Source organism: Scomber japonicus, chromosome 3, assembly GCF_027409825.1.
Source record: "Scomber japonicus isolate fScoJap1 chromosome 3, fScoJap1.pri, whole genome shotgun sequence".
NCBI classification, from domain to species: domain Eukaryota; kingdom Metazoa; phylum Chordata; class Actinopteri; order Scombriformes; family Scombridae; genus Scomber; species Scomber japonicus.
Window position 1 is genome coordinate 6277157 of NC_070580.1, and position 288358 is coordinate 6565514.

Below are 288358 nucleotides of genomic sequence, written 5' to 3' on the forward strand. Positions count from 1 at the left end.
ACTAACGTGATAACATAAGTCAATGTATGTGGTATCAAAATGAGCACCAACACAAATCTTGAATTAGAAAACATAAGATGAGTACGGTGAGAGCTGAGAGGTATTTATTAACAGCGCTGACAATGTTACCAAATTTCAGAAGTAACCCCAACCCTAACCCTAACCCTAACCCCAACCCTAACCCTAACCCTAACCCTAACCCTAACCCTAACCCTAACCCCAACCCCAACCCCAACCCCAACCCCAACCCCAACCCCAACCCCAACCCCAACCCCAACCCCAACCCCAACCCCAACCCCAACCCCAACCCTAACCCTAACCCTAACCCTCAATTCACTTAATACAAATCAAGGCAGCCAAGGAAATATGTTGTTTATTTTAAAACCCATCAGACTAATTACGAAAAAGTTATGCTAGTAATCCCATGTATGTTTTGCCTAAAGGTTCATTTTCATGTATTGTAGACCTGCACCCATTGACACTAATAATTGTATCATTGGACAGAAGGCCATGAACGGTCAGAACGGTGAGTTGTACCATGTCATTACAATGTGAGTGCCTGCCACTGACGAAGTTGATTCTCCAGACCTTGACAGAGCAGATGGTGGGCTTCCTCACTGCAAGGTCTCTGTGCCAAGAATCAATTCACTCCTCTAAAGACTTGATCCACCCCAACACTTCTAGACAACATTTACAATAGATAAAGCCAGTTCATGAGTAAATGCTGGTGTAAGTGATTTCATTTCACTCATAGATGTTTACTAATGATGAAACTCACTGCATTTTAATCCCCGCTGCCAATCTGAACACCTACCACGAAGAGATGCAATTATGCTTTCATCATCCATTTCTACCGTGACTCTGTTTGGCCAATGATTAACTTGGACGCTTTCATTTTCGCTGTCATCATCCATTAGCTGCAATTTAAAGAACTGTGTAAGACTATGTAGGCCCAATTTAGATCAGATTTGAGTCACATTACATCAATTTAACACTTAGACCAACTACCAGTGTCAAAGTCATGAGAATTCATTACCTATGATTGTAATTTAAGACTTTGATGTGTGGAACCTCTTCTATGGAGAAGTTAGAGCTTATGAGCTTACACTATGATTGTTTTCAGAATAGCAGCTTAGTAAGACAAGAGATAGTGTAACAGTATTGTTGGTACACTTAAGACAGTTAAAGTTAGAGACAGTGAGATGTAGAAAATCATACTTCTTTACTCTTGCGCTACAGGCTAGATGCCAGCAATGGATAATCTACTTTTGTCACTTCATGGCCTTTTTTTGACATGACTTGTCAAAGAACTTGTTTTATAGAATTCTATATACAGTAGTGTAGCCCCAGTACTGTTAAAAAAAAGAAAATGAGAAACATCCATTTAGTTCAAGGACATACCAGTGCAAGACTCTAAAATCACTACAGTCAACTCCTGCCTCACTTTTCAAAGGATGTAATACGATTTTATTTAATACAGTGTCACAGTCCTTGTGCTCATTAAATTCATTGTACAGTATGGCATACTCATATAGGAACTATCAAATATACTTATGTTATAATATTTTAATAAAAATATGCAAATGTAAATCAGAGCTGTCAGCAGAAGTGCCCAAAATATGATAGCCTGCCTTATTGGCCACCTAAATCCTCTGTGCATTTATAGCACAGTATAAAATGACATGCTCTTCTCTGGGTTGAAGAAGCACATGAGTTGACCAAGTTTAAACTGTCATACCTTAAAAAACACACACACACAAAATGAGTTGCAAATATCTGACAACTCAGACTTATTTTATCTCCATGTGATTCAATTGTCCTATTTCACCATTATAATAACATATAGGCTAAATGGCACTGATCAAGAACCCTAACCCTTTTTACCTTGAACATGTCAGTATTGGTGACACCACTATAATTATTCAGTGTGGATGTCAGGGCCGTTTTTTGACTAAGAACAGACGTAAGATGCATCACTTTAGCTGTTGCTTCCTTGGTGAGCCTCACATCCTTTGTCTAAGAAATGTTTCATGTATTTCACATTAAATGATGCTTATTATATGCACCGATACTCTGTCTAAAGAAACTACTACTATGATCTGCATAATGCCATCTTTCATAGTCTATAGACTCAATAAGCTCTGTTTACACTGAGGTAGCAACACATTTTTGGAGAAGTGTTCACTTTGTGTTATGCCAATATCAACTCTTTTAGCAAATTTACTCTCATTTACACAAAGGCCTGCTATGGCTTGCTAAGTAGCCTCAGCACAGTGGAGCACATACCTAAGTAGCTGAGGCCCATCAACTGCAGATTAAGAACCAAGCTTTACATTTACCATTGTCTTTCTAACAGAGGATTAGTATACTTATCATGATATTACAATTTACCACCCTGTTGTGGTTTCACTCCAAGAAGAGTACCCACTCTTTTTCACTTTCTGCTGTCCAACCTGACCAGAAGAAGTTATTTTGATCAACCAGGTCTTTGAGGTTTCTGACATGAATGAAAGAAGTAGAACTATACAGAAGCCTATTTCTATTCATTTGGATTTAATTGAATTATGGATGTTTTCAAATAAATATAAATACACTTAAAAATAACACAAGTACAGTAAAAGTAGTTTTTTAATAACATATTAAAAGTGAATTTCGATTAAGTGTGCAATAATACGTTATTATGGTATTTCTTTTTATACGCTTACTTAAAATATAATAAGAAATATATTGAAAAGAAGCATCTAAAAAGTACTTTCAGTCATTTTAAAGTCAGTGTATTTATTGTAAGAATACAATATTATAATTTTATTTTAAGTGTGATGAAAGTTTACTTGCAAGCATTTAATGAAAGCATGAAATGAATATACTTTTACTGTATATTATAGTTACACACAGTATTACACACTTTGAATGATTTCAATGTATTTTAAATAAACTTAAGTATATATTTTTTTCATTAGGGATTAAGTCATCTCTGCTTCCACAGTGCCTGATTATGAATCCACTGTCTCCTCCGCGTCTAAGCAGCTATTGTTCTGTTTGTAATTAAAATCATGTTCAGTTTTCTGCATGGAGCCGGAGCTCGGAGAAGGAAAAAAAAGTTTTAGATTGTTCCTTGCATCTGTGTAATTGTTTGGGATTGTGACGCAGCATTCAGCGCATTCAGTTGGATGGGATTTATAAATAACCACAATGCCTGTCATTGGAGCTGGGGGAATATTTATAGATTTCCATGAATACTCTGCCCCAGTTGCATTCATTTGAACACAAGCAGGCGTCGGCAGAAATACATCCTCTTTCACCCGAGTGGGTGGCCTTTTCTCAGCACATCTTTAGCACTGTTAAATGCTAATTATCTCATGTGTGTTTTGTTTCCCACTGTTATTTTCTTGTTACTCCCTACAGTACTCATGGGTTTTGAGTTATAGCGCTGTATTCTTATCAATGCATTGTGAAAATAACAACTTTAAAGGGACAGTCCACTGACTTTACATATCAAAGGCAGTTTGCTAGGAATGCTTAGAGCTACTCAGTGTTTGAATACAGTTGTATAATGTTGTCATGACTCTGGAGGATCTGTCTAAAATCTGAGGAAACTAGGGTGTACTTGCTAGAGACTACAAACTTTGCAGGTCTAATAACTGACACATTTTATTATTATTATTTTTTTTTTAATGTTACATCATACAAGTCATTCACAGTCCAGGTTTGCAAGATATTTGAGTACCTAAATCACATTTACATAAATACATAATAATACAGAAATAACTTAAATATTTGCATTAAGCCTTATCTAAATAAACATTTCTTCCTATTGTTCTCCCTTTCATCTTAATTTAAGTAGCTAACTATGAACATTTGAGCATACAATGTCACACACATTCATTAATCCATGAAAATCCCCTCCTTATATCACAGTCTCTTCAATAGTCCATTGGACATGGCAATTTCCATTAAAGCAGGTCAGGTCTCTGTGAGATGATGAACCCATTCTGACCTTATTCCCCTAAATGTTTCCGTTTTCATAGAAAATGTTAATCTTTCCATTGTGTAGATTTCATAAATCATTTTCAACCAATCTTCTTATGATGGAGCATCTGGTTGTAACCTCTTCCTAGTCAGGGCTTTTTCCCTCCAGTAAGTAATATTCTCATTAGGTATTTGTCTATTTTAGTCTGAATATTCTGATACATTCTAACAATTGTCAGAGCATCAAATGGAATAATGATAAGGAATACCGTTTCCAAGCAATTCTGAATTTCCCACCAGTAGGATGTCATTTTTGAGCAGTCCCAAAATAAATGATCATTTGAAACATTTCATTTTCAATGTACTTATACCTTACAATTTCATCAGTTAGTCTTTTTCTGCTGTTTTACCTGGAGTTTTAAAAGGTTTAATATGGGCTGTTGGTTTCAATTGAGAGACAGGTCCAGTATGTGTTACAGTAGCAGGAGGTAAGGGGAGGTAGTAGGGCTGGAGATCAGTACTTAATACCTTTAAGGTATCAACCGAAATAATTCGATACCAAGTAGTACCGAAACGTCTCCTGTCAAACGATACCTACAATCCATCCTTTTTGCACCCAGAGCTAGAAAATTTGACTATTTGTATGGACTTGCTCACAGCCAATCAAGAAAAGCACTCTTCAATTTAATGCAACATATGATTGGCCCACTGCCACAGCAGCTACAACCCATCTGTTGTTAGCGCGCTTAACAGTTGAGCAGCCAAGATGTCACCTAAACGCTCTAAAGTGTGTCTACACTACACGCCTGTTACACCAGATAAAAGACTAAGAGCACTAAATGTGGAATGAGTATGGAAGGAAGTACTCAGTTGTTATCAGTATCACTTTAAGGTTACTTAGATTGGTACTGGTATCGTCATTTTTTAAATGATACTCAGCCTTAGGAGGCAGGTCATCTCTACCAAAACATGAGAAACATAACTTCAAGTAAAACCAGAGTTGTTGTATGTTCATGTAATGTCTTCCTAGTCGTCATGCTGGTAAGCCTATATTCAGGAATCACCTGGATCTGTTCAGAGTTGGAGGATGTGAGAAGCTTCACAGTAAAGTTTTGTTTTAGCCACTGAGGTTGTTGATGGTTAATAACCTTAGCAGCAGGCTGGCTGCTTATTAAGCCACAATTTCTATTCTATTGACATGTGAATATTGACTCTTTGGAATTGTTGAAAGGCCTTTGATGAAAAATTTCATGGAACTTGCCTAATACTGCTAACAAATGGCACTATTGAGTTGCTTTATAGGGCGGTGTAGAATGCCGGGGGTTTGAGCTGGATCAATATGAGGGAAATGTCGGCTATTCTTTTAAAATATGAAATTTTTATAGTGCCCATTTCAGTTCTGTGTTGTTAATTGTGCACCACATGGCCAATCTCAAAGAATACTCCAGCTTAGTAAGAATCTAAAACCCCTACAGAGCAGTTTTGCCACACTTAAGCAGCACCTTATTCTGTCGGGCTACTTCTTTGAAAAGCATGAAAATGACAATTTTGTGTAACGGCAAACAAATTCACAGTCTTTGAATCCAAATAGTTCTCCGTGTCCTCTAATGAAAGTTTCTTCTCTCTCCCAGCCAGAAGAGATAATAAGTGTGAGATGGGTCCTAGTGTTCAGTCTTTTTTTCCCCTCCCAAATACTCCTCACTGCACGCTCAGCTGAGCCCTGATCAAGACCACCCACCAGACCGAGGCCACGCGTCTTAGGTTTCACCCTTCGCATCGAAGAAGGTTACCGTACTGGGACAATCTGCTGCGGAGAATGTCCAACATTAATTTTATTTCGGAAATACTTTTTAATTGACAAGAACTCCTGCTTGTTTTCTATCAGAATAAAACATAAAGGAGCTGGATAACAGATAATTGATGGTGTACCAGCATCGTCATTATCTCCCCGCATCCTCGGCCTGCTTTGTTTGTGCTCTTAAAGTAAGGAAAACAAACAAGCACTCCTTTTTTTCCACTAATAGGTTGGTTTGTATTATCTTAATTATCAGCTGCTTGTCTGTTAATTTCCTCCCTGTCCTCCTAAAACTGTAATCTCCTGTCTGTATGGGAGCTGGTTGATCTACGACACACACAGGGAGCAGGCTCGACTAGTACTGCTTCCCCCTGAGCTACAGTCGCCAATGATGGGAGGCAGGCAGCGGGGAAGGAGTGCTAATTCATCACTGTTAAAGCTGGGTAATAGGGCCGCACCAGTGGCCCAGGCTATCACGGGCCTGCCGCCTCCAAAAAAAGGCAGTTAATTAACTTTCCATTGGCTGTGAGAGGACGCATGAGTATGTGACAGCCCTGGATGCAGCCTGCCGAGCGTGGATATGTGATGTCCAATCCTCAGTCGTGCTGGGAGGCAGAGCTCACCGGCAAGAACCACACTGGGAGTTTTCTGGAGGACATATTGCTGCTTTGTCACTTTAGAGCTGGATCCACACAGATAAATGCACAGATTATTTACATAATGGTTCCTTCAAGTTCCCTCTGTGCCTACTCTCTGAGTTCTCAAACATTTTTCTTTTCAGGGACAGTGCTGTTTCTCATTGTGTCCATTCACTACAAAACTCAACAGGATGTTTCATCACATTCTCAGCACTCAGCAGCACCTTTTTATTGTACTTGAGTTTGTTCATCTGTAAACACCAGCAGACTAGACTGCCTTTCTTTGTCCTTGTGCAGAAGAATGTAGATCTTGAGGCCATGTAGCTTGATTCTTCATAGTTTATTGGACTTTTTAAAAGAAAAGAATCATTTACACAGTAAATTCTCCAACTGGAGGAAAGATCTAGGCCTTTATTTCAAACAGGCTTAGACAGGCCTGTATTCCCAATTTCTCCTGTTTTCCCTGCTTCACCATATTTCTTTTATTTTAGTGTTGTTTCTGATCTGCACTTGTTTAAATTAGCTGTTGAGCAGCAGAGTGAATATTACATGATCTGGAATTAATGCTGTGGAAACTCACATGATGTACCTTCTACTATAACGATAAACAATATTATTGTCATTTGAAGATCATTTTTATACCACAGATTTAATGATAATATAATAGCATAGTAATGCAAGGGGGTTGGGGGGTTGGGGGGATTGGAGAGTGGTATACACTTCTGTAAAAATACAGACTGCCATTAATATTCAGTTGCTTTCACTTTGCTGTTTTTTTCCATTAGTGTTAAGCTTCTGTCACTTAAAACTCAACACTTCTTATAGCTGTTTCATATTAAAAGCCTACCAGATAATAAAGAGTTTATGCCCTTTGAAGGCACTGAAATGCTTTTAATGTGAAACAACTTAAAGAAGTGTTGAGTTTTTACTGACAGAAGTTTAACATTGATTGAAAAAACATCAAAGCGAAAGCAACTGGAGTTAATAAGTGGATGAAAACATAAATTATGTTAAAAAGAGAAATAGAGTAGTGAATATAACATGAATTTGAATCTGAACTGGTCGAACTAATGCCTCTGGAAATGAACATGATGCTGAATTTCTCATGTGACCCATTATAGCAAAGAGCTCAGTGCTTCATATCCATTCCTTTATTCTGACTCTGCTGGATATTAGAGAGTTTACAGTGGACTACTATATGTTCTGGTGTGACTCAGGTGTCTCACTCTAGATTTTTGTCATTTTTGCCTCCATTGTATAGTGGGCAGCAAAGAGGCTGACAGGAAACAAGGGAAAGGAGGAAAGGCATGACGAGTAATAAAGGTCCCAGGGGCATTTCAGCTTCCAGGAACCATTTAGCTACCAGAAGGCTCCTTCACATCCAGTACCAGTTTGAGTCGTCATTTCTTTCAGTGCAGATGTTGTACTGAGGCAGATACTTAATGACCTATTCTACAATTTTTTTTTTCCTCATGAGAGGATCTTTGTAGATATTTTTTGACCCACATCATCGTCACCTCTCAACACATCTGTTTCAACAAGGCACATTGTCTGCTTGTTTAATGAATTTCACCCCAGCAGATTTGCCCAATTGACTGTACAGTACGGTATCGCTCCCAATCACAATTGAAGTATTGTTCCACAGTTCAAAGACTTACACGCTCTGATGAATAGCTCATTTGTTGATAGCCATCGCTCTGACTTCATGAGCACGCTCAGTACAGTCCAGAGTGAGCGCAGAGATTAGGTTAGAGTGTGTTTGTATTTTCTTGCCCTGAATTGACCCGACAGTCTGTACAGATATTGTGCTGTATGGATTCACCCCTTCCCACTTGATCATCGTGATCAACTTTTTTTTTTTTCCTGTTAAGCCCATCAAGCAGCTCCCTCCCTCTCTATTGCTTTCTCTCTCTCTCTCTCTCTCTCTCGCTCTCTGATGTGCGGAAGCCAATCGATGGTGAATTTTGGCTCTGCCGGGTAGTTTTTCTGCGGTCCGCTTGGGACTTCTCAGCATTGAAATAGACTCTTTGGGCTGTGGCTTGGCACTGCTGAGAAATGTGAGGATGTTTTACAGGGCGAGTCACACTGCCGGCCAGCAGCAGCCAGCAGCAGCAGCGACATTGATCTCCTGCATTCTCTTCATTAGCTGCAGCCACATGACACAGAAACAGCTCCACATCAAAAGAGCTCTGTGAAATCAAACACCGCAATGTGTTTGCTCACTAGACGTTTTAACAAATGCCCAGCTGGTGTCACTGACACAATATGTTCACCACCCACATGGCATGAGTTGAGGATAAGTCACTTTTGATCACGTTAACATGAAAAATGACTTTCATGTGAACTTCACTTCTCTGTTTTTTGGCTTTAGTTTATTTACGTTGGCATCTCAAATGTCAAATCATTCAGACTCCTTTTTAGTAACTTAATGATCCTCTTTCACCATTTTGTGAGTAAAGAATATACTGATATATATATATATATATAAACATATATATATATAAACATATATATATAACAAATAAATTGATGGTAATTCACTTTGGCTCAATTTAGCAAGCCTACCTGGATCTTTCTTTTTCAATGCTTGGAACACATTCCCCCTTATAAATACTGGCAATTTGGAGGAGGTGCCATCCGCATTAGCTTATGTTTAGTTCTTACTTTAGTTTAGTTTATTTCAGTAACAAATGTTTAAAAATCATATGTCTTCATCTCCTTTAGAATTAGTGACAAACCAAAAGAGAAAATAATTTAAAAAATCTGAATAAATCAATAAAGCAGTTTCTGATTGAAATGGTCTAGGCTGAAGCATTGGCATAGAAGACTATTCTCAGCATCACTCCAAGGTCTGGGGTTTTTTTTCCCCCCATTTCTCCGGCCGCCTGGATGCACTTTGTTATTTGAGATTAGACTCCATCTGGAGGGAGAAGGTGAAATGTAATCCCGGGCGTATTCACTTACTCACTTTCAGCCCAGCTTTTGGAAACAGAACAACATATTGGATTTTCCTGCAGGCGTTGGTGTGTTATTCTCTGGGATGCTGGGGGACGGCCAGAGATATGGAGACTCTGATGGCGGATGGTGGCGGCAGTGGTGGTGGTGGTGACGACGGTGGTTTGCTGTTGTTGAATGTGGTTAGCATTGACAACACAACCCCCATGTCCTCAATAAACTAATGCCTGTCTTAATATGCGGGGACATGTCTCCTCTAATCTCTCTCTTCACTCTCTTTGCATCTGGATATACCTTCACCGAACACTGTTGTGGTCATTAGCGTCATCCCTTCAACTCCTCCCTCAACAGACTGGTTTGAGTTCAAATGATCCTAATCTATGCAGGGTTGCAAGTTTAGATATGAATAATTGTTGAGTAAGGGTGTTTGATATGCTCAGTTGCTATAAAAGCTGTCAAGTGTAAAGCTACACCTGCTTGTAACTGACAACAGGTGCCATCAGCTGCGGCTGCTTCAGTTTAAGACGTTCATTAAGGTACGACAACAGATCATTCCTATGTTAATTTGGACTCAGTTTAATTATTGTAAACAAACAAGATTATTGCAGAGAAGACAGCTTTTGTACCACCGGGTTTGAATTCTTTTCTTTCTGGTATTAGTTGCTATCCAGACCTGTAAAGACTCTTAATATCTTCTCACTGCAGTGATACCTCCTGTTCTTCAAATGCTCAGCTAATCCAGGCTAACCCACCGTTATCAGGATAAAATAATCCAGTTAATTCTCATCCGTTTAATGTATTTCTTTGGAATGCAGTTTGAGGATTGATGTGTTAATCTGTGTTAAAAGTTGTATGTGTTCTACTTTGAAATAAAGGCAGCGTGAGTAGAGTTGAAACCAGGATTAGCATTTATGTAATTGGCTGAGTGCTGATCATGTGGCGTGTGTCAGGGAGTATCCCAGCATGCACTAGGGGAATAGACATACAGTATACCTCATATTATGTGTGTTCCTGCTTTGTCTCTGCCGCTGCTATCTCTGCTGTTTCCACTTTGTCACATTTTCATTATTTCTACAAGTTTTTATTGAGTGTGAATGCAGTGATGATGCAAATGATGTAGCGCGTGCTATTGGTTCATTCATGCTGATGTGGGAGCAGAAGATTTAATTGGACAACCAATTTTTTTTAATGGTGTAGTCTGTCGAGTTCAATAATCAATCTGTGATTTAAATCCTTTATAATATTGTACATTCTATAGCCCAGAAAAGGAAGAACATTTCATAAGTGTTATAATTCTGTAGTTATATGTCATGTTTTCTCATTCCATTGGTCTGATAACAGTCAGAGGTCATTATCTCAAACTATATATGGATTTTTTTTTTTTGTGTACTACTTAAACATGCAGATGTGCAACATTTATAATGATTAAACAATAACCTGATTTAACAATAACCTTCAAATTCTTGTAAAATCATAATTATATCAGCATGTTTCAACTGACCTAAAAACAAGTGGAACATCAGCATGTAGTTCATGTATGGGTATTCTTGCTGATGATGAATCAGGACTTACAGTTTTGAGCTTCAGAACTTGTTGCCATGACTCCAGATACATTTTAAACCCTCTATAAACAACTGTCAAATCCAGACTTGGGTCCAATCATCAAACAAATGAATCAAACTAACTCACTTATCCAGACTAAGAGAGGTCAGAGCTACTAACATCCTCGTTATGTACTTTAGTTTGTATTTAAATGATGGAACTGTTGCCTGGTTCAGGATCTTCTTCACAGTTTGTCACAGAAGATATAGTGTAAAAGCACAGTGAGTAGCTATTGATTCCTTATTGGTGTTTTCTGAATGTGTGTGTGTGTGTGTGTGTGTGTGTGTGTGTGTGTGTGTGTGTTAGGTACTGAACAAGGGAATGATATTTGTTTGGGTGTTTGTCTTCTGTGTAATCAGCTGTGAAGGAACTACAATACAGTCAGTCTTTATAGCGTTCTCACTTCTAAATTCTCATGAGAGAAAGCTCCTTTGATCACATTTAGCCTGTCAGTCCCTTCATATCAGTAATAGCATGGTCTTTATGTTGTCATTGAGATACCCACAGTATCATGTATAGAAATGCTTCAGGACATTGGTGAATATGGTGGAAATCGTCATTCCCAAGGTTTGAAATAGTGTTGACTTGAGTATCTGACTTAGAGATTGGCAATTTCCCCATACATTAATCATTGCATTGAGCCTGAGGCAGAGTGGAGCTGCATTTATTAGACACTCCAAGTTTAACTGCAGCCTCTCTGCTCAGCAGCAGCAGCAGCAGCAGTAGCAGCAGCAGCAGCAGGATTTCACATGGTATGTGCAGTAATGTACTGTTGTATACAAGGACATAGGTTTGGTTACAGGAGTGTGGGTAAGACTCTCCATGACGCCTATATCTACAATGCATTATAACAACTTAAAATGTGTTAATAATCTGCTCATAGCTCTGTATAATTATCATTATAAGCACACACATATACATAATGCTCTATAACCAACATAAAACATTATAAAGCATTTCATATTTACTTCATAACACTTTATAATTGCTTGACATTTTTGTGCAAGGATAGTATATTATATATGTATAGTATATAATACACTATTTAATGTATAAAAAATACACTTTATAATACAGTATATTATTTTTACTCAATGTCTAATTTTATCTGTTAATTGTTATTTTTGCTGTTGTTTTATTGTATTTGCTCTATATATATAGATTATCATTATATTATACTAATAGTTGTACATTATAATCAAAGAATGCCTTATAATCACTGTTATAATGCATTATAATGTGATTATAAGTTACTTTAAGTGTTTATTGGGTGCTTTGAGTCAAAGTTAGAGAGAAGCATCATTAAATCTATAGTAAGGGAGGGTTCTCACACCGTGTCTTGAACCCCGGTGTTCCACACCACAGGATGCTGTGCTCACCAGTCAGCCACAGAATGAGGCCATTGGCCGAGTGCCAGCATATCCAGTCATCCGTGGTCATTACTCTCTGGAGGGCATGAGCCTGCATCATGACACTATGCAAGAACAGGAACAACATACAAAACATTGCACAATAAATGTATATGTTTAACAGTTCGTAACTGAAATTGAGTAATAACTGAAATCAACAACTGACCTGTCAAGTACCCAAAAGACTGTGTGCAGGTGTGCTGAGGAGAACTGCTGCTGCTTTAAATGCAAAGCTGCTCACTCAGGTTTCTTCTGTTTACTGAACTTTGTATGAACTTAACTGATAAATTAAAAAATGGTCATCTTTGAAAAGATCCTCACTTAACTGTTGGTTCCTAAGATGTTTGTACAGTACTGTCTATGGCCATTTAAATACCTGATCTAACATTATTAAAATAATAGTGATGATTAGACAAGACAAAATCTGTCCTATACTTAAGATTTTCTGTAACTGAAAGTATTACCTGCCAAGTTGGCAATACCTTGTTTCAACTGTGAGTCTGCAGGCAGCCTTAAGAAACCCTCACCAGTAAGGTAGGGCCTGTATATAACCTGAGAGGTGATACTCAGGTCAAAACACTCTGTATTCACCTCAAACAGCCTAAACATCAACTGTACAGATGTGACTGTAGCTAGGAAAGTATGTAACAACCATTTATCCTCTCTGTGATTCTCCTCCAGAGCTTTCCACTCTGTTTTCTTTGTACATTCAGAAAGACGAATCACAAACCGTGGGTACAAGCCCAAATTTGTTTTGCTTGAGTTGAAATATTTCCAGTTCAGGTTGATGAATTGTTGCCTCGATGCACACAGCCCGCAGTGAACTTGAGTCCGTTCATGTCTTTGCTTCGGTCTTATTCGCAATGGGGCCTGCCTTTAGAATGAGCTTCACCTTCAGCAGGAACACAGCGTAACCAGCCTTTCAAACCAATCACACAGTTTCAATATTGTGCAGAGGCAAAGGAGAGAGCGACTGTGTGAGTCTAAAAAACCTCCACTGCCTAGATTTTTGGAGAGTTTTACTGCCAGTTGAATTTCACACCTTCACAATGCACATCCAGTCAGATTCTGGCATTGACAGGAAGCTCAAGTTATAACTGCGACAATGGTGAGACAGTGAGTTCTTTAACTGCCTGATGAGAGCAAAATATATCAAAGGATAGTGAAAGTAGGTTAGAAAGTTAATATTGTGATGGTTTATACATTGTGAGTTAGATTATGTGACATATCGTGCAAACTGTACTCTTGCATATTTGGTGTTTTAAAGATACATCCAAGGACACATCATCGTTGGGTGTTTTGGGTCTTGCATCATCAGACCCAGTCACGGTAGATCAGACCCCGATTTGTGTCCCAGCAGCATTGGCCCACAGTTTGGACCTCTTGATCAAAAGCCCCCTAGAGGTCTGCTCTGCTACCTCTATAGTGGACTTGATGGCTCTCCTTTTGCTAGCTCCTGTGATACCAAGAAGGGTGTAGAGCTTGCACAATGAGCGACCAAGCAAGCCTCTACACCTTACCTCAATGGGCTCACAGTGAGCTTTCCAGCCGCAACTCTGACACTATTCAACCAATTCTTGGTACTTGGACTGCTTCGTTTTCTGCGGTCCTCCCAGGGGACGGTCGGCTCGACTAGGACCACCTGCTTAGAAAAGGCAGATGCTAGTACCATGTCTGGCATCAAGAAGGTTGCTGTGATGTAGTCCGGGTACTTGAGCTATCTGCCTAGGTCTGCTTGCAGCTGGTGATGTAGGCTGTGGCTGTGGTTTCTCTCCAGCCCTGATGATCCTGTACCTGCAGGCTTTTTTGTTGTTGGTCAAGGCTTTAGAGAAGATCTCCACCACTGACTTTAGTACCTGCTCATGTCGCCAGCAGTAGCAGCCCTTTCAAAGGGTTTTTGGGGCAGTTACTGAGGATGTGCTCCATCGAACCCTTTCCGAAGCAGTGAGGACACGATGGAGACTCACTCTTGCCCCAGGTGTGCCATGTGTGTTAAAGTGTTATAAGCTATAAGTTATACATGAAGCTGTTTTGCAGATCATTCACATTTTGTGCTTATTTCATTATTTATACATTTATTTTTATCACACCAGAATCTTGAGGTTTCACAGCTCTGCCCAACATTTTGATTGGGGTTGCAACTTTTTTGCATAATCTATTAAGTCTGTTGATTATTTTCAAAATAAATCAATGACTCATTTAGCTAAAAAATATCAGAAAATAATGGACAATTATGTTATCAGTCATATTTCCTCAGAATCAGTGATGTCTTTAGATTTCTTTCTGTAAATGGTAAATGGACTGTACTTATATAGTGCTTTTCTAGTCTTTTGACCACTCAAAGCAATTATATACTACATGTCACATTCACCCATTCACACACACATTCATACCCTGATGGTAGGGGCTACTGTTCAGGTGCCAATCTGCTCATCAGGGGGAAACTAACCATTCATACACATTTATACACATTCATACACTGTTGGTGCAGCCATCGGAAGCAATTTGGGGTTCAGTAACTTGCCCAAGGACGCATCGACATGTGGAGTCAAGGACCCAGTAATCAAACCGTCGATCTTCCGGTTGGTTGACGACCTGGTCAACAATCCAAAAGCCAAAAATATTGAAAATATTTCTATAAAATTATTATTTTTTAAAAACAGAAAAGAGGCGATTAAAAAAGCTCCAAAAAGCAAGAATTTCAAAAATATTCTCTTGAATTCCTTGACAAATTGATAATTGACTCATCAATTAATCAACTAATCATTTCTGCAGCAATCATTCTAAACAGTTAAATCTAACTCACTGCTATAATACCAATAACATCGTTTCTATACTTAAAGAATTTAGTCATGTATGGAAACAAAACAGTAAAGGAAACATGTTTATATATTAACATTAAACTCAATATCAAAAGATTTTAGCTGTAAAAACAATACACTTCATTTTATTTGTTTAGAATATTAAAATGCAACTGAAACAGCCCTGAAGGTAAATCAGTGTGTTGTTCATTAGTTAATCCAGGGTTAATTTACTAATGCTGCTCTCCCGCCTGCGCTCTGTGACAAAAGGTCAACCTCCACCTATTAAAGCACTTCCAGGTAACACATGGTTGACTGCAGCAGAATGCAGCGTGTTGTACTGAAGCTTCATAACAGGAAGCTCCTCTGCTACTAAATGTGTGTTTTGCCGTCATGGGAGCTCGATCCTATCTGTTGTTATTTTCACTGTTGCCCGCTTTGTGTTGAAGTTATTAGTGATGGATTGTTTATCAGAGGGAGGGTAGGGTGTGATAGTTCCTGGAACAGCTTGAAGCCCGACCCCACCCCCTCACACACACACAAACACACACACACACACACACACACACAAACACACACACACACTAATGCACACACACATTCTCGTTCGTCCCTCCTGCTGATGGGAAAACGTTGGGTTCAGTACAAGAGTCCCTCGCTTAATGACAAGGGCGGTGTGTTTTAGTGTGAAGGGCTGTTACTTTCTGACACGGGAGCAATTTAACACATTGCAGCACATTTTGAATTATAGCAAAGCAACCAATTCCTTTTTTTCTCCCTCTGAACAAGATTCTGAATATGAAATCTGACATTATAGACCCGACCGCTGCCAAAATGACCTTTTCCACAAGGCTGAACGACTTTCTCCACCTCTGTGTTTGGCCATAATTTTTAGTCTTCTGGGTGTTGGAACAGTGTTTTTTCACAAAGCCTCAAACCTCTGCGCTGTGTCCTTTTTTTGTGGGCCTCTGTGGCCGTCACTAATGTGTTCATCCCCCTGGATCCTTCTCTTTTATGTTGTATCATGCGTGAACAAAAACAGGAGAAAAACAACAATTTTTAAAATTTGCTCATTGGTTCTAATCACCACTTTACCACATCCGTATTGGCTTTTCTTGTGCAAGGTACAACCTCACACAACATGATGAAAGAAGTCACTTTCCTGCACCGATAAACCTCGAGTCCTTCCTGCTTCATTAAAATGAAAGTGATTACCATGAGCAGGGATTTACCCGCGATGTTGTACAATAGCAAATCTTTTTTCCCCGCATGTTACGTAACTTTCTGGACCTGGAAGAATGCCACTTGTCCCCCTCCTCTCTCTCTCTCTCTCTCTCTCTCTCTCTCTCTCTCTCTCTCTCTCTCTCTCTCTCTCTCTCTCTCTCTCTCCCTCTCTCTCCCTCTCCCTCTCCCTCCCTCTCTCTCTCTCTCTTGCTTACTCACCATGTGCGGTACAGCCGCTCTGCTTGAGATGGAGCTGAATTCGCTCCCTTGCAGGGGGAAGACGCTCACAAAGGACATCTTCAGCCCAGGAGAGCTGTGTGTGAGGGAGCTGTGTGTCTTCCCTTTTGGCCATGTGCGTTAATGGATGATGGAGGGGATGAGAGACAGCTGGCGGATGACTGGGAGGCTGCCAGCGCATCCCTCAGTATCAGGTCACACGGTGCCCTCGCTCCTAACCCGCTCTTTTAGGATGGAGGACGCCACCGCCTGGCACCAGGAGTAACCTTCCTACACACTGAAGCACTACTTCCAACTAAGTTACCATTCACACACTGCTTCTGATGAGATTTGAATTCTTCAAGGAGCCACACAAGGAGTTATGCATTGTATCAGTTTATTAAAACAACACTTTGTTCCCCAACAAAAGACGTGTGGGTATTTCAGAAGGAGGAGAGAATGAACAAATGTGCTTTATGTTTTGGCCACGGGGCTAATATCTTTATAATTGGTGTAAAGCAGCTGCTCTGGCTTTACATATTGATGTGTTTTTTGCTGCAGCAGCAGGCCCCTCCGCCCGCCTCTCCATCACAGGAGGCGCTTTTTTTTTAAGGCAGCGGTCTCGGCTTGGCGTCTCCCACCTCAGATCTGTAGGAGAGGGGCTGGCGTCGAGCTCGCTAAAGTGTGCCTCGCCGTACCCTCGGGGAGGAGAGAAGGGGCTGCGCTCAGCTGTAATTGATAGATTGATGGTTCACCCCTCTGGTGCCTAAGGGAACACAACACACGCATACACACACTCACACACGCATATACACACACACCCCTCCCACCACCTCTACATACAGTCAGCACACAACCACACACACACACACACACACACACACACACACACAAACACACAAGCAGCACAGAGCAAGATGCAGAGATTGGTCGATCTGGATTGACTCCAGTGATGTGCCATATATTTAAATATACATGTACATATTTCTCTACAGTGCTCCCTTGTAATCAGTCTGATTGTGACTGTGTGTGCATGTGCGTATTGATCCGTGACTCTGCCACCACTCTGGAGGTTAGTTCATGCCAAAGGGGGGTAGTGGCCTAGCATGGCATCAGTCACATTATCCGGTGCAGTTGTAATCAGCTAATCACTGACCGCTAACATGCAGCATCACATGTTCACCGCGTTTGCTGCCTTTCACCAGTCTTTACTTGCAAGAGTTTGTGTGTCATTGTGAAAACAGAAGGGGGTGGGGGGTGGGGGGAGGCACAGCTGGTTTGATAATGGATTCTTAAATCAATGAACAAAATATTCAAATATTTCTGGAATAATGCACAGACGTGAACTGCATGCTCATATAGAAATAACTCTTAACTTAAACTTTGGGATTCTGATATAAAAGCAAGAGCTTTGCATGGGTATGAGCTTTAAACATTTACCCCCATCAATCTCCCACCCACTCTTTTAATGGTGTATCCTGTGACTACTTTATATGCCAATAGTTAAATCTTCAGGGGAAATTCACAAAGAACAGGAAAGTCCTAAACACATTCATAGTTACACACATTCATACCTGGAAGCTGCCCAGTACAACCACAGTCCAATCTTCTGGCCACTGAGCAGCTCCACTGGAGTAGGTGGGGTGGGGTGGTAATAAGGAAGGAGAAAATGCTGCTTTTTCACTTTCCCCACCCAGATTTATCCTACCAGTCTGTGGGCTCTCTGGCTCAAAAGTTAGCACTCTTTTGCTATCGGTCAATGGCCTTGGATACAGTACAGTTATTCTGCGTCAATGAGAGTCAGCTGCTCACTGTGTATTATTAACAATAGCTGATATTCCCTGAAGATCTCACTGTTGTAAAGAGGCCTTCACCCTGTCTACAGTAGTTGTAATCTCTCCAACATTGGTGTAAAAAGTGTGGTGTTCTCTCCTGAAGTCGGGGAAGTAGTTCACTATTACAATTAATTGGCTGAGTCAGTGCTGTATATAATAGCGTAGGAGTTGATCCTTGACCTCTATAAAGCCAGAAGATAGTGCCGTGTTTACTTGTTGCTCTTCATCTATTTACACTTCTTGGTTCTGATAGTGTTGTTCACCCACAGCTGCTGTCGCCTACATTTAAAACCTCACAGATTTCTTGAAGGCCGCACATCTAGATGGATATCTTTTTTTTCTCTGCTTTAATAAGCTTCAGTAGATTCACAGCAACATGGCAGCTCCACTGACTAACTCCCTGGAAGCATTACAATTCCAAAACACTGTGAGAAATGTAATACAAACACAAAATGTAGTCACTTCATTATCTCTAATAACACCAACACCAAGTCTACAGGTATTGCAACCAATCAAAAGTCTTGAGTGCAAGTACTCACATCAAAAAGTGTGGACTATGTGGAGATGTTCAGAGGCAGCTCAATGGGAAGTATACAAAATAAATGTTAATGTGTGTTTAGCATAAAAATGAAATGGTTAAGTTAGGCCTGTCACAACTACTTTCGTTAGATGATATATTGTCTCAGAAATAATCACGATAAACGATATTATTGTCATTTGAAGATCATTTTATACCACTGGTATAATGATAATGCTATATAATAATAATGTAAGGGGGGTGGGGGGTGGGATTGGAGAGTGGGGGCTACACTTCTGTAAAAACACAGACTGCCATTATATTTGGGGACAGAGTTATTTACCTTTAATTCTTCTACAGTCTCCACTCAGGACACAGTGAGGAATGGAGGACACTACTAGCTTAGCCAATGTGACATGAATAGACCCTTATATGCTAATGTGATGTTTGGCAATATATGATAAGTCCATATATAGACATGATGATGCTGATAATTACATTATTGTACGATAAGTTGATAATGTAATTATTGTGACAGGCCTAGGTTAAATGCTTCTCCTGCCTGTTATCTGATTGTAAAGTGCACACCGACCTCTGCGTGGTCAGAAAAGTCCATAACTGCCAGCATCACATAAACTCCCACAAAAAAATATTTGCATCTATGAGGACATTGTTTTCTGTTTGTGAGAAGCTGATATTTAGAAGATATGCGCCTTCCATCAGATAACAATAAAACTCATCCATCCTCTGAACATGTCGCTGAATAGCCAAGTCCTGGGTCAAGATAACATATTCTTCCTCATCAAACTCTTTCTTTTTCTGTCTGGAAGTTGGTGTATAAACATTTCCTCCTCCCTTCCAGTCACAGGCAGACTTTGGCAGTCGTTCAGCATGAGCAGGGCAAATATAACTGCAATGTACAATATGCAATAGACGGCTCTTATTCTCCTCTTTGTCAATACGCAGGGTTTTCTCAGGTCAGAACGACAGCATGGTAATGAGGCGGCGGCCCACAACAAAGCCACAGTGAATAGAGTGTAATGGATGTTTCTTGTGTTTTCAGGCCATCTGTGGTTTGCATTCTGTGCCGGTCTCACCCGTTCCCTCTGTCTGCCTAAGCGTATTCACTTATCTCCAGCTTCTATTTCACTGATATTATTTCTCTTCACTCGTATAATAAACAGGTATCTTTTGATTAAAATGAAAAATGGTGCCAATTCATATCTCATTGATATGGCCCAGCAAAGCACAGAATTCGATTTTGAAGATGCATGCTTTTTAGATTGAATGTTATTATTTGATAATTTCTTACAATTTGAGGATGTCCCAAAACTCAAATTAGTTTAGTATAAGATAGTACATGGTGGAGTTATTCTGCTGTAAGCAAAATCAACACTTGACAGAAGCTTGATATCAATTTATTGGCTGGACCGGCTGCACACTACCCCATAACCCCAAATGTCTGCCACTGAATGACTGACTGCCTGACTCACTGAGTGATGAAGTTACACCATAGAGGCAGAAAGCAATGAAGTCCCGCCCACTCCAGAGGGGGAAAATAATTAATTGCTCTCCCTTGACTTTGTATCGAGTGAAGGTGCCTCCTTCTCACTTTGACTGCTAGGAAACAACAGAAAAGTGTAAAAAAAAAAGCTGCTATGTGAATGGATGGACTGCCAACAGGGTTAAGAACCTAGGACTAAGATTTCATAAGCTGCCGAACCTTTTAAGAAGATAGAAATGGATAACATTACAGAGGTGTGTACCATGTGGTAGCAGCTCAAAAACCTCTGTAAAAATGACACATACCAGAACACACTGCTGACGTGTAACAGCAGTAGTATCAGTTTCTCATGTTTAACCAACCGACATCACCCGTTGAATGACAGATATCACCTTTGGCAGATTAGATGAGCTGTAGCTAATTAACATTAATTCCATAATGGCTAAAATGAATTGGTATCTGGCTAATGTTCTCTCTGCAAGACCATTGATGTATAAAGAGAACTGGATACAGCGTTTCCCCATTGATTCCTGAAAGTTGCTCAGTGGTGCATGAAGCCAAAAAAGACTCTTACTCCTGTACTAAAAATAACCAGGCTGAAAACATACTGAGCATGCTCACACCAGAGACTAACTTCTTGTTTAACCTTCCACTAATTTGAATAGGGATAAAACGATTTAATTGTGTGACTTCCCTAACAGGATCAGACCAATTTGATCGAATTCTGATAGTGAAACGAGTCCTTTGGAAGGGATTGTGGCTATGGCTGGATCTACCATATGGATAATAGGGGCAAGTGGTGAGGGGCCCTTGAGCAGAAAGGGGCCCTCAATGATGAGAAAAAATAATGTCTGTGCTTTTTTTTTTTTTGTCGGGCTCTACAGAAATTCGACACAAGGCTTGACCCATTCTCTTGATGTGGATAATTACAGTCACTGTCAGAAACCTAGTGTGGCCGAAACAAAATATGGAATTACAAAGTTTCAACCCGACAGCAGCGTTATCCAATCAGAATAAAAAAAGTTGTTTGGGGGACATAGGCCCAGCGGCCCCTGGGGGAGCTAATGCAGCCTTGATTGTGACACTCATAAAATGTATCTATCATTTCACAGCTGCTGCTTTTCCAATGGTTGTGTGTCACAAAAATGTTGAAGTAGTTAAAGACACGCCTACTGATGCTCTTGTGAGGACTGACTTGCAATACATGATAGAAATAGTTCCCATACTGTCTATAGTGTTCCTATGTTTGTCTGTTAAATCATTCATAGATTGACCTTAACCGTATATATATAGAATGTAGTGCAGGCAGCCAGAAAAGGAACAATAGCACATTTTCACTTGTATTTCTTTACTGTAAGTAAATGTTTAATATTCATAAAATATGCTGATGCTGTCTGACTGTTAAAAAGCGTCATATTCAAGCCCACAAACCTTTGGATGCAGGATAACAGATAACAGCAGAGCTCTGTTTGACTGGACTCAGTGTTGGTGTCTGTTGAAATGTCAGCTTTGATTTCTCTGTAGGCAGTTTATATATGTGTGTCACATAAGTGAAGGCATCCAAGTTGAGTCATGCAAACATAATGTGATGTTGCATTTGTATAGATGTCGGATTAGACAATAAGACTTTCAGTGTAAATGTGGCCTTAGTTTGTTTATAGTGTTTTTATAAGATGTAATGGGAACATCTCTGTCTTCCAAATCTGTGCAAAACGGCATCAAACGCCCGAAGCACTACTATTGAGGGTGATTTAACCCCCTCCTTTTTGGGATATTTGATCAGTTGTAGCCATGGTTACAGACGAGAAGTGTTCGAGAGCTCAAGGATGTAGAATTGGAAAATAAAGTCAAGTAAAAAAACAGCGAGATAATGATGAAAGTCCTTCATAAAGCAGCAGAAAATGAAAAGGGGAAAAAAAAAACTGTTGAGCAAAAGTGAAAAGCACTAGTGAGACTGCACTTTTCAAGAAAATTAGTTATTTATGAACTAAATAATCCAGTTTTATTGCTGTGATTCTTTCCTATGAGCAGCCATAGGTCAGCTTAGACCAGCGGGCCAGGCAGAGCCTGAGGAGCCAGGACTGCTCTTTAATTTTCAGTTTTCCATCCACGCTGAAGAAATGGATGTTCATCTCTATTTCACAATTTTTCTCCCAGACCCAGATAATAGTCACATTAAGTCTGGTGTCACGCCTGCAGCTGTAATTCTTTGTGGCTTGTTCCTCTTTCTATGCACATCATTTGCTTTCTTTTTGCTTTAATCTCTGCTGTCATCCAGGAACTCTCTGTTCCCTTATGTACTGTATGTAGCCATGTTAAAGACGTAGATTTGGGTATACATGGTAGGAACAACGTTGGAGTGTCCCTACCAATATTTTTAATGATTTCTAACAATCGTACCACTTAGATTACATAGACGCTATACTAGTAATGTCTGTTTGGAGTATCCAGGTATTTCTGATTTCTACAAAAGTGGGTTTTTGTGATGAAGAGTGAAAAACAATGTTTTTACTTGATATAACCTATGTTAATTAAAGTTCATTTTATTATTCACTTGAATACCAAAAGTAAAAGATGGAGAACAACTCCTTACCTCAGAGGACTCAAACTCTAAGTTCTATAAGTTAGTTAAGTGAATAATTATCATCTTAAATCCTAGCCTAGCCTAACTTTAAAAAAGCTAGGGTCAATACTTTTACATTGATAATGGATCACATTGATTACAGTAGAATAATCACTTAACTATGCAAGTCAGCTCTTCGGAGCGTTTTAGCATCTTTCAGCTCATTGTTTTGGTTTTACAGCCCAGAGCCATGATTGCTCTCATTAACCTCCAGCAGAAGTAGGCGGCATAAAAACAAGTGCACACTGACTGCTCTGCTCCAAGCAGCAGACAGATCATTTTGGCAACTAGCTGGGCAACTTGGTGGAGCATTTAGCAGCTAAAAAGCCAGACAGAGTTGACATCAGAACACTGCTAACAGGAGAGTGAATGCTGGACCAGACTAGAAAAACAACTTTAAATAAATGCTAATGTGTTTCCATATTTGCTAGAAGGTTAACTAGCCAGTTGTTTGCGTGGTGGTCTATCAGTTAGTGCACTTTTAATGTTTAAAGCTGTAACTATTTTTTGTTATATTTGCTAAAATTGTCATTATAATCCGACAGTAGCATAAGATACAGATAAGCTGTCTCTGGGTCCACCTAGTGGTCGTAAAAATGTGCAAGAATCCACCGCTCCCGAGTCAAAACAACCAATCAGAGCCCGGAGGAGTATCAATGACACTGTACACATGCTGCTGGCAGCAGCTGCTGAGCTCTGATGGCAAAATGAATGATAAATGAAAGGAAAAACCAACATAAAGCTTCAATGCTCCTTAACATTGATTCTACAGTCTCTGAACTCTGCAGGAGAGATGGACACCATTTTTCAAGAGATATTTCCTCATTTAGTGTTTGATGATGGTGGTGGAGAGTGCTGTCTAATACGCCTACCCAACACACCACTGCATAAGAGACCACAGATGCCACTACAGAGTCAAAGAAGGTTCTCAGTACTGGCCTGCACACACCAAAAGATGCAAGTGGGTAGAGATGTGGTGACTGTAAAGGCCATAGCATATGATTCACATCATTTTCATACTCATCAAATCATTCAGTGACCCCTCGTGTCCTTTGAATGGAGGCACTGTCATCCTGGAAGACACCACTTCCCACCAGGATAGCAACGTTTCATCACAGGATAAAGGTGATCACTCTTTGCATTGAACTTTGTATTGATTTGCATTGACCCTTCACTCCAAGGGAACAAATGGACCGAAAACAGTGCCAGCAAAATGCTCCCCACAGCATAACACAGCCACCAGATCCTGTCAGGGTCAACAACTCAGACCTGTACCTGTTTTTTCTTTAATTTGCTCCCCTCTTTTATGTGTGTATTTGACAAAGTATCCCTACAGTTAAAAGTTCCTTTTAAGACCAAACTTAGGCCCTTGAATGCTCTCATAAACATTATACTGTTATAATTGTTATGACTATCTCTCTGGTCGATAAGATGTGATTTTATGATGTTCATGGATGTGCTATTAACAAGTGAAATGTGACTTTTTAACAGGACTTAATGCAGAAATTATAGGTATTAGTCGATTAGTTTCAGGCTCAGGTTAAAGCCTTGCTGACAGTTTCGACAGCTGGTTTTTATCTTATCCCTACCAATTAAAATTTTAAAGAAAATTGATCAGCTCAGCACTGCTACTGAAAGTGCTGCATGCTCCTCTTTGTATCCCTAACATCTAAGCTCATATTTGCTCTACTTCTACATTTTGAATGCAGGGGATGTAGTGATAGATTTGTGTAGCGCACCACACCAACATGACGCAGTTCCATTCACTGCCACGACCAAAAATTGGATTGCTGTGTCACTCTAATTCAATAACAACACGTGTAATCCCGTCTTGTATTTCCAAATGAAAGGGGAGAAAAATGTCAGCGTTAAGATGCTGTCAGGCAACCGCAATAGTCAATAGAAAAGCAGGCTCGAAACATGTAAGGTTTGGATCATCTCGTTATTTTTCAAAGAACATTTGAAGTTCTTTTAAACCGACTCCTGACAGGCTGTACGTGGCAGACTTGGTTCAGCAGCATTAAGTGTGAAGCGCCCAGCAGGCAGAGGAGTTCTATGTGTGTGTATGTGTGTGTCCACTATGTAAGGACAATATTAACATCATATTACCACCCTGTCATAAGAAGCTTGTTCATCTCTGGCTTCTACACACAGTCAGTAGGTGTCTCACCCGCAAGCTGCTCTGGAAACAAGTACTGTATTTTACAAGATGATTAAGTGCAAAATGTTCAAAATCTGTTTTCATTATTTAGATTAAATCTTTGCCAGAATTGGACATAAAGGAGGCTGATGGAAAAATAAGTCCTGTGGCAATCTTCCTCTCCCATTCTCCTAAAAATTACATTTTACATTACAGCAAATGGATTTTGTCATTCAGAATGTTTCTTCTATTTTTTCTTTTAATAATATACATATTGTACAAATCTGTCAAATATGTTCTATCAATGGTTTTCGGTGGTTTTCATTGAAGCATGATTAATATCTTTATATTTAGGCAACTCAAAACACACTAAAGATGTGCTTATTCTTTTTTTTAATAATACACCATTTAGTGTCTTTTAGTTGGTTTGGCAATTAACAGCTAGCTAGATTGCCACTAAAGATGTCCCTCAGGAGTTGTGAAGAGCAAAACAGCTGAAATAGAGTAAATATCATATTTACATTCATCAAGTGGACAGAACAAGTTATATGATAATGTGACTCTGTGTCTGCTTTATGTGTAAACAGGCTGCTATGACAGGTTAGACATGACAACCTTCTATAATTATTATGTGTCAGTGTTGTGTGTACAGCTTGTTCCGCTGCTCCCAAGTGGACATAGAAATATATCAACATGTGGGACACGTGCAACAAGACAAGGTCTCCAGTGTCATGGTCTGGCGCTTTATATACCTCCTCCGTATGACTTTCCTGTTGTTGTATAATAATGTCACATTTTCTGGATTGGAACAAAGCCAGTGAACAAAACAGATGTTATGTTTTCCTCTAGAGCATATTTAGTAAAGCAGGGAGGTAAATGTACAATACCAGTCAAAAGGTTGGACACACTTTCCCAATCTCTTCAATGAGAAAGTATCCAAACCTTTGACTGGTACTGTACATTGTTGGATTGTCCAATCGCCTACAGACAAGACCCAGACAAATTATATTTTCATACAGTTGATATAATATTGTGTCGGTCACAATCTAACACTGTATTCAAGATAATATCATAATTATTAGTAGAGCTGGGTATCAGTACTCATACCTTTTAAGGTATCATCCAAAATAAAACAATACCAAGTAGTATAAAAACGTCTCCCATCAAACAATACCTGCAATTGATCCTTTTTGCAACCAGAGCTAGAAAATATGACTATTTGTATGGGCTTGCTCACAGCCAATCAACGCAAGCCTTCTTCAATTTAATGCGACATGTGATTGGCCCACTCGGTATCGGTATCATGGATTGGTACTGGTATCATCATTTAAACGATAACCAGCCCTAACAATAAGTTTACTTAACCCAGTTCCTCAAGATTATGTAATTAGGAACCGTGTCAGTGTAATCATATGTTTTTTAACCTGTGATTTTGCTTTGACAAGTTTTTGTTTAAGTAATGAACAGTAAAAATCAGTGACATGGTGATCCTGTGACTGTTCTCTCTCAGAAGCCAGACTTAAGGGACAATAATGTAGTCAAGAAGGTATCTGCACGTTGGTTTCGTCATGATCTCTCACTACCCTTAATCAAGTAGTTTTTGTTGCCTAAATACTTTCATCAGCAGTGGCAGTTTTGAATCATCTTTGTAGAGGTCTTATGTATTATTTATCCAGAAAGCAGATAGATAGAGGACCTGTTTATTGTGTATGTATGAGGGTTGGTTGCACAGTAAACATTTTCGACTCTCTGTAAGCCTTGCATCAGATATTGGTTGTCAACTTACCAGACACAGATCTGCTTGCAGTGAATGGTTTATCAGACAAGAGGAGCAATCTGCTTTTATTTTGCAAAGTGTCTTCCCCTTTAATAAAAATCATATATTTAGAAGTCTGTCCTAGTCATTTACCATTGCGCTATCTTTCCACTCTTATTTTTGCAGGAGGGGATTTGCATGATTACACTGATCTGCAGAAGCCTGCCAAAGACGAATGCAGAAGTTATGAAATGACCCATAGATTTATAATTCTGTGTATTGTCTTGTTTAGCAGTGCATAAAATGAATAATGAGTCAGGGCAGATAGATCAATGTGTGCGTTTCCGTCTACAGAGGAGAAAAAGCCCAAATGATTTTGTGTTTGGTTCACTTTGAGCACAACTCTGACATCAATGGTAATGCTGTGAGAGGAGGAAGAGAGGAAACGGCTTCTAATGTTCTGCATTCATTAGCCTACTTTCAAATCAGTTGTTTTGATCCACAGCAGCTGAAATGTTATGCATACAGTGTGACCTCTTTTTGTTTGATTAAAGCTTCAGCCCACGTGGAAGGAACCTCACATTTCCTGTAGGGTTTCTCTTTGGAGCACAGATGTAAAGAAATATATCGTCTATTGACTTCCTTTTATTATTATTATTGTTCTTTTGTCCATCCTTCTCTTATTAAATTCTTTATTGAATGGATGTTCAATAAAGGATACAGAATACTGTTAATTTGCCTGTGTATTTGCATGAATATCATGTACAGTGTTGGTGAATGCTTAGCTACCATAGACTGTATAAAAGAAATGGACGTAACATCCGTGACGTCACCCATTGGTTTGTGGACTGCTGCTCGGAAGCCAATAGTTTCAAATCTAGGCAGTGTCATCTTGAAAATTTCAGGTGCATGCTGAGTAAAATAAAAACACGGATTCTACTTATATGGACATGAGGCGGGGCCATGGCCTAATGCATACCCTGCTTTATCGTCAAATATAAAATCAGGGAGGCCAAAATTTCACAAATGAACATCATACTGCATTGAAGCAGGCTTTAAACTAGCGATTGAGACCATAAACACATTTTGAAAACGTTTACTGAGGTTAGAAATCAAGTGAGAAGTTGGTGAATTCTCCATTGACTTGTATTGAGACAGAAGTCCCTTTGACACCAAAACAGTCACCCCCTGGTGGCCTTTTGCTAGAATGCAGTTCTGTTCGGCGTTGGCCTTATTTCAGAGGACCGGAACTCTCCGCCTGTTAGCTACTGTTTCAGTAATGTTGTAATGTTTTCAGCAGATTTGTATCAGGTGTAGCTAGCATAAAGCTACTGCTAAAGCTGCTGCTGTTAATGCTGACTTTTTTCCAGCAGATTTGTTTTAAACTAGAAACAAGTGCAAAAGTTTTAGCTCTCACAATTTTGTTTAGGATATTAAAAAAATAATTTAAAAAAAAGTGAGCCAAACAAATAGCAAGTATCATTCCTGCTCATTAATTCAGCATATAGAGAAATCAAAGAGTATATAGATATAGCTTTGTTAGGACTATGCAGGTCTAGTGCACGCTCAGTTGATACAAGCGATAACCTATATTTAGCTGTTATATTGCCTCATCTTGTTAACCTGCTTCAGGCCTCGCATAGTGATGGAAGGGTGAAGTCAAATTCATCAGCGGTATGGTACCAGTGAATCTCTGTCCTTCCTAGAAGATCATGAAGGGGCAGGAAGCTCTCCCAAGGCCCTATTGATAGTTACTAGGCAAGCAATGATGCGTCCTATCTCTCCCTTAGACTCCACCAATGCCAGAGGGCAGGAGTCAAGGCCAAATCGTATTACATCCTTTCAAGATGAGGTTGTTCTTGTTGTTGACCTTGGGAATTGTTCAATTGTGATTCAATTTGAAGCACGCAATCTTTTGACTGATCACAGTAAACATGGCTACAAACACATTACTTGTCTCCTCTTGTCACAGCAGTAATGAATATCTCTTTCCTGCGACACCGGCTTCCTTTGTGAGCATTACCACTCCAGCCTTCTCCTAATCTGAATGTCAGATAAAGTTGTTTTCACATTCTTAAATAACCAAATCTCATTGTGAGTTTGAGTATCTTAGCTTCAAAACATTCCCGAACATTAAAAAGAGGCCTGAGATGCTGATGTTGATGTTGAGTCGGATCAATGATGTATCACTGTAATACTCCCCGCTGTGACAATCAGACTGAAATATTCAAATATGCCTCCTGCAGAGTTACAGCTTCCATTCTTTTGACCCAGGTTATTGCTCTGCTCTTTGTTCGCTTGGATGTGACGGCTTGCTGTCACACTTTGCTTGCAGTGGAATGGCAGATAATTAACTGTAATGATAATGGGTGCCATTTGGTATTTCGATTAGTATCATTTTAATCATCATTACATTGTTGTCTGGCTGTGACACGACATTAATAGGTTGTGGTGAGAGCGTGTACGTCGTGAAGGGCAATGGTCGTGGCTCAACAGGCCAGGAGAGGCTGCTCTGCTTGCTGGAGAGTGGGGGGGCGGACGGGGTGTTAAGAACTGCTGTCACTGACACAACTATAAGAGTATTTTTCTCATTAAATTTAAACTATGTTACAACACACCTTGGACTACTTTTTTGGGGGTGCTGTGAGTTGAGTAGGAAATCATTCTACCACACAACAAGCAGAAACAAGCACATGCACTGAGCAGATCTAACACATTGAAGGAATGAGGGACAACACAATGAAAACACTACACTGTACATTTTTTATTACATAAAGAAAAGCACAATACCTTTGGAGTTTGTTATCTGATATTGAAACATTTACATAATCTACATAGTTTTATATGAAAGGCTCTGGCTCAGGAGGTAGAGCGGGTCATGCACCAATGGAACGGTTTGATGCCCGGCACCTCAAGTCCGCATGCTGGAGTGTCCTTGGACAAGATACCAAACCCTGAATGCTCCAAAAGCGGTTTGAGTGGTCAGAAGACTAGAAATGTGCTACATAAGAACAGTCCATTTACCATTTACCATATTTAGATGAGTTGGACCCTCCAGAACAACGTATAAGCTCTATGATAAGCCTGCACATATCATCCCAGAGTGAGGAATGTCATTCCTCCTTTCAGTCACTCACAATGTGACTTGTTGTGATATCACTGCTCTCTCAGGCAATGGGTCTGACTCATCACTGCCCCCCCACCTCCTTTTACTGGAAAAACTCTACACCCTATAAATGGTGCCATGTGTTTGACAGTGCTACTCTTTCTGTGGATCTCACACATCAATATGAAGGACCAAACAAACACAATTCATTCCAGGACATGTAGCCTAAACTCTTAGATATATTTTTCTTTTAATACTCTTCTCTTACTTACTATCTTACTTATGTATTATCATTTCATTTAAACATATATTGTGTATTGTATGGAGTGAAATACTTATATTCATTTTGAACCGTTCAGTTCAGGACCTTCAATTTATCCTATTTGGTTTGATATGCCCTATAAGTAAAATAATTACTGTTTCATGTCTAGTACTCTCTACTTGACACTCTTACACAGACCTGGAAAGTTTTGGTAGTGGGTCAGTTATTGCTTCTCAGGTTAATCCCTAGATGTTTAAGTGAAATAGCTTGTTGGTATGGACAATGTCAAAGATGAACAAGAGCTGGGTTGGTTTGGGGCACTGTGGTTTACCAGTAGGTTGCAGTGATGCCAACATTGTTTAGCAGAAGTTGGTTATGTCCCTGGACAAAATCAAACACGTTAAAACCATGTGTGACAATATCATCTGAATGTGTATATAAACTCTCTCTCCACTGAGAAGAGAGAGCAACAAAACTGTGTCACAATGTAAAAACAGTCTTAATGTAGTTAGAGCATCTTCAAATGTTTTAACAACACACTGTTGGCTCTAATGGTCCATTTAATTCTAAAAACACTGCACTCATCTTAATGGAAAATCTTATTGACTACCTTTGAGAATGTGCAGTCTTTTGTTATCATGATGGAGCCAATGAGCCACCATTTAATGCTTATGTTCCTTAAAAGAAAAACATGTTCCCTTCTTCTGTTCCCTGCTTTTTTTTCTGCTATACTGAAAATAAACTTTACAGTCTATCCAAAATTGAGGTAGATATCTGACTGGATTTCTTGTACACCCCATATAATTACACATATATTGTCTTTTTTTTTGCATTTTTCAAGTCTATCTTGTCATCTTATGTACTTATAGAGTTTCTAACATAAAAGTAAGACTACATCCAAATGAGAGCATAAAAAAGTCAGCAAAGCTTGCCATTTTACCTTTTTCCAAAGTGTATCTAACATTATTTTACTGCTTCAATGAAGTGGACAGAACGAGGCACAGAAAATGTGTTGGCACATTGTGATGTTTAACGGATTATTCACAGATGTTAGTGCTGTGGGATTTGATCCCAGGTTGATTTGTTTTTCCTGTTATTAGCGAGTGTGCACGGCTTGCACTGTCGTACATTAATGCTTGTGTTCATTTTCACGTTCACGCTTCACTGAAGGTTTATGTCTTTACTGGCGGTGATAATTTGATTTACTGACAAGGACGCTCCTCTGTGCATTTTAAAGTGCATGTGAGGCTGTAATTTATATGAACACTTGTAATTAGCAGCTTGGTCATTAACAGCAACGGTTTTGACTTCATCTGTCAAGCTTAACACGACACCCAATCTAACACAGACCTCATTCGATATGGAAAGAGGCAACTTCCCAGTTAGTCTGTTCCTCAATCAAACTGTAGCAACACTTTTCCTGCACAGACTCATTCTCATTCAGAAGTGGTGGCATATTATATAATAGTAAGATATAGCGTATCTGGTAGTTTCCAATTTGGCTGTAGGTCTATATATGCAGTTATTTCATCGTTACGCCCTAATAAAACAAATGAAATTACACCGTAATCGATATTTCCACCCATAACGGGCTCTGTTATATCAGAATTTCATGCATATTTCAAACGACGTGGCACAGAACAGAGACCCATGAATGTAATTGCATTGTTAAATATTCAGTTTTTCACTGTCCATGACTCAGTGTGCCTGTACAGGGAGAGATGTGGTATTTTCTGAGCTTAAGAATGAGTCTGCTGTTGCCACAAAAAAACACACTGCCCCACGCTCAGCCTCACACATCACACACAGTCAGTGGCTTCAAGTCAAACAACTGGCCTGTGAGGTCAGGTAGGCAGCGTTCTGGTGAGAACACAAGCTGCAGATGAAACACAGAAATTCAATAAAATATCTACCGACTTGTAAATCTGTGGGGGAAGATTGGAGGTGAATGCAGCAGTTTGGGAGCACAATGCTTTGGATGCCATCGTCTCCGTGCGTAGGGGCTGATAAATGAATTATTCAGGTGTGCCTTTGGCCTAATGTGAACCATGATGAAAGTAGATTTTAGATTAACAATGTGTCGTCACGGTCCCTTTGCTCTGAAACAGAGGTCCAGTGGGACACGAGGTGCAGGCCTCATTGAGTGAAAACACACTGCCCTCTGTTGGTTCCAGCACATTTACTTGCTTCAGAATCTGACCAGACACACACCCATACGCTTACAAAAATACATGAGTCTCAGCCTACTCCTCAACCTAAGCTTTACAATCCTGTACTGTTATTAAAACTGTGTAGTCGTTTACAGAAATGATGTTAGTGACAACAGAAGCTCACCCTGGTGAAATGAATCATCTTAACACCAGAGGCGAGATACTGTTTGCCTTGTCACTTGATTCCTTGGACAGCAGTGTGGAAATGGACACTGCAGTATCAGACTGAAATCTAGAAATCTTGTTGTGACTGAAGGCAAATTAAACATGCACAAGACGAAACAGTAATTGAATTCAGAGGAAATCCTGTAAAGTGAGATAAGGACCAAATGTCTGCCATGTGGATACTTTCGTAATGTGATGTTTTGGGGTTTTTTGTTTTTTGGAAAGAGTATATAGGGGTAGTACATAACACAGTGAACGATCAATTTTAGGTGTGAATCTATAGACCTTTTGTCTTGAAGAAAAAGGTAGGTTGGTTTTGTAAGGTAACTTTATCAGTTTAGATTAGTTGAACATTTTAGTTAAAACCATGAAGTGCAGCATGATGGAACCAATGAAAATGGTAACTCTGTCTAATGGTAAATGTGTCTAATTTTGGATTAGGGTTAGGATTAGGGTTAGGGTTGGGGCTAACCCTAACCCTGCTGAAGCCTCTTCTTCTTATCTTCAGCATACTTTAAGAATGTTTTTTATATTTAAACCAATTTAAGAAAGGATTTGTTTGCAGCCAGTATGGACAAGGATAGTTACAGCCACTGATGTCCATTTTAATGTACATATGGGTAAGCCAGTATTGATAGATTCAGACATGACATGAAATCGTTTCTCGTCTATACTGAACACAAAGAGATCACTTCCCAAAGTGATTTTAGGGTTATGGGGGACAAAATCTAGTCATCTTTCTGTGTAAAAGTGAAGTTCTATGTAAGTTCAACCAATCCTTTAAACATCCTTCCTTCTAATCACTCACAGGCACACTAGCACATACACATACACACAAAGTCCATTATTGCTGCTCACTCACTCACTGCCCTTATTACAGCTGCAGCATAGAAGTGATTAACAAACCAATGAGACAATCTGTAAAAATATCTTTCGTCACACAGAACTCATGCTAAATATGCTAACATATCATGTATCACATTGAACAATCTCATGATTGAATTGGCACTTCATGGCCTCTTTCCCATTCTGCTTCTTGTGTTTTTGCCGACTGCATGCAGGGTAGTGCGGTAACTGGAGTGATGTGTTCGTGTGTTGTTGTTGTTGCTGTTGTGAGCCCTGGGCTTTTTTCTCTGATGGGTTGAGCTTCCACTCCTGCTTTTCGGCGGATGCTGCAGCAATAGGACTCCACAGAACCCCCCTGCCACCTATAGAACAATACACCCCCTCCTGTACTACACCCTTCACCTTTGAAGACAAGCCTCGATGTCCCACAGCTCTAAAGCACCTTATGATGTGAAGTAAAACTTGGTCTTGAAGTTCCTCCTGCTGAGAAAAGTGCAGGAAAATCAGAGATCACACTCTTACTCCAAGTTATTTTGTGCAGTTTTATTTCTTTTAAATTGTGACTCAAAATCTTAACATCTCACACAATGGATGTATCCATTGCTGTTTACTCAGTTTACCAACTGACCGGAAGCAAATGCTATTGACACTATCCCAGCAGACATGTCTGGCAGTGCTCATCATAAACTCGTCTCCTCCCTAAGCCTGTTACATAATGAACCATTAGGCTCATTCTGCCCAAGGATTAGAAGCAGTGAGGAAATCTCTCAGCAAGAGACAGGGAGACAGAGGTATGTCTCGCCTCTAGACTCTTGCCTCTAGAGTCAGGATTATTTCACAGTCCAATCATTGCTCAAGATCAGAGACGTGTCCATGGGTTTGCCGAATCAAGCTTGTTTTTTTGTTTTTTTTCTGTCATTGCTGAGATTTCATGTCTCCAATGACAAGTAGGACCTTGTGTTAGAAGGCCTCTACAGGAATCCAGACCCAGCCTAAATGATGATGTCCTCCACAGTGCTGCAGACCCCCAGGCGCCTTTTTGTTAGTGGCAGACAGCCATAGGCGCTTAGTGCACACATCAGGACATAGTCTCTAAATCCAGTCCTGTTCCCTAGAGACCCATTCCTAATGATGAATCAGACCAGAGATGTTTCTGTCAGTGTCGCTCCTGTCTGGATGTCTCTAAAGATGCATGGTATTTGTACTGTAGAAAGAAGATGATGGCCCCCGTGGGTTTTACTCATCTCCCGCTGTTGAGGGAGGGCTTTAGCAAATCAAATGTACACCATGCAATGACTGCATGCAGCGACCAATCCAGCACTATTCATCAAAGTGACAAACTCGCCCCCTGTACATTTTCTCTCTGGCTGTGAACTGACTGAAAACATTCCCATCTGAATTGGTCGCATTCACTAAGGGTACAAAGAGGGAGGGAGTGTTGGACCTGTGGCCGTGTCGGTGATCTTCTCCGATTTGTGTCCAAGTACAGTAGGACTGCATGTCAGTAAGTCTCCGGAGAGGGGAAGGAGGGGTCTTTAGTTTCACCCATCGCTATTGTCATGACAACCACTGTAAAGGCCTCGTCTTTGATTGATGTTTCGGCGCTTCCTCTCTGCCTCGCCTCTTGTCATGTCAGAGGTTCTGCCATTTCTGCACAGTGTGTATTCCTGTGAGGAATGCGCAGCCGAGTGCAACAGCATGTGATACATGCAAAGCATATTCAGCAGTCATGTTATCTGCTGAGTGATGGTGCCGCTTTTTATTTTGTTAAGCAATTTGCCCACCCCGTGCCTATTTTCCAGCCCTCTGTGCATTTCACAATAGCATGATTGGCGCTCCCCTCCCTTCCCTCTCACTGATTAGGGCATACATCTTCCAGAAGGCTACACGACTTCACTTTTGTGCTGCACTTAGATGGAAGGTATGGCTGAAAGACTGTCAGTGCATCCTTGCTAGAATTAGCAGTTGCTCATCTGCTGGCTTGACACATTTTCATTTCAGCGAGAAAAGGGCAACTCGCTGCAGACTAAGAAAATGCTGGACCTTTTTTGCCTGACATGCTCTGTAGTGTCATTCCGCTGAATTGCCCTGCCTTGATAGTCCTTTTTGTTTTACTGGTGACAAGGTGCCACCAGCCATTATTCCATGAGACAGGTCCATTAAGAGATGCTGAGGCACATTTACTACTTAATATGGGGCTGCTGGCCTGGCTCTTGCTGTTTAAGCTGACGGTAGCCCACTTTGTAGGCAGCTGATGGAATTTGGTACATAAAAGACTGAAACAATTGGCTGTCCCTGAAGAGTATATCTGGACAACATTCAGGTCAGTGTAAATTGTGTTCAGTCAACTGCTGCCCAATTTACCACTCCTGCATCTGCCAGACCATTCACTTTCAGGTAAAATTGTTTATAAAATGTCACCTTAAAGGGACAGTTCAGATATTATGAAGTGTGGGTTGTATGAGGTACTTATTCACAGTGAGTATATTGCCTAATCTACCTGATGTAGATTTGGGATGGCACACTCCTTTTTTTGAGAGGTAGGCAGGTTTATTGGAAAGGAAGCTAAGCAATGTTTTGCTGTGAACAGGGTAGCAGTAAAATGTATTTTAGCCATCTATATAAAGGCCCACCTGAAAAAAATCAATATAAGTTGAAGTGTACGCTACATTTAGACAGCCCTTTCCTTTGGCACTACAATGTCTCAACCATAGAACTTCAGTATTCCTATGCATGCCGTGCACTGTTTTACCCCGTGGACCAGTTTTCTTGGGTCAGAAAGTGCTGCTGTGGTATAATACAGGTGTTGTGCAGATGACCCAAGGGTGAAGTTCCTGTCCAACACTGTTGTTAGCCAGGGTTTGATGCGTGGGAAGCCAGTAAGGGATTATGCCCTTGTCACTGCAGCACTGGCAACTCTTATGGTTGGCTAGAACACCTTCAAAGAGGAGGTTGGAATCTGAGTGGATAGTGGCTCCCAACTTAGGGCTTGGGACTCCCTCTAGGGGTCCTGAGATATGTTTGAGAGATCCAATACACACAATTATATGTATATATGGCAGTTTCTGCTTCTTAAGAAACACTGGATACTTGCATCGACACTTCCATGGCGACAAAATCGTTGAACCATATTTTTTACCCCTTTCTTGATGATCCTTGCTGACAGCTGTGTAAACCTTTCCCACTCTAACAATATTTAGTGGCAACAAAGACTGCAGTGCATTACAGGGAGCTGATCAATCTTAATTGGATAGGAAACAGGCAAAAATGCAAATACACAGATGAAAATACACAAATATCTTCCCACTCTCATATATTTGAGTATGTATAAGCTTTTGCAGCACATCTGTAATGTTATCTCTGCTCACTAAAACTCTATTAGTGTGTTTGCTAGAATAGCTCATATGCAGCAGTATTAAATGTGATTAAGGCCTGTACCTGCCCAGCCATTATTACAGTGGTCCATTAGCTGTGGAGGGCTCATCAGCTCTGGATGAGAAGCGCAGAAAGGATTTGATTCCCTGACGCCTTTCTCTCTGTGGACCTGCCCTCAACGCAGCCGGTGGTTTCCATAGAGACCAACGGACCAATCCCCTCTCCCCTCCTCAGTACAGTTGTACAGTGAGCCGTTGCATAGTATATTACGTAGACCTCCTCTACAGCGAGATAATCCCTTCTTGGTCGACACCCTCGTAGTAGAAATAGACAAACACTCACTCGGCCTGACACTGATAGAGAAGGGAAGCTTTTGAAATTTCAATCAATGATGTTTGGTGTAACATTATAGAATATTACTGAGTTATAACTACATGTTTTATTAACACTTGATTACTTTTAGGGTTTGATTAATGAGAAAACAGTATTATACAATCCTCACGTGTTACAGCCTACATGTAATAGCTATTGTAAAAATATAGTCATTGCATTCACATACAAATGAAATCATAAACTATGTATATGGCCTTTAAATTGTGGTGCAATACACTATTAGTGCCTCCAAGCATTAAGGTATTGACCACATAGATAGGATTAAGTTGAGCTAATGGCTCCAGAGTATAATCTATGTACATGAATATACATTAAGTAGGTTAAATGCAGCAGGGAGTGTGTGATTTGGCTGCCACTAATGAGATGTGGGGCGCCGGTTACATCATGAGACTACTGTACGTGAGTTATCGTCTCTAGTGTGACCGAGCTTGAATGAGCAGCACGCCAAGTCAGGGTGTGTGTGTGTGTGTGTGTGTGTGTGTGTGTGTGTATGTGAGAGGAGGTGGGTGACGGAGGGAGCTTTTAACTGCATGCTAGTCAGTGTGTTGCCTCAGCTTTCTGCTCTCCTGATCCCCCTCCAGACCAGACATAGAGGTTCCCAGCTCAGCCATGACTCACAGACACCACCATCACTTGTGAGTACTTTGTATGAATGTTGCACGCTGGGATGCTTTTGGAGGGAGGACGAGGTGGTAGTCGAGAATATCTGGGAGTTGGAATTTTTCGTAGTGACAACTTGCTGGAGTGGTGAGAAAATGTTCAGTGGATGCAGAAACATGTGCAAAGAGATTGAAGTAGTAGTAGTTGTTGTTGTTTGGAAAATATTGATTTATTATTGATTGTATTTCTTGCAGAAGTAGTAGAACATCTGCAGGGACAGGGGGTATTTTTCAGGGTTCATGCTGCTTTCTGCATGTATATTAGTTTGTGTCTTTGTGTGCACATGTCAGCAGTCAAAATCACCAGAGATGCAACCTAAGGTTAAAACAGACATTCCTGCTGCATAGACAAAAGTAAAGGTGGATATTATTTGCGTAGCTCTGATGATGTCACACCAGCCGAGCTATTTTTAGAAAGAGGTCTGAAGAAGGCTTTTATTCCCCCACCCCTTGAGTTATTATTATTCAAAGCCTTTCACCAGTGTATCCTCTTCTCTCAGCCTGTTTAATCTTACTGTTTTGGTCAATTTGGAGCCATCAATTGTGGCTTCTCATGGTACCTGGACTGTTAGTTGCATACACATAGCCACTTTATTGCTGTTTTCCCCCTAAACACATAGCCAATCACATTTCTAGATGCTGGGAGGTACAGAGAACATACAGAATTTCTGGGAGTATAAGATTTAGCTGAAACTGACAAAATAGATTAATGACTGCTGCTTTTCAATATGCTAATATTTATGAAGATGATCAATATTAATGAGGAATCAGCAGGAAAAAAAATGGAATAATTCATGCATTCAAGACAGACTCAACACATATGCTTGAGAATTTATAATGTGGTTTCATGCATCTGGGGCATATATGCCAAGTACCCCTGTTAGGATATATGTGCCTGTTGCACATTTTAAATGACAGTGTTTTGAAGCTGACTGAAAGCTGTTATTTGCTCAGTATTAGCAGTCTCAGCAGCTGTTTTTTTGTTTGTTGTTTGTTTGTTTGTTTTGTTTAGTTTTTTTGGCGGGAGGGGTGGCGTGTTGACTGCTTGTTAATCCCAATGCCCGTCTGTCTACAAAGCTCATGTATTAGTCTCAGGATATTCATTAGACTCTTTTTTTGTTATCTGACATGCAAAGGAGTCACATAAAAGTCATATTTTCTGCTTCGCTGGTGCTGGATTGCATAAGGAAGAATGATCCTCCATCTGTTCTACCCGGGGCTTGCCTGAGCTAAGCAGGGTTTTCGTCATATTACCAAGCAGCCCCTCCCCTCTTCCCCTCTTCCTTCTCCCCGGTCATGGCACAGCCGCAAAGCCGGGGCTTGTTCAGAGATCATGTGACCCAGCAAAGCTCAAGGTCACCAGTGGGTCTGTTTCACAATACTGAGTTTCTTAAAGTGCCCTGAGTAATCATATCCTTCACATGGTCAGCCTCGCAACACAGGCAGCATGTAGCATCATGATTCCTGGTTTGGCTTGTTTGTAGTGTTTGAAGATAATAATAATTTGGAGAAGAAGGAGGCAGAGCTCCAATTTATAACCTTTCATTCAGTCAGAGGTGCTACAAGGCCCTAATGACTAATGTTGGCACAACCTTTTTTCCAATTTTTTGAACAAGTATATCAGTCAGTGTTTTACATGGTTTTAATGAGCCAACATAACCAGATATCAGCTGCAAATAAGGTACTCTTCATTAAAAAACAGACTCTCCATATCTCTCTTTATATTGTAAATGCTTCTGTTGGCCTTTCAAATAAAAGTTTTGGAGAATTAGCTGTAATCAGGTTCTCATCCATTTTGCTAGGAAGAGAGAACTAATCCAATCTGTAGTGACACAGGGAAGTGTGTAAATCAAATTGGGGGGTTCTCCTCTCTCCTGACAAGTCAGTTGAGTGTCTACACATCGGAGTTTGATTGGTCATCCAGCCATGAAGGGGATAACTAGACCTGGACCTTGTTGTAATTACATTACCTTGTATTTGATTTAAAACCACTATGTCAGGTACTGAGTATTTATGTGATCAGAGCATCTTATTGATGATTGATGAATTATTCCATGAAATGTGTGAAAAATAGACAATCTGTGAAAATCTGGGCATTCTACTATATAGTGGCCATTACTCTCACTGTCCCTGGGTCAGATTCCCTGGTGTTGTGGCATGATTTACAGTCAGCCATCTGCCAAGGTGTCTAATTTGATTTTATCAGTGGGCAGTGCCAAATCTGATAATTTCCATTCTACACACAGCAGCTTTAAGTAAGTGTCTTAGCAGTAAAATCTACTCAAGTATCTCATGGAAAAGTATTCAAAATGAGTTTAGTTTTTGTGGTGGATGAAAACCAGAAGAAATGTAGAAACAAAGTAAAAGAAAATAAATTAAAAGTAACTCACTATAACATTACACAACATAACTACCACAAAGATAGAAATGTACACTGGAAGCTGCACTAACTTACTGACCACTTGGGGGCAGTGAAATGAAACACAAGCATTGAAGTATTATCTCCTTACAGAACTGTTGTGGCTAACATATAAGCAAACATTTGGCTATTGATATATCTAGCAGACACAGATCAACATTAGCATTCATTTACAGTTGCAATTTTTAGCTACCTGACAAATGTAAGTTCAATATTGAATCTTCTTGTCACTCTGTTTTGGTCTCCACCAGCTCCTGAGCAACAATATCTGCCTCTTTCGCTGCTACATTTTTTTTCATCAGCTAGTTGCTCACTTGTTTGAATGCCATTCAGTACAGGCAGGTGGTGGACTGGTTTATATTTGCTGGAAAACCAAAATAATGAACTAAATAAGCTAAAATGTTCTTATGATTTGTGTAAAGCTCCAGAAATGGCTGATATATTATCATAATATAACCCTAACCCTAACCCTAATATTGCTTATTGCAGCTTTAACTAGCTTTGAATGTAATGCACTGTGTAAGTGTTGATTGAAGTATTGTGTATTTTGTTGTGTTGTTATATAGTTCCCTGATTATTTCAGACCACATTTCTCTTTGGACACAGTCTGAGCCAAACAGTAATAATATAGCATACACACATATCCAAACAAAGCTATGAAGTAATTAAAGTGTAAAGACACTTCAGAGAAGTGCTTAACAATTAGATTCAAATACTGTATCTGTTAATTATTGAGAAACTATGCTGTCAGACAGTGAATGGTGGGGATGTGGTTGATATAGGCGCTCTCATTTATCTTACTGTCTGTCTCCACTTTGTGTGTGCACACACAGTAGCTTAATAAGGCCACATATATCATTCTTCATGACAGCTATATCAAATAAAGCAGCTAAAGCTGCACCGCTTTGTTCTAGATTGATTTATCTGACTTTATTGGAAAAGTCTATGTCAGCATGTTTCCACAGAGCTTTCTACAGGACCTTTAGGGATCAACATTGTTCCCCATCTAATGTTATCACACAGGTAAATCTATCCAGAGATGCCTGCCCACTTGTCTATAATGAATGGCCCACTAAAATATTTAGGGATTCCTGCTGGTTAAAGTTTAATGCCTTACTCACTGTACACCTTTGCATTTTGAAAGATGACTGTTGCAGTGTCAAAGAGCCTTTGAACATCACTTTAAACTGTCAAAGAAAATATCATCAAAAAAATCATCATAAATCATGAACAAAGTGTTAATGTAATCGTAAATACTGCAGTTCCCATCCTCACTTTCGATTTAAAGGAACAGTGTGTAAAATTTAGTGGCATCTAGTGGTGAGGTTTCAGATTGCAACCAGTTTAATATGCCTCCCCCAAACATGTAGCAGAATTTAACTGAAAAACTTGCCAGTGTTTGGTTTTTCCATTCTGGGTTACTATAGAAACATGATGATGCAACATGGAAAGCTCTGTGGAAGAGGACCCACTCCCCATGTAGATTTATAGGGCTCATTCAAAGGTAACAAAAACACAACAATTGTTATTTTCAGGTGATTAAAACATGAATATTCTATTTCTGCCAAGTCATTCTAAATTCTATACACTGCACCTTTAATTGTACGTAAACAAATCCATAGTACCATATATAGGATCGGATAACTGCTCAAATTAGCCACTGTGATTCAGCCTCAGTGTGTTGTAGAAAGAAATTTATTTGCATTTAGTATGCAGCAGCATTACTGTTGTTGTTGGCCACAGTGATATAAGAGATTTGCTGCACATGGGGCCACAGCTGTTTTAGTAGGTAGTAGTAATTACAGCTGGAAATTGTCAGATGGTACATAAAACTCGAGACACTCCAGCTAATTAACAGTAACCTCATATAAGCGTTTTCATCACACGTGAAGAAGCCATAAATAGATCATGCTTTTTTTTCCTATTCGCTCTCCTGCCACCACTGTTTGTGTTGAATTGATCTAATTGTAAAGTCTCTTTCATGGCAGCACTGTGGAGCTCAGCTGAGAATATCAAAGATCAAAGCAGCCTTGCTCTCCCATAAATCTGCATGGAGGCAAATCCAGGCAGCTAGCCCTGCCACGCTAAATCCACTAGCTGTACCTGTACAACACATCTCGCCATTACAGTGAGCCAGTGTTTGTTGGCTCTGCAGTCAGGGCTTGCATGCAGCAGATAATGTGATGGGCTTTGTTGTTCAATACAGTTCTGTGACATACACACACCAGTCTACCTCAAACGACAGTAAGCATGAAGCATCATCACTGTTCTATGATAGAAAACACCTGCTTCCTAATGCTGGATATCATGTTTACACTATGCTTCATTATATTCAGTACAGATAAATGTATCTGATTAAACTAAACTAAACTAAATGGTAACTGATTCATATTTTTTGGATATTTATTAAGCAAAAAATAACCAAAATTTCTTGGATTCCAGCCAACTGAATTACATTTTCATTTTTTAGTATGTCCCAAAATGTTCCTACAGAATATATCTTTAAAATGTTGAATGATAACATGTACTATAATTTGTTTTCTCTACAATCAGAGGTGGATTTAGATAAAGGTGACATGGGCAGTCACCCAGGGTGGCATCTTGCCAGGGGTGGCATGCACAACAACAAAAAACAAGATTGTTTTCTATCGCTTATTTGCATGTCACATCTTCTTTTGGGGCGACTGTGGCTCAGGAGGTAGAGCAGTTGTCCACCAATTGAAAGATTCTGATTCCTGGCTCCTCCAGTGCACATGTCAATGTGTCCTTAGGCAAGACACTTAACCCCAAATTGCTCCTGATGCTGCGCCAATGGTGTATGAATGTGTGTGAATGGTTAGCTTCCATCTGATGAGCAGGTTGGCACCCTGTGTGGTAGCTGCTGCCATCAGTGTATGAATGTGTGTGAATGGGTGAGTGAAACATGTAATGTAAAAGAGCTTTGAGTGGTCATAACAACTATTAAAGTTCAATATAAGTACAGTCCATTTGTAATATCACTGTGTGGGTCAACCTTGTTTAAGTTGGCGATTTAGTTCTTGTTTGTGAGCCAGCAGCTTCTACCTGTTGAGAAGATCTCACAGTCAGAAGTAGGAGATGGAGAGAGGAACAGGGGTAGGTTGACCTCAGGTATCTCCACTGAAAGCCTGAGGTAGGAGAAGCGTGGGAATCTAGTGCCTAATGATGTAAAAAGGAAAATCAGTCACACTACCGAATAAACTGCAATTTATACTGTAAATTTCTAATTTCATAGACACATTGTTGGATTTTTTTCTGGGTTGTGTGTGAAATCATTGTGAATAAAGATGGGTTCACCTGGGGGACCATACAAACTAAAGCATGATGGTTCCGGTTCTGTTTAGGCACTCAAAGCACTTAGTGAAGTTCAGCACGAACATGCTTACTTTATCATTTGACCAAATCCCATGGTCTTTCCCTGACCTCAATCAATGAGCTTTTGTTACCTAAACCCTGAGCAGACACCAGACTCAAGATGTGAACCCCAGCCTTGACTGCCTCCTGCCTGATGACATGTGATACATAAACCTACAAACTCCATCACCTGAACAAATGTTGCAGCTTAACATAAACCAAGATGTGATTTCCAGCAGAGAGTACTTAACAAAACAAATATATATCTTGGAGACAGTGTTGCCATGGCAATAGCCGTGGTAGATATTGGTGGCTGAGGGAACTAAACAGTGACTTAATTGGTAATAACTGCTAAATCGTTGTTATAAACATACTAAAAATTGTGATAATGGTATAGGTGTACTTTGACGAATGCAAGTATGACCATAAAAGGAGGCTCACCCTGCACTTACATGGGCTCCCACTAATTCCAATGGTCATTTTTCATTTTCTAACATTTTACAGAATTAACATCAAACTGATCATGCAAACAATCCTCAGTTGCAGATAATGACTTAATATGGGGATAACTCAGATTTGTATGATGATACTAAAAAAATGCACATATCAGAATTGGAGCACCAGTGTGCTATTTTGTGAAATTGTACAAATAAATGTACAAATGTTAATTTAGTTTGATGTGCACAACTATTCTGATACAATTGTACCATTATTTCCACATTTTTAAACTTGAAACCAGTCTAAATAATATAGGCTCTATTTTAGTGTGATATTTTCCTCTGCTGTGGTTATTGGAAAGAGTTATCAACTTTGTGTTTGCGTGTTTTGGTCACTTATCTCTGAAAGTTACGGATTTGGCTGAAATTTGACAGAGAAGTAATCCTCTGGTGATTAGATTTTTCAGATAATCTGGATCTGGGTTTGGGGTTTTTTTCTTATCTGAAGATTATCACTGACTGTGAAGCTGCTGTCAGGTGCTGGTCAGGAAAGCCTGACATTTGGGAGTTCCAAGTTGGCTGCTCACTGAGGCTACAGCTGTGCCAGTTTGCAATCTGAAAGTATAAATGAATGTGAGAAAGGTTGCTGTGTGCGTATTCTGCACAGCATTGTTGTCAGACGCCATGGTAACAACAAACTTGGACTATTATAACTGCATGTTGTCTCTTATTTCCTCCAGGAGTGATACAGTGGGTGGATATAGACATTAAAGTTTTCTCAAATAGAATATGCATTGGAGGATGGCAAAAATAGCAGAAAATACATGAAATGGAGGGAGCCAGTACAGAGCATGATATATGACTTTACCTGCTGAAAAAACTGTATGTTTTGAAGATCAAAACTGATTCAAATCTGTATCATACCCAAAAATCTTGCAGAAATAAATAGATTTTTTTCAGCATAAAAAAAGAAAAAAATTATACTTGTGTACTCACATCTTTTGGCACAAGATTCATCCCCAAGTGGATTGAAAGTGCTGCTTTACAGCTACCCAGTAGCTCTAGGGCAGCTTTCTATGGGCCTGATACCAAAACTCAATGTGCACACAAAACAGCATGTGCATAAAAGAAAATCCAGAAAATCTGTGCAGGGTTGAAGAGGATGGGTAGATGACCTGCCCAGTTTTCCCTTAAAAAATCCTATAATATACTGCTTAAAAAAATTAAAACACAAACATAAAAAAACTACTACTTGTTGTGATGATGGCTTGACATTTAATGTGCTCGAGAGAACGTAGATCTCAATGAGGTTTGTGGATTTATGCAGGTACTGGAGTCTTTGTGATTGGAAGGACACACAGCTGTTGAGTTTTTCAAATGTAATGTATTTGACCTTTTGGTTAGCACAAAGCAAAGGTTAAGTGAATTGTACCATGGTGAGCTGCGACTAGCCTTGGCAAAATTATACCAAAACTATGAAGAGATAGCCATGTATGAGAAAAATAGTTTTATTGTAATGCTGGGTAACTATAATAATATTGATAACTGAAGGTGAAAGCATTTTTGTCAAGTCAGAGCTTCACAGCTTGGAATATGGCAGCTGGATAGACTGTAGTTACATGGATTTTAGTGAGTAAATCATAAAAATATGAATCCCAAATGGAAATTATGCTCTTGGGTCTAAGAATGCTGAATCATGTAGGTGAAATTAGGGAGTTAAAGTTATATTTGCGCTTATGTTAACTGTATTTATTCAAATCCATATGAAGTTCTACTTTTTATCAGGCAAACAGCTGTTCTTCGTACGCTAACATTACATATTTTTAATGGTTATTTTACTTTGTTTGTGTTTGCTGCCCGTTGGTTTCATTTCTCCATAGCCTCATGAGCTAATGTTTTTACTTCTCTGTTAGCATTATAACTGCTACTAGCTGCTGTTTCTCTGGACTTCCATGTGTCACGTTAGCTAGCTAAAGCTGACAGATGTCTTTGTGTTGTATTTGGTTAAAAAGAAAAGTGCTAGTGCCATATACACATGTACTTTTTACCTTCTTCTCCAGTGTGTTACTTCCCCTAATATAAAGTAGCGTGTTTGTTTTGCTACCACTTGAATGCACCATTACTGAGATATCTGTAATTAGCTCATATTGGCCAATGTACTGGCCAATAAATGGGTTCAATTTATTAGTCTTGGTTTACTGCTCTTCTATTTAAAGCACTGGCACTAGAAAGTTTATTACAATATATTTTAAAGGGGACACATTGTGCACATTTACAGCTCTATATTTTTAGTGTGGGGCTCTCCTGGAGTATCTGTGTATGATTTACAGTTCAAAAATGATTTAACTCATACTGAACATTTACACAGCCGCTGCTAGTTCAGCCTCTGTCTGAAACAGGACCTTAGCAACAACCAGAGCAACCAAGGCTATGGAACAGACAGCCATTTACGAAGATGATAGCTGACATCAGCCCGTTTGCAAGCACTGTGTTCACTGAGCTCTTCTGAAAGGGTTTTCTCTTCACTTTCAGAGAGCGTTTAGTGTCTGCAGGACATGGCTGGGCTGATTCAAGGCATCATTTTGAAAATATATCATGTCATTTTCTAGCGCTGAGTGCAGAGTGATGTGCTCACACACATGATTGATACAACAGTAGTGCTACAGAGTTGGATAGCACCCTCACTACCATTTTTACCCTGCTTGTGTCATCCGATTTGACACTATATCAAAGGAATCCATGATATTAAAATATGCCTTACTCTTATAAACCCAGGCAAATGAATGTTTTGTCTCCTTGTTCTCCTATTTTATTTTATTATATTCCCTGTTATTGTTTTTTTTGTTTTTTTGAAGCACGAACGCTCTTGAAAGGCTTTTCTGGGTACAGTTAAGCAGATGAGAGGTTGAACAGTATGACTCCACTGACATTTCGCTTCACCTTTCATCTTGGTGGTGGCATCGCCCTAACACACTTGCCACTCAAAAGTACTTCAAAGACAGGATCAGACCAGCCAGGCTCCTGCTCTACCTGCCTGAAAGTACAGTAATATGCTAGAAGAATACTGTACTATAGTACTATAGTACAGTATACATTGGTAGAATTACAAACTGCATTCACTCAAATACACTACAGCGATTAAATACATATAATGCTGCTGGCATATATTACTCCACTAATTAAAAGTACAATAACATGAAAAAGATAGGCTAAAGATCAACTGTTACTAACTTTTGAGACCAATATTTTACAAGATAACATTACTTTTTGGTTTTGCATAAAGACGTCCGAAAATGTTTTTGCCTTGGATCCCTCAATGGTGAAGCTGTGTGATAAAGACTATACAATAATAATATAATAATACTTTATAAGATAACAGAAAATGTATATATATGTAGTAAACTGGAGGTGAAATTATTATCAAATGACTATAAAAAAAAAACACAAATTAAACAAAAAGGTCAAATATGCAGCTTAATGATTTCAGTCATTTCTTTGTGTGTATCTGCCAATCTGCCAATAACAATACATCTGCTATTAGTAGTAGTATACTATTAGTTGATGGCATCATTCCTTTGAAGAGCAAGTAAATATACTGATGATATTTTCCACTGAGGTTTCATCTCATGTGAAGTTCACTGACAATGTGATACACACCTACTGAAGTGTTTACTTGTCAGTATTAGTCTTTAGGGCAGGAATCCACTAGAGGGAGCACAGCTCTAAGGCTTTACTAATGTGTTCCTCAGAGCAGATTAATCCTCAATCCAGATGACTGGGAGGCTGCAGTGGTCGATGGAGATAAGCAGCAATCCCTCCCTTACACTGACTGGCTGTCTGTGAAGCGCCTCAGATATAAACTGTTATCATGGTTAAAAAATCATGTGTTGACTCTGGTTCACTGATGATTAAAAGATGGAGAAAAACTGTAAAGTAGGCAGAGTGGCCTGAATGGAGACTAATGATCTCAATTATGGCAAAAATCAAATTAACTGATTTGTCATATTCCCTGTTCATGAAATAATGTTGAACAGACAGATACACAACACTGAAAAGCTACTTTCAATTAGTGACATTAAATTCATGTTGTTCATTAACTGCTATTTTTGTCATTTAACAGATTGTGACCACTATAGCTTCTAATCTGTTTCCAAAAACCTTCCAAAAATGTCATACGTTGTACATCATTTGAATTTGCAACAGAAGGAGGATAATTATAAGCACTATTTCGGGGATGATTATCCAATTAATGAATCAGTCGATTGACAAAAAATCGACAAGAAGACAGTCTGTCTGTCTGTCTTCAAATATCTTTAGTTTTTCCATTAATCAATTAATTATACGGTTTATTGAATGTTGGCAAATAGCATGAAATGCCTGTAACAAGCCTCAGAGCCCATGGCTATATGTGTCATGCCTTGTTTTGGCCGACAAACATCCCAAAATCCTGTCAGATTAATGAATAATATAAATAATAGCTAGTTGCAACCATAATTAAGATGGCTTTTATATGAAAATTCTAAATAAGAAGTTAATTTGGAGTCTATACGCAGTCATTACTTTTGCCTTGACGCTGAATTTTGCCTCCTTGTAGAGTAACACGTGACAGTTTTTTCATCTGCCAGTATGTGACAGCTCCTCCTTGACCACGAGTGTCAAGACAGACTAAAGAGAGTATCACCTCGTAAGCTTCTGTCATCAAGAGGAACGCACCCCTGTGGGCAGTCAGGTGACAGCGGAGGAGCCTGAGCCTGAGATAGCCATCAATCAATGTCTAATGTGAGGACCAAATGTACAGGACCCCCTCCTTTTTTTCCACTCATCGCTCCCGCTCAGACCTCAGCTGGCTCCTCGTGCCCTCACAATAGTCGCAATTATAAAAGCTGCAATTACACGGGCGGTGGGTCCCTTGGGCGGCGGCGGGCTCATGGGGGCTGTTAGAGCCGAGTCGGGACGCCACGGGCCATCTTTATTGGTTTCCTGAGCTCAGACTGTAGAGGTGATGATAACACCGGCGTCGCCTGTTTATCACTCGCTGCCATCTCTGCAGGGAAGAGAGACCGGGAGTTCTTGGTGAGAGAATTAACACAGCGTCCCGGGCACAGCGGGCGAGCAGAGAACACGCCCCATATCTGACAGGAAACGCTGTATGAAGCAAAAGAGCAAGGCCTTTAATGAACTCTGAGCAGAAGAGGTCAGACTGAGGTGCCGCCCTCGCATAATGGCGCCGATGTGTCTTCCTCACTCTCGCACTTTCTCCGTCACGCCCTGTAAAGCTTTGCCTCACTCCCAGAGGGAACGAGGCATCAACTCTTATCTTGATCGCATCATGCAAATTTCTGACTCTCCTCTAAACTCACCAACAAGCGGTGTTTTTTTTCTTCACTGCCTTCCCCAAGACCTGGGATCTGTGGAGAAAATGTAGGTCACATGGTAAACCGTTAAATTTCCATGAGGATAAACAAGATAATGGGATCTGTTCTGCCAACTGAATCAGCAGAACACTGTGGCTGCTGGCCGAGGTTTGTTGCCCCAGCTGGTTTTCTCGAGGAAATACAAACCACTGTATTTTTTTCCAGTAATCAGTCCCTGCTGGAGTGGTAAGGAAACATGTACTGCAAACAAGACTAGCATGTAAGTGCCTGATGTATGGGAAGGGGAGTATTATGTCGGCTTTCAACCCCTGGATGGGATTGTGAATGGCTAAAAGTTAGAGGCAGTGAACTTATGATAAAAATAAATCCATTCTGAGTGTTCCAACTTACTGATTTTTGCCTTTTTCCTAAAGTAAGATCTTCTAAACTGCTCATCAGCAGGAGTTTCAATAAAAAATGTTTTCTGTCTCTTTTTATTTAGTGTATTTAGCCCCATGTGGTGGAGTGTGGGTTTGCCAGTTTCAGCTTTTTTCACGCATACATTCAGCATGGACTGTGTCTCAAGTGTGCAGTGAGTGTTAAAATCATATGGCTCTTATTTTTAGTTTGTAGTATGTAGAATTTGGCGGATGATTAGCTGCAGCCACTCTTAAAGGGAAATTCCAATATCTTGTTTTATGACTATTAATCATAATAGCATCTTGCCATCTCCATTGCAGAAATGTATCTCAACTGACTACCTTCCAGATCCATTACGGCACATAATTAGGTCATCAGTAAGTTGACTTGCAAGAGGATCTTCTATGCAGTTTGCAGTTTGCTGCAAGTGATACCAGGATTTCCAGAGAACTACTTTCTAGTCAAGTCAATTTGAAGTGTCTATAGACCAAAATCACAAAATTGGTCTCAGGACTGTACAATGTGTACCGTACACAGTACAACCCAAAAGGTGTATTCAGAAAGAAACATTATTTGCACCAATTATGTGCAGTCTGTGTTTATTCACCCCAAACAGCCAATGTACCAACCGTTCAGAAATGATCTGTAACACTAGCTAAATGGTAATGTCGGATCAAGAACTTGTTTTCTTTCTCTTGTTATCTTCCCGTCTCTCTCCCTTTGCCTCTCGTCTCTGTATGTGCATGAAGTAGATTCATAATGCCTGGAGTCAAGCTCAAATGTTTTGCTCAGACATGTCTTTGCCCCAGTTTGTGCCACTCCAGGTGAATTCATGTGTAACTGTAAATGACCATTTTCTAAAGCCATAGTTTATCTGCCAAATGTCATGTTTCCCCAATCTTAATATAACAATGGTTGCCATGCAAAAATATTATAGGAATAAAACATTTCACTGATAATGTCAGTAAATAGTCCAATATCAATGTTCTTTCTGGCAAAAGGGTTGACATACGACACTCTGTGTCCATGATCCTTTATTCAGATAGAGGGGGAAAGTGAAACAGAAGGAAACTCTGGAAGTACTTGGAGTCAAGACTGTAGATCAGAGGTAGGATCTAGACCATTAACCCTGTTCTTTACCATGGAGACCTGGAAAGAGGATGCACTACAAATACACAGAGTAGGTCTTGTAAAGCTCATCCTTCACAATGGACATAAAAGACCCAGGCTGATGAGTGCCAGAATCATCCTTTACCTAAATTGCAGTTAAAACCCTGAACTACACTGTGAGGTTTGCCTAAATTCATGATACACCTTGGGAGTATTTATCTTCATTACAAAATGAATTGTACACTAGCAGTAGTGCTGGTTGTTAGACACTGACCTGTTGGAGGTTCTAATTGTACCTTTGGGTATGTTGACTATAGGACCTGAGCCAGTCAAAGCTTCTGAAATTAAGCACAGCTCAGCTGGAGTGAGGGCCTTGTCCTTCCCCAGGTGCCAAATTGATTCTACAGTTATTAACATAACACTTTCTTCTAGGTCATTTAGCTCCAGCCTACAGCTGGGATCAGGAAGAGCTGCATCTACTGCAGAAAATAGCACAGCTTCAATTTAAGATCCTCTATTGGTTCAGTAATTGTCATAAGATGTCAGCATCTTATGACATCTTGTGATTTGTCAGGTAAAAATAAATCATCATCACATTTTCTGGAGTCTTTGGTTTCTCTTGATGAGATCCCATACTGGGGCCCAAACCATATGAATGAAACAGTGGTAGTTAATGAAAGATTTGGACATGTTATTTCCTTTGTCTGCTCTGGGTGGAGGATGTCTCACTCTGCCTATAAGAACACACACCCAGTGCTCTAGAGAACCACATGATGGATGGTTTCCCATTTGCCTGCACCGTCTGTTCAATAATGTGCTGCCTTCCCCCCTGAGTGGGATCTCCCCCTAAAACTGTCAGGGAGACAAAAGAAAGTGTTAAGACTGGTCCTTAATAAGGCGAGAGGAACATGTGTGGCCCAGTCCATAACCTTTCCTCTTGTGGCACTAAATAAATGAAAATGAAATGACCTTTACAATACCCTCTTTTACTGCTTTGTAAATTGCATGCAAACATTTTTGGACAATGCATTTATAACATCAAATTAACATCTGTATTGAGAGACTGCACACCCTTTGAAAGAACAAGCTCAGTTTAATTACAGAGAGTGCTGTTCAACCTATGAACAAGTGTGGATGTGGAGCGAGCCCTTTGAAAATAATCCACATGATGTTGTCATGGCTATTTTAGCTTTTTAGGCATACAAATGGTATGCCTTTGACAGTGGCAGTGTCAGTTGGTCCACCACTTTAGTCCAGACCTAAATATATCAACTCTTTGTTGGATTGCCATGGTACCTTGTGCCCATATTCATAGTCCCTAAAAATTAAAACCTACAAACTTTGATATCCCCTGTCTTGACCTGTCACAAAATTGATATTTGGACTGGTTGGGTTGCCATTTCTACCACCAGCAGGTCACATTTTGTGCTCTTACACTACTTTGGTATATGACTCAATACTTGCGTATTGGTAAATATTATACCTGCAAACAGCAACATATTGGAGCATCTCATTGCGCCAATGTTAGTATGCTAACCCACATCCTTGCTGTAGACTTGGTCTCCTTATAAGAAAACCTTCATCACAAATGTGGTGTGTGAAGTCTAAAAATCGGAGCATTTACCAAGCAGGGAGTGTCTAACAAATAATGTAGTTGAGCTGCATTATAGCAAATGTAGGATCCAGTGTTTTTGGGCTTTAAGACTAAAAGTCAGGAGATCTCAGCCTCTGCTGCTTTGATTGTTATATATTTTAAACTATGTCTTTTAAATCCTCCCACTTTATGGAGGTGCAATACTAAAATCACCTGAGAGCCCATTTAACATTCCCATCCTGCTATGTAACCCACATTCATTAAACAAGGGAGTATTCTGTTGACTGAGTGGAAATTGTAACCACTTGAACGCTACACTGCTTTAGCTTCATTAGTCCAGGCTTGTAATAACCTTATTCATCCATATAACATAGAATGAGATGGGATTGTGTGTTGTGTGTGTGTGTTGTTCGGCAGCATCATCCCACAGTGTACTGCTCAATACTGTAAACTTTACTCTGCTGTTTTCATGACTCACAGCCTTTTACAAAATGCTGTTTGTTCTCACTTCAAAGCAGCGTGCCAGGCTGAATAATTGCCGTATCGCTGTGCGCAGCTCCTCACTCAGCCTGCTCCGTGACACCAGAGCTGACGGAGCCAGAGCTGAAAGCTGTAGCAGCGCTGGTATCACAACTCAGTTTTTAAACATCTCTGCCAAGATGTTACTGACAGCTGAATCATCCTGGTAGACAGAAATGACTCCCATCTAGCAGCGATAGCTGTGTTAACCAATGAGTGACCACGGCGCTGTGATAGAGCTGATTTGATGATTCAGCATTTGGTTTAAATTCAAATTGATTATCTTTCTTTTATATGAACCACTCATTATAAGCATTCTAACCTTTTGCTGTATTGACACAAATCTGCAAGAAGTCTCACTCTGCAGTATAGTTTCTCTCTTCTTTTTTTTTAATGTAAAAATGACATGATATTTGAACACTGATTTGTTCCACAGAGTTGAGGAACATATGTAATCATAAACTATTGATGATCCATGTTTCTATATTCATCATTAATTCATTCATGCATCTGTACTTGTCTGTTCCACTTTATGCAAGGATCACTGTACAAGTTTCACAATGACTTTCCCATTGATGTAGCATATGTGTTTTTCACTAAGCCCAGACTCCTGCATTATGAAAATCTATTAAACCATAGAAACATGGAGAGGAATGATTCTGCTCACATATTGACCCTGAGCTCTCCTCTTCAGCCAATCAGCTAGAGTCACATCAAGGGTCCATCAGTGTCTTTTATTGCTGTGTTTAGGGTTGTCCTGGCAACCAGCCTAGGCTTTATGTGAACATGCGTGTGTGTGTGTGAGAGAGGCTGGCCCTCATGGGTGCCGGCTTCGCCCCTCTGCACACCATGTGCTGCTGCTGATTAGCTCGTCTCTGAGCAGCCCGTGCTGGCAGAGGCTGTGCAGCATCTGATAAAGCCTAATTGATACGGCCACCGAGGGAGGCCTTTGTGTGCTTTGTTGGCCCAGCGAGGCGCAGCAGAGTCAGACCTTGTCACTGTGGCCGCTTAGACAATAGGAGCAGCTGTAACTCAACTCTGAGGAACAGCGATGATGGAGACAGGAACCTCTTCTTCTATTGACTGACTGGGAAGAGAGTGATCGTTTCTTATAGGGAAGAGGAGGACGAGTAGAAGGGAGGAGGTCTGGTTACGATAAAGGGTTATGTTGGGATAAACCTTAAACACTATAACAGGAGAAGCCACGATGTCTAGAGGCTGACATCTCTATCCAAGCACAAGGATATACTAAAAGTGCAGGACAGGACAGCTCAGGAGTAACAAAAGGAGGAGAGGGATGCAGGTTCAGCCCCCTTCCATGTGGCCCAGATACACACAGGCAGATGCTGAGATGGGACTGCACCATGTGGGGTGTCAGTTGTGTTCCCTTACAGTCTGAACTGAGTAGGATTTGCTTTGTTCTTCTAAATTTGAGGCTTTCATTTTAAGCAAATATTCCTTTTTTTCTTCTATGGACCTTGCACACAATGACATTTTTAATCTGAGCCTCTGACAAAATGTTGAAGTTCAAAGCGTTTTGTTTGGATTACTGGCAGTTCCTGTGTCTCCAGCCTCTGCATGGGTTCTATAAAAGGTAAGGCACCATGTCTGTAAAGTCTGAATATAAAAACCCTGTGTTCTTTTTTTCTTTTTTTTCCTAGCCTAGACAAAATACACAGAGCTGTGACCTGTTAAGATTGGAGTAATGTGTTATAGCAGCATGTCACAGTCAGTGCTTTGTGGTAACTCTGTGGGAATGTAACCAGCTCAGGGTTCTGGTCCTCAGTGTGAACAGACTTCTTTTACTCTCTCCTGATTTAAAGTGACAAGTTTGAACCAGACATGAATGATGGACAACAACAATGTTCTAACCCCCCCCCCCCCCTTCCTGCTTTTTATTTCCTATGTTAAGAGGGGCTGAAATGTAGCACGGGCAGCCACGTGTCTGCGGGGTCAACTGGTCTGAATGGAAGCGCTATTGTTGTGGTTTCCCCTCCTGACAAGCTCCAGTATTCAGTCTATTGTGTGTGTGGTCCCACTCAAAGCTATTGGCTCGGCAACATGAGGCGACACGTGCTCTTTAGTCCACTGTTCCTGTCTGTGTTGTCCACAATCTGTCTTTTGCTTTGGTGATTTTGTGATTGTGATTAGCTTCTCACAGCAAATACTCATGAAAACTTCTAACATTTATTTTAGCAAATAGGAACAATACAAGTTAGACAGACTCTTCACATAGAAGTCACTTTAGTCGACTGTGTTACAAACTTGGGGACGTCAGCTTGAAAGACAGGAACATTTTCCAGCTAATTAGGCTCAAATGAAAAGATACAATTGAGTTGCTTCATGGGAATTGTAGGATCCAGCATTTTTGGAGCTAGGGAACAAAAGTCGGGATATTTCAGAATCTGCTGCTTTGATTTTGATCTTTTTTTTTTTAATCTGTATCTTGTAATGCCTTCAACTTCATGGGGGTACAATACGAACTTGATGAAGACCCACTTTAAATTAAGAAATAACTAATATTTAAAATCTAGTTATTATTACAACATGCATAATGAGGTTATAAAAAGTAACATGATAGTCGGCTACATTAGCTGTTGAATTACTACTTTTGTCCTTTAGTGACATACATAGCTCTACCATATAAGGACACCTGCCACAGTTTACAGGACTGTCCAGGTGAATAACTGACTCTGACTAATCTTTCTGACAAGACAATCAAATCTATTGATTGAATTACAAGATAGATGTACTGACATAAGACTAACCCTAACCCCTAACCCTAACCATGTGGCCAACTCTTGCTTGTCAGCCGTCCTTAGTGGAGGACGAGGGAGAAATTAGGCAATAACACAGTTTTAGAAGTTTTCACCAACGGATATTGAAACACATACCTCTGACTCATGATATTGCTTTGCAGGTTACAATGTTCCACAAGTTAATAGTTGAGAATTGATTCATATGATGGTACAGGGTTACCAGCCACCCCAAATCACCTCTTATTGCATACATGTATGGGTTTTTAGCATAAGATTAGAACTAGAAACAAATGGGCAAATGATCAATTTCCTATTCAAAAGCATACATATTAACTTGGTCTTTTGAGAGCTATTAAGACACTGATGCTTGAGAGCTGTGGACCTTCAAACTGGCTTAGAAATGCTCCATTACATCAGCTGTTGTATTTTCAAGAGTTTTCTGTTAAAACTTTCAAATGAGTTTCACAGAGCCAGGCCTAAATAAGTGCCACACTCAGCTTGAGAGCTAATTTCAGTCGTTTTTTTCCGGGCCTTTGTCTCGTCTCATTTTCTCAGCGTAATGAGAAAGACACCCGTGGGGTCAGTTGAAGTGAGCAAACTCTTGGTCTGGTTTAGAGAAAGGTAATCAAAAGATGGGGAGGAACATGTGATGTGGAGAGGAACATCTCAGAGCGTGAATCGTCACACACACACCTCCAGGCCATATTTATTCATGAGTCCACCCATCCCCTCCCCCCATGCCTCTGCCATGTCTCTGGGGGGCTAAGACAAAAAAAAATCGTCCTCCACGACACAGCTTAATGCTCGTGTGTTTTCCATTTAAATACCAGTCGGTGATTGGATGGTGTGGACCCATTTCATTAGGCTTGATGATGAGCCAAACGCTTGTGTTGTTTTGGAGCGTGGTGGAACTGGAAAGCGTTCATTTGTTGTGGGGTTTTTGGTTTGTTGTGGGTGCCAGACGGTGTTCAGCTGCAGTTGTGTGCTGGGTAGGGGGTTGTGAACAAAGGACAGACACGCTCATAACAGTGTTTGCTCTCTTCAACTGGAAAATTACTGTATCTTATGCTTTTTAATGCATACATTTTTAAAGGAGCAGTTCACCCAAATGATGATAAAAATATTCCTCACTTGCCTATAGTTGTGTCCAGTAGGGATGTAAACAAATAAAAGCACATAATTCAATTTTTGCCATAATATTCATGTCTCAAAATCATCAGACTTAGACTTCTTCTTCAGTTTATAAGTGATGCAGGGGATGTCTGTACATCAGTGGTGTCACAGGGCTGCCAGGAGCCATAACAGCATGACTCTCCATGATGCATATTTAGCTAAATGTAAACAAACACTGTAGGCTACAGGCTTAAAACACAGAGCTCCCATTATATACACTCTTTTAATGTGTAACATTGCCTGTACATCAGACCATCTTAGTATTAAAGCCCTCAGTTGAAAAAAACATTGCCATATGCAATTCTGGCTTGTGGTACGCCTCTGTTAAAAATCCACTTTCCATTTCCACCCTAATCATTAACTATATACAACTTTTATTTATACTCCAATTAGATTAGGCGTTTGTTTTTTTTTAAATGTGGGATTCAAATACAAATCACAGTATTGCTTCTCTGTTAAAATGTCTTAGAATCATGTTTATGTTTGTGGTTTTAGAATAAGTTTTTGTATTGCAGTGCTTTATTTTATTTATTTATTTAGTCATTTATTGTCTGTATGGTACTGACCTGAGCAAAAATCAATTTCCCTTAGCGGACAATAAAGAACATCTCTCTCTCTCTCTCTCTCTCTCTCTCTCTCTCTCTCTCTCTCTCTCTCTCTCTCTCTCTCTCTCTCTGATATCTCTAAATCTGAGCAAAATAAAGCTAAAAACTACCGTATGTCCATGCTTAGCTACCACTTAAAATGTGAGTTGGGTGAACTGACCCTTTAACAGATTTTCTATATATGTTTTTCTTTTTTCTTTTTTTTATCAGTAGATCAATGACCCCGATTTGTAATCTGTCACCCGCCACTGTTTGTCTGCTAATGGGGTTACCTGTGTGTTAATAGCTGGCGTTGACAATAATGGCTCTTGTGTTGATGGCCGTGAAGAAAACCTGTGATTGTGCTGTGTGCCGAGTTAAAGCAGCAAGGTGAAAAACTCCTCTTCCTTATCTCACTGTCATGGGTCACTGCCCCACATCAAACTGTCCAAAGACGGTAGTTCATCAGCACAGAAGACACCACCACCTCCGTCCCCCTCCATCATTCACACCCACTGCCTCCATCCTGCCTCGTATTTCCTCCTCATCCACTTTTCCCCCCCTAGGCAGGCGTGACCTGAGCCCCAGCGTGTAGCCCCGTTAACTCTTGACAGAATAACTGCACATAAAAGTGGCTCCTTTGCATTTCAATTCCCCCCTCAAAGATCGGGGCTTTGCCCTTTTCTTTTTTTTTTTCCTCAAGGATTCAGCTGATTACAGTGTTTTTTTATCTGAAGTTAACAGACAGAGCCGTGCCCTTTAATATTCCACACTCATTGTGGACTGGAGGGAGCAGTCTCCGCTGAGGACCGAATTTAGGACATCAAACAGCTTTCTCAAGGCATGAAGCAGGTCCCTTGTCTTTTTCACACTGATCCCAGCGGAGCTCGCTCTGAGCCTTTTACAAATGCAGATGAATCTCAGAATCTCCAGAGGCTGTCAGGATTTACACCAGTTCACCCAAAATAATGCTAATGACCTTAATGTGGTTTTCATATTGAGAGAGAGAGGAGACCACTCTGGATGACAAGTTGGGGATATGAGGTATAGAGTAGCCCACTAGCCCAGTGTAGTGAAATGCTGTGTTAAAAAAGGAGTGTGACGTATTTAATAGAGTGCTAATTACATTCATTTATGGGCCAGAGGGGGTGCAGGCCTGTGAGTGTGTTGGTCTGAGCTCTGTCATATTCTGCCAGCAGCTAGTTCACACAGACTGCTGCAGGGTGCTGAGCCTGCGACCCAGTGGCGGATACATGCCTTGTTGTAGCGGTCAGTTTGATATTAGCTACTCTCTGTGTGATTTTTCTTCATGGTGTGAAATGGAAACATCAAAGTCTAAAGTTCCTGTCAAATCGATCTGCTTGTGTGAGTGTGTACAAGCGTTGGTGTGACCTGGAGCTGCTGTCACTGTAAAGCAGAGCTGCATGGCCCAGTCATATTGACTAATATTAACTATTAATTATATCATATTTCATCTGCTTTTGATGGTTTCCTCACATTTTATTTTGGAATCTTTTTCAGACAAACTTTAGAAAACAGAGGATTTAGCTTTGCACTACATTAACGGCAGAAGGTTTGTGTAACTGCCAATAGCTGACCCTGCCATGAGGGCCGGGGGTAAAAGAGAGAGACAGAGGGAGAGAGAGAGAAATGTTTGGCAGCTGCTCAGAGGAAGGCCACAGACACCAACAGGGAGTGAAAATACTCTGCTATTCTTAAATGTCTAAAATAACAAAGGGGAACTTCGTACATGGTCACTGTGAGGATTTGCATATCTTTTACTTGTTTGTGTGGAACATGGCAGTATGAAGTATTACTTGTTTAGCAAAAAAAAATTGTTAAATGTTAAATTATCCTCAGTGAGATTCACACAAAAAACAAACAGAAATATACTGAAGACACAATGTGGTCAACTAACCTAATGAAGTGACTAATGGGAAACAACTGAGATCTAAGTGTCATCCATGATTTACTCAGTTAGACCACTGGTGGAAACTCCCTCAACTTTAATAGATAATGTCCATTTTATGCAACTCCTCCACATTTTAGAGGGAAATATTGTACTTTTTAATCCACTACATTTATTTGACAGCTACGGTTCATACGTAACCCTCCTCAAAAATGAGGTTTACTTTCATTTAAATGAGGTCTCCATAATGACCATAATTTCCAAAATAGTATGTGTAAAACCTGTGGTAATAAGTTGCAGTGAAGTTGGCTAAAATGGTCACAGGTGTTATAATTTATACCTTATGTTTTATGAACACTCAAACAAAACCAGGTCAATTTGGACCCAGGAGGGCAAATGTTCCCTGGTCGATGGAAAGACAACAGGAGGGTTAAAATGTAGATTCAGATTTTATATACAAAACAATCATTGACAAAAACAATGATGATGTGTTGTTACAGATTAAACTACCCAGCAGTATATAAAGTAGTTAGAAGTAGAAACCTCGACCTGCTTTAACACTGAAATGCTGCTTACATCTAACACATCAATAGTAATATAACAAAAAAAGTCTCATTCTAATTTTATACCTTTGATACAAATGTATTATACTTATTGTACTTTTGCATAAGAAAATTTTGAAAGTCAGACTTTTTCTTGAATTAGGACACTTGGTCACACGTTACTTTCGCCTATTGCTCCTTTTTTTAAGCAGATCATTCATCTGCGTGATTCTTCCACCACTTTATGCAAACTAGTGATCGCTGCTGAATCAATGGTCGATATTACAAAGAACAACTAACATTAAATATATTCATTCACACACAAAGAAAGAAAGAAAGAAAGAAAGAAAGACAGTAGTCACTTGAGATAAACCCCCTGCTGTAGCTCCTGTAGGAGATCTGGAGCCATGACAGACCAACTTGTGAAAGAGACAGTCCTCACCATCACGCTGCCTGGTGGTGCATCAAAGGAGCTCCTCTGCTGCTTCACATAAGACGTGATGATTTTTTTAGCAGATCCTCTATAGGCTGCACAGCTGTTCATATCAAACAGCTTTTTTTTGCTTTTTTTCCTGTTTTCCACACACTGCATATTTCATCGCCCACCCAGAGATAACTTTTACTTTGCATTCCACTCTGCTGACTCAGCGAAATGACTCAAACATTTGATTCTCCTCGAGTTTGTTTTGACATTGCCGGTAAGTGATGCCTTAAAAGACGACGCTTTGGGAGCAGTACAATGACAACAAACAATAGTCAAAACATCCACAAACATCCACAAACATCACGCGAACGGCCCCACAGATGATTTTTCGAGGTAATTTCGTGGCAGCAGTGAGTGATACGCTGCTGAGGAAGGGGCCGGTGGAATGCGAGCATGTGCTAGTATTACAGAGGGGAGCAAGGAGGGATCTTACTCCCTGTCTAGTTGACTTAGCAGCTGGCCTTACTTGGTAATGCTGCATAAGTCTCTGCTCTGCTCTCTTTAGACAAGAACAGCTTGCTTGTGTGTACTTTTACAAAAGCTGAGTAAAAGAAGGGGGAACTGTAAACGGAGCAGTGACAGAAGTAACCCAACCTCCAGGCGGACTGAATTAGTCACTCAGCAGCAAGTAAAGACCAGCACATGTTTTGTGGTCAAGTGAAGAGAAAAGGAAGGAGTGGCATAGTAGGTGGATGCTGGTATGAGAACTGCTGCTCCTCTTCTCATGCAGACTGCTGTCAGCCCAGAGTGAAAAAACACTGAGGTTCTTTTTTACCTCTCGGCCTTTCATTCTTAACCAACCCATTATCTCCAAGTTTTCTGCCCGATGATGTCAGGGAAATGTGGAATCTAATGTGGAAGTACTGCATTTCAGTGCGGACGATAAGGTAGGGAGATATCTGTTTTTACAGAGGCCCAAAGCATGGTGGTGCGCTGCTGGGAAAGCCATCAGGCTTATGCTGTTCCATGTGTTGGCCGAACACTCGCTCGCTCTGTTTTTAATATATTTGGACACCTGTGCTAGATCTGGAGCACAGAACACTTGCTAAATGTGTCAGGTGATGACATGAGATGCCAGGGATTGTAATTAGAGGTAATTTTAACTGGCTGAACATTTCTGAAAGTTAGCTGACTGTCTGATAGTTTGTGAAAAGGTTGTCTGACAGCTGGCATATGCAGTAGATCATCGTTTTACGAGTAGAGATCAAACCTGAAAAGTTGTTTCAGTGAGTTTTGTTTGCAGCTGCAACTTCTGACAGTTTATGTTGACACCTTCAGGCTGCTTGTTCTGTTCAAAAACTGCCCAAAAATACAAATGTATTTAATTTACCAATCACATAAAACAGAAAGGCTGTACATAGTCACATATGGGGAGCTGAATCCAGTAAATGTTTGGCATTTTTGCTCGATAAACCACTTAAACCAGCGGTCATCAACCTTATTGGCTTGTTGCCAGTTGCATGTCTTATGTTTTGCTTGTGAAACAACGACACATTTTTCTTTTTTTTACATCCAAAAGGAGTAAAAAATGTCATTAAATATGAGAAAATGTTTGAAAAAATAAGCATAACGCAACATGTTTTTCTTCCTCTATTAGTCATGTTGCGCCCACTCAAATCTATCTTGGGACCTCTTCTGGGGGTCCCCACCCCAGGTTTGGAATCACTTACTGAGATGATTAATCATTTCAATTGTTTTATACATTGTTTGAGCACTCATTTATATGAAAAATTGAATACTTATACAAGTTAGAGACTCAATCTAAAGTAGATGACAATAAGATGATTTACTGTACTTATTACTCTCAGCACTTATTTCCATGTGGAGTTCTATAACAAAGTTTCCTGTTTGTGTTCCTGAGAAGAGTGTAGCAGTATAAAACAGGCTGAGAGAGATGCCATAGTGGACGGGTTAAAGCATTAATGGTTCCACACAGTGATTTCACTACAGCAAGGCTAAAATTAGTGGCCAGTGTGGCGAGAGCAGCCTTAGTCAGCAATAGCCAATCACCATTCATAAACTCCCATGGTCTGTAATTCTAGTCCCTGTGGGTCGGCCAGCCACAGCTCAGAGTTCATGCTTTAATACAGAAAAGTTCCTCCCTCTGAGTGAGTCCACTCACTTTATTGAATTGATGATCCCCGTCTGGTACAGCACACGCACACCGTTTTGTGTAACTTGGCCATCAGACATTTTCCGTCTGTGCTGATTTCTCATGAATGCCACAGTTACATGGTTTTTCCTCTTGGCTTGGAGACCCCTCTGTCTGCTTTGCTAAAAATGACCGCACAGTCATTCACACATGTACACAGGAACTATAGAGGCTAAAGTCAGACATGTGGTATTTTTAAATACCTAGATTAAATGACCCATGTAGATATTTACAGTTTAGTTCACAAAAACAGAGAACCCTTGTCACATAACACTACCCTCTCTTCACTGTGTGTCACTGCAGTGAACAGTGGCAGCTAAAAAGATATATAAATGATATAATGGAGCCTAATAAAAGCTGCATTACTTGATTGTTCTTATTTTATTTGTAGCAGCTTGCTTGATGAACTAGCTGTACATACTGAAATATTATTAACTTACTTATACAAAGGTGAAAGCCTATAAAAAAGTTATTAGACAACACTAGCAACATTAGCATTTACTTGGAGTTGTGTGTTTCTGGGCAACTGACAAATTTAGTCCCAATATCTACTCTTCTTTTAGCTCTGTTTTTGTCTCCACCAAATCACAAAGCAAGGCTCTTTAGCTGCTAAATGCTCCAGCCCGTCGTTAATTATCTCATTGCTCTTTAGCTACCAAATGTTCCAGCTCGTCGCTAACTAGCTCGTCACTCTTTAGCTGCTAAATGTTCCAGCTCGTCGCTAACTAGCTCGTCATTCTTTAGCTGCTAAATGCTCTGGCTTTTTGCTAACTTTGTGTGTTTGGTGTCTGCTGCTTGGCAGGTAGAAAACTATGGGTTTATCAGACACTGAAAACAGCTACCTGATACAGCTGGAAATGAGGTTGATGTGTTTATACGCCAGAAAACTAAAATAATATGCCAAAAGAGGCTAAGATGTTCCACAGAGCAAAGGCAAGCCATGTATAAGAAATAAATGATCATCTCTGTAATGGAGACAGTTTTTCTAAACAGTTCGAAACATCTTTGACATTTCTAGACTGTAATTTCTTGTTATTTATTCAACTTTACATCTCGAGTCAAGTCCTACAAATAATGAAAAAAGAGCATCTTTAAAGTGTATGTTATCATTTAAAGCACTTGAAAACGTTCATATTTATGTAACAAATGTGAGGGTGGGGTCAAACTACTCTGCTACATTAGGACTGTGTGGATGTGGGTAGACCAGATTTGATCGAGAACATAAATAAATACTGTAAAATGAAATATGACATCACCTTTTTCCATTGACAACCCATCAGATGAGCATGTAGCACTCAGGCCCTGTTAATGTTCCCAGCAGCAGGAAGCAGGGCTACTGTTCTCTGTCTACTTTACACACCTAAGGCCTTCCTCAGTGTTATTGTTGCGACTGGCAGATGGAGTCTTTGATAGCGCTGCTCAGAAGACAGCGGCGGCGTCTGCCTGCAGAACATTCCTGAAGATGGGAGTCATACCTCAGTAACTCGTCTTCTCACATGCAGGTCTCGCTCTCTTCTGACCCTGCCACTCTGTTTTTTCTCTCAGCTAATGCCTCACTACATACCAACCCCATCTGTGTCTGTGTGTGTTTGTGAGTGTGTATGAGTGGTTTCCCCCCCACTATTCACTATCTGTAGAGAATTTTTAACCTGCTTTGCTGAAGCTGTTTTGTAATAAATTATCTTTAAAGAGTCTGGCTCAGGCTCTGTTTGAACTCCTGGCAGACTTTTTTTTCTTCCAGAGCTGTGTGCATGCAGGCCCTTTAAAAATGTTTGCCAATGAAACAGTAGAGGCCAGGCAACCTGATCTAGCCATTTCAACTGCGAGCCAAAGGAGCGCAGGGTATTATTTATTTAACTCGGGGACTCAGACGGGAGCCGAAGCTGCCGGTTCGAGGTGACCTGCACGTCTGTTTGTCTGAATTCTGTGCTCCCGGCCTTCCCCCGAGGAGAGGAAGTACAGTATCTCTGCTAGACACGACAACAAAATCGTCTGGTGTTTTCGACGACTATTCCAGCCACGCACCGCTTCCTAGCAGGCGAGCAAACTGCAGATGTTTGGTGCGTCATAGCCAGATCTGCCCTGTATTACCTCCCTGTGTTGTGAAGTGGGGCTCCCTGTGGGGACCGAGCCGGCCTTCGGACAACATCGCACTTTTAAGGTCAAGTCATTTCTGCGTAAGGAGGGAGTTAGAATTAGAGGGCCTTGTGTAAACATAACAGCACAGTCAGTCAGCTGTTGGCCGGGAGCGTTCTAACAGCACCCTCCCTCTGCACTGTAAAGCAGCAGCAGTATCTCAGGAGGAGCCTCTTGCTGTCCGTAACACACCTGAGGCAGAAGACAGGAGGCAGAGAAGGCTTTTGAACAGTACGTGCTCGCCAGGGACAAACAGACCGAGCAGCAAGGGCAGAACGGAGGAGCTGTACGGTGAGTTTGGGTCGGGGTGGAAGGGTTTCTGCAAGGAAAGACAGACTCCAAAATCATGTGAGACTTTTTATACTTTCTGAGAAACCAGCTCATGTTCTCTCATGCTCTAGTGCAGAGACGTCAGTTAGGGGAGATGACATCTGTGATCAATTGATTATAAGGTCACTTTCTTTCCGCCGCCATTCCTCAGCGATTTCACACTTTTCGTCTTTAGCACGTAAGGAATTCTTTTCATCCTGATTAGGCTTGTCAGATCCGGTCTCGTTATGTAAAAGCAAATTTACCTTGACTGTCTCGGCAGTGATGGACACAGCAGGGCAGAAGACTGGACACTGAGGTGAAGCTCTGTCTGCCTTTTCTTCATCTACCTTTCTATGAATTTCTTGTACTTTTGAAGAATTTCAACACCGAGGGGAAACTGTATGCTCTGCAGAAGGTAGTGCTTTTACATAGCTTGTCATTTGACTGCATGCCAGAATTGTAATTAGCTGTTATGAATATTTCAACAATGCAGTTTCTTATTTCCACCTGTAATTTGATTCTAGTCCTTGGCTCCCAGTAAGATGAAAGCATGTTTGTTAGTGTTTAGTTTATTGTCATTTTTATTGTAAATTTGAATCTTGGTCAACATTTTTGCCATAACTTACTTGAGTCCGGTTATATGTCTGCAGTATCAGGAGATTAAGCTGTTATGTTTGGGTTGGATAGAAATATCATCTCCATTTATTGCCCTTAAAACAGACTTGGATGGAATAGTAATGGATTTTGATTGCCGTAACGATGAATAAATGTCACCCTAATAACTTAAATGTCATTTGTAGCTCAGGCAACTGCTGCTCTCGGAGCCCCTTTTAATCACTGTCAGGTGCTATAATTGGCCCATTTCTAGCATCAGTGGTGACCCATGGCTCGGTCAATGATGACCGGACAGTGGCTGAGGTTGTCAGGGGCGCAGCAACCACCTGGGGTCCTCCTCCATCTTTTATGCATTTCAGCAAGACAGAACTCATCCAACATTAATGGCCATTGTGGCCTTGAGGCTCTGACCCTGGGCTGTCAGTAGTCCAGGGGGCACCACAGGCCCAGCCCTGGTTGCTCTGTGAGGCCTGCTGTAGCCTGACTTCACCCTGACTCTCATAACAGTAATGTGCCACCTGCTAATGGCACTCTGACGGATTAGATGCCCTGCAACCGCTTAAAATCTAAGCTATTGGCCTTATTCACCATGACCTTTCTCTTTCAAAGTGCTTTTCCCAGTATGGTATCAGAAAGTCCATTATTTTCTCCTCAGGAAGAGTTCCACCTCTACCTTTTGTAAATTCGGAAAGCATTGCTAAGTTATACCTAACAGCTGGAGGCAGCACTTGCCAGATTGTAGCTGTGTGTATGCATAACTAACCCATAACAACCCACAGCATGTGTGGATTTCCACTCAAGTGCAGTGCTTAAGAAGGTTTCATCATTATCGCAGCACAGAACAGAGCAGGCTCCAGCTGCCAACATCTGGCCGGTCACGTATTACATAAGTGCTAAAAACATCATTGTTTGACTCGAATCACTGCCCCAACGTCAGGCAAGTCAAGTCAAGTGGAAAGTTTGAACACATGCTTGTATCTTTATTTCATTAAAAATAATTTAGAAATTTCACTAAGACTATGTGGTTGTACAAGCTGTTTTCAACTGCAAAATTATTACACAATCTACCAAAGTCAAGTTTATAGGAAGTCATTTTTTTATTACTATGATTGTGTTCATAAAACATGTGTTCATAAAAAACATAAAATGTAAATCTGTTAGAACAATTTGTATAAGGGAGGTTTGTTTGGGAGCTATTTACTTCAATACCAACTCTGTTAATATTACAACAATGCTGTTTATAATGTACAGCCCCACAGCTAATCAATGGGGGGCTAATGGTTCCTGGAACACCTCCTGCTCTTCACCCACACCCTTTGGCATGGCATTCTGGGAAAATATCCATCACTGGCAGTATTTGCCCGGGGTTTTTGTTTTCACTGTTTAATTGTATCATCCAGGAACAGCATTAGAAAGTCTGTGGATGAACATTACTGCTCTCACTGCTGATGGAAAGCCATGATAATGATGTTGTGGATGATTTTAAAACAAAGAGTGGCGATGCTGCTGAGGAGGGAGCAAATGTTGAGTTGTATGTGCTTTGAAAGCTGTATTCTATGCTGCCATTGCTTGTGTTTTGACATTTAGTGATCAGGTTTAGTATTACCAATTGCATCTTGCCAATCAGAGGTACCAGTACAGTAATTAGAGAAACAAGCCTTTTATAGATTGGAAAACACACAAATGCCAACAAATAATTATCCCTTTGACCTTATATTTTTCCTGTTGCCCCCCCCCCCCCCCCCCCCCACTGTACTAGATCAGCCTTTAATCTCCCCTCAACAACCTTCATTTTCTTCCCTTCGCTCTTTTATCCTCCTCCTCTTTTATTATTCGTGGATGAAGTCTGCAATCAATTAGTGCGAGAGGGAGCCCAATCAATTCCTGCTCATTTGCAATTCCTCCCCTTTAAACACATACCTTTATTACCAATGTCATAATTCATGCTGAGAGAGATTGAGAGGATGGGAGGAAGGAGGGTTGAGGATGCAGAAGAGGGAGGATGGAGTTGGCAGAAGAGGCGTGTGTGTGTGTGTGTGTGTGTGTGTGTGTGTGTGTGTGTGTGTGTGTGTGTGTGTGTGTGTGTGTTTGCATGTGATTAATTAAAAGAACATTTGCAGAAATATTATAGAGAGTTTAAAAAGTTAATTTTGTATTCTATTTTTGTTTTTTTAAATGACCAGAAACAGAGGTCCTCACTTGGTTGGTGTACAATGATAGTCCCCAGTTAGTAATGTATGTATGTGTGTGTGGTCTAGGTGCTGTGAAAGTATCAAAACTGTGCCTTTAAACAAGCTGTTTTGAATTCTGTAAGGTTGTGATGTCACAACTACACACTCAGTGTTTCACCTACCATTACAGTGGAGGGCCCACCCTACCTTGGAGGGACCCACTGTCCCTACCTAAAAGAACAAAACATGACTATTTTTGTTATTTACCTCATTTATGCCCACTCCTTTCATTTCAGCTCAGTGTGAGTGTTTTGCTCTGTGTGCTATAGTTCGTTATATGTGATTGGCCCTGGCATGTGTCACTCAAGAGTCAGCCTATCAGAAGAGAGGGGCACTGAGCAGACAGAAACCAGCCTGTTTCAGGCTGAGACAGAGGGGCTGCATCCATAGCCTGTACAGATGTAACTTGGTGCTTTTATACCATAAAATATGCAGAAGTATGTAAATAGACCACAAAAATGAAAATTTTAAACTTGAGAACCTCTTCACATTAATCTAAAATAGGGGTTAATCAAATGACTTCCTTCCTGAAATTTGCTACTGTAAGAATGTACAGTTACTGAGAAAGAAGGGATCCTGACAGTAAATTGAGTCAGTAGATGTGAGTAGAATGTACACAGCTGTGCAGAAACATGTTTTATGAGCAATAGGCTGAGATGGCAGTGTGATTGGGGGGCAGGTGGTGGACCACTGGTAATTACTGGGCAGCACCGCTGCACAGTCAGTGGTCCCCACACACCAATCTGTCTTCTTCTGGCCCTAATGAAAAGCCTTTTAACATCTGATTAGCTTTTAATGTCACTCTGTGGGCAGGGGTGTGGTTTAGAAGAGACTGGGAAAACCGGCGAGTATGCAGATGTATATTATTCTTTGATCAGAGAGCAAAGAAATCAATGTGCAGATAATTGCAAGGGAGCTCTGTAATGTTTGGCCTTTAGCTTAGTTTTTAAACATATGTATGCATGTTGATATGGGCCAGTTTGAGGTTGTGTTTCTTCCCCATCTCCATTTCACCCCACAAAGGCGTCCGCTTGATGGATTTTGCAGATAAAGTATTTGATGACACAGGAGAGACGAGGCGTATTAGAAATTCATAGCAGATTATCAGCTGAGATGATAATGGACAACAGGGGCATAATGGCTGTCGTTGGCATTTTTCACCAGATACTGCGATATCCCATGCTTTTTTCTTTAACATGACTCTACCCAACTCATTTTCTCTTCTTCCTCTGGCTCGAAGACAACAATTCCTCAAAGAGCCGCTAACAATCACATTGTTCTGTTTCTCCTTTATGCCGGCAGCTTTCATCTGATCCCTCCTATCAAGTCACAGCTCAGTAGAAATGAGCCTAGCGTACTATATCAATATGAGTTCCCTTTGAAGAAAGACTTTCTCCGTCAAACAATTCTTGACTCATTCAGTGATTTTCTTAGCTTTGCAGTTTCTCAGTTTTTCACTTTGGCATGAAAGCTATCATAAATGTCAGTGAGTCTTTCATGGCATTTTTCACCCAAGAAAAAAGATGTTTTGCAATGACTAATGTCTTGAAAGTCTAGAATTGTTTTGATGCTTTGTGAAGGGGTCAAAAGCTATCTTGTATCGTGTTATGTGTGACACAGTACGTCAGAGGACTTGTCTAATATCTGACTGTCGTTTTGTTAAGACTTACAGGAGGCAAATTCTGAATGTTTACAGACTAACTGAAGAGTACGCCATTCAGCTTTATCTGTGGGGAAATGTGTTGTAAATAAAACAGCCTGTCATCACCAGAAAAATGACAGTATCAACCCACAAAATTGAATCTATCAATTTGTACACATGGACACGATTTTTCCATTTTTTTTCGTGAGAGTCAGCACAACTTTCAAACTAATGTATTTCAGTTGGAAGTAGGTTTCATGCCTGCAGGACATTTTTCTTTCTTTTAGTCGGGACTGTGGATCACAGAAGCTGTATTGTTGTTTTCTCATGTGTTATTCCTTTTTAAACCACAACCACTACATTACTCAACATTTAATCATGAGATTTTACCCTCGTTTTTATTTGTTTATTTTAATTTTACCAGGGAAGACCAGAGAGGACACACTGCATATGAGCCTTACTATGGCGTTTTCTCAGATTTGATGTGGAATTCTTGTCCACCGTTTGGGGCCGACAATAGACAGTTTTCTTTTCATTTGTAAGGCAAACAGGGTCTGGTTGTTAGGCCAGGGTTGTGCATTTAGTGAAGAAGATGGTGACATTTCATTTAAAAATTGTTAAATCACAACAGGAGTTATCTCAGGGCACTTTTCATGTAGATCCCTTAGAGACCTAACTCTTTATTTTATGTACACCCAACATTCCCCCATGAACAAGCATTTGGCAACCGCGGAAAGGAAAAACTTCCAAGCAGAACCAGGCTCTAGGTGGGCGACCACCTGCCTTGACCAGTTGGGTTGAGAGAAAAAGAGGGAGGACAAGTGGGTGGGGAGAGAGTGAGAGAAACATAGAGATGTACAGTAACAACAATGATAACAAGGGATAGGGACAACAAAATGAATTAATGAATTACGTAGAGGGTTGTCAAAAACAAGTCAAAAGCGCAATAAAGGTCAAATAACTCTTAAGACCAATAAAAAAATATTTAGAATTAGCTCTTTTCATGAAATGTCAAGCCAGAAAGCATGGAAAATGGTTTGTTCCTACTGTTTCCACGGTAAAAGGCTGATGATGAAGCAGACCTCCTGGAAAGGGCTAAGCAGCATGGTGAAGACTCAATCCTTGGGTCACCAAGGTGGCTGCCAGATGAGAACCACTGAGTCCAGTCTCAGACTAGCTGAGGCTACATAGTGGACAGTAGCAGTGGACAGTAGTGATGTTTGTTCCAGTCTCAGTGGCAGGCTACAGGGTTGGATGCTGAAGCTATGACTAACCAAAAGAATCCTTGGAAAAGTCTTTACAAAGTTTAACCACACAATAAATATAGATTACAAAAATAATAAATATTCAAATGGCGATGGCTAAACGCGTGTGGTTTTATGCATCTTTGTAGGCTGTATTCTTAGTTGTGAGTTCCTTTCTGGAGTGTTCAGCCCTTAGGAAAAGTGAAAAAGACAACACTGGAAATGCAACTAACAAGCCATTAAGGTTGGCAAGCCAGGAGAAAAAAGGGAAAAAGCCCAGCCAAAGAGTTGTAAAACTTTTTTATAGCCTAAGAGGCCGATTTTAAAAGAAACAGGATCCTTGGCGCTCTTTGGAAAGGAACACTTTTATTACTAATTTACCTCTTTGTGTGAAGAGAAAAACTGGCTTTCAACTGACTACTCACTTGCAATTTGACGCAACTTTTCTTCATCGATGTCTCGAAATCATAAAAAACCCTGAGAAAACAGCAAATAAATAAAGGTTGTAATCAATACCTTTTATCTTCTAATCTGTACTTAAGAACTGTTAAGAAAAAGGTCTACACAATACTAGCACTCAAACCATATCTTAATAATACCCTTTCACTGGTTAATATCAAATAACGAATACCATAGAAATTTGTTACTGAAACGATTACAGGTTGGCCATCAATTAGTTGGTCATTTAGAAAATTCTGGGCGTTCATTGTGGGTAAAAAGAGGAGAGGAGCAGGGAGGGAGACTCTCAGGAATGTGGACTTATCCCAAATTTATGACTTGAGATAGTTTGAGTGAGAGAGAAAGGGAGGATAGTCCATCAGCTCATCTATGGGGTGAGAGGAAAGGCCGGCTTTGTAGTTCTGTTCAGTGTTCATTTTTATGGCTTGAGGTCAGAGGTCATTGGGTCTGTGTGGTCTTGTATTCACACAGATTGACTTTTAGGCTAAAATATCAATATTTTTCTGATATTCATGGGCTCACCCAATACACCAATTCAAGGTCTCAGTATTGTACAGTTTCCTCACTAAAACTATACAAAATATGGGCCAGTTTGTCATAAAGCAGAATTGTACTCCGTGTTATGCATCGTGGTTGGCTCGTGAGGTGGCACTCAGCAGCCTGACAGCAGGATGTGGCCACATCTCTGTGCACAAGACGGGTAAACACTCATTAAATCCAGCTCTGCCTTTGCACACAAACATCTGCCGTCTGTTGCCACGGTGAGTCAGTGGACCCTGTCCAGCACCTACTGTAGTCATCCACCAGGGCATCTCTCAAAGTAGGTGCCATGGCACGCCAGCTCTTTGTGCACCGCGCTTTACCGCTTGCCGTGCCAACCAACTCCGGCGAGCCAGGTACCAAAACAAGCAGTCACCTCTTCCTGAAGTGAAAGAGAGCTGCCATGTGATAGGGGTGGGGGATGAGCTTCGGATCCACCACAGAGCCCACTGTTAGCACACATATGAGAGAGCATATGCTTAAATGTTTTGACAAAAGCCCCCATGCAGCAGAGGCAAGGCTTTCACTGTCTCCCTGCGGAGTCCTCCTGGCCTGGTATCACAGGCTTCTGGAAGTTTCACTGCAAGACTGTCGCTGCTGTAGAGCTGCTGCTTGAATATGTGCAGGGTGTACAGAGGTGTTTCTCTGAGGAGGTGACGTTTTATTTCCATCAGTGCCGGACTGATTACATTAAACCTGGTGTATGTGTGTGAGGCACCAGCTGATGCTGAGACACCGTGCTCTGAGATTTGGGCATCCACAATCAGCCTGAGCTGCTTTATTCTTTGCACTTGATTCAATTAGTTGATCAAGGAGGTGGCTCAAAGAAAACAGTTTCCTGCATCTTTAGAACAGTGGTTACACATCACATTTGAACACCTTGGTGTTGTGATGAGCTGTCAGGCATTGCATTCTGAAAGCTCCTCTTGCTTCCTCACTCCGGCTCTTTCTCTTAGTCGTGTTGAAACCGACGGTACTGACGTGGTGTCAGAAGTAGTGCCAACACAACACCAAGCCTCTGGGCTGCAGGCCGCTCTAATGAGCTCCCCTGAGTGGTTAGCAGGCTGATGGAGATGGCCCGTCCTCTCTCCTCCCCCTCACTCAGTGTGCCCGTCTCTAATTGGTGGGAGAAGAAAGAGAGACTTCAGAATTACAGGAGACAATGCTTTGGTCAAAAAGAGAGAGTTAAAAAAAAAAGAAAAAATTTATTTCCGCCTCATGTGAATGCACCCCAATTATAATTCCTAGCACATTGTAGGCCTGAGGATTTTATCAGCCAGTAGGTCGTCAGCCTGAGGAGAAGGATATGTGTGAAGTGAGATGTGTCAGGTGTTCTTTTTTGGAAGATGCAAGATTCAGATGTGCCAAGTGTCTGCTGGTTTTTCACCTAATTTTGATCATATTTGTCGGGTGTGAATATCAAAGTGCTCTTCATGCTGCTGAGCCTGAAAGGGCCTGAATGCTTGAATAATGACTCCCTCTACTGGTCATTTAACGGTACTGCGAGGAAAATTAAAACATTTTTTTTTTTAAATAAAAAAATCAGCATACAGTGAGGGATCTGGACAGCAATTTTCATGTTGATATTTATAGATACACAATACACCACAATTGAATTACCAAATGCTAACAATGCAACAGTATTTTTACAGTATTACATACATTTTTTAATATATTTTATATATATTAGGAGGGCCATGAAGGATGAGATGCCGCACCAAGATATACATTTATATTAAACCAGCAAATGTCCCATGTTGTAATGAAAAAACTGTTTAGAAATTTGGTTTAATTAACACACTAACTCTGAAAATTGTAGTTGCATCAATAGAGAGCTGAGACTGCTCATATATTTACATCTGTAACTGCAAAATAAAATAAAGTATGCAATGAAAAAGAAATACTGTTTAAGTCAGCAAGAATCAATCTCAGGAACAGTGTTTGCCTTTGCAGCCTTTGCTTTGATTGATGTTCAATAGTGTTTTGTATATGAGAAGAATAAAATTACACACTGCTTAGTTTAGTGTTTTGTGAGAGTCGGGGGGGGGGGGGGGGGGGGGTGCGGGTTCAGCCGTGAGGAGTGTAGAGTGTGTAGAGCTTCCTCCAAGGCTGTGTAAATCCCCAACGAGCTCCACCAATCACAGAATAGCAGTCTGTTTGTGGCCTGAGAGGTGAAACCCAGGTCACACCAAAAAAAGTCCACATATTCACAGCTTTTGTGATTTAGATTATAAATTCTAGATTTAGACAGTAAGAGGAAACTGTTAAGAGTCCTGTTTGCTTTTAAAATGTTTACAACACAAAGCAGCTTATTTCCATCACAGTGACTTATTAACCACAATCTGATGTATTGAATAGGTCCTGAAGTGTCATGTGATCGTTTAGTGTGTATTTGAGTCTGATGTGACTCAACATCATGCAGGAAGTTTCAGCTATAATGATTTGCCAAACTGTAGTGATGATTACTGTTCAGAAAGTTTAGTGAACAGAGAAATATTCTGTAATGAGGAGTGTCCATCGTTTTTCTGAAAGCTTTGGAAAAAGACTTTTTCTCTCTCCAATCCAAAAAAAGGAGCGTCTTTCTGTTGAGATAAGAACATCTTTTTGTTCTTGCTTTTATTACCATCTTTACAAGTTCTCATTTATCTAAAGGGGCAAGGTGTCTCCCGGTCTCTCATAAGTCTCCTCTGTCAATCACGTGAAGTTTTTGTTTGTGTTCGCGAGGTATCACACACTGCTTCATGTTGCAGTGTGTGAAACAGTGGCGCTGATCCCCGATGTCACAAGCTGTCCTGCTTTGGAGGAGGCTTATGGAGAAAAGGTACCAAGCCGCTTTATCCTCATTAGCATCATTACATTATGACGTGCCTCCAGCTATTGTTATCTTTGTCTGTCTCCGCCCCTCCCTGCCTCCATCTTCTCTTGTTTATCTGCCCTGCCCTGCCTCTCACTTCCACCCCGGAGGAAGCAAGGAGAAGTGTGTTTTGCGAATTTGCATGAGAGATGCAGGTGAGGAGAGACAAAGCGATGTAGAGGCAAATGTCAAAGCCGCTCTTGAGGAGTATTCTATCAATGCTACTCTGGTTTAACAATAATAAACCCTGTTCAATGCTCCTGAGCAAGATGCTTAACTTCAATCCAGTGAGGCCAGAAGTGGCTGTAAGGTTCAAACTGATTGTTGCTGAGAGTCGTCCCCAGATAAATACAAGTTAAAACAGTCAGCAAAGAGCTGTGATCATCAGCAGGCAGCTGTCCTGCTCAATCACGCTTTTCTGTGTTAGAAATAGGTAGCCTTGATCTCAGTTACCATCAGAGATTTGCAGATATGCGTCTGAATATTACTCTCTTAAAAGTGTAGGCAGTTGTTAGAGATAGCAGACTGACAGGGTTATTATTTATAGGAGGGTGGCAGCCCTCATTTACTGCAGTTATTAAATCTTAAGTGTCAGTTGCAATATTATGATCAAATGCAAAACTTCTGCCGCAACACTTTTAAAGGGGCAAATGTCAAAATCACTTTACTAGTCTTGACAAGTACGAATCAGCCTGTGAACATTCACTCAGTAAGTTGGGTTTGGGCTTGTAGACAACACATTTCTATTAGGCAACACACAGCAGCAGCTTATGACTCACATAAAATTACCCGCAACCTTTGTTTTGTCTGTGAGACTGTCAATCAGCAGCATCGCCAAACACGTGGTGGGTTTATAAAGTTTGAAGGATGTGGGTAACAAACCTATAAGCTTTTTATATTAAAGCTGTTAAAGTTGTTTGGACAGTGAATAGAGTTTTCTCAGAGTAAAGTTCATCGATGAAGGCCATGTGGTTGAAAACCCCTTGAAATTTTTCAGTAATTGGACCTTGTGCAAATCATTTTTTGTCAGCCATTTCCATAATCAGTATATGTTGAATTTTTATGGTGAATACATTAATTGAGTATCTTTTTTTTCTTTTTTTTAAACAAAAAGTGAAATCTTCAAAGAAATGAAACTTAAATAACCTAAATTTCCTTGTTGAATGAAGAAATCATCCTCACTTCAAGGTGTTGTAGGTATTGTAGAAATTTAAATCCTCTGAACACACCACTTGTTATTTTCACACTTGTGACATAAACAGTGTCCTAAGTTGGGTATTTTCACAGCGCAGTGACTAGCAAAAGGAAAGCTTTAAACCTCTGCGATGTTTTTATAACCAAAGCTGAACTTGAGCTAAACAGGGACGCCACCTGTCAGAAGGAGCCATTAGTGGGAAATCCCATTAACCCGTAATCCTATAGGCCCGGTGGTAAGAGCCCTGCAACGAGTCTCCACTCTCCCTTTCTTTCTGTTTGTCCCTCCTGGCACCGCCGACAGTCGTGCTTCCACATCAGTCGTCGTGGCGACAGGCCTTTTGAGTGCCAGGGTTTGAAGGGGGCACGACCCCTGGCAAACTTCCTACCCAAGTGGATAGAGAGGCTCGCTCAGGATATTAATGCCGCTCCATGCCAGCTGCAGGTTACAGTCAAAACCGTAAGTCTTATCCTCTTATGTTCTGCTTTTCTTTAGAAAGAATGCTGTGTTCTGTGTACTTGTCTGTTCAACTTCCCTGAATTGTCAGATGCAGGGGTGTGTGCTAAATCATCAGCTTGTGTGTCAGTTTGACAGATTCAACAATGTATAGGATCACAATATGACCATTTTTAGCAGAAGGCTTATACCTTCGGGTCAGTGTTGTGCTGCGTGGTTGTTGTAGCAATGGATCTCATTCACTGTATGAGCAATGTAGCCCTCACTGTCAACCTCAGTTCTGGTGCAGACCAACACACTGTAAGCATCCAGTAGGCTAATAGCTGCCACTGAATTTCAGATTTGTAATCTTGGGTACTTATACCCAAAATCCAGACTTCTATTTTACTACTCACTTTAGGTTCTTTTATGACTGATTGTATTTGACACTGTTAAATGGTAACTTTTATTAAATGGAAAGAAGAAGACTTAAGAGTCTAAAGCCACACTAGCTCTGTGAGGCTGTGCGTGGACACAGCTGTGAGCTAAATGCTAATATCAGCATGCTCACAATGACAATGCTAATATGCTCATTTGTTTGGCAAGTAGAATGTTTACCATGTTCACTATCTTGTTTAACATGTTAACAGGCTAACATTTGCTAATAAGCACTGCATACAAAGCAGCTGATGCTTTTGAGAATATTGTTAAATTTGCAGATATTTGATCACAAATGAAATTTTGACCTGGTCTTGAAAGATCGTGTGCACGAATATAACTAATTTCATGGCAACCCAGCAACTGACATTAACAGGATAGTTGAAAAGATTTTTGTAGTAAAACATTATATTTCTCAAAATTAGGTATCAATGAAAGTATGGTTCTGGTATCAATAACACATTTCAATTTGTTTTGGCAATTTATTTGAAAAAAACACCACTAATGAAACCCAACCTTTCTAAAAAAGTGATGGTGGAGTGGATCCACCACATTTATCACCATTTGTCCTCAAATGATGATGATAAGAAACAGTTGAACTAGATTCAACTGTATGCAAGTTATTCGGTGATGACACCTTTAAAGAAGACGTATCCAGTAGCTCACACAATCTGTAATAGTATGTAAATATAGTTTTGAAATGATACACAATGGAAGAGGGGAATGCAAAAGTACCACAAAGTCCTTGAAAGATGATTGAGTCCAGTAGGTTAGGGTTGTGGTGGGTATGGTGAGAGAGGGGGGGCAGCTAACAGCCCAGGTCATGACCACCTGCCATTCATTGTCTGAGATGTTGTAAAGCCTGATGTTTGTGGATACAAAGGATCTCCTGAGCTGTTCAGTCCTGCAGTGTAATGAGATGAACCTTCCGCTGCAGCTGGTCCACTGGCTTGCCAGGATGTTGAGGAGGAGATAACGGACATTGTCCAGGATGGCTTGCACTTTACTCCCTGTGCATCTTTCAACCACAGTCCCCAATGATTCCAAACTCCTGCCAAGTGCTGAGCCAGCCTTTTTCACCAGCTTGTCCAGCGGCCTTGTGTCCCTTTCTGTCATGCTGCCGACTGTAGTGTAAAGATAACACTTGCCACCACCAACTGATAAAATGTGAAGCATTTTACTGCCAGCTCTACCACTTTTGGTTGAGGGCACCTGTATTCAAGTACCTCTCCAGCTTGCTGTCCAGATGCACACCTAAGTATTTGCGCGTCTACACCACCTCAATGCCCACTCCTCAAATGTTGACTGGCTGAAGAGGCGCATTAGACCTGCAAAAATCCACTACCATGTCCTTGGTCTTAGAGGTGTCCATTAGGAGGCAATTCTTATCACTCCAGTCACTGAAGGTCTTCGTCAGGCCCCTTCCTGCCTATCCCTAATACATGCCAGAATAGCAGTATCATCAGAGTATTTCGGGATGTGGCAGGACTAAGTTGTACTTAAAATATACTGTGTAAAATGTGAACAGGAGGGGAGCTAAAACAGTCATTTGTTGAGCCCCAGTCCTGCTTGTCGACATGGGGTCTCAGTAGAAAGAGAAGCAGCTGCTCTAGGGTCTTCACAATGTGTGACGTGTGGACCACCAGTCTGTAGTCATGTAGCTCATCCATCCTACTTTGTGTACCAGTACAAGACATGATGTTTTCCACAGAACCTGGACCCTCTCCATTTGTAGACTTAGGTTACAAATCTGCTGGACAGACTCATACAGTTGGGCTATGCAGTCCTCAAGCAGTCATGGACTCACACCATCTGGGCTGGCTGCCTTTTCATGGCACAGCCTCCCCAGCTTTGTCCTTACCTCATCTGTTGTGAAGGACAGGGCAGGGGGTCCAGGTGTGTGGGGAGTTACAGCTGTAGTGATGGGGGTGCAAACATGTGGAGGAGATGGAGGAGGGGAATCTGGTGGGTGGGAGAGTGAATGGTTGAGGCTGTACAGGCTGGGGCAGGGCAGACATTGGCAGTGTTGCAATATCAAACCTGTTGTAGAACTGCTTTAGCTCATCAGCCTTGTCCACATCAGCCACTGTTACCTGTTGTTTTTTTGTAGGCAGTGATGATATGCTACAAACACAAACACTAAGTTAGTGGACATGCTGCTGTTCAGCACAGCACAGGCGAGAGAGGCGAAAAACAGATCGAAAACTAATTTGTGGAACAGTCATATGGGTCTTTTTGGAATAATTCGTCAAATGGCTTTTTACTGAAAAACTGTTGAGTTGTCAATCACAGTTTTGCCAATTTTAGACTTGATTTTATTCAGGTTGAGTTCTTAATGCGCTACTTGTATATAGAAGAAGGCGCCTGGCTTCTGTTTATATTCCTTAATGCATTTGTATCACCACTAATCACCATTTGGGCTTAAATCTTAAGTCTGAGCTTCGGTAGAATCCATCTTGTGTAAGTTATTCCACAGAGGAGCCTTTTAATGAAGGAAAAGCAAAAAGTAAACCTTTTCTCAAAGGATGATTGATTTTTTCCTGTGCTGGTGCTTGTTTTTCATAATTTACCCTCTTTTTTTCCCCACTTTGCTGCCAAAGAAATCTGCAAATTTTCACTTCAGTCAAACTGAAAGCAGCTCATCTAGTTAATTACTGCACCTTCACCCTGAGAGGAAGAAGCCAGTGGGTGAAATGACTGAATTAAAGAGCTGTACAATCTGGGCTCTCAGAGACACTGTCAGTCTCTCGCTGTAAAGGCACTAAGGTGCAGAATCAGACCTTGACCTTGCAGCGCTGCCAGCAGAGGCAAGGACTCACCAGGCTGCATCCGGCTGGACACACACACACACACACACACACACACACACACACACACTCCGAGAGGGGTGGGGTGGGGGGATGGATGGACCATAGAGAGAGAGAGAGAGAGAGAAAGCGAAGAGGGATGGGAGGGGCCGAGTGAGCCGTGTGTGGAGAGTGACAGAGGGGAGGGAGAGAGAAAGAGAGAGAGGCAGATAGAGAGAGGGTGGAGAGGGCCCGAGCTGTCTCTCTCTGAAGCTGGAGGTGAATGTGAAAAGATGATCCCTCGCTCTCATGCTGCCAGTGTCCACTCTGTACCGGGCTGCTCGCTGTCTCTCTCTGCCGGTAGGGCTGCTGCTTTCACTTCTAACATTTCTGTTATTTCATTTTTCTGTCTCTGTTAATGTCATTCTTGTTTTTGTTGGAAGTGCTTGTGGTGTTTGGGTGTGTGTGCGTCCTGTGTGAGGTGAGAATAGAATAGAATAGAATAGGAGAGAGAGGAAGAGAGGGAGAGGAGGAGGAGAGTGCTGCAGGCTGCATATATACACTCTGTTTACACCCGCTGCCCAGGCAGGTGTCTGGCAGAGATGACTGCAGCAGCTGCACTGGCATGCCCACTACCCCACCCTCTCCTCCCTTCCACCACCCTCACCCATTCCCTCTTCCCATCTCTCCTCTGTACTCTGATGTCATGGCAGCTGATGTTTTCACTGGAGGACTCCCACAGCTCGCTGCAGAAACTAGGGCTGAAGGGACGTTTCAACTTCTCAGACAGTGCCTGGACTGTTGTTGTTGTTGTCCTTTCTGTCTCTCCTCCTGCCTCTCCCCCACCCCTCCCTCCCTCCTCTCCTCTCCTCTCCAGTCATGCAGAGGCTGCTGTGTTCTCCAAGCAGATTTGCAGATAACAGGGGACACTGATTGTTGTTTTTTTTTGTGATTTTTTTCCCCTGAAACTCTGCTGCATTCTGTTTCTTTGTGCACTTGGCTACATCACATTGCTGAGCACAGGGCGGCCGTGTGATGAATCCCTATTGATCCCTTAAACAGACCCAGGAATAGTTCATTACATCAGGCTGCTCTCTGCTGACCTAGACAACATTCAACTTACAAAGTGGATGGGCTCCTGCGCCGTACTCCCCATTACTGCAAATGAGATGGAGGGTCAACGGCAGCAGTCACTCCTCAGCCTTACAGCATTTCCTCTTCATCGTGCACTTAATAAAGTTTAATAGGTTTTTTAGCAAAGCACACATTAATTCATCAATAATGAGTTTAGGGCTCGGGCCCGCGGCACAGGATTATGTGTGACTTGTGTGATCTTGGTGGATATAATTCCATCTCTGAGGCCAGATCTGTTTTTCCGGTTCTTGGTTTATATCCTTGGGGGCAGGATTTTCAGGTTGGGTAGATTATGCAGCATTAAGCTGCTTGGTATCAGATAATTCTACAATGATGAAATCCTCTGTGGTTATGAATCAAAACAGGCTGAGCTGTGCTGTTGTTTTATGATCACGAGAATCTCAGTGTAGTATAGTGAGTACCTTTTAAAGGGCCAGTGTGTTGGATTTAGTGGCATCTAGTGGCAAGGTTGCAGATTGCAAGTGACTGAATACGCCTTCTCTTGGCTCGCAAACATGTAGGAGAACCTACGGCGGCAAAAAATGCAAAAGGTCCTCTCTAGAGCCAGTGTTTGGTTTGTCCATTCTGGGCTACTGTAGAAACATGGTGGTACAACATGGCGGCTTCAATGGAAGAGGACCCACTTCCTATGTAGATATAAAGGGCTCATTCTAAGCTAATGAAAACACAACAATTCTAATTTAAATTGAAGTTATTAAACTGTAATTAAAATATACTTATGATTATATTCCATTTCTGCCAAGTCTGTTTTACTAAATGTCACTAAATTCTACACACTGTGCCTTTAAATGATTTCCTGTTCAGTATATTACAGCTGTCAGGCAAGAGGAAATTTGTTTTCTTGTCCAACATTTATGAAAACATTTCCCGCCTGCTTTGAATTTGCAGCTCAGCAAAACAAAACTGATGATGCAAAAAGTGTTCAGAGGGGATAACACATCCAAATTTCTGCTCCCCACCACCACCACCACTACCACTACCACCCCCCAGCTAGAGGAGCCTTGCCACCAGTAAAGTGCACTGAAGCATTTTTCATGTTTTAATGCAAAATACATCAGCATGCGTTAAATAAAATATGGGTCCATCAGAGGAGTTTTCAGGAGAGATATTCAGAGCGAGAGCAGGCGAGGAAGCCGAGAAGCTGTGACAAGCGTAATGAGTCATCTCACGTTCCGTTTCAAAGGCGGCGGGTAGGGCCTGCTACCATCGGACAGAGGCTCGCTCTGCTGGGTTGTCATTCATTATCACACCAAGGAGACTACACTCCAGGATATTGAATCTGATTGGAGTTTGCTGAAGTTGAATGGAATCCAAATCCATTCATTCTAATATTTGGATTGTCCTTGTTGTCGGTGGATAAGTGACTTTATGTGGCCCATTTGTTACTGAATGAACAATCAGGCAGTGAGAATAATGTATTATTTCACATATGCCTAGCTCTCATTTCAAGCAGGATTATATAAAATTGGATGGGGAAACATAACTAATGAATGCTGAGTTTAAAAACCTCATTACTTTTTTTTCCGTATTAACCAAAATATGTTTGTAGCACTGAGTATAAAAAAATGCAAATACAGAAAGTAAGTGTTGAATGTGTGGTCAGAATTATAATTGTCTAAACTAAATAAAAATGTACAATTTTAGTTTTGTAGGAAAAACAAGACTAAAAGTCTACAGCAATGCTAGCAGTTCTATGAGGCTACACTTGCTAAATGCTCATATTATCGTGCTATTATGCTTGCAATGAAAATGCTAGCTTGTTAATGCTTACCGAAATATAGGTCTATTTGTAGCAAAAAATTGCAAATACTGAAAGTTAGTGTTGAATTTGTGTTCAGAATTATAATTGTACAATTTTTGTTTCATAGGAAAAACAAGAGTCTACAGCAATGCTAGCAGTTCTGTGAGGCTATACTGCTATATGCTAATATTGGCATGGTAACATGCTCATATTGATCATTTCAGCTTGTTGATGCTCAGCAGGTATGTTTACTATGTTTATGTTGTTTACTATATTAATTTGTTAGTGTGGTGTGTTAGCATACTAACATGCTAATTAGCACTTTACACAAAGTACAATGAGTTTTGCAGGTATTTAGCAATAAACAAAGGATTTTTAATGGAGGTAGATGGAAAGTCAGGAGATCAGTTAATCTTCTGGTGACCATGATGCATGAACCAAATTTCACAGCATTCCATCCAGTTGTTGTTGAGATATTTTAAGAACTAAAAAGTAAACATCTGGTGTTCTGACTTTTCCCTTAACGCCACCATAAGTCCTTAAAATACATTGACTGAGAACCTTTGAGAAGTTTTGTGACAAACAACAGTTCACCAGCACTGTAGCGTTGAATACAACCAATCTGGCTGCTGTAAATGCTCAATGCTCCCACATGCCTTATATAAATGTGATTTTGTAGTATCAGGATTGTTTTCCACAGTATTCTGCCTCAGATGCTCAGTGATAAGATGTATGGTTCAGCCAGTGTGCAATGTGGATTATGGGTTGTTTATGCATGCCCAGCACTGGCACACTGGGTCTCTGGGATTGGTGTCAACAGGTTGCCATAAGGCTCAGTAACATGTGGCAGGGAAAAGCTGCAGGGGATTATTCTGCTGGTGCTCGCTCTGTCTCTTCCTATTATTAACACAATTACTGTCAACAGACATAACAGCCGTTCTAGGGACGTTCCACATTGTGAACGATGGTGTGTCATAGTGTTTTAGTTTCACTATTACAACAAGGCTGCATTAAGAATTGAACTCTGGCTCCTACAAGTCAGCTGTGACGCTACACTAGAGAACATCCTACATGTTCTTACAAGCTGTTGCTGTGGCAATGTTTCATAATATTAGAAGATTACGCTGCTGGTTTCCTTTGGGATTAATTCAGGCAGCTAATTGTGGAGAAAGTTAACAGAGAAATAATTAGAAATGAGCCTTTTTTCACATATTAGATGTGTAATTTGTGTCTGTAGAGACCGAGAGACTGCCATATCTCCCTCTGAAGGAGATTATTTCAACCTCAGATCGAGGCGACCCGCAGGCTCGTGGCTGACTGCTACTGCTCTCAGCTAATAGCAGCTCTCACTGTAGCATGACCAGCTCATGCAAATGTATGCTGCTGCAGAGCTGAATGATAGGCCTTCACTGAAAAAAGCAGATATGTGCGTAGATATGTATCAAGTACATGTATATCAAAAATATGCAAGAATATAACAAAATAACTGTAATTGACCTCGTCTAGTGGGATGTGTTAAAATAAATACACAGTATGGCCTGTGTTTTTATTCACACAAACTGAATGGAGCTTTCATAGTGGATACACTTTTCCTCAAGTCCTGCCAAGGAAAATGTAGACTCTAGTTTGCGCTTTGCACTCGACATCCGTGGAAAAGTTCACTCTTCTCACATGGAGCTTGTTGTGGCGCATAAAATGTTCTGTGTTTCAGGGTGAATTTTATGAGTTTGAAAGCCAACCTTTTGATAAATAAGAGCTTAAATTGAGGTGCCCTGGTGGCCTCTAAGATCAAGGCACTGACCATGAAGGTTGACGTCTCTGGCTCAAGTTTGTCATCTCCCGACTCTCATTTTCTCATCACCTAACAGTGAAACATTTTCTATGTATGTATGTACTGTAAGATATTGAAGGCGTAGAGCACATTGTATTAGAAGCAAGTCGGACTTGTGTGTTTTTCCACTTTTGGTAAAGCCCTGCATTTGTAGCTCTTTGTAATTGTGGCTTGGCTGCCAAAGGGCGGTGAAGAAGGCTGCAATATGTTCCAGAGAAGATATTAAACTTCCAGAAAAGAGGTGATGCACTGCAGGATGCACTCTTAGATTACAGCTGCTTAGATTTCACAGAGAGCCAAAGAACTGCTCTTTTCTAGGCTCACTTTTGTCATTTACCAATCAGATAAGAATTGGATTTGATCCCATCAACAGACTGAGGGTCAGGTGTGCAGATAATTCCTGGAGTATCTTTCATACCCCGCTCCACATGGATGGGTTTTACTGCATCTGGTCAAATCCAGGTTGGATCTTAACTCTTTAAAAGAACAATGAATGAATGAACTTTGAAATGGAAAATAGTTTTGCTGTGATTGCTTTCATTTTCTGGCCTTGATTCACTTGCGGTAATCCCCATCCAAGTTCAGTTAATCTACAGTTTCATTTTATTTGCTTCCTGTAAATCTTGGGCAATATCTATCTTGCACATGAAAGGTGAGATCTTTATTGTTTAGACAGTTAATGCCACTAAAAAAGCATTCCTCTCTTCAGTTTTCACGACAGAGTCAAATGGTTCCGGTTCAGTTCCATCCTATTCTGGTGATAATCTCTTTTATTGTGTACAGGTAACCTCAGGGAAGGGATGGGATACACAGTAGGGAGGAGTGCTTTTACCTGGAAATTATGTTTACGCCGACAGGCCCCGTCAGGTTGGTAGGATGTGTGTTTGGCAGATATTTGGAAGCCAAAATCATCCCCTCAGGACACAAGAACTCTCCTGAAGAAAAACATTAGGAGAAATCTCGGTGTTGGAGATTGACTAAGGCACCAGTTGGCCTCCTCAAAAAACAGGCAGAGGTAGTCATCAGTGCTTCCCAGTCCAGTCTGTCCACCTGCCAGCGCTGAGCACAGGTTGACGGATAGCTGGTAGGATGTGGGGCTCAGCTATTCTTGGAAGCTGCTGACAAATGGTTGAAAAGGAGGTCTCCTCAAAAGTCGTTTCTGGAAAATGATGACTGGAATAGATTACAAAAATGTTCCTTCCTGTTCTTTTTGACATATTGTGCTATTCACCTTCTCATTCTTAAAAACAATTACCAACCCTTCCTCTCCATGACATTCATATTTTTCTAGCTTGGGGAAATAACTTCTGCTGACTGTCCAAATCATATTTCACCAGAATGGAAAGTTGCTGAGTGACTTAGATATGAATGAAAGCAATCTTTCTAACTATGCTGAGGCTGTACATTAGAGGTTACCCCTCTGACACATGGATAAAGCAGAGTAGCCACTTTGCATTTAAAGATAATGCACATACTGTTGATTTACTGTTTACCATGAGACTCAAATGAAGCAGAAGCACCCAGGTTCTCTTTCACGGAGAAGGAGGTGTCACCCCTTCACGCCCTGTAACATGTGATCATTTACTAGCGTTCTTTGGTAATGCTTATTTTTATAGCACACCAACGTGACTTGCATGTTTGAACACCAGCGTGCTTGTCTGCTCAGATTCGTCATATTTCGAAGGTCTCTGAATGGAGATAGAAGAGGAAGTGATGGTTCAAAAGGTTAGCGGAGGTCACATGTGAAGAGGAAGTGTTCTAGAAGAGGAAATGGATCTCTAGGGGCAGAAAGAGTCAACTAGAGGCATCTTCTTCACAAGATCTGAGTGCTAAGGATATTTTGATATACAAAGTAAGCATTTTTGTGACCCTTGCTTGGCCTAGCCTTATGAAAGACCTCTTGAATGTAGAAGAAAGGAAATCTTCTTATCAGGCATGTGTTGTCTTGAATTTCTTAGGAATAACAAACATGCCTCAGTCTCAGTTATCCTACTGGCAGTGTGTTTGTTGGTATGCATGAGGTATTTTTTGGACCAGTTTGCGTTGCTCATAAAGACTAATATTGACAACTCTACCAGATGGGACTTCGAATTAGTCTTAATTACAAATGCCGCACAGACCTACAGGACAGATTCCGCTTGGCAACATAGGGTCGGAAATGCAAATGCAGCATTTAGTGGACCTAGCAACAGTTTGATGTCGCTACAACACGATTTAAGATGTCAGTATCCAACCCTGAATCAGCGTTTTTACCTGAAATAAAATATGCAGATTGATGGCAACATATGGCAGAAGAGTCTTGTGGAGTATTAGGGATTACACTCAATGGAGGATATGAATTGCAGTCATATGATTAGGCTACAGCATTAGTTTTATGTGTCTGCAGATTGTGTAATGGCTTGTAAGCTCTTCACTGATAATGCCTCAGGGCAGAAGCCAGGGATCTTAGAGTGCAGAGAGATACTGAGAGTCTTCATATACTTTTAAGGATGGTAGAACAAGCTAAACCCACACATTGACATCTTAATGCTTAACATATTTACGTTCCTTTGGATAATATTTTAGCAAATATGAACTTATTTATACATCTAGCAAACATGAAGCTAAACAAGCGTGTTCCTGGCCACTTAATGAACGTAAGTCCAGCAGTCACTCTCATTAGTTCTGTTTGGTCTCCACCGATTCCTGAGAAAAATATTTGGTTCTTTAGCCACTAGACTTGTGATTTTCATCCCCAGCTGCTCAGCCAATGTACAGTGTGTTTATCAAAGCTCTTGACAGGCATCTGGTGCTCCTGGAAATAAGGTTGGTGAGAACAGTGAATTGAGTCAAACAGTGAATGTGCCATTAATACTGAAACCAAAGCTAAAAATGGTCATAAAAAGGTTAGGTAGATATGAGAGGAACTACACAATTAGGTATCCTGTCACATTACACATACTAATCTGATTAACGTGTAGAATATTTATTTATGGCACTTCAAGTAATTGAAGGGAGTGTGCTTTTTTTTATAGAATATATCATGTTAGTGGAGCAAAAGAGTAAAAACTGGAAAAAAATGTGCTTTTTCTGTCTCAGTACTTTTATGGCAATCGAGATGAAAGAACCATGAAGTACTTTTGTGGCTCTCTCTATCGATGCTCCAAGTATTTGTAATTTGATTTCAGAATGGAGACTCAATTCAGCCTCTCAGACTATTCAAGTCACTCATATGCTCTGCCATGAACGCTGAGCTATATTTGCTCCCTCACTATTCAGCTGTAACTCAGCTGAAGAGTCCCACACTGAACTACTTCCCTATTTCTTTAAATGCACTCAGGGTGTCAGTTGACAAGAAGAGAGAAGGGAGTTGTAGGTGTCGTGTGCAGCACTTCTAAGCCTGGTTATGTGATAGCATGTTTTGCAGTAAATAAAATGGAGAAATATTCAGTGTCAGATGAATGACAGTCAAACTGATGTGACAGCACAAGAAGAGATAATTATAGGAGAAAACACAGCATAGAGTTTCAGTTTTAGGAGGGTGCCATTGGAGGCCAAAAATAATCCCCAATCAGCCAGTGTAATCAAGTGTGTCACACCAGACTGCCACTCCCTTCCCCTGACAGGCAGGCACACACACAGCCGGCACGACGACATCACACAACCTTTCTTCCATTTCAGCCGAGCAGTTCTCCTTGGCAGAGGTGAAAACTCCAGCAGGAGGGCAGGGGGGAACATGCATGAAGGAGAAAGGCAGCCTGTATTGCAGATGCCAACATCAACAGCACCCAGAGCCAGTGCGTAGACAGAGGTGCTGCCTGTCCTTCAGTAGCCTCAGTGTGTGTTCTGTACCACAGAGGAGGGACGGGATAGGACAGAAGCTGGCAGGGAGAAAAGCAGGCAAGGGTGGTGCCTACCAGCCACACGAACCATAACTAGATCCACACTTCTCTGGAAATCCATCAGAGTAAAAGAGGAGTGCTGCTGACAGTGTGTGTTTGGACATCTTTATGGAATTTAAACTTTTTTAGCTCAGGTTATACAAGAGAGACTATAGAAACAGACCTGGAGTCAGCTGTACTTTACTTCATCTTCTGTACAATGAAGGTAGGTGCATGTATTACATCCTAACTGTTGATTTGTATTTGTTGAACCTCTCTGGTATCTCCGGCTACATGGGATGCTGTTCTCTTTTAGAGTAACACAGGATGGCATTTAATTTTCTCTGTAAGTCTAACATCTTGTGTATTTTCATTCCCTGTCCTGTCACGCCTGGACATTTTGGGGACTATCCTGTTAGGCCTGAACCAGATGGGTTTCGGCTCTTCCCCTTATGGTAGATAATAGATGGCCCCCCCTTTGTGTTTCAATCCTGTGCCTCGCAGCAGATGATGTACAGCTGCTCCTCTCCTGAGAGCCCAATTCTTTTCCCTCACTTGGATTAAATGCCCTTGAAAGCAGCAGGGGCAGCAGGCGGATCCATAGCCTGTCATGACCACTCAGCGAGGATCTCAGAATGCATAATTTTGCCTTGATGGTCCTGCTCAAAGCGGACAGCAGAGGGTACTGCCCATCAGTCACTTTGGCAGCAATGCAGCCCACTCAGTGCCAGTGATGAGCAATGGGTGGAAGGGCAGGGACAAAAAGGAGAAGTGGAAAAGAAAGAGGAGGTGGGGAGGACCTGTAGGGGTTATGTAGTAAAGTTTCACCGGCTCCATTTCTCCTTTCTTTCCCTGTTCGCCTCTGGCCTGGTCAGTCCATCATACAGTGTAAAGATTGAGCGGCAAGTTTGTGGCCACCGACACTGTCAGGACACACTTTTATGTAGTGTTGTCACAGTAAGATAAATTTAAGGACCACTTCTCAAAGAACTAAACTGTGAAAATTCAGTATCGACTTGCAAGCGTAAAGCTGGAGGGTGTAAATGTGCAGACTGGAACAGAGTAGGAAAAAAAAAGTTGGAACACGAAGACACAGTCACTGCTGGAGGTTGTGAAAAACTTTCAAACTTTCATCTAAATAGTTTGACGGAATTGATGCCAGGAACAAACAAAGTCACAAACAGACCAATGGCATATACTACAAGTGTCCTGACTCAGGGTCGAGGTATTTGTATAGCTGGTAATCACTGCTCCAGACACCACACAACCTTAGAACGAAAAAAATGAAATGGCCCTCATAAAAACCTCAAATTACATTTATAAACTCCAATCCTGTCCAACTTGTCTGCATCTCACAAATGATTCCATTAATTAATGTTGTTTTCCTTGTTGTTTTACAAGCAGACTTTTTAGGTATAAGCAGAAATGCTTATAGCATTAATAATAATAGCATTTTAACTTTGCTACACTGCATTTGAATACAAAACTCTATTATTACAAGGCTGATCATGCCAAGTCTGTTCGGTTTGGAATAAGACATCTTGAGTTTTGATTGTTAGCTCCTTTTTATTTGATTCATATGGGAAAAATCAGGTGGCGGCAAATAACCAGCACGAGCCAGCTGTGGAAATTTAACCTTCCTTCTTCTTCCAAGACTACTTCATTCTTGTTAGGATTGAGAAGTAAATCGATATGAATTCAGGAAATGACCACAAACTGGAAAGTTTTATTAGTTTAAAGAGGCAGATGTTGAAATTTGATACACAGAAGCGCCCCTAAAGTTCAGTGCAATAAAGAACAGGAAAAGACTAAGTGGATTCTATCAGTCACATACTTTCCCATGTAGTAATAACCAGAATGAACACATGTGAAATTAGAATTTTAGAACTCCAAATAAATAATGGTTAAGTCACGTAATAAGAGCACAGTTGTTTTATGTTCAGTCTGATTTATTGTGACCGCAGATAGATGTCCAAAATTCACTGTCTTTTAGCTCTGTTTTTGCTCTCTACCAACTCCTGAGTGAAATATTTGTCTCTTTAGCTGCTAAATGCTCCACTATGTTCACCAGCTCATCTGTAGTTCACACAGCTAACAGTTTGGTGCTGAGCAGGTAGTGTACAGTGGCTTTTTAGAGCTATTTTTCTCTTAAAATAGCTGCCTGCTGTGGCTGAAAACACTGAGCACAATGAGAGCACAGAGAATGAACCAACACAGTAAATACACAGCCAGACAGCTAAACAATGAGCTGAGACTCACATATAAAGCTCTGTAAAGCTGAGTGGAGCTGAGTGGAGCTGCAGAGTCAATTGTTTGTAGGCTCATCACTGCACTTATCTTACACATTCACACACATTCATTTGATACATTATTGGTAAAAATACTGATTACGATTTATGCTTTAATATTAGTAAAAGCAGTGCTTTGATCCTGATTTTGTTATATTGCTGCCTTTGTGCAGCAGTGAGCTGACCACAGAAGAAGAGAGGAAGTCACAACTTTATCACTAGTGGTATTTTTAGAGTTCACGTCATGAGCCGACTCTTCCTAGCTGCTGCAGAAATCTGTCCTCTGTGACTTTAACTTCCACCCTCCCCTCTGTATTTTGTGTATTGTCTTCTCCTCCTTCACACATAGCCGGTTGTCCCCGCCATTCTCAGACACAGTCTGAGCACGCTCAGCCAGGACCGCTTGTCCTGGAATAGCAAAATGTTTATGAATACTAATGAGGTAGCAGCTCATTCTCGGCCTCAGGTTTACGTCACCGCGAGGCTCTCATCTGTTTTCAGTGCAAACTAAACATGTCAGGATCTGCCGTGCAACTGAGAGGCAGAAACATGTCCTCACTGCACACTACTGATGGTGAATTGTGTGAGAACGTAAGCCGCTTCTCAACTCAATCTTATCTAGTGTTACTTGGTTCGTTCAAATCTGATTGTTATGGAGTTTTTATACGGACAAAGTCTCAGTGGGTTGGACTTCCTGAGCCTGCTGATGATGCAGTGTCACGCTGTGTATCTATGGAGGACATCTGAAAAATGCTTCCTGTCTTGAATCATCAGATAGCATCAGGGTTTGCTGGGACTGTCTGCACGGCGTTCAGACCTGACAATAACAAACACTGAAGATAGGAACTGATAGGAACTTGCTGTGGAGCAACAATATAGAAAGTTAAAGCAAGCGCCATATAAGGATCTTCTCTAGAGTAGGGTTTTTCAGTCCTGGTTTTGGGGCACCCCTGACCTGCATGATTAAGATCTTTCCTTGCTCCAACACCCCAACAAATTCTTATCAGGCTTCTGTAGGAACCTGATGAGGAGCTGATCAGTTAAATCAGGTTTGTTGAAAGAGAAAAAGTGGCTTAAATATGATTCTTTCTCTTGCTCTTGTGTAACTCAGATCTGTTTACATGTAAACAGCATGACTCATGAAATCTGATCTTCTCAATTCTGATTGTAGCCACTTTCATAGGTGGTCTTGAATGAAATACTGACTGACTTTTTTAAAAGTGTGACCTCAGTTTGAATAGTCATACTGAAATTCATGCTTCAACTTAACGTCAGTCCAGCTAATAAAACCCAGGGTGTCTTTTTAAGAGAGTCCTGTGAAGAGGTGTTGACAGCAGTGAAAAGTTACTTGTGACATCCTGAAACTTTGGTTGAAATCTATTCCTGTGAAGCCATTTAAGTCACGATTCCACCACTCTGCATCCACACACACCTCCGTACAGAAATAGCAGCCATTACTCCACAAAAAGCCATAATTAATAATTTAGTTCACTTTCCTTCCTTGTTATGGTCTGCTCACAAATTGGCCAGCTTCCACTGCACATCAACTTCTTAATGAAACCATAAACACGTCCTCCATGTTTACTCCCATACGATATTGCTCTGCGTCTGACGTCATCATTATTATTATCCACATTTGAAAAATAATGTGAACAGCCCAAAAAAAAAAAAAAAAAGCAGATCTGAGCTATAAATTTGAATTGAGCAGTGAGGCTAGCCTAACATGCCTTAACCCAGGACCAGGACTGCAAACTGATCTGTGAGTCAGAGTCAGAGCTACACCTTATTTACTCCATCTGTGATTCAATCTGCCTGGATTACTTAAAGGACTAATCCAGTTTATTACAATTTATTTATATAGTCATGTCTGTTCCATCAGTAGTGATAACATTGTGCTCACAAAGTGAATTGCTGAGATCTGGGAATGCAGCAACATTGGTTTAAAAACTGTAGGTTGGTTAAACCTGCTTAGAAGAGAAAATGAAGGCAAATACATGCCAAATATAATATTGTTGTTTCAGTTGAATATTGAGGAATACATCTCATCTCATACAAGTCAGTGTTTTAAATCAAGACCACAATCATTCCCTAACTTAAACCAATTGAGTTACCATAAAAATGATTTTAAGAAATGTTGCTTCAGCTGCCATGAGTGCATGTTGTAGAATAACTAATGAATCTAATTTTCTGTGTGAACATTTTGCAGGTCAATTAATTTAATGTTCAAATTGGCAAAAAATGTAATCTGGGTGACATTACCCATCTCTCAAGTTGCAATTTAGCAGCATGTTGGTAAAGCTGTCTTTTTTCAGCAATCACTATTCAATGTGTTCCACTGTAAGACCCAAAAATAGACTTAACTTAGAAAATGAAGTTAACAAAGGCAAATGTAAAATAGTTAACTCTGGGTGTTAGAAACTCCTACATTTCTTTTTATTTGCCACAGGCAGCAATGTTAGTCATAAAAATGTTATTTTTTATGTAAGTGTGGGCTGTCAGGAGATTGTGAAATTAAACACATATTACAAGTATGATTTGTGTGTCAGTGGATTGTGCGTGGGTGAGGCTGAGGCTGTTCTTCATGTGGAGTTTCAGTCATTTCAAATGCAGTCGAGTCAAATCTGTGATGTTTTACAACTTATCAACTTCGATTTATGATGGAGCATATTGCTGGCATTGTTCCAGACCTCTAACCTTGTGTACAATTCACACCTGGGTCTTTAATAAGTGAATTAGTTTTTAATTAATTATATTAGTGGGAATTATAGAATGTGCTAAAATGTGATCAACGTTAAATGGTGGATAATTACAGCTCTTATCTTTCTCACTGGTTTCCATCATACTTGTTATACCTTGGCCAGTATGAGCATGAAACAGCTATTAAAATATATTCTACATTGTGTTAAAAAGGTCTTAGAAGTCTTAAAAGTGGACCCTGCAAACATCGATCAGACCTTACGCTGAACTACTGTACTTAACACAGTGTTCTTGTACACTGAGGGATATTAGCAGCATTTCAAGTGGGGTCAGTCTAATTTAAGTGATAACCAGATAATCTGGTTAAACTGCTGGTTTGTTTACAACCTGTGTGAACGTCTTACCTCTCGTGTTAATTCCCCCTGAATAACACATCACCCTGTTCCCAGATCCCAGCGGTTAACTCTGCAGGTACATCTCTATTACAACTGAATAAATATGGACCAAAACTGGGAAGATAAACCTCCCAAGTTGTGATAAAGTGGAATTATTCTTTAAACATATCTCAGCCTCCCTCTGTTCTGTTCACTACTACTTCTTGAGGGTTTAACGGTGTTGGTTTGGCAGCGGAGCTCAGAAGCAGCTCAGGAACAGCCTGGAGGAAGAGTTACAGCAGGAGGATTAACGCAGATAAGCTGAATAACTGCACCCTGGTCAGAGAGGCTTCAACAGCAAAGCATAAACACTGGGCAGATTCCATGCCATATGGTCATCAACATAATATCCAATGTGTTTTCATTTTTATTCGCCTCTTTCTGACTCTGCAGCTTGCTTTTTTTTTTACATAGAGAGTCTGAGTGCGTGCACAAATGAATGCTTGCGTGCATTTGGTATTTATCACTAAGTAAATGATGTGTGATGCGTGTTCTATGTGTTATGACCCAGAGCAACATACATGTGCATCATGGGAGCCAGTGGTTAGTTCAGTTTAATCCTTCCTCTCTCCTCCACTCTCTCTCTCTCTCTCTCTCTCTCCCTCCCACACGTTGGTGGAGCGGCGTGAGGTTGAGAGGGCAGGGCAACCGCCTCCCTCTGAAGGCCACACGTGGGTGGGTTCTGAGCTTAGGGATTACAGGGTTGAACTGAAGCCAAACAGCTTTACAGTGGACAGCCAGCCTGCTGACCAGGGGCCCCGACTCAGTTTGGGGAGGGTGGGTGAAGCAACGTGGGGCATTCAGAGATCTTTGTTTTCATGTTAGAATGAACTTATTCCCTAGTGTCTGTAAACAGGACATGATGCTTTACTAAGGAGATAATTATAAATGTGCCCGCCTTGTTGTTGGTGCACCCTACGCACTTGTGAAAAAATGCTGCAGTGTTTGCTGGGAGTCGGTGTAGCGTAATGGAAAACAGCATTTACGACAACACTAAAACTCTTGTTTAAATAGCTGGCCTGTTGTTTGTGTACGTTTTGTTCTGGTTGGTAATTAAGGTGATTGTAAAAAAGAATCAGGTCGAATATAATCTCATTTTTTAAAGCCATAACAAGCACTCTTAAACCAGCCATGGAAACGTAAATGCTGTTTTGGATCACATTCACTGACGATATTCTTCCCAGTCCGGGAAGTGTTACCGCACAAAAACCAAGTTCTTTTCCAACCACCTGTTGTTTTGCTTATTTTCTATGTGCACAATTTGATGAGGATTGCCAGAAATTTGAAGAAAATAATGCAAAGCAGTTCTTACATCTGGCTGAGGTGGAAAAGTTGGCCTACCGATGAAAACAAACGTGATAAAAGTGCAATCAAAGCCAGACCGAGCGAATAAATCATGACGCACGTGAAGCATGTGACTCACACATCACTCACTCCAGCTCAAAATAGCAGCAGACAAAACATCAGATGTTCTCTATGACTGATGAAGAGACTGTAACATTCCTTTAAATTGATTCATGAATGAAATTCCATGCTTCCATTACCTTTTCCACATGGCTTTCTGTCACGGTTTGACTCTTTTGATAATGTCATCCCACTGCGCCTTCTTCCTGGACTGGAGGATAAGCACCACTAAGTGTTGCATCTTTTTGTACCTAAGTCCTAATACTTTTTGGAAATGATGGTCAATAGGCCTCATTTAAATGAAATTATACCTCAATGAGGCCTAGATGAGGCCTATTGGTCAAAATTGCAAGAGTTATTTAGGGTTCTTTATTCTTCAATCCATGTCATGAAATATTGCATTGCTCATTTTTGACCAAACAATGGGGTAAACTTTCATTTAAATGAGGTCTATTGACTATAATTTCCAAAAAATATGCCAGCTCTAAATTAACCCAGGAGGACAACAGGCTTTAACTCAAAAATGACGTATACGTTCATTTAAATGAGGCTTATTCGCCATAATTTTCAAAAATATGTGTAACACCTGTGGTAATAAGCTGGAATGAAGTTGGCTAAAAAGGTCTGACGATTGGGTGATATTTTAAGTTATGCTTTATACCTTTTTAAACCGTCAAACCATTTCCGTCAACTATCCAACTTTTGCATTATCAACAGGAAGACAACAGGAGGGTTAGTATTAGAAGATGGAAATGCTTATTATTTCACATTTTCTAGAAATCTTCTTAAAGTCAGGGCTAAATTTGATTGACAGTAGACTAGGGTTTGTATCCTGCTTTAGTTTAAATTTAGGCCACTAAAGTTAACTTAACTTAGAATGATATGCAGAATCTCACATTTGTGAAGCTGGAACTGGTTAATTACTTAACATTTTTGCGTGATTCATCCAAACAGTCAACATTAATGATTGTGTCCCATTATGAAATGCAAAACACTATTTTGACTACATTATTTTGCTCCTTTGTGATATGCTGCCATGTAACTTGGTATTTGTCTGAGCTCCCAGCTGAAGATGTCTCTCCCCGGTGCCTCTGCTCTGGTGATTCTCGACGAGCTTCTTGTGTTCCTAATCAGTGCTGCTGTTGTTTTCAGCCACAGACCGAAGCATCTGGGGAGGTTGGACGTGCAGACACATTTGTCTCCAGCTACCTCGCTTGCGCAGACTGGTCAATTTACTTACCAAGCGGAGCAGAAAATACAGTGTCTGTCAATGACTCTATTTTTGTCCCTGCTGGATGAGAACCAGTGTCATGCAAGATGTGAAATTTATCACCTCGTAGTGGGAGTGGCACGTCGTCACTGTGAATGTAGTGGTGGTGAGGTTTGGACGGTATAAATGCAGGGGAAAGGGCGTGTAGGAGGAGATCAGGGTCTTTACTGGTGGTTATGTTCAGACCAGAGCTGTGACACCCTCCGTCCGGCCTGCAGAGGAGCTGGAGCTGATGTAGGGATTAATACAGGGGCGACAGGTCCTGCTGTTTCCACTGTGGAGTCCAGACAGAGTGTGACAGGTGTGTCTGTAATACAAGCCCCTTAAAAGAGCCGTCCAGAGTTGAGTTGTCTCTCTGCAAACTCACTTTGAAAGCACTCAGTCGGAATTATTCAGCTACTCTAGACGGACCAGCTGTTTTCCTGAATTCCTCAGTTGCTTTTGAACTCTGATCGATAGATTACTACAAACTGCAGAGCACAAAACAGTCAGTGCACAAATATATTTAACTGACATTGTCATGACAACATCTCAACCTTCTGATACTATCTTAAAACTGCATAACTCAAGCAGTATTTTTAGATATTCATGTCATGTACACAGCTCAGTCTGACTTCTTCAGGTGATTCTGCACCCACACCTCCAAAGGTCAAGATAGGAACCTCAGGCAAAGATGCAAAGTGGTATGTTTGGAAAAAGTGCAGTTTATGTTCAAATTCTCTGCATGTAAAATCTGTCAGCCTGAAAAATAGGAAAGACTAACGAAGAGCCACCATTTTCCCTCCATACTCTACTTGTACACTGTAGTTTGACCTTTCAGGAGATCCATTTCTTGGAGAACAACAGCTGGCACATTGACTTCCTGGAGTTGTTTTGTCACCGTATAAGGTTGCCAGGGAACCAGCAGGCAGAGCTGCACAGCATTACTCATTGTATTAATAAACTGTCGTTCATCGAGAGACAGCTCCACCACGTTACACCCATTAAAACTACAAATGGTTATTTTTGCATTTAGATTTTTATCTACAGGTTGAACAAACAATATCTCCTGATTTTTCTCTCCTGTAAGTCTTGACAAATAGACTTTTTTAGACAGCAATGACGCTGCTGTAGTCCCTGACCCTGACATGAAGCCAACAATCATTTCTCACCAAGACTTTTCTTTAATCCTCTCCAAACAAAATTAAATACCATGACAGAAGCTGTAATGACAACATTTAGTCACTTGATGAGTAATGGAAGTGAGTCCTCAGCAGGCTGCCACTTATTCTGTTAAATACCTAACCTCTGCTGTTGACAAATGAGAAGTATAACTGAGCGGTCCACCAGTGAAACAAGGTGAACCATGAAAGCAAAAGGTGGTTTTAGCTTCCTCTTTCAGTATGAGAACTGGGCCTCATGTAATCCCTGGTCATTGCAAACTGTTTCTAGTGGTTACCTGCCATTGCCGTGACAATTGCAGTGAATCCACATATCGTTTTATATTTGTCACATAGCCGTGGTATGTTGTCACCTGCCTGGTCTTCAGCATATGGCACAGTTTCATACTTAACCACGAGGTAAAAATACATAATGTGTCTCCTGACTACTGTACAGTCTGCCTATCCACTGTCAAGATAGAGAGATGAGAGGGACGAAAATAACCCCAAGGTCTGATCAAAGGCAGCTGCCTCGAACTATCCCGCTCTGCATTCAAACAGATGTAGTGGGTGTTAAGTGCTGTAGCTTTACCTTAAGCTTCATGGTCATGATTTATACCAATGGGAAGCCATTTGCTTCGATACCGTCAGAGTGGGTTCAATGTGTAAATTAGTGCCTGCTTTAATCCAAACTCTGAATTGATTGGGCCACGGTTGACTGTTGAGAAAGGTTAGAAAGGTAGTAATGTCAGTCCTTATTCATTTTTCAGCTTGAGGTGAACAAAGATTACATTTTTTGGCCTCAATCGAGCAGTCCTTGGAGGTTAATGGTTAGAGTTCCACTTCTAGAATGGAGGGTCAGGAACTTTTTGTTCACATCTGTCCTCTGAGGGATCATCTTCACTCTCTTTGTAATTAGCTATTACGAACTCTACGTTATCAGTGGTTCCGTCTCTTTACACTCTCTCTTTGCACTTTACATGAACCTTCACCATATGGGAGGCATTTTGCTTCTTTTTTATTACACTCCGTAATGGCCCATAAGAGAGGCATTCTACACCAACTCCCTACTCACTCATACTTATCATATATTGTAATTAAGATTTTTTTTCCACACTATACAGCGCCATTAGGAATTGGTATGCTTGAGGCGCTGAAGATGTATGTGCTTCACTAGAGGATCGAGTACAGAATCAGACATCGTGACATCTTGAGGGTCTTCCAATGATGGCGACTCTCTACCCGAACCACCCTCATATTAATGTAGCTGTGTTATCACGCAGCTTTATGCTACATGGTTGCATTGGTTTGATAACATCTTTGGTACTTGATACACACCCATTGTTTGGGTAATGATGTCATTAGACGAAAATGGATAGTCCCCCTCACTGTTTCACTTTTTTTGGGCCGAGGCAGGGGAATAGGAGTGGTAGGAAATCACCCTAAACATCAGCACAGAGATGGGTGGGGATGTGAGTCAAACATTCCCTATTAGCTTGGATGTTTGTTTAAAGGATAGTCTGGTGCTTCAACTGGCCCAAGCAGCTGGAGCTTGTTCTGCATCGTCCTGAAGGCCATGACAGTGATGGTATCTTAAGAACTCCTTTTTAGGCCTTTCATCAGCAGCTGTAAGCTCGGTAAAGTGGTGGTTGTCAGACACTGCATATGTCCGCCATATGAAGCTGAAGGTTGACAGCTGAACCTATATAGTCACAACAGCTAAAATGGTATATCCAGGGGTTTCCCCAGGCTTCATCCTTGCCGCCCAGATCCTCTTACTATTAATAAATCCCATGTGATGCTATCACCAGAATTCTCCCTTTTTTTTAACTCCTTACTTGTTGTCCTTTCCTGTTTAAGACCCTCCTCATCTGTGGGGCACCAGTGCTCCCGCTGCCACACGACCCAGTTTCCTCTAGAGGAATTCCCTCCCTCTTCCTGCGAAACGCCCCTCCTCACAAGACTCTGAGGGAAGGCCAGAGCTAGAGAGGTATCTGAGAGTGAAACTTAGTGAACGCTGTGCGGTTAGGTTGCAAGGCAACGTTTTAACCCATGGATGGAGTAACAGGGAGCAGAGTGGTGATGGGTCCAGTGTAGGTGCTCAAGAGGGCAACATGTGGTGTTTGCAGTGTGCTTCTGACAGGACTCAGTCCTTACTGGAGCTGGAAACAGACAGCTGGTAAGCCCAACTTTCAGTATATATGCTGGTGCTTGTGTGTACAACTTGACACTTTTAATAGTTGCTTGACATGTTGTTAGTATCTGATTTAGTTCTGAATTTGTCTCGTGTTGCAGTTTGTACAGTACATTTCACTAATGGTCTGTCCTCTATTCAGGGACTGCTGCCAGACTCCATTGAGAAAGCATTTATTAATGTCCAACAAAACTGCTGTTAGTGCTTATTGGATGAATTGCCTTTAATGCAGCAGGTTTTTTTGTGTCACAGTAGAGCTGCTGCTGAAATTCACAAGGAGAACACTTTGTGTAAATAGTGTAGCTTTATTTGTGATGCAGTAAAGGCTTCTCCTTCACTGATGGGTCATCGCAAACACATTACAAAACAAAGAAAACCAAAAGAGGCAGGTTGTGTGTGTGTGTGTGTGTGTGAGAGAGAGAGAGTGGCAGGTCAGAGTAATTAATTCATCACTGGTGACACAGTGAGAAGAGTCTCCACTTGAAGAAGCCACTCGGTAACAGAGGGAGGGCGTCTCCAGGGGATGTGATGACACCAGAGCTGTCCTCACATCCCTCCACCCTACCCGCTCCCCCCGCTGGATCCAACCAGCCACCTTCCACCACAAGCAACATCATTAAAATTCTATGAGCCACCATTATATGCACTGTCATGGGTTGCTGCGCTACCTTGTGGGTTTTTGAGTCGAATGCTGTAATGTAATGTAAGAGGAGAAGGTGAGGTGCCTTTTTATACAGGAGTAATCTTTATTGAAATGTGCTGACACAAGGGTTGAAATTTTAAAACCACATCTGACACTGGCAGGAAGAGGTGGCTGTATGAAATGAAAAGGGGCAGTCCACCAATTTTCCATGTCAAAGTTAATTTAGCAGCCAAAAAAAACAAAACAGTTGGGTGATGTCGCGAATTGTCAAGTCTGACAAAATGACTCAAGTGACATCACTTGGCTTGGAGACTACAACTATCAACAGGAAGCCTATGTTTATACTTTATTGTGCATTATGGGAAGTGTAGGTGTAAGGTTTTGGCGGTTTGACCCATACTATAAAAGTACCTACTTCCCTCATGATTGATAACCTTATGAGCCTCTGGTTTGGAGACCAAACAGCTAATCAGACATTTCCTGTTTGTGGCACACCGCATGTAGGAAAACTTGAAAGCATACAGAGCAAAGGTTCAAGAGCACACAGTGGGGAATTAGTGAGGTTACATTTTTCTTTAAGAAGAACATTAAATATCCTATGTGCCATGGAAAGGGATTTTTTTTAATGTGCACATGGCCACAGAAATATAACACAAGGCTTGACCCATGCTTTTGATGTTGATAGTTATTGATGCTGTTAGAAACCTAGTACGTCCAAAACCAAATATAGAGCGACAAGGTTTCCACCTGACAATGGCATTATCCAATCGGAATAAAGTAAAAGTTGTTTCCAGGAAAATCGGTCTCAATGATTGATTATTTGGGTTAATGATGACTGGTTAGTAGGCAACAATTCACTGTGGTTAGTTTGTATTAAGGAGTATGTGGGAAAAATGATTTCCAACTAGTGGAATGAGCATGGGCTTCAGTGCTCAGGGGCCCCTGAGGGTACTAATCCAGACTTGCTATGTGCTTGCAAACTTTTTTTTTTTTTGAGCTGAAAATATGCAACCTTCTCAGAATTTGGACACAATATAATTCCTTATGAAAGTTCACCAAAATGTATAGAATTTAAATATTTAAATAGATAGATTGCTCCTTTAAGCAAAGCCAGAGAGCCTGTCAGATGACGAGCACAACATCCCATTCTAGATCATAGTAGCACAAATTTACATTGGTCTGAATTGTCTTTTAAAAGTATGTTAAAGTATCTGTGTGTATGTATTTACTAAGACTCTGCCCTCTGTCTCTATGTTCTTATTCCTTATTATTTTACTGAGTTTTGGACTCTTCTGGGTGTCAGCCTTTGGGTAGTGGGTGTGTAGCCCCCCCCAAAAAACACAGTGATTTTATTTGATTCAGTGCTTCTCCATCTCCCTCCTCTGTTGTGTGCAGACACACACACACACACACACACACACACACACACACACACACACACACGCAGAACAGAGAGTGAGTGTGTTTGTGCTTTAGAACATAACCACTGTCAAACAATCAGAACATTTTATTACTCTGATTCTCGTCAGGGCCACTCGCTCTCTTCATTCACTCTCTAGCTTGTTCGACCACCTCTCACTCTCTTTCTCTCTAATACTATTTTTTTTTTTTCAGGGAGAAGGAAATTAGAAAATTATTGCCATCTTATTTCTTAAAAATTATTGACATTGTTTCTGTTGTGGAAGACAGATCTTTAAAAAGAGTTCCTAAGAAGCAGTTAGAGGTAAAGTCTGTCTTCACATAGAAATCTTCAGTAGAAACCTCTGTGGTGTTCTCTTTCCGACTGTGTCAAGAGGAGATGGCACCTTTTTCTTTTTGCTTTCTGATATTTTGCTGACATTTCATTCCATCTATCCATCTGAGGATGACTCCTTGTTGGTTCAGAATGAGGTTCCCGCTGTCTTGACATATTCGAGGAGCTACCGTCTCTCATTCCTCCTCCTTTGCCCTTTTTATCCATTTTGCCTCTGCTTTAATATAGGATTTTTTTTTGGGGGGGGGGGGGGGTATTAATTTTAATGAGGCTGGATGAATGCTTGGCACAGACTGTAGAAGTCTCTCAGTAGGTTGACAGGTCCGACCGAAATCATCTCCCTCTCTATCTTTCTCTTTCTCTTTCTCTATGCAGTCTAAGGGAATTGGATCAGTAACGCTTTGACTGCTGGGATGACTCATCCTCCATGTCAGGGGAAGAAGAGTGGGTTCACATATATTGAAATTAAAAGCATCTTTTATGTATTTCCACTGAAAAGTTTTCTTCAACCACCCTTTTTAGTGTTTTAGTGAAGCTTGTTTGTCTGTTGTCTAACTTTGGTTCCTCATTGTTTAACTAGAAAGAGAATGTCTTGTTCAGTAACGCAACATAACCAACCAACTGAAGACATAAACACTCCTGGAGCGCTATCATGCTTTCAGTTTGAATTCCTAAAGGCGTCTGCCTGCTCTCGCTTTGGAGCTGAGTGCCACATTTCAAGCATGCTAAGCTTCTCTCCATCTAAACAAATGGACATTTCCAATTAAACATCCTCTGCAGGAGCACACATATCTCAACCAACCCTTCAGTCTAATTAAAGGACCCTCTCTCTCTGATTAGATGTGTTCCTTTTTAGAATGAAATGTGTTGGAGATGCACGGACAGGAGAGTGAAAATGAAGAGAGCATAATTAGGACTGAGTGTCCTGCTGCGAGAGAGAGAGAGAGAGGACATTTTCTCTAATGAGAGATGTTATCCCATAACTGAGGACCCACAACCTACCTTGCTTTATGTGACTTGGCTGTAAGTCATCAAAGCATCCACAATAAAAGGAAAAAAACATGTTGTTTGTCTTAGGCTTAGGCAAAATAACCCATTAATCTACCAGCAGGACCACATTGTTTGTCATTGCCTTTCAAATCTTATACAATGATTCATTTGCTAGAAAAAATACATAAAACCTCTTGTTTAAGGTCAGGGTTAGGGTTAGAGGTTTCATTTTAGTTATGTAACCCTGACACATTCTCCCACAGAGGTTTGGTTATTAGACAAGGTTACACAGTGATAGATGAATGTCCTTGTTTTGAGCCTTTCCACTTCATCCATCAATTGATGACAAACTAAATTCAACAAGATTGATTGAATTTTGTTTAAAAAAAAAAAAAGTTCCTTTAAGGCAGAAAAGCTGACTCTCCAGACATGGACTGTTACTGGCAAGGTGAAGTTAAGGAAAACATCTGTCGTATTTTTAAAGGCTTGGTTCATAACTACCTCACTCTTTCTTTGTTTGATGGATTGAAGACATTTTTTGGGCTGTTTGTACAAGGTCAGAACACAGGCAACAACAGGCCGGCACACCTTAACATGGTTTTTTTGCTGTTTTCTGCTCTCAGATGGTAGTATTGCAAACTACTGCTGTGTGCACATGATTGATGGCTGTACAGTATGTTTGACTCACATGCCAGGTGGTATCTAGTGTCTTACTCTGGAGTTCCATGTTGATTGTGGGTGGTGTCAGGGTGTTTTTGTATTGCAACACTTAGTCACTTAATTGATTGGTTGATCATTTGGAACGAAACCAACAACAATTATTGTAATTAATGATGTGATTAATTTACAATTAATTGTGTAAATGTACCCTGTCGATTTTTTTGTTGTTTTTGTTAACAAAGGTATACATTCATTTTTTTCTCCCAAAACTCATGTCCTTCCTTTCAGACATATTCATATTTTCAATGCATTTCTTACCTCAAACGAGATTTGAAGAGCCAATTGTTTTACGCATTTTTTTACAAGCTTGCGACCAGTCTTCTTTTTTCCCTTTTTGTAACAAATCCCTTTATTTCTTGGCGCGTTAGCACCACCAGCTGTTGATCAGGTGAATTGTGCAAAACCATCAGCAGACTAATGCAGACTGTGCATTTCATTATCTGGACATTCTAACAACAAGGATCCAATATTTAAAAAAACATTGCTCTATAGCACTACTAGTGGTCACAAGGTCCCCAAAGTACCTTTAAATATTTTATAAAGGATAAATGTCAAACAGATAGTTCCCAGCTCTCCAAATTTTAGTATTTCCTGTTGTTCAGCCAGTTCATTTAATTGAAATCTCTATATTTAATATGCATTATAATCTGCTTATATTGGCATCCAGTTGTGCCTCAGCACTAAGAAATAGGCTTACATACATTCTCAAAATCAAGGCATCTGTCACAGATTCAAAAAGCAGTCAGATCAGGTTGCTGTCTTGTCTTACCACTAAAAAAAAACCCAACAGCTTTGTAGCGGTTATTGAGCTGTCTCTCACGTACCAAAGCACAGTGCACTTTAAACCGCTCAGCTAATCACAACAGTCTGAGAGGTGTGGAGCAAGTAAACAGATCTGTGGCTGACATTTAGCTGCTGCAGTCGGCCGTGGTTCAGCCGGTCATTGCTCAACACTGCCGGGGTTTATCCAATAAGCTTTTCCAGGTTGGTGCTTGTGCTGGTGTGAGTACACAAAGATCCTTATTGATCTTAAATATTCAAGGCGCTGCCTCACATGCTGTACTTACTATTGACATTGTGTGGCTTTGGTTTTGTGGAGAAGTTGAGCTCCCGATTATGTCATAGTGATCTCCGAGCTTGGTGTTTTTTGATATTTAGGATTTATTCTTTAACTTTACGTTTTTCATAATCAACATAAGTTGGTACAGTTTTATAGGATGTACTGAGGTATTTTGTGCTTTGTGAAGACAATGTGTAAAGGCGACAGGCAGCACTCAGACTGCTGCTATAAATTCTCTCACTTGTATTTATACTCAGCCTGCAGTATCAAAGTTCACTCTGTCTCTCTGTCACGTGCTTCTTGCTGAAACACAAAGCAGTGTATACCCCGCAGGAATATGACTCAGCAGACTAACCTGGTGTGCTGTATGTGTGTTTGTGTTGCAGTGTGGAAGGTGATGCTCCAGGCAGTGAGGTGGGCGCCTCTGTGGACCCCAGCGGCGGCTACAGTTGCGTCCCAGTGACCCACAGTGGCGGGCTCGGCCCCGGCCACTTGGACAACCAGTTCTACGGTCACATCTTGCTACCCGGCCACCCACGGCCACGCCGACCCAAGCTCCAGCACTCCCAGTCCATCCTCCGCAAGCAGGCAGAGGAGGAGGCCATCAAGCGCTCCCGCTCACTGTCAGAGAGCTATGAACTCTCATCAGACCTACAGGACAAGCAGGTGAGTGGGGAAGGACACACAAAGACAGGGACTTTTGTATGCATAGTATAATAGATAACATGGTTGAAACAATATTAATAAGAAAAAATGGAATGGAATCATTTGTATTTGAACAAATAACCATATGCAATATAAAAGGTGACACATATAGTGATGAACCCACAGAGAATTATCATCCAACTGTGTTTTTTCTTTCCCTCAGCTCTACAGTGTCAGGAGCGTTTGTGTCTTTAAGCTATTTTGGTTTTATGGAACCACAGTTTCACAGTTTATTCAGTTTCAACACTCATCAACCTTGTTCCCAGCAGCAGCAGGCAGCTGTTTACAGCATAAAAACTTTAATAAACCCTCTGTACACTATTTGTCCATCACCCAAACAGCTGAGAGACAAAGTTAGCAACTAGCTGGTGAACATAATGAGCCTTTAGCAGCTAAAGAGCCAAATATTGTTCTCAGAAGTTGGTAAAAGCCTAAACAGAGCTAAAAGGAGAGTCAGACCACCAGATACATGGCAGCAAATGAATGTTAATGTTGCACTGTGACTGCCTGATGTGTAAATACACAACTTTGTGCAAACACATTAGCTATGTCAACTTTGTAACACGTCGATGCCGTGTTTACAGCTGGTTCCTAATAAATCAATTAATGCAGCTTTAATTTTGACAACAGAATCGGGAAAACATGTTGTGATCACCGCTGAAAGTCCATTAAGGTCAATATTGAATTATCAGCCTGTTCTGACCATATCACACATTCAAGGAACTGAGTGTCTCAACAGAATTCAGTACACAGGGTTCTATTGCTTGCCGCTGATCATTTTTGGTTTTTGTACTGTGCTGTGTATCATATGCTAACTGCATCTATGTAGTAACAAGGAGTCATGGCCTGCATGGACAAACACTACATTTGGTGATAACTGCATTCTAGAGAAACTGCCTAAACCAGGATATCACAAGACAAATAGACAGTGTTTGTTCTGACCAGCAGTGGCATGTACTGACGTGAAATAGTGCAAAATATTTTCAAACTGCTCCACTGACCAATGCAACCCTTGTATTAGGTCAAGGAAAAGAAGAAGACCACTTTTGTGAGCCGTGTAATGTCATAGCAGTAGGCATGTTCCGAACAAATTCATATAATAGCAAACAAACAATGATTCGATCAAGTGCTAATACTCCACTGTTGGACAGAGATCTGTGTCAAAAGCATCAAAGAAAACATCAGTAAGACTGCAGGTGAGGCTCCTGAGGCGAAAACACCAAGCATGTTTGGTTTGGTCAGTCTGCTTTCAAATCTTAGTGAGTCCATGTGTGCTTAAAATATTCATCGTGTTTCCTATTCCCTTAGAAGTACAGTCCTTTTAGGTTTTTTATGGCTTGGTTTGAGGAGGTTTTTCTCTTTTCATGGCTGCAAATCCCTCTTGAACTGAGTCGACAAATTTCCAATAAAATCAATTGCTTTGCTAAATTTTTCTGCTTAGTAAGCCTATGAATACAATTTTTGTGAGATGAACTGAACTGAAATAAATTAGACTTCGATTTCAGTTATATTTATGTTATGGGATTGACCTACAGCTAGACCAGATCAATATTTGATTCAGGTGTCTCACTTTTTCTATGCCAGTTATATCTTTATTTTCTACAGGAGGTACTCAAAATTCTAGACCTGAGTGGACACAGACCCAAAGCCATTCAGATCATGCAGATAATTAGGCAGATCCCCAATATGGACAACTTCAACAGATCCAAATAGAAAAGAAAAAGTAGCACTGGCAAAAGCATTATGCTCCACCATGTAATCAAAAGGCAGAGTCTAACAGCTAAAACTCCCTATTTGCCTCAAAAACATAATTTCTCCTGTCTTGATTATGTTGCACTTCATGATCAGTGCTGATAGATTCCTTTCTAATCTATTGGGAAAGTATTTACATACATAAAGTACAGTCTGGTTAGGCCTTGTGGTTGTGTCAGCTGCGTTTGTGGTTAAAGAACACAGGCCCTCTTGTTAGGCAGTGACAGTTGTAGCCTGTTGGACTGAGACTCATTGTCATGGTCCATGTTACTCGTGGTGAGCCACATTGTCCCACGCATACAGTGAGGAAACATGATTAGTGTCATTGTACACCATGACTCCATAGGTGGAAAACTGGGCCAATGTGTAAAAGGCACAGGGCTGAGAGAGAGAGCTAATGTAATACAGCACTGGCTACCATCTCAATTAGAGGCACATCACTTTAGTGTAATGATCTCAGTCATTTCAGTGTAGCGTACACAATATAATATACACCTGACTGATTCCTGTCAGACACGTTCATTTTATCTTTATCTTAATTAGGGATATTAAAACACAGCAGCGCCCACAATTAATTAGTTTATATTTCAGTACACATGCACTTTACTGCATCTCAATTTGTGGTCTCTTCATAGTCATTTTTTATGTCCATTCGCACCGCAGTCTCCAACTATAATCATATTTTCCCCTCAAAATCTTGTTTTTTGTCGTTTTACCAAGAGCACTTCTTTATCATTATTGGGAACATTACCAGTTTATCTGTCAGTCTGGATTCCTGTAACAATCCGACTTTATCCATCTTCCCTGAGGGTCAATTTGAGTCTAATAAACTCTAAATTCTGGGCATTTTCAAATGCCATCATCACTCCTCTTCTTTTTAAGCCATGACAAAAGCAGATAAAGCAGCAGCTCTTCATTCTTCATTCTTTCTAATCCATGTTTCCAAGGTAATAACTTTACTTTTCTAGCCTGATGAAAACTCGTTATGTTTCAGAGATAAAGAGAGGGTTTCTTTAAGTGATTCTCCAAACAAAATGTATCTTTTGTACATTTATAGTCTTGAAAAATGTCTTTATTAAGATTTATAAGATTTTAGTTTGCTACTTTCCAGAGGATTGGCTGTGGTTAGCTCAGATGTCTGACAGTGGTTGCCCTTCAAAGCTCCAAGGTAGCATATTTAGTCTCATAATACACTGCAGGAGTGATGACATTTGTGTGGATGTTTTCTGCCATTAAAAACATGTTGCCTCAGGAATCCGTGAAGCCGATCACAGCTGCTTTTGGGGCAAACTGCAAACCTGTTCACGGCTATCTTGTCAAGATAATATTAACTCAAGATTCATAAACTAGCTTGGTGCTTTTAACTTCATCTCATGGTCTTCATTAGCTAATGGAGTTTGTCAGGTTTTATGGGGATTATAACTCAATTGTCATCACATGACCAAGGCATGACTTGAGCAAAGTTCCATATCAATGTCAAAAGATGATAAGTGAGCCATTGCCATGACAACTCCATGCGCTGATGAAGACTGTGAGATGTAGTTGAAAGTTGAAATCTAGTAAGTGAACCTAAGGTTAGAAATGAACTTTCCCATGAATTTTTTCAGCAACCTTTGAAGTGTACAGGGAGTGAGTGCTTAATGCACCTGAGATGATACTGGTGATTCATTATCACCAGTTGTCCCGTTACAGAGAACATTTTCAAGGTTGAAGGGCAGTCATGGGACTATTTAGACAAAGTTTTCAGAGTTGTGTCTCAGAAATACTTATGGCACTAACTTTCCCTGTCTCCCTCCAGGTGGAGATGCTAGAGCGGAAATATGGTGGCCGTTTCATAACCCGACATGCAGCTCGCACCATTCAGACAGCCTTCCGCCAGTACCAGATGAACAAGAACTTTGAACGTCTTAGAAGTTCTATGTCTGAGAACCGTATGTCCAGACGGATCGTCCTATCCAATATGAGAATGCAGTTTTCCTTCGAAGGACCTGAAAAAGTCCACAGCTCCTACTTCGAGGGAAAGCAGGTCTCACTAACAGATGATGGCACCAAAATTGGCACACTGATGCAGTCAGAGCATGGTGAGGAGATGGGGGTACAGGCTAAAACCCCCACAACGCAGAGTGACTTCACAGATGCTATCACAGAACTAGAAGATGCCTTCTCCAGGCAGGTCAAATCTCTAGCTGAGTCCATAGATGACGCTCTAAACTGTCGCAGCCTTCACGGTGACGATAGCCAGTCAGAACCAGTTAGAGGGCACCAGGATTTGGATAGGCAGGTCAGCTGCCCAGTTAAACCCTCTCACAGTGCAGAACACCGAAAACTGGATGAAATGACGGCATCTTACAGTGATGTCACCCTTTACATCGATGAAGAGGAGCTGTCACCACCCCTGCCTCTGTCTCAGTCTGTAGACCGACCCTCCAGCACAGAATCAGACTTGCGTCAGCGTTCCCTCAACTCCTCCCAGGACTACTGGTCTCTGGCCCATAAGGATGAGAAAGGGGATACGGACACCAGCTGCCGCAGCACACCATCCCTGGAGTGCCAAGAGCAGCGTCTGCGGGTAGACCACCTACCCTTACTGACCATTGAGCCCCCCAGCGACAGCTCTGTGGAGCTGAGTGATCGCTCTGACCGCAGCTCTTTGAAGAGACAAAATGCCTACGACCGGACCCTCACCAACCAGCAGAGCAGCCCCAAACACATCAGCCATGGCCTGCCACCCCGAGGGCCTTCCAGAGAAGATGACGGCACCCGCCATCGGCCACGACAACTGGAGGCCCACCTGGCCATCAATGGCACTGCAAATCGCCAGAGCAAGTCGGAGTCCGATTTCTCTGATGGTGACAACGACAGTATCAACAGTACATCGAACTCCAATGACACCATCAACTGCAGCTCCGAGTCCTCATCCAGAGACAGCCTGAGGGAGCATACGCTCAGCAAGCAGACGTACCACAAAGAGACTCGCAACAGCTGGGACTCGCCTGCATTCAGCAATGATATCATCCGTAAAAGGCACTACCGCATTGGACTAAACCTCTTTAACAAGTATGTACACTGCATTATGTCCATTAACACACTACCCACACAGTGCCAAACACATTCTGATACAATACTTGAATCTTTTAACCTCCAAATTATACAATCACACATTACATACCCAATAAGGGATAGAAGAGGCTATGTAAATTGGATCCAGCCCATTACTTATGGTTTAGAGAATGTTTTATGTTGACGAACCCAACATGAAGCTCTTACATGCCATAAATATGCAGTGATATTGATTGAACTGCGACTATCTGCCTGTTCTACTTAAGGTGCAAACAAGCCCAGGACTCGTTCTGCTCCAATTCATGCAGAGTGGTTCATCTGAGCCTGTGTGATTCCATTTAATCATAGATGATTGTGGATTTGGTTTCTTTCAGAGCTGGCCATTAAGTTCCTTTTAATCATTTGTGATAAACACCACCGAGGAAAGTAGCTTCCCTCCTCCCTACTCTCAGCCCTCATCTCTTTCCACCACCATTACCACCACCACCACCTCCTCCCTCCCTCCTTCGCTAAATCCTGTCCCTCATCTGACACACATTTGGCCAGGGGCAGAAGTGCAGTGGGATAATCACAGATTTGGATTGTGTCCTAACTCCTTCCCTTTATGTCTCTCCTGTGTCTACAGGAAACCAGAAAAAGGCATCCAGTATCTGATTGAGCGAAACTTTGTTCCAGACACTCCTGTGGGTGTGGCCCACTTCCTGCTCCAGAGGAAGGGCTTGAGTAGACAGATGATTGGAGAATTCCTGGGTAACAGACAGAAACAGTTCAACCGAGATGTCCTTGAGTGAGTCTAAAGCTATTCATGTCTATATACTCTTTGACGTGTTTGTTTATGCAGATGGATCATTTTGTCTCGACCCTGAAAACCTCAAGATTCTCAAAACAGGCTTTTGATTTAACTTGTAACCTATCTCTTTGCACAAATTTTTAATTTAATCTGCCTCTCAGGAACATAAACATAAATTATCATTAACTTGCAAATAGGGTTGCCAGTTTGCAATTGACACTCATTCAAACAGTCTTTGGAGTTTCTGAGTATCATATAATGACCCAAGTTACATCCAGGAAATAAACCGAAATAGAATCCATTTAGGAAATTATGATTCCCAGATAAACATAAGGACTCCATTTATATTATTCAGTCCTTTATTAGAAGGGGGAAATCGTAAAGATCTCATATTTTCCAGTAATTATTTTTTTTGCATCATTTAAATAGTACTTTATGCTTTAGACCAGACAGACTTAGAGATACCAAATCTAAGCTTACACTTGAAGCGCACCAGCTCTATCAGAGCTCATTGAGATGCAGTTGAGGATTACGCCAGGAAAGGTCTGTCAGTGTCAGTTTGAAAGGCATATCTAAAGGGCTTCTGGAGAAAATGTCTATAAATCCTGGCATGCAAGGTATCACGGTATTGAGGCTCCGGAGAGCTGAGTCACAATCCTTACTTCAGCTGAGAAAGAAGTGTTTAGGACCATTATTTAAGTAGAAGGAGTGTGAAAAATACTCAATTGTAAGTTTAGGTCCTGCGTTAAAACTGCACTCATCTATAATGGGCCATTTTCAATGTGAAAGGGGTTGTTTGTAGTGACAAATCTAGAAAGAACTATTACCAGGGGAACTTTGCAGTTCCCCTTAGCTTTACTAAATATTTTAGCATTTTTAGGTAGTCTCTTGTTCTTTCTGCAGCCTGTAACTTACTGTTGCTATTTTGAAAGAACAAAAGAACAAAAAAGGAAAAAATATTAGAAATTTTACTAAAACTCTTTAGGTAACATCTAAAAGGTATTGTGTCATCAAGCTGAAATAAGGCTGTACAGATTTTTGTCATTTGTAGCTGACAGCAGTCATATTTATCTTATGTTGATCAAAAATGATCAGGGAACTTTACCTGTTAGGTGAATGTAGTTTACACATGAACAAACCCTAAAACAATCATGTTATTCCCATTTGAAAGGATCATGTGTATTTTCCAATCCAAACTGATCTTCCCACTTACCGCTGATAACTTTCTTTTTCTCACCAGCTGTGTGGTGGATGAAATGGACTTCTCAAGTATGGAGCTGGATGAAGCACTCAGGAAATTCCAGGCCCACATCAGAGTCCAGGGAGAGGCACAGAAAGTTGAGCGGCTGATAGAGGCCTACAGGTGAGAAATTCCTCTGAAAGCTGGGGACAACGTATGTGACAATACCGCCAGCCCCATCTCCCAAACCAGCTTAACCAGCTTAATCATGACCAGACCATAGAAATGATCACCCCAAGTCATGTGAATCATCCCCAGACCAAAAGAATGAACTGATATTTTTGCAAATAGGGTCTTCCATCAACTGAAACCAACTGAGGATTACCTGACATTATGGTCATTACCGAGTTCATTACCATGTTTAGTATTTACCACCAACACAGCGTGTATGATTAATAGGTAGCACAAACCAGCTTTACACCATTTCAAAAACACCATTACCCTCTAAAACAGAGGTGACATCAGTGTCTTCCTTTTACACTCTCAGACAGAAGTACAGCAATGCAATTTCAAATCCAGACTTTGTTCGGTCACATCATTGCAGAATATAATTTGGAGGAAATTAGTTCAAAAAGTTGAGAAAAACCTCCCTTAGGGCTGCTGACGAATGTTGTTTGTCCCTCATTTATTTTCTCCCAACGTCTGGTAGGAAGGTGCTCTAATGCCCACAGAGAATTGCTTCGATCAGCACAGAGCAAGGACATTTCGGCCTCAGTAAACACTGCAGTCACTGTTACACCAGGGAGATAATGATAACTGATCATCTGGTGCTCGCCTGCAGCCTACTCTAGATATGATCATGAAGTTGCTTATTGTGACACAGAAAGATGTTAAATGGCTTTATCTGATGGCTGCAGGCATTATTGATGGTCTTCACTCAAACTGGCTCATTTATTTTTGACTTGAGGCTATGGAGCATTGTTTAACTGTTTATGACTACAGCATAGTGTGCAATTTCAATATCAGTGTCAATATCAATATCAATATAGATAGCCTTAGCCATAAGTGGAACTAATCACAAACAGTGAGACTTACTGGTTTATTTTGCCCTTGAAGGGAAGTCTTTATATTTATATAACAAATGACAATTTGAATTTTCCTTACTCTGCCAAAAGTACTAAGAATAATACTTGGGAAGAGGGAGGGGGGGGGCATTGAGCCTCTGGGCAATATTCAACAAGACCATCATGCAGTTTGAATTCCATGGAAGCTAATTAGCCCAGCTTGGTAACATTTACATTGACTCCCGCTAGGTTTTACTTGCTGTTCACGTACCTGCTGAATCATTCATTGCTCCAGCATATTTAGCACTGCGTTCATCCCACATTATGGAAAGGATAACGTTAGCCATCTTTTTTAATGCTCAGGATAGTTTGTTGGCAAATGTTCAGCTGTTGAATCTCACAGCATCTGGTAGCCCTACAATCTCAGCTCTCTCTATGGTACTCTGAGATTTAAAGCATGATTATATATCACGTATAGATTCCAGGAGTAATGTACCAAATAAGTAAATGTGCGAGTCAAAATGAACATGAAGGAGATATGTACTGTGTTGATTTCATATTGAATTCTGATGTCACTTTAACTTAAAATTGTCTTTGTTCAACATCCTCTTCACAGCCAACGCTACTGCATCTGCAACCCTGGTGTGGTACGCCAGTTCAGGAACCCAGACACCATCTTCATTCTGGCCTTTGCCATCATCCTTCTCAACACTGACATGTACAGCCCCAACGTCAAGCCTGAGAGGAAGATGAAGCTGGAGGACTTTGTTAAGAACCTTCGAGGTACTTTGTTCTTCTTCCCTGCATCACATGCAGCTTACTGTCCCTGAGCCTTTACTGTGCAGCTCCAAGGATAAATATTCACCTCAAATTGAGTTTTGTCCATGCATATTGCTTTGATTAATAGACGTGTCAATACAGGTTTTTTGTAGGTCATGGCCAAGAAAGCCTTACTGGTGAGGCAAAGCACTTTTATGTTGCCCTCAACAGATTTTGAGGGTATTAGAAATGGCTTTGTGGCATGGCTAATTCATTTCTCTGCCTATTGGAGTGCCAATAATTAAAGTACAGTAAGTAAGTACAGTTGAGTGGAGGAGAAAGGCACATCCTCAGAGAGAGCTCTGAAGGACATTCCTGTGTGTATTGTGAGATGTATGTGCAGCGCAGCAGTATGTAAGTAAATTCTAGGGTTCATCAACTCTCATAAATCCGTGAATTAATCATTAATCCTTCTCTTTTCTCTCTCTCTCTCTCTTTTCTCTCTCATCCTCTGACAGGAGTGGATGATGGGGAGGATATCCCCCGAGAGATGCTGGTAGGGATATATGAGCGGATTCGAAAGCGGGAGCTCAAGACTAATGAAGACCATGTGTCCCAGGTTCAGAAAGTGGAGAAACTTATTGTTGGTAAAAAGCCGGTGAGTTTGAATTCACCCATGGGTTACCTGGAGTATCTTCCCTTACATTCACGCGCTGAATCTAGCAGGAGTGTGCACAACCAAATTACCCTCTGAGCTGTCACAGACAGCACTCGCTTATTCATGGCTTACATTTTCTAAAAGCGAAAAAGAAATGAAAGAGCATTCTTTACGGGAACATACTTTCTTTACTGTTACACATCAATTCAGGGCCAGAGACCTCCATGCTGAATGACTGTAATATGTCTCTTGCCCTAAGTGCTGGCTGAGAAAAATACCATCTGACACACTCTGTTATAATATCTAAGACAAACAGCCTCGCACCCAATGATCCTGAAGGTGTTTACTTGAAATCCCACCTTTCCTTTCAGGGGCATGATTCTCATCCATCATGAACAGAAAGGCTGACACAAAGTAGAAACAAAATGTAGTGAAAAGAAAAGGGTATTTAATCCTCGGGGACACATACATGTTTTGTCTGTGACCCAGAAAAGTAGCACTCCTGAATTAAAATTGGGCCCATATTTCTTGTTGAACATTACATAGAATGTCTGTTCTTTGAAGATGACTGATCTGGTCACTGACCGCTGTAAAATGTCTCCTGTGTGTATCTGTCGCTCCACAGATTGGCTCTTTACACCATGGTCTGGGCTGTGTAAGTAATACTCCTTCTGTCATCAAGCAATCATCATCTGTTATCAAATGTCTATATAATGAAAGCTGTCTGTGAGACAATAAGAGACTGACTCCAAAATCTTTTTTATGTGTGTGCAGGTACTATCCCTTCCCCATCGGCGGCTGGTCTGTTACTGCAGGCTTTTTGAAGTGCCTGACCCCAACAAACCACAAAAGTTGGGTCTGCACCAAAGGGAAATCTTCCTCTTTAATGACCTACTAGTGGTACGGCAGACTTTATTCTTCCAGCACATCGGAAGCCCACCTGAGAATGTCACCCAAAGAATCTAAAATGCTATATACTCTCTACGTTTTCATAGGTTACCAAAATTTTCCAGAAGAAAAAGAACTCTGTGACGTACAGCTTTCGGCAGTCCTTCTCACTTTATGGCATGCAAGTGCTGCTCTTTGAGAATCAGTGTAAGTACCATTGAGACATTTATACAGACCGTTTCGTACGTTATAGAAAGAACCCTAATTTCTATCGACTCTGCTTGTGATAGGTGTTATTTTGTGTGGACACAGATTAAAGTGTTGATATCATCACTCCTTAGATTATCCCAATGGAGTTCGGCTGACCTCGGCCATTCCTGGAGCTGACATCAAAGTCCTCATCAACTTCAATGCTCCCAACCCTCAGGACCGCAAAAAGTTTACCGACGATTTGCGTGAATCTATCGCTGAAGTCCAAGAGATGGAGAAGTATCGAATAGAATGTGAGCAAAGATTAATGTAATTCTCAACAAGTATCACCAAGCTGTAGTACTGCATCAGTTGAAACAGAGGTCTGTATCAGTGTCATTTTTGTATATGTGTTCCTCTTACAGCTGAGCTAGAAAAACAGAAAGGGGTGGTGAGGCCCAGCATGTCCCAGAGTTCTGGGTTAAAGAAGGAAACGGGCAACGGAAACCTGAACCGAGCGAGCCTCGACGACAGCTATGCCATCGGTGAAGGTTTAAAGAGGAGCGCCCTCAGCAGCTCCCTGCGTGACCTCTCAGACGCAGGTAAAATGAACGATTGCCTTAGTAACCTACCTTCTCATGTCTCATCCCTTTGCTAGACAAAGTAGAGCGTGTACCCGAGTTGGATGCTGGCATGATACTATTCACTCTTGGATGCTAATGGATTCGTAAACTTGGAAAAAGCTGAGTTCCTGTACAGTCTTGATTTGGGCGTTAGCCACTACAACTGACTTGCCAGTGCAGAGTCTCTTCGAGAAAACATTCCCTTGAGCCATGAAACCAGTGGAGCAAAGAGATAGAGATGGGTGTGTTTGCTAATGGGCCCAGGTGTAATTTACTGGAGGCCATCAACTAATAATCCTGCATCACCGACAGGGGAGGAGGCAGCGTTATGTAGGTCACTGCGATCAATTTGAGCGTCTTAGCGGTAAGAGGAATTAATGTTGTGTGGTTGATTCAGACAGAGCTTCGACAGTCCATACTACAGAGCTGCACAAACCAAACTGAGTGACCTCAACACCAGGTTCAGACTAGTGAAGAAGCATCAGAGAACAGAGCTTTTAGTACTTTCTTTGATCAGTGCTTTTGAAGATTTTTTAGACACAGCACAGTTTAATAGCAGTCTTTACAGAGCCCAAGAGATTGGACATTTTTGAGACATATATTTTCCTCGGCAATTGTTTGAGCATCATTCTGTGTCACTGAAATTGTAAAAATTACAGTATCTGATTGATTTTGGTTGGTATAAACGTGACACGAATGAGCCTCAAAAGGAAACTCTACTGATTTTACACACAAGTTTACACAAGGTCAATTTACCAGGCATGGGGAGTGCTACTCCGCCTGTGAACAGTAGTATTATATCTTCTGTGACTCCAAATATAGCCCTGCCAATGTCATCAGGGTCATTTCCTCTTGGGTTGAGAGAAAATACATTTTTAACAGAAAGCCTGAGTTGCAAACTAGAGGCGTGGAGTTTGAAAGATGTTGGCATTGACAAGGCAGGCAAAGATGCTACATATTGCATTATGGGAAATTTAGGATCCACTGTTTTGGAGCTTTACCTATTCTAAGTTCTTAAAATCTGAATATTATGGGCTCTGTTGCTTCAATTCTGACCATACTTCTTTTAATCTGTGTCTTATAACTTCCCCAACATCATGGAAGTTCAATACTAAATTACTGGAGTCCCCTTTAAAACAGCCAGATTGCTGTATTAAGTATTTTACTTATGGAAAGGTCTCCTGCCAGCTGTACCTTAAGTTGCTGTAGACACCTGATGAAATCTCTTAGTAGCTGACTGTGTTGTGGATTTTTAACAGCAGCTTCCCTTTACAGTAGTCCCCATTCGACTCCCTCTGCTTTACTGACTGCCGCTAGCTAAACCTGTGCCATCTTTGTCACCTTAGGGTGTTAGCTCCCCCGATGTAGACAGAAGGCATATGCAACTCCACGTCTTAACCAGGCGTGTCTAATCTGTCATGTTACATGTTCTGGGCAGGCAAGCGTGGGAGACGCAGCAGTGCAGGATCACTAGACAGCAATATGGAAGTAAGTAGGATGCAACTGATGCTGAGCTGTCCTCTGACTTTATGTTGTTCACTCTGAACACACAAGTCTGTTTTCATGTTTCTTTGTAGTTTGACAAGCTTTTTTTTTTGTTTTTTGATGGTGTTTTTTTTGTTGTGAGCACCTTGTTCGCCGTGCATGCATGGGGCTGAACAGGAATGACCCGCTGTGGCTGACACATCTTAACCCTTCATGTATACAGCATGACTAATAATACTCCTGACTCACATTCGGTCTGCTCTGTGTTAAACTTCCCTTTGAGTTCTCCTCTTATGTTTAGTTGGTTAGTTTTAGCCACTTCCTGAATGTTGTACATAGTTCACTCGAAGTGGACCTGGCCGGCCTCTGTCAGTTGCTACTGCATGTTCTCACAGTTTGAAGTGATCGAGTCTAAACACTACTTCCTGTCACTGACCCCTGGCCTTGACATTAAGTGTTCCCCCTTCTATTCTTGTCTTTGTACTTAGCCAGTGATGTATTGCAGAAAAAGGTTTCATACCATGAAGGAACAGATCTTAAAAGCCAGAAAATTCTGTGACCAGAGACCTTTAACCAAGTTTTCAGTTGATCTTTATCTGGAGCCAGAAGGTTGGAATTTAATATCCTTAGTATGTTTTAATTAGTGTATAATCACCTGAAACTAAGAGTCATTGTGTTAAGCCCTCTATATCTACATAGGAAGTGGGGCCTCTTCCACAGCTCCCGCCATGTTGCACTGCCATGTTTCTATAGTAGCCCAGAATGGACAAACCAAACTCTGGCTCTAGAGAGGACCTTTCACATTTTTTGCTAGTTTTGCTCAGTCATCTCCCTAACATGTAGTCCCCTCTAGGTTATGGAGAAATCATCAAAATTTGTGTAATTATTAGCCATAGATTTGTTTAGCCACGTAAGAAGAACAAGGCTCTGGTCCCAGTATCATCCAGCTTTTGAGACCAGGACAGGTGATTTATCAGTATTCAGTTTGTGCTTAGTATTGATTTTGGTGACAAAACTTTTTCTCATTTCAGTTTTTAGCAATTAAAAACAAAAATGAGAAAAAACAGAACACAGGAAAATGTGTTCTGGCTGCAGGACGCTAACATTATATAGAATGTTAATTCTATGAAAAGTTACATATTTATCAATCTTTAACTTAAACCGTATTGATAAATTCAAATTTTTTTGGTCATTGTGGTCCCTTAAAAGAACAATGTTTTCATAGAAATAACCCAAATACAATGCACAGTTTACAAAAGCAGAAAGCATTATGTCCAAATGCATCGCAGAAGTCAGATTGCTTCATCAATTATGCAAATACATTGATATAAGATTTATAAAAACAGACAGTCCCTGAATCTTTTAGACTTATTAAGTCATTGGTGAATAATTTAGTTTGCATGTCATGCATGGCTCTGAAAGATCTGCTTTATTTCTTTAACATGAACATTTGTGTTGATGTTATTCTGTGTTATTGTGTTTTCAGTCCTTATAAAAAAAATGCTATGAAGGTTTTGATTGTCTGGCTGAGTGGAACTTTAGAAATATCAAAACATCAGTTAGGTCAGAAGAGCACTCACAATGAACCTGAACTTGGCAGTAGAAAAGGTTAGTCCATACAAATGTGTGTACTGTACACAGGCTGTGACCTCCAAATTGGAAGGAAACAGAAATGAAAAAGTACACTGTAACCTTGGGAACCAGATATAATAGTGGCAGAAAAGTCAACAGGATCTGCATTCAGAGAGGGGATCTGAAGACTTAGAAGCTGTTTGTGTGTTCATGACAGTGCAGATGCTGCAGGCACTGACAAGCTCAGCAAGCTGAACCTCCAAACCATTTAAAGTGAGTCGACCGTGAGATGTTAGCATGGATAGACAAACAAAGGCAGTGAACCAGGAGAAGGATATGGAGACACTTTTTCCACAAAGTAACAAAAGCCGATCCTGTGAGATTTTAGATCAGCTATAGCCACTCATGCAGTTGGTGAATTCAACAAAACCAGTACACACTGTACAAACCAAAACCACTGTTTCCACATCCACTCTGTTCTGTTCTCAAATGACAACAATTGAATCCATAGCAAGTATACTTTCACTTTATCTGCTGCACCCCACCGGACATCATCAGTATCATATCAGCAGTCTGAAGCACACTGTGTCCACTGTTTGTCTGCCGTGATCTGACTGTCTTCTCTCCTGCAGGGGTCCATCATTAGCAGTCCTCACATGCGGCGGAGAACTCCCTCAAGCCGAGACTGCCCATCCCGTCACAGCGGCCAGTCTCTGCCCAACTCCTCCTCACTGCTGGGGTCTCTTTTTGGCACCAGGCGGTTGAAGTCTCCCAGCCCTACCCCTCAGACCCCGCACCCTACCCTCATCTCCCACACCCCACACCCTTCCAACCTGCACCACACGGCCCGGGCGGAGACGGACACGCCCGGCGGCATGCACCACGCCCAGTTCTGCCACATGACCCAAAACCCCCCGCCTTACCACCACCACCACCACTACCACCCGCCTGCCCACTTGCAGCACCCACCGCACCAGTACCACCCGCCGCCCTCTCACGGGCAGCAGCCACCCTTCCCGCCTCACTCTCACACGCAGCACAGCCACGGGAGCCACCCGACCCACTCTGCGCACTCCTCCCACTCCGCGCACGGCTCCCACCACCACGGCCCGCCGTCGGCGCCCACCCAGGCCCCCAGCAGCACCAAGCCCAAGCACAGCGGCATCAGTACAGTGGTGTGAGGCGCCTGTGAGCCTATCCGGGCTCTCTTGACTGAACTTTGATTTTACTCCGAGGCTCTCGGTTGATGAGACGGTCGCACTGTGCATCGCCGGTCTGCTTCTCCAGGAAAATGTGAAGCCAGACGAGATCCTGTGCCTCCTTCACAGTATTTTCTCAAGAGGGCAGTTTATTCAACACAGTTCTTTTTCCTGGTTGCTCATTTCAGATTATAATTCACGCCTCAGGAGCAACAGACGCAAGAGCATGCACAAAGACCACACCTACTGTTTCTCCTCAGTCAATTAAAGGAACATGATCAAATATCTCGCTTACTAGTACTTTACAGAATAAGTAAAATAGTAATCTTGATTTTAGTGTCTACAAAGTGATTTAAACTAGTGTGAGGATGGTTTGGCTGAACAGACGGACAGATGAGACGAGACGGTCAGCCTCAGCAGTAGCCGTACGAATATTTAATGTAGCGGTAGCTCACAGTGCACTGTGATATCTCTGTTAGCAGTGATAAATGTGCCAATTATCGAAGCATTTACTAATTTAGTCACAGAAATTGCTTTATGTATATTGTGCATATAGTATTTTGTAAAATAATATCAACTGTTATAATTATAATTATTATTACAGGACAAAATGGCATCAGTTAGAAATCTCAGTATTATACTCGCACATAGGTGGCGTAGTTTCACTGTTAAGAGACCAATCAAAGCTTTTCATTAGGCAATGTAGTACGCTGGAATACTAACGTATATGGTTGCCTTTGAGTTAGAACTCTGTTAAGATTGCTGACGGCCCGCGTACACGTTCATCCACCGCACTTGTCAGTTTTGCAGTTTGTTGTGTCTCCACAGCGACTTGCCGAGCAAACATCTGAATGTCTGCCCTTTCAGTACTAGCTGCTCGTCCGCCGTCATTTTATTTTTTTAAACTATTTTTTCAGAGTCCAAGAAACATTATCAAATGCTTTGTATGTTGTGCTGCGACCTGGTAGGATTCTACGAGCCCGACCCATAGGAGGAGGATGTTTTTTTGATGATGTTTGCGGAAGTGGAAGGAGTCAGTGTGAACTGTGCAGAAGGGAAAACAGCAACCATGACTGTTTCAAGTGTCTCTCCTGACGTGGAAGCTCTCAGCTGGCTGAGTGTGCCCCCTGTCCCTCTTTTTGGTTTTGCGTCTCTTGAGCGTCGAGTGCTGTTTACTCTCTCTCTCTCTCTCTCTCCGTCGGACTTTTTTCTCCCTCAGAGCGACGTGGACGCTACAGACTAAAAAAAAAAAAAGTAAAAAATCAATAATTATCATCCTGCAATGGTGATGACACTTATGCTTCACTCACCACAAAGACACAGACAGTTTTATATCAATCATCATTCTAGACATATTATGGGATGGCTGGTTATACCTCCCGGCTATCCTGTGCACAGTATCTGTGGTGTGTGTGTGTGTGTGTGTGTGTGTGTGTGTGTGAAGAGTGGAGGCAATGGGCTGGTGTGCTGGAGCATATTTTGTTGCGGGGGTGCAGCGATAGACACAGCACTTGTTCTACATAGCTGATATCAGTGGCAGAAACTAGTCTGTATCTGCTTAAAGACTGAGATGGATTTTTTTTTTTTTTACTTGTATGTGCAATATGTATTTACTTTTTTGTCCAAGAGCATTTGCAATCTGGTGTTTATTCTGTTTTGTTTAGTTCTGTTAGGTCTGTCTTTTTTTTTCTCCCCCTCCAACATCCTCTGTCATTTGTTCCTCAATATTTCAGTGAAGTGCAAGTATCCACATGGATTTGGAGCGATTGGACCTTCCACACTGATAAAGAATGTCAAAGAATAATAATTGCATGTAACAACGTATTTTAAGGCTATTTTCTAACTATCCTTGTATTCCCAAACTATTACCAGTGTTACAGTTGACAGTTGTTGAAAATGAATGGTAGAATAGCTTTGACTTCTTCAATTACAGCTAACTGAAGTCACCCATGTATTTGTGTCACTCCAAAAGGATGAATCTGTATCTTTCCTGATCCACATACATAGTAGTTTATCGGATCTTATGTGAAGCTGGATGTTGAGAGGAAAGGTCTCGGCCAATAGAAAAATGGTGTGATAGTGAATAGACAGCAATGAGAATAACGAATGGAACTCTTATCTCCATATTAATCATGTATCTGTCAATGGCTCACACATTACTGTTGTCAAGTTCAGTAGATCAGTATTCTTAAATACGTCTTTCCCAAGGTTCCAGTTTTCAAAAGGTACCACTTTTTAATAAAACACCTTTTATAAAGAGTTGATCAATTATAACTAATAGCTTAAGTAAGGGTCACTAAATAATTAGCTTATGCTTGATGTAAAAAGCTACTAATATTGTTCCGAAAATCTCCAGGGCAACAAATGTTAGAGGATTGGTTCTAAATGTTATGTAGTCTTTAAAGCGTATTTCCAATAATCCATCAAGTCTGCAGTTGTAAAGCTGGTGGCGATAGCGCTCGAAGAAGCATATCAATGTGCTTGTAAAGGCAGCAAAGAAGAAGAGTGCAACGCTGGCAATACTGGTCGATACTCGCTTGCTTTGGAAATGTTCTAATAGAAAATGCCTTCAGTGTATTTGACATTTTGGTGAGGAACACAAGAAGTAAACACCACTTTTGTTTGTTTCCAAGAGAAAACTACACAGGGTAACTTTAATTGAAATTGAAACACTTCTATGAAATAAAAATGTACCCTCTGGGAAAAAAGCAGCATAGCATAGGTACGGTTTCACACACACTATAGAATACATTGTATACCAAGAACAGATGTGTCAGGATCTCTGCAGCTTTCCCCCTCTACTAAACGGTCTACTGTGGGAAACCATGCTAGGAGAGGAACATCATCTAAATGGAATGTTCACAACCTTGCAACCCAATTGTTCTAATCAAGGACTTATAAGTGAGCCATAAAGTATTACTTACGATTTAGTAACCATTAATGAAGCCATTAGTTACCACCTGTGAATCATTTATAAAGAATGCCTTATTAGAAAGTGGTACCAACATGGGTCTCATGATCCAAGCTCTATGTACTCTAAAATCTAATATTTGGCTATGGTATGTTAAAATATGCAGCACCGCCACCTACAGCATTTAATCCAGCATAGTTTATGTTCTGCGGAGTCAGGAAAGTGCCAAAAATTACATGGTCATAGCATTTCAAATCAGTTTTATACCAAGTAGATTGGGGACCAGATTGAATTGACCCACCATTACCCCACATTTGACCAATCACAACCTCTCTCTTCAGACCAAAGTCTGATCATCACTATCTAATTGTTATGGAATAATATGAAAGAAAGCAGCCAAGAAGTCAGCTAGCTTTATTGAATATTGATGGTTCTTCATATTATGTCTAATAAAGTGTTTTCAAGTCACCACTCTCCAGTTCCTTCAGAAGACTGATCTATTATATAAAACCTGTCCAGATTCCGTGTGAGGTGCTTTGTTGCATGCCATTGATGCCTACCGTTTCTTTTTTTTCTTTTTCTTTTTTTTCCTAAATGTTATTCTATCGAGCGGCAGGCTTGAATAGACCCTAAAAAGTTCAGTGTAGCTTTGATTTCTCTGATTGATGCTTGTTTACATTTACATGATTTCTGGCCTGCTAGTGTGTCTCTTCATTATAAAGCTGTGTCATTCTTCTCCAGCATGCATTTCACCTCTATTTCTGTTGTACAGTATAAAGACATGGCAGTTTACTGCTGAGTGTAAATAGCAAATCCATCTGGGGAAATCTAATGTAAGTTCATGAAGCAAAAAGGGTCTGAAAGGGAGGAAACATTTCAAGCGTTGGTGGGTAGTAAACAGAAAGAAACATATGTAAATAGTCTGTAAATTATTATTATTAATTATTATTATTATTATTATTACTACTACTACTACTCAATGTCTGCAGTTACATTGAAGGTGCATTCCTGCTCCCCTCTGATCTTTACATAATCATCAAACTGCTTCTCTCTGCCTCGGACAGGACTGAATTATCATAGGATGTAGAGATGAACAGCCAACTGTTACACAGTTAACATGCTTCTGACTTATTTCCTGAGATGCTCCTGTTCTCTCACACTCACAGCCCACTTTTGAAGTCAAAGGGAAGGCAGGAGTGCTCTTATTTTATTATGCATTCTGTTTCTAAGTAGACAAACCCTATTGATGTAAAACTTAGTACTGTGACGATGTTGAGAACGCATAATAAAACGATATACTGTAAAACCTGAGCTGCGTCTGAGTGTCCCTGCTTTGTAGGAGGATGGGTTTGTTTGTTTTTTTTGCTCTCCATTGAATGACTGAGTAAGTCTAGAACTAAAAGTCTTTGGCTATTGTACAGTAGGTGCTCCTATTGTTCTACAGCAACACTTACATGGGCTTTACTAAAAATGGTCAGTGGTTCTGGAGTCCTAGAAACACACTTATACTGGCTTTAATACCTAAAAGAGTGGTCCATGTCCAAGAACCACACTTACATTGCCTTCAATACCTAAAAAAGACAAGTAGTCCTTAAGACTTAGAACCACACTTACATTGGCTTTGATACTTTAAAAGATAAGCAGCCCTTAAGTCCTAGATTCACACTAGTATCATTTTTTCTACATCTAAAGTTGAAATGGTCCTGGAGTGATTGTACTGCACTATATAGTGCTTTACTTCCTAAGCAAGACAAAATGCTTCACAGTGCCCTGCTTGGCTGTCACATGCAATTTGGGATTCAGTGTTGCTCAAGTAAAGGATGAGCTAAGGATCAAACCACCAACCCTGTAATTACTGGACCACATGAGCCACAGCCACCAGGATAAAACTAGACTAGGACTATAGCTTTAGGTCTGAACTGTATCATATTATGTAACCCGTTTCAGACTTAAGCAGTTGTAACAACGACAGGACAACATTAGTGAGTTGTTGTAATGTAAATGGATGTAGTGTCCCTAAAAGCATGGCTGCAGACCAAATTTTAGAAATCCCCAGGTCTTTAAACTAAGGTCCCCCAAAGCAATTCCATCCCTCTAATAAAAGTTTAAAAGCCATCAAGGCAAATGAAGGCAAGGAAAATGTATTTGAAATGTACAACAACAAGGCAATATAAATACTTTACATAAACATAAAATGCATCAAGACAGGATATAAAAGCAACACATGGCAAAATAAAAAGGCATTTAAATCCAACTAACAGTGTTAAACCCATCAAAGCAAACCTCTAATTTATCTCCCAATAGGAGCCTAGTATTAGTAGTATTATTATTAACAACATTAATAATAGGAGCAGAACCAGAAAATCTGTTTACTTTATATCTTACTCCAGTGGGCGCCAGAGTATTTTTTGTGGTTCAACTCCGGTGGGGCTCAAATCAATTTCACTCCCACAGCTAGAAACACGTAAGCACACACACAGGGAGAGAGCGAGGGGGGGAAGAGAGAGACTAGTTAGTTAATAGTTAAGTTAACAGCACAGCAGGTGGAACCAAGTGAAAATTCGGCAGATATAGAAGGCGATGAGACCAATATAAGATCAGAGTGGGCCAATAAGGCAAACTTTGACACACACATCACCCAATTCACCACAACACAATACTACCACTCAACAGTCAAGAGTCAAAACGCATCTCCAACAAATTAAATATGCTAATTAGGCAACAAGACGACAGCGAGGAAGAGCATGAAAGTCTGCAGCAAAGTTTCCAAAAACAATAAAAACAATATTAAAACTCACCAGGCTGAGATTTTCAAATGAGTACAATGGGGTGATGGGGTGATGGGGTGCTGCGGTCCATCCCTGGTTGTTGGCTAATGTCAGTGGTAGCATTAGCATCATGGCTAGTGTCTGTGCCCACAGTGGTTGGTTGTGGCTCTGCGCCATAGCTGTGCTGCTCCTGCTCCATCTCCTCTTCTTCTTGCTCATCTTCGTCCAGCCAAGCCTTTTTAAAAAAATGTTATTCCAGTATTACAACATTACATGTCCAACCGAGCCTGGCACATGGAAGAAGCGGGACCCGAGTGGTCGTCTTCCCCGGCCTGCAGGTGTCAACAGTGTGTCCGTAGTTGTATCCAACACGCCCGCCACCGCTATCTGTTGTTCCGTCTGACGACATTTAAAAGCAAATTTATCCATGATAAATTTTGACCAGCTTACTAACGTTAGTTTAATAACGTGACTGTAAGCCGCTAAGGCTAACTACTGCAGCCAGGTAGCTTCTAACAAACTGTCTAAAAGCACGCTCACGTGAGTGACGTATGGACTGACAAGTTCCCCACTGATCTCAGGATAGTGATAGTCTATGTTGATTAATAATAACAGGGGATGCTGGAGGTTGTCATCGCAGTTGCCTGAATGCCGTTATGACATGGAGGCGCTGTTTGACTCCGCACTTTTCTAGGTTGTTTTATGGTATGGCTAACACAATCTTTGATGGGGCTAAAGCCCAACCAAGCCCTAACCTGGCGCCGCCTATGTTTTACTCAGTTAATGTGTTTAATTAATGTTGTAGTTAATGTTGGCTTAAAACAGTCAGCAACAGAGCAACAACAACAACAAAAAAAGAACCGTCAAAACCTTTAATGGAAACTCACACCATCAAACAGACTCTATAAACTTGTAGTCTCCAAGCCCAGCCTGAAACACTCCTACAGACATCACCATGACATCATCAGGGATAATTCCTCAGGCTTGACCAAGCTCCACCAGAGCCACGGGAGACGTTATACAACAGCTTTCACAGGCTGAGCACTGCTAACCATGACTAGACAATTTATGAGCAAATTTGTTGTAATTCCCCTTTACAACCTCCACATTTGCAGAGACACTTCTGAGGACGTGACCTCTTTGTCCTTAGTGGTAGCTAACAGCTCTGTCCAACAGTAATACTAACATATATTTAACCCCTCTCTCAGCTATTCAACAACACAGAGGCCTTCTGCAGGGACACTAAGACAATTGTATGAACTTGAACAAAATGCTCTGGGAGTTTTAACTGCTGATGAAGGTCATAACAGCAGACACCAATTATTTTCTCAGTCTTGCACAACAAACATGCCTGGCTGCCTGCCTGACTATGGCAGGTGGTCTGAGTGACAGTTTGCCCTGTTTGTCTGTCCGGCCCTTGAGGTTGAGGAGCTAAAAATAGATCCCAGCATTGAGGGCCACATCCTCAGTGGCAACATGACGACGTCATCATGCGGCTGAGAAGGACCGAGAACAGGCCTTCATTTCCTTTGCAAGGAAAGGATGCTTTGTTTTATAGCATTACACATTCAGTGGTATTTATGCAAAGCAGCTGTTTTTTGTTTGGAGACAGCCTGGTGTTTTTATTTGTATTTACAGCTTTTTATTGTTTTTATTTGTGGTTGAAATTAGTGTACACATTTAACACAAAATAAACCAACTTCTACTTCATCTTGATACAATTTTCATTTAGTTTGCCGTCAATGATTCGTAATTTCTTTGTCCATTGCGCCTCCAAGTGGTATAATCGCGGTAATACTATGCTATGTTCATGTGCTATAGAAAAAACAGGAAACCCAGTTTAAACAACATATGACCTGTTGGGGTTATGTGTGACCCCCTAACGATTAGACAGGGCTTTAATTTAGATCATGTTCCTGGCTATATTTACTCAAAATAACACATAAGAAATACTTACTTACTTATTTTTCAGAGAAGAAATCTAGCTAAGTCTACATGCTATTTTGAATTTTATGCTACAAAATAAAACTTACAGACATTATCAACATATTTTTATGGTATAGAAACATGATCAGGGACCTGAATTTAAAATATGAAAGATAAAAAGATATATGAATTCAAATATATTGTTTATACTAGGAGGTAAAGGGGAATGATTTAGCATATAAACTGTATTGTTTAACATGATATTGTAACAAATATCACTCTCTTTCAAAAACCAAGCTAACAAAGAAATGCATATTTGTATTCTATCACATTTTCTGGGGAGCCTTTAAAAGCATATGAGGGACTATGAAATTATTAGTCCACTTAAGTCTATTTTTAATGTGGATCTTTAAAGGTGATCCAGAATCATGTCTGTTTATTGTTAGTTTAGTTTAGTCTTTATTTGTTCAAGAGGGACAGTGTATAAAGGAACATTTATATAAAAAAATGTAAATGTACCCAATTGTAGCCAAAAGGCTAGTTTCTATTGGCAGCCCCCCGGCCGGAAGGAGCAAGGCCATGCACCTAAAAAAACACAGTAAAAATCAAAAACACAAGCAGGTAAGTCTAAAGTACAATATCCTGATAACCACATAAATTCATCATAATTGACCTCCTAATAATCACATAATCAAATTTATCATCATCCTATTAATCAAATAAAATTATTCATCATCAATACAATATACAATGTCCTGATAATCACATAAAATATACATATGTAAGCTACATATGTAATATAGCCCCGCCCCCCCCCCCCTGTTTGTTTACGTAAACTTACATAAACTATATTAGCAAACTATTTGAGTTGTAAATGTGAAAGCCAGTTTGTTTGCACTGTAGATGTGGAGTTTCCTATTTACGACGGTCCTTGAATGTGTTATCTAACCTCCTCCATGACGTCATCATTGAGGGACATATAGGGGTGAAAGGTAGCCCGGTTGTGTTTCCCAGACAAAACTAACACCGGCAAAATGATGAACGTCAACAGATTTTTCTCCTTGTCCAAGTCTCTTCAGGTGGGGAAGAGGATAAAGCTGTGTAACACGACACACGCTGTGAGAGAAGAACTCAGTCTGCAGCAGCGGAGGTGTTTTAAAACTCAGTCCAGACAGCTCGCTTATGCCAAGGATCTGTTCCTCGGTCAGGTGAACAAGGTAACGTTTGTGTTCATGTAACTAACACAGAGCACAGCTGCTTCAGGAAGAGACACTACTGTTGACACTAGAGTACTTTATGTCAGTATAGTCGAGTTTTATTACATAGACTAGTTTAAAATGTAACTGTTTCACTCAACTCATGTTCTGTGTCACCAGTTAGGCTATATACTCACCTGTCACTGTTACGTATTTTTCTTAAGTGAATCTTATTCTGTAAATTATGCGATATGAAACTTGGTTTTTAAAGGACAAGCTCACAGTTTTTAACGTGTGTCTGAAAACGCCATATACACTGACTGGCTGGTTTATTATGTACACCTGTCCAATCTAATTCAATCCAATACTACAGTCTACATTTATGAAGTTTATACACTTTCAGTTTCTCTTGACATTATGTTTATTACTGAGGTCATAGTGGTGTATTAGGGTGCATTATATTGAATGGTGTTCCTAATATTTTTGTCAACTTAACATACATGAGAGGGGCAAAATATTAGGAATACCATTCAATATAATGCCCTCCAGTACATAACAACCACTAGAGCTGTTGTATTGGATTGAATTAGATTGCACAGGCGAACCCAATGAAGAGGCCACTGACTGCAGATGCTCAAAATTGAACATTTAAGCATGTTTTCTTTACCATTAATGCATTGTGTTTGGTGATTCATCAGATTCTGTGACCTGCAGTGTTGGTTAGGATAAGAATATCAGAATCTGTTTGATTTGAGTCACAGTGTAACACTGCAAGCATTCCACCTTTTCATACTGACCATTTGAAGATCCCTTCATAATGCACTTACAATGTAACATCCACAGTTCTGCTTCTGTTCAAAAACATATTTAAAGGTTTAATTTGAAGCTACTAGCTTTTTGTTACTAAGGGAAACACAAAGAGGGAATTTGATGCTAAAAAGTCTGTACATGTGTCAGATATCACTTGATATGACTAACTCTGACTGCTGAAGCCTTATATAAGCTCCACATCTACTTTTAAATGACTGTGTGTACACACTGAGGATTTTGCCCTCACTTCCATTGAAAGCACATTTGAAGGAGATGTTTTAATAGTCGGTATGGACAAGAGGATCAAAATGGACACCTGACTGTTACTTGAAAAACTTTGAACCTACCCTTTTCAATATGCCTGTATTATTTTCATATTATGCTAGTGATTGGATTATCTATATAGGACCTTCTTTGATGTCTCTGCGTCTTGGATCATATCTGTACTCAAGTGCTGATCAGTATGACACTTTCACCTTTCACACAGATGTCCTCTTGATTATATATACTTCAGTTCTATTTATACAGTTGACATTATGTCAGACCTGGATTAGAATTAGTGATGCTGTTTAGAGCCCTGCATTTAAAAAAATATTGTTTTCTGTAACAATTGATGGTGTCCTATAGTATTTTCTATAGTATCAAACAGAGAGATGAATGTGGATGTATTGCAGCAGGGTCTGTACAGGGTTAGACAGACACTCTACAACTTCAACATGAACTGAACTGAAGTGATTCACCACACTCTAAATCAATGCTACTGCTTACTGTCATTTAATTACCTCAGATTACTCCCAGCTGTTTAATATATTATGTGTCTCAGCCGGTCAGCAGGTGGAACAACCGCTCACTGCACACATTGTAAGTGCATTATGAAGAGTCAGCATGAACAGGAGGAATGATTATGGCGAGAAACACCCTGTGTGAATGTTGATCTGGGCACCTGACTGTTGTTTTAAGACAGACTTTCAAAAAATTGTGAAATTGTCCTTAAAGGCTGGAATGATATTTCAGTGATTATGTAATGTGAGGTAATGTGTTGACACATGGGTAAACCTCCTCTATCAGTCTGATCTCATTGACTATGTAAACATGCACATAATATTCAGTTTTTGCCCTTATTCTGAAACAAATATCTGTATATCTGTTTAAATAACTAATGAAAAGAAATATTCTTGTTTACATGCAGCCTTGCATAATCTGATTACTGTGATGTAAAACCACTGTCATGGTGGTTTTACATCACAGCAGGATAGCCGTAGGATATAAATTATATCATGTATTTGACATCCTAAAGCTATGTCCTAAACATAAGTAAACAGCTTCTGTAAACATGATTAACAGTTGTTAAGCCAATTGTAAACATCTGCAACACTCTAGCCTGCTATACAGCCATGTTGAAACTGCACAGAGTAACACTAAACGTACAGTTAGGCTGTAGGCCTCGGTAAACAGAAGTAGACCGCTAGCTTATTGAATGCTCTAAAGGCTTGACTGCATATATAACTAAGAACTGCTCACTACAGGTCAGTGTATTTCCTTCCGTCCTGAGGCAATGGATCGTCAGTTTGACTGTGTTGTACTACAGGAGTGTGCATGTGGTGGTTTTTATTCTTATGTAGGGACACACATGGGTGGTAGCAGAGGCCAAGGACTGATATCATGCAGTCATTGGAACAGCTGGATTTTAAGGGTAGTTGCCATGATGTTGGGGAACAAAAAAATATCCAATATCGAGATTGGCTGATAATGTTATATGTACATAATATTTTATATATTTTGATACAGTGATCCCTCAAATTTGGTTATCAAACACTTGTGAGATATGTAATGGAGGCCATTATAGTTTACAGTTTAACTGTATAAAATTAAATCAGTGCTGAAACAGTAAACTTCACTGGGAATTTAATCATGATTAGCTTTGAATTAAAAAAACACAGAACAAAAAGAGAAAAAACACATTCATATATGATTTCAATTAAGTTAAATAATCAAATATACATAAAATACTGCCTATATAACTTTAAAAAGTATATATCTGCACACATTTGCACATACCGATATAGCTGTGATAGGTCAATATCAGCCGATGATATCATCTGACCGATATATCAACTGGGCTTTACTTCTGGATGGATCTATACATTAAAACAAATGTAGTGATTTCAAGTTCCCAGATTTAACACAGTGAATATGAGTAAGTCATGATGTCAGCTATCCATTTAGCTATCAGTAGTCGTCCTCACTCATGTTGACCTAGAGTCCTGGATGAAGGGTTGGCCTCATGTTGACTCACTGTGGTAGAATCTGTCTCCTCAGATCACATCTCATCATCCTGCGCCGCGTCCACCACGATGTTGTCAGTAACCAACAAAGTAGCTGAGTCTGATGCAGGTCTGCTCCCATCAGTTAGAAATGTAAACACATGCTACATTAAATCAAAGTAACTTCAATAGTCACAGTGCATGTAACCTACAACAAGTGCAAGACAAATGTATTAGTATAGCACATTTCAACAACAAAACAATTCAAAGTCTGTGTGTCTGTGTGTGAGAGGTACAGTAATGTTTATACAGTATATCCCACTCCTTCCACTGTTGATTTAGTGGTTATAGAGCAATTCTTATGCGGACCCAGAGGAGCTGTTAAAAAGAAATGCAAAAGAGAACAGAGCTGAGTCTCTGCTGTATAGATGTAAACTTGTCAGTACCTGATAAAGCAACAAAACTTCATTTGTCTCATAGGACAGGAGATCTCACAACTCAGGTGACAGGAAGATGAAATTTCATGTGCATAGTACTACATGGACCCACACAGTAAAGTGACTCATTAACATTTACACATTTATCTGTTTACTCACTCACTGATACCTCTCTTCATCTGTCCCCTGATGGCTGTTACAGTTTATGAACATATCCACACACCATTTAAAAAAAAAAACGTTTAGCTAAACAAGCCAGCTGGATACACAGGTGTCTTTTTTTTCCCCCTTTTGCTTACCTTCATCATCATCTGGTCCATTTGGGGAGTTGATCGCATCCTCGTCACCAGGGCCGGTGAATCCCATGTTGACGCTGTTCTTGGACTGTTTTACAGAGGCCCTTATGTGTCGTTCATCTCATTAAAATATAGAAAAGTGGAACATCTGGAGCCAGTTTGTGCTTATTTGCGTCACGTTTTCGACTTGTTCAACAGTGCCAACAAAGCGTCCTTCCTTCATGGTTCAGCATGAAAGAAGGACCTTGAAAAGGTTGGCATTACAATATATTTGCGTATATCCAAAAACCTGTTGATATCCAAGTCTTTCATAATGGTTAAAAGTAGGATTGTTTCTACTTTTTGACCAGAAATGTGGGCTTTGAAATGTATCTTCTATCCTATCTTTGCAGACTGTTGGCTAGTTGGTGTGTTGACAGCACACAGAGCTGACCTTAAACAGGCAAGAGGCCATGTCTAGCAAACTGCAGTAAAAACTCCAACTGAATGCACTTCCCAATGCACTGTATGTCCAAAGAATATTCCTAAAACCAAAATAAAGTCGGCATATCCCACATGTCTTAATCAGAAATGCTACATTCTGAATAAGGCCTAATTCTGAATATCCAATGCGGTTAACATAACCCGTATCAAATTCAGACTATCGTCATGCTGTGAATAGTATCAGAATATTAGCGTGCATGTCTTGAACCCCATGTTTTGGGTTTCATTTTGACATGCAGTTACTCTCCACACAGTTTGTGACAGCGTCTTAAGTAGACTTTACACAATATCAGGAGGAGAGGGTGTAGAGGAGGACATTTTTGCATCTCTTTTGTCCATGTTGTCCTCACAGTTCGAGTGATGTCAACAGTAAATCGGCTTAAATTGGATAAAGAACATTTCCTTTTCAAACGTGGGAACTCTTTCACTAAGAGCTTGAATTTCTACTTTGGAGAACTCTTGAGTTTTGAGATTAACCACTTTGTGTGAACACTCCCAGCTACATTTTGCATTCCTAAGTATGACTGTGATTCAGACCACTGGGAACTATTCATTTAGCTTTTACAACCATTCCACATTAAAACACCACCATGTTTACAGTTTTTGTTAAGATATAATCAGTTCAGGTTCAATGGACGCCTCAAAAAAGGCCAATTGAGGGGTAAAGTAATGGCTTAACGACTCTCTACTTCTCTGTAGCAATGGAAGTAAATTAAGCCTTGAAGGATGTTGCAAACAATTCCTACAGCTGTCCCAACTGTCCCAGATTTCTTCCAAATCATCTACTTGTATAAAGTCATGGTGGAGGAAGTGTGATGGTCTGGGGCCCTTAAACTGGACCCAGAGTTGGTGACTTGTAAACTGTGACTGACTACCACAGCACCCTGCAGAGCAATGCAGTCTCCACTTGTCTACATTTAGCTGGTCAGAGGTTTAACCACCCAGCAAGCTATTGACCTAAAACATACATCCAGACTGTCTAAAGAAGAAGATAGGCTTGTTTGGGGTGTACTGGACAGACTGGTGACAGTGTTGGCAAGAATTTTCTGAACAATGTTTGATTCTCCATTGAAAGAATACAATGGTTTATATTTTTTATCTCAATTTATTTATTTGTCGTACATTGAGACATTAAACTATGTAAATTCCCCTAGAACTGTTCAATAGAAATGTTCTAAAACGTCTGACCAGTGTATTTGTACCTTACATGACCTTTCCATTCATTACCACAGAGTACATATTGCAGACAAATATGTGTCTCTGTTGATGGTTCATCTGCTTTTCCTACAGTCATATTGTACAGGCTGTGACATGAGGGAGGTGGACAGCAGGATGAACTAATTATAAAAGCTGTAATTCTGTCATGGGCTGCTTTAAAGATCACAGAAATGGAAAAATAACGAACATATTTTGAGAATCGAATTGAGATTGTGTCAGTTATGGAAGGTGACATTAATCTAACTGATTCCTGAATGGAATTTGTCTTGGAATCTTCCATATTTCATATGGAATCAAGTGTAGAGACTGTTTTTAGGGATTGATTAATTGATTGATTGTTGATTGATTGATTGATTGAATTAGCAGTTGATGGATATATATGTCAAATCAGGCATTTCAGGCCCATGTCTAAGATATATGGGTGATGCATTGGCAAACATTAAAAGCCAAGTTAAACTGCCAGTAAATCTGTTAAACTAAGTGAAAAATCAAGGCAGTTTTCAGTTGGATGCTTCAGTAATGAGATGCTTCAGACTGGTTGGTTACATTAACAAAACATCAGCTTCTGAAAACCCCTGTGCTCTTGTCACAGTGTCCAGTGTACTTTGGTATTTCTTATGACTGATTACACTGGATTATTGCATCTGTACACAGATGTAGAGAGCCTTTATTGGCTGTAAACTGCTGCTGATTGATGGGTGTTTTTCAGTAGTTTGCTTTTTTTCCCCCTCCAGGCTGAGGTCTTCCCTTATCCAGAAATTGGAAATGAAGAAGTGGACGAGATCAACCAGCTTGTTGCACCAGTGGAAAAATTCTTCAGTGAAGAAGGTGAGAGAGATCTGGAGAATTCAAGACATAAAGAGAACAACACTTGTCTGGTTTCATATAGTGGTTTTAAAAGTCAGAAGAAAAGAAAATACATGTATACAGACACATACATAGGGAAGTAAAGCCAAAGTCAACAAAACACAAGGGTTAATTGGGATGTATTAAAGTCTTATAGTCTGTTGCCACTGTGTGTCTGGATGAACTGATGAGGACAGACTGGTGTTTGTGATTTCAGTCGACTCATCGAGGATTGACCGAGAAGCCAAAATCCCTCCAGAGACATTGAATGGGTTGAAAGAGCTTGGGCTGTTTGGAGTCCAGATTCCTGAAGAGTATGGTAAGATGCTTGTGACCTCAACTTTTCAAATATCCAACACACACAGATTTAGTTTTCATTAAATGTACTCGATGACAATAGTTGTCAAAAACACTTTGCATGTTATCTGTGGGTTCTAGATGTTACAGTAGATGTTTGTTTGACTCTGGGGTTCCATGGTTACCACATTAAAACTAAAACAGTGATGTCAGCAAAAAATTGCAAGCGATTTTAATAAGGAACTGTAACAATGCTGTTCCATGTTTAACACATTTATTATAAATTATATCTTTATACCATTACCAAAATCAATAATTACTATCATGTTGTATTCAAGAAGATTTAAAATTAGTGATTGAGACTATAAACTCATTAAGAAAGTGTTTACTGAAGTAATTTCAATTCAATCAGGTTTCGTTGTGTAACCAGTATAGTCGCCCCCTGCTGGCCATTTGAAAGAATGCAGTTTTTAAGGCACTTCAGCAACGGCTTCATTTTTCAGACCAGGACCTATGCACTTGATCCGTTTGATCAGAGAAATAGTGTGGAACCATTGGGCTGGGAAACCAACTGTATATCTTGTCACCATGTGCTATACCATCCTTAACCCCACAGGGTACCTTTGATGACATGGAGACTGCAGTTTATGTGATGGAGACAGTCTGACTCAAATAAGAGGATATCTTTCAGGATAATAAACATCCATGCCACCATAACTGTTTAGTTAGACTACTTTGTGACTTAGTTTAAAGTGAGAAAATGTTTATTTTTTCATCACAGGGGGTCTCGGATTGTCCAACACCATGTATGCACGACTGGCAGAGATCACCTCATTAGATGGCTCTATCGCTGTAACATTGGCTGCCCATCAGGCCATTGGACTAAAGGTAAAGATAAAATTATGTTACACAGTTGCACATGGTTGATCATCTTGGGAGTATGATAACATGTGGGGGCGTTTCCTATGATTCGCTAACAGCTGTTTGGTGTTTCAGGGGATTCTGATAGCAGGGAGTGAAGAACAGAAGCAGAAGTATTTGCCCAAATTGGCCTCAGGAGAACACATAGCAGCTTTCTGTCTGACAGAGCCTGGAAGGTAAAGGCACTCATTTACATGTTGTTGACAGTTTCCCCCTGAAGCCAGAGACATGCATGCTTCTCCGTACAAGATAAGGTGTTTTGGGTAGATCAGTTTACCTACAGCTCTGCTAGAACAGTTTGTTTACAAGTTTGTCAACAACAAACAAAGTGAATAAACGTTTGCATGCAGGATTTCTCACATACACATTATGCATCACCACGACGCCTTTAAACATGTTTGAATGAATTTTCTTTACTTACAAAACATTTTCAGTGCTTATTATTTGAGAGTGTCTACAACCGTGTTTGCTGGATTGAATTAATTACAAATCCAGAAGTCCTGGAGGGAAACCAGATGCAGTCTGATAGAAACCTGTAGCTCAGGATTTGTTATCCATAGTCCAGATTTTAATCTAATCCAGTTAATTATTAATCCATTTAACTCAACATGAGGATATGCTTTGTGACCTAGACTACTGTATGTTTGAGTAGTCCAGTTATAATATCTTAAGGGGACACCTGCCAGCCAGTCAGAAATTAGCACTTTCCATTGCCAGGGTGAAATTGTGACAGAATCTATACTTTATGTCCCTGTATATGGTAGGATTAGCTTCACTTATACTCAGTTGGTTAATTTCAGTGGAAGCGATGCAGCCTCTATTCAGACCCGAGCAACGCTGTCAGAAGATGGAAAACATTACCTGATCAACGGCTCGAAGGTGAGATGAATCAAGTCCACAAATGTTTGATCTGGGCTTCAAATGTACATCGTAAAATCCTCTGACATCATTCAATTTGCCTTGAACTCTAAAGATCCCCTGTCTTTCAATGTGTTTCATCAGATTTGGATTTCAAACGGAGGGATGGCTGATATTATGACAGTGTTTGCGAGGACAGAGGTGGTTGTAGATGGCGTGAAGAAAGATAAGATCTCTGCCTTTATCGTGGAGAGGGCTTTCGGGGGAATCACTAGCGGCAAGCCTGAGGACAAACTTGGCATCCGGGGCTCCAACAGTAAGCCTGCCATGATTTTGGACAACAGTCCAAACACTCAGAACAGTCTTGGTAGAGTTTGTGTCCTTTCCTGTCCGTTTGTAATCTAACTTTTTGTCTTTTTTCAGCTTGTGAAGTGTCCTATGAGAACGTCCCAGTGCCACTGGAGAATGTAATCGGAGAAATAGGTGGTGGATTCAAGGTAAGTTTTATACTGTCCTAAACACAAACTATTGTACATGGCCATTATCTGTAAGGTTGTGTTGGTTTTAACAAGTTTTTCTATGTCTGGGACAGATTGCCATGAACATCCTCAACTCAGGGAGATTCAGTATGGGTAGTTCTTCTGCTGGAATGATAAAAAAGCTGATAGGTAAAAACCCCTACAGATCAAGTGAGATAACTGATTAAGAATTAAAGGTTGAGTTTTGTGGAATTTCTTCTGTTTGACATTATCTCTCTCTGGCTTGTTGTAGAGTTGACCGCTGAGTACGCTGCAACCAGGAAGCAGTTTAACAAAAGCCTGAGTGAATTTGGTATGATTCAGGTACGTTCCACTTTCCCCTAGAGTCTAGTGAATAATCACCTCAATTCAGTCTGCACAGAAGTGACTAAGGTGTGTGATTGCGTCTGTACTGTAGGAGAAGTTTGCACTGATGACCATTAATGCCTTTGTGATGGAGAGCATGGCATACCTGACAGCAGGAATGATGGACAAACCAGGACTTCCAGACTGTTCCATAGAGGCCGCCATGGTCAAGGTTAGACACGTTTGTTATCAAACCCTGTTCATCTTAAACCAGTATAAAACCAAAAAATTCTCATGATGTGTATTCTCTATCATCTGTGCAGGTGTTCAGCTCAGAGGGAGGCTGGATTTGTGTGAGTGAAGCTCTTCAGGTCCTTGGAGGTCTGGGTTATACAAAGAACTACCCCTTCGAGCGCTATGTCAGGGACTGTCGTATCCTGCCTATCTTTGAGGTACTGAGAACATGACGAGTTTACATTCTTTAATTAGGTTCAAATTATCCATGTTGGGTTTTTTCATGACTGACTAAGTTTTAATAGAGCTTAAAATCAAGCAAATATTAAGAAGTTATATTAAAAGGGGTTCAGACAGGGCTGTGCCTATAACTGCCCACCAGGGGGCACATCTAACTTTGGAAATCAAGATCTTTACATGGATTTACTTGGTGAGGGTTAGGGTTTCTGGCTGTTTAGAGTGAGAGAAGTGAGCAGACCTGCAGTTTATCAGCCAATCATGATGTTGTCTATCAATCATAATCAGTCTAATTCACTTTTTTTTACCAAGAAAATGTATGTTTTCTCTTTCCCTGTTGCTTTTATTGATTGGGAAATTTTGAACTCTTGTAAATTTCTAACTTCAGATGTGGTTTGGAACTTTATAGGCTCCATTGCCACATGTGGGATAATAAACATGAAATCATAAACATGCTATTTATAGATTCTCTTGTCTGTTTTCAGGGGACCAATGAAATTTTGAGGATGTACATCGCTCTCACTGGAATGCAATATGCTGGAAAAGTCCTCACAGGGAAAATAAAGTAAGAATAAGAATCTTTTCCGTTTGTGAATAATATTCTATTGTTTGTTTGTTTTTGTTCTCTTTCCTAAATTACATAACAGTACTATTCCTTAAATGCTCACTTGGGGTCACAGTACGAGAAGAGTAGGAAACCAGAAGTGTTCTTGTATTGATTGACAGTTTGTGTGTTCCCACCACTGATTTTGGCTTCTTGATTGGTTAGAAAGGTGAGGCTTGCTTAAAAATCTGAGAAGGGAAACATAGATTGTGCTTTAATATTGTTGTTGTTTTTAGTATTTTTTAAAGGTGAGTACTGGATACTTTGGGCTACTTGAACTGTACAATAAGCTGAAGAAAATGCCTATTACTGTAAACTGTAGAGCTAAGGCAAACTTCAGAGTTGATCATCTGATAACCTTTCGCATCACACATAATTAGTTTCATTGTTAATACAAACATACTGATAGGTTCAGCTTTAAATGTTATGTTTCTGTAGTCTTACAGGCTGCATCACAGGTAAAAAATGGAATGAATCTGTTTGTCTAGTTCCCTGAAATCCATCACAAGCTTTTGTAATTCATTGAAAACTTCCAGGATGTGCTTTAGTCTCTCAGACTTGTCTCTGTTCTGCCTCCAGGGAAATGAAGAAGGGAAATATTGGTCTGGCTATGGGCATGTTAAGCAAGAAATTGAAAAGCTCAATGGGAGGTTCAGTGGACTATGGCTTGACAGGAAAAGATGGAGTGGTTCATCCCAGCTTGGCAGTAAGAATTTCCTTTTAAATCTTATGAGATATATTTTGTGCACATAGATACAACATATTAGCTTTTTTTTCTAGAGGCTCAGCTGTTTTCTGTTTACAGGAAAGTGCAAAGAAATTTGAACAGAACGCGAACTCCTTTGGATCGACTGTGGAGAGCCTGCTGTACAGATATGGAAAGGTAACATTTGATTGATTTTACATTCTGGAAAAAAAAACAGCTGCTCAAGTGTTTCTCATTCTTCTCAACAAAATTCCCATTTGTCACAAATGTCTGAATGTCTGGTAGCAAGAGATGTGTTCTTCTCTTCTAATCACTGTTTCTGAAGTGGTGTTCATGTGTTAGACAGCTGCTCCAAAGTGTTCTTCTCTATTCCCATCATTCTATGTGACTATGCTTTTGTAATCACAGTTTTTCAAAGAAGCTATAAAAATCTTGGAAACAGGCAGTTTTCCCAATCCCCACTTCATGTATCAGTTGACTCCCTTTTGATCCAGTACATGAGAAGTGACCTCAGAGGGGTTTAATCACACTGCAGTGTTCAGTGTTCCAGAGAGGAAGACCTTTTATCAGATCACTTAAAAATGCTCAAACACAAAGAAATATAATAATAATAAGATAAATGGCATTAAAATAAGCATTAACAGTTTAGGCTGGGACTACACAACCTTTTATTAGAAAATTGGGACCCAATTGTCAGTAAAGACTGCTGCTTGCCTTAATATTCAAATAGATCTACATCTAGTTTCACATAATACCAAGTCTAGCAATGCTGCCGCATTTCTGGCTCAGGTTCCTGTCAAGTCAGGAACCTTTGCTGTATGTAATTCCCCATCTCTCATTTCCTTCATCTCCTTACTTTCAACTCTCTAATAAAGGCAAATATGACAAAAATGTACTGGGCCAATTACATTAAACAGGAATTCTGCACTTATGTTTGCTCTTGAATGTCACTGTAACAATCTGTGTATTGCATGGGTGTAAGGAAACCATTATGTAGGGCGTCTTGGTGGCTGCAGCGCCCCAGGTTAATAATAATAGCAATTTTATTTATATAGCATTTTGAAAAACAACGTTACCAAGTGGTTTCCATATAAAATACAACATAAAAAGAGCTACATTTATAGTTCTGACATGGAAAACAGGCAGCGATCAAGATTATGAAATAAGATCATAAGGCAGTAAAACCAACAATAGATAAAAACCTGGAAATAGTGATAAAAAAAAGTGATGAGGAATGCAGTCAGTAAAAACTATAACAAAGCCTTTGCATAAAAGTGAGTCTTAAGAAGATGAAAGTGATTCTGCTTGCCTGAGATACTCAGGCAGAGAGTTCCACAATTGAGGGGCCCGGACTGAAAAGGCCCTGGTCCTCCTTGGTAAGAAGGACTCTTGTCTGAGGATCTTAGGCAGCGTGAAAATAATCTTGAAAAATATAATCTGTTTATAGGTATAGTTCATTGGTAAGTCATCCCAGCCTAAAATAATAGTTCTGGTTTATTACAGCATTAATTGTATTTTCATAGATTTGGCCATAGTTTGAATCAGTTACTAGACTGGACACCTGCTAAATTCCACCCACTGTGAGTTCAGATTTGATCTTAGAAGTGAGTCATGAAGATTGAAACCTGCCAGAGAAGAGCATCCATCGCCCACTAACTTCAACACTAAATCTTTAAGGCCCAGATGATAGTTGCGGTGTTGTTGTGGTCACTGTCAGGACATCTCCGAACACAAGAATCCATTTGCCACAACTTAAAAGCAAAATCCAAACTGTCTTCTAAGCCGCAGTGAGAAGGTAATCAAAATCAGAGTTTAGTCTTTTGAACAGAAACCACCAACACTGGAAGATCAGCCAGGAGCAGATTCGCTTCTTTGCTGATGACGTCAGTGTTTACAGGAAAAAGGATTTGATAAATCACAAAATGATTCGCAGTGATGTTTTTTTTTGATTTTTTTTAGAAGTAAAGATAGCACTAGACATTCCTGAGGTTGGAAATAAAAAGCTGATGATTTGAAGTGTCCTGATTTGTGTCCGTTAACATTGTCAGACGATAGTGGATGAACAGCTCGTCCTGAAGAGAGTAGCAGATGTGCTGATCAACCTCTACGCAATGACAGCCGTCCTGTCCAGAGCCAGCCGCTCCATCAGCATCGGCCTCAGGAATCACGACCACGAGGTGTGTATATACATCCTCTCTGTCTCACACACACACACACACACACACACATACATGCATACATACACCAAACCTTTCATTTAGACCTGGAAATTGGGCCAAGAGGAATCAAGAAGAAATACATCTGATTGTAATCTTTTCTTAACCATTATCAGCTTTTTTTATTTAGTCACATATATAAAGTGACAATTATTCCAAAGCAGTTCCAAAGAGCAAGAGAAGAGGAAGTATGTTTAAAGGCACTAAGCCTCAACACACCTGGGATTAACTTGCATATTGAATATAGGTCTCTGTTTTTGGTAATTAAATCACTTTTCTATTTATCTGATGGGATCATTACACACATCATTCCCTCCTGAGAGAGCTGCAGCATTGGCACAGAGCCCAAGACAAGTTTCCTAATATGTGGGATAATAAAGTTTATCTTGAATCATGATCTTATATGAAATACAGCAAGATTTGCATGTAGGTGCAACTGAAGCATCATTTATTGGTGCTCCGATGTATTAATTATGAAGAGAGGTGAAGACACGTTTTGTCATTACAATATTTTAAGTTCACTTAGAAAGGAAAAGCTAGGTTTATAGAAATGTTAATGTGGTTAATGTTGAACTGTATATGCAGTAGCCCAGCTGGCCCATAGCCCTTGTACTACAGTGGCCAAACCACCAAGTGTGAGGTTGTGAGGAAGGGTGTGGTTCTATTTAAATTAAATGAGAAAGATTGTTGTGTTGTTTTTTTGCTTTTTTCCCTTTTCAAATAACGACAACGACCAAGACCAACAAGATTTAGGAAAATAAATGAGGTAATGGAAGCTTCCTTTATAATCAGATCAACATTATCCAGCATAAATGATCAATACAGATACGAAAAGTGTAACAATAAAATAAAATTAAAAAATAATCTAGTATTAATTGAAGAGTCTATCTTGCCCTCTTTTCCAGGCTTTTGACACAAAACTTGCAAGCTTTAAATGCATCAAAATTAAATATACATTCCATTTTTTGCTCATCAGAAAGCCAAAATATTTCAGGATTCAGTCGAGCCATTTGTTTGAACATTAACTCTCTTAAATCATCATAAAGTGGACAGTACATAAGATTTCACTTTTCCACTTCACCAAGATAACTAAACTAAAGATCTTTGGGTAGATAACTGAGTGGTAGCATTATGGATAGGAATGATGATCCATTAATTATGCCTTGGCATTAAGCAGTCATTGGTAGGCCTGTCACAAAATTATGTTCTCGACTTATCGTACATTATCATTCCTCACTGTGTACGTCCTGAGTGGAGACTGCAGAAGAATTAAAGGTAAATAACTCTGTCCCCAACCATAATGACAGCCTGTGTTTTTACACAAGTATAGCACCCCCTCTTTCATTATTATACTATTATGTTATCATTATATTAGTGGCATAAAATGATCTTGTTGATTATTTCTGAGACAATATATCGTCCAACAAAAGTAGCTGTCGTGACAGGTCTAGTCATTGGTTCTCCACTGGGGAGGTATAGATTAATACATGCCAAATACATGTTATCACTACAATTCACAAGAGCTTTATATTTATATCTTCAAAAGAAACTTGACTTACTTACTTTAGAAAACTTAATTAAAATGTTTTAATGAAGCCCTATCAGGGTCAAGATCCAAATTTTATTGGTGGGCCAAATTGAGCCCATTTGCCACTACTTACCTAACCCCCACTACACATGAATACACTGCCTGTCCATATCATAATCTAAAGCTCCTCCCACCTGCTTCATGTTTAATGTGTTCTGTGGTTGGATCTATAAATGTATTCCATTAACATGCTACTGTATAAGTGTTTAGGAGCTGCATTGCATATGGGTGTTAATAATAAAGCCATAGACAGCAGTTAAGTTGCTGCTTTGAATTCCAATGTAATTATCCAGAAGGGAGGTCACATCTCCATTTAAGTGCATTTATCAGACTTAATAAAACACACATTGCTATCTAATTAGATTGGGCTGTTTTTCTCTCAGTGCAGGAAGTATCCTGCTAGTAATTAAAGCGGCAGCGTGTCACAACATGTTGTCACCTCTAATTACGTTTGCTTTTTTGTGGGTTTTTTGTGGCAGCCATGTTTTTAAAAAGATTCTTATCCTTATTTGTTTTGACCTTTTGTCAACCTCATCAGTAGCTGCCTAAATTATCTAATATTTTCCAGGTATGCATTCCATTTTTTTCAGTCAGTGCAGTATTTTAGCAGATGTGTCTGTAATGCTCCTAAATGTCACTCCTCTGTATTTATTCCTCTAAACAGTTTTTTTTTAAAGGAGGAGATTTGGGTGGAGCAGGATGCAGGATGATTCTGTGTATAATCAGAAATGGTGATGAAGAGCCAAACAAATACTCCACACAGAGACATAAACAAGGCAGGGGAGGCTTTCAATGATCCTATTTAGCAACACTGTGCTGTGTTTCAGATGGGAAGTCTAGTTCTCCTCCTGCTTCTCTCCACTGTGGGTTAATAATAATCATCATTTCTACATTTCTACACTGTGAACTTTTCAAAAAGTTTCTTTATGTTTGCCTGTTTGAATAGTCTGAACTATATCCATGATGAGAGAAAGTGTTAATCTGACATATTTTTGTAAATCAATCAATCCAACTTTATACAGCAGCTTTCATACAGGTTAATGTAGTTCAAAGTGCTTCACAGTTGATTGACAGGCTGATAATAAGACAGAATAAGTGACAATATAAAGAAAAGGAATACAAATGATGAGAGAAAAACAAATTACAAATTGAGACCAATGCACACAAGAGAAAATAAGTGATAAAAATGTTTAGAAAATTAAATTGAAATAAAGTAAAATAAATAAAAGAAAAAAGGTTAAAATGTATTAAAAAGACAACAAATTAAAAAGAAATGAAAGACTATAAAAAATAATAAAAGCTGGACTAAAACTAGGTTTAAAAAAAGAGAATAAAAGACAAAAGAGACTTTATAGAACGATAATAAAATAAAGTAGAGCAAAATGTTAAAACATCCAAACAAACAGAATAAAAATAGAATAAAAAAGACTATAAACAATTCTTAATGAAGAATTGATTAAAACATTACAGGGATGAGTTATAACACTGATGTTTCCAGTTGTGTTTGCAGATGAAAGCAGAGCTAACAAAATGTGATTACATGGTGATGTTTGGTGCTCTCAGCTGCTCGCCCGCATCATATTCAGTCTTCATTCCTCTCTTTTACTGTCATGCTGGTGTCACAAAGGGTTTTGATGGATGTCACTGTTTTTTGTAGGTGCTGCTGGCAAACACCTTCTGCAGCGACGTTCACTTCAAGAACAATTACTTGATGGCTCAGTTGCAAAAACGTAAGTTCAACACACACACACACACACACACACACACACACACACACACACACACGAAAAAAACTCACACAAAAAAACGTAATTGAGAACAGCCTCGTGCCTTTTTCTTTTCTTTTCTTTCTTTTTTTTTTTTTAACTGCATCTCAGTACAAAAGACTTGCATGTGTTGCGGAATTTCCCTGCTGAACCTCACATACCAACACTCAAGACCCCCCCCCCTCCTCCTCCTCCTCCCCACTGCTTTTGATTTTCACACTGTGCGCATTTTTTAAATTACCTACATGTAATCCAGCATTAACCCCCGTGACATGATCCAGACACATGAGAATGTTGCTTTTTAAATGAATGAAAGCGGCTCCTTTTTTTTTTTTTATTCTTTTTTTTCTTTTTTTCAAATTCAAATTTCAATCCGTTCCAGACTCTCCTGAGAACAACGATGCCAGCATCAAGAAGATCGCCAAGGAGGTCCTGGACAACAGAGCTTACATCTGCTCTCACCCTCTAGAAAGAACATACTGAGCTTGCTCCCCATCTGAATATAATACGGTGACTCCTCTATTCTGATTGGACGGTACGGGCAGGTCCAATCCACAGTGATTTGTATCAGCACTAACTTTGAAAGCAGTCCATTTTTAACATTATTTGTACAGTTGATCAATAAATTAAAGGATTAGTTCTTGTATTATATTAGACATGCCTTCAAAGATAGCAATGATTGGATAATGAGATTTAATATGAAGTTTTATCCAAAGTGCTCCTTATCTTCAGAACTGTAATGAAATATTGCGCAACCACATCATGTGATACCGATGCTAGTTTTATTGCTTGTGAGGCTATTTGGTATACAAAGGACAGTCTTTGTGGATTTTGGCTTCTACAATGCTCCTGAAGGGCTGGACGGTTGACGAGCGTGTCTTCATATCGGGGGCACGCTCCCGAAAAGTGAAGATGCTCTTTTCCTCATCCGTCAGAGGCGATGCCGTCCGCTTGTAAAGGAATGAGTGCTGCTTGCAGAATCCCCTGTAAGAAGCAGTGGAACACATCAGGTCAAAGCAAAAATAATGCAGCTTTAGTTTTTTTTTTTCTCTAATTTCTTTTAAATAAAGGTTTAAGTTGAAACCGACATGTAGTGGTGCTTGTTGTACAGAGACGTGTGTCTGATGATGGAGTTGTCTTTGCTGCTGAGGCTGCAGGCCGTACAGGGGCCCGGAGCCAGAGCCACGCTCTCCTTTTCCTCTGCTTTGTCTTTACCCAGGTTCATCACAGACAGCTGAGGGAAAGGCTGCAACATAAAACACAGCAGTTGTCTCGCAGTCTGCAGTCAAATGTTACCAAAAGCATGACAAACAAACAAAACAAAAAAAAGCACAGTAAAAAATATAGACTTTATAGCTACATTTATTTATTTTGTCATTTTATTTATTTATTTTTGCTGTTTTGTGGCAGCAAAACAAACAGAACACGGTGTTATTTAAAGTTGGTATTGTAAACATGTTAGCAAACTATTTACACATCTGGCAACATCCTGTTTCTATTCATCTGTAGCCTTAATATTCACTCTCCTTTTAGCTCTATTTTGGTCTCCACCAAACTCCTGAGAAAAATGTTTCACTACGTTCATCACAGAGTCATCTTTGTCAGCCAGTCCACTGTTTTAATGCTGAGCAGGTAATGTACGAGCGTGTCTACAGACAGTTTATTAGAGCTTTTTTGCTGAGAAGGGTTCAGGAAAAATACATGTGAACTTAAAACAGTTAAGATGCAGACTGTTAAACCAAAGTTTTAACACACTACAAGGCTGCATAGAGCTGTGTGACCCCTTTTATATAACATGTAGTCAATTGACCTATTCTGTTTGTATTTATCAGTGCAGCTTTGAGATCTTTCACAAATTATTATATTATATTATGTGAAATAGGTGGGCCTCATTTGAAATAAGTTGATGTCACAGACTTCCACACACCAATCAAGATTTAGTGACACTTGAATCAGAACCTGATGACAGTTTGTTGTCAAATCCAAATCTCAAACCACACCCACACAGTCCCAGTGAACTATTATTATTAAATTAATTTTTTGAATGTTAATAATATATTAAAACCTAAAATTGTTTTTGTAACTTTGCTTGTAGCTCAAGGTTTAAAGTGTTGTTGTTGATGTTTTTTTAGAGGCTTAAATGTAGTAATATGCACCATGAAGGCATGTAGTATCTGCTGAAGTAATACATATCTCCAAACTTGATTTGGGCACATACCTTCAAGATAGAGCCTCAAGATTCGATAATATAGCAAGAACCACATTAAAGCTTTCATATGAGTTTATATTGTTATTTAGAGCAGTGGTTCTCAAACCTTTTCACCTCTAGGATCCCTAAACTGACACAAATTAGACCACAGGCCCACATTAGGATTAGCATTAAGATTTTGTCTCAGGATCACTAATAGGATAAGATTTTTGCCTTTTAGGTAGTTTATTACAGGAAGTGTATGAAACCCATGATAGTCATAAATTCTGTCATCGTGTTGATGGATGGAATTTCAGTGAGGAAAAAAAATATTTCCTTTTTGCTGGGGACCTCCTAAAGGACTGCTTGGGGAGTCCCAGGACCCCACTTTGAGAACTACTACTTAAGCGCATCATACCAAATTCATTTTCAAAAGTACCACAAACCAGCTGACACTATGAGCCTGAAGCTGCTGGAGTTGAGGAGTAAGTAATCCATCCAATATTATTTGATCTGAACTATTAATATTAAACAATGACAGTATAATGATAGTAATACTGTAAGATTCATCTGTGGATTTCTAGAAGTCATTCAACATTAAGACAAAAACTTCATCAGATCATGTTCCACTGTCACAAATGTGTGTGTCTCCATTATATCTTCTCTAGTGAACATACCTTCAGCCTCATGCCTGGTTTCCTCAGTGAATACTTCTGGGGCTCATCTTTCAGTATATTATGAATCTTTCCTGAGTTTCCTCCCATGTGACACTTGAACTCGGGGACTGTGTTGTTGCCTTGTGGGTTGATGTTACCGCCGCCAGGAAGCATCTTCCTCAGCCAGCGACTGTACTGAACTCTGGCAGCATCCATCTGCTCCTGCTGGAGAGGCTCTCCTGGGGATCCAGATCACACCCACCGTTCATACAAATTCATCGGGGCGAGAGACAGTTATTCTTCACAGGAGGGTTGGATGTTTACAAGACATTTTTTTGTTCGATGCTGATACCATTGAGGTTCCTCCCACACCAAATTTATTCTCCAGTGTGGTGTGGGAGTGTATTACTCAGCAGCCAAGATTGATACTGGCCCAAATATTCTCCATCTGGAGCTTCAATCAAAACATATCAATATTGGCCTTTAATACTACATAGTCCAGACAGTTATAGGAAAATATCCCATTTTGGATAGACTGTTAAATTCACTGCATTGCTCATGATAGTTACAGCCTGGTCCTTCCCTGCCATCACACACTGTTTGTTCCCTTGTTAATGTTATTTCCATACTCAATATGAAATGCCCACACAGCTTGTGTGGCAGCAAACCAATGGAGGGAGATGACTGTTTAATATGACTTGGCATGGCTGAATCCAAACTGTTACAAAATTGAAATGTGGCCTAAAACAGACAGTGGTTTTATATGTTGACCTATGTGATATTTCAACTCATTGTGAAAGAATTTTTATGTGAATGCAGAATATGTGAAGAATGAATATCTAAGGTGCGGCCTTGACCAAGCTCTGCACAGCAGGGATTGGAGAGTAATGATATCAACTTCGAACTTTTTCCTTTTTCCCCATAAGACTTTTTAAAAGGGGCATGGTGGTCAGCAAACAGCCTAATTTAAAATATTTATAAAACCAAACTCATTAAATTAAGGAAATTAAGTTTTGAGTAACCAGACCTATGTATGTAACTCAGTTCACAAATCTCCTTTAAACCTTTGTGCAAAAGCAAGATAGTTCCATGAAACTGAGGTCTGAAAGGAAAAATCAAGCATTGAGAATATAACACAAATGTTGCCTTCTGTTGTGAATGTTTAAAACTATTTCTGAGTGCTGTGTTGTGGTTTTTGTTACACTAACTGGCTCCATTTGCGGCTGTTTATTTCTATCTGGCAACCTGCTGGCATGCTGGGATGTATCGTCTGCTGGATTCATAGCATCTTAATCACTACAAGCAAGTAATTCATACATCTATGATCCAAAATTTATAGCTTTAAGAGTTCGAAATGAGTAGAAATGAGTCACTTACCACTTTTTCTAATGTAATTTTGGGTTTTCCACCACTGAAGGATACAAATATGGAAAAACCATATTGCAGCCATGAAGCACAGCTTGTCATGTGGCTTACAGTAAGTGACACCTTATGATTGCATGACATTGTGGTATATGGCTATATGGCAGCTGTTGGTGCAGAAATTGCTATCTCCTCTAGGATTGATTTGTCCTTGTTTGCCTGCTGAACTCCAGTATAAATTGTGTGTGAGTCTACAAAAAAGGCCTCGCTCTTTGAATCTGATGGACTGAGACCAAGTTCTGAAATACAGCTGATTTCTAAGAATGCTACAAAGAAAATATCTCAATGGGACATCTGTCTGTAGCTTAATATAGTCCATACCGGCCAGGTGAATAGTGATAGGAGGGGTGTGGAAGAAAGGGGAAGGTTGGTTGTAGAGCTGAAAGTCCTGATAGCGTTGGCTCCAGGCCCATATGTCCCGTGGAAGTGTGGGCCTCAACGTGTTGGCATGTAAGATGTTCTCTCTCCACGGCTGGAAGCACAGCAAACAGTAGTATTATCAGATTAACCCTCTACTGTTACAAACACATGCTATCACTGGATACCTCTGGAGAATAACCAGATGCTCCCGATGATGCTTTCGCTGTCACGAAGACAATAAATTATTGTGCAGCCAAGCCAACTGAAACCAATAGCAAGATTAATGTTATTAGTCACGTCGTATTATACGCTACTCTATATGTTGTCCAAACAGCAGGTTATAGAAAAGGAGACGGAGTAAGAAAATAGCCATAAAAATGTTATCCATGTGCTAAGATTCATGGGAATGCCAATAAACAGAACATTAAGGTGAAACCCCGATCAAGAATGACATCACCTTCCTGAGTTCTTCTACCCGGGCCTCATCTGGGTGTCTTGGGTGAACTTTGGACTTGTCACTGCTCATGCTTGTCAGCCAAATAGTAGAAGGTGCGCTAGAGTCATTTTTAGATGTCACATCTCCTGGTTCCAATGTAGCGCTGAGATACTGCTGACTGTAGGTGAACCTCCGTCCTGGAAACTGAGAAGATGGATGTTCATTTATCTTCTCTTCTATCTTAAATGAACAGACCAAAACAAACCAATGAGTTAATTCTTCTAAAAAAGCTTGCCTGTGTAGCCAAAGCATGATTTAGTTTCTTCCTTATTGTTACCCAGAAACTATTAATTAATGAGCCACACTGTTGAATTAGGTGATATATACCTTCAATACCATTAACACGGCCTGTGCTGTTTATTTTGAGTTAATCCTACTTAAACCACCCTGCTGCTGAAAATTCTCACTACAGCACCAAATGTGTGTTAATCCACGACTGAAAATGGCCCCCAACAACTATTTCCTCCTGTTTGAGTAATAACTACATTGCCCCAGATGTTTAAGGATGTTTAAAGTGAAGGAGGTCAGAAAGTATTGGAGGCACTGACACATTGTTAACGCCTGTCTTATTCTTCAACTTGATATTTGTGCTGACAGAAGCTAAATACTGGTATAGATTTTCGGATGCATTCATCCATATATTGGTTTCCATTATTGTCTGTATGGTCCAAAGGTCTCTAGTTCACTCTTCACGTTTGAATTTGACTTGTTTCATCAATCACAATAAAAATCAATCATTTTGAAGCTCCATTATCATTATGTGGTAATACAGTTTCAGTACAGATTGATTTGAACAGACTTAACTCTCTTAACCTCAAAGATTTTGTAACTTTGATAAAAAAATATGCATGCATGAATGGAAATCAGAGAGCCACCAAGCTATGCCCTCATAAATCAAGATGTACTACATAGTCCTGTTTCCATTAAGGAAGTGAAGGTAAAATTTAGGAGGCAGGAACTTTAGAGGAACGTCTTCTCACTCAGTCCTTGTATAGGACCTTGATTGGACCCATTGGACTCTGGAGTTGACGTAATCATTCTGCAACTGTTTCGATCGTTGTGTAATTGTTTCATTTGACACTTTCTGTTGATGTCACCCATTTTGAGTATACAGAGTCAGCACCGAGTCAACTTCACGCCCCACCCAGGAATTTATTTGGGCTGCAGGGAGTACATACCCCGAGGCAGGGACTTGTTTTACCCCCATAAAAGTTCCAACAGATTGTTCCTCGGGGGCGGTTCCTGCTATGTATACAAGTGCAATGGTCACGGCCCTGTAAAATTACCCTGAAGTTCCTGCAGTGGAAACAGCCTTTATATCTATACTAAAGCACTGTACATCATACCCTACGCTCATCAAACCTTGGCCATCATTTTGCATAGCTCTTCCTTGGCTTGCTCTTTTGAGTTGAAGGTCTGGATGCTGTAGAGGTGTGCAGGTCCGCCTGCATTGTGGTCCACCTTTAACACAGCAGCCTCTGGCTTCTTCAGCTGCTCACTGTCCTCTTGCACCTTTTGAATATTTTCCTGGAATATAAGGAAAGGCGTGAGTGGCTCTGTTAACAAATCAGATTCCACAGAGCCATTTAGATTCTACAGACCTGGATGAAGTCCTTGTTCAGTTTGAGTGGCTTCTGCTGGATTTTGTTTTTCCATTTAATGTACTCGCCGTTGTATGCATCAAGAGCTGCATGTCTTTTCATGCGGACGGGCAAAGAGGGCACGTCCATTCCAGTGTTTGCATTGACAATTTGTTCCCATTGCTCAGCATTTGTGCCATATTCCTTAATCATGCTGAGAATCATGTCATCTGAGGGGAAGAGGTTGTACTGCACCACATCTTTGAGCTCCCGAACTTGACAAAGCTGGCTTAACCTGCAAACACAAAACATCCCTCTCAGTTTCAATGGTGGTCATTTAGTACACATTTATTAAATTTAAACATTGCCTTTTATGTTAAGGGGTAGCTTTCAAAAGATTCATGCAAGACCATACCAGTGTTTCAGCTGCTCAACTACAAATCACTTACACTTCAATTGGACAAAATTATCTGGAATATTTTTTTCCCCCAAAGTTTCTTATTGTATCTCACAAACTTTATTACCAGTTGTGACATTTGAGCAACCTGGACAGCTGAGCAAATTCTGAAGAAGACTGTGAGATACAGATGAAAGCCACAAAGTAAAAATAGACCTTGAATTAAGATTATTTTGTCAAGCTACCATTTTTTCAAGAACCAACTTTTGCACAAAAGTGTACTGATTTTGTATAGTGATTATTTGTGTTGACCATTATGTCTTCTGCACTTCTTGAACTTGGGAACAGTCTGTGTTCTAGATTGTTCTAACCAGTCAAATAGCCATTTGTTTACATTAATTTCCTTATAGATTGAAAACCAATTAGCAAATGTGTGGAACTTCCTTGAGTTGAGAAATCCACCACAGTGGAACATAGGACATAGGCAAAAAAACCCATCAAATTTCTGGTGCTTGCAGATTACTATCTGGTTTCCAGTGCTCACAAGAAAGTATGTCGTGTGCGTGGTATATTTGGCACTTGCAGGAGACCACCCAGTGCATTTTGGCCTGCTATGTTTCTTGTTGGAAATGACAGTACAGGGGTTAGCTGAGCTGCATTTTAACCTTGGACATAATTATAAGGACATTACTGCTGGTGTGAACCAGACAGTAATCCATGCACACCAGAAACTCAAAGATTTTGGGTTTACCCATTCTCCTTAGGGGCTCAATAGTTTCCTGCTTAAGATTTCAACTTCTCATATGTAAGAAGAAGAATGTGATACAATGTAGATATGAGGCCCAGTAAAGCCACCAAGTATCTGCTCTTTCGTCGGGTAAGAGTAGGGTTCAAAGACAGTTTTAAAGTACATTAGGCAAGACCTAGAGAACGGTGTCACCTGTCAAGAGGCCTCAGAAGATTTATGACAGCACAGCCTGATACCCACAGCATGGCCTAATGGAAGGTCAACATCATATAACATGCTCACCCAACTTTTGTATTGTCAGCTGCTATTGCTGATTGTTTTTTAGCCCGTCTGCTAATACCGTATAATAGTTTTATTTTACATGTAAAAGGTTTTAGGTCACAACTCAAATGTTTGGTTCACTGTTCTCATTAGCTTGGTTTCCAGTCAGCAGCTGTTTTCTTCTACCAGTCCAGCACTAAATAGCAGAAAGACAAAGTCAAAACGACTGAACATAGTGGCGCATTTAGCAGCTGAAAAGCCTCCATCATGAGTTGGTGAACACCAAAATTGAGCTAAAAGGAGAGTGAATATTGGAAACATTGAATTTGCCAGAAACATTACACAAAGTTCTTGGTAAAGTTGCTCCATGTTTGCAGGAAAATGTGTTCTCATATTGTGATATGTCCATTTTGTTTTTACAACCGGTCAAGACAGATGCCCACCTAGGGCGCAGTTCTGCTTGAGGTTTATTCTCGTTAAATGGGAGTATTTCCTTGCTGCTGTTGCCAAGTGCTGCTCATGGGAGAATGTTGGGTCTCTGTAAATAAAATTACAGAGTACGGTCTAGACCTGCTCTATGTGAGAAGTGCCTTGAGATAACTTACGTTGTGTTTTGGTGCCCGCTACATGAATAAAAATTGATTGATCAACTGAACTTGTGCTGCTGCCATCAAGTGGCCAAAAATAATCAGTTAATGCAGCTTTAAACACAATAGCATGGTTGGCTGTGATGTACAGTATACATGGTTTGTAGTAAATGTGGTACAACATGCAAAATCACAGGTACAGTCCTTAAAGTTCACTGTAATATTACTATATGAGTACCTTGACAAAGCCTGGAAACAGGAATGAGGGATCATGCCTCTTACGTAGACCAGAGGCATTCCCATGATGGTCTCTAGTGACTCAGAAAGACAGATAGGCCTCAGACCCACATCTAATGAGTCATATATGCGTTTGAAGAAGCCCAGTTTGGAATTGTAGAGGACTATCACCTGCTCTTCCTCACTCCCACTTAGCCTGCAAGACATCACACAAACTGTAGGATTCTCACTGGAATTTAAACACTCGATTCAAATAGACAGCACAGCTGAAAACTATTAACACTAGCTGTTAGGGCAAGATAGTGTTCATGGGCTTACTTCATAGGAACAGCATCCCAAAGTCTCTTTACTGCTTTATGTTTCAGGCCTTCAAGAACAAAGATGTGCGTCTTCTTATCTAGAACATGAAATCCCGTAACAAAATCCAGATCCTTGCTCTCATCACGCTTGAAGTTAATTGTGTAATTTGACAGGGCTCTCTCTACAGCTTCCAGTGGGCGCGAGCCCAGATGGAAAGCTGCCGCATTGATTCGAAAGATCTCCATCCTCAGCTTGGTCATCACAGGGAGGTTGTTGCATCTAAAAAGGTAGATGATCCGTCCAAACGGGCCATCACAGATCCCTGTTTCATTAAGTGGGCAAGCTATTTCAACCTTGACTTTAAGTTGAGAATTGGCATCAAAGTAATGGCCCTGTGGCATGGCTACTGCGTCTGTCATCTTCCTGTCTGAGTCACTTCTCTCCCTGTCTGATAGCGGAGGTGCAGGACAGCTTTTGATCGGCAGGTTCAGTTTCAGTCTTTTCTTGCCAAGTAGCAGCTCAGAGAGGTCAAGGCACGCAATACCGTGAGAGTTAAAAACCGTCTCCCGTTTGAATGGTGTGGCATTGCTCTGCTTGTCACCATTTGACCCAAAAGTTGCTTGAACCTTTGGTGTTTCTTCCAACTTTCTATCACGATCGTGAACCTCTATCTCCAGAGGTGGACCAGAGAGGAACTCTTGAAGTTCTCCAGGAGTCATCAAGCCAGTCAGGATCACATTCACATCACTGAAGTGGATGTTGGCGCAGTGCTTTTGATAGCTAGTTCGGTGCTTGTGTAAGTTATGGAACTTATACTGGCAATATACAGGCACGCATTTTTCCTGGGAAAGGGACATTTTCAACTTTAGCCTTATCTCAAAGGTCACTGCTGTATGTAAAGCTTGTAAATCAAAGCGCAAAAAAGATAATTATGAATAAAGAGGAAATGTATTCATCATTGTGAATAAGTATTAAGTGAGATAGTAGACACACCTCTAGGACATGGAAAGCAGTCGGGGTTGAAGGCATTGAATGGGCTGACAAAATGCTGACGACCAATGGATTGAGTTCAGCCATCAGTTGCTCAGATATTAACAGTCTGTTCAGAGAGATGTGACAGATCACCTCAAATACACCAGCTTTGAAGACTGTGAAGCGATCAGTTAGTGAGGTATCACCTGATGGATAGACACAAGAATAAGAAACCACATGGTTTAATTTCATGGATACACTATCTGATATTTAAAATGTATTGACATTATATTCACTGTGCCCAGAAGATGAATTCTAATAAATTTGGTCATCACCTAATATTTGTTTTAGTGAAATCATCAAAATTTCAATTTGCCTAATACTTTCTGACCAAATACCAAACTAATGACATTCCAATCAGCCACAGCTTCATTTTCTAGTGCTGAGTAGCACATTTTTGCATGCTAAGAGCCTAAACTAAGATGGTAATCATTGCATATGTGAGCATATTAGCATTTAGACTCAAAACACCACTGTGCCTAAGTAAAGCCTCTTGCGTAGCTGTTGCCTCGTAATTACACAAGTAAAACCTAATAATTTCACATGACTATAATTCCTTTACATTTACTCCCTAATTAATTATTTTAGAGCTGTGGTTTCCAAACTCAAAGGCATACAAGATAAATCTGAAGGGTCATGAGATGATTGATAGGCAGGAGGCAGAAAAAACACAGGCTATTTACTGTTTATTTTTTCATCTTTGAGGGGATAAATTACTTAAAGTTATGCCATTTGAGTCAATGAAATCTGGAGGTGTGGAGTTAGAAAGAAGTGAGGTTACCACACCTCTGTAGCTGCTCCTAATCTCTGCATCTTAACTTTAATGCTAAATTGATGTGGTACTCTTTAAAGTGGTTACAAACCAAACACATTGGAAACCACTGTTTTTGCGGCTATTTATGTAAATAACTGGTTGACTCACCTGCCAACAAACAAATGGGACTGGCTTCAAATGAAGCAGTGTCATTCTTTTTTATGTCCTCAAGGTGGAAAGCATTAATTGTGGGTTTTTGAAAACCTGTTTTGGAGTGAAGACAAGTTATAAAAAACATATTCATCATTATGGTATACATAGAAGTGTGTCAGTATAATTTTCACTAAATATACACTAGTATGAATACTGTACATTAATCATTGTCTGAAAGCACTTAAAGTTCTGTAGAAAAGTGGCAAAATGATTATATTCTTTTCACCTGTGTCTGAGCCCACCTCTGGATTGGAATTAATTATATCCTTTTTGTGCTTTTTAGATGTGTGTGACCCCTTCTCACATAAGGTTCTCAGTTTGTTTACCATAGGCTTGACACCACCTGAGAGTGAAGATATCATTATACAATTTTACATGAAAATACACTATAAAATATTTGTTTCAGTCATTTTGTCAATTGATGCTCACCACTAATGTCTGTTGCATCGTCACTTTGGTCCTGTGGTAGCCTGAGCACTTTCAGTCGTTCATAGCGAGCCTGGCTGGACAGCTTGTCTTTATTGTTCCATATCTGGAGCCTTATCTTATGAGAGAGTAGACTGATCAACATGTCTTTATTGACTCTGATCTTGAAATTCTGGTCCCAACCGACCCACGTCTGGTCTCTCTCGTGCCATGTTCTCAGAATCTGTTTTAAAATTCACACATTAATCTTTTAACATAACAACATAATTTGGGTTTTTTTCTACTTTACATTTTTTATTCAACAGCAGCAGGATGTTTTTAAGTGTTATGACAATAATAAGTCATGTACAATGATGGGTTATTTCACTGTAACACTAAGCCATCCAGCTACTTTATTGTTGCTCACTTAGGATGTTCATGAATTGTTCATGAAGGATAAACATGCCCACAGGCATCAGGTGAGGGTTACCTTGAACTCATCTTCTTTGTACAGTTTTGCTACTGGCCCAAACACAACCAGGTCCACTTTGACTGTCTCTGTATCACCTGGCAACAACTTGTATTCGATATGATAGCAGCCCTGAGCTTTATGAGCTTTGACCAAAAGAGTTGATGGGTCCTTCTTCGTTTTCTTGGGCTTTTCAGCAGTTTCCTGGACATCCACCTCTTCTCCTAAAAAACGACATGTGTTTGTGAATGAGATCAAGAAGAGATCATGAAAGGAATCTGTTCTCAGTTTAGTACATTACAGCTGTGATTTATTGCACATTTCACTGCACATAGATTCATACACCAACTCAACCAACTGACTGTTAAAGTACTTAAATAACCATGTGGAGCTTATGTTAGTATCTTAAATATTCGGTGTGACAAACCTACCTCTTGGAACAGCTAGAGCAATGTAAACTGTCCATGTGACCTCATAGGAGCTGTCATCTGTTTGTGTTGTGATATCCTCAATTGAAGCTGAACTTTTTTCCAAACCATGCTCCATGGATGGCAAATCACTCTGAAGGTCGAGGACATCTTCCTGTCCTTTATCCTGTCCCTTATCCGTTCCATCATTACACAGATCCATCTCCGGAACGTTGTCCATGAGGTCTGACTCCACTGTAATACTTTCCATGACAGTCACCTAAAAAAAAAAGACAGTTAGACACAATTTTAACCTTCCAAAAGCACACAATGATTTGTAGTTTCATATCCACCTGGAAACAACAAATCCTTAAACACTCTTAATTTACACCTGAAAACACACCCAACACCTTAATAAACATCATAATAAATAAATAAAAGTTTATTTAAGGACAATTTTCATTAAGTGACACTTTAATTTGTGATGCTTTACAATAATGATCAATGTAAGGTATTATTATTAATTATTGATATTTAAGGGTCTTATTATTTTCATGTGCAAATTAATGATCATTTAAGAGTTTTTATTCAGTATTCAGGCATTACAGGTTTAGAGTATGGGTAAAATAATGGATATGCAGTTTATTAAGTGTTTTTAACGAATTGTCAACATGGAGTATGGAGTGATTAAGAGGGCAGACATCCTTAAAATTTACAAAATAACATTGCAGGTCCCCTTGATTTGTATAGATGTCCCAATATAAAAGAATGTATGAATATATTTATTAATAGTTTCCTTAAATTCTATTAAAATACCCCAGTAACACCATAGATTGAGGGAATTTTATGGGGAAAAGTTCCCATAAAAGGGATTGAGATTCCTAGTTCACAATGAGACTTTGACAACAGGTTTAATGTTTCATCCTCTCAGCTATAAACTCTACCTGCTGCTGTGCTTTTTCATGAAAAAACAGACTAAGTGAGCTCTTTCTGGAAGTGTAATAAAATAAGAAAAACATCGCATTTCCCCTCATAACTAGCTTTCGGGTTTCAGTATAAATATTAATAATATTCAGAGTTCAGTTTATTAAACACAACATACCTCCACTTCTTGTCACTTCACCTGGACTTTAACTGGAAGTTCCCAAGCAGCTGACTGGTTTAACTTACATGTATCAAATGTTAAGTGCCATGGTGAAGTTCTGCAGACTGTCACATAAACTTCTACTTCATTTACTGAGTGCAACGCGTCGCCTTGGCAACCGTTGTAGTGAAGGAAGTGAGGTGTGGAGCTGCCTTCACGTGCGTGCCGCGGGACTGTCGGATATTTTAAAATTCAGTTTAGTTTAATAAACTTTATTTATATGAACGTTATTAGAACAATATTACAAGTGGTGGAAAGTCACTCAATACATTTACTCAAGTACTGTAACTTACTTATGTGTAGTTTTGAGGTAGCTATTTGGACTTTACTTTGAGTATTTCCATTTAATGCTACTTTATAGCTACTTCCAATCCGCTTGTCTACATTTCACAATAAAATATTCTTCTTTCTTTTTTTAAATAGTCCTGCAACACATTGTTAAAGACAACCTTTTTGTCTTTTGACATCTTACAAAAAGTAGTCAGGGTCTATGAGTCTATGAGTTATTAACAGCTCCACCAAATAGTGATTTTTCCCTCTAAACTCACATGGTTTCATTTCAATAAATGTTCAAATGATCCAATATTTCAGCAAAAATCAAACATTAGAGAAAAAGTCCAAAAACGGAACTTTGTTTTTTCCTCCTTCCTCTCCCATTAATCATCTGACGGCCCCTCAGATTTATCTGCTGACCCCTTTGAGGAGCTTGACCCCTAGATTGGGAACCACTGGACTAAACCAGCCAACTGTATATAAAGTAGTGTAAACTAGCTAACTGTATATAAAGTAGTGTAAACTAGCTAACTGTATATAAAGTAGTATAAACTAGCTAACTGTATATAAAGTAGTATAAACTAGCTAACTGTATATAAAGTAGTATAAACTAGCTCCACCTCCAGCAGCTACAACAGTAACATGCTGCTCTAACACTGATGCTTCACTATTAATAATCTAATGATGTCATATATAATAATATATCACTACTTTTACTGTAATACTGTATACTACATCACTCATAATACTGCAGTACTTTTACTATAATACTGCATACTACATCACTCATAATACTGCACTACTTTTACTGTAATACTGCATACTACATCACTCATAATACTGCACTACTTTTACTGTAATACTGCATACTACATCACTCATAATACTGCACTACTTTTATTTAAGGAGGATTTTACTTGCAGGACATTTAATTGTAATGGAGTATTTTTACAATGCTGTATTGGCACTTTTACAATAGTAAAGGATCTTAATGCTTTTCCACCACTGAATATTACTTAAGAGAAAATAAACTCACAAACTAGAAGCAGTCATGATAAAGCAAAGTATCATTAAGGTAATCTACAGGCTCTGCTAGTTTGGCTTGGTTTATTTTGATATGGTTAATTTATTTGATATCAAATTTCCCCGTACGGTTTGGTAAATAGTCTAATTTATTTAGGTGGGCTACAAAATATTTAATCGTTTACTCCAGTAACACAGATGTAGACTAACATTGCAGGGAGCATGAATGACATTAAGCTTTTTCTGCAAACTAATAGCCAGTTGGCCATGCTAAGATATTAGAATATTAAACATTTGCAAGTAGCCTACTCAAGCTGTCTTTATATAACCTAGTAGGCTACTTTTTATTAGGTCCGACCTTTGTATTTTGTGTGTGACACCTTAGCAGCTTGGATTTAGGATTTACGAGGGGGTCTTGAAGGCAGCATTGGACAGGCTGATGAGATTTTGCTCTGATAGTCTGCAAAGACGCCTTTACGCACAATTTACACACAAGTAAATCTGATTATTTAAAGGGTCAACAAGATGAAAACTTAAAGAAACACTTACTAGCCTAATGCAGACATAGTCCTTAATAAAAATCAAGACACACATTGATGTAGTAGTGATTTTTCTGCACACAAACAAGATCATGCATGACAGAAGGACACAAAGCAAGGTGCAAACTGTGCAAAAAATGGGGAAAAACGAAATAAGCATGCGTTTTAACCCTGTATACAACATGCATTCAAATCCTCAAGTTAAAGTAAGTAATAAGAAAGAGTGTACACCTCTGCTGCACAGTTATTAGTCTCTTGGGCATCTTACATCTTTGCAAGGTCTAACCCAAGTGAATGACAAAAGTTTACACACCTGGTGGCAATTATACTCAAGCAAAAAAAAAAGCAGTTTGAAACCGTTATGCATAGGGCCATGTTTCTGACTCCTGGTTGGGACCCCTGGTTTTGGGTTTGGGGTTTGGGGGGCAGTGCTAAATTCAAATCTGCGTTTTAACACACGCCTCATTCCAGTTTCCACCACTCTGCGCACACACACAGTCTCTGCTGAGAGAATGACCGAGCTCCGTGCGCTGCTGGCGGATGCTGGAAGAAACCAAGTAAGTCTGTTTAAGTTTGTGGAAATATGATGTTGCTCAGTAGTAATGATGGATGCGATAGACTCCATTGATCCGTACAGCCGACCAGCGCGCAGGACGCAATGGATAGTCAGCACTCTGGCTTACCATTACGGACTAGACCGGGGAGTGGAGAACGAGATTATAGTTCTAGCCACAGGGTTAGATCAATACCTACAGGAGATTTTTCATCATATGGACTACCAAGGTGGAGGAAAAATCTCTGTGGAGGACTTTAACATCTTGTGTGACATTCTGGGACTGAACAAAGACTTGGAGGATTTAGATTGCGCCGGTGTTTTACCAAGCGAGCTCACTTTCAGACACTTCCACGCCAAACTGTGTGGCTACTTCAGCACAAAGGCGGGATGTCAGTATGAGAACGGCCGGCTGCTGGTCGGGAAGGACAGCGAGCATATAGAGACTCAGATCCGACTGAGGAGCCCCCTGAAGCGGCGAGAGAAGCTGCTGTGTGTGGGGGTGAGCGGCGGGTCCTCCTCGCCCTCCCTGGAGGGACGGCACGCCTCCGGCTGCAGGCTTGGCTCCTGCACCAGGGAGTGTTATGAGGAGATTGTGGCTCTGGAGGAAGCAGAGGACAGAATATCCAAACTGGAAGATGAGAATGCAAGTTTGAGGGAGCTGATTGAAGACATGAGAGCTGCACTACAGAGCAGTGATGCTCGCTGTCTGGCTCTGCAGGTGAGTGTGTGTTAATGATAAACTAAGGTATGAATTTGATGACATTTTCTTAGAAAGAAGCCTTGCTATGATATTGTTAAGTTGGATACAAGTACCATTACTGTTTGAGGGAACAGGGGTGCTGTTCAGCAAACCTGCCTCTATTTGCTTTGGGCCCCTGAACAAATGCTGCCCCCCACCTCTCAAAACTGTGGTACCATTTTCTTGTAAGACACCCTTTCTTCGCTTGAATGGCACAAAATAAAGTCCTCCACATGGAGTCCCTGATAGTCCATATGATGTAGCTTAAATCTACAGTAGATATTGGACTGGAAAAGTTCCAGTTCACTGACCCTGTGCTGAACATTCAAGCACAATGTTTATTCTTACATAGCCTAACTGTTTGTCTTATGCGACAGAACTAAACAGCATCTGGTCCAAAGTCCATTTAATAAGCCCATTTAACAAGAACTATTTCCATCAACTGTTAAAAGTAATGTAAAAATACATTATATGGTATGGTATCTAGAATCATTGAATATGCAAATACATTTCATTTAAAAAGTTTAACTAGATACAAGATGTTTCCTCCTTCACTGTAAAGTCCATCCTCAGTGTTTGTGCACTGGAGGCTTCAGGTGTCCATGTCAAATTTGTGTAAATTGAATATTAAACTAGGATTGGCTCCAAAGTAGTTGTGATGTCACAAGCTGTGTTCATAAGTCTGCCCCATAAAATTAGATTTTCAATGAGCACTTTGAGACTTTCCACTTTCAGCAGATGAAAGTGAAAACAAACTCTACAGATACATCATTGGACATCTGGTGGAGATTGACTTTAATGACTTATAGAAAATGAGAAACCTTTTAAGAATGACCTCACTAATGAACTGATCGTCTATGACTCATCAGCAAGAGACGTTTTTCACAACCCAGAACGTCTAACTAAAGTAACAATAATCAATTAATTTTTTTATTTTTGGCCACTTTGAGGTAGCGGAACAAGCTGTGTATGTACAACGCTGATGTATTTGAACATTCTAGCAGACATGCATATTATTTACATATCCATCAGACTCAGAGCTACATTAGCACATTTGGAGTCATGTTATTGTGGATTTAGTAGAGCTTTTTCACTAAAACTGTCCAAAACTGGGCCATAAAATCAACACCATGAGTTGAAAGATGCTAAAACATTCGGTAGATTTGAGGGGAAATGTAGCGTAGGATGATTATTCTCTGTTTCACATTACATTACACAAATTTAATCGATTATTAACATAGAAATGTTGGTTAGTGCAGCTTTAATGGCTTGTTAGTGATCTATAAAAGATGATTACCCTTTGTTAAAGCCATTAGTTATAATGTATAAACTCTTAAATGGTTCTGTAGATAGGTGGTTGCAAAATTCCACTTTCTGGTACATTCCAGGTATTTTAGGGAACATCTTCAAAGATGTTCTGGTCTCCTCTTTTCATCTGTTACCTATTGTTGCTCTCTCCAGGTGGGACTGTGGAAAAGCCACTCCAAGCATAAATCAGAAGAAGGCTGCTTTGTTGCCCACCAGAAACAAGCTGCTCAGAAAAGTATGAGCAGTTCCACCCTGAAAAGCAGTACCTACACCAACCTGAAGAGCCTGCAGAACATCATCCACGAGATTGAGCTTCTGCAGAGCTCCAGAGACCGACAGGTAGAGGAAGCCATGCTTTGTAATCAGAGACTGGAGGAGGAACTGTGGAGCTCAAAAGAAACTGTGTCGGCACTGGAGGACTGCAACCGAGTCCTGAAGAAGGAGCAGGCGAGCATGAGGAGGAAGGTGGAGGAGGCCAGGCAGGCATTGCTCACCGGACTGGGGAAGGTGAAGGAACTGGAAGCTAAAGCCAGTCATGTGCCGGCACTGCAGAGACATGTCCTCCAGCTGGAATCAGAGCTCCTCTACTACAGGTAAACACTAGGAACTGTGTCACATCTAGCACTTTTAGGACAACAAAATGTAGGCCTGTCACAGTGATCACATTGTTACGTTGACCTTCAAATGACAATAATATTGTATATCACGATTATTTATGAGACAATATATCGTCCTACAAAAGTAGTTATCATGACAGGCCTAAAAAAACTACTACATCAATGTTAAGCCAGAAGCTCTCAGCTCAGAAATGAATCAATACATGACTCAGCCTAACCCTAACCCTAACCCCATATACTATCCAGGAAATCCATAGTGAGAGTGTGAAGGGTACATTCAAGACAAGACCAATAGTATGAAAGTGATAAGTTCTGCTAGACATTTGTGTATTCTTCATGACACCACCTCAACAATGTAAAATATGTCGATTTTAAAGCTGTTATTTCTATATGTGGACTTATCTTCATTGTCAATTAACATGAAAAATGTCTGTCACAGTTGCCTAAAGCCAAGGTGATATAATCAAACTCGCGGCAGTGTGATTATAGATGGTGATATCATAGAAAGTGATATATGATATTATAAATATAGGTAAAAGACTTGTTCAAGAGAGATTGGTGAGGTAATTTGGCAGCAGGCTTTTGGCTTCCGCTTTCGAGTGTGTCCATTCCGAATATGTACAATCGTATAAATTCAAATTCAAGCTTTATTGACATGACAGATCCATATTGCCAAAGCAGTACAGACGATTTTTTAAGATTGACAGATGCTTATCAATAAATATACAATATGCAAACATCAACAAACATACCAAATACAATATAGTAAAATATGTATATGTATAGACACTATTTCCTTTAGATGTAGTTAAATGGCACATCTTGCAGCCTGCTCATGTGAAGCATACTGAGGCATAAACTGGAAGGCAGGAGCATTGAGGACAGTGAGGTCATGCTTTCCGTATTTTTCCGTTAATTATCTGAAATAAGATTTACAGACAAATTACAGTAACTGAACAGTTAAAGCTGCTTAGAGTGCAGAAGTCTGAGAGTACTGTTTGTAACACACAGTTTGCAATACACTGTATATTCTGATATAATGATTTTACACAGTTTTAAACAAGAAGTAAAGCTGTTTCTTCTATTTGACCCTTGGTTTTACATTAATGGCAGGTAGATACAATAAAAAAAAATTAAAAAACTGCCCCGTGGTAATAGAGAAACAGCTTGGAGTATCTTTTTTTACCTGTTCATTAGATCTAATCAGCTGTCAAATCCAGTGCAGAACAAGTGTCTGGCTGTTTCTTCATGTCATGAGAAAGAAGAGCTTGTTTGGGCAAGTTATCGCATTATCAAGACCTTTTTTTTTTGGCTACAATGAACTGTCACGAATTGTGAGTTCTCCTAAAATAAAATGACTCTGTTTACTTCTGGCTACACGCCTGGAGAACACCGCCATGCTATTTATGAAGGCTTGATGTGGTTTACTATTCCAATTTTCAGCCTTGTTGTGTTTGACTTTATTTAACAGGCATCGTGTGTGGCAGGTCGGTCCTGCCTGAGCTCCCGCTACTGTTGGGAACTACTCATTTTGGTGGAAGTAAGGGTGTAATTGGACTTTTAAAGTACAAAGCCATTGGTTTAATGTTTGTCTCTTTGCGTATGTTGTCCCTGCTCCAACCATATAATCGGTGTCTGCAGGTCTGGCTTTCTTAGATAGCAGATGTCTCTAAATGGTTGTAATATCTACATAATGCTGTTATTACAGGCTCTAAGGCACAACCACACTCATATGATTAAAGTCTTTGCTGCTACCTGCCTTTAGGTAATTCAAAATAACAAAATTTAGCCAACATAATTCCCTTTCTTTAACCCTAAATGCTAATCTATGCAGGCTGCTTCCCAAAGTCTTTTCACTGCCCTTCCATTGATACCCTAATGGCAAATAATTCAACACCACAAAGGCTGTGACTTGCCAAGAGAGAGCTCCATTGAGTGAGAACCTCAACAGACTGACCGTTCTCATCAATCCCCGTTCACTTCTTTCACCGCGCTCCCCAATGAACAATACCACATAGGCACCCTCCGTCCTATGGATCTTAGCAACCGAGCTCCATGAATTGAATATCCCCCCCCCCTTTGAAAAAACCTCAGCGCTTGCTTGGTCACGTCTTTTGAGGACACAGTTAAGAGAGGAAGATGCCAGTTGAGGTGTTGTGTTATTGAGGGACTGTTTTTGGTCTCTTAAACTCTGGGGCACAAACTTCAAATTTAGTTATTAGTCTGTCAACGCTGTTTCAGTATCAAATGTCTCGGAATCATATGTGGCGGGGTTTAGAGATGCAGTAGTGTGTCGAAGGATATGTTGAAACCATCGACGGTAACTTTATCCCTGAGGCTTATTTCTAAACTGCTGTGACAAATAATGAGATTAACTGGGATGCTGCTGGATCTCAGTGGTACAGAGTTACAGGGCTGGAGAAGGGGGGTGGGCGAGTGCTGGCACTACTTTTGGATTCCACTTAAGCACTGTGATAATAAAGGTGGGGATAGACAACGCTTAAGATGTTGAAAGCCCTTAATGTGAGCCCTATCCCACCAGGATAGCAACCTATTATATCAGGTCTAGGGCTGCTGTGAATATTTTGTATCCCAAATGTTTAAAGTTAGATGGGAATATCACTTTTTGTATGCCTATAAGGAGTGGTATCAATCTTCTCATCGAACCGCAAAAGAAAGACAGAGTTCCAAAAATGTGGTACTGTTCTATGAAGTGACAAGGTGTGATTTTCATCTTGGTTTCGGTTTTTTCATGTACAACTTCTCATCTAGTAAATCCCCTTTAAACGTTCCTAGAATCTGTATCACAGCAAAAGTCAGTTTAACAAATGTGGTCATCAATATGAAACTTAGGATGTGTGGGTGTTGTTGCATAACATGTCTGTGATTCCTTGGGATTGTACGCTAGAACAAGCGGCGACCGCAACCACAGCAGGAGTTAATGAGCACGGAAAAGTTATTGTATGACCGTGATTGTCTAAAAGTGTCACTCTCAGCTCTGTTTTTCGAGCAGCAGAAGGTAAAGAGAGTCTAAATCAGTCACTGTAGCCTGTAATGCTTTGTATGGGCGAGAGGGAATAGACAATAGGAAGCACATCGAGAGGAACAAAAAAGAGATGAGGGGGAGGAAAGCCTACCATCTGGAGGAAGAAGCAAACACTCGACTGTTTGTTCATGAAATGACGGACATGTTTTGCAAGGCCCGCAGGAGAGGGACAGCTTCCTTCAACTTTCCATCTTCTTTTTCTGCTTCGAAGAAAAAAGATAGAGAGGGGGAAACAAAATCACTCATTAAAAAGAACTGCTGTCGTCTTTCATCAACAACTTTTTTAGTTTTATCGTCCTCTTGATTCCAGGTGTCTCTGTTTATATAGTCTGGGGATTTCTAGAGAGCATACACATGTATCCCAAGCGCTGCAAGTTTAAAACTCACTTTCCCTTTTAACGGCATGCCTGCAGACTTCTTCTCTGTATGCCTCTAACCCCTGGCCCTCTGAAGGCAGGCCCCAGGGGAGGCATAATCTCCCAGCCTTTTCATGCTCTCTGCGTGGCGCCTGAGAGCGGAGGGGAGAGGAGGGTCTAGCAGACCATTTATCTGCCTCTGCGCAAGAGCTGCAGCATTGTGTGGAGCAGGTGCTGCCACGGCGCTCCTACCCTTTAAATAATGTGCAAAGGACACACTCGAGGGATGTCTGGGACCCATGGCATTCTGCTGCTGCCTTACTTGTTGTTCTTGAACAGCCCTCAAAAAACCTGCGCTGCCAAGTGGGCTCGTTTTCACGTTGAACCGCTGCCCCGCTCTCCCTCTCTATGGTTTGGAGGTATGCTGACATCAGCAGAAATACATCACACACAAAATATCTTATAAACTCAAGCCACCCACCCTTGTTGGACTTCTCTCCCTGTATATTTCCCTCTACTTTTAATACCCTCGTTTGTTTGACTTTGGGGGTTTCTTTGCACTTCTCTCACTAAGGAAAGCTTAAACACTCTCTGTAAATGTTACAGGCGTTGATTTTTGGATGAAGTCTTCAGCTCGTGCTAAACAATAATCACATCTCTGAAGCAGCTTTATTTGTATCCCAGAAACCACCTTATTATGTGACCCAAGGGGACTTGATTAATAACTGTCCGCTATGTAAGTACGACCCCTCACCCGTTCCCGTCATGCTGCAGGGCACCAGCAAGCGGTGGACTTTAAGTTCAAGCTCAGGTTTACAACGTGCCCTCATTTGTAACCCCTGCAAAAAAAGGACACTGTCATTGACCGATGACACCTGAAAGAGGAAACTGCTCTCCAGGGAGTGGAGGAGGGGAAGAAGGGAAGAAGTGATGGGGGGGTTTGTGTTGATGGAAAGTTCACTTCAGCGCTGCGCTGTGATAAACACAGGGAGGACTCTGGGTGTCCTGGCTCTAACAGCAAACAGCTGGACTCCCCCCCACTGGCCTAAAGAACGGCTTCAAACTTCTGCTAACAGGGCAGAATACAGGATACTATTAATTAGAAATGCCCTGACATAGCACAATGGAGCTCTTCATGTATAATTTCACTCTCCTGTGTGTGCCTGTAGGGATGTAGCTGTAATTAGCTCTACATTATATAGGCTACAAAATGCTTCCAGCTCTTTCCCGCTTCTGCTAAGAATAATATAATGTAGAAGCACATGTCCTATAAAGAAAGCAACATACACACTCGAATTTCTAACTTCAATGTTATTCCCACATTCTCCATGTCTCAATTGACAGTAATTCTATCTAGAGATAAGCCAAGAGGAGCCTTTGACGATTCTGATAAGCGGTAGACAGTTCAGGAAATGTTAAATTGACCATGTATCTGCTCCATTTGTCTAGTATTTCCTTAAAAACAATGTGGTATTTTTCAAGTTTCAAGGATAAATTCTTATTTGATAACCCATCCCTTAAAAAGTAGAAGTGCACCAGAGAAAAATGTGTTTATTTCAGTGTTTATCTAATACAGGCACACAACACAAACTGCCAAGATGTTCTTACATTTGTAATATAATAAATGACTTTATGGCCAGAATATGTTCAGCAATAGACATGTAATTTGTTTGTATTCCTCCTCTAACTTCCTTTTTGTATATTGGCCTGGATTGAAATCTTAAGAATTAAATCTTTAAAGCTGCTTTAATAGATTATTTTTTGCTATTAGGGGCAGCAGAAGAAGCTGTATGCACATTTACACATTCTTTCCCTATAAAGTTGTTATTTCAAAAGTGTTAGCAAACAGTGGCCTATTTACACTACCTACCAGACACAATGCTACATGAACTTTATTCTGGCCACCTGATGAAAGTATGTTCATTATTTAATGTTTTGTACGCTGTTCTCTTGATATCTGCTAACCAGTGTCTGCTGTTTGGTGCTGAACAGCTAGCATCTTGTGGGTTTGTCAGAGCTTTTAGCTGAAAACAGATGCTAACTGCTGTTGGAAAGAAAATTGATGAAAGCAGTGAGACTGAAGCAAAACAATAAAGTTGCCTGCCAGAATCAAAAATGTAGACGAGCTGTAGAATTGTGATATAAATCTCTGTTAGTTCCTCAGTGTGAGTGACTCTTTTTACATGACATACTGTGTAGTCACTTGATCCATTGTTATTGTGCTGCTGTATGTGTAAAAATAACATTCATGACACATCTTAAATACTAAATACTTTTAAATACTTAAATATTTTTCTATTAATTTTCCTCTGACTTTATTTATACATATTATGTTGGGAAATATTGAAGTGATAACACCTCCCTCTGTCACAACCTTGATCTGCATACTAACATTGCAGTAGGGTGGATTAGGGTAATGTGGGACACTGACTTTTTCTATTCAGTTATTAGAAAAGCTAACTAATATATGCAACCTGTGTAAGTTATATTGTTTAACATTACACATGTGAACATACAGGCTACTAATTTTTTTTAACTATCTGATGCAGAAAGCAAAACAGCATGTAGGCAGACAAAATTAAATTAATTAAATATGAGTGTGCACATTTCAAAAAGTTTTGGCAGATAAGGCTGCTTTGTATAAATCAAAGTATTTCTAAGCCTAAAAAATAGTGTCCCACATTACAAAATCTACAAATTCTGAAACGATTTGATACAAGGAATATTAATGTTGCATTTTCCTTTTGAGTACAATATCTAAACACTGTCTTCTGATTTAACAAGGAAACATCTCAGGGATTTCATAATGATTGGTGTTGATATAATGTATTGGATTCATATGTAAATATGGTGAACAAGTCAAAATTGCAAAGTTTCCCACATTATCCTAATCCACCCTATGTATAGAGTCAGTAAGAAACCATTTTCTGTAGCAGACCTCTGAAATACTAGTTAAAAATCATCATTATAAACAATTTTCTTAAAAACTCATGAAGTATCAAGCTGATTTTTTAAAACGCAACAAGTCATTTGTGTGCACAAATTTTAAGCAATGTTCTAACTAGCCCGCTCCTTATCTCTGCTGGATGCTAGCAGCACCAGGCTATGTTAACTGCTACTAGTATAACAGACCTCAATCTCCAACCAGGGTCACTCGTCAGTACATACTTTGTAGTCAATTGATTATCAATTTTAGTCAACACTGCTGTATGTGGGTTGATTTTTTAAAGCATTTATGACATACTTTTATTTAACTTTTTGTATTAAGATTGATAATAGTCTAAGTGCTTTGTTACCAATGGACATTAGAAATAAGCTGAATGGCTAACTTCTCAGTTATAAACTCCTATTGGTATTGAAATCAATGGTAGCCTAACAGATGCACTCAGGCTCTTCCTATGAAAACTCAACATCAGTGTTTCCCACAAAACTTTTAGAGACAATGGTGGTAGGTTGGACCTCAGTCCGTGGCATGCTAGGGGGGTTGGGGGGTTCCCCCGGGCGGAAATTTGTACATTTTTAAGTCAAATGCATCATTCTGGTGCACTCTGAGAGCAACATTAAGTGGTTATGTCTGTGCTGCTATATCTATAGCCTATCTTTCATGCATGTATAGCCTACATGTCAACTTATTTCCTCCATTTAAATTACATTGCCTAACACAAAGATTTTTAGAGCATATAGCACTCTATACCTATAGAGAGATATATAGATGCTAAACAGATTAATAGCAATCATTTTACAATTCACATCATCATTTTACAATTCACATTCACAACCTGGACCTGCACATTATTACAGCATGAGGTCGGTTAGAAACCATTTTTTCTATAGTGCTAGCTTGTGTCGACATTGGTGTGTGTTATGAACATAGTGTAGACTATACCATATGGAAGGGTGTTGCCTTACACAAAATATGATACAAAGTGTGCAGTATTCACTTACAGGCATTGAGTGAGGTTAGCAGACCTCTACAGCCTGCTCCTCATCTCTGCTGTATGCTAGCAGCTCCAGGCTACGTTAGCCACTACTAGCATAACAGACCTGAATCTTAGACAAAACTGCCAGTGGCAAAGTGGGTAATGTTTTAAAGGTTTTAACTACGAAAAATAATGCATGTAATAAAAAAGAAGATATCTCTGATTCAGCTGCATCGATGTTGATCCTTTTTTTCCACCGTGTCTGACAATGTTATAGGACTGCAATGTGGAATAATCTTTAACAAATTATGCCTCATTGGCTCAATATGCAAAAAGAAAATAAAAATCTACAGGCTTACACGCATTACGCTTTGAAGTCTGCAATATGTACTCTCTCTCTCTCTCTCTCTCTCACTCTCACTCTCACTCTCTCTCTCTCTCTCTCTCTCTCTCTCTCTCTCTCTCTCTCTCTCTCTCTCTCTCTCAGTAAAATATGTTAAATGAATAGATATTTTCATTTTGGCAGGTCAAACCCACCCATGCTGCTTTTGCATTTGGTACATTGGCGAGAGTTACGGTGCCTGTCTAATGAAACGCTGATCAAATTTAGTCTCTGTCTGCTGTATCCCACAGTCTGACCGCTTTCCAAGATGTCTGTCTGGACTACTTTCAGGTGTCTCTTCTCATCTTGTTGGAATTCCCATGCTCAGCACCACCACCTAACACATCAGGGTACCTCATCATTGTCGAACCATGTGATCAGGAACCTTCCGTAAACAGTATAAACCTCACACAGGGTTGAAAACAAGTTAAAAACTGAGCTCGGAAAGTCTCTTTTTTTTTTTGTCTCTCAGGACACAAAGCCATTTTTTTTCTACCTCTATGCATATCAAAGGCCTTGCTACAGTATTCAATGGACACTGGCCACAGCCTCCCTCCAACAACTGTCAATTAAAGTGCAATTAGTCACACCAAAGCCCACGTTTGAAAAAGCCCTCCACCAGTTCATTCCAGAGTCACAGCGTCTCCACAGCAACCAGTAAAGTTTTGTGTGTGTTCACGTCCGTGCACCAGTTGCATGTTGGTCCGGCTGCAGCTGCCGGCCCTCGTGATATAACTCCTTCTCTCCTCCAACATGTGCCCCCCCCCCCCAGTAACTTAAACACGACTCTCTGATTGATTGCCTGAAATCATGCCGCAATTATTGACCTTCAGTGAAGTCAGTTGGTTCTCTCCCCCCTGCACAAAGAAACCTAAAGTAGTACACAGATGCAGAGTCTAATGTTGTCTTACAGCAGAGCCTGCCCTCGTGCCAGCAGGATATAAGCATGAGTGCACCGTGACTTTTTTTTCTTTTTCTTTTTTTCAGAGAGTCAGCCTGTTGAAAACCTTTTTGAGATTTTCTCTTTTTTTTTCTTTTTTTCGGCAAGACATCATCATCTGGAAACACTTATTCTGTGATTTACGAAGCCCCCCTATCGGATTTCCCCCAACACAAAAGAGCAGACAGCAAGAGAAAGCTAGAAAATTCAAACCATTACAGAACGATTGATCCGCACAAACTGCAGTCTTGCTCTTTTTTTTCCTTTTTTTCAGTTACAAATGTTTGAATGTGTCCATGACATAAGGGAAAACAAAACATATAGACTATAAATATCACATGTCTTTCCTGCAAATGAAAAAGACATACAGAAAACTGTTCATGATGCTCCAATTTTGCTCCATGCAGCGTCAGCCTGTGTGCTTTCTCCTCACATGTTGCGAACTTACTCCTGCACACTAATAGCTCCATTCTACCATTGACCCACTTTACTGTAAAAATGCCTTAAAGATACAATGTCTGGCTTCAATTACCCCACCCAGATTTGGCATACAACATCACAGGCCTTTATAAAATTATCATGGCGGTTGTAGATGTGGCTTAATACTCACTGCCTTGCGTTACTTGATATGTTCTCTTTGATGTTTGCAATTGGTTTGGACTGCTTTGGACTCATCTGTGCAAATTTGAAGAGCAGTTTTAGCCTCTTCAGTGTCAGTTTATGTGCAGAGGGCTTTGCAGCAGCACAAACGGGGTCACGTATGTGCACAGAACATGCGGTCAGACATGCTATATAAGACCCGACTGTGCTCTCTTTCAGGTCGGAGGTGTCCAAACTCCAACTTCCAAGCGGCACCAGGGCAGAGCAGCAGCTGAGTGTCGGCAGCAGGCCCAGCCAGAGATGTTGCTCGGACTCCCAGCATGATCGCTGTTCCCCAACGGGGCGTGCTGTGACGACCCCAGACAAAAGTAAGGCAGTGCTGAATGCCTAAGCTATGAATTCCCCCTTCTTATAATAAGAACCATTCTCAATATTCAAATTGTAGTACAAGTCACAGTCCTAATTACTTCCCTTTCTACCATCACAATGATGATGACTGTATTAATGATGATGGTGTGTTGTGGCATTAGTGGAGGAGCAGCTGTTTCGTTCAGTGGAGGGCCAGGCGGCTTCCGATGAGGAAGAGGACAAGTGGACCGGAGATCAGCAGCGGCAGGTGGATGAGGTGAAAAGGATTTTGACCCGGCTGTCCTGCTGTGGGGAAAGGTACAGCATATTCATATCATTACTGTCTCATAAAGCAGGGATCCAGCTTAGTTGTGCCCTCTCATTTATAGTCTATAATGGAGCATAGTGTAAAACAACATGTGTACACTTTTTATATATGTTATTGAGCAAAATAAAACATGCAACAGGATACAATATGTAACAAATAATGCTTAAAACTACCTACTACTACTAACGACACACAGCAGAGACTTAAGTAACTTTACCATTCATTTGGAGTCATGTCTCCAATCCAATATTCACTCTCCTTTCAGTTCTGTTTCATTTTCACCAACACCTAAAAAAAATCTGTTTAAATTAGTGACGTGACGTTGTGAACTATTCTTTTTATGAGCCGACTCCTTTAAGTGAGCGATTGTCACACCATCAGGTTAAAAACAGTCGTGGGGTTTCCTCTTTGGTTTATTTCATTTAGAATTTTTATCACTGGCCTGACACCGTTTTGGATAGTTCAATATAAATAGAACATTCAGTACACATGTGTAATAGTATTTGATGGTTGTACATTATTTAAGGTTTTTATACCAAACATAAACTGATGGTATTTTTATGGTTTAGTAGGCTATAATTACATTAAATCATTTTAGTGATATATGTTCATATATACCAATCTTAGGTCAAAACATGCTAAAGTGGGTTTATCAGAGCCTCTTTATTTAAACAAACAACACTTGACGTGACTTTGGCCACTGACAACAAGGTTAATGAGAGAAATTAGAGTGAACTACATAGTATATGGGCCTTTAACCAAAAGACTAAGCTAAAAGAGGCTAAATAGCCCCCAAGCGCTTCTTGATTCTTGATTATTAATGTGAAAAAAAAATGATAAGTAAAGCTTTAGATGATTTTCATACTTTGTGTGGTTCCTGTGTGCCAAAGTCTATTTAAATGTTGTGCAGGTGTGATGGAATCTGCCACCACTAAGTGATAACAGTAATGTGGACATGAGTTAGAAATTAAAATAGATATGCAAATAAAATATCAAATAAAGTATTTGTATGATGCACTTTGCCAAAAAACCATACAGGTGTCAAAGCTTAATCTGAAATACACTGGAGAAATATCTGAAATACTTAAAAGGGATGAAAGCAACACAGTCTAACAATAATAAAGAGTTTGAAAGTGTGTCTAAAATGTTGCAACATGTCATTGAAATTAAATAAGGACTAAATATACAGTAAGCCACTGCCAGTGTATTGTTGCACTTGCCAAACACAAACAGCAAAAAAAAGTGCCATCATGTCAAACTCAATTGGACAGCGACTGATACACTTTCTCTCCTCTGCTATGTGTCCTTGATCAGGTGTGACGACAAGGCATTCAAGAAGCTGATGTCTAATTTCGGGAGCTCAAGGAGCGAGGAGAGCTGCAGTGCTGTGGTGGAGCTCCTGGAGAGGGTGACCAAGTTACATAAGCAGCTCCAGCTGAAGGAGAGCCAGGCAGAGATAGACATGGACAAGGTACAAACCACCACTGACCTCCATCACACCAGGGTGGGCTAATATGATACACTGTCCTGTGTGTACATTCAACTGTTCTTTCAGGGCAGTGTTCTGCCTCACTTTACATCATACGTTATGTGTACGGTGTTAAACTAGATTAGAGAGGACTGCTGAAGGTTGTTATGAAAGTGGAGGCCTTCAAAGGCAAAAACCACAGCTAGTGTGGCGTGATCCTGCAGCTTCAACCTAACCAAACCACCAGCAGCGGCTACACAGCCTCCCTCTGTCTGTCTGTCTGTCTATGCGTGTGTATGTGTGTGTGGGTGGGTGTGTTTGCAGCTGTTTCTCACTGGAGCTGACCACAGAAACACCCCCCCCCCCCCCCCCCCCTCGTCCCGCACAACACTAAGGAATATCGTAAATTAAAGCTCTCTTGTTGCAGTCGAGTAGTATTTTTCACAACACAGGAAGAAGGGCAGAAGGGGAACCGTGATGTAATGTGTTCCCAGAACGTCTCAGCACTCAGAGAGGAAAAGTTAAAGCCAAACAAAGTCACGACTGTGAGGCTTTGTTTATGCGCAGGATGTGTGGGGTGAGACCTCTGTCCTTCAATATGTTATGACGTAAAGGTGCGCTGCAGGGATTTCCAATGTATTTTGGCAGGCAGGCCTACAGTACGCTAAGGGCTTAAAACTCAGTCTAAACTCAACATTTGACATGGATTCATATTGAGATATTTTAGAGGTGTACATTGCACAAATGTGAAATTTTCAAAGATGACATATCCAGCTGCTCTTATAAGCTTGTCAAATTACGTAAAGCTCAAAAATACACCTCCCCAAGTTATTCAATCTGTGTTTGGTATTAAAGGATAAAGCTGATGATATTCTATATTTTCTGTATTGTCAAAAAAATCCTATTTAAAGACTAAAATCAACAATGGATTTATCTGCTATGTTCTGCTGTGTGTTTATCCAAAGCCTGAAATATATAAAACCAATCTATTATAGAGCTAAATTGTTATCCACAAACTTTTAAAAACTCATCAGTGAGTCACACTGTTGAACAGGGTGACATGTTCCTTCATTACACGCAGACTCAGTTTATTTTGAGATAATCTCACATACACCCTCCTGCTGCTAGAAATACCCTCTGTCTTAAATTTTGTGTATTCATCCACAACTGAAAAAAGTCCCTATTTTCTGTTTACTCCTGTTTGAGTAACGCCTGCTAAAAGCTAAAAACTAATCTTATTTAAAGACCAGAACCTAATAAAATAAATAAATAAAGCTACGTTTACCACGCCCTAGTCGACTACTGGTGATGTCACATGACAACAGTTTATGTGCACGATTAGCAGTGGACTTTTGTTGCATGTCATTCCCCATCTCTCTTTCTCCCTGTTTCCTTCCATCTGTCTCAACTGTTTCTGTCTAACAAATGCATAAAATACTCCCCGAAAATACAAAAAACAACATATTTGTGACACATTTTGAAAGATTTACATTTTCAGCAGGAACTAATGGGCTCAAAGAAATGTGACACAGACAGGGTAGTGAAGTCATAAAGTATTGAAAGACAGGCTAACACACATTTCATCAGATTTGTTTAACATAACAAAAGTACAGAATAACACCAGCTTTGTCTTTGAAAATATATGTTTCTGTTTACCATCCATTTCTGATGTAACTATAAGCAAAACCCTTTTCTTAAGTGGATTGAGACTTTAAGTCATATGACACTCAAGTGACAGTCATCAGTCCAGTGTTGTGTCAAGGTTTTCTGGTTCCCCTTCCTTTAACTTGAACTCAAATGTATCTATAACCCCGACACTGCTATTTTCTGTAATGCTTAACCTCCACCCAACTTTTCCCCAACCAGTTCACTCTCTTAAGCTCTAACCCCAACCACGGACAGGAATGGAAAGGGAAACATTATTCAAGTGGGAAACAGACTTTGACCCAAATCTGTGCTAACTTTCCACTAAATTTAATTCTAAAAAATGTCCTGCCAACTAACCAAACAGACAAAGCAGCCCACACAGTACTGTACTGGCTGCTGTGGATTAACCGGTTTGTGCCGTGCCCTCCAGATGAAGGACTCTCTGATGCAGGAGCTACAGCAGAAGGCTGAGGAGACGGAGCTTCTTCAGATGGAGCTGCAGATGTTGGAGACGGAGAGGGTTCGTCTGTCCCTGGTGGAGGAGAAGCTTGTGGACATTTTGCAACTCCTCCAGCAGCTCAGAGACCTGGTTAGTCCAGCGTGACTGCAGTATTGAAGCAATTGATTTACAAGGATTTGTGCATATATTAAACATCTTTTAATGTTTTAAGGTTCAAACCCATTTTCCTGTGTCTTCACACATCTTGTAAACAGCAGTCAGACCATCATGTGACCTAAAACTCCTAAGAAACTCAAAATAATGAAAATCATTTCGCTGGGTTGGCAGTTAAAGGAAATCCGCCCACTCGGCGCAGGAATTATTTTTCTGGTCAGACATCTGAAAGAAAAACAAAATCAAAGTATTCACTGGAATTATACAAGGACAACCCTCCATACAGACATTGACTTACTTCTATTGAATTTTGGAAATTAAATGTCCACTTTGCCCTGTTGAGTCAGCACACAGATGTCTCACTTGTGTTTTTGTACATTGTTTTACGATCCAGTCCTGACGGTGTGACAATAATTAGAGAGCAAATTCATCTCTTGTTGAGCACATGTGAAAGCTTTTTGTGGTCACAAGAGTCAGATTGCCTGTTAAAGCGCCCGTTCCCGTCCGCTGATAGCCATCTGACAACAGCTCTCTCTCTCTCTCTCTGGTTTTAGAACGTATCCCGGAGGTCCCTCGGGAAAATCTTGCTCAGCACTTTGGAGTCTTGCAGCGACCCGCAACATGGTGAGTAGAGCTCACACACCCTATAAAATCAATACAAGGCATATGACATGTCATAATAATGGAAATTTACAGTTTGCAGACCCAGGGAATTAAATTAAGTTCCTCTCAGTTTCCCACAGCGCTCACATCTGTTATATTTTTACACAGGGAAAGCCCACATCTTGGAGGTGCTCAACGCTCTCTATCATGAACTGGCTGCCTGCGAGATCCTGTCCACAGGTGGACCTTTGGAGCGAACGCCGAGCCAGCAGTCTCTGAACGCCCTCATGATCTCCTGTTAAACAAGACTGCCTCCTGCTGGGCCCAGGACCTTCCTGCATAGCTCTCCTAGAGGACACTGGAAGCTTATCAGTGATCAAGAAGCAGGCTGATTGATGTGTATAGTGTATTATACTGTAGCTTATATACTCATAATATCTATAATGGGAAATTACTTCATCCTTTTAAGCCTAGAATGTTGATAATTGTAGGAAAGGACTTTTTTTTTTACATACATATAAAGAAAATACTTGTTTTTTTTTCAAGAGCTTTCATTGCACACAACTCTTTTATGATTCCATATGGATGTTTTTTTTATTTTTACTTTGTCACAACAGAGTTCTGAATGTGAAAATGTTCTAATAAGCTAAACGTCAAAAGGGCTTTCAATAATCTGTGAAATTGATCAACCTCTACTGGTCAATGATTAGAACTGCAACATCCCTGATAGAACTTAAAGGAATCTCCATGCCATTGCAGGGGCTTCGTAAATTTCAAGACCACATATGTTGTAACAGGTTGACGAAGCTCTCTCATTACGAAGGCCCTTTCAGATGTGATGGCGTGTTGCTTGCAGTCCCCAGTAAGCCTCAGTGTAGTTTAACGGTGCATTCAGGTGGTCCTCATTAACGTGTTTCATTTGCCAGGTATTTACATTAAGGTGCTCATCTGTTATTGGTAAATGCACCACATGAATGAGACCAATAAAAAAAGCCCCAGCATATTGTAAATACAAAAAAGCCAGGTGTAAAACTGTTTCTTCTTCTTTGGGAGCCTGTGAGCTGTTAGAGGTAATATCAGGTTAATCTAAATACAGTATATTTACCATTAACCTGCTACACTGTTTGTCCATGATATTTTGAAGTTGAAAGTAAAAGCTGCACTAATTAATGTTAACAATGGATCGAATGATGATGGGAACGGATTCGCTTTTAGTGCTGGAACCACAGATATTTATCACCCACTTCTGCATTTTAGTGTCTTTCAGCTCATTGTTTTGGTTTTACAGCTCGTAACCTCACAAGTTGAGTCTCACCGTTCTCATCAATCTTAATTTCCAGCAGCAGTAGGAGGCAGCTGTTTTCAGTCAAAAAAGCTCTTAAAAAATTCCCCTGTACAGCAGTTAGCTTCTGAACACAGTGAAGCATTTAACTATAGAGGCAGATATTTCCTCTAAAGACTTGGTAGACATTAAAGAGTTACAAGAGTGAATTTTGGATATTTTATCAGGTGCTCAGAAACACGACTCCAAATGAATGCTAATGTTGTACCATGTTTGCTGGATGTGTAAATAGGCAACTGTTTGCTTACACGTTATAAAGTGATTTATCAATGTTGTGTTTACAGTTTGTTTAACTACCCCCAGGTGGCCACATGAACTCAATGCTGCTTTAACGCCAACTAACATACTTGTCCCAGTTTACCACTGACACTTAACAGTTTGTTAAAGAGACTTTCTTAACATTAAAGTTGACAATGGTTAAATACATCATTAGTCTCTGTGAAGCTAGACTGTATTAAACACAGCATTCAGGGCCTGCAAACGACAGATATTCACGATCCACATTAAATGAATCAGTTTGTCATGTGTTTAATTAGAGAGGGCAGCTTAGCTCTTTCATAGAATAGATTTACACACTAGTGCACTAATTCCATTACAATATTAACAGCAGTGTGTACTGTTAGTGCACCTCAGACCTGTGTTTCAGTAGCCTATATGGCAGATTTACCTTTAATTAAATGATCATTCTGAAACATGAGACTTGGTCATGTCAGTTGGATGAGTTGCATTGTCATTGCTGTCTTGAAAAGAGGGCCTTAGATGCAAAACCACTCACTGGTGTTGGTGAGAATATGCCATTAAAGCCTTTGACATACGCAGTCCAGACTGCTGTGATTTTTTTGTATTCATGTCTGTATGAAGGATGAATCCTTGTACTTTCTCTTTTCTTCTTGGTTTCAGGTACAAAATACAGAGTATTATTTGTTTGTGTTAGATCACTTTACAATAAGTCATTGTTTAAAACTTCAGCTTTTCATTTCTTACTGAAAACTGGTGGACAACAAGAGACAATATCTGAGTCCACTGCTTAGATTGGGGGTTGCTGTATTGTTTCAGTGATTATTTTAATTGCAGGCTTTTATCCCCTGATGAACATTCAAGCATTGATCCTTTGCTCTGCTGTCAATTGGACTGTGCATTCATTTTCTCCTCAAACATTTAACAACACTTTATTAATGGATTTACTGATTTACTGTCTGCACTATTTTATTATGTTAATAATCCCAATTGCTGTCATTCAAAGTAACTTTTTAAAACTAATTGACTCAACCGTGTTCTATTACCAACATATTCCAATCTCATATGCTCACACTGAGCATGTAAAGTTATCAGCTCATTGGGTCACTGTCTTTGCCAATGATCTGAGGCAGTCCACTAAATCCATCTTTACCTGGCATATATAGTAGATCAAAAGTTAGGACACACCTCCCATTCCCTTGAATGAGAAAGTGTGTCCAAACTTGTCACTGTATACTTGTCCTATCACTCTTTACACTGACCAGGACACACACAGGTACCAACAATTGTTTAGGATAAGACCAAAGAGGATTGGACACAATGCAAAGGGGACATAAAGTCGTATTTTATCTGCACAAATAATCTATTTTACTCTTTTGTCTCCTTTAATATTAGTCCTAAAGTCAAAAATCTGCCTTGGAATCATAGTATCACTGCTGATAGTCGGTAATAGTCCTAACAGAGTGGCGTCACTAGGCAACCCCCGAAACCCCGCGAGACTTTCGCGTCATTAAAACAGAAACTCGCTTCCTTCAAAAACAGTTGACATGCTGTTTTATATTACAAGTGGAAGGGAAACAATAAATAAATTGAGAAATTGAGGAAAAATTTAAAGTTGGATGAGACGTGGACAACAAGGACAACAGGAAAAGGCTGCAGGAGAAGGACCTTTAAACCAATTGCTAGGTTCTCGCGGGATTTCCGAGGTTGCCTAGCGACGTGACTCTTATCCTAGTAGCATACCCTTTCTTTTTTTACCTAGTGGCATGTGCTCCTGTCTGGCTTTCAAAATCAAATAAATGTAAATTGGTGAAGGTAACAGTTAGTCGTTATGTATGAAAAGTCTTTATAGGTTTGTAATACTGTTTAAACTCCACAACAATGGCTTCAGTAGTTGCTCAGTCGCACTTCATCTTCGGTCTACGGACAGGTGTTACAAACAATTTATGTTTCTTCGATGAGCACACTGTTGTCTTCCCCTGTGGAAACAACTGTGTGTGCTACGACACCGTCCAAAGATGTCAGAGGTTCATTCCAGGTAGGTTATTAAGCGTTACACCTCTTCTTTGCAACAATGAAATAGTTTAAAACAGTCCAACTTATTTTAAGGAATGAAAGTACCCTGCTAATGTTTGCATCAGTGAGTTCCTGTTTATGTTGTGATATTTAATTTTGTTTATCTGGAGCCCGAGTGACCGATATTGGATTTTGGGGGTGATGCCGATACCAATATTGAGCAGTAAAAAAAAAAACATTCCCATATCAATAGATAATCTTATAAATACAGAAAATACACATTAAACACACCAAGGCTTTAAAAATAGGCTAAAATGTTGTTTACATATCAAAAAAAAAAAGTCACATTTTGGACATTATACACGCCTATACCGATATATCTATGACAGTATTGACCAATAATATTGATTCTGGGACGATACCAGTACTGATTCTTAAAAAGAAGAATTTGGCCTTTAACCAATATATACCGATTTGATCTTTTTGAAAAAACAACTGCTTAAAAATCCCTTCAGCCTGCTATACAATTAACTACTTAATAAGGAGCATTTTCTGTACTTCTATAGCTACTGGTACTGTCTGAATATGACCTTCCAACCACAAATGACCAGAATATTGGCTACTGAAATTGGCGTATTGTATCTTATTTACCAATAGGCCGATGTTAGTCAACAAGGGGAATACTTGGCCATTATATTGGTGCATCCCTAATTCCGATTCTAATTTTTCATGAAGTTCCCTTGTTCATTATCATTTGTGTTGTCTCTACAGGCTCAGAGAAAAGCCAGGGCATGCGTGCTCTGGCCATCAGTGCCAACAGGCGTTATCTGGCAGTGTCCGAGTGTGGAGAGAAGGCCAGCATCACAGTGTTCGACCTGCAGCACGCACAGGGCAGAAAGAGAAAAGTTCTGACTGCAGGAGACACGCCTGTTGAAGAATTTGTATGCATGGCTTTCTCCCCTGATTCCAAGTACCTGATAGGACAAACAGGTGGTTCAGACTTGATGCTGATCTTCTGGCTATGGGAGAAACAGAAAGTCCTGGCCAAAGTGAAGACCAGTAACCCAAATAATCCTGTTACCCAGGTCAGTCATTCATGCTGTATCAGCACACGCTCCAACAGTTTGTATGCGCATTTATTTATTAGATTATTTAATGATTACCCACCAGGTCAGCTTCAACCCCTACAACAACATGCAGCTGTGTGTGAGTGGTACTGGTGTGTTCAAGCTGTTCCGCTACTCAGAGGGAACCCTGAAACAGAGCAATTACCCAAAGGTGGAGTCCATCAACTTCCTGTGCCACACCTGGATGACAGCAGAGCGTGTGATTGCTGGGACGGACACAGGCAGGCTGCTGGTGTTTGAATCTGGAGACCTTCGAAGAGAGATTAACATGGCCACTAAGCCTGAGCAGGGCCACTCTGACAGGTCAGAAACTGAGATACATTAATATGGTATCAACATAGGTATATCTAAGTTTACATTAATAATAAGGCTGGTGATTCTATATTCTTCTTGTTGCCAATAAATCCAGTGAATTGATCCTGGTTTTCTACTTAGACTGGACTCAAATCAGATGATCAGATGAATTTAGACTCAAACAATCAAACAAGTATTACAACTTATCTTTTACTTAAACACTAATAATTAGCCTTCAGCCTTTTGACTTGGAATGACTGCATATCCTCCCCAAGTCGGAAGATGAAAAAATGTATCATAAAAAATTGCAAAAACTCAGCTTTAATATCATTGAATGTGACTTGAATCAATCTGACAGCAGCCAGTCTATCAAGGAAAGGTGCATTGAATAGTACAGATCAGTGCATGGACAAAAGATGGTACTGTGTATTTTCACGTTTGGATGTTAAGACTCTTGTGGTCAACACAAAATGACAACAACATGAAAAATATAAGAATCAAAATTTACAAATGATTGTTACTGTGTCACAGGAATAACATACTACCACAACGATGATCAATCTATTTGTGACTTTATTTGAAAAAAATAACTAAAATTTTAAAAAAGGTTTGATTCTCTCGCACCTTCATCAGGCATATCACGGGCAGCATTAGCACTATATTAGCAATATATACAAACAAGAGCTGCCTCAATCAATGAGAGGACTTGAAAGATCAATGACAAATTTATTGATTGAGAACCTGGGTTAATAGTAATGATGTGTGTCACCTCTCAGCCAATAGAATGGGGATTAAAAAAATGGTACACTTAAGGACATGATGTCACTTGATCAATAAATATGATCTATAAATGTCAGTGGTCAAAATCACAACATAGGGTGCAAGCTAGAAATGAATTAGTCCTTCATCAGTCATTAGTCAGTACATTTTTGGTTGTACATTCCTCCTACGTACCTGCCACTACTCAGGTGTGCAGAGATTTATTTATTTATTTTTAGAACATCTTTAGAAATGTAAAATGGTATAAATATATTAAGATCAGATTCAGATTGAACATGCCCCGGTTTCCACTCTCTCTGACTGATCAGCTGATCCACCCCCAACAACCAAGATAGAACAACTGAAAACATATGTGGCCGACCCTTCGATCATAAATCTGTAAACAAAGATAAACTACACAACAACCAATGTATTCAATTATTTAAAAAAACCTAACAAATGCATTTATTTTGAAATATTTGACTGAAAATAATGATGATAATACTCATGAAATGATGATAATGTATTTAATTAATATCACTGTTATGTAGTTATCATCATGGTTTTGGTGCATTGTTGACTGATCTTTGTTTTTTCTGAATCTACCTGTCATATGTATCTTTAATTCACTGCATAGGCAAGTGGAGATGAAGAAGATCAAAGAGGCTGAGGTGGACGAGGGACCCAAAGTGTCTCGCATCACAGCCATTCTGTCCTACTCCAAGGGCTTTGCGTGCTCTATGGGTCCTGGCTTAGTGTGTCTGTTTGAAAAGACGGAGGAAGACGGTTACAGAAAGAGCAGAGAGATACGGGTAAGGGAACAGTGGAACTGTAGGTTTTAGTGTGTGAGTTTTAAAGTAATCATATGTATGTGTGTGTGCATGATTTCACATCAGATCCCTCCAGACCCAAACAGCAATGAACTGACTCCAGCAGAATGTCAGGAGATAGACACTATGTGCATCAGTCCAGCAGAGGAGATGCTGGCCATCAGCACAGACAGAGGACAGCTGTACAGCATCAGTCTGACCTTAACTGAGATGAACAAGGTACAATCCCCACTAAACCAAAGTATCAAGTCACTTTATTCAGGTAGTTTCTTTTGTACTTAATTATTATTCACTTCCCCTTCATGTCCCTTATAGATTCTTAGAATGACTCTGATTTATTTTATAACTCTATCTACCAGGAGGGACAGCTACATTTTGAGTTCCTGTCCCAGTCCTTCCACTCCATGTCCATCACTGGTATGTCTGTCTGCATTCGGAAGCCTCTTGTAGCCACCTGCTCTCTGGACCACTCTGTCCGCATCTGGAACTACGAGACAAAGTAAGACACAAAGTAGGGGGCATAGAGTCATAGTATTAGGATGTGCTATATATTGGGATATGAGATTTTGGTCTTATCACCCAGCCCTACACCCAAGCCCTTTGTTCTGTTGTAAATATGCAAATGTAATGCTGTCATTAAAAGCTGAATGAGCAATATTTTCCCAAAAAAGTATGTAAAAATATCTGTATCTGCAGAGGCTCTATGCCTTTATTTTCTTATTTAGCTGTTTTAAGGAATCAACCACACAGGATGTGGATATAAAAACATGGAGACATAAGCACTTCTGGTGTCATTGAGCTGAGGAAGAGACAACTTTGAATGTTGTGTTTATGAACCATAACCAACAAATCCTGCTCATTCTGCCTTTTAAGTGTCAGATCTATATCTGGTCAACTAAACATGAGTGGTTCTCTCACTTCTGGAACTTAAACCTACACACCTGGCTCTGCTAATCTTTGCGGAGTCAAGTATGACACCCTAAAGTAATGCTAGTGACACTATAGCACATTCAGTACATGCTACTACTGTGTGTTAATTGCTGGTGTGTGAAACGTCACCAGAGTTTTGGAGCTGTACAAGGAGTTCCAGGAGGAGGCGTTCAGTGTGGCTCTGCACCCCACCGGCCTCTTCATGCTGGTGGGCTTTTCAGACAAACTCAGGCTCATGAACCTGCTCATCGACGACATCCGCACCTTCAAAGAGTTCACAGTGCGCGGCTGTAGAGAGGTGGGTATACTGAGTGTGTGTGGATTAAATTATTGAAACTACAGCGCTGACTTATCTCTTTTTATCTTTCCACAACCCTTAGTGTGCTTTCAGCCACGGCGGCCACATGTTTGCAGCTGTTAACGGAAACGTCATTCACATCTACTCCATCACCTATTTTGAGAACATCCTCAATCTGAAGGGGCACAATGGAAAGGTGAGGAGGCGGCAAGAGAAACTCAATTCTACTAATATATGTCTCTCACATTGCTGAATAAGAGGTTTTGTTTGTTTGTTTGTTTGTTTTAGGTGCGTGCCATTGAGTGGAGCCTGGACGACAGCAGGCTGGTATCATGCGGGATGGATGGTGCAGTGTATGAGTGGAACACACAGACCGGCAAGCGAGTGTCAGAGTGTGTCCTCAAGTCCTGCAGCTACACAGGTGTCGCCTTCTCTTCAGACTGCAGGACCATCCTGGCTGTAGGAACAGACCTCACCCTGAAGGAAATCCAAGACTGTCAGGTTATTTGGTCATCAACATACTACTGTATCAGACCTGTTGAGTGTCCATGAGCACAAAAAAGCAGTTTTGTTAAACTTTCTATAAACGTTTAACCAGAAAACATCCACAATGAGCAGAGAAGAGGCTAATATTACTGTTTCCAGAATGTTTAGCTGAATTACTGGTTGCTTCAGTCTGTTTCAGGCTTTTCACTATTTGAATGAAACAATTAAAATCAACAATTACCAACAGTTGCCAACAATTCTGCAACATCATACAAAATACACACAGGCCAAATGTACTTCTTGTATCTTGTGAGAAGGTACAAGACATTTAGTGTGTGACTAGTTCAGCTCAACTGTATTGTAATGTATTGTTGAGTCATGCGTAGTTTTATATGTATTTTACTGATTAATTTTACGTATTTTAAAGAAGCCCATGTAGGTACGTGCATTGCAAACTAGCTGGCATAAGTTCATGCTATTTAGTTTTCCATATACCAATAAACGTTAAAAAAATACTTCTGTCGTCTTAGTATAGCACACAAATATACACAATGACAGACAATGAAGACATAATAAAATAGTCATCTCCATAAAACTAACAAGGTTTTAAGGGTGAGCATTAAAAAAATGAATGAACTGTAAATTAACAGCTAACAATTAATAAAGGTAAGAAAAACCAGTATGTATATAGATGCTGCATACAAATACAATGAAACATGGAAGCAAACAGCATCCAAAATAAGAACACTCAGATGAACAAGCAGTTTTATTGTGCTTCAGATTGAAAGGCTTGTCTTCAGGTTTTGTTGAACATTTTTGGCACAAAAGAAAAAAATATGTTTCTTACATGAGTATGATTTTCTGAATTAAGCTTTTAAAATATAAGGTGGGTAGTTAAAGTTGCTGCATTTCAAAAAATAAAGAAACCAATGAAAAATGTCTCATGAAGTGGTTACCAAGTGGTTTAATGTGACATCTTAAAATAGGTCAACACATATTATAATCCATGCTGTGATATGTACTGGATTAAATAGTATAATAGTATAAATATTTGTCAATCAAGATTCATTTAATTAAAAAAAAACTGACATTGTAATTGCGTGTTTCTTTTTTGAGTTAATTGAATTAAAGAGTTCAGTGATCATCTGGTTCCACAGATTCTGAGGGAAGTCCCTGCTGACGATGTAGCTCACACAGCTGTGGCAGTGTCTCGCTCCGGTAGGGTGGTCTTCACCGGGACCTCCAGTGGTACCATCAGGGCCATTAAATACCCCTTACCCATCCAGAAGGAGTGGATCATGTACCAGGCCCACTGTGGCCCCGTCTCCAAGGTGGGTCAGGATGTCAGATGTACAGCTTAGTGTCCTCTCCTAAACTGACAGAGAAGAAGAAAGCCATATGGTATCCAGATTTTAATGCATTAGCTGTCTTTTTTTTAACCAGATTTGAAAATGCTAGAAAAATAAATATATACTTTTGGCATATCACGATCCCTTCATTACATTTGATAGCCAGAAATTAATAATCACGTCAACCATTATACAAGAAGGATAAAAAAGTGCACAGGTCAGTCATCTGACTTTATGTCCTCAGATGGCGATCACGTTTGACGATCACTTCCTGCTGACAGCATCTGAAGACGGCTGCCTGTCCATGTGGAAGATCATGGATAAGGAGGGCCGAGTCCTGAGGAGCAACAAGCTGATCATCCACACTGAAGAGATCCTTATCACCAAGTCAGACCTGGAGGAGAAGGTCTGTCTGTTTTTATGCTTCAGGGCTCCAGACTGTTAACATTTAACCTGTGTACTGTATAACCATGTTCAAATTGTTCCTTTCATATCAGCTAAACTCATTGAGAAGAAAAACAGCTGACATAGAATTTAGACTCTAAAATGAGACAATAATGACGTGTTGTAATGATCAGACAGTGTCATACATGAACATTCAACATCATATGCTCCTGTGTGTGATTCAGACTCAGAACATGCTGGAGCTGAAGATGCGTCTGGAGGAGCTGCAGATGGAGAATGAGTACCAGCTCCGCCTGAGGGACATGAACTACAACGAGAAGATGAAGGAGCTTTCTGACAAGTTTACCCAGCAAATAGAATCTCTGAAAATAACACAGCAGGTCTGCTTTTTCAGGGTCGTGCTTCAGAACAGTGGATGCTTTTGCCTTTGTCTATTTCTAACATGTACTGTGATTATAGGTCATGAAGACAGAGATGGAAAAGCAGGCTCATGAGCACCAGCTGAAATCTGCAGACGTCACTTTGAAACACTCAAAGGACGTGAAGGATTTAGGTAAGAGGACACAATCAACATCAGAACAATGCGGGGACAGTTTGTGTCTTTGTTTTCTGATCTGTCCGTCCTTCTATCCATCAATCAAACACAGAGTCATCCTACAGTCAGAAGCTGATTGTGGAGCATGAGAGATACCAGGATCTGCAGCATCAGTATCAAAAGATGCAGGAGGACTACGAGAAGCAGCTGAAGGATGCAGCGGAAAGCAAAAGCCAAGCCGTGGAGGAGCTCACACAGCTCTACGAAGCCAGACTGCAGGAGAAGACTCAGCTCCTGGCTCAGGTCAGTCAGGACAGGAGGAGCAGGAGCTTTAGTGACCAGACTGGTTTCAGATGAAGTTCTTATGTCATAGTCGTGCTTCTATTTCTCGCAGTGCCAGGAAGAAGCAAAGCAGCAGATCAACGAGTTTAAAGAGATCATAAAGCAAGTGGAGGAGGATGAGGCGAGGAAGATCCATGACCTCCAAATGAAATATGAGAAGAAACTGCACACGGAGAAAGGGACCAACACCTCTCTGAAGGAAGAAACTGGTATCATGACACAAAAGGTGACCGGATCTCCTTTTTATTCATCATATTTTTACTTCTTTCTCCCAGATTAATATAATTATTCCCACTTTCGGTTTCCTCTATCATAGTTCTACAGCCTTCAGCGGCAGATCAATGAGAGATGCACAGACATAAACCAGCTGAAGCAGGAGCGGCAGAGGCTGCTGGGGTTGATCCGCTCACTGGAGAGCGACATTGAAGCCCTGAAGAGGCAGATTTCTGGACATGAGAAGACCAACCAGGACAAGGTGGCTGAGATCAGGGGCTTAAAAACAGTTTAATTACTTCATTTGTTAAGTTTGCCTTTGCATTTTCTTCATCTGTCAAATACAAACACTGTGGATAAAACAAACCTTTTTTGTCTTAAACTCTCTCCACAGGACAGGACCATCTCTGGGCTGAAGAGGAAGAACCAGGAACTGGAGAAGCTGAAGTTTGTCCTCGAGTTCCAGTTGAACGAGGTGAAGAAGCTGACCGAGCCGCAACAAGATAACATCAACGGGAAGAAGGAGAGGATCCATCAGGTGTGTGTGTGTGTGTGTGTGTGTGTGTGTAGATACAGCATGTCTCATTTCATTACACTACAACAGTGAATACTTCATGTGCAGTATGGATCCATCTGAAGAGATAATTCATTTTGTCTGGACTATTTTATTTTTAGTGATACCTCAGTGATAAGCGTAAACAGTCTGTGCTCTCTCTCCTGTTGAACAGCTGGAGGAGGAGCTGGTGCAAATGGACAAGAGCAACACTCAGCTGAAGCTCGTCGTCTCTGACCTGAAGCTCAAGCTGAGGACCCGAGATAAAGAGATGAGCAAGGAGATGCAGAAAGTGAGCATGGACTGTAAATCTATACGTTCATTTCACCATCAGTTTTTAATGATCTTTGTGTCTTTTCTCTGGTCAGGTAAAAGATATGGAGACACATCTTCAGCGGCTCAGGTCGGACCTCCATAACTGTGCCGGCTTCATCCAGGAGCCGAAGAAACTGAAGGACAGCGTGCAGATGATCTACGCTCAGTATGTTAAGACTGATGTGGTGAGTGGCTCGTATAGTGGAGCCTTTACAGCTGATTGGATGTTGAGACTATAAGAGTGCAAGGTTTCATTCTAGCTGCGTGTGTGTGTATGTGTGTTTGTTTCCAAGGTGGAGACCAGTAGTGTTGACGAAGAAATTCAGAGGACGTTCCGTCGCCAGCGTGAGCACCTGGACAAGACTATTGCTAGTCTTAAAACAAGGTTAGCCAAGTCTGCAGAAGAGCACGAGAAGGTCTACGTCAAGCTCATGAAGGTAAATCACTCACACTTAATAATAACCAGATATTTCTAGTGCTTCCTACAGTGCAGATGAGTACAGTTTTGCAGTGTACGTGATATTCTAACATAATCTGTGACTGTTCTGCAGGAGAACGTGACTCTGATCACTGAGATCAATGAGCTGCGTAAGGAGCTGCGTATGGTGAGGACTCAGGCTAAAGAATTCAAAGCTCAGCTGGCTGTTTCAAAGAAGTCCAACAAGTCACGTCCCAACTCAGAGGAAGCAGCCAAAAAGCAGCCCGCACATGAGAACTAAATCCAACCTGCAAGACTAAATGTAGATCCATCAGTGAACACGTCTCTGGTAGCTGTGCAGAGAGAAATGCTGAGGATTTTAAAAGAGCACTGCACATACACAGACTCCACATTTCACTCCTATAATATTAGTGATGTCCACTAATATTCATACAGTAAAATTATAAATCTGATTCAGGTGTGTTATGCTAGCAGCCTGGTGCTGCAAGCTCAAGCAGAAGTAAGTGCATTTACAAACTCGCAGTCGTCAGCTCCAACTGATGCTGACTCAGGTGACATCACTTAAGGCAGTTTATCAGATTTGACGCAGCACAAAACGCATTATGCCTTTTTTCTCACATCCTGACACCTTTATACAGACTTTGGTCATCAAATTAAGTGGAGTGCTCCTTTAAGTTATCACCATGAACAGCAACATTTTTATTCATACAGCTCCAACCACAATACTATATATGAGCATTATAGTAATTTTACTGCATTGATGAATTATCCACCAGTACAGACAGCTGCTGCTACATTTAATCATTTGAAAATGCTATTTTGTTTTAAATTTAAGAAGCACTTCCTGAAATGACTATGAAGGCTTTTTTGTGTTTTTCTTTTTAAACATACAGTATCGAGCGTGAATACAAGTAGATTTTAAACATACTTTGTATGAAAATCAACCTCAGACTGTTTGATTATTGATAATAATAATAAACTCCAGCAGCAGTTCAGAGGATTCTGTTTAGTTTTCTAAATGTGATCTTCAAATAAATAAAGTCATTCAGTTTTAATGGAGAAATTAAAACTATTGCTTTGAATGCACATCAAGCACACGATTATCGCTGTTTTGGAAATAAGTATACTCATAAGTACTACTACTACTTAAGTATAAGTAAACATAGTAATGCACTGTAATATACAATGTACATTATAGGGTTTATTGATCCCCCTAGGGTATTTTTACTTTTAGATAGTGCTAAAAACTGCACAGTAAAGAATTCTCATTTAATAGTAAACAGAATAAACTGTACATATATAATATGTGTATATATGGATAATTTACATGATGTATACTCAATTATGTGCAGAAGTTGGTAGTGAGGCCATATTGTCAACCAGGCTAAATTTGATGAGCAGCATAGCCTTTCCCTTCTCAGAAGGAAGGGGAGGGAGAAGAGATAAATTGGGCACACCTGTGAGTTGGTGGAAGGAAAAACCACAGACAAAGACAGCTTGGAGAAGATCAGAGAGAACTGAGAATGAGCAGGATGAAAAACACCAAATGTAATACTATCACATGAAGTTAAACAACCCTGGGCTGAGGAAGGTAACCCCGAAGTGTGTGAGAGGACAGGCGGTTTCTCTTTGTGTTGTGACCAGAAGCTGTGTTCTGCCTGGGCTGAATCCTTCAGTTAAGTGGTTAAGACACACACACACACACACACACACACACACACACCCCTTCTCTGAACATTATTGAACTTAATCTCACCCCTTCACTTATATGATTTTTATTGTGAAAGCGATTTTTGGGAGAGAAAATAGATTTAATTTGAAATTTATTTAAAATGTTTTGATTTATGGTTAACATATCCTTAGCTAGAAGACTTTTTGATTTGCTCTATACTAAGATACTCAGATATACATATAAGTTTCTCTTGTGTTTCTCTAAAAAAACAACAACACAGTATTGGTTTCGTATTGTTCTCTTGTATGGCGCCAAACATTTTAATCAAAAGTATCTTTTTCTCTCCCTTACAAGTTGGACACTGGTGTGGGCCCGAGAGTCTCAGGGCTGATTATTAGCTCATCTTGAGGTTTTATCTTGTAGATTTACCTTTTTTTAGATTTCAGTTAAAAGTATCCTTCATGGTAAATATCCTCTAGAATAAATGTATGTAATCAAATTATCACCAACTGATGATACACAGCAAACACAGGGTCAGGATGGTATTGTGTATGGGTCAGTGACAAATAAGGGTTGGCAAGATGAGCAATTCAAAAATATCTTTAAAACATAGTTAGCAGCATCAGGTTTGTTTAAAATGTACATTTAGTATTTTTGTTGGTTTTATCTTTGAAATGACATTTGCACAATTTTTTACCAAAAGTAAGACTGAATGCTCCTGAAAATGTCATTTTAATACACAGAAATACAGAAATGAAAAATCATGGCTTATAAAATTAGGAATGCCCCTTTTTTCTCTCTTTCTGATATTGGCATTTTGCTCGTGTTGCGCCATTCCTGTTCTAAAGCAATGTATCACTTCCATGATATCAACTCAATTTGTACAATACACTCAATTGTATCAGCGAGACGCCCTCAATAGCAGGAAACTTTCAGACTTAGACGTGTATATTGACAGCTCTGATTCTGATTCAGACGATGACATAGCTGTTTAAAAGGTTGAAAAGTTTACTTTCCTAGTTTTTTTAGTTTATTTCTCTAGGAAAACTTGCTTGCTCTTCTTTGTTGTGCCTACACGGTACAAAAGCAACACAACAGCTTTCGAAGACATTTTAATGATGATCTATCTTAACTGCAAAACAGAATGATGCGTTTGATGTCTTTAATGTTTGACTATTTTATATTGATTGTATTTTGATTGTATTTGTTCATTGAATGAACAAGGGGGATGTGTAGTAGAGAAATAATATTAATTATTGATTCATATCCACTTTAGTCTTTTGAAAGAAAACCTGTACTCTTTGCAATGCTTGTGTAAACAATGTATCTCTCTCATAGTGTGTGAAAGTCCTGTGGATGGGTCCCGACTCAGGCATTGATAAGACACCACCTGTCAGGCCTTGTTATGTCTTAGTATAATGGGCTGATTATCAGAGCAGTGTGGGATAAGGGACAGAGATTATAACTTTAGGCTTTTTAGTTAAACAGTCATTACAAGATCAATGTGTGGATGACTCATAAAATCACAACTGATTAGTCTACATCTAAGTAAGACTTGTAATGGGAATTGTTATTATTCATCTTCTGTGATACAAATGAGTAACTATGTCATATGATTAGGTGTATGTGTGTGTCATAATCTACTGACTATGACACCACTTATGTTACATGAAATGCTGATTGAGTGAACATCATGTATGTTATAATCTACTGACTAACCATTGTCCTGATTGTACACACATTATGACGTGACTATTGTGCTTACGTTGTTCTGATGGTAGAACAAGGCCATCCTTTCACGAGATAATGTATTGTATATAATTCCTCTGCTCTGGGCTCATTCGTGCCATCTCACACTTGAGACAGCTAGGAGTCCATCTGCAGACGACTGAATAAACCAGAAAGACAACGAACAACTTTGTGCTTCTTGATACAAAATACTGACAGAACAGGCTATAGCCTTACTACAGGCCCTACATCTAATTAAGGCTATAGCCATACCTTGATGAGATCAATGTGTGGATGACTCATAAAATATTTTATATGCTGATCTATGTTTCATCTGACTCCAGGAAATAAATACATTTGGCATTCCCACTCACGTTAGGACACGCATTTTAATACACAGAAATACAGAAATTAAAAACCAATTTCTGATTCAAATGTAAGCCAACAGATTGACCCATCACCATCATATTAAAGCTTTCAGTTTTGGCTCTAAGACCACTTAACTATCCTACACAAATAAAATCAAACACACAGAACATTTATTTCTCCAGTATTTTATTTAGGTTTTATCGAACAACCTTAGTTGCTCTCTGGAGACTCTCGCTTTCTCTTCCTCAGTCCCACGAAGTGGCGGAATCTCTTCCACATGGATGACTTCTTTTTTGTTGGGAGGTTATCTGGTGGGACTCTGACCTCCTCCAGGACCTCGATGACCTGGGAATCACAGAGGGGCTCCTTTCCCTGCTGAAGGTCCTGAGAGTCCTCATCCTCTCTGAGATCTTCCAACTCTTTGGCAAATGACCTCTCCCTCTCTGAGGCGTCTTCCTGCAGGATTTCCTCGTCCTTCTGTTGACCAAGATGAGCAGTGTTGGCCCTCAGTTTGTCAACTAGTTGTTCGTTGTTGAGCTTCATTTCATTGTACGAAGCTTTTATCATCTCAAGTTCTTGCTGCAGACCTGTATTGATGTCCTGTGCCACTTGGATCTGGGCAGCAAACTCGGCTCTCACTGCTTCCAACTCATTCAGTGTCACCTTATTTGTGTTGGTCAGGACATTACAGAGCTGTTCCACTTCTTTCCTCGCTGTCTCCTCGGCTGCCATGAACTTGTCCTTCAGAGTAATTTCTTCCTCCAACTGTCTTTTCACCTCAGCCAGTTGTTGGTAAAGCCTGTTCCTCATGGATTCATCCTGATACCTCATGGCCCCCTCTCGAGCCACCATACCATTCATGTGCCTAACCCTTTGCTGGAGGGACTCACACTCTGTATTAGCACAGTGGAGGGCCTGGTTCTTCTCCTTCACCTGTTGGCGGAGAAACTCGATTTCTTTCTTCTGTTCATCCAGTTTGGCAGCAAGTGCCTCGTTATTGCCTTCATTGGTAGTTTGGACTTTAGAGAAGGCCTCAGCTATCTCACAGTCTGGCAACATTGTGGTTGACTCCATTTTCTCTTGGACTTAAGTCGTAGGTTTGGTTTGAGTCTCTTAAACTGTGTCTATGATGAACACGTGCTGTATCTAACAGGTTCTGTATCTGATGATGGTCTGTAGAGTTCTTATGTGAGCTTGTTATGACATCACAAAGCACATTCTTTGTTGTCATGGTGATCAGACAATGGAATCATTCCTTTGATGTCATGAGTTGCCCACATAAAAATCATAAAAATGTCTTTTGATTTTGATCTACAGCTTTTAATCACTGCATTCCAGGATGTACACAAAGCATTATACATTCAATTACTGAGCCTTTTTGAAAATTGGAACTAAATATCGGTGAGATGTTTTTAAAGTTTTCGGTAGTCTTGGTTAAAAATTAGTTACACTACATTATTATTATCCCTGAGCTACTACCTTATCGTGGTGAAGGGGTTTGTGTGTCCCAATGACCCCAGGAGCTCAGTTGTCGGGGGCTTTAGGAACGTAGAACGTCACCTCTCTGGTGGGGAAGGAGCCTGAGCTAGTGTGCGAGGTTGGTCTCGAGGTCTTCTCGAGAGGGGTTAGACTCTCTTCCACTCTGGAGTTGCCACTGGTGAGAGGCGCCGGGCAGGGGTGGCAATACTTGTTGCCCCCCGGCTTGGTGCCTGTATGTTGGAGTTTACCCCAGTAGACGAGAGGGTAGCCTCCCTCCGCCTTCAGGTGGGGGGACGGATCCTGACTGTTTTGTGCCTATGGTCCAAACAACAGCTCAAAGTATCCACCCTTTTTGGACTCCTTGGAGGGGGTGCTGGAAAGCACTCCCCCTGGGGATTCCCTCATTCTGCTGGGGGACTGCAACTGGTCACTGTTACCCTTTTTTGTCAGTGAGTTATAAAAGCTTATTGATGATTTAGAAAAGGTTCACAACCAATGTTAATATAACAGCTACGTGCCTTGTTGTCTCTGAATATAATACTAATAAAGACAGCACAGATTTATTGTGTCAAAGATTATAACGTATAGTTTTATTCATTTACAAGTCAACTTAAAAAAACATTTAAATAGTTAAGGTGAAAAGACAACAACAGGTTAGAACACAAAAAACAAAGCAATAACAAACAGAAATATAATAGAAAATAATCTATTTAAAAGTTTTCAGACATCTTGGTGACGACTTGTTTCAGATCCACAGTCTGCATATCAATCCTCCGGTGCAGCTCGTCCATTGAAGTAGCGAGGGTGTCATACAGAACCTGGACACAGTCAGGTAAACTATGTTAGTGTCAAACTAGGAATGATACTATATATATTTACTTCTCTCTCTCTTGTGGTTGTACCTGAGCTTTCTCTGTCTCTCTGCTGCACACGTCTTTCAGGTTCTGGATCTTGGCTTTCAGCTGTTCCGTCTCCCCGGAGATCTGCTGGATTTTGTCGACCATCTCCTCACGCTTCTGATGGATCTGGTTACACTGCCTGTAGGACAGTTAGGTATTTAACACAAAGACTGTGTTCACACTGCAAGCCAAAATCCAATATTTAGCCAATCTAGATTGGAACCAGATGGCTCTTATGAAGTCTGAACAGTCATAAATCACATGAAATCTGATTTTTGCAAACCAGATCGAAACCACCTTTGGGAGGTAGTTGCAAATGGCATTTGGACAGAAGTGTCGAGTTTGAACAGCTCCAAACACTCATATCGGATTTGACTGTCTACGCTATGTCACTCTATGCTACACCAGACCCGCGCTTTTGCCAGTTGTTGTTGCTAGGTGATATCAATGGAGGCAATGGAGGACATTGAAAACATCGGTCTTTGGAATGAGGACGAAACCAAATTCTTAATCTTTGGGGAGATGGCTCCGTGCAAGCGAAGCTCGCGGGTTTATTGTCGCTGTCGCAAATATATGACATCACACAATACATGCTAGATGACGCCTCCGCTCCGACGACGTTGCCACAGCAACCTGTCAGGTTGGTCATTAATGTGGATCAGCATGAACCAAGGTTATTATAGTTTTGAAGTTTTCTTTAGTTTTTCAGTTTGCTTTTTTATTTCAGTTTAGTTTTAGTTAGTTCAACAAGTGATTTAGTAGTTTTAGTTTAGTTTTTATTTTGAGGAATTTACTAGTTTCAGTTTAGTTTTTATTTAGTTTCAATCTGAGTCTTTCAGATATTAAGAGAAACCCTTGACTTGTAGAAGCTGAAAAAGATGAAAGAATGTGTGTCACCAAATATGATTCATCAAGTGCTTTTTAATTTCATTCTTTAACCACGAAGATGAACTTTCAAATTTGTGGGATTTTTCCTTTTTAGTTGCATCCCACAAATGCTCCCATCAGTCCTCATCACTTTACATTCACTCTTATCTATCAGTAGGTCGTACTCGAAGTAGTCCCATATTGGGCTGTGGCATTTTCGTTCTGCAACTTTAGCCATCTCTAGCAAATCATAAAATGCCCGCTAAGCACCTTCTTCTTGCAGTATGCGGCAGAGGATATCCGTTATGCTGCCCCCCTGAGGGAGGGTAGCAGCATAGCAATTCAGCTTAGTTTTAGTTAGTTTTACATTGTTCATTGTAGTTTTTATTTTAATTTCAGTTAACTAAATTATTTTTTCATTGCTAGTTTTAGTTTTAGTTTTCGTTAACTATAATAACCCTGGTCTGACCAGAGCCAAATCTTGCTAAAAACAGTGTGGACAGTCAGGCCTAAAAATCCGATTTGAATCAGATTTGCCTGCAGTGTGAACGCAGCCAAAGTGTCCATACAGATTCCATGAAGAGTGTGTGAAGTGAAGCGTGTTGTTAAATACCCCAGCATGCCCTGAACGTGTTGCTCCTTCATCTCCTTCTTCTTCTGCCTGCGGAGTTTCTGTTTGGACTCTTTGTCCTGTTTCATACCCAGAACCCTCCGCAGCTGGCCCTCCTCGAAACACAGGTTCTTCAGCTCCTTCTGCTTCTTCTCATACTGAGCCGTCAGCTCCTGGACCTGTAAACACACACACACACGATGTAGGGCTTGAAGAAAGTTTATGTGAAGGAGGGTCAAACCTGTGCGGAATCATCATGTCTTCTCTAACTGACATTCAGTTACTACAAATAAAATCACTTATTAATACATTAACTATTGAGTCTACATGCTCCAACACCATGTAGACTCATAGTTATAAATATAACAAAAACACACCTCTACATACACCCTCCTCGACAGAGAGTCAGCTTTAACTTTTATTTTTGTCAGTTAAACATTAGAAATGTTCTCCCTTCTTCCTGTTATTGACTAGTGAAGATATTGAGCCCTGTAAACTCTCCAGACATAAGGGTTTTTTTTTGTTTTTACAGTTTTGACATTTTACAGTATAAACAGTGAACTCATTCATTAATAAATAACTGATTAATCCATGGAAATAATTGGTTCATGGGCTTCTACAAAAGTTCCTGCAGTAGAAATGTGTTGCTATGAGCTGTAAATACTTTATACAGATGCCTTGATTTCATTATCTACCAGTTATACAGTGATTGCAGATCCAGTTAATTTACTCTGTGAAATCGTTTTAAATATAGTGAGTCTGAGCAAACTTTTAGAAGTATTTAAAAAAAGTGGAAACTTCATTGTTTATTTTGATGGTTAAAAGGGATTTCTGAGATCTTGATACAGATGAGTTGTTCATACCTCTTCCTGTTGCTGCTTGGTGTTGATCATGCTGCTCTCCAGCTCCTGCAGCAGGTTGAAGGTCTGCTGGATCTCTGTCTCAGTGTGAGTCACATTCTGCACCATGCTCTGCAGCTCCACCACCCGCTCGTCTGTCTCTTCCTGAGATTACAACACACACACACACACACGCACACACACACACACACACAAGGGGAAATAACTGATCACATACGTCAGTCCTAATCAATCAGCAGGTGGCAGCTTTGGAGTCTGTTTCTACTCACGATGGAGTTCTTCATGTTCTTCACTTGCTCCCTCATCTTCTCCATCTGGCTCTTCAGCTCCTCTGGAGACTCCACGATCTGAGACTTTAGTTTGGTGATGTCTTCTTTCAGGTTGCTGACGTCCACCTTCATACGGGTCTAACACACACACACACACACATTTTTTAACTCATCTTTCAGCAGTTTTGGACATTGGACAAAATCTTCTCCAAACAGTCTTTTAGTCACCTACCAGTTTCTGAGTCTTCTCCGCTATTATAGTTTTCAGCTCTGCGATGCTGTCGTTTTTTGCGTTCTGAAACAAAACGAGGAGACTTTCAGCTTGAATCACACACACACACACAGGTTTAGACCAGGTTTAATTATTTGGACTGGATTTCATCAGTGCTCACCGCTTCCTGGTACTCGTGCACGGTGGTGGACTGCAGCTCAGACAGAGCGGCTGCCAGCTCGTCGGACTCTGCTTGCTGCTCAGGCGGGATGATCCTCAACAAGGAGAAGAAAAACGTGTGTTGATGAAAACAGTAAGAAAATATCCTATCTATCTATCCATCTATCTGTCTGAGGTCATGTGACACTTTTTCAGGTCATTTTAAAGCATTTTACCAAACAAACTAATAATATAAAATAACCATATGTGTTTAATCCAAGACTTACGTCAGCATCTCAATCTTCCTCTCTGCTTCCAGGTTTTCTTTGGTGCAAATCTGCAGTCTGTCCATGTCTGCTCTCTGATGACAGGAAGAGTCACTGTTACAACTTTAACTCCAAACACACTGAAAGCTGGAAAGTGGTTTCTACAGAAGATGGTCAGCAGTGTCTATTTTAATATTTCTCAAGATATACCCATACAATTTGAATGATTAAAACAGGATATTTCCAGTTAATGAGTCTCTATATTCTATTTTAGTGCTTTCATTACTGAGCAGAGCAGACGTACTAATTTAGCCTGTTTCTCTGAGATCACATCGACCCTCTGCTTCCAGAAGTGCAGAAAGTTCATGATGGCGCTCAGAATAGTCAGAGTCCTCTGTTTTTCTATAAAAAGAAGAAAAAAGCAGTATTATATTATTATTATTATTATTATTATTATTATTATCATGAGAGGAAATATGTGAATATATTTAAATAAAACGTGACTCACTTGGTGCTAGAAGGTCATTCAGTGAAAAGTCGTAAACGAAGCACATGGGCAGAAACTGACGCCTGAGAAGAAAATGCACGATATTGTTAAAAAGTGATACATGTAAACTTTTATAATATGAAAGAGAAAGAATAATAAAACTCACATGCGCACGTAGACGCTCATGATAGCAGCAGCTCCCTCATGATACTCTGGAAACTGGATGTTCTCCAGAAGTGGAACCTGATAGACAGCGACAATGAAAATCAAGCTTTCAACTAAAAAATAAAAAGCAGCTATATGAGGTGATGAGTGTTCTGGTTCCATTCGCTCTGTGTATTTAATAACTGCAGTACTCACCATGGAGTGACACTCAGGTCTGAAGCGATACAGGAGATGCAACACTCTCATGTAGAGCTGCTGAACCGCCTCTGGCTGTGAGAGAAGAATTGAAAAATGTGTTATTGATGTGTAGTTTATGTGATCACAGAGGACAGACCCACACCATAACTAATACATGATGTCAACAGTGTCATGTACAGCTGATTCAATCTGATTTCCAGTGTAGAAATGGGAACTTCATTAAAAAGGCCGGTTCACATTTTTTCCAAGTTCCCTCTTAGAGTTTTTTTCCTGAATGTTTAAACAGCAACAGAGATTATCGAAGCACTTTCTCTGATTCTAGAGCCAAACTGATATATCTGTCAACCAATATTAACCCTATCAAAGATATATTAGTATCTGTGTTTATGCTGTCTGTGCTAATATTTTGTTTTAAAGATATATAGGTTAGGAGGATATATACTAGGGCCTGACCGATACTGCTTTAAGGGAGTAAAATAATTCCAATATCGATATATTGGCCGATAATATTATATATAAAGAACATATAGATAAACACACTATGTGTAACAATCTCTCAAATGTAATTAAGGTATGATATTACACATTTTAACAATAAACTTTATTGTATAAAATGACATCAGTGCTGAAACAGTGAAACAGCATCATTAGCTATCAGTAAAAAAACTAACATACATGCAGAACAAACAAACAAAACAACATATGCATATATTAAAACCTGAATTTTAAAAAAGACACATAATTGGAGCCTGTATAACTTAAACACAATAATGCAACACAACATATTCATACCCATATAATCTATGATAGGTCAATATCGGTTTACTGATATATCGGTCTGGCTCTAATATAAACATTTTATGTATATTTAATCCTTTCCCCAAATTTAAGAGTAATAAATAATGAATTCCCAGTGAAGTTTACCGTTTCAGTACTGATATAATGTAATTTTAATAAAGTTTAACCACACCTGGGGAATTGATTGATGTACATATTCTGTATATGTAATATTATCAGCAAATATATCATTATCAGTTTTGGCATCTGCCCTCCATCCAGTATCAGTCACTCTCTATTTTAAGCCATTGGCAATTGTAGCCAATGCATTTACCAAGCATGCCAAACTGAATGCCAGTCTCTGTTTTACACTCAGTATGTAATTTAATAACACATTCTAGCTAAACTGTAACACCGGTCTCTACATTGTCTTGTATCTTGCCTATTGTCTTTCCACACTGACACATGTGAAAACACTTTTAGAAAATCAGTTCACTTAAAAATAATTTGTTGTTGTAAGAGCTGTATAATGTTTTACTGGTTTGGTGTAAGGATTTGTGCAGAGTTTTTCAAAATAGCCTATAGGTTCAAAGATAGTGCCTACTGAAAAACCTGTAATATACGACTCACATGTCAGCTCATATGTGCATTATACAGAGCCAGCGTTGATATACATCCATGTCCTCATTAATCAATACTAATGCAAGTGATGGGAGACAACACCCTCAGTCCTCATTCTGTGCAGAAATTACTTTTAAAAGTTCGAACAAAGATATATTTGAAAATGAAGCATTCAAATCCAGTGTGTCAAATCCCATCCTACAGTATGTATAAGTATAAAATGTCTATTTACTCTCTGAATGAAGCTTCGTTGCAGCTGCAGTGAGAGGACAACAACATATCAGCATGTTAAATTATATGAATGACTTTTCTGATATATAAATGGCGATAATAAATCACATTTAAACAGTTTTCATCTCACAATTACTACTCTCTCTTGTCCTTTAGTAAACATACAAACAGCGTCAGTAAGACACGCAGGCCTTCACGTCACCGTTAACGTTACCTTAGGAGCAGGAGTCAGGTCAGTCTTTGTGAAGTGTTTGGCTTCTTGTCCGGTAAGAACTTCTGTTCGGTAAAAGTTGGTTATCGCGTCCGCAGTGTACACGGGGAACGTGTTTTCAGCCATTGTCAATAACAACAACTCCTACCAATACCACTGAACACAAAGCAACTCCTCCAACGGGACAAATTACAAAAAGTGGCGCCTTAAACTGATTTCCTTGTCGGTTTCCAGCGAGAGCCTCTGATTGGTTGCTTCGGTTTTCTTCTTCTGTGTATTAGATGACACATGACTCACCAGCGCCATCTAACGGACCGACTATGTAAAACAGTTTACATTAAAAAAGTATTAAGCAACATATAGCATCATGTTAACATGAAACATCAGCTATTTTTCAGTTACACTAACAACTGGGATAAAATAGAGCCAGGGTTAAGCTCCACAAATATGACCAAAAAGACATAAATGGGCGTTTTTGTTCACACTAAGCAATGAGAGAAATACAAACCTAGTTTTATATTTGTCCTGGCCAAAGTGACATTTAAAACAAGGCAAAATCTGACGTAATTTATATGAGCTACATCAGAAGTAGTCCATGCAAACAAACTCAACACATTTTTCCTTCACTTGAGTGTCAGTCTCATTACACCGCATTCCAAATTATTATGCAAATGATATTTTTCTGATTTTCCTAAATAGTCAATGAGAATGACAGTCAGTAGAATTTAAGTCATCAACAGTTAGAGTATAATTCGAATTTTATTGAACAAACGTCCCAATGATAACAGTATTTTTTTCAAAAATAAAAAACTCAAAATGCACTGTTCCAAATTATTATGCACAACACAGTTTCAAAACATTTTATAGGTTGTAAATAACTGAAAATGGTCATTTGTTGAATTTGCAGCATTAGGAGGTCATAATTACTGAAATCAAAATCTATTTAAAAAATAAATAAATAAATGAATAAATAAACAGGCCAAGTTACATGTTAACATAGGACCCCTTCTGTGATATCACCTTCACAATTCTTGCATCCATTGAACTTGTGAGTTTCTGGACAGTTTCTGCTTGAATGTCTTTGCAGGATGTCAGAATAGCCTCCCAGAGCAGCTGTTTTGATGTGAACTGTCTCCCACCCTCATAGATCTTTTGCTTGAGGATGCTCCAAAGGTTCTCAATAGGGTTGAGGTCTGGGGAGGATGGGGGCCACACCATGAGTTTCTCTCCTTTTATGCCCATAGCAGCCAGTGACACAGAGGTATTCTTTGCAGCATGAGATGGTGCATTGTCATGCATGAAGATGATTTTGCTGCGGAAGGCACGGTTCTTCTTTTTGTACCATGGAAGAAAGTGGTCAGTCAGAAACTCTATATACTTTGCAGAGGTCATTTTCACACCTTCAGGGACCCTAAAGGGGCCTACCAGCTCTCTCCCAATGATTCCGGCCCAAAACATGACTCCCCCCACCTCCTTGTTGGTGGCCATTCACCAACCATCCACTACTCCATCCATCTGGACCATCCAGGGTTGCACGGCACTCATCAGTAAACAAGACTGTTTGAAAATTAGTCTTCATGTATTTCTGGGCCCACTGCAACAGTTTCTGCTTGTGAGCATTGGTTAAGGGTGGCCGAACAGTAGGTTTTTGCACAACTGCAAACCTCTGGAGGATCCTACACCTTGAGGTTCGTGGGACTCCAGAAGCACCAGCAGCTTCGAATACCTGTTTGCTGCTTCGTGATGGCATTTTAGCAGCTGCTCTCTTGATCCGATGAATTTGTCTGGCAGAAATCTTCCTTACTATACCTTTATCTGCACTAACCCGTCTGTGCTCTGAATCAGCAACAAACCTCCTCACAGTACGATGATCACGCTTAAGTTGTCGTGAAATATCTAATGTTTTCATACCTTGTCCAAGGCATTGCACTATTTGACGCTTTTCGGCAGCAGAGAGATCCTTTTTCTTTCCCATATTGCTTGAAACCTGTGGTCTGCTTAATAATGTGGAACGCCCTTCTTAAGTAGTTTTCCTTTATTTGGGCTCACCTGGCAAACTAATTATCACAGGTGTCTGAGATTGATTTCAGTGATCCAAAGAGCCCTGAGACACAATACCATCCATGAGTTTAATTGAAAAATGAAAAATGAAATGTTTAAATCAAATTTGCATAATAATTTGGAACACGGTGTAGAGCTATTAGAGTTAGTTTAAACCTAATTTAATTGAATCGTAATCATATATTTGGTAAGGTATAACCACACCCTCTCCTTGTCAAGTCAATGGATGAATTAATGTATTTGTGTTACCACTCCGGAGCAGCAGAGCGCGACAATGAAGCAACCCGACCCTGTGTCATGTGACATAACACGGAACTCAGTGGTGTGCAGCTGGATGTTGATGTCCGTGAGGAGAAGATTCATTTTAAACTACACTATTACTGCGTGCAATGACTCTGGAAGCTCTTACTGAGTGTGTTATTTGAGACATAATGGCGGCGAACTGGGCCGAGAGGATCTCCGCTTTCTCCCGCAGTCCGTCCCGCTTCCTCTCCGGGACGACAGCGGAGGCTTTCCTGGCAGAGCTGCTCCGTGAGCTCCGAGATGACAGAGCCAGCTACAGCGTCAAGGTAAAAATACATAGATATATAACGTTAACCAAATTCACCGTAACACCCAGTCCTCTCTCAGCTATGCTTCATAAATATGTAGCATCGCTTGTCGCTGTAAAAACTCATTTCTGGTAACGTTATATCTAGAAACTAGTGTTTAAAAAAGTTCGTTCAAATGTAACTTTACTCTGGTTTAAACATTTTAACTCCACAATGGCAAATGATAAATTCCAGTGTTAAACACAAACACCATGTTTCGTGTGTCAAAGCCACTGTAAACCCTCCTCACAGCCGCAACACTAAATTGCCCAAATTTTAAATGGAGTTTGGTGTGTTGCACTCTGAACACAATTACAACCCATGTACTTGGTTTAAAAAGCCAGGAAGGGTTACTGACGAGCTGAAACAATCAGTTAATTCATCGACTTGTTGACATATAATTTGGCAGAAATTGTGATAAACAGAAGCATTTTTCTACAGCAAAAATGTCACTAATTCACTGACTGCAGCTCCTGAAAAACAGTTTGGACAATTTGTAGCACAAAACAATTCATGCAATCTAGTGTTTAAAATATGTAGGCTAGTTCAAATGTAACTACTCGGGTCTACATATTTTTACTCCATAATGGCAGATATTACAAGTTTCAGTGTTTAACACCAGGCTTTGTGGTGTCACCGCTGCAACACTAAAATGCCAGAATTGTAAATGGAGTTTGGCATGTTGCAGGGTGAGAATAATAACGACCAGTCTACTGGGTTTGAACATGTCTAAAAACAAGGAAGTTGTACTGATGAGAGCTGAAACAACTGGTTTATTAATCGATTTGTCGACAGACATAAATTCGAAACATTTTTTTACAGGAAAAATGCTGATAATTCACTTAACCCACAGTTTGTTGCCCAAAACAATTCATGCGATCTAAAGATGAAATCAGGTATCTCGAGTTGTGATCTGATATGTGTCCATATTTCGTCCCCTCAGGTCCTCTTGCTGTCTCCGCTCTGTGAGCACCCGACCCTGCTGTGTCCCTCAGACTCTGTGGGAGAGGAGACGGCTCTGGATCTCATGTCGGTGTTCGCCCAGTGTCCTTCCAAATCCGTCCAGTTTCATTGCAATCTCCTCCTGGCCATCACATCTGTCCTCATCTGCACATCCTGTGTGAGCAACCGCTCCCGTGCGTCTCAAGACTTCCTGGACCAGCTCCTCCAGTTATCCCAGGACACCGGGGACCTCCAGGGTGATGGAGCTCTTCGCTCTCTTCGGGCCACGGCGTGCGAATGCCTGCGGGAGCTGGAGGCCTGCTGCCCCGGTCTTCTCTCACAGCGTCTCGAGCTCTTGGGTGCGCTTCGACTTAAAGAAACCTCCAGGATCCACCAGGCCTACGCAGGACTCCACACTCTGGTGTTAAGAAACGCTGTGTATCAGCTGGCACAGGAAACAGGAGCAGGTGCAGATCATCTCAAAGCTCTTTTGGGAGGAAATACATCGGTTGCATGGGAAGCAGAGCAGGACTCAGACCTGATGAATAACAAGGACTCATCCATACTGTCTTCCCTCATCCTGGGCCCCATGGGTACAATCCCCACTCTCCAGACTGGACCTGACTGCAAGGAGTTACGCTCGGTCCTGTCCTCCCTGCTGGAGGAGTCCTACCTCCTCACTCCTCAGTGTCAAGCTGCGCTGCTACATAGACTGATAGAGGTGGTCGCCATGGTGCCCGGTGTCCCTCCTGCCATATTCAGAGCTCAGCTGCTGCGACTGCTGGGCACGAGTGAGGTTAGTTTCAAATTGAGTGAAGTAGAAAGTGTCTCTGTTAGAGATCACACTATCAGCTGTTTTCATCTGGACTTGTTCTTTGGTAGAAAGTAGTCCCTGTGAAATCTGTCCACAGAGAGCGCTGTGGATTAGTCAGAGTAAACATAACATTATCTTAAGATAAGAACACTGAAAACACTTGAAAAAATGTTTTACATAATTGGGTGAACCCTCTCTGTTTCACTTATATTCCAATAGATATTGGCTGCTAACAAGGTGCAGCTTTAAACAGGAATGTGCTCAGTAGCCTCACACAGCTCCTTGTAAATTTCTTGTAATGTGTCTTGAAACTGAGTCAGCATTTTGTCTCACCTCATTATCTCACTGTTCTTGCTTCTACATAAGATGTTTACTGGCCAGTTTACAATGTGTGTAACCACGGTTACCATATTGTGTGGTAGAAATTATGAAATTCTACAAAGATGTTGGAATATAAGTATAGCCAGTCTCATATATGTAGCGACTTATCACACATGTATCTATGTATATGGCAGCCGACAAGTAACAAAACATTGCGGCACATTAATGACAAAGATGTTTGTTGTCATTACAAAACAGTGTCACTATTATACAGTTTGACCAATAGTAAAAGATTTTTCAATTGTTAAAACTTTGCAAATTTCAAAGATCCTTATGTGAAATATGTTTGTCCACAATGTATTTGTTTTAAACAAGTGGCCAGTATATCTACTTTTGTTTTTTTTTAACTCTCAAACCTTAAAACTGGTGGTGATCCAGCTATTAATACAACCTGATAAGTCATTTCAAAATAACAACTCACTGCAAATTACTTCTTCACTTATTTGTATGCAAAATTTCAGTTTTAGAACTGCCTACACTTCAGTTTTACTCAGGTTTCTCCCATATTTTCTCCCTCCCTCTCCCACTATGCTCCTGTTGTGTTGTTTCTCACAGGAAGCCAGTAAAAAGGTTATGTAGTAGACGAGCACATCCAGAATAAAAAAACAAATCAGGTGCTGGACCAAATAACTAAATCTGTAACGGCAGAAAAAAGTCTGTAGACGGACTGAAGAAGAGCAGGAGGCTTGAAACATCACTTGTGACATCCCATGCAGACTTTTTTTCTGCAGTTCTCACAGGAAACTTCCATAATTTGCACGGTCCTTTATGAATAATGATCATACACACAGATCCATAAGTTAGTGTATTTTTGTCTGACGTTACTCAAGTTGCAAGATCATCTCACATGACAACATTCAGTTTCAACCTATCTGTCACCTCAACCTGCAGTCTGTCCGATTCACTGCCTGCAGCTACGTTTACAACAAGTTGCCACACAAAAAAAGTACATGGCAAACTCAGATTAATAGTAAAGCTACATCCAGACAGCTGGTTGTATAAAACATGGTTTGAATGATGCTACAATCACATTAATAGTCCACAAAGAGCAGCTTTACAGTCTTTACATTTTGCTTCTTCATCTCTTGTCAGGTCGGCCTCCTCCACAGCACTCTCCTGTTGAAGTGCGCGTTCACCGACAGCCTGTTCAGCGCCGAGGACGAAGCCTTCATCCTCAAACGTCTGGTCGTCCTCTCCCAGCACCCTCTGCTCACCACGCCCGAGAAGCTTTTCTACACCGACTGCCTCCTGCACTTTCCCGAGAACCGACCCATCAGCTGCGGCGATGGCGACGAGTCCCTCCCCGTGCTGCTCACCCCGCGACTGGCCTCCGCTCTGCTGCCCACCGTGTTCAACGACAGCGCCACCATGCTGTCCCGCTTCAACCTGCTGTGTCTGGTCTACCTGGAAGAGGAGGAGGAAGGGGAGGAGGAAGGCAAGGGGTTGTCCTACCTCTACGAACACCTCACCGCACTGCTCCGCATCGTGGAGAACGGCGGCAGCAGAGAGATCGTCGTCACCTTCTTTAGAGCCGCCTTCCTCTTCCTCCTCTACTTCCGCCACGTGGAGCGCTTCTCGGGAGGCCTGACGGAGAAGCTGTGCGAGCTCTACCTCCGACACACCCGCCTGGCACCGCACCTCATCAACCTTGCCAACCAGACCCAGGAGAGGCTCTCGGAGTCCACCTGGGCCGTCGGGTTCCTTCGGGCGCTGCAGAGGGTCATCACAGAGGCCCCGCTCGCCAAGCTCACCATTCAAGACCTCAGCCGGCACCTGAAGATGCTGGCTCGAGTGGCGGAGGAAGGAGAGATCCCTCAGCGCTCCACCCTCGGCTTCCTCTCTAGCGTCATCACCGCATCTTCATCGTCGTTGTGCGTGAGCGGCGATTGGCGCCTAGGGAACAGCGTGTTGGGGGTTTGTCGGCGCCTGCTGGTTCACCCGACTCTTGACTCCCTACTCAACCCTCTCGCCGACATCCTCCAGCACCTCGCCGGTCGCTACGGAGACACGGACATCCAGGATCACGCCCGACTCTACTACACCCTCCTCACCACTCTGTCTAAAGAGAAGCTGGCCGGGGTTTTGGCGCAGGGAGCGAGCGAAGGAGGGCGGCAGGTGACGAAGAGGACTCTGTCGTGCATCATGGCGGAGAGCGAGGAGCTGACCGGCGTCCTGACGATACACCAGACGGAGAAGCCAATAGTCAAGTTGGTGGAGTTAGACGATTCGGAGCTACGAGAAGAAAAACAGACGGATCGTGAAAGCGACTCGAGCACCGACGACACCTGTCCAGATGAGGCGAGCGCAGCAGTGAGAACCTACAGAGCTCGGTTCCACCACCCTGACTTCCCCTCTGAGATCGCCTTACGCTACCGGCTCACCTACACCGAAGATCACGACCCTCGATTCGATCAGCTGTTCAGCATCCGCCTGCACTTCAACCTCACGGACGACCACTACGAAGAGCTCGGCGACATCAGCGTGCCCTGTCTCTTCAGAGAGAGGACGCCGCCCGTGGTGAAGCTGAGGCTGAAACCAAGGCGGCCTTACCCCACTGTCCTCCATGCCAGCGCCATCTTCACTACCCAGGACGGGCTTTCTTGGCACACAATCCTCCCAGACGTGCACGTGTCGTTCCAGCAGACCTTCACGCCGCTACCCGCTCCCACAACTTGGGGAACGGGCGGCAAACTGAAGGTGTTCGAAGGACTGTGGGACGAAATCTGCTCAGAGAGCGGGGAGGACGGCGCCACCAGCCTGTTTTGCTGCCAGCTGGAGGAGGCAGCGCTGGAGGCCTTGGTGGAGAAACACTTCCTCCCCTATCTTATATCAGACCCGTCCCACGAAGAAGAAGAACACAAAGTGCTTTTCTTCCTCCCCCCACGCTCTCACATGCTGCTGAAGATCAGGCGCGAGGAGGACGCCGTTCATTTTGACATTGCTACAGATAACTGGCAGCTTCTGCCTCACGCTAGCTCTTTGCTGTTGACCGTCACGTCGTCGCAGGAAGACCGATAACCATGACGCATCTCACTAGCTTGTTTTTAAAATGAAAGAAATCGCTGACTTTTACCCAAAAATAATCTTCTGATGTTTGTCAGCACTTTAATAATTCAAGTGTACTTTCAAAATAAAATGATTGAAGACAGTTGATTTAAAATAAAATCAAAGCACTTTAATTTTCTTGACCTGAAATTAAACAAACGTGTAACTAACATGAAACATTTTGTAATTTATTAACTAAATACAGTGATGACTATTATTTACGTTCTCTACAAATAAATTACAAAATACATTATTTGTTTGAGTTGCACAGGATGTCAAAAGTTTTATTTCCCAAACATAAAAAAGGTAAAGAAAAAAATGAAAGAAAAGGGTTAGGGTTAGGCTAAAGGACACATTTAAAGGTGCACTGTGTAGTTTTTGACCACTAGAGGGACTATAAAGCAGCGTTAACTTTGTTTTGTAGCAAACATACAATATACAGTATATCCTGCTGCTGCCTTCATGCTGTTCAGTTGATATACATTTGGTGGCAGTAGTTTGTTAGCAGTGACAACTAGCATGTAAATAATAAATGATTTATAACTTATCTGAAAGCATTCAACAGATTTGTTAGATCAGAAGGATTCACCCAAAGGACCTAGTTCACAAACAGTGCTTACACATAAATCTGTGCTTAAACAGTGCATATGAACTTTTTAAGCACACATCAATATTTGTTTACCTGAATTTGGTCTTACTCTGCAAACAATACAACTACCTTAGATCATGCCTCTGCACAAATCATGAATATATATATCTTAAGATAATAAAACTGCACAGTGCACCTTTAAAATTCATTTGAGATCAACTAAATCTGAAGTGAAAGAGTTTTTGTAAAGACTATGTAGCAAACATTTTAAAATGTATTTGGTAAAAGTCATTCAAAATCATTTTGGAGGAACATCCCTAAGGCTGCAAATTATAATGAAAACTTCTAGTAATGCAATATACACTTAAGGCAGTGTGTGACGGATGATTTGATATCAGCAACTCTTATCCATGTGAGCATTTCTTCCAGTTCATACTGACGTTCATTAAGACTACAGTCCACCATGTGTCCTTTATAAAAATGACAGTCCTTTGTCTCAGTCCAGCTCTTTTTCAATCAGAGAGACCCTTGAAGTTGGGTTCTGTGTACGGTGGTATGGCGGTCTGCTGGCTGAGAAGTTTGTCCATGATGGCGAGCTCTGCGTCCCTCTTCTGCACGTCCTCTATGGGGGTCCAGGACATGTCGTGTTGAAGTTTGAAAGCGCCCTGAAACTGGTGAGGACAACTCGGGCCCCATTCCTTCCAAAGGAGAGGAGACAGAAGATATGTTATAATGAGATGTTTGTATTACACAGGAGAAAACACATTTACAGCCCCTCCTTCCAAATTTAAAATTCTATGACTTCTCTAACCTATGCACTTTTTGTTGGAGAGCTGAAAGAATTTGTGGATCAATCTACTGACAAAAAAAATTAAGCAAGCCTTTTTATTCTAAGTATCTAAGTATTTTCTTAATCTTTACAGTCCATAAGCTGAATATCTTTGGGTTTATGAATGATGAAATTTGAAAAACAACAAAAAAGAGCTCTTATTTAGTTTCATGCTCATAAATGGACTAAAAGAGTAAGCTATCTGGATTTGGCTCTGGAGAAAAATGGGGGGAAAAAAATACATTATTCTCTGGTACACATTAATGTAGACTTAGACTTCCCAGAAAACCTGTCAAGCTCCTGGTCTCCATACTAGCTGACAAAAAAGAAAATTCCATGACCATCCTGGCTGAAATCCTGTCTGTTCTTAAAACACACATAACTACAACTAACCAGTCAAATCCAACCTGAGCTGCCTGTGTTTTGGGTTAGGGTTAGGGTGAGTCCGGTCTCTACCGCTTCTAGTCACTGTTTCATGAACTTTGAACACCAAACACATCCAGCTCTGCTGTTGCTGTTACATACACACACTTACATGTGTTGGGTTAGGCTGTCATGTGTGTTATCGCCACTTCACTCTCCCTGAATGGATGTTGAGTAACAGACACTGTGCTGACATGATGTAACATTTCCTCACAGCTGGGTGACATAATGGTGATTTATAGTATAATACAAACCTGTGGAGAGATGATGGAGAAGTATTTCTGTCCAGATTGTCGCTCGTAGAGGTAATACATGTTGCCCGGTTTTTTCACGATGTTACAGGCGGCGTGGTGGAGGTCAGCGTCTCTTTTGGCTTCTTCTAAAACCTGCACACAGAGAACATGAAGAAGTATGTGCTGCATGAAGAAGTATGTCTGTTCTCCTTTCTTGATAAAACTAGCATGTTAATTTACCGTTGGCTGAAAGTTCATCTTTTTTTAACTTTTTTTTCTTCTTAGTCTTTAGTGATTAAAAAAAAATCCAGAATACAAAAACTGAACATTTCCAGATCAGGTTTTGCTCTCGTTATAATAACATAACCATGATGTGAGATCTGAGGCCTGTATTATGAAGCAGGATTTGGGGTTAGCAAGGTAACTTCAAGTTTAATTCTGGGATTTCAGGATTAACATGGTGGTTCACTTTTTACTGGAGTATATCACCATGGTAACTTAATACTGACCAACTAAGGAGGTTAACGTCAGAAGATCAGATCACAACCTGTCAACACCGTGACCACTGACCAATCAGATCACAGGAAGAAAAGGAGTCATCATTCCTACAGGATCCTGACATGGACCAAAGCTTTACACTACAAACAACCAGATATTTATTTGAAGGTTTTTTTATATGACATATTCAGATGGTTTCTTTATCATACAACTAAATAGCAAACAATAATCACTCTATACTTAAGACACATATAATGATTCCTTTATCTATTTAAGTTTTAGTCTAATATGTGAAAATTATTTCTATTATTTCTACATGTACTTATCTGTTGCATGATTACAGACTGTTGTTCACATTTCACTTCGTTAAATATGACTTTCCCTAAAATAGAGTTTTCTGCAGGTACTTGGCATCTCAGTTTCATCTCATATCATATTCAACCCCGCCTCTTTCATAAGAACACGCTTGAAATTGGAAAACCCAAAATTGACTGAGCTGGTTCATAGTGCTGCTTATCCTGGGGCTCAGTGAAGGCAGCCAATATAAAGAAATCCTGGATATGCTGAACTTGCTTTGTAGTACAGGTCCCTTGTCTTGTGCTCTCAACGGATCACAATCCACAAAAATCCCTTACAGATGGTTTAAATCTGCCTGGTTTGTGCATCCTGGGATAATTAAAAATGCTGTAGTTTTTCATAACAACAAGAATAGCTGCATGTGTGTATCAGATCAGTGTTATCTAACAGCCCATCCAATGAATGTACTGGTGTTTTTGCTGTTACTCTTACCTTTCTCGCCTGTTCCTGTAGATATCTGATCTGGTCAGCGATGACTGTCAGCTTGTTGCTAGCATTGGCTTTAATGAAATCATCTCCCTTTAAAAAAAAAATACAGCAGAAATACTGTCAGCACTGTTTGTACGTGTATAAAATTGCATGAAGAAGTGTCAGTGTAGAGTCCACACCTTCTGTACTTGTACTGCCAGGGCCACCAGGTCAGAGGGGTCTCCTACTCTGTTGGTCTGATAGGGGCTGACCAGTTCCAACCCGCCGGGGGTGCTGCTGCTCTCCACCAGAGTCACTGCAAAAAACATCCAGGTGGAGTTACATCACACTGCTCTCACACATGTAACACATGTACAATACTGCTAATACTACAGCTACTGTACCTCTGCCATTGATACTGCTGTTGATGTTTCTGCATCAAATACTGTCACTGTTGCACTTTAGCAGAGTAGTAATGTATGATGTAATGACTTCTATATAATCTTCACTAGAGTAACTTTAACTTAAACTCTCGCCTAAAGCCTGTACAGTCCAATAACCAATGAATTTGAATACTATTTAAATATGCACATATAAAAAGCAGTTACTCCGGTAAATGTCCCAACAAAACTATACATTTGCAAGTTTCAGCCTTAACACCGGTGTTACGTAGAAGTCTGTTCCCCCGTCCATGTGTGTTCCTCCTTCTCCAAATAACCCCAACCAGTCGTCTACTGAGGTGCTTTAACCTAAACCCAAGCTTACCTTAACCTCCAACCAGCTAACCCTAACCATAAACTAAATCCAACCGTTGATATGGTGCTATGAGAAAGAGTATCTTAACAGCAGAGGAATATTATTTGCGGGGGTAACAGATTTCTACATAACACCGGTGTTACATTGTACATTATACAGTCGTTACACCACAGCAGCTCACACAGTCAACTTTACACTAATGTCACACACTGCAGCTAACTTAAGACAAATACACCTCACTAAACTAACACTGACATTCATAATTTCTATCAATATGAATAATATTATTAAGTATGGTATGTGAAACGAGTGAACAGCACGTTTGTGTTACCTTTGGTGGTTTTGTCGGGCTGGTTCGGGAGGCAGACGGTTCTGTCCATGTTCTCTGTTGTCTGTTCTCACTACTGACTCGTCTCTCCAGTGATTTAAACTATATATAACCCACTCCTCAGTTTAGCTGTGTTTTGTAACCGGCTGGTATTTTTGCCCCAAGCTACTGGAGGCTTCAGGGGTCCTAATCTCCGCCCCGTTCTGCTTACAATGTTAGCCTTTATGTGTGCCTGCATAAAATACTTAAAAACTAATATATTCGTTGGTGTTTATAGATGGTTACGAATTTATGTTTTTAAATATGTAATTTAATCTACCCCTTGACATTAAAATATATGTTATATATTATATATGTTATATTTTATTCGCATTATGACTAGGCTTCTTTTCAGACACCTCAACAACAGAGCAGGTTGGCTACAGAACATCTAAACAAGCGAAGATGTGTCACTACTAAGAAATATGTGTTTATAGAAATGTAAAAGTTGAGATAAAGATATTGACGCATTAAATAGCAGTTGTAATACGTTTTTCACATAAAACGACTTCACAACAACCATAAAACCACAGAGGTGTACGTTAGAGGATATGAGATGCAACATAACACCTTGACCTGCTGCAGTCTTCTTAGTCCTTGCCTATCTGTGTGGGGTTCTGCATCTCTTCCTAAACACTGTTTCTCCCATCAGTCACCGCATGGACACTTACACAAGTTTCATTCTCAAAACGTGATGTAATAGAAGTTATTTTCTCTGTTTTTAAGATAAATATTATTGCACTTTTTATGGATGAATAATCTAAGAAAGTGAAAATACAGTCATTCATCCCCATTAGGCTATAAATTGCTGCCATTATGAGAGAATAAATAAGCAGAGAAAACCGGTTGTACTGTCATTAATAAGATGCTTTCATTGTGGCATAATAGCACTACATACCATCTGATTTTGTTAGAACGTGGAACTTTACGATGTAGCTAAAATGAAATTAGTAGCCTAAATCATGTTATGACCGGATTTGTCATATGTTGTTTTAAGGAGGAAGATATTCACAGGTGAATAAAGAAGATATGAGAATGTCAGACAAATTGACAGTGACCCCAACACGAGTCAGTAAGACACAATGAGATTCTGTCAGGGCTCATTGAATTGTGTGATGAGTATCACAGTGTAAATCATGTTCTTTGGCCTTCACCATCACCAGATCTCATCATCACCTAATGAGGGAATATCTTTCAGAATGCTGTTCATTGAGATTGATTGATTGATTGATTGATTGAGAAAACTTTATTGTCTGTCATGACAGAACAGCTGTCTCTTCGGCATGGCTCAGCACAATGAAAACAAACAACACATAGACACACAGTATAAACAAACAGACACATTACTTGAGACAGGTTCCTGAGAGAGAAAATACATAGTTCCTGTGTTCCTGAAAATCAGCATAAAATCAAGTCAGGAGGGATAAAAGAATTGGGTGGGCTAAAGTGGCACAGTGCATCAGAGTTCTGTTGATTTACAGTTTGTTTAGAATGTTGGGCAGTGGGGATGAATGAGTTCTTGTAAGTCCTTTTCTTGACCAGAGGGACTTAATAGCAGTGACCTGATGGAAGGATTTGGAAGGACTTGTACAGGGGGGGTGGGTGGGATCCTCGGTGAGGAGGTCAGCTTTCTGCTTAACTGCTTGGGTGTAAAGTACTGGTAGTCTGGTTTGGGTTTTGCCAGTTATTTTGGATGCTTGGTTAATGATCCGAGAAAGCTTTCATTTATCTTTGACCGAGATGAAGTTGAACCAGGACGTTATGTTAAAAGTGAGAACAGATTCTTGACTTGTAGACAGTTGTTAAAATGTCCTGACTGACATCAAAGCTCCTGAGTTTCCTCAGCAGGAACAGGCGCTGGTGGGCCTTCTTATAGCCTAGACAGACTTTGTGTGGTGGGAAAAGGACAGATGAGTATTGATCTCTATTCCCAGGTTCATCCATCCCAATAGAGTTCAGAGACCTGATGAATGATTAGACTTGGTTTTACCTTTAATATGCCACCTATGTGTTTATAGACTTAAGTATGTGCATACAAAGAAGATTGTTCAAATATATGGTGCTTTGCATAAGAATGCAAAATGCCAATAATTAGTGGTACTGTGTAATAGTATGTGTTGAACCTCATTACACATAACAGATCTGCACTTTTTTAATAGTTTCTTTTCTTTTTATCTCGTTGTTTGCAGACCAACAGCTTGAATGTGTGCAGGTTTTAATCATTTTTGCTCCATAGAACAAACAAAATATGTTGGTCTTTATTACACAATATGTTACTTGTCATATCAAACAAGACTAACTAAATATTTTGTCGTATTAAGTAAAAAAGAAAAAGAAAAAGAGAAGCCCATCATAGCTACATGAAAATATGGTGTCAAATGTGCTCTTGCAATCTTCCCTTTCATTGGTTGAATTTTGTCTCCACAAGTTTTGTCATTAACCCATTTCCATAAATTAGGTGACAACTATTTTATTCATTCTACTGTTGAGTCCACTTGGAAGTGTAAAGCAAGTTGATGATGATGATGATGATGATGGTGATGATGATGATGATGATTTTATGGAGTTTTCAGTTCACCAGAAATGAATTGTTTTATACACCGTAGGCCTACAGTAGGAAAATCCTTATTATAATGATTTCTGCATATGTGTATGTGTGTGTGTGTGTGTGGAAGGGGGGCGGTGAGGAGAGGGACAGGGAGAGGGTGGGGGAGTTGCCACCGGGGGCTCAACTATTCAAACCCCACCTTCTCTACACAAGTTACTGCCGGGGAAAGAAGTTCCACCTCCTCTCTGAACCGGTGCGTCTCCTCGGTCTCTGATCCAGGCTCGTGTCCCCGCTGCACAGCATCATGGATCCCCGTTACTTGCTTCCATTAGTGAGCCTTCTGCTGCCTCTGTGCATATCCGACACTGACATGAGCAACCACATTGTTTTGGAACCTTACGATTTTCTCTTCGACACTGCGGTGGAAGCCTACTATAAGGGAGACTGGCTGACGGTTATCCTGAACATGGAGAAAGCGCTCAGGAACAAAGCTACGATCCGTAAGGTGAAAGCTCAGTGCCGGCTCAGCTGCGCCAACAACACCGCTTTCGGCGAGCCCCTGGTCGGCTTGGGAGTTCCCATTCCCGGGGCCGGATCTGTGGAGGATCTGGGCTTTTTCCAGAAAATCCTGATACGGGCAGACTGTGTGAAGTCCTGTGAAATTGAGAAACTTGGTACACCAACTATGCATCTTGTTTCTGAAGAAGTGGAGCTGGAGTTTAAGAAGAGGAGTCCTTATAATTACTTACAAGTGGCCTACTTTAAGGTATAAATCTGTGCAGAATGCATCACACTGAACTGAAATCACGTGTTTGCCGTGTAGCTGCATATATAAACATGCATGTCATAAATTGTATATGTTTTCATTCAGGCTTCCTCTCAGAGTAGAGATGCAGCACTACTGTAAATACCCCAACCCCCCCAAAAAGCCAGGACAGCCATGCCACGTCTTAAGGTGGAGTCAGCCTTAGTGGAGTCTGACGTTAGGACGTAAACTTTAGGGATCCAGCGGTTTAAAGGCCTAAAGTCTGTTTTCACATTCTCAATATAGAGTGGTAGTTAAAGTCAAAGTGGTAGTTATGCTTTGTTGGCACATTAGGCTGTTTTTAGCTGGAAAAGTTCAGTTAACATAGGTAGATGTTGACAGAGATTGTTATCAGCTTAAATATTCAATTCTTTTTGTCAACTGAGCAACTTTTACATCCACAATCTTGGTTTGTATGAATCTAAAGAGAAGTATTAATTTTTAAAACATCAAAATAATGAAAGGAAATGGTGCAGCATTTTGAACAGCTTTGATTAAAATCTGTGGATGTGGAAAAAATATAGTCACTCTAATATTTATATTATAATTGCTATGAATTTTGCAACATATTCAGATTTCAAAGTGACAACATGTTTATAGTATAAAAGAGTTGTTCATTAGTTATAAGTCAGCCATCAGCCAGGCTTAAATGAATGACTTTCAAAAGGCTGACAGCAGGTGGTGGGAAACCAAAGCGCTTTATCATCAGTCTTACTGAATCACACACTGCTGCTTTCAGGTGTTTTATTGCTCTATTTTGTGGTAAGGACACCTGGTTGTTTTAATTAAAGACCACCGTCTGTGTGTGTGTGTGTGTGTGTGTGTGTGTGTGTGTGTGTGGAGAGAGAGGGGGGCGGGAGTCTGGTTAGCCTGAAATAAGTTGTTCTAGTTCCACCAGGTCACCAGTAGAGGTCAAAATAACCCACAAATGACACATATCCCCTTTTTTAACAGTAGCTACATGGAGCCAAGATGATTATTTTGGAGTACAGGTGTGCTAAACTTGGAGTAGAATATATATTTAACAGCAAACTGATGAAAGGTTGGTCAACGAGTCAAGTATAACTGAGAGGAAGAGTCAGAATGATACCTTGCTCCTGTCAGCCATGTTCATTAAAGGCGCACTAATGAATTTCTATATGCAATAGTTCAATTACTATGTGTAATGTAAAAGGTGTCACGCATATTTCTTACAAATACAGAGAGAATTTGGAGAACTTATTAGTGACTTTCAGCTCAGTGTTTTGATTTTACGGCCAACAATGTCAGTTTTGTTTTGTTAGCATAGCTTTTAGCCACAGCTCATTTCAGCAAACGGATACAGTTAGCAACTAGCTGATGGACATAGTGGAGTGTTTATTGGATTCAAATTTGCTAATTGTATAGAAACCAACTCCAAATGTATGCTAATGTACCTCTGTGTCTACTGTGTGAATGAGTTATAAGTTGGCTAACATGCTAGCCAGAAGAATGACGTGTTAGCCAAAAACAACAAGTAGCCAAACAAATCAATAAAAGCAGCTTTACTTTGAGGTTAGGATAAACTAAACTCAGTTAAGGAAGCACATAGAAGCACATTATAATATATTACATTACAGCAGTCAACTGTCCTGTCATAGAGAATCAATCCATCGGTTTTCCTCTCAGGTGATTTGATTAACACACTTTTAATCTAGAAAGGATGAGTTGAGCCTCTGTGTGTGTTTTTTCAGATAAATAAGCTGGACAAGGCGGTGGCAGCAGCTCACACGTTCTTCCAGGCCAACCCAGAACACATGGAGATGAAACAGAACCTGGACTACTACAAGATGATGGCAGGAGTGAAGACGGAAGACTTCAAAGATTTGGAGGCCAGGCCAAATATGGTGAGTGCAAAGTCAGCAAACTTCAAATCTATGTTGTTTATTATGTTTTTCCTCACATTTGAGTTATTATATTCAGTGCATTTCATCACAAGATCCATCACTGCAGTAACATTTTACGATATGATATTCCTGTTTTCATCTTTTTTGATAAAGTCTCAGAAGAATAAGCTTTTTTGTTGCGTTTCTAAAGGAAAAAGTCAACCCAGACAAGTTGTTACAAGTATCTAGTGTCAAAACTTTACATTAGAGAATCAATGAAGTGCCAAATAGAAATCACATCACACATTGCTTTTGTGAAAGTGACCGTAAACTATCTCCTCAGGCTGAGTTCCTGCTGGGGAAGAGTTACTACAGCGACGACTCTTTCGGTGTGGCGGCTGACCACTTTGAAGTGGCTTTGGATGAGTTCTTCATAGCCAATAAGGAGTGCCGAGCACTGTGTGAGGGAGCCTACAACTACGACGGGTACAACTACATGGAGTACAGCGCTGACCTGTTCCAGACCATGACAGGTGATGCAGAACATCCTTTGGTTTTGGTACGAAAAAGATGTATTAAAGTAGGAAATGTGGTGAGCATAAAATGTGTAAATGTGTGAATGTGTGTGTGTTTTCAGACCACTACATGCAGGTGCTGAACTGTAAGCAGCTCTGCTCTGTGGAGCTGGCCTCGACCGCTGGAAGACCCAAGCCCTTTGAGGACTTCCTCCCCTCTCACTTCAACTACCTGCAGTTCTCCTACTACAACAGTGAGTCTCACAGCCTGGACTGTGTGGTGTTCATGCCTTCGTCTAATGTCCATGATCATAAAGGAATAAAACCCTAAATCTGCAGTGAGTAGTAAACAAATATAGGCTCAAGAGCTCAGCACATCTTTATATTATTATTAATATATTTTTTGGTTTGCACAATCATTTATCATCATTTAAAGCTCAAAATGTCACTTCAGGATTAGTCTTATATCCCTAGAACACTGACACTCCAAGATGTTTTCCCTGTTATGCAAAATGTGGATGAACGAAATGGCACGAAACAACTTCTTCTCAAAAACTGCTTTAAAACATGTGTAGTACAACTCACATGCAATATAAAATTGGCATTTCTGCCTAGATTGACATAATGAAAGTGCTCAAAGCTTCAATAATTAGAACTTTAAAAAAAGACATGGTTTGGAGTAATTTTAAATCAAGTTGTTTAGCCTCCTCGAAGTCTAGATTTTCAGTTCTTTAAAAACAGGTTTCCAAATCATGACTCCAAAGAAAAAGATGAAATCAATTCAATCAAGTCCACAGAGATGACCAACATTTACTACAAAAATACCCCACACACTGTATGCCATCATAATAATTTAAAGAAGCTAAAAATCACATAGAAATCTAAATACAGTGGATATATGTATTTTTAAGATAATCGGAGTATGATATTTGTATGACTATAGTAGCAATATGAATACTGGCTCTTCTTGTGGTTCTGTTTAAAGCTAGTTTAAACCTCTAATAGATGCATTTCATTCTATCTAGGAATGTCTGTAATGCAGTTTTCAGTGTGACATTGCAGTAAAGAGGCTTATTAAAGAAGGTTTCCAATATAGTAAAAGGGCTGAGTGTCAGCAAAGCTTTTATGTCAAGTTTATTCAAAAACACCTCCTGGATTAACATTTATTACATTATTACAGTTGTTAAACTGAAGAAAAACCTGAAAGCTTTCTTCCTGAGGATGGAAGGAACTCATTTCCTTCCCTTTGTTTCCATCTTGCACTTCTTCCAGGTTGGTGGGTGCACAGCGTGGCAGCTGCTTTGAAGTACACAAGCGAGAATGCTTTTAAAATGATTCCTGAGGGGTGGCTTGAAACTGCTGTTTTCATTAAAGGGGCACTCCAGTGATTTAGTGTTGCGCTGCCATGATGTTGGGAGACTCACAAGAGACTGATTTTTTTTAAAAGAATAGTCAAAATCGAAGAGGTGAAGTATCTTTTTAGCTCCTCTTATGGGCCAAGGTTAGTGTTCGAGTTTAAAGTATTTGATCAAGTAACTGAAATCATAAATAACAATAACAGAGAATTTTGAGAGCTTTTCAGCTATTCAGAGCTTTTCGAGCAACAATTGTTACAGAGCAAAACAGAGCTAAAAGAGAGTGAATTTTGGACTAAAATTTGCCATTTGGACAAAAACACAACTCCAAATTGATGCTAATGTGATTCTGTGTCTATTGTGTGAATGAGTTATTAGTCGACTAACCATGCTAACCAGAAGAATTATGTGTTAGCCAAGAACAACAAGTAGCCACTAGCCAAGCAAATCAATGAATGCAACTGTACTTTTTGTTGGCTGAAAAGGAAAAAAAACCTTAATACTTTAAGCCTAATCTTAGATAAAGTTAAAGTTAAACCAGCTATTAGGACCGAAACCTGATCAAGATCCAAACAAATGTGATCCCACACTTCCCAGAATGCAACTCTACGTTGTCTCAAACTTTATTTTAATAAACTAGTGGTCTGCCATAACAAGCTGGATGACATCATCAGGGTAAGTTTGCCAAAGTTAATCCAAAACCACAGAAGACATTGCACAACAGGTTGAATAGTACTCCACATGTGTAAAAGTGGTGGAGTTTCCCTTTAAAAAAAACATCAAATGCTTGAATATTAATGTACAAAACCCAACAGAACCTTTTTTTCGGACTAACAAACTATATCCCGCTCTTCACCCTCCTCCTGCCTCTGTCCCGTGTCTCCAGGTGAGAAGTATGAGCAGGCCATAGAGTGCGCCAAGACCTTCCTGTTGTTCCACCCTAATGATGAAGTGATGGGTCAGAACCTGGCCTACTACTCTGCCGTGTTGGGGGAGGACAAAGCAGGAACCATATCAGCCAGACAGGTACAGTGAGTCTAACTGACACACTGCTCAGTTCAGACAGCCTCAGTGTGAGTGCAGTTATTTAAGTACATTTTCTGAATCAGCAGTAAATCAGCCAGCACCACTTCCATTAGCACTCAAATGTACTCAAGGGCACAAAAGCAGCATTCAAAAAGCACTGATGGTTATCTAAAGCACCTAAAGATCTGCTGCTTTTAAGTAGTGTAATAAGTAAGACTTTAATGTCCATGTTCCATAGCATTTATAGTAGCTTAGCAGAGTTTATGATCTTACTAATGACTAAATGATTCTGTCCTGAGGTAATTAGACTTCTTTCACCCTCCAGCCTGAGATCAGTTTTAAAGACATCAATTCTCCAAAGAGGTAGATTTGGTTTTAGAAGCAGTCCATCACAAAACACTATGGTAATCCTTTTTTTGTTGCATTTCTATTCATTTATACTAACCCATTATTACAATGAAATGTATTATTATCAGGGTGGGAAATGAGAACCAGCTAGTAAAATATGAAAGTGGCTCGAATATAATGATAAACTATTGAGTGGCTGGCAAATTTGAACATTTATCATTATTTATCATTTTAAAAAGCTAATTTCCCATCCCTGGTTATGTTTCCATATTGATGGTTGCCTAATAAAATAATTGGTGATTATATGTAAGAAAAATATAGACTAGTACCAGTCTTAGCCTTTAATGATCAATAATGCTGGATTTTCATATTTCCCTTTTAGATTAATTCAACATCATATTTAGCTTCAAAGGTAAAGATGTGATACTTCAACAAAAAGTCTGGTTATATTTTAAAGTGTTAATTGTCATGAAAAAAAAACCAAGACCAACTAAATTGATCCCATTATCAAGTCTTCCTTCATTTTCATGTCATTACTCACTGGAGCGCCAAATGCATATTAATCCACAGCTGAAAATAGTCCATAACAAATGCACTATATACACCTGTTTGGAGAACATGAGCTAAAAATGACAGTGGCCAGCTGGTTTACAAAATGACTCATCTACCCCTCATCTACCCCTCCCCTTAAAATGTGTTTAGCTTATTGTTACTTCTGTCTGATGTTTGAGCTTCTCTGTGCAGAATGAAATATGAGTTTGTTTTCGCATTCATACAGTATGATTTGTGACATCAGGTAAGTCAGTTTGTTCACACAACAGCACAGTCTGCTTAAAGCCTCATTCTAGGAACAACCAGCAAACCCTGATCAGCAGGAGCGTAGAGATGAACACAAGAACTTTGAATTGGATTCTGTATTTGATGAGCCAGAGAAGAGCTACATTAGAATCAGTGTGACATGAGACCTTCTGAAGGACCTGGTTAAGAGTTGAGCAGCAGCATTTTGGATCACTTGTAAATAATCTAGGGATGTTTTGATGAGTCAGGTGAAAAGGGAGTTATGATAATCAATACAGGAAGATATATAAGTATGAATAAACATTTCCAAAAACATCAACAAGAAGTCTGAAAGCCAGTCCTGCTACAAAATTCAACTTACATAAGTGTGATGTGGAAACTTGAAGCCTCCAGTGCACAAACACTGAGAATGAACTTTACAGTGAAGTAACAGTTAAACCTCTGAGATGAAAAATATTCAGTTTTCAGTGAGGGAGATGGAGTGGGTGTCATTTTAAGGATTAAGAGTTAATTGAATTGATTTGTTTTCGATTAAAAAAAAACACATCAGACACAAATCAGATCAAATGCAAATGAAATATCTGAAGGGAGTCTTTAACATTTCCTAAAACTCAGTAGGAACCAGTGGGCTTGGGACTGAGAGCCATAGACTAAATGGGAAAGTTGGAACATATGTATAGGCACACTACATATTGTTGATGTAGGTTAACAGGACATATTGACAATAAAAAAATATATAGAATAGCATCAGCCATATCCTTTAATGATTTTTGAGGACAGCATTTATAATGACACATGATCAGACCTAATTAGTTTCTCCCCCCAAAATATGCAGAGGTGATGAATAAAACCTCTTCTTTAGCAATACCAAGCAATTTTTTGGTAATTAGCAATTACCAAAAAATAAAACGTATGTTCATTTTCAACTTCATGAGTAAACAGTTTGTCGTTTATTTTACAGGAATTTTAACAATTAAGGTAAAATAAATATGTTGGTTTTGACTTTCAGGTGGTGAAAGATTACATTCAGCAGTCCATGCTGGAGAAAGAGCTGCTGTACTTTGGATATGAAGCCTTTGGAATCACCTTTGTAGATCCAGTGAGTGAATAAACCATTTTTCATCCATCACCTTCTGCTCATTTTTAGGCAGCACTGAAAAATAAATGGAAGAATTTGACATTTAAATGAACTGAACGTCTTTTTTTATATTCAGGACACGTGGACGCCTGAAGATATCATGCCTAAGAAACTGAGAGAGAAGCAGAAGTAAGATTTAAGACACTCACTCACACACATTGTGCAAATGTGTCGTTAAAGTGATGTTAATCCGTCATCTTATCCTTCTTTGTGTCTCAGGGCCGAGAAAGAGGCGGCGGCGAGGATCACAGAGGAAATAGGAAACCTGATGAAAGAGATTGAAACCCTGGTTGAGGAGAAGAAGAAGGACTCGTCAGACTTGACCAAGATAATTACGCCACCGGAAGGTCAATAAGTTTTAAAAGTCACAGCTGATTGTACATTTAAACCAAACGTCCACATGATTGACTCTAAAAATCCATTTATAACAAATGAAATGAGCGTTTTTTGGGGTTTTTTGTAACCATCCAACTAGATTACAGTATTGATTTTAAAATATAGAAAACGACCTCAGAGCAAAGTCAAAATCGTGTCTTCCATAGTCAAACGTTTACTATCCTTGGCTGGTATTGTTTTTTTTTAAAGTCTTGACTGTGACCTTTCTCCTCCTCTAGGTGGCGCTCCCATGCATGACGGCATCAAGGTGACCATGACGTCCACTCAGCTGAACGGCACTCAGCGGGTGCTGCTGGACGGGGTGATCAGTGATGACGAATGCAGGGAGCTGCAACGCCTCTCCAATGTGAGTTATCTGTTTTTTCTTGGTTGACATACGGCATTGTTATGGTTTGCTAGTGGACAAGATCTGGGAAACAAACCATCATATAAAAATAACTATTAAAAATACATAAAATAGCATGTGCACATAACGAGGTAAACACTGTGACCATACTGGGGCTCCACATTTCTGATGATGTTCAGAGTGACATTATAATAATATGAACAGCTGATCAGTCTTTTACAGGCTGACTAGATCACATTTAATATAGAATACACTAAATAAAATAACTATAATACTCACTGTACTGAAGTCATTTTTCTTTATGTACTTATGTATTTTATTTAGACTTTATTTAGCCCATTGAGATGGTATTAAAATGATATCTTTCCTTTTAGCAAAACATGTATATCACACAGTACAGCAACTACATTTGATATGTATATTAAAGCTGAACTAATCAATGTTTTTATATCAATTTTGGATCAAATGACAAAGTAAAATGTGAACAGAGATTCATCACCTGAATCCTGCAGCTCCACTGAGCCTTTTAGCTTCTTTTAGCTCGTTGTTTTTCCGGCCCCACAACCCTGCTGTCATCAAGCTCATTTCCACTCAACAACCAGCACACAGTTGAACATTTAACAGCTAAGTGGGCAGAAGCTTTTGTTTTCTTCAGGAGTTTAGTGAAGAACAAAACCGAAAGATTTAAAAGAGAGTGAATATTGAACTCACATTCAACAGATGGACAGAAACACGTGATGATCATGTGCGCTGGATGTGTAAACGGGCAACTGTGTGCTAACATATTAACCATAATAACATAATACGGTGATAATATGTCAGTGGTGTGTTTACTGTTTGTTCAGCTGTGGCCAAAAAAATCAGTTATTAATGCAGACTTATAAAGATGTTTTAATTCATCTGAAATTTAAAGAGAAATTAAATAGCAGAAATTCACTTTAAATATATGAATTCTAGCACATGAGTAAAAATATACTTACTGGTGCAAAAAATAAGTAACAGTGTCTAAATGACTTTTCTGTCATTTCTAATACTGTCTGTTGGATCTGTATTATTTCATGTTTCATGTTTTTGACTTTTTATTAAAAATCAATGTGAATAACTTTTGAAGCAGTCATCCAGTTATTTGTATTCATTTATTTATTAAGTCTAGTTTTTATTTAAACTGCCTGGGAATAAATAGAATAGGAACGTTCTGAGCTTAAACTTGACATTTTGAAGTAATTCCTGAGAGGTTTACATGTAAAACTGTTGCTGATTAAATTATTATCGTAAAATGTAACAAGTTGAATAAAACACAAATCACTAAAATTAGAGGTAGTAAAAATGTTTTAGAGGTTGGGATTATTGTCCAGTTTTGAAATAATAAGGTATACATACGCCCTTTTCCTCAGAAATATTGGAATTCTCTTATGTCACCCAATGTCTGTTTGTGTCCTCCCTCTGTTGTGTTTTCCATTGTGTTTCTCAGCCCATCATGTCACAGTGTTGATGTTGTACATATTTCCCAGGCTGCTGCTCTGAAAGGAGATGGCTACAGGGGGCGTCCTTCCCCCCACTCCCCCAGTGAGATGTTCCAGGGAGTCACTGTCCTGAAGGCTGTCAAGGTCTGTAGCTCTGCTGCTTCAAGCATAAAACATGAAGTGTTTAGCTTTACCCACATGGCTTTAACCTGGTACCTGCTATTGAATCATGTTTCCTTCCCCCTGCAGCTGGGACAGGAGGGGAAGGTTCCACTGAAGAGCGCCCGTCTGTTCTTCGACCTGAGCGATAAGGTGAAGAAGGCTGTGGAGTCACACTTCAGTTTGGAGACTCCGCTCTACTTCTCCTACTCTCATCTGGTCTGTCGAGCTGCCATCGACGGTAAATCAGATTAATACATAATAAATAATGCATAAATACAACAAAAAGATGGGTGGAGGGAAAAAAAGGATTCAGCTGTGTGTTGTCAGACAAGCAGCATACAACAGATTTGAATAGTTTTTCTGACAATAACCTCAATGTTCTACAACAGCAACATACACATCTCCTGGATAATTTAATACTGCTTTTAATATTTGAACATTGAGATTTTTCTGTAAGTCTGGCATTGTAAATGACTCTAAATACTTCATAAGCCATGAGACTACGAGGCTGTTGCTATGGAGATATCAGAGTCAGCCTTTATGGCATGACAGTTGTGCCTTCTTCATCAGTGTGCGATGGGACATTTTAAACACAGAAAAAGATTTTTAGCCTGCACCTTAATTATATTTTGTAGTGAAATTATTATCATAAGAAAAACAGACGACATCAGAAAATATCCACTTACTACATACAAGGCAGAGATGCTGATAGACAGACACTCTGAGTAAGTGTCCAGTGATTTGTGAGCACACAGAAGAGACAGTGACAGACGTTTTCATATAGTACATTACATGCTATGAATTTGCTAGACAGGAGTGCATCATTAAGTGAAGACTTATTTTTTCCCATAGACAGTGTTAAGTAACTTGGAGCTACTCGAAATTCAATTATCAGTGCAAAAGAAGAACAATTGCATTCAAAAACCAGTTCTTTGATTTAAAAAAAAATGTCAGCGATACAAGCCTATGTACATAAAAAGAAGTGAACTACAACTCACATAATACATTCAGCCACTTAATTCTCTTTCAGATATTTGGTTAGTTTTGGATGACTTCAGCAACTGAAACAAAACATTCTGAATTCACTGCAGCTTTGATTAGCTTCTTCGCAATAGCAGTAACTGCAGAGGCTCATGGGTATTGTAGTACATAGAACTATTCATCAAACCAAACCGATCTTGGAAGTAAAGTTCCAGTTGGAGCTGGAGCTAAAGTTGATGAGAGCTGCACATATTGATTAGTGCAGCTTTAATAAATAAAAAATGAGTTTGAATAAATTAGTTGAATTAAAATGAATAAGATTTGTGTGATCACAGCCTGTAATGTTGGTCCTCTCTCTGCTCTGCTGGTTATTCAGAGAAGGAGGGCCGTGATGACCTGAGTCACCCCGTTCACGTGGACAACTGTCTGCTGGTGTCTGAGCTTAATGAGTGCATCAAAGAGCCTCCTGCATACACACACAGAGACTACAGGTGAGAACACACACACACACACACACACAAACTCACACACTCACACACACACACTACAGTGGCCACAGGGTGTGTTGATGACTGCAGCAATGTAACATTCCGACGTGCCCCCCCCCCCCCCCACACCCCTCCATCTTACAGTGCCATCCTTTACCTGAACGATGACTTTGAAGGAGGAGATTTCATTTTCACAGAGCTGGATGCCAAAACTGTCACGGTAAATATTCAACCATGCTTTCACCTGCACTTACAACCTGTGTCAGTAGAGCAGCTGTACATTTATGTCATGTCACATGCTGTATTTTGGGACTTCTCCAGGCTGAGGTACGTCCACAGTGCGGCCGTGTGGTCGGCTTCGGAGCGGGAAAAGAAAACCCTCACGGCGTCAAAGCCGTCACCAAGGGTCAGAGGTGTGCTGTGGCTCTATGGTTCACCCTGGATCCTGCTCATGAGGAGAAGGTACAGACCATCTGTGGAGAGTGTTCATTCTTACATGTAATTTACAAGTTTTGCTATAACATCTCCGTGGAGACCAATATTTTGCAACCTTGATTGATTAGTTCTTGATTTGGAAAGCAGGAACTTTAGCTATCTAAATCTTTAATCTAAAGCATGCCACACACTCACAATGGTCCATTTGTTGCTGCACAGTAATTTGAAGACTGGTAACTGTTAAATAAACACAGATGTAGATTATATTGTTTCAGTTTTTGACTGCCAGCAGACATTTGAGAACAATGAAACTGTTTATGTTGCTTTAATAGTTTTCTGGAAATGCACACCAGGATAGAAACTGAAACATGAAAGAACCTGATTTAGTGTGATTAGAGCTTTTGTTTGTCTCTGGTCCCGGTCTTTTGATTGTTAATTGGGTCATTTTGATTTCTCTAATATTTCCTTTTTTTCTGCAGGAAAGAATCCAAGCTGAGGATATGCTAAAGATGTTTTCCACCCCCGTAAATGCAGAGTTTATGAAAACAGACAGCTCAGACCCCCAACCTGCAACGCCGGAGCCTCCTGCACAGGCCGACCAGGGGAAAGCAGATAATAAACAAGATGATAAACCAGCAGAGGAGAAGCAAGACGCGCCGGCTGATACAAAGAAGGACAAAGTGGAGGCGAAAACAGCCAGTGGAGCAAAGACGACGACAGGCACTAAAGCCGTTAAAGCAAAAGCTGCTCCAAAAGCAAAGGCCAAAGCTGGAGAGCAAGCGAAAGCCAAGACGGACAAAGCGAAATCTGCCGCTAAAACAGACGGAAAGCAGGCGGTCAAAACACAAGCCAAGCAGGTAGACAAAAAGGACACAAAAGCAGCTGCGAAAAAGACGACGAAAGTAGCAGTCAAAAAGGATTCCAAGAATGCGAAAGACTCTCAGACCGGCAAGGAAGAGCTGTGATCAGACAGCACCTGTGACTCTCAATATATGGTGTCTATTTTCTAGAATTTTCTACAAGAGGTTCTGTGTGGGTGGGCTGAATGAAAGGATATGGTGCTAAAATTTTCATTGGTAATCGAGGACAGAGTTATTATTTGTGAAAACTAAAATGAGTGTAAAAAAAATAACCAGGGACTGCTGTAAAACTCAAATCCTCACTCAACTACTTCAATGTTGTTTAGTTTCATCTCAACCTGACTTTTCTTCAGCCGTTTTATTATATTTGTGATGTCAGTTGTGGAACTGGGCACAGGTGGGTTAAAAGGGAGCGGGGAGAGAGGAGGGGGGTTCAAACCAACTGTGGAAACCACTGAAATAAAAGTGATGTTTCTAAATTGTGGTTATTTTTTTTATCATGCAGTACTCCATGTTGTCACTAGGTGGCAGGATAGAAGCATTTTTCAGTCACTTGTAAATCCATAACAAGTTCATTGCTGTTAGAAATCCTCAGGTGGTGAACTACAAGGTTCTGGGAAATCCAGCTGCTGTCCTGCTGTGACAGTTTGAAACCTGAAGAATTCACAGTGTTCATTGTTCTGCCATCACTTGACTTCCTTGAAGCTAAGCAGATGTCAACAATGTTGATTTATTTATTCATTTTTTATCTCAGGGCCTGCCTCAGAAACTAATTTGGAGCCCTGTTTTCACTTTGGACACTTCTGTTGACGTTCAGATTCCGTCACCTTATTCTCCACTTCTACCCACACCCACCCATTTTACCTACAGAGACAGAACTGGTAGAGAGCACATCCTTAATGGTGCGTCTCCAGTGGTGGAAATGAACTTATAACCAAGTACATGTACTAAAGTAGGGGAGACTGGGGACGATTGCAACATTTTTGCATTTCTCTCAGTTACTCTTAGACTAGACTAGAATATTTGGACTAGACCAGGCATGTCCAAATTATTCCATAAAAGACTGTGTGCCTCAGGGTTTTAGTTCCAACCAATCAATAGGACACATGATTCAGCCAATCAACTGTCTGGAGACTGAGATCAGTTGGAAGTCAGAAGTCTATGGAATAGTTTGGACATGCCTGGACTAGACCAATCAAATTTTTACATAATAAACTTACATGGGCCTGCTGACCATTTAAAGATGATCACATATGACATTCATAGTAATTATTTAAATGGAAAAAGTCAGATGGTGCAACTGACCCCAAGACTGACATTTGACTTTCTATGTGCTAATGGTAATCATTCTAACATGTTTATGATGTTTCTTTGCAACAAGGAACAAGAGACAGTTATTACTTTCCTTTGTGGCAACTTTTCCCAGTCTTCCCTTCAGTACATTTCAGCTACTTGAGTATTTTTACATCACTTCATATTTCTAATCTGGTACTTTCCAGTTGAAACGTTAAAATTAACCTTCCCTACGTTTATTTGGTAGATACAGTTACGGTGCTTGCACATAAGTAGTTAAAATTAGCTTTTCCTTGACCGACATTAAAATTATGCTTGCGTGTTAATACATCAAAAATAAGGGCTTTTACTTTCTGTACTTTCTGTTTTAATAGCAGATATCACAGCACAATTGACAATAAAAGACAAAAGCAGAAGACATTATATACAGACACTAAGGAGAAGAAATATAATAAATACAACTTAACAATAATGTTGGAACAGGCAGGTCTCCACAGTGGTAAAAAAATTATCACAAGAATCTTGAACTGGATACTGAATTTAATGAGGAGTCCATTTAAAGACATCCAGCTGTGAATTATCATCTCCATCACAGCTTCATGAGACATTACAAGTCTGTGTCTAAATGATATAATAAAAGTTTAATCACAGCTGAACTTAACTTGTCATTCAACCACATCACAGTACATACAGTATGCTGTTCTTTCTATAAACCCTTAGTGGCCCTTATAAGCAGCAATGTTCAGCATACATGGTAGCAAAATGCTGTTCTCAACAGATCAGGGTGTTCACATTTAAAAACAGGCACAACAAAATACACAATATTTAACACATTTAAAGACCTAAAAACATAAAAAGAGCAGCTTTAAGGTAAAGTGTTGTTGCATTTACATGTGCAACATGAGGTCTGAGCATTTCTTTTTTTTAGTATTTGTATATGTTTTGATTTTATGCATTTGCTGTGGAGCTCTCTCTCTCCCTATCTCCCTGAGTGTGTGTGTGATGGGCTGCAGGTGAGCTGGGTTAATTGAATTATCGTGTCTGAGTGTACAGCTTGTTCCTGGAATCTGATTGGGTCCCACCTTCAGGCTTGTGGTTTTTACAGCCAGCTTCCTCCACCTCCAGCAGGCTTTTCTCACCCCACTTCCAACCAACCTGCCAGCTGCTATATTCCTGTGTAAAAATGTTGCAGGAAGTTTTGCTCATGTGAAATACCAGCCCAAGTGGGAGGAGTGTTTTGTTTGTTGTTGTGCTGTTAGCGCACCCTGTAGCTACCGATTTTTTAAAAAAAAACCTGAAAAGGGCTGTAAAATGAATTGTTGCTAGCAGGGCTGGGTGTCGGAACTCAATACCTTAAGGTATTGACTGAAATAAATCAATACCAAGAAGTACTGAAAGGTCTCTTGCCAAATTATACCTACAATCAATCCTTTTTGCACCCAGAGCTAGAAAATACGACTATTTGTATGGACTTGCTCACAGCCAATCAACTCAAGCCTTCTTTGATTTAATGCAACATGTGATTGACCCACTGCCACAGCAGCTACGACCCGTTTGTGGTGAAGTCATGGTGAATTTGAGTTCAGCAATTTAATGCTTCTTCCATTCACAGGATGGGTATGGAATGAAGTACTCAGTTGGTATCAGTATCACTTTAAGGGTAATTGGATTGGTACTGGTATCATAATGTTTTAAATGATACCCAGCCCTAGTTGCTAATAGGTCTTGGAAGCGCCAGGGTTAATCTAGGCTGGGTTGTAACAGGTCCGTTAAAAAGACGGGTGGTGCTGCTGATGTATGTACGTAAAGTGCTGGTGCATTTGTATCCAAATGTATCATCTGATGGCGTTGGAGGGTGGGAGAGATGGGGGGCAGCAGAGTTCTGATGGCTTAGAGGGAGATACTGTAACTATTGCAGGGACCTTCATAGCACATTCTGATGTCTCTGTTCCTAAATATGGTGGAATAGGAACTGTATATTTGTGTGTAAACATATAAAAAGTTCTGTTAGCAAGGTTACACCAATGTTGCCTCATTTAAACAAAGTTTGCATTTCGGTGGACATGGCCGAAATACTGCTGCTTCTACTGTAACCTTGCTAACATAGTAATAATTGATGAATTTGCTCATAAGGATGTTTTGAACTAAACAAGTAATTATAATATTATGTTATAAAATGAGTGTGATATGAATATCAACCAATATCACAAATATACTGTAATGTTTTTACTAAGGCTATAATATTAACTGTGCTTCACACACACAAACACACACACACTGAAATTAAGGTATCCTGAATAATAAACATTAAAACAGTGGTATCTCTAGTGTTCACTCCACTGCTGCCCTACATATGAAGGATATGTGTGTCAGTCAAATGTTTAGTGAAACATTCCTTCAGCTCTGTTCAAACAGTGCAGTCGGAGCTGACGCATGCAGAACCTTTCCTCTCAAACGCTGTGCAATGCAAATCTGCACACAACACCCACCGCTTCACCAACACACAACCTACACACATATACATATTCTGTCTATGTAAACACACACACACACACACACACACACATATATATATATGCACACACACAGAGAAAATGCAGAAAATGTTGAGCCTAACTTTGATTGAGCTCACTGTGTGATTAATGTGAAGGGCAGATGGACTTGTAGCGGCCGTCATGCATAAACCAACTCCCAGCCTCCTACAGCATAGAATACTTGAACAGGACCCCCTCTGCAACAGTGTGTGTGTTTGTGTGTGTGTGTGCGCTTTACTGTCAGTGCTTTCTTTGTATCTTCTTACTCTTGTTCGATTGAAAGAGGGAGACACACAGGCCACTTTGTTTTTCTGTGTATTTGTGGCCTATGGATTTGACCATTGTTTCTCCAAAAGAGAGTGGGAGAAAAAAAGGGGAGGGGGATTGAAGAGGAGAGAGGGGGGGGGGGGTGAGTTTGAGAGTACAGTAGACAACGAAGGTCTAGTACGTGATTGGTACAGCCGTCTCTGACTGTTCTGTCCACAGTCGCACCACGTTTCAATACATTTTCAAGTGTATCCAAATTTCCTTGTTAAATACCACAAAAAGTGTGTGAGTGTTGCTATAAGCCTGTACGTTTGGATATATGTGTGTGTGGCCACATGGTTGTTCCTTGTTGCCATGGTGACGTGGTGGGCATGGAGACAGCGGTGGCAGGTTGGGGTCGGGCACAGCGGGGGCGCGGAGCTGAGATTAACTGTGACTGAGGAGAATAAAACAGCAGGCTATCAAGGACTGACATGACCTCCGTCTCTCTGCCCCTCCAGCTACCGGCAGCACATCCAAAGGAAACTTTTCATTGTCCGACGTTTTGGCTGCAACTTTCAAGATCAACCTCTCACTTATCTCTGTAAACCCTTGCTCAGTGCTCTGGGAGATGTGTGTGTGTGTGTATTTTTGTGTGAGGTATTGTCCCTTCAGTGAGAAGTCATGTCCAGCGATAACACAATCCTGAGGGTGTTTTTTGAAGAAATTGGGTATATTAGACTCTGAATATTAAAGTTTTAATGGGAATATTGAAGTGGAGATATCCAAATACTCATCAAACAGGCAACCTCTCACACTGGACGACTGTGAGGTGTTACAGTAAAAGACAAGGTCAAATTGTAGCTGTCAGTTCCATTGCTGCTGCCTGTCCATCTCAGCACCCTCCGGCCTCTTGTCTAAAACCAACCTTGTGTTAGCGGCACAGAGGGATCCATTGTTTTGGTGGTTGTTCTGATGGATGCCTGGCCGATGACTTCAGCTCCGCCATGAACTGTCTCCTTATTCTCCTATAGGACTGGGATCACAGCCGTGCCGGTCTGGGCATGGGACCACAGCTGAGAGGGAACCAGGGGTCCAGTTTGATGCTGGGCATGTATAGCTGTGGAGGAAGTTGATCTATAGATACACTGTTGACAGGATAAAACGTTTTTAAATGTCTTCGTTCTATGTTTAAACCCACTCATTACAAATGACATGAACTTTACTACTATATACACATTATATTAATTACTGACTGACTACCTGCCCTTCAGACAGCCACTGGTTAAGTCTATATTACTTCTACACTGGTATTTTTGCATGTTTTAAAAGATTAATAAATTCAAGAGCAAATATGTATTTTTCCACACGAATAATCAAGAGCACGTATACAGTATACGTGCTCTTGATTATTCGTGCGGAAAAATACATTTTGCCTGCAATTTGCTTTCTTGTAGAGACAGCAAACTAGCTCAGCACATTCAGTCAGAAAAAGGTTGAAGAAGATGATGGAGAAGGTCTAAACACATTGTTAAATGTTATTACCTTTTAACATTGTTATGGTAAATATAACGCAATATTAGCATTCATTCTGGGGCCTCCCAAAGAATGTAAGTCCAATATTCACTTTGCTTTTAGCTGCTAAATGTGGCTAATTGTTAACTATACTGACGAGTCTTTCATCCCGAGAAAAACAACATCATAGGTCGAATATTCAGTCACCAAAAATTGACGTTTCATTGACAGGTGCCACCTAGTGGCAATAGTAATTATGGTCCAGGGAAGTGACACAGTTCAAATGACGTCAGTATGAAGTCACTTCCTTGTGAGGCGGAGTGGGACTGAACCAAAACTGAAACAATCAGCTAAAAGAAGCTAAAAAGTCCACTGTACTATTTAGCTTTAAGGCTGCCCCAAGTTTTAATCTCGAGCAAGCCAACTATCACATCATGTACTGTAGCATCTGTTAGCATGAACTGCTTGAGAACGAGATTACTCCCTCTTATACTTCTTTATCCTGTATGGTCATGTAAGTCAAAAGACCCAGAAAGCAGCATTTTGAGCATATAAATTACAGGCATATTCAGCCTATGTCAAAACTTCAAGATTGTTGAAGAATTACTATTTTGTGTGTTTTTCAATTGATCATAAATCCAAACATAGCATGGTTTACTGGTGGTTATAGACATCACTGATTCACAGTATTAGATATGGTGTTATTGGGTGTTTTAAAAGGCCTGTCAGTCTAAATCAGTGTTTTAAAGTTTAATGATGAGGCTACACCCTTTGGTTTACATTTGGATTAGAGATAATGCCTTTTACAGGAGTTGTTCAGCAGTGCAGGTGAGGATCTGGTTAAAGTTGTGTTTCAGGGGAGTAGCCTGAATGTTTGTTCAGCACAGTGTGGAGGAGCTAATGTGCCTGAATAAACTACAGCACCAACAGCCCAATGACATTTTTATTGGCCGCCATAAAAACTGAGTGTAGAAATAATGATTCTTTATGAATTCCACGCACTCCACATTATCACACAAATGTGCAATTTCACTGTGAGTGAAAGCAGAGGTCTAGTAGTCTGTGTGCATGGAGGGTTCATATGCTAAGCAATGTGTTAGCCCTTGTGAAGGCATTAGTTGCTCTTTGGGGAACAAGTTCACAGTGCTAGGGGGTATTAGGTTAAACGCCACGTTGATATATAGCGCTACTCCCTCCAGGAATCCTCATCTCCCATTCCTTTCCACCTGCACCTTCCTCTTCAAATCTCTGGCTAGCACCCATAAGCCCCTGGGTGAACAGCAGTGATTCTTGGAGGCCCTTTTGTCCCATCAAATGAAGACGTCGCCGCCGGTTGTTATGGTGAAGGAAGGCTCGGGCGATGCTTGGCTCAGTGCCACCCACTTACAGGGAGACAGATGGGAGAATAAAAGGATTTGGAGAGATGAAAGTCAGGTTGGAAAAGATGTTTGAATGAGGACAGGGTACAGAACATAGCATAAGAGGGAAAAGTATTTTACAATGTGACAAAAAGTGCATAAGTTGGTGGGAAAAGACAGCAAAAAAGGGGAAGTGGAGGAGACAGAGAGGGGGAGATCCTCCCTCACGAGACAGCAGGTACATGACACATTTTTGGAATAGCAGCCGATAAAAAGGCAGCAAAGAGTGTGAGAAAGGTTCTGTGGACAGTAGTTGCTGAACACCAGGCTAAATGCTCCCAGACAGTGTTAACACCTTGTCACTGGCAAGGTGGAGCTACTTCACTTTTATTCACAAGTTAAAAGTACTTTTCTTTGAAGTGACTTGTTTCACCAACCCAAACCCTTATTTGATATGGGAATTGGAAATGTATACTGTTTTCTAACGGTTTTAAAGAAATGTTTTGCAGATTTATAATAGAGCTCCATGTTTCTTGAGGTGAGTTTACCTTATTGCCATTACTACCAAAATTGGTAAGAACTTGTTTTGGTGAGCTGATTCTGTACACAGGACAGACATGACTATATTTAACACAACATAGGCCTAATATTAACCCATTATATAACCCTTACCCTATTAAAAATACACAAAATACCATAAAACATACAGAATATGCTTAAGTTAAAAACAACACCTTATTTAAGATGCTAGAGATTTACCATTCAAGAGTCCAACAGCTTCAACATACAATACATCTTTTGAACAGTTGATATTTAAAAAACAAAGTTGTCTATAGCATTTCCTCTACAGATTGGATATGCTGGATGAGAAGAATCATCCCCAGTGATATACGGAGCTGATTTGTGAATATGAACTATATGAATTAAAGAAACAATGGGGACAAGCCTATTATTATAGATGGAGTCTTATGATTATCTCCAATGCCTTTGTTTTAGCAGTAGTCAAACTAATAAAAAACAAACTGAGCGTGCAAGTTAGCACTGATTTGTAAAATTGGAAATATAAAAATCTATAGAAATATTTAAAAACATAAACTCCTGAAACATTTGCAAACCAACCAGAAACCAAATTTTATATGCCCGTTCTGGATGTTGCACTATTAACCCAAAACGATCCCAGAGCACAGCCATGCTGTCTGAATGGTAACACCTGAGTGTTTACACCTTGCACATAAACAGAGTCTGAACAGGGATTGGTGGATGTGGGAAAATGTTTCGGCTTCATGAAGGTGGCACATATTTGAAAATGAGCAGTAAGGAATACAAGCTACTTCTCTTATGATGTGAAAAGAGTATAGAGAAAAAGGGATGATGAGGGGAGAAATTCAAGCATGGGTCCTAATCAGTGGAACAAAGCAACAAAAAGGAACTAAAGTATCGTTACTAAGGTCAAGATTTTACATAAAAAGCACATAGGCATAGATGCATAGTTGTAAACTCTGACATACATGGCACTGTGTGGTATAATGACATTGTGCTGCTTACTTTGTGATACATTTTACAGCTTTTACTTCAATAAGATTAGGATAGCACATTTTATATTGACATATTTTATTTTATTAATTGCTTTTATTTGATCAATAGATCTCATTACTTCTTCCACAATCAGTGCTAATAGTTATAGTTTAATTGAATGTTGTCTTACTTGCTTGAACACAATCTGAAAATGTACAGTAACACAGTTTTGTCAGCACTTTCCACTTCTATGTAGAAGCAAAGATTTCAGAAAAATGGAAAAACACCTTGGCTCAAGACAAGAATGGACCGTGCTGAATTAGTGATGATCATCAAAGCCTAGTGGGAGTCCCTGTCTCCTCGCAATGAGTCAGCACTTGGCATAAAATCTCTGCTGGTACCTCAGGAGTTAGTGGACAGCTTGAGAAAGATCAAGGAGGAAGTCATACAGTGGAGTCACCTTCCTTGAACAGAAAAATGGGTTATAAGCTCCTCCTGTTCACTGTATGGCCACCTGTTATCACATGACTGTACACTTCAGCCACGTGATGACAACTAAGCCAGCTCCATGAGGTGAGTGGTTTAGGGCAGGATACAATTTTTGAATAATTTAACCAAAGTATTGCTCTTTACTCATTATAACTTATAAAAGTAATAATGATATTGTGCTTGTGACGTAGCTGTGAAGTGAGAGCTGAGGAGGAAGTGAAGATGGAGAGCATGAGTGAGTGGTGGCAGAGGAGGTTTGAGGGGGCAGAGGGGCTGTTCAGTGTTTGGTTAAGGCCAGATGGCAGGAGAATGGCGTCTGTATCCCCTGGTCCGTGTGCTGCGTAGCGAGGGCTGGGAGGAATGCACGTCTTTTCTTTGCTCTCTCTCAGTGAGTGGAGACTCAGAGGACTGCTGTATAACAATGGATTAAGTCCCACATTCCCTTTTTAATCTCTCTATAGTCACCTTCAGCTGTTCACCCTCAGGCCTCTGCTCCTCTACCTCCCACTGCCTGTCTGTTGATGTTGGGCTGTACACACACACACACACACACACACACACACACACACACACACACACACACACACACACACACACACACACACACACACACACACACACACACACACACACACACGCACCACACTATAACCCCATCACTCAGGTGAATTTCTCACAGATTGTGACTGAGGTTAATCTGGAGGCAACATTCGACACACTGTACTCCCATCATGTTGTTTGTGAGCTGATGTTCCAGGACTTACCACATACATACAGACATTTATGATTTCTCATATCTTTATCTTGTTGTACTGTAATGTACAATGATAATAATGGCATTCAATTCAATATCACAAAAAGTCATGTTCAAATTTTAACAGAGTATGTGGCAAAGTCATGAAATGGCAAATGATAATCACAACTTTCAGTCAGTCTGGATGAAGTGCATAAATTATTAAGTATGGGGCAAGTTTTCTTTGGTGTAAACTAATGTCATACACATTATCTTTATCACTCTGTCTAATTATTAAACCCAACAAGAGGGGAATGCAATCTAAATATGATACTATTCGTTACAATAAAATACAATATGATATACTTTATTGTCCCTGTTGGGAAATTTGTCTTGCTCTCAAAGGCTGTGCATTTAAAAGGCTTCACAGTTATAGTAAAACGCACAAAATGCACAAAAATAAATTGCACATAACAAAATATTGCACTCACCCCATGGTAAAACACAACACACATTGCATGTAACACATATTGCGCACACTGTATAATAAAACACCATGAGATCATTGGACAAACTCTTCAGCCTCAAGCAGCATTGTTTCAAAGTTGCTGTTAAATGCTAATGCTGTGGTATTGAGCAGGTATCATTTTTTACCATGTCTGCCATCGTAAAGTAGTGTGTTAGCATGCTAACATTGGTTATTTAGCACTAAACACAAAGTACTGCTGAGGTTGATATGTCATGAGTTAACCCTAACCCATAAACCAACCTCATAAACAAATTCATGTTTTGATCTGATTTCGGTGCTATGAAACGTTAAGAATTTACAAGATTACTAGTCGTCCTATAGTTAGCCACATTTCATGGCAGTCCATGATCATATACAGGACTAGATGAAAAATCGGCGGGGGGAGGGGGGGGGGGGGGGTCACCAAAGTCATCAGGATTCATCCTCTAGGAACCATAAATATCTTTACCAAATTTCATTCCATCAAGACCAAAGTGTTAGACAGCTGACTGACAAACAGACGTAGCCATCTTCAGAACCATATTACTAGCAAGCCAAGGACTAGCTAAAAGATCATTTAGTTTTTACCACTTGGGTCATTTTCATATTTTTATATGTAATCTCTATCAGTGTTGATACCATTATTAAAATTATTAGTTAATTTCTGCATTTTGTGTGTTAATAAAGACATTTGGCAGGGCAAGAAAAACAAACACTGGCTCCCAGATAAGTAAAACTTGTTTAAATGAGAAAATGAAGATGAATGGTAACATGAACACTCAAACTGTCATAAACATTTTTCAAACAACAGTTTCCAGACCAACGTCCTGGTTCAACTTTGACCTACTGTACTTTCCATATACTGTTTACAGACAGTATGATCTACTAAATGCTTGTATTAGTTTCCCCATCAGAATTCATTGTAGCGATGTCCAATAAAACCTTTAGAGCTGGGATCAACGTTGCACACCATATTTCTGGAACATAGGTATACATAGACCTAAACCTATATGTTGTAATTATTAAGCCTATCCATTTCAATTGTTACACATCATATAATTTATTTATTAGGCAATTATAACTTTTCCACCTCAAAACTAACCAACCTTAACAATTTTTTGGAAATAGTGAAAGACTGTTAGCAAAATGAGGTGTTTCCATTTGTTTTTCCTGATTTCATGCATCATAATCAGCATTAAAATCCTCAATGTGCAGTATGCTTCCCAATCTGTCAAGGTTGGTGACTACTCCAGGGTGAGATGAAGTTGTACTGCTACAAAGGAAGGGAACACTCAGAGGCCCCACTCAGACCAGGTAGGCCGTTTCTAGGGACCCTGTTAAAAGCAGTCGTTTTCCAGAGCCCTGTGTGAACTGTAGGGTACAACAAAGCTCCTTCCGGCTCCAGATAAATGCACACCCATAAGAGGAGCCCTCCCTGCTACTACCGGCACTGCAGTGCCACTAAAAAACTAAAGAGTTCCTGCTCTCCTCTGTGTTCCCCTTCTTTTTTTCCATCAGATCAGCACAGGGCTCTCAGGAATTCAAGGAACCGGATAGAGCCAGGACATACAGGTGCAAGAGATTTGGTTCCAGCGACTGTATGGTACAGACAGAGGAGGGTAATACGGTGCCAAGAGGCGGAGGTTCAGGAAGGGGGTGACGTAGGACGACAAAGACGTGAGGGAGCATAGGCTAGATGATTTATGATTGTATTGTTGATAAAGAGGAGGAGATAGAAGTCACAGTTTACACTATGGGAGAAAATCATTTCCTCCTAACCATGTCTGCTGTTTTACTGAAATAGTTTAAATTTCAAATGAATTCCCAGAAAAGCTAAATCCTAGCAATAAGAAAAGGTAGAATTATTATTTAGAGAAAATAACATAAATGATTGATTAATTATCAAACTATTTGATTAACCATTAACTGTAATTCTGTAATAACTAATCCTAACTATGTCGTAGAATTCCCAGTTCCTATAGTAATCCATGATTTTACCATGTGTAAAGTCCAGAATACTTCCACACATCACTTATCAGATGGTTTCACTTATCACTTATCATGGTTTGCTAGTTTTGTCCAATTTAGTTTGAACAATAAACAAACAACATCCTAGTTTACTGACAACAGGGCAACAAGGCATGAAACAGGTCAGACTTAAAGTGCATTTAATTTGTTCCTATTTTAGACCATAGTTTAAATTTTGAACACAAAGTGAGACCTTTGAGTTATTATGTACTAACATGTACAAACAGAAATCATTGCCTAGGATTGTGGTTCCATTCTCACCGGGGTCATCCAGGGGCCTACTGCAGGACGACAGTATACACTGTAAAAGCAGTGTGGAGAAAACAGAGGGAAAAGGTCATAAAAGAGAAAAGAAGAAATGGGGCACAAAGGGAGGAGGAAGAGGAGGGAAGCCTGCTAGGACTTATTAGAGTGATAATAGGGGGCCAGAGTATGCCGAGGCAACTGGAAGGGGTCAACGTGACGAAAAGAGCGGCGGATGGAGAAGGAGGAGGAGATGGTGGGGGTGAGAGGGAGGAGAGTGGTGGGAAAAAGGACCTGGGCCTTCCCCATACTAAAGGGATGCTGGGTAATGGAGGGTGGCTTTCTCCGCAGAAGTAAAATCAGTAGAGCGAGCCAGCAAAATGTCCCATGGACCTGAGATCAACCTCCGCAAGAATAGATATGTATTCGTAGGAAAACATCCATCTGTGTATGTCCGCCACACAGCTACTCATGCAGTCACGCGGGCAGTGTGTATAATAAGCTACCATCCCTCCATGTCGATTCTAGTTACAGTAGGTCTATGGCGGTGGAAACCCCTGGGAGGTCCTGTGTCGTTGGGAACTCTCTCCTCTTGTTAGCCACTACATGGCTACGGTCTTTGATCAGCTCAGCTGACTCTTAAGCTCAGCTTAGTGCGGCAGGGGTCTGGAAAATCTGGGGAGAGGGAGAGAGGTGAGAGGTGGGGAGAGACGAGTAACTGATGGCACCCATTGAACCATGTGTCCTCTGGTGAGTGGTTTGAGGGAAGGTCAAGGAGAAAAGATGGAGATACAGGAGATGGGTGTTAGGTAAGCAGGCTGGAGTGTCAATGGGTGGAGAGGATGGAGAAAGACATTTTCCCCATGATGTTCAGGCAATTGCACGCTTCATGACCATAGTCACTAGAAGGAGCTGACCCAATAGCTGAACTGAAGCCAAGCATGAAAGCAAGGTCGACCATGGTGAGTTTAGGAAACAGTGGGATGAAAAGAGTTCCTCTGTGTGTCTGTAGATGTTCGAGACATTCATGGAAAGTGCTCCCATAAACCTCTCACAGTCGTTTTAGGATTTAAGCATCTGAAATGACATAATCAAGGCAATTAGGACATCAGCCAACAACAATAACCTCGCCAATCATTCAACCCTCAAAAAGAAGATCCAGCTTTCTTTCATTCACATTCTCAATGTTGCTTTTTGTGTGTCACGGCACTCGACGTTGCTGTCGACTTTGGGGAAAAGATGCCCTGTTCAACTCCATAATGAGCAGAGCCAACAGTCTCTTCAGGGGCACTTGAGCGGAGGAGCTCTCCTCGGGGCACTGACATACATTATTCATTTCTGTGCTTAGTTAGCATTCATTCAGACTCCACCTTCTCATGTGGGCTCTCTGGGTGCAAAACATTAACAGGAAAGGCTTGACGTACTGTAATTATAGTTTACTGAAGAGCGCTACACGGTCTCTGCTAACTCAAGTCCGCATCCCGAGTGATTTCAATTATATAGTATCTTCCAGATGTAAGGTTGCATACAAATTTCCTTCATGTGACATCAAAGTGAGACTGCTTCACTGAATAATCTCTACGTGTTACTTCAAATAGACTAATCCACAACCTGCCTGTTGTGTTACATAATTCTTCTCCAATACTGTTTACATGTCCACATGTGCCTCACGGTAACCCTGACAACACTGGCTAATCTGATAGGACCCTGATGCCTTAATTGTGTGTATGAGACTGTACTAACCACATTTGCTGGTTTCCTGTTTTGGGAGAGCCATATCAAAGAGATAAGGACTGTTAGTAGTGAATCATCCACACTGGTAATAGTGGTGGAGCCTTGACTGACAGTAAAGGGACATTGGGGTTAAGTCAGGTGAGATGATGACTTCATCTGAACTGTAACATGAAGGATATCACTGTCACATCACTTAGGTTCATTTCAGAATGACAATTTAAGGGTTAGGGTTTAAGACATTCTTTCTTTTAGGTTTATCCATAATTACGCCTTCTTTTACCAAATGTAATGTACAGCTGTTTTGAAAGTGAAGATAGTCTGGGTAGTAGGGAAAGCAGGTGAATTTTGGTTAAAATAAACAAAAAAAGTCATTTTAAAGTGATAGTTCGCTCAAATTACCAAAAAAAAAAGAGATATTTTCCCTACATTTGGTGGTTGTCGGACCATGCCCATAGTATAAAAAACTGTTTGTGGGTTATCAGGGAGTATAAGGGACACAATTTCAGAAAACAGTGAAAAAAGTAACTTTTTAAACACAGAACCGTCATCTTAATCTTTATTCTCAAACATTACCCCAACTTTATCCGCAGTGTTTTAGTTCCCTAAAACTAAACTCTTCCTTCTTCCCATAAAGGAATATGAAAAACTAGGTCTTAAGTAAGCATGCCCCAGAAACTTAAATTTTAATTGGAACTGGTTCTAAAATTTTAAGAATCTGGGGTAATAAAACCTTTGTGAATAAAAAGCCAAGAAGACTACCTGTTCAACGAGCATCAACATGTAGAAAAGTGATATTTTCATCTGCTTTGCCTGCAGTCTTCATCTACATCCAGTATGTTTTACAGGACCACTGTGCACTGGTTAGGCTAATAGTAAAGTGTTAGGAACTAGCAGCTCACATAACGGACACTGGCGTCAGTAATCAGAAGGAATGTGTGATTCTTCATATAGAACGTTTAAAGAATTAAGAGTCTAGTTTATCAAAAAGTATAACAAATAACTTTTTGTATGTAACAATTGTATCTTTTTTTTCATTACACCCAAATACAATGAAAATATGATGAATATATAATTCTTACAAGATTGCAACACCATTTTTGTAAAAAGTCATATCCTTAAATACCTGCAAATTACACTGAGAATGTCCAGGAATTTGAAATAAAATGAAAGTAACTATAAAATAACGTAATTTATTTAAAAATAATTTTGGCATTTGTGTATGAGAACGTGTTGCTCTCATGCCTATGAGCAGTAGGACAGATAATTCCTTAAAGTTGAGTTTTTTACTTGGACTTGGCCACAACCCCACCAATGGTAGTGTGTTGTTATGATTCAAAATCAGAAAGACCTCTAGAAGTCTCGCCCCACCCTCCACCACCTCACCCTGCACTACCACTCCACTGAACCTTGTTTTCGCTCTTTCATCTCGTCTCGCTTCTCAAGCTCAGCTGACCTCTGTGCTCTGTCCACAACTCCATCCATATGTCAAGCTCTTCATTAGACACTGCAGAGCTGAACGTATTACGGTTACAATCACACGTACACACACCCTGAATATTTAAACCAACAGGAGTAGCATGAATGAGAGAGGCTCAGAGGATAATAAACCAGGCTTGGCTTGATTTGAACCATAGGTCGACTCTTCCATGCATGATCTTTTCTATCCATATATGTGTGTCTGAATGTGTAATGGAGGGTTTTCAAAGACATGCTTGATGCCAGATAAGTGGGGTCACATGCAAGTTCACATGTTCTAGTGCTTTTTCTGATGTTGGAGTAGATCAAGTTGAAGTTCAAGGTTGAACTGGTAGGAGAGGTAAGGAAAGTAACAAAGTAGCAGACAGAAAAAAGGGACAACTGAGTGAGAAAAAGGTACAGAGAAAAGTGCAACAATCCCACAAATAACCTCCTTCCTTTATGCTTTTCCAATGACTCTTCTGTTTCATTTTTTAGAACAATTCTGAGGTGAATTCACCCAAACTCTGTTGAAAATGGTTGTGAGAGTATCGAGAAGAACATGCTTGTTGTGCAGACAGACTATTTGTGTGTGTGTAAAAGTGCAGGGTGGGGGTGAGACATGTCTCTTACAGATGTGAGAAAACGGCCATGTCTCAGAGACCCTCCGAGTGTGTCGACAGTCTAATTGGCAGAATAGAATTATTGAGTTAGTCTGAAGTGAATTGAAGCTAATTTAATGAGCGGGAGTTAAAGGAGAGCTGACGGGGCGCGCAACTGTGGGAAAACAGGTTTCTGCTCTCTCCTCAGACACAAAAGACTGGAGTGTGTCTGCATTTACAGCTCGCAAAGGATGTACAGTCGGGTGAACTCTCTCTCTCGCTCTCTCTCTCTCTCTGTCTTTCTCTCTCTTCATTTGTTGGGGTTGCCATGGCGATGTGGGAGGCTTGTCTCGGCGGCCCATAATTTCCAAAGAGTCTGTCTGGATGTGACACGTCCTTTTCAGCCAGGCATTGTTTAGATGCTGATTTACGCGTGTTTGTTGCACTTTACCACCACCTCCTCCGCACCTCCACGCAGGCAGCAAACTTTCAAAGGATCAATGCATCCAGTAGCTGATAAAGAGGCCCGCTGATGTGATGATGATGGCTTTGATTTGGATGCAGTTGGAAAGTCTTAAATTGGATTAGAACAATTTTGCTCTCTTTCATTAATGAACTTGTCATTGTGAATTTACCTATGATGCTTCTTTTGCCTGTTCGGAACAGTCCTTATTTTCCCAACCAGTCCATCCCTCTTCCCTCCCAGTAGGCGTTCCTACAACACAGAAGAGTCCAATCACAGCCAAGCCTTTTACCCCATCCCTCTGTGCTCAGCCTGTTAAGGACTTTTTTGTGTTTCACGTTTTTTTTCTCTCTCCTTTTACTTTTTTTTCTTCTACCCCTCATTGAGCCACTTGAGCCTGGAGCAGATGGAAAGATTGTAGTGGGGGGAAAGTAAGCAAGCAGCAGAAAGAGAGAAAAAGAGAGAGAGAACTGGAGGAAGCCATGCAGAGAGTGAGGCAGCCCAGCGACGATGCTTGATGAACTGTACCACTGACCACCAGAAAGACTTTCTTCCACTTTGATTTAATACCAGAGAGACCAAAGAACCAGACAGGAAAGTCCTGAGGAGAGACATTGACTCATCGTCCCAGCTGACGGGCAGAAAGGACGCCCAGGAACGTGGGGAGAAAAAGAAAGAAAGAAAAAGCTAGAGATAAGGAGAAAAAAGGGAGTTCCACAGATGAGAGTTACAGCAGTGTGGCAGAAGGAGATGCTCAGAGGGACCAGATAGTGAAGAGAAAAGTGAAACAATTCACAGGATTGCTGCAGGTGTTGTACACAAAGAACATCTCAAAGAAAGAAAGGCATCACGCCAGGGGTCACCCAAAACAAAAGCTGTTTGCAACTGAAACAGGGAGAAGGAAAAAAGAAAAGTGAGACCAGACAGAAGTAAAGAGACAGAGCTAGAGAAGGATGGCCAACTCGGGTCTCCAGTTATTGGGTTATTTCCTGGCGTTGGGCGGCTGGATCGGCATCATCTCCACCACCGCCTTGCCCCAGTGGAAGCAGTCGTCATATGCCGGCGATGCCATCATCACAGCCGTGGGTCTGTACGAGGGGCTGTGGATGAGCTGTGCCTCGCAGAGTACAGGACAGGTGCAGTGCAAGATCTTTGACTCCATGCTCTCGTTGGACAGTGAGTACCATGTTTCAAATTGGCTTGACAAAAACCTGACTGTCTAACTGGTAGTGGCTTCTACTTTCTTTAGCTGTTTGTGTTACTGACCCCTTTTAGACATTCTACCAACTGTTTCATAAAACTTCTTCAGGGATTATATTCTCATTATAGGCATACTGTGAGTTGATGATTACCAGGCATGAAAAAACTAACAAAATATGAAAAACCCTTAGTTTGGGAGCATCTTTGTAGATGATAAAGTGATGTTAAGTGTGTCATTTGTCAAATGATGGAAAAACACAATTCAAGCAGGACAATTATCATGTAATGCATCACCAAGAGAGGCTTATCCATTAATTTTAATGTTCTTAACACTTTCTCAAAATGCTTCCCTTCTTGGATGCCCTCATTACATTTTATTTAATACAAAAATAAAGTAGTTCTATGTGTGTTTTCATCAGTCAAGATGACAAACGCGAGACCCACTTTGAAAGCTCTCCCTTCACTTTAGTCTCCCTAAAAGAAATATCTGTTGTTCTGTATGGCAACCCATTACAGTTATTGTAGCTGGCTCGTTAATTTGGCCACATGTATTATTCAGCAGTGAAAAAACAGAGGGAAAACAACTCCCTGAGCCCTCTCTATCAGTGACACATTAAACTCTAGAAACTGTAAATCTAAATTAAAATTAAAACGCTGCTGTTAGCATGTTTAATAGAGATCAAATCAGCCTTTAAAAACTCCCAAAACATCATAAAATATAATCATGTCAGGAGTGGGGAGGGGTTCAGGAATGTGGGGTTCGGACATAAATTAGCTCAGAATATGAGCCTCCTGTCATCTCCAATCTGTAAGTAGGAACTAGTGACTCATAATTAATAGCACACAGATTATATGAATCCATCCATCTACTGGCTGCTTAAATCATCCTATTAGAGATTCTAATGAAAGACTACAGGGGGGTGGGCTCGGTCAGGAGTGATTTTCACAAAACAATTGAACACTTTGGGTTTTGTCTTGTTCTCTCTGTGGTTGAGTGATGCTGCTTTTAGGTTTCCCACTGTGGCACACTCGCCTCTGAAAAAACAACCGAGGCCCTTTGCAAACATTTTGGCGTTTGGGGGACGAGTGCTGGAGCTGATCTGCCATCTCCTTTGGTTCATTGCAGCAATAAGAACAGCGTATTGTCCTTGCTGATGAATAGGGGCTGTTAGGAAGAAGAAAAGGGCAGTGTTGAAGCAAACACCAGAGATATTCCCAGAATGCGCTCTGTCTTCCCCACACGCTCACATTGTTCCATTTGTTCATTAACACACCCCAGTGAGTACAGAATTCAGACTTTAGAAAACCTTCCCAAGGAGTTAACTCTCTATCCGTCTGATTGAACACAAGAACTGAGAAGTTGAGCAAAGCATTCTTGATCAATCACAGGTTTACTCAGGTGCTTCTCAGACGGATCATATTGGTATGAAATGGAGCAGATCAGCATCTAATCATGTGTTTGGGGGTCAGAGAAGGCTTTATGTGTTGGTGTTGGTTTGATGCAGCAGTAAGAGTTCTGTAGGAACCTCTGGCTACATTCACAGCAGGAGCAGCAGCAGCATGTGATGGTGGGTATAATTGTTCACCAGACTGTGCTGCGCTCTCCTGATGCGGCCAAGCAGCAGAAGTGGAAGCTGTTGGATCTGCTGCTTGTTTACTGAGCGCTTTTCTTTCCAGTAGAAGAAAAATGATGAGCAGGATGAGACGTGGTTGTGAAGGTTATTGGCTGTTATTGACAGAGGAGTGTGGGTGGTGGTGCTGAAAGGACAGTTCTGACTTATAGCCACAGATGTATGAACAGGATATTAAAAACACATCTTGCTGAGAAAACAATCTCAGGACAATGTATGTTTCGTAACTGTTCTGGAGCTTTTTATTATAATGATCTTCATCAGCAGATGGTGTTGTCACAAGACTGTGAAAGTTCAAATTTCCAATCATTCTGAGGACTTCTTGTCTATGCTCCGTTTTCAAAGTATTCATGGTTTTCCGAGGTTGAGAATGAGCCTCATTTGTTTGATATGTGTATGTGTCACATTACATTATTGTATTGTGTAGTTCTATACATTTATGTAGAAGTGTAATTATAGTTGCTTGTGATTCCTAAGAGTTGATATATAACCTCTTTTAGATACTTTGGAACAGCTTCCAAGAGCAAAATCTATCCAATCAGGCGTCAAGCAACTGTCTAATCAACACATCTGCTCCAACTGATTGTTTCTTACTATCACTGGAAAAGTGTCTCTAATGGGCTGCTGGTCAGGATCAATCATGCCATTAAATTATAATGTCACACTGGCAAATATAGAGTGGGAACTGATGGTTTAGTATTCAGTGAGGTGGTGTGATGTGTATCGGCCCATACAGCATCCAGTAGTAGAGGTTATTCCAGTGGTCTGCTGGAACAAATGCTTCTTTCTTTCTCATTGTTGGCTTGAATTGAGTTTGGTTAAAAGTGAAACCACTTTGCATATTTGAAAGTGTACTCACAAATGGAAAATTGGTTAATGAAAACTTAATTTTTGGCAAATGTAGTGTGGTAATACAATAAAGGATATCATATTAGTCTGTGTTTTGAATTTGGTTTAAAACTGGATCTGGATTGGGTGGAATCAAACATAAGTTTAGTTTTATGGTTGGAGAGTGAGTGGGCAAACACATATTACGTACGACAGAGTCACAAGTGACCTCACAATGGGATCTTACAGTGCCTACACACACACCAGCAAGCACACACACTCATTGAAAGCTTGTGGCTGGCACTGCCAACCTTGGCACTGGAAAGAGAAGGGCCTAGTGGGTGAGCCAGACCAGCCGCCCCTCCTTTTTACCCCTAGCCTCTCCTTCACCCCAAAGGCCCTCGAACTCCCTTCTGGTTTGTCACCAGTTTGAACTGGTCAAAATAGTGTCATATAGCATTGACCTGAACCCCCCACACACTCTCAGAATAAAAGAGGAATACCCAGAATGGATGAAAGAAAAGAAAATCAAACCTCTCTCTGTTGAAGACCATTCAGATGCTCCTTCAAAAGGAAGCTGTGGAGCCATAAATCAGACTTCAAAGATTGCTCCATCCTCTTCGTTGCAGTCATAAGTCCCCTCAGATCATCTTCTGAAATGTGACTTTATTGCCGCACCATGAATGACAGTGTGTGTATTTCTGTCACACTGACAAATGATGAATTTAGGTTGCTGCTCTAGCTGTTACTCAACATATGTTTTTGAAGTGACTTTCTGTATTGAAACATATAGTCACAATTCATTCTATTTTTATATAGTTATGCAGGACAACTTGTTTTCAACCTTCAAAATGTTATAAAAATCCTTAACTCAAGGTCCACTTACTTGCGTTGATGATATGTGGTTGAAATCCAGTGGAAAAGTTCTTAGGTTCTTTAGGTCCTTCTAGTTTCTAATTTATGTACCATAAAAAACGATGTGTGTCTTATTCACAGTAAAATACAAAGAGAGGTTGGATCTGGATATGATTATAGGTCTGTAAAAGGCAGTCCACACTAAGAATGATAACTATTACAATAACTACAACTTTAAACATAATGATGTGAGCATCCACACTTATGAACTATAACGTCAGGAAGACACTAATTCGAGACAGCAGCAGATGTTGAAGCATGATATGCAAAAGTGCACAGATGAGCAGGTTTTATTGAACTGTGGCAGCGACACACAGTATGAGCACAGATCTGAAGCCTAAAAGATTCACTAACTTTGTTGTCTTTTCAGTGGATGGAATAGACAGAGGATGATACACTGTATCAAATAATGTAAAGTTACTGTGTTCTTTTGAAAGGTTTACTCATAAAGGTTAACTCATAGCCTAATCCGAACCTGGTCTGAGTTAATATACTAGTCTAGTTCAGTTAAGCAAATCATTACCGGACCCTTAACCATTAACCCGACACACTGATTCAGGCGTAATATGTGTGTTTTGTTGCATTTCAAATAAAAGTCAATTGAAAAGTTTTGGAGTTTAAACATATGTGTTTGAAAATTAATAGTTACTGGTACATTCAAATAAACCTTTAATAGAAGTGTTTTTTCCCAGCATCACCCCCCAAAATAGACTGTGACTTATACACCAGTTTTTACAGTAGTTCTTTTCATTCTAGTTCTAATTCTTGACCTTGGAAACAGTAGTTCAATATAGTTTAATGTAAAAATTGGATTCAAGGTCCGCTTACTAGTCGTTTTCCTGAGCTTTGAAGACCATCGTAAGTGGTTTAAATCTTTGTAAACTGTGTTCTGCTCAATTCGATTTTGGGTGAGCATGAAATTTCCTTCTTGACCTTGGACTACTTTGTCACTAGCTTTTTTTCTGGAGGTCTGAAGAACATGAGTTGCTATTGAAAGCTCTAGAAGTGGACCTTGAGTTGAGACTATTTTTCTTCTTAAACTTTCTTCTTAAACTATTGTAGTCTAGTTGAGTGTGAAAGGTGTTGACTGTGGAAACAGTAGTTGGACAAAGAAGTTCTAATTCAAGATTAATTTTAACTCTCTTATTGAAGACCATGAGATATGTGTGGTTAAAAGCACAGGTAAAAAAGTTTAAATTACTATTTACAGTTTTAATTGAGAGTGATGAGTTGAGTCTTCATTTAAGGTCCATCTTCTAGGCTTTTCTGGAGCCCTCGAAATGTGATTGAAAGCTAATAAAAAAGACCTTGACTGGAAGACCTCGAAATGTGGTTGAACGCTGCTGAGATACCTCATATGTGCACTTCAAGATTTTACTTGTCAAACTTTTCCTATTTCATTTCTGTTCTCTTCTGCTTATTTTTCTAGCTCTAGTCAATCCAGTGATGTGTTTGTGGTTTATTTGAGTTCTGTTTGTCTCCTCTGATAAACACTTCTCTCCTCTGATGTACAAATACTGGCTTACACTTCAAGTCATTGTTCTTTGAAGGTAGCGCCCATGACCTTCGCCGTTAAACCTGCGCAGAAATCTCAGTCATGTTTACTGTAATTACCATATTTGTCAGCTCTGTCACATATCACAACCAGGATATTGGAATTTGCATGTTTTTCCAACCGCTGCTGGGATTTTGACAATCCCCTCGTCGCTTGTAAACCAGACGCACTCCATCGGTATTTTGACAGCATCATTAAGCGCTTAGCATTGCACGTTTGTGTTTTGAGGCAGTTATGTCTGATCGCTGTGGCGACAGCTCCATGAAAACAATCTTGCTTTGTGACAGAGCCACACTAATCCCACTGTGTGAAACATGTAAAGCGGGCCCTCCTACAGCTGCTCCATGTGAGAGAGAGAGTTGTGTGTTTCATCTCTGTCTAGTCCACCTACAGCAACTGTGTGTGCGCACATATTGTGTATTTCTACATATGTGTGTGTGTGTTAATATGTGTAAATATGTTCCTCCCACTAAGTTATGAGTGCGCCGAGGCCTGTGTGTGGGCAGCACATTAGATTTTCGTGACGGTGGAGCCACTGAGGAATGATCTGGAGATGATTTGGAGGATAATTTAAGATCTTTAAGCTTGGCCAAAAAATTCACCTCTGGAAATTAAAAAAAAGAGGCTAGAATCATCGTTGTCTGAAAAGTAGGACAGTGGTGGACTCTCCCTAATGAGATTCCTATCATAAATACATGTGGTCTCCCATTGTATGTGTGTGTGTGTGTGTGTGTGCGTGTGTGTGTGTGTGTGTGTGTGTGTGTGTGTGTGGCTTCATTCCCTTATAATGACTTTCACTTTTATGTCCAGAAATGTTTTATTGACTTGATGAACTAAAAACCTCTTCTCTATTTGTTTTCTCATCTCCTTACCACTTTTCTCCCTTCTCTGGTTTTCTCCCTCACTTTCTCTCATATCTGCTGTTGTGTTGCTATCATTCACTACTCTGTGGTCCACTCTACTGTCCCTCCCTACTCTTTATTTTGTTCCCTTTCTGCCATAATCTAGTTCACATCCAGACATGTCGGGCCTTGATGGTAGTGTCAGTACTGCTGGGCTTTATTGGAATGATCGTCAGCGTGGTGGGCATGAAGTGTACAAAGGTTGGAGATAACAACCCGGTCACCAAGACCCGCATCGCTGTGACTGGAGGAGCCCTCTTCCTTTTTGCAGGTGTGATTTCTGGTTGTTTTTTTGTTTTTTTAAATAAGACACCAAAGATGTGTTATATTGATGTTATGTTTAGTTTGCACCCACAATTTTACTGCAGTTGCTTCTATCTCCTGCAATCAGCGCATTTAGAGAAAGTGGTTTGACATTTTTCTTGGCCTGAATGTCTCACCGGGGGTCTTCTGGGTAATTAGAGTCCCTGCTGTAAACAGGAAGTGGTCATTTTAGAGGCATTAGCTGCTGACCTCAAACATAAACCACAAGCCCAAGGATTAAAATCAACAAAACAAAGATTCACAAGTTCTTATAGTGAATGTTTGCTGGTTTCATTGATGCAGAGAATCAATATGTATTATGCTTTTCTCCCTCCGCAGGTTTATGTACACTGGTGTCTGTGTCCTGGTATGCCACTCAGGTGTCCTATCAGTTCTTCAACCCAAATACGCCGCCCAATGCCAGGTAACTGTTTTGACAGTGCCTTCAAGTAAAGCATTTAAAACTGGATTATTGCAGTAAAACTTACATTAACTTAGATTAAAGATTTTATGTGTGACCTTCACTCTGTAGTTCTTTATTTTAAATACTTTTGCCTTTCTGTCAGGATTATTGGATATTGTTTTTTTTTACCAACACATTCCACTTAAACAAAAAAACCTTTATAGTCATTATTCTGAATATTGTCTGAGATAATGCTTGTTTTTAGGCAATAGCTGCCAGCGGCCTCATGTAAACAAAAACAAATTAGATTGGTTTTCTCATAGACTTTATATCACATAATCTAAATTGTTTTTCCTCTCATTTCCAACAACTAACTGTACACAGAACAGTGTGCACACATAAAAACACTGGATATGGTCATAAACATGATGTGGGTACCCATGAGGACGCCACACTGTCAATCTCATCTGATGTGTTAAGACTCCACAAAACTCTATAAACACTCATAAAAGTTGCAATATAACCAGTGTCAAGCATCTACATGCCACTAAGTTCATGCAACTGCCAAATTAATGTTTTATTGGTATGTTTCATGTCTGTTGTGTCAGACAGAAGCAAGCACACAAACACAGTATTACAACAATATCATGTGTGCAGTTCATAGCAATGAACAAAAGCTGCTTTTTGAGCTGTTTCACAAAATAGTCCCAGAAAGCAGAAACAAAACCAAATCTTGTGCAGATGGTTGGTGCAGTTGTGTTTCCACTGTAAAAAAAAGACAAACATTAAGCAGATTAAGCAAATAACAAAGTGATGACTTCATTTTGCATATAATGAGCCAAAAACTGTGTGATGTTTGTCTGTATCACAGTTCAAAGTAAAGTGAAACTGACAGAAAGGCAAAATGGAAGTCTCCAAAATTACAAGCTGATGACAGCATTGTAACAATTAAAAGGTTTGAAGTTTTCTTCCACTCACTCATTAAATGGTTTCCCTCTCAGTCTCCTTTAATCTTGTTTGTGGACATATTTGACAACTCTAGCCTTATTTCATATTATTAGACCAATCTGTCTTTTTTCTTTTAATTAGAGGGAATTCCCGTATTTATTCGTGATATTGATAATATCTGCAAACGCTGATTCTTTGCAATCTAAATTGACGCTGTGTGCTATAGGCTACATGTAATTTGCAAGGCTCTTTTATTTCCAGCACTGCAATATTTATATAGTTCCATGATGAGAATAGAAAGTATTGCTGTATATTGTGAAATGTGGGTAATAAAGAGGGCTGACTTTTTGATAGATTATTACTGATAAATATGGCTAACTTTAGCTTCTAACAGTTCCTAATTAAGGCAAATGAGTATGGCTAGCTTTAACTGCTAACAGTTTGTGTTAATAATAAACATGGTTAGCTTTAGCTGCTAACTTCCATGACTGGTTGACATGGGAGCTAACATTACAGTAGTTACAAATAGTTGCTATATTTGGCTTATAAACTTGACCGTCTTTAGCTGCAAATAGCTGCTTATTTGGCTAGCTTGAACTTCTAACAGTTCCTAATTATGGCAAATGAATATGGCTAGCTTTAACTGCTAACAGTTCCTAATTATGACAAATGCAGATAGGCCTATATGGTAGCTGCTTTATATTGCTAGGTAGCAGAGCTAATATTGTTTTAGAGTAACCTCAAAACAACAAAGTACAGGCCCATTTTCACTAATCACATAACTTAGTCTTCTATATAACATTTTGAAAGTAAAATGAATGTTTAAGTCTTAATTCATATCACTATCAGCTGTTGTCTGAGTTTAGCATGTAGAGAAGACTACACTGTCTGATGTGATGGTGGGCTTACTAATATTTGAGGTTGCAAATAGTAACAACTACTTTAGCCACAAGGTCTTTCTTTGATATAGTTGGTTATTTCTGGGATAAAATGCTTGAATATTCTTGTCTTGTATTTTACTTTCAGCAAGTCAGAGCAAACCCTGATAATTTTGTAAGAGAAGTGAAAGCAGTATCCTCTAATACACGAAGCCACACTTTGGCTACCCTCCCTCTTTACATGCTTTTCCTCCCTCTTTCCTTCCCTGTACAGGTATGAGTTTGGCTCAGCCCTGTTTGTGGGCTGGGCGGCGGCCAGTCTGACGGTATTGGGCGGCTCCTTGCTGTGCTGCTCCTGCTCCAAAGACGACATGAGAGGGCAGCAATATTATCGCCAATCACAGCCTTCCACAGCCAGGGAGTACGTGTAAACCCCAACCCCCCCCTCCAGCAGTCAACCAAACAGAGAGCAGAGGACACGCTTGGCACCACCCCCCTTTATTCAGCCTGCTAAAGCAAAAACATGATCATGAAAACAATGATGTAGCACTCACACACAAGCATATACACACAGGTTTATTATATGCAAACACAAGATCCATCACTAGGATGTCAAACTGTGGCTAAAAAATATTTTTCGATAATGAATAAACTTTCATAACTTATTTGTGAGCAGAACATACAGTACATCATACATGTCAATCATCTAGCTACAATTATACGCTTGTGTTGTGAATGGAAACCTCTCATGTGCCTTAATGTCATTATTTAATCTACTTGAAAGAGCAGCTGCTTAAATTTGACTCCAAAAATTACAACTACTCACTCTGTGGGACTTACTTTCTGTGGCATGAAACAAATTGATTTTGATTTTGGTTGACAAAATTCAATTTAAGGTGGATTGAAAGCAGATACCCAGAGAGAGTAGAAATGGAGCTAAACATAGCAGTACTGCACAACTTGCCAAACTTACTCTAGCAAGTCCTATGCTTCCTGGTTGGAGCTGCATCGGTGTTTTGCCTCCATATTGCTTTGTGTTTTCACACTCCACTTGTGCAGTTAGGTTGTGTAAAGGAGGGAGTCCAAACCACTGTACAAAAACTAGGAGAGCAGCTCGTCTGCTGCTGTGGAAGAACAAGAGGTTGGTTTATACAATCTCACCCAGGGAAGGTCAGTTAGGTCATGATCACAGAGGACACTGAAACCCAAAGCACAGCTGCTGGTAAACAGAGTGTGAGCCACAAGAGCTCTCACAAGGACCAGATAATATTAACTGCCTATGTTTTGTTGGTGAAAAGGGAAGAAGCCCATTATAAAATCAAGAATGTAGATGGAGTTTAGTTAACTTCATTCACATGGAGAACAGGACCTGAGACAGAATGCTATGAGAGACATAACATAAAAATAAAGTCTGCAAAAATATTTTAATTATTAGATTAATTGCTATGTTATTTCCCAATGCTAACATCTTAATATTTTTGTTTCAGTTAAGTAGTAAATTTAGATATATCCTCAAAGTCCTCAATGACTATAGCCCTGATGGAGACAACAAACAGTACCAGTCAAATGTTTGGACACACTTTCTCATTAGGGTGTTCCCAAATGTTTGACTGGTACTGTACATGTGATTAACCAACCATAATGACTGATAATAAAGAACCAGGTGTGTTTAGTGTCCTATGTAATCAAGGCCTGTGGTAGCCATTTTACACAACAATCACTTGATGACAGTCACAATTTTACCTGCAGAAGTGGAGGTGAATTATTAGCAAAAGCTGTCTGCATAGATTGTAATAAGTGTGAATGTTGTTGATTATCATTTCACCATTTTACTAAGAGAAACTGGAGGTTCTTATCAACACATATCACCATGCTCCATTTGCTAACATCATCATTCCAGATCCATACACTCCTTCATCTCATGATCTCTTAAATAACCAACCCAACATCTAAGATCTATGCTATTTCAAATGCTTCTCACATAAGTATCATAAAATCATAAGCTATAAGACAGTAGTACAGTATTACATGTCACTTAACAGTGTATCATAAAATAACACAATGCTTATAACGGTTGTAAATAAACCATGTCATATTTAACTCGACTTTAGTAGACACTATTTGATTTATTACACATAGTGGCTATAGGCATGAAAACCACTGATATTCCAGTAGAATGGTCTCTATTACATATATGCAACATTTTACAATCTGCCCACATTGGAGCCTGTAAAACTCAACAGCAAGTCTCAACTGGCTCTTGAGTTCCCTCCTTGATGCTCCCACATCACTTTGGCTTCATTTGTGTTTCTCAAAGAGCTGGTCCATCACTGTTCCAGATAATACAGCCATTAACCTTTCTTAGAATTGCTCCCGGTCCCCCCATTTCCTGGTCATAAGGCCTCTCTTCTTGGTAGACACTTGTTTGTGGAGTGCTCCTTTATTCTCAGATTGGGGGGAGTAGGTCTATAGGAAATTCCTTGGTCCCTTTAAATAAAAGGGGGCGTCAGGCGTCATTGGTCTGTCAGTAGCAGCTGTGCTTTCAATAGGGATTGCTCAACAACAAGTCTGATAAAAACTACCTGTAAAGCTTTGTCCAAAGAAAATAAAATATAGATTTAAGGGAATACTTCAATATTTTGGGAAATGCACTTTTTGCAAGACTGAAAGCAGAAGGAAACAGCCATCTGACTATTTCCGAAGGTTAAAAAAACTCCACCTATCAGCACCTCAAAATACTCACAAATTAACACGTAGATAAGAAATAGTTTGGTCACATACAAATTAAACACATTTTATAGAATGTGTTTTTAGTTCATAGTTCGAATGCACTGGAAGGGTGTTATGGGCCATTCTAGGGATAGCATAATATCACTTGGCCAATGAACACATTTTGTCCGAGATTGAAATGTTTTGGCAATCACTGGATGAATTGCCAGGAATTTTGGTAATCTCCGGACTTTTCTGCTACTGCCTTCATAAGACTGAAACATGTTTTTAAGCCAACTTTTGATGGATTGCCATAAATTTTGGTACAAACATTGATATCCCAGTAAGGATTCATTGAAATAACATTGGTGATCCCTTGACTTTTCATCTAGCATGATCATCCAATACTGTGGTTTATGATCAAATACTTTTTGATCATAAACTAAGCTAATGTTAGCATGGTACTTGCTAAACATCAGATAATCAGTTTGCATGATCATTGTGAACATGTGCTGAGCTTAGCCTTTAGCTGAGCCTATGTACAGCCTGCTAGTGACTGTAGACTCTAGTATTATTTTAGATGTGGACCAGTCTAGCTGCTGCCCAGTTGTTCCAGTCTCTTATGCTAACTAAGATAACTGACTGCTGTCTCTACCTTCATATTAAGCATACAGACATGAGAGTGGTATCAATGTACTCTCCGCAACAATAGAATATTTGTATTTCCAAAATATAAAACTATTCCTTTAAAGTGCTGATGAAATTACAGCTAACTACAATACAGACAAAAAATCTGACGCCATGTGCAGTGTTTAACCTTTACCATCTAGTCCATCATTGTTAATATTTATTTGAAACATGTAATACTGTAACCTGTAGATAACTGGCCAGCTGACATGTAGCATCACCTTACATTTTCCCTGCTCATGGACTTTCCGCCCTTGTCTCTAACAACCTAACACTCATTGAACATCCTGCTGGCTTCCTAACACTTCAGCACTGTTGTGAGAATCTGAGAGGTCTTGATGTGTCTCTTATTTCCCCTCCTGTCCTCTAATCCTGTTGTTCTCCGACTGTCTTCTTCTCTCCTTCTAATTCAGGGCAGAGTTGTTGAGTGAAACTAGTTTCCCTGACTGATCAGCCCCCGCCTGTCCAACTGTCCGACTGTCCAACCACTGTCTTCCCTTTTTTCCTGTTACCTCTTAGACCCCAAATTTGGACCTCTTATAGTAGAACATTTCCCTTTCCACAGTACTACATCTGCACATTTTCAGTCTTAATGGGCACCAGGATGCATTTTCTTCTCCAATTTCTTCCACCTTCTGAGCCTATTCTGTAAATATGGACTCTTAAAGGACATGTGATCAGACCTTCTCTTTCAGAAATGAGGTGGCATCATCCATTTCAACCTGTCAACCCTCTACTACACCTCCCACACCCTCCTCTGTCCCATTATTAGCTAACACTGAGTTGAAACATGTGGTTTGTTGCGCTGATTTATGATTTCACTTATATCCTATGACCTCTGGGTTTTGTTTTGTTTTTAATATTTGTGTCTTTTGGGTTTGTTTTGTTTCGCTGTGACTGTACTTTGACTGAAACGTGTCTTTTTTTCCCTTTTGAATTGCAGACCAAATGTTAAAAGTACCCCACCAGAGAAAAGGGAGCAGTACTTGTAGTTTGGGAGAGTCTTCTGGCCTTACCATGGTTTAGATTCTGTCAACAGACAAAACCCTCTCCCTGAAGAATTCAAAACAGACAGACACCATTAAAGTGAAGTCGAGAGAGTATATGAACAGCAACCTTTCAAGCATATTGCAATATAAATTAGAGTCTTTGTTGAAGAGTAAGAAATTGTTGGGGGGGCTTGATAATATGTGAATAGAAAATAGTTATTCAGGGGGATTGAGAAAGATGTCTTGTCTGTTTTGATGACTTTGGGAGAGACATTCATTCAGGGTATGTTTTCTATAACATGTTAAAATGCCCGGGTGTATATACCACCTACTCTATTCCTATTCTTTTTTCTTTTTCTTTTTTTTTACTACATATATAATGTTTTACTACAGTGCCTTATAACACATGTTTGTGCACATGTATGTTTTTGACTACATGGATTCTTTGTAGTATCACATCCCATCTGAGGGATGTGTGTCCATAGTTCCTCTGCCAGCAGTTCTGTATGCCTTTTTTTCTATTGTTGGCATTTTGTTGGAATTTCTGAAAATGAATGTGAAGCTACTCTACAGTACCACTTAAGAAAGAACAGACATACATGTGATAGATCTTCAGCATAATACCTTATGCCACTGTTGTTAAGAAGCTGCATGCCTGTTTCTAAGTAGCCTGGATTGAGGATATACCCAGTGCATTCATTTTTGTTGTATTAAGTGCCAATATGATTTGGTGTGAATGACAGAGTCGTTGTATTGTTGACTCTAAAGGATGTACTGTATTGTGTGCTGTCTCTTGTACTAAGGAACGCCGGTTTGCCGAGTGTAAACGGTTCAAAAGCCCTTCTGATGCCTGCATTTATTTACCATGCCATTCCTTTCTCTAATATTTACCTCCTCGATGTTGTGTATCATCTCATTTACAGTATACCCCTGTCTGTTTCTTTTAGAATAAAGTAAACAGAGACGTAAAAAAAATGGATCCGGCTATGACTCAGTGCTTTATTAGTTGTTTCCTAACTTTTCATCCTTGCCTGACTTTCACCCACTCACTCCCCTTCACTCATTCCTCCTCTCTGGCTCAAATACTTCTTTTGCACCCTGTTGTTCAATAATTACAGACGTGGAATTCCACTTCTGCTCCACTGGACTGTGGCACATTCTCAAAAGGTGGACTCACAAAGTTAACTTTGCTCACCACTGTTACAACTGACAACAAGGCTTGAATGTTCTTGTTTTGTTGAGATTGGATATATATATAAAACATGTGTTAATGTTTGAAATGAAGGTTTAGTGTCTATCAAAGTGGTTGCAGGTTATTTTGGGGATGGAGGGCTATCAAAGATTTTTTATTCCATCTGATGAAAGTGGTGCAAAAGCCCAGATTTGCTCAAGTCAATTTGAATACAATACTCACATGTCCATACACTCATTTACTTGTCTATGAATTGATTTCTTCAGATGTTACACAATTATAAAGATGGAGGGAATCCAAAGTCTTTGGTCCATGAACATGCATTCTAAACTTCAACTGAAAAATAATCTAATATGATATGAGGCTTCAGCAATTTGAGTTAGGGTTAGTTGGGGTTATAATAAACAAAACCAGTATCGAATATACACCCAGTTAGTCAATTCAGCTGATTTGTACTGCTGAAGCCTCTTATTAGTGTGTTATTGCTTGGAACATGGACTTTGGATTTTCTTCTCCTTATTTAACCCTCAAACACTGGGGACAGGATGCCATTCATTGTGAACTAAACCTCAAAATAACATCCTGGCGTCGTTGGTAATACCTCAAGAATTAAGAAACTGTGTGACCTGGGATAAGTGAATAAGAATAGGGAATAAGCCAATCACAACCATTTTGATTTCCCTTATATGGATAAAAAAGCTGATTGTGCCAGTCAACGGCTTCCTGATTCTGATTGATATACGTTTATCAGGGTACCAACTTGAATTAGAAAAACAAAGCTTGGAAACACATTGCTCAGGAAACTTCTTTAAGAGTCTGCATATCGGTATCAGGAGCAAGTAACCGCCCAATCTGAGCTGAGTGTATCAATTAGGTGTCGAACAATAAACACGCCTGTAAGAGAAACAATAGTCTGCCACTTTGAGTCTCTGACAGGCAGTTTGTCACATTTGAGCAATGTTAAGAAGAGATGAGTGACCACTAACTTTCAATGCACATAGGCAGGTTAGTGATGTAAAGGGTAGTAGAATATTTAAATCAAGTAAAAGTAAGTTAAGTGGTAAAAAATTGAGTTAGATGAAAGTAAATGTAGGCCTTAGGTAGGGTAAATGGTAGGTAAATGTAGGTTTTTCTTACTACTGGTGGTTTAGTAGTAGCAGTGATTTCTCTGGTCTAGCTGCTGATTTGGCACTTTTCTGACTTTGTCTTTTTCACTTGATTTTTCTTCCTATTCTGGCATTAATGTGACTTCCTGTGAATCAAAATGCAATACTTGATATAAAAGAAGTAATTAAGTAAAAGTATAATTACTAGGCACACGGTTATAATGTATTAAGAAAACATTGAACTTGTCTTTGAAAATCACACATCTTAAAATCTTGAAATGACATTAAAGGAATATGTGGAACATTCAAATGATGCAAGTTTTTGTAGGTGAAAGTTTGAAAGCTCAAATAAATGATCATTTCACCAAAGCAGCAGACCTTCCACCACAGGTTTGTATACAGATGTAAAGGAAGGCACTTTGAGAAAATGCACACCAGTGGTGGGAACAGAGTGTGGATGTGAAATCTCACATACACCTGGCATGTACGGATGCAACTATAACTATACGCGCTGTTCCACCATGTTGATGTATGTCATTCAAACCATCAAGAGTATCATGCAAAAAAAAAAAAAAAAAAAAGTACAGGAGGGTCATTTGCTCCAACTGTGTTTACACCAAACAGAAGCATTTCACGTCAACTGTGAATTACGCTATTAATGTACTGGCTTCACATCCAGATACAGCACATGTATCAACATCTGTCTCTTGCATTTTGCAGCTAAGCTCAAGTTATGTGGAGGGATATTTATGTACTTCTTATCAGTGATTAATCCTTTCTAAAATAAGACGTTCAGCTTCGCACACATTTATAAATTCATATTTACATAGATATGTTGGCGCAGAGAGCAGGGGGTTACTAATATAATGAACTTGATGAACTGAAACTCTCATCAGAGACCAAATCATAATAGTAAACACAGGAATGTGTTTCCCCACTTGAATGATGGATGATATATTATGAATGTGTTTTATTGGGACTTGGTCACTGTGGTCATTTAGGAATGTGAGACTGGAAATTATCTCCTTGTTAAACTGTAAACATCATTACAAGTATAGAGCATGTTTTCCACAGTGAACCTCATTAAGTTTGCACACACACTCATTCAAGGGTACTGTAGAGGTATACTGAATACATAAAATAACACATGTGGAATCATGTATCACCAAACTTTTAACTGAAATTGTAAGTTGGAAGATGAACGCAGAAATCAACACTTTATTGAACAGTAGCATTTAATCCAAAAGTCTAAGTGATTGCTTTTTTATACCAAAAAAAAAAACAGAAATTGGAAATTGCACAGAGCTAAAACGTGCCTATGACGTTCTAAATGTAAGTCTTATAGTTGGAGATTGACATCATATTGTCGGTTTGGGCCTGACTATGAGAAAGCTGTGGTTGCATCCTTCTGGCATCACTCATATGAGTCACACCCCTGACTGTCAATACAGCTGAGGTCAGAGAGCAGAACACACTTCCCACCGTCAACCAGTAAGAGAGCCCAAACTCAAACGTGATCCCTGGCATCCCCAGATTCACCTGTCAAGAGGAGAAAATGAAGAAATAACAAGATGAGCACATTATTTCTTACTGACTGTGCCTTAAAGGTGTGAAAACCTTCCATCTGTGCTTTTTTCCCTCCTGGTTATTAGATGTTCAGTAAGAGGGGAAAATGGATAGCTGCAATTTTTAATTTCGGGAATTTCTTTGTGAACACCATTAAAACTTTGCTGTGGGCTTGTATCCTCTCTTTCTTTGACACCTTTTCTGTGAGTTCCTCTGCCTGCCAGCTATGCTAGTTAGAAGAGTGTCATCAAGCTTAATTTCCTGTCTGGCAGCGAAACACTCTATGACTGACACAGAGAAGATTCAGTAGCTGAGGACTGGATTATATGGAATAATAACTCACACTAGTCCTATCATGAGCTCTATGCAGAGAGATACATTAGTCAATTTCAAATAAATGAACCTTCAAACTGCTAATCATGAATTTAAGGTTGTATTAAACATGCCTTAAACATGCATTGATTTTTCTTCCCTCTCTTAAAGGCAGCGGAAGAAGCCATGAAGAAATATTAGTCTTCATTTACAGACTTGTTTCTGGTCACTGCACGACCATAAATCTAATTTTCACTCTTTGTCTTTTTCTCCTGAGAGCTCTTTAGCTGCTAAATGCTACACAATGTTCACCATGCTAGTTCACTAACATTATCTGTCTGCTGTTATCTGTGATACTAGACAGGTGTAGTGTGTTTATCAGAACTTTTATTCACTGAAAACTGCTGCTTTCTATGTCTGTAGACAGCTGCTGATAAGAGCGATGAGACTGATGCAAAACATTGAACCTAAACAACATGCTAAAAGATGTGAACATGCTACATAGAGCTAAGACCTTCCATATAACATATAGTCATTAAATTTATTAAACATTGCTAATGTAAATATATTCATTTGAGACACTTTAAACTCCTCATGTTTGTTAAATACCATTAGCTTGTTAGCATACTTAGCATACTGCGATGTTTGAATAAAGTGACTTATTTATTGGAGATGTGTGTTTTCTTGTTTGTGTTTCACATGTTTATTCTCTGAAAAATGCAATTAAATTAAATAACATTTTTGTATGTACAGTATAGTGCTGGTAACTTCGACAGTATGCAATATACTGCCTAGAGATTATAACAAGTGTAACCACTGGTTACACCATTTGACTCATATTAAAAGCCTTTCTGTTAGAGACCAAATATCAGTTGTTTATGCAGCTAATTTTGTTAGATATCAGTAGTTTATGATGCCAATTAAAGGTGTATTATAAAAAACGTTTTAACATGTACAGACGCTTTAAAATATCTAAAAATCCAGTCATTCATTTAAAGGAGCAATGTTACTCAAACATTACAATTTACATCTATAAAATATAATGCATGGCTAATGATAAAGTACTTAATATCTTTTGATCAGGTACATTCATATTCCATGTTACTAATAATGACTAACACCTCAAAAAAAGTTTTGAGTGTAGAAGATCACTAACAAATCATCAAACCTCAAGTCCATTAACTATCTTTTCTGAGCGTTCTACCACATCCTATCCTCATCAGTAATTGCTTATGTCTTTTACATCTAATGTAAAAACAACCTTGAACAGAGACAGGGGTATCAAACCACTTTCCAACACCACCACCTGTTGTCAGTTCGATAACTTACGTTATGCAGCAACAACTGAATTAGCTCCACTGATGAAATCCATGAGATATGATGGAAAGCTCTGAAAAGCTGTTCTGGTAAATGGGGTTATTGGTAATAAAATAATGAGGAATGCCTCATACACAACTTGAAAGACAAAGGATGAGAATAAATTGATTAGTGATTCAGTGACAGTCTTTACATTGTTGTTGGCGTTGTGTGCTGACACCTACTTCTTGTTTGTATTTGGTGTAAGTGTCCACGCCGTACCAAAGCAGACCCACCGTACCACACACACCTGAGAAAGAAACACAGTCTTAATCGATACAAAGATATGAGTCAAAAGTTTATAATTACGACTCTGAGGAGAGGAGGATAAATAACTACACAGTAAATAAGAAATCTGTTTGAACCAGAGAATTCTGTGAATCTAAAGTAGTCATCCACAAACCAAACAAACTGCTTCTGGCTGGATTTGATTAAGGGTGTTTTTGTGAGCGAGGAGCTGCAGTACCAACCTCCACACACACAGAGGGCGCCAGAGATCTGCATCAGCCTGCCTTGAGCCAATACACTGGGGATGATTGTTGTGCACCTCAGGCTGGGGATCATGATTAGGATGGAAACCACTGACAGTAAACACATCAACACCAATCCTGCTCTCATTGCCAACAAATCAGCTGTGGTATAATAAAGAGAAGGACAGTTCATTATATTACTATACAGTGCATGTACAAACAGATACATCAGATTACATTTTAAATATATTTGATAAAGTCCATATGATTCATCAGTATCCCTATTTACTTACAATTTGTGACATTATTTAACAGTATGAGTAAAATGTAAGTAATGTATTTCTTAAATTTGACCATTGTATCTGAATATTTATTTTAACAGTAGATAAGAAAAAATGCATCCGAGCATCAGTGTTTGGATGACATCATACATTTTTATAAATATAAAACATGTACTTTTCTTTTAGGGGTTAAATTACAGAAATATTAAATCAAATAGTATTAAAGAACTTGATTTAAAGTAAATCTGAATTCATGTGTTTATCTATTTGTCATAATTCTCTATAATCTATCAAAACTAATCAATAACATATGTAATTTTTAATTTACCTATAGATTCCTGTTGATGTTTGGACTTATCAGTTTAAATGAACAATAGTTGAATATTCATAAATTCTGGATTTTTGATAGGGGTGAAGGAGCAGATGTTATTTTTAGTATTTTTGAACAGGTTATTGAACTTTTTGTGGATAAACCACATTATATGCCTGGAATAAAACTTTAAACTTAAATTCAAAACATGTCAGTTTAACTACAATGTAAAGAAACACTGACTTCAGAAAACAGTAACTTTGGTTTAATTGTTGAATTCAGAGTGTGAGTAAAGCCTGTCAGTCAGTTTAGAGGTGCTGTATTTGGATAAGAAATAGTCCTAGTATAACTGTAGTGTCATTTACCTGGCAGATGTTCCATGTAGGACACTGACACATCACATGTTCTCAGTCCAACCAGACTGTCATGAACACACTCGCCCCACAGGCCTCGACAACGGGAGCTCAGACCCACTGAGGTCAGTTGGTCTTTAGCTCCTTGCTGAACCAGGAGACACATTACAGGGTGATTGCACGGACTTAATGATGAAAGTCAGGGAAGACTGTGTTGGAAATCCATCTACACTGTAAATGTAATGATTGGTAATGTTTGAAATAGAATAACATACGGAAGTTCAGAGTTGAACCAGCAGTTTATCACTGTAGTCAGATAGACGACACAGTAGTGCAGCCTAGTGGTTACTCTCTACTCTTTCTTCATAACACGGTATGCAATGATTGTGTGTGTGTAAGTGTGTGTATGTGTGTGTGTACAGATCCATGTTCCTACCCTCCAACAGTCCTTTCCAGCTGCAGCGATTAGCAGCAGCAGGCTTGTCACCGCTATCAGCAGCCCCAGGACCTCAGTCTGTCCCCTGCTCATCCTGTCTGTCCTTTCAGTCAGCTGGTGGAGAAAACAACTTCCTTCCAAAAAAAATATCAGAAGTCATTTTTCAAATGCTGAAGAAGTGCAGCTGATTTACAGAAGGGCCAGGATATTCAAGAGATGAAAAGAAGCAGCCGTATTCTCAGATAGACTCACCAAGCATTTCTAAAATAATAGGCTTTAAATGGACACCACCAGTCAACCTAACCCTAGCCCTAACCCTTCATTGAAAATCCCACCTAATTAAAATGACATAATTATCGGCTAAACTAGGCCCCCTTTTTACTAGACCCTGGTTCTTAATATGACCACTATTTTTGGGGAGGTTAAATAATTATTTTTACTCCAGTCAGTTAACAAATGTATGTCACATAAATAACTGAATACAAGTTTCAGTCAAGTATTTTGTGTTTTACAAGGTTATATTTAGTTGAAGGGCTTCAGTCCCTGCTGTGATGATGATGCACGTTTTTTGTGTGTTTGTGGCAGATTATGTGCTTAATGGGTGATATTTAAAACAGGTGTGCATCATTAAATGACATTCTGTTAAACTTGGTGAGCTTCTAGTTGTGTGTGTTTGTGAGTGTGACTACAAAAAAAAATTGTGATTGTCAGCAGTAACAGAGAAATCCCATATCCATGTTCTGTATGCTTTGAAAGCTCACCCTGTGGTAACCTCAGCAGATGGTATAGGTTCCAGTCAGGTGAGGCTTAGAAGGTAAAATGACTTTCTAAAGTGTTACTTTTTTAGCTGTTGTTTTCTCTTTTTCTTTCAATTTGAACTTATTGCCTGCAGGGTTTGTTTCTTTTATATTTTTGTTAATAAATTCTACTCTTTTTTTTGTCCCATTTTTCCACTTAAATATCCCCTTAAAAAGTTTTCCAGTGCCAAGCAACATCTTCTACAGCACTATAGGCTGTCAAATCATTTTAAAAGGTGAAAAGAGTAAAAAGGTTATGAGTAAGCAGAGCCTGACCGATCCTGGATATTTGGGGCTGATGCCGATACCGATATTAGGAGTAAAAAATTCCAATATTGATATATTGGTAATATAATATATACATAAACACCCTTCTTTTTCAAATGTGGTTACCAAACACTTGTGACAAAGATACACACTGGAGGCTTTGATATATTTTACAGTTTAGAATAAACATTGACATCAGTGCACTGAATCAGTAAGACTTCACTGGGAAATTAATATTATTATTATTACACTTGAATTAGGAAAAATGATTAAATATACATAAAATACATAAAAATATTGGCTAGAAGTAAGTAATCTTCATATTGTCTGACACAAGCAATGACTACATTGTTATGTTTTTAACCCCAAAAGGTTCATTGTGAGGGTAAGATTGAGAATTATTGCTTTTAAACATGTTCATTTTAGTCAAAGTATAAGTTAGTAACAAAGTATAAGCTGAATGTGGGTGGATGAATGTTTTAGACAAGAGAGGAGACACTGAAGTCAGACAGAAGAAAAAAAAATCACATTCAGAGGACATCTAATTTTATTCAACTCAAATATAATATATACAAAAAGAACTTATGCAACTTCAAAATGATTACTGTACTTCTAAAACAATCTGCTTTAAACATCCCAGGCAATGTTTTCCATAAAGTTACATTATCTTTTAATGAGTGAAATGTTCCTCAACTGTTCCTCAAAATTATCTCCTCATGTGGTGAAACTGCCTTTCTTTAAATATCTTAAAACAAGCCTGAGCAGAAATCATAGTGGTAATCTCATAGCTGTCATGAAGGTAATGAACAGAGCTGCGGAACTACTGGGAAAAAAAACACTTACCTCTTAGAAAATGTTTTATTTCAAGCACCGACTCTCAAAAGTGGTTCAGTTCGAGGCAGAGAGAGAAAAACGTGGGCGAAATGTGCAAAAGCTTCACAGAGTGTGTGTATAAGAGTGTGTTCCTCTGCCCTTGATCATTCCCAAATTAAGTGGTGTATGCCTGTGTCAGCGGGGTTTGGCAAAGGGCTGAAATTAAGAATCTAAACACATTAACCATGCATGACCTTCACAAGCTGCACAATGACTTTCAGAGCGTTTGCATTTTACTCTCCTTTCTGTTTCCCCCTCCTCACCGTCTCAACTTTGACTTAGATTTTAAAAAAGCAATCTTTCTCCCCTCAAACAGAAGCAAATGTGCCTCATTTCAAGACATTTTCTGCCATTTAAAAACTGCTCAGATGTGGCAGGGAGATATTTGTGTGGAGATGACAAGATAGAGAAAAAGGAAACATTTCAATGCATCAGAGAAGAGGAAGAAAAGGAGGGGAGTGCATGAGACAAAAGAAGACAGACGGACGGGCAGATAGAGATAGAGGAGAGAGAGAGAGAGAGAGTGTGAGGCGAGCCGTATTGAGATGTTCAGAAGGATTATTGTGGGATGGAAATGCCAGCAGGCTGCTCGCCAGCTGCCTCCGAGCTGCTGCTGACAGGCTGAAGAGGGCAGTGTTTGTCTTCCTACTGCGGCACACACACACACACACACACACACACACACACACACACACACACACACACACACACACACACACAAAAACACCTCACCACCACCGGCAAAGATTTGAGTTGTTAAGCAAATTAAAAAAAAAAAAAAAAAAAAAAGCTCTTATCCATAATTACTTTCAGTGATGTATACTGACTCTAGAAAGCTCTCTGCATATTTATATAGAGCATTAATAGCTTTTTACAATAATTAAAAGTGAAAAAAAATCATAATTTAGAATTTAGAAAGATTAGTTAAGGTCTCATAAATAAGTGTAAAAAAAAAAAAAGATTTGATTGCAAAAGTTTCTGCTGGGTCATTAGTGACGGAGTTGAACAGTGAGACTGGCAGTGATGAGTTAGCCATCAGTGTGTGTGTGTGTGTGTGTGTGTGTGTCTATGGCATTTTATGTCTTTGTATGTTTATGTGTGTTTATCAGTTATATTGTGTGTTCTTGTGACTGAGTTTGCATGTACACACATTTGTGCATTTGTGCATGATTTCAAGTGCTTTTATGCGTGTGTGTGTGTGTGTTTAAAATTTGTGTTTTTTGTCCTTGTATGTTTGTTTATCAGTTTGCAGGCTTTTGCATGATTTCAAGACGTTCCTATTGTTTTTATGCATATGTGTGTGTGTGTGTGTGTGTGTATGTGTTTATGCATGGCTGTGTGTATGTGTGCATGTGTGTGTCCTACATGCATTTTCAGATCTCGCTCCATCCCAATCTTCTCTCCACAGTACTCCACTCCAATATTTGCAGGCATTTGCATGATTTCAAGTGTTACTAGTGTTTTCGTGTGTGTGTGTGTGTGTGTGTGTGTGTGTGTGTGTGTGTGTGTGTGTGTGTGTGCATGCATGTGTCTGTCCTACATGCATTTTCACATCTCACTCCATCCCAGTCTTCTCTCTGCATTACTCCACTCCATCCTCCAAACAGTACTGCTTAAAGCCTCATAATCACCCATTGATTCCTCATCATCATTACCACAGTTAGTGTTGTGTATGAAGGCTCGTCTGAATGAGGGGAATGGGCAGGGGGGGCGTGAGGCGGAGCTGCACGGGACCATCGCACCCTGCCTTTGATTCAAACAAGGTCAGAGGAATCGATCGCCTTTGATCGGAGACTTGCTCCGAGAAACAACAATTTCCACAGGCGCTGCCAAGCAGAGCAGCACACAGTCTGCTGAGAGCTTCTTTCTCAGTCCAAACGTCTGTGTAAACTCTGCCGCTTGTCACACATAGAAATGAGCCAGGTTGTCTTTTCATGAAGCCCTGTAGTTTTAGTTTGGATTTTAGATTCAAGCTGCACTTTGTTTTGCAGTTTGGTGTGTTCACAGTCATAATACCTGTTGAGTAGTGTCTGACTCCAGTTCCCATAACCCCTTCTGCTGGAACTTTAAAGCAAGAATATGTTATATTTAAAACAAGAAGTAACAGATTCTTTTTTTTTCTTTTAGTAAAGGTGAATTCATAAGCAGTGTTGGTTGTAAGGTGTTACAATGTAATTGTTTCATTGTAATGCATTACTGTAATCCCATTACATTTACCTGTAATGCAGTAATGTAACATGTTACAGTGTCTACAGTCAGTAATCACATTACAGTTACTAAACAAAGTAATGTGGCGTTACTTGCGTTACTTTAGTTCTTCAATTATTATGTATAAATTGGGAGGATAAAAAAATAATCAAAGGTGCTTTTCATGCACGCTTGCAGTACAACTGCCTGACCTCTCATGCTAACACAAAGCTAATAGCGAAACATTGACGGACCCAAAGTGATGCTCAAGCTGAGTGGATGCAGACCCCAACCAAGCAGCCAAAGCATGTGTTACTCATTATTCTCCATCTTTCAGACACAAATTCAGCAAAGTAATGATAATAGTGAATGGATGGCTGTCATCAAACAGGAAAACTGTGGTTAGCTATCTGGACCGATGTTGTGTGTTGTGCACCTGTGTAGAGTCTCTTCAGCTCGGTCAGTCTAGTGCTGACTCCGAGGAGAAACAGGTTGTCTAGATGTTATTTTGAGGCAGAGGAGTTTTGATGCTAGATAGATAGATAGACAGATAGATGACTCTTGTCTTCTTGTGCAACTCTTACAGTGTTTACAGTAACCTTGTGTTCTGAATGTGCCTCTAACATGATCGCTGCATGATGGCTTCACCCTGCATGTTGCAAGTTTGACAGAAGGATTCCTTTTTGTCTTTCTTGAAGACAGTCCCTCAACTAGAGAAGGAAAAGGTCCAATTCAAATGTCCAAGGAAGCCACACTGGCGAACCATCATGCACTACACCAGGGTCATACATTTGGAAAAACGAAATGGGATTCAGCCATCGTTAATGTTATTAATTGCACCTGTGCCTTTCCTGCTTAACATGTCAAAATGCCTATTTCCTCTGTGTGGCCCAGCTCACCATACCCTGTTAGTCTTATATACTCAGGTGTGTTGCATCAGTGGCACATTATGACCCATTCCCCCATCTGTAACATCTGTGCTGGGCGTTTTATTCCTGCCAAGTGCATCAATCTCCCAAAGTAAAAGACTTGAGAGCTTCACACACAGGCAATATATGACACACATCAAAACACCCACATCCATTATTTTCTCTGTAAGCTCACACACACTGGTGGTGTCTTGATATGTGAGTGAAATACAGGGTTCACACACATTTTCACAGGCAACATTTCATAGTAGCAGAGTAGAGTTTTCCTGCACAACTTTACCTACTTCCAAAGTGCATGGAGAAGGAAAACAAGTCCTGATCCTAGACAGGCTGGAGGGCAAGGGGAGCATCCAATAAATAACATGGGTGACACCATATTTCGTCCATAAAGAAAAGGTGTGGGTACAATGTGGTAGATACCCCATTGGCTGATACATGTCTGGATGCACATCACTGGTTATATAATATATAATATGTTTTACCTTTAAAAAAATCAACAGTTTTTTAACTATTCTATTAAATACTGTTTGTAATGTGTTCTATGATGACCCTTATGAAGGCTGCAAACCTAAACACACTGGTCTAACAATATGTGTTGCTTTTTCACAGACAAAGTTTCAAGTTTTTCAAGGACCCATAATATAATTTCCATGACCATTTCCAAGTACACAGGATTAAAACAAACAAAAAAACATTCTACATTTCACTGTTTGATACACGTGCTGGTCACATGGACTGTTCACCGTGACACAATTAAAGACTGTGTAAAATGAATTGAGACATTTTCTTCTAAACACTTTAAATAGGTCATAAATGTATTTCTACAAAAGGTGTACAAGGCATTTCAACCATTTAGATTTGAATTGTGGAGCTAGGCTTCACAAACTGTGTTTCAAGATTTCTGTTCAGGATTTAGTGGGCGGGTCTGAAAATCACACGCTGGTGATTAGCATAAACCCACCCCTGCTGCTGTAGAGGTATAAATACATTCAGCACACACTACTACTACTACAGTCTACAGTTAGCTGAGTTAGCTGCTGAGTTAGCCGCTGAGCTAGCAGCCGAGTTAGCCACCGAGCTAGCAGCTGAGTTAGCAGCAGAAAGCTCTCAGACGTAGCGTCCATGTTTCTGGTAGAAGTGGTGACTTTGATTGACAGGTGACACTTGGTAGGGGGCGGGGTTCAGCGGACTCGGCGGGCACTCCCACAGTGTTTGGTTGCAGAGAAGAGTTTTACACAACTTTGAAGCCTAATTTCTCAGAACACACATTTATTCTTACTTTACACAGACTTTAAACATCTATCTACAACTTACTTTCTTTAAAAAATAACTTTATTTACTTTAAATTGGACTACACTTGAATTATGCTATGCACTGTGTGTGCTATCAGCTGATTACCTCCATGCCTATTATGAAGAGCAATAGGTCATCTTCACAGCCCAAGTGGATGAGGAGGAATAAGTGTGTGTTTGGGCTCATTTAATTGCAAACTGTCACGATTCTTCGCTGCTGAAATAAACTTTCTTTGTGGATTACTCTCAGAAGGAAGGCCATGGGTCATTACAAACTGATTGCTTTCTTCTTGTTCATCCGAGTGGTGAGACTGCAGGTCGCTCCTTTTGGAACTGAGGCTTCTCGCTTCTTCCTTGTTAACTTTGATTGTACATTATGACTATTTCTATTGATTGCTGGACAGTAAGAGACTTGGAATTTGAGATTTTGGGGTATTTCATCACATAAACATGAATGTATTATCGTCAAGAAATTATGTGTATGATTTTCAGTTTGGCTTTAAATCCTGTCTTATAGCAACATTTAGGAACTGATCTGCCTCCCTTAAAACATACAGAAATGATAGTAGACTACTGTAGGTTATGGCACAATTTTTACACTGATTTTGCCTAGATAAAAGATTATACCATTATAGCCTATAGCCATCTATATCTAAAATGGACATGGAGAACATAGCCTATTTGTTTTAGCATTCTAGTTATAGCCTAAAAGACGGGTTAAGCATTCGAGAATATTAGCTACACTCTAACTAGAAATATAGACAAGGCCATAGGCATTAAACTGTTGAACTGATTATGTTTGGAGGTGATGTGAAAAGGTGCAAAAATATAAAATTGGTAGGGAAACTGGTGCTCCTGCATTACATCACAATGGTAAAAAGACATGAAACAATGATACTATTCTGCATCATACTGTATGCGCCAACTGAGCAATTCTTATTGGAATGAATGGGTGCCAATTTTTGGTCCAATATCCAGTTCTTCTAATACATCCATGAAAACTTAATGCTAATGTTGTTCTCTTTATTGTCTACTTTGACAGCTTGTTTAGAGTCATGCATAGCTATCTACCACCTGTCTCTCACTGAAATTGGTGTAATAATCTGTCTTTGATAAGCCAAATGTCAAACCACTCCTTCTTCTTCACTGGTCTTCTGTGGCTGGTTTGCTCCTCTATCCTCTGCACATGTCCAGTTGGAGGATAAATACCCATTTCACCATTTTAAACTGCATTTTAGAATGTAGCATGCTTAATGTAGACGTGGAATCAAACTTCAGGCATGGATCTCACACATTCTATAATACAGTAGCATCTATTTATTACACCCTTCCTGCCTCCCTGTAAACGCCCACGTCTATCCAGCTCCACTCCCACAGATTGTAATACTGGATTTTATGTTTTAAATTTCAAGCACAAACCATAATGACCTCATTGGTGGATTATTTTCTCAGACTTCACAAAGCCCCTCCAGAACCACAGAGGACATTATACAACTGTTTTCACAGGCTGAGTAGCACTAACCATAGTACTGCCAACTGTGTAAGACCAGTGGAGCGCCCAAAAATGATTATCTATGCAGATGATAACTGATCTGGTCTAAGTAGAGGCACAAAGCCCAGTGCAATATTTAAGCAACTTGGAACCAGCAGCTCCATTTAAAATCAAGAGGAATCTGGACTCAACGGTCCTGAAATAAAATCAGCTCTATCAGTCACTAAGACACAAGCAATTAGACGAATTCAAGGAACACAAAGTAATGAAGTCCCTCCAACTTTCACAGTTCAAACACTAACGTGTCACCACTGTCTCGCACCAGCGTCGCCTCGAGCAGCATCACAAATAAAGCCATCTCTGCATCTGCTCTGCTGTCGTGTCGATCTTTGAAGTCTTTCCATTGAGAGAAGACAGCGTTGGAAAAATTCATGCTGTTTATTACTTTATCTTACTCCTGTTTTTGCTGTGAGACTATCCTGAGATCTTGTTTTTTTTTTCTAGATGGCTGAAGGCAGAACTGTGTCTATGCTACACTGCATCTAAACAATCCAAAGTAGCCGGAGGATTGTGGGAGTAATTATCTGAATTTGCCTCCACTTGTCAAGCCAGACTATGGACTAGCACTTTGTGTCTTCCGCCTGAAACAGACTGAAAATAAAGCAATATTTTCTCATGCAACTGTTACTATACCTGCTGCCAAACTCAGAGCAATGCCTCCATTGTGAAGTTGGCTGGACTCAGGACTGCTTTTCACTCCCTCCCTCAGGTTTGCCGCGGAGTTAGTGCCGACTCAGAGGACTCCATCATTATATTAACCGCACACAAGTGATTACTTTACTTTGCTAGTGTTAACTTTCCAACCGCAATCACCAGAATCAAATGCTGGCACACACACATTGGCGTCTGACATTCTCTTTCTCACACACACACACACACACACACACACACACATCCAGAAATACAAACACAGTTGAACCCACACTAAAGTCAGAAATACAGTTAAAAAGTGTGTTCTCCACAGCTGGACGCCCAGCAGCTGACAGCTGGAGTGTTTTGTGTTGTGTGATAGAAGCAGTTTGTCAGTGTGTGTGTGTGTGTGTGTGTGTGTTTGTGTGTGTGTGTGTGTGTGTGTGTGTGTGTGCGCGTGCGTGGTTGTGTGTGTGTGTGTGCCCGTGTGCGCATGATAAAGCTGCGAGTGATTATCATTGTTGTTGTATCACAGTTTATCACGCCACGGGAAAACGGTTACACTCACCTGGCCGTGTTTTCCCTGGAAGCATCATCATTCTGACACACACACACACGTACACATATATACATACACACACACACACACACAGTCACAAAACGTAATCTAATCTGTGTGTTTTCTCTCTGCTGCAATAATACAGCGGCCTAATTGGCTCTGACAACTTGGCCAACTCAATTCCAGCCAATCCTGTCCAGAATGCCTCTCTATGTCTCTAATTAGGTCCAATCAGCCGGAGTGATATTTATCGGTTCACCTCATCCCTCTTTTTCTCTCTCTCACACACACACACATACACACACTCTATCTCTCTCCTTCACGCCGGCGTCCCTTCATTCTTCCTGCGCTGCATTCTGAAGGAGACTGTGTTCCTCCTCTCTTTGGCTAATTTTAGTATGAGTAAAATAATTATGATTGATGCAGGTGCCTCTCTCTTCCTTCAAACCTTTTTAAATAGATAAACCCCCCCCCCACCACCACCATCGCCTCCCCCAAAAAAGAAGCAAGAAGCTAATTAGCGCGTGAGGATGAGCGAGGAGAGGGGCCTTATCGAGCCGTTATCAGTTCGCCTGCCCCACAGCTTTAAACATCATATTGGATATCTTAATCGTTCATTCTGACAGGGGCGTCAGGGACAAACTTTCTCATTTGATGTGCTCTATTTTCCCCCCCTCTGGTTCCTAACTTCTTTTTTACCCTCCCCCTTTTTTTCTTTTTTCTGAGAGACACAGCCGTCAGTTACGTGAAGGGAATGCTCGATGCTTTAATTCATCTAAACAACCTTTTTAGCCTCGCTCCGAATGTAAGGCTGTGTTTGAGAGTCTGAGTAAAGCCGTTGCGTGTATCATTTCGGAGGGTATTGACGTGCCAGGATCACTGCCGAAGACACGTCTGCAATGACATTGGAGCCGGTGGTTGCTTCTCTAAGTCTGTGATGGGACAGTGGCGTGCAGACAAAAGGAAAAGGGCACTGCATATATACAGAGTGTCAGGATGAAGCAGTGGCTGTGACAAACATCATTTTTTATTTCAGCTTTGCTTTGATCCAGGACTGTCACGCCAAGTATTATGGTTCTCAACTGCTATATAAGAACATCCAGATCCCTTAGAATGTATTACTCTCTATTAGCAAAATGTACCTTATCCAGTATTTGTGTATTTTGTGAAAGAAAAGGGATACTTTGAAAAAAATGCAGCCCTGCATCTCAGAAATAAATTAAGTGCAAGTTTCCTGAAAAACTGGTAATTTTGCAAAATCATTTATTTATTTAGAAAATGCTCCTCCACACGTTTGTTTTCGCCTGACCTTTCCTAATGTAACCAGCAGTTTATAAAAATGGAAATAAAATGCATAATTTTTTTAATTTTTGTGCAGCTGACACATTTTTATATATGCAAGAAAAGAAAAAAAATCTAAAATCAGCTAAAGTCTATTTTCCCATAAATTAACCAAACATTTATTAAGGACTGTTGGTGAATTTATGAATGTGAATTGGTGTAGAGACTAACTATGGGTTAGTATATGAACAGTATGTCAGGGTTAAAGAGTCATTGAAATCTGATTTATTTTAATAGACCTTAATTGATAGTTGATGGTTTTCATAAAAAATCTATTTTGATTATTTTTTATTTTGTATAAAATGTTGTGTATATATGACTTCTTCTATTTCTCCAAACTCCAAATCAATGCTAATGTCGCCCTGTGTCTGCTAGATGAGTAAAAATGTGACTGTTAGTCATATCAACATGCTCAGGTTCTGTCTCACGCCTAGCCACCAGGACTATGATATGTGGTGTGACACTCCTAGATAAGAGCTAAATTAACCTCAGCTAAAACTCATATTACCTCAATTAGATATAGCACATATTGGTACCTGGATCAGAACTAAAGCTTAATAGATATAGCTGTGCTTTAAATCACCAAAATCCTATCAATGATCAAAAAGTGCTGACAGTCTGGTTGGGTCACCTCAGCTGAGTTTTAATAACCCATACAATATGGTCAAGTCATTTTTAATAAAGCAAGAACGTGGACAGAAGGTAAATGTGCAAATGTACATGCATTTAAGTTTTGCATTGTTAATGCATAAAACGTAACATTATGTGTAATTACAGGACCATTTCCCTCAGAAGAAGACACCTCTACAATTACACCTCTATCAAAAAAGAGATGTAAAGGTGAATACAATCATATAAACTTACCATCTTACCTTTTCTAATGTTCACTGTATCTAGAAATAATATTCTGACTGTTAAACATTAATTATTGTAGGAAGGAGAAGAATGCTCAGGGAATATTTATGGTCCTGCATTACATCTAGATAACAGTACAGCACTGCAGGCATCTACAAAGCCACCTGAGATAATACATAATAAGCCTGCTGCTGGATCCAGGTCCACTGCTGAGGGAAAGTTGATAGACCAAACCTTGCTAGAGTACAGTAATACAGAAAAAGTGCAGACTAGTTGTTGAGTTTTGCAAACAAGCTTCAGAACTGCTGCTGTGTGGAGAATAGTTCCTATCCTAACGTCTTTACAAATCTCCAGATAGTCATAGCACACATTAGTTTCGGGATTGGTAATAGGGCGCAGGTTTAGTACGGGTTTAAGTTGATTTGTAACTAATAGTACAGTTAGTTCACTGACTCTTCTTCATGAGTATATTTTAATTTGACAGGAAGCAGAGAACATTGCAGATTCCCTCCATCTCCTGTCAAACAGTAAAACACATCTACAGCTTATATCTACACTGAAGGTCAGGAGCAGATGGTGGGCACAGAACAGGATGTGGTAAGAAAAAGCTTGTATTATTAGGATCCAGTAAATACAATAGTCTACTCTCTAATGAAATAAGGTATGGATAATGTAGCATGTTATACTTTGTGAAAGTGCTGGAGCTCTTTTTGTGTATTTCCCTTAACATGTTGAAGGTCAGGGTCAGGCTTATTATCAGCATACGGTAATGTTCATGTGTCAGTCGCTTTTTCTTTTCTGAGGAGTAACTGGATTTGTGTTTCAGATAGGGTGAGTTCAGCTTGAATAAAATGTATATCATCAAGCAGGTCACAGGGTAAGGTTTATGTATTATGTGTGAATGTTGTTCACAGAATCACACAGTCTTTACACCTCGTCCATGTGGTAGAGAAAGCTTCCTGACACTTCACCGTCCTCATTAAATGTGTTTGAAATGTGTTATAGAACACTCCAGAGCATTTGCTCACCAGTTAAGCTGGCCAAGAGAGTCTTGATCTACATTTGCGTCTTCCCAGGTTGCATCTGACGGAGATTGTACTGGCCATGGTTAGATAAATTATAGGAATTAAACAGTTTTTTGTTGAGAAGGTTTTACATGAATGGGCGTCAGCTGGTTCCAAACAACACTGAAGCACACTGGTATTGAAATCCATGACTTGATTTCTTTCTTTTATCTTGAGTCTTGGTGTTGAAGTATGATACTTGCAGTTCAGAGACATTTCAATAGGAATTTGGGTTTCACCATAAATCCAACTTTTTCTCTTCAATAAATCTGTGTAGGTTAGAATAAGGGTGATGCCTCTCAGCATCCTTTGTCATCTCTTTAGATTAGAGAAGGACAGTGTTAACTTTGATGCCAATGTTAGGCCTGAAGTCCATTCTCTTTTGAGTATGATAGTTGAATGTTGGTTGTTACTTGGCTTCTCTTTCACTTTAATGACGTGTCAACTTATAGGCAAAAAATGTGCTAGGAGAGTATCTTACTTGGTAGCACAGACCTGTTAAAAGGAGAAAAGTTTGGACTTCTTAGGGGGGTGGTACATGTAGTCTTACTGACCCACTTAAATGATAAAGATAACTTGAAATTGCTCAAATCTTTTTCTCTTTGTTTCTAACTATACCATTTAATTCCTATCTTTACAAAAGGGTGCTACTTACAGTACTTGTAAGAGGTGTATTGTATGGAACAGAAATTGTCTATTATGAATGTCTAACAGTGATCTAGGTGATTTTCTAACTACTGTATTCTTTAAATTGGTAGATATCACCATCAGGTACTTGTTAATTGGAGGAGATTTTAACTGCCATTTAAACCCAATTATGGATATATCTCCTCTCTTTTAGGATCTATTTTAACAAAGCATACAGAGGGGAAAATTAGATTTGCCAAACAAAAAACTGTACAAATGTGTTAATAAAGCAGGGGGATACTTAGCATATCTGAGGAAGAAAAAGAAAGATTCCCAAATCATCTCTTCAATTACAGATAGACATAGTAAGCAATCTTTTGACACTGTAACCATTAATGACATTAATGAATATCTATATAAATGCACCAGAATTAATATAAATGCACCAGAATTAATGGATGTCTTTTTGTCCTCCTTCAATCTCTCCACCTTGTCAGACGATCAGAAATCCCTTCTTGATTCCTTCATTCCAGGAAAGAGGTGCTTGACGCTATTAAGGGGCTACAGTCTGGGAAAGCACCTGAGCCAGACGGGCTGAGTAGTGAGTTTTATAAAGAGCTTCAGAATATCTCAGTTGAGCCTCTGCTGAATATGTTTAATGATTCCTTTAAAACTGCTGTCCTACCTATGTCTTTGACAGAGGCAAATATCTCTTTAAACAGCTGGAGGACTGTGCCTCATACAGGCTCATCTCTTTACTAGATGTAGATCTCCTTGCAACATGATGGGAAGGCTTACTCCCTCTGCTTATTAATGAGGACCAAACTGGTTTTATTAAAGGTCATAATTCATGTAACAACATGCACAGGCTACTAAACAAAATCCTATTTTTTCAACAGTCCAATAGATTGTAGACAAGATTTAGAAAGATGGAACACCCTGCCTATATCTTGGTTGCTCTTTTAAAGATTAACATTCTCCCAAGGTTGCTGTATCCAATTCAAAGGATTCCAGTTATCTTCCCATATGAAGCTATCAAAAATAGCTGGTATAACTCCTTCATATGGGCTGAGAAGAAGCCAGGCCTTTTGGGAAGGGAGTTTTTTCTCGCCACTGTTGCTCATGTGGGAATGTTGGGTCTCTTTAAAGTTAAAACCTGAAGAGTTCGGTTTAGCACCTGCTCTATGTGTAAAGTGCCTTGAGATAACTTTGTTGTGATTTGGCGCTATACAAATAAAGATTGATTGATTGATTGATTGAGGCCTCAAAATAGCTACGTTACAGTATGTCTCATTCTCAGAGGGTGGTCTTGACTCAATCAATTTAGATTGTGTGTACAATAAGCCAATATCTCTTAGGTCTGAAAGCTCCAAGTTCCCTTAAACAAGCTTATTCATTAAAAACCTTAAATATCTGATAACCTGAATACAGTTTGCACCGTTAAAGAATGACACTATTGGAAGATCTCAAATCATCTCTGTCTTCACTCCATTATGTGATTACCTGATTTCTACCATGAATAATAGACAACAGTTTCCAGATGTGGGTATCTAAAAGGCTCTCTAACCTATATGACTTATTGGAGGGATCCACTGTAATGTCTTTTAGTTAATTAACCGAAAAATACAATATTCATAAACAGGACTTTTTCTGTTACTTACTGATAAGAGATTTTGTTAACAGGGAAAATACAGTCCTCGACAACCAAACTGCCTCACTCTTAGAGACAGCTTTTTCTTACTATAGTTGGGCAACATAAGCTCATACATAAGCTCTTTGTATGTGCTCAAAGGGTCTGACACTACAAGCACTTTTCACCTTAAGGCGACATGGGAACGGGAACTCAACGTAGAGATTATGGATGATGAATGGAAAGATGCTTGGAGGACTGCAAAAAGCTTGAGTGTCTATAACAGAGTAAAAGCAATTCATCTCAAGATTTTACACAGAGCTCACATATCCCCCTAAAGTTAATGCAAAATGGAGACAAGCAGTCCCATTGCCTGTAGTCTTAAGGAGGAAATTAATAAGATACTATCCATTACTATAGAGTGTGATCCACTGTGAATGATATACAGGATACCAAATGTCTTTATTAGTTAAATATAATTGGAAACTACAAAATGTATAAGGTCATACTTGAATATGTATAATTGGACTATTAGACATGCATGTTGCATCTCAAGGATAATGTATCTGGCAGCATATGGGAGACTATTATGTCATATATCGGTTAAGATATCGCTGCTTTTTATACAAGAGGGTTTGTATAGTACAGACGTGTGTAATCTCATATTTAGCTGTTGGCTATTTTTATTCTGTGCAACTCATCAGTCGTCACTTTGCTGTTTGAATGTGTGAGTCTGTAAGATGAGATGTTCTGTTCTGTTTTTTTATAGTCGTTTTTATTGATATGTGTTGCTTTAATGCAATCATAACATTTTCTGAATCAAAAATCAATAAACACTAATACATAAAAAAAGTAATCATGCAGCAGGTTGTGTCAGTGTTCTTTTCCTCTCTCCTACTCTTTTATACTGGGGTGAGTGAGGAGTGAGTGGTGCTCGCGGAGGCTTCCTGACCTCCACATAACCCCGATTTAAGACAGAATGTTACTTTGTGATCTCTGCAGATCTCCCCAAACCTCCTTCTCCCACTCTGTCAATGTCTCTCTCTCCCTCTCTCTCTCCATCATCTCCTGCTCTGTGCAGTGTGTGTACAGGCTGGCTGTTTGTGTACCTGCAAACTGACAGACTCCGCTTTGATCAGGTCCGAGCCTCGAGGGCAACACACCACTGGTCCTCCTCTCCGATCGTCCGTGCGTGCGAACACACACACACACATGCACACACACACACTCGTTTGTGCGCACATCACAGAGGCAGTGCGAGAGATGATGTGAGATAGACGCGGAGAGATAGAAGGAGAGAGCAAATCCTTTGATGTGCTCAACATTTTTCTGTGTTCACGTTTCAAACGGCTGCCGTCACGACGCGCCCGCATGTAAGTGGAGCAGCTCAGAAAAAGATTGGATGACAGCTGATTGACCCTTCAAACCTGGCCAATCTTAACGGGGGCAGATGGGAACATTTCCTCTCGACTCCTGAGTCCGACCCATGCTCGCTCCTTCTGACTGACAGACATGGTACACTCTGCCTGGCTCTTAAGTGAGCACCCTGCCACGGTGATTAGCAGTTTTCAGTTACCCTGCCAATGTGTGTGTGTGTGTGTGCGCGTATGTGTGTATGATATGACCGAGAAAGAACGCTGGTACTTGGAGACATTTTAAAGTGCCGAAATTGGCTGCTCACATGCCCCGGCTCTGACCCCTCTCCATCGAGCCAACAAGCAGATGGCATTCAAGTGGTTAGACGGCGGGTGGATGGAGCGGAGGTTGAAGGTGTGGTTGGTACAATAAAGTGGCGGGTTACCTCACTTCTCCCTTTCCAATCCTTTTAGGACAGGCGTGGAGGGCCGCGTTAAGTGATTTTTATTTGGGCGATTAAACTGTCTATTGAGTGAGCCAGCTGAATTCCACCCCCCTGCTGCGCCACAGACGATTACGGAGGGATACCGATGTTGCTTTTCTCCCTACGGATCATCTCCCGCCATCATCTTGAATATCCACTCATCATCGCTTCATCATACCCTTATCTGTTGCATCAGCCCTGACATACAGACGTGTCATTTATTCCTCCGACCCCGCCGCCTCGCTGATGCAAAAATGATTTTGTGTCCAGGTAAACGTTTCATGTTCGAGACATGGATCTCGTCGGAGAAATTAAGTCTCCCTGTACATTTTTTTCCTGGCTGGTGAAACACTTGAAAGGTCCAATCAGGAATAATGATCCCCAGCGCAGTATTGAGCATACATTACAGTGATTTGGCGCTATCTATCTGCCGTATGGCAATGCTTCCTCCCAGGTTGCAGGTTATTAACTGACAACACAAAGTGATGAGAAATGAAATTCATATTAATATATATATATACACACCGGATCTAGGTCAGGCTAGATCTAGACGAGGTAGAAACGTTGTGGTGCAAGAGATGGGCTGCGATGCTGGAGGAGAGAGGAAGGCTTAATGAATGTAGGATTTTTTTAATTTTTGATTTTTTTAATATATTTGCTGATGAGTAAAAAAAGCACCTACAGCCTAGAGCCAGAGCCAGATGGGACAGAGCCAGTGTATTCTGCAGAGAAAAAGCAGGTGTCGACTGTACAACTCCCACCCCACCCCTCCCCACCCCTCTCGCTCACAATTACACCCTATTTTGGTGAGCCGCTTTGTTTACTGACAATTCAAAATGAAGGCAGGAGGGGTGCATTCTAACAGCCAAGCTTTTCCAGATGTATTGCTGCCACTGATAGCATGACATTGTTTCTGCTGACCTTCTGGACGCTGGTCAAATCTGCTATTGTTCTATTGAGGGCTGTATTCAGCCTCTGCTGTCTATGTATAGGTAGACCGTCAGTTTCTTAATATTAGATACAATACAGTGTATCTATACTACACAGTATATGTACTTTATTATGCAAAAAGCTTTCTATACTTTACATCATTACTTAAGAGTCTGTCTTCACCAGAAAAATAGTACTGATTGATCTATGTCACATTACTATTGCTCGACCAATACTGGATTTTTGGGGCTGATGCCAATACCGATGTTAGGAAGTAAAAACGTTTTCGATATATCGACATATTGATATATATATATATATATATATATAATGATACTGATAATATTACAGAATATATACATACACACACATTTTTTTCCAAACTGTTGTTACCAAACACAATAATTTCATCTGAAAGGTGGCATAAATGACAATACTCAAGTACAGGTATATTAAAAAGGTTATAAGTAAGTTGAGCCCGACTGATTCTAGAATTTTGGGGCTGATGCAGATACTGACATTAGGGGGAAAAAATGATTCCAATATTGATATATTGGTAAAATTAAATATACAAAATAGATACATAAACATACTTATTTTTCTAATGTGGTTACCAAACACTTGACACACAAAATCAGTGCACCGAAACAGTAAACTTCACTGTAAATGTAGTATGTCTATATTAAACTTGAATTAAGAAAAAGCATTAAATATACATCAAATTAGCCTATATATCTTTAGAGAGTCAAATATCAGCATAAACACTGATACATATAGTCAGTTATATAGTCATTGGTCAGTATTGGCCGATAATCGGTGAGGCTCTACACTTTACCTGATTATTGTTTTCTTACAGTCATGTTGTCTCTCAGTAGTAAGGTAGAAGTACTGTGAGGTTGTTATATTGTTGCAAAACCTCTTTTAGAACAGTTTGGATGCTTGGTTGTGCAAAGTCATAGCCAGGATTTTAGAAATACTGAGGTCATGAACCCATCCATTCATTTAACTGCTCATGTATATTTTCTGTAAATGTTATCCTCCTACATGGTATCTCCAAGCCAGCATACGATTCAAATGAAGAAATGTTGAATTTATTTTATTTGAAGTTTTGACATTTTTGCCTTAAACAGTCAAATTTAAAGTCCCCCTCCACTCGAAATGTGTTTTTCTTATTGTGAGCTGATGTTTGAGTTTCACTGTGCAGAATGATGAGCATGCAGAGTTTGACACCACAAGGCTGTTTTCACATTCGTCTGCTGAGGGGGGAAAGTTTCTCTGTGCTCATCAAAAATCTGAGTTTAAGGTGTAAATCTTTATATATGCATGATTTATGACATTTCAACTACTTTGGGTGCAATCAGAGTCCAACAGGTAACTTACAGAGGTGTGATGTGGAAGTTGAA

At 40.1% G+C, this 288358-nt stretch overlaps 9 protein-coding genes across 10 annotated transcripts; 7 read left to right on the forward strand and 2 right to left on the reverse strand.

Annotated features, from left to right (window-relative positions):
- The first annotated feature begins 65240 nt into the window (after positions 1 to 65240).
- Positions 65241 to 123549, forward strand: iqsec1b (IQ motif and Sec7 domain ArfGEF 1b). Of its 2 annotated transcripts, XM_053316803.1 has the most exons (14): positions 65241 to 65255; positions 105281 to 105560; positions 109150 to 110408; positions 111037 to 111198; positions 112442 to 112564; positions 114062 to 114228; positions 114723 to 114862; positions 115488 to 115517; positions 115637 to 115762; positions 115858 to 115957; positions 116092 to 116253; positions 116365 to 116541; positions 118001 to 118050; positions 120252 to 123549. In XM_053316803.1, exons 3-14 carry the CDS (start codon positions 109156 to 109158, stop codon positions 120798 to 120800), a joined length of 3039 nt encoding a protein of 1012 aa, XP_053172778.1. In that variant the 5' UTR covers positions 65241 to 65255; positions 105281 to 105560; positions 109150 to 109155; the 3' UTR covers positions 120801 to 123549. The 2 variants fall into 2 exon arrangements, with proteins under 2 accessions (XP_053172778.1, XP_053172777.1); XM_053316802.1 differs by lacking the exons at positions 65241 to 65255; positions 118001 to 118050 and having other exon boundaries at positions 120252 to 120405.
- Positions 123550 to 129410: 5861 nt separating this feature from the next.
- acad9 (acyl-CoA dehydrogenase family, member 9) lies at positions 129411 to 147453 on the forward strand. Its single transcript, XM_053315335.1, has 18 exons — positions 129411 to 129640; positions 135862 to 135955; positions 136191 to 136292; positions 137052 to 137158; positions 137267 to 137367; positions 137992 to 138070; positions 138194 to 138365; positions 138473 to 138546; positions 138642 to 138717; positions 138821 to 138891; positions 138986 to 139105; positions 139197 to 139325; positions 139830 to 139909; positions 140528 to 140654; positions 140754 to 140831; positions 142703 to 142831; positions 146116 to 146188; positions 146607 to 147453. The coding sequence occupies exons 1-18, from the start codon at positions 129458 to 129460 to the stop codon at positions 146705 to 146707; spliced, it is 1896 nt and encodes a 631-aa protein (XP_053171310.1). The 5' UTR covers positions 129411 to 129457; the 3' UTR covers positions 146708 to 147453.
- A 14864-nt stretch (positions 147454 to 162317) lies between these two features.
- efcc1 (EF-hand and coiled-coil domain containing 1) lies at positions 162318 to 179732 on the forward strand. Its single transcript, XM_053316264.1, has 8 exons — positions 162318 to 162989; positions 164472 to 164911; positions 174399 to 174547; positions 174710 to 174845; positions 176170 to 176326; positions 178401 to 178559; positions 179138 to 179207; positions 179355 to 179732. The coding sequence occupies exons 1-8, from the start codon at positions 162318 to 162320 to the stop codon at positions 179486 to 179488; spliced, it is 1917 nt and encodes a 638-aa protein (XP_053172239.1). The 3' UTR covers positions 179489 to 179732.
- Positions 179733 to 182646: 2914 nt separating this feature from the next.
- Positions 182647 to 191936, forward strand: cfap57 (cilia and flagella associated protein 57). The gene is made up of 21 exons (XM_053316268.1): positions 182647 to 182803; positions 183553 to 183866; positions 183952 to 184211; positions 185599 to 185773; positions 185858 to 186066; positions 186135 to 186290; positions 186854 to 187019; positions 187102 to 187215; positions 187308 to 187520; positions 188663 to 188836; positions 189099 to 189260; positions 189484 to 189639; positions 189719 to 189812; positions 189907 to 190097; positions 190189 to 190362; positions 190453 to 190611; positions 190744 to 190887; positions 191078 to 191194; positions 191271 to 191402; positions 191511 to 191654; positions 191769 to 191936. The coding sequence occupies exons 1-21, from the start codon at positions 182647 to 182649 to the stop codon at positions 191934 to 191936; spliced, it is 3579 nt and encodes a 1192-aa protein (XP_053172243.1).
- Positions 191937 to 197473: 5537 nt separating this feature from the next.
- Positions 197474 to 203879, reverse strand: nuf2 (UF2 component of NDC80 kinetochore complex). Its single transcript, XM_053316262.1, has 13 exons — positions 203739 to 203879; positions 201893 to 201967; positions 201699 to 201775; positions 201554 to 201615; positions 201350 to 201447; positions 201067 to 201140; positions 200802 to 200895; positions 200642 to 200704; positions 200410 to 200547; positions 200144 to 200284; positions 199284 to 199459; positions 197807 to 197942; positions 197474 to 197722 (listed from the first exon to the last, which is right to left on the reverse strand). Exons 1-13 carry the CDS (start codon positions 203859 to 203861, stop codon positions 197615 to 197617), a joined length of 1365 nt encoding a protein of 454 aa, XP_053172237.1. The 5' UTR covers positions 203862 to 203879; the 3' UTR covers positions 197474 to 197614.
- A 2252-nt stretch (positions 203880 to 206131) lies between these two features.
- Positions 206132 to 211681, forward strand: ap5b1 (adaptor related protein complex 5 subunit beta 1). Its single transcript, XM_053316409.1, has 3 exons — positions 206132 to 206365; positions 207330 to 208124; positions 209616 to 211681. The coding sequence occupies exons 1-3, from the start codon at positions 206228 to 206230 to the stop codon at positions 211539 to 211541; spliced, it is 2859 nt and encodes a 952-aa protein (XP_053172384.1). The 5' UTR covers positions 206132 to 206227; the 3' UTR covers positions 211542 to 211681.
- Positions 211682 to 212445: 764 nt separating this feature from the next.
- c3h1orf50 (chromosome 3 C1orf50 homolog) lies at positions 212446 to 216140 on the reverse strand. Its single transcript, XM_053316410.1, has 5 exons — positions 215993 to 216140; positions 215106 to 215221; positions 214930 to 215016; positions 213664 to 213795; positions 212446 to 212855 (listed from the first exon to the last, which is right to left on the reverse strand). The coding sequence occupies exons 1-5, from the start codon at positions 216039 to 216041 to the stop codon at positions 212670 to 212672; spliced, it is 570 nt and encodes a 189-aa protein (XP_053172385.1). The 5' UTR covers positions 216042 to 216140; the 3' UTR covers positions 212446 to 212669.
- Positions 216141 to 218880: 2740 nt separating this feature from the next.
- On the forward strand, positions 218881 to 231930 carry p3h1 (prolyl 3-hydroxylase 1). The gene is made up of 15 exons (XM_053315909.1): positions 218881 to 219342; positions 221094 to 221246; positions 221569 to 221758; positions 221863 to 221994; positions 223982 to 224121; positions 226277 to 226366; positions 226482 to 226534; positions 226625 to 226752; positions 227020 to 227147; positions 228659 to 228754; positions 228860 to 229010; positions 230130 to 230244; positions 230386 to 230461; positions 230563 to 230703; positions 231156 to 231930. Exons 1-15 carry the CDS (start codon positions 218881 to 218883, stop codon positions 231639 to 231641), a joined length of 2541 nt encoding a protein of 846 aa, XP_053171884.1. The 3' UTR covers positions 231642 to 231930.
- A 16737-nt stretch (positions 231931 to 248667) lies between these two features.
- cldn19 (claudin 19) lies at positions 248668 to 263174 on the forward strand. The gene is made up of 5 exons (XM_053315687.1): positions 248668 to 249428; positions 255390 to 255554; positions 255926 to 256010; positions 258090 to 258236; positions 262155 to 263174. Exons 1-5 carry the CDS (start codon positions 249206 to 249208, stop codon positions 262201 to 262203), a joined length of 669 nt encoding a protein of 222 aa, XP_053171662.1. The 5' UTR covers positions 248668 to 249205; the 3' UTR covers positions 262204 to 263174.
- The last annotated feature ends 25184 nt before the right edge of the window (positions 263175 to 288358 follow it).

Bases quoted from the DNA above. Each gene is read 5' to 3' on its own strand.
- iqsec1b (XM_053316803.1), top strand. From the start codon at position 109,156: ATGCTAGAGCGGAAATATGGTGGCCGTTTCATAACCCGACATGCAGCT. The intron at 112,565-114,061 runs GTGAGAAATTCC...TCCTCTTCACAG, and splicing joins CGGCTGATAGAGGCCTACAG to CCAACGCTACTGCATCTGCA. The intron at 116,542-118,000 runs GTAAAATGAACG...TGTTCTGGGCAG, and splicing joins GCGTGACCTCTCAGACGCAG to GCAAGCGTGGGAGACGCAGC.
- acad9 (XM_053315335.1), top strand. From the start codon at position 129,458: ATGATGAACGTCAACAGATTTTTCTCCTTGTCCAAGTCTCTTCAGGTG. The intron at 140,655-140,753 runs GTAAGAATTTCC...TTCTGTTTACAG, and splicing joins TGGTTCATCCCAGCTTGGCA to GAAAGTGCAAAGAAATTTGA. The intron at 140,832-142,702 runs GTAACATTTGAT...TAACATTGTCAG, and splicing joins TGCTGTACAGATATGGAAAG to ACGATAGTGGATGAACAGCT.
- efcc1 (XM_053316264.1), top strand. From the start codon at position 162,318: ATGATGGATGCGATAGACTCCATTGATCCGTACAGCCGACCAGCGCGC. The intron at 174,846-176,169 runs GTACAGCATATT...GTCCTTGATCAG, and splicing joins CTGTCCTGCTGTGGGGAAAG to GTGTGACGACAAGGCATTCA. The intron at 176,327-178,400 runs GTACAAACCACC...CGTGCCCTCCAG, and splicing joins CAGAGATAGACATGGACAAG to ATGAAGGACTCTCTGATGCA.
- cfap57 (XM_053316268.1), top strand. From the start codon at position 182,647: ATGGCTTCAGTAGTTGCTCAGTCGCACTTCATCTTCGGTCTACGGACA. The intron at 190,098-190,188 runs GTCAGTCAGGAC...TATTTCTCGCAG, and splicing joins AGACTCAGCTCCTGGCTCAG to TGCCAGGAAGAAGCAAAGCA. The intron at 191,403-191,510 runs GTGAGTGGCTCG...TTTGTTTCCAAG, and splicing joins AGTATGTTAAGACTGATGTG to GTGGAGACCAGTAGTGTTGA.
- nuf2 (XM_053316262.1), bottom strand. From the start codon at position 203,861: ATGGCTGAAAACACGTTCCCCGTGTACACTGCGGACGCGATAACCAAC. The intron at 201,968-203,738 runs GTAACGTTAACG...CTTCTCTCACAG, and splicing joins ACCTGACTCCTGCTCCTAAG to CCAGAGGCGGTTCAGCAGCT. The intron at 201,616-201,698 runs GTGAGTTTTATT...TTTTCTTCTCAG, and splicing joins ATGAGCGTCTACGTGCGCAT to GCGTCAGTTTCTGCCCATGT.
- ap5b1 (XM_053316409.1), top strand. From the start codon at position 206,228: ATGGCGGCGAACTGGGCCGAGAGGATCTCCGCTTTCTCCCGCAGTCCG. The intron at 206,366-207,329 runs GTAAAAATACAT...TCGTCCCCTCAG, and splicing joins GAGCCAGCTACAGCGTCAAG to GTCCTCTTGCTGTCTCCGCT. The intron at 208,125-209,615 runs GTTAGTTTCAAA...ATCTCTTGTCAG, and splicing joins GACTGCTGGGCACGAGTGAG to GTCGGCCTCCTCCACAGCAC.
- c3h1orf50 (XM_053316410.1), bottom strand. From the start codon at position 216,041: ATGGACAGAACCGTCTGCCTCCCGAACCAGCCCGACAAAACCACCAAA. The intron at 215,222-215,992 runs GTAACACAAACG...TGTTTTTTGCAG, and splicing joins GCCCGACAAAACCACCAAAG to TGACTCTGGTGGAGAGCAGC. The intron at 213,796-214,929 runs GTAAGAGTAACA...CTCTGTGTGCAG, and splicing joins TACAGGAACAGGCGAGAAAG to GTTTTAGAAGAAGCCAAAAG.
- p3h1 (XM_053315909.1), top strand. From the start codon at position 218,881: ATGGATCCCCGTTACTTGCTTCCATTAGTGAGCCTTCTGCTGCCTCTG. The intron at 226,367-226,481 runs GTGAGTGAATAA...TTTTATATTCAG, and splicing joins GAATCACCTTTGTAGATCCA to GACACGTGGACGCCTGAAGA. The intron at 230,462-230,562 runs GTAAATATTCAA...GGACTTCTCCAG, and splicing joins TGGATGCCAAAACTGTCACG to GCTGAGGTACGTCCACAGTG.
- cldn19 (XM_053315687.1), top strand. From the start codon at position 249,206: ATGGCCAACTCGGGTCTCCAGTTATTGGGTTATTTCCTGGCGTTGGGC. The intron at 255,555-255,925 runs GTGTGATTTCTG...CTCCCTCCGCAG, and splicing joins AGCCCTCTTCCTTTTTGCAG to GTTTATGTACACTGGTGTCT. The intron at 256,011-258,089 runs GTAACTGTTTTG...TTCCCTGTACAG, and splicing joins AATACGCCGCCCAATGCCAG to GTATGAGTTTGGCTCAGCCC.